The sequence below is a fragment of the Phaethon aethereus genome (genome assembly GCF_964289735.1).
Source record: "Phaethon aethereus genome assembly, chromosome: 3".
Classification (NCBI taxonomy): domain Eukaryota; kingdom Metazoa; phylum Chordata; class Aves; order Phaethontiformes; family Phaethontidae; genus Phaethon; species Phaethon aethereus.
Genome location: NC_138576.1, coordinates 103562441 through 103806233, shown reverse-complemented (window position 1 = coordinate 103806233; position 243793 = coordinate 103562441). Strand labels below are relative to the sequence as shown.

General features: G+C 42.1%; 2 protein-coding genes across 2 annotated transcripts; both read right to left on the bottom strand.

Moving 5' to 3' along the window:
• Positions 1-15976: 15976 nt before the first annotated feature.
• HHAT (hedgehog acyltransferase) lies at positions 15977-177896 on the bottom strand (the record flags this gene model as incomplete). Its single annotated transcript, XM_081997736.1, has 11 exons — positions 15977-16068; positions 80698-80842; positions 99758-99959; positions 138529-138564; positions 155910-156060; positions 167355-167526; positions 171692-171904; positions 173202-173396; positions 174002-174115; positions 176370-176437; positions 177803-177896. 11 exons carry the CDS (start codon positions 177894-177896, stop codon positions 15977-15979), a joined length of 1482 nt encoding a protein of 493 aa, XP_081853862.1.
• Positions 177897-229214: 51318 nt separating this feature from the next.
• SERTAD4 (SERTA domain containing 4) lies at positions 229215-233946 on the bottom strand (the record flags this gene model as incomplete). The annotated part of the gene is made up of 3 exons (XM_081997489.1): positions 229215-229967; positions 233142-233257; positions 233793-233946. 3 exons carry the CDS (start codon positions 233944-233946, stop codon positions 229215-229217), a joined length of 1023 nt encoding a protein of 340 aa, XP_081853615.1.
• Between the last annotated feature and the right edge of the window lie 9847 nt (positions 233947-243793).

Sequence of the window (243793 nt, the reverse complement as noted above, 5' to 3'; positions counted from 1 at the left end):
TCTCCTCAGTCAGTAAATTCACTGGATAAGGAAATTATGCCTAAGTAAATCACAGGTGTACTGACATACAAGGATTTATAATTGATGCCCAAAAGTTCCAGCAAGGTTTTAGAGACTGACTTGGAGCCAATTTCCTAATCCAGGCAAATTCCTCATCAGCATTATGTTCCCGAAACTAAGTTTTCTTCATGGAATTTTTGAAAGGCTGAAAGTCTTGCTGAACTTAGCAAGCACTTTGTGAAAGTGTCACCCATCTACCTGCAGTTGGACAAACGTGGAAATTAGTTTATCCCAAGTGGATGAGGGAGGAAACATTTCTAAACTCCAAACTATGTCCCTAGTATCTCCAGCATTGCAGTGCAGACACAGAATTAAGTGTGTGGTTGCAACCTGGCCCTTTGCTGCTACTGCTGAGTTGCTGTTTCTCAGTGATATTTTTATGTGCCCTCAGGGATCCGTTAAAGGTTATTCTGGTGTTGCCAATTGCCCGGGTCTGGAGTCATGGCAGGGTCAGCCCTACAAGCCCCATAATTTGCCACAACTGTGAATAAAGGAACCCAGGTCCCTGTTTGCTGGGGTACTCCTGGTGCAGCCCAAAGTTCAGTACGATACTGAACTCCTGCACGCCCTGTTTGACAACGGGTGGGTGCAGCACGGAGTCCAGTTTTAAGGCTTTCATGAGGCTCTTCTAAAAAGGCCTATAAAGCCATTTATAATCCATTTATAAAGCCTTCAAAGATAAGTAATATAGTCTGGAATTATGCTTAAAAGTCAGTGTCTTTGAACTTTATAGCCAAATTTTATTTTATACGGTCATGAAACTCCAGAGAACCTCTGCTACTTACGACGACACCTTTAGGGTGTCTGCTCCAGGTCAGCACTGACAGCAGTCAGTGTCATTCAGAATTGCACAGCTGTAACTGAGACTAGACCCATTTTATTATGATTTTATGAACTGGCAGGCACTGAAACTAGTTGTAGGAGACTGCATCATCCCTCAGTAACCTGTATACGTTGTGAGAGAATTTGAAAAAAATACACTGTCTAGGATGAGCCTTGGTCTTTGGATTCCCTGGGCTACCAAGTGGTTAAAATGAGCAAAACCTTGCCTGCTATGGGACATCACCCCTTTGAACCTCAGCCTCATTTGGACCTGTGCTGTGGTGCCCAGGCTCTGCAGATGCAGCACTTCTCCTTTAGAGAGTGATTGAAAGCGCCTGTGTTACAGATTGGTCTTTCTCCATGGAGCCTTACACTTCAGGGGCCTACGGCTGGACATCGTGTGTACTCGCCATACTTGTTACTTGTTCTTTCATTTTACTTGTCAGCTTCTCTTTTTGTTTCTCTCTACACGTTGGGTAAGCCTTTTCACTTAAATTATTTTTCAGCTTAGAAATGAATGATCTCTCAAGATGGGACTCTGCCTCTTAATAAGCAAATGCTTGTACATACTGTAAGAAAAAAGAAAAAAGCAAAAGGCCTCCACTTTAACTGTGTTCTGGCATAGTGCTTCTGCCATCGAACAACCTGCTAAATAACCTGCATTAATCTAAAAGACATGGTTTGTGCCACTTTTACTATATGATGGAATTAGATTTTAGTCAAAAGCAGGTAGTTCCAAGAACGAGCCTGGGTTACAGTTTTGTAAAATGGGAATTTCTAAAAGCTCCTGCTTAAACTGTTAGAAAGAATACCAATATGCAGCACAGGATTAAAAAAGCAAAACCCAACCCTCACCCCTACTGTGTTCAGATACTTTTACTTCTGTCTGGTATTGTATATGTATACTTTTAAAAACACCATTCTCGCTTTAAATCTCTTTCACAGTGCTGCCCTGAATCCCAGCGAACACCCTGTTTAACAGCTTCGAAGGTGATGTTCTGCTTCTACAGTACTTCACTTTAATGAACCGAACAAGATATTTACTGTCAATATCTGGTGATATATTTTCAATCACTCTTAACCAGTCTGTGAAAGAATTTAACACGATTTGTCTTTACTATATAAACAACAATGTGTATGATTACACTTGTGCAGATGCGTGTACATACACTCATATATATATAATATCTATGTATAGATAAGTTTATGGATTGCATTTTTGTTAAGTAAAAGCGCATCCCTCATTTAATAATTCCAGTTCAAGAAGGGAGCTTAAATCTTCCCAGTAGACATCCACCGAATGTCCTAGTTAGTATCTTGTTTGTTGACTGTTGAACTTTTAAGGCCATGACTTTTGATTTCTCTAGTTGGCCTCAACTTTATACTGCTAGTCTGGCAAATATTGTTACTGAGGGAAGATCTGGCAAGTGTTGTGATGGTCAGGAAACAGAAATACATGTGAAATTGGAAAAATGTTGTATCATAGTCGGTGGGAATAAGGCTCACAAACCACTATTTGTTGCTCACAGTATCTCTGAAGCTAAGCTGCCCTGGTAGTGCTTCTCGTGGCCGCTCCTGCAAGAGGGATGGTGGAATAAATGGATTTATTTTTCCTGGTACCAGGGTCTGTCTCAAAGGTGCTGAGCCTATCCTTCCTTCTCATGGGCAGTGTAACCTATGGTTGCTGCACCTCTGCTTTCTTGTCTTGGTGTTAGGTGGTGAAAAGCATCTTCTACTCAATTCTTCATTTCTGTGTAGTCTCCTGTGGCTATATTGGCAATAACAAAGTCTGTGTTTCAGCTGCACTTCTGATTCATTAAGACAAACCTTTTAGAGAGAGTCCCATGCAGGGGAAGCTCCAGAAATTTGAGGTGAGGCACAGTAGGTTACTGTATCCTCCAATCTGACATGGTTTTGACCACATTGTTGTGGCAAGCATTGATTCAATTAAATAAAAATAGAGCTTTTTGCAATAAGTTATATCCAACATTTAGCCTTAAGCCCCTTTCATAAGTGATACAATTCAAACTGTGATTCCATTCTCCTCCCTTCTTAATGTTCTGTAGTATTTGCAGTGTTGCCTAAAGATGAAGCACTTTGATTAGCTTTCTAAATCTAATGGAAATCACTTGCCGGTAATCACTTTTCTTTCTCCACTTACTGCCTTCTTATTAGGATAATGAATTACTCCAATACCCCTCTCCCCTCACAAAACAGACGCACATAACTATTGTCTAACCACTTTTGTATATCAGGGAGCCAACCCATCCTGTCGCAAAAGTGTTTGTTTCAAAGCGGTTTCTTTACATTTCGACAAAGCTAATGTGAATTTCCCTGCGACTGTAATTTGTTTCAAGCTGATTGTTGAGTGTTGTGTAAACATATTTGATGTGTAATCCCAGAACATCTCTGTAACTGGATCTAAATGCCTAATGTTAACAAAACAGTTTGGGGTTTTCACTAACTGTTTATGGCTTTTTTTCTTCTTTCCCCTGAATCTGTGGCCACTAACATAGAAAAAGAATCATTTTAGCTGTAGATGAAAGAAGTTCAATAATCTTGTATCAGGATGAACTGCTATATAAAGAAATACCAAGTTTTCTAACGAATGTGTTATATTATTGTACCTACATACAGTCAATATTTGTACATCTGTTGGAGACCTGTCTGCGTTTCAATATTTAGCCACCACTGCATGGACACTTTATTGATATGCAGTTAATGCAGTTGCTTTGGCGCTTTTCAATGTACTTCACTTGTTTTTATCCTTGCAAAAATCCACCAAATACTCTTGGTTCTTTTTCTTTGCATTTGTCACTTTGTTCAATGAAGCATGACTAGAGAAAGAGAACGAGTAGATACTATTTTTGTGGTCAGCAAAGCAGCTGCCAGTAGACAGTGTGTGTATGTACGTATGTATGTATGTATACGCACTGGCTGGGGAATGTTTCAGTTACAAATGCAGCCACCTACATTAATGATATTCCTATTCAACATTTTTAAACAAGCACAAATAATATTTGTAAAAACAAAGTTTAATTTTATTTATTATAGTAATAAACTATTTTATACATTACAGTTGCTTTGGTGTGCTTTTCCACGTGTTGAATATGTGCTTGTCAGATCAACAAGGGGGTTTTAAATTACTCTCTAGAACTTCTGGCTAGCCATGTTGTTGCTGTTGGTTTGTATCTCAAGTGTTATCAGTGGAGAAGTCTGATATTACTGTTACGGTCGTAGACAATTCAGGTTGTTTCCTTGGATTTCCATCTGCTGTGTATCAGTGCAGCAGTGATTCACGCTTCCAGGGTCACTGTAAGCTGAACTCAGGTGTTCTGTGAAGTGACTGTCCTGGCACCCCGGGCCACGTCCTGCACTGTGGCCTCCAGCCTGGGCCAGGTGTCTGCTGAGCGGGTCTGAAATGATTGATACCCCGAGGGCACATGTGTCTGTGGTCCATCTGTGTTTTAGACCGTGTTCACTATTGCAGTATCTGAGAACTATTACAAAACTTCTGGAAACCAGAGTACTATAGATCAAACAGGCTTCTGCTGTCCCGTCACCTGCAGCAGAAGGAGGTGACCTTACTGCGGACTTATATGAAAGACAAAAGCAACAGGAATGGAGCCCCTAGTAGTGCGTCGCCTGCCAGTGACACTACTGCAACAGGCAGTAATCAATACTATTTTGTGGGCTACCTCAGCAAAGAAATCGATAACCAAAGGTGACGGGAAAGGGAGACCCTTTCAGGTCAGGACGGACATATGTGACAGGATCACGCGCAGCAGCCGTTCCCGCGGGCCAGCAGCCGCTCTGGACCTGTATACAAAGTTTTAGCCTTCAGGATGTCAGCCTACACCCCGTCAGCTTCACACCCATTTTTGTGGTTCATTCGCCATCCTCTCGCTGGAGGGTCTGGCTCTGTATTAACACTTCACGGGACTGTGAATCTCGTCTTCAAAAGAAGAGCAATAAAGCGTGAGCTTTCAGACTGCAGAGCCGAGGCTAAACCGTGCTGAGAGCAGCCAAGGAGCACGACGAGGAGCTATTTTTAACACTGTTTCTGCATCCACTTGTAGTACGTGGCGTGACAGGCTCTCCTGCCGCCAGCATTGTTTCACTGGCCAGTATGAAAATCCAGCTTTCTTTTGCGTAGTGTTATGCAGGGTTCCTTGTACTTATTAGAAAAGGGAAAATTACCATAGTGAAGGTATGTACTTTTATTTTTTGAGGTCTCTAGAGGCCGTTGTTCTCATGTTCTGAACGCCATTATTTTCTTTGCTCGGGCTCTTCCTGCATCCTTAGCAGCCTCCCTGGTTGCGCTCCAAGCACAGAATGCCAAGAGGGATAGCGTTGCCCACAGCATGTCCCGGCTTCCCTCCCCTCGTCAGCCCCACAGCATTTCAAACCAAAGGTTATTAACTACAGCACTTTTTGCCCAGATTTGTGGGACAAATGGCAAAACCTCATGTTCCACGTGCTGCTCTGTCAGGCCGGGGCTCAGTTCAGCTGAGCAGCGGCGGCCGGCGGCCCTGGGCCCACCTGCGCCAGCCCCCGCTCCTCATGGACTGCACCTGGGAGCATGCTCAGAGCAGGGGCAAAAGGTTTCTAGACGGGGGTGTGGGGCTGCAGCTCCTGCCTTCTCTCAGCAGTAGCTGCAGGTGTTGCTGCTTCTGCTTTATGATGAGCTGGTCTGCAAAGGGCAGCACCTAGAAGAGGTAGAGCTTGGGGTTGGAGTGTCCCTCGTGAGGAACAGCCTCCCTGGGGGCCATAAAGGAGCCCCTGGCTGGTAGGGCTGTTTGACAGAGGGGCTGGGCCCTGCAGAGCCTTCCTTGCCCCTGCTGCCTGTGTGGTGGTTGCTGGGGTCCCCTCCCAGGGGTGTGGGGGCTTTACCTGGCTGGCTCTGTGGCCCTGGGGCACTCGGCCGCCGGGGCAGCAGCAAGGACCTGCGGGGCGGCCTGCGACGTCCTCGGCTGTGAGGAGGTGAGTGTCGCTTATGTGGTTTTGAATTCTGCAGTTTGGTAATGGGGGTTCTTCAGTTGCCCTGTGGTGTGTTCTAATGCTTCCACTGAAGCCAGGAGCGCTCAGGCTCCAGTGCTTTTTGGCACTGGAGTAAACATGACCGGCATAAACCAGCTCTCCTGTGCTGTGAGAGCCTGTGGGACTGAGCTGCAGCGCATCTACCCCCTCTCGCGCATGCGTGCAATGGCGACGTCTTTTATTTGCTCCCCCCGTCGCTAAAGGAACGTCACAACTGTTTCTGCTCAGCGTGCGCTGGCAGCGCGTCCGCCTGGTGTGGGCAGGCGCTCGGGGCAGCCCCCCCAAACCTGGGGGGAGCAACGAGCGTAGCGTGCTCCTGTCCCCTCGCTTAGCGGGAGATGGCCGCTCCGCTCCAACCTGCCCACCCGCGGCGGCGCTGGGGCGTGAGGGGATCATGGCAGCTGAGCCGCTTTCCATGCTTGCCTTGTGCCCCGCGGAGGTAGGATGGTTCGTAAGGCTGCGGGTCCAACCCGAAAGCGCTGAGGAGGCTGCGGTGTTGCTACAGGTGTTGCATGAGGGGTTTGGTCGCAACAGGCGTATAGTGTATAAAGAATATCGGCAAATACAAATATTTCTCACCTAGAAGATTGCGGTTTTGTTCCTTTCATTCTAATTGACCACAACCTCAGTGTTGGTACGTGGAAGCTGGGGGGAATGGCCCCTTGCTCTTGAAAGACAAAAGGAGTAAAAACCTGCGAGAGATCCAAAGGCAGCATTAGAGTAACTGAACTCCTGACATGTCTGTCAGAAGCAGATATGAAGAGGCTTGTGCACAGCCGCATCTGCAAAATACAGCTGCTCAAGCCTTGTCTTTTTTATTTTATTTTTTTTTCCTTTCCTCTTCCTTTTCTGTTCCTGTTCCCCCGTCCTAATCAAGTTCAAGCCCTTATGTAGCACAGCCAAGTTCAAGCTGCCCCATGGCACAGGTGTAGGTTTAAAACAAGCTTAACTTTGGCAAGTTCATCCATCGTGACCAGCTCTCAACCTTTCTTAAATTCCCAGCTGGTGCTGACGGAGGCAGGAGTATGTGAGCAACTTTCAAAAGCAAGGTTTGCTTTTGAGATTACTTTTGTTGTTCCACACAGTGTTTCTTTATTTTTGTTGTCTGGTGGGTTTTTTTTCTTAAGCTTTGTTGCCTTGTAGAGCTTTCCTTGAACGTGTTTCTGCTCACGCGGGTGAGGAATGAGGCGAAGGCATGGCTCTGCTGCTGACGCCTGCCTGGGGGGACGTGTAGCCCCTGTGAACGTCACTGCAGTTTGTATGTGCTTTGGTACGGGTATTTGCCTCCACATCCCCGTCCTCCTGGCTGAAATATGCAACTCGGGGAGAAAGAAACTGTGCTGCAAGTATCACGTGTGGGCTTTCTCTAAAAGGAGGACTACGGCCCCTTCTTCAGCAGGGGTTACTACTGGGGGAGCCGCTAGGTAGCACACCGAGTGCAGTACTAAACCTGGGAGCTCCTGCATGCTCCACAACAGAACTAAGGCAGCTGAACAAGACATAGTTCCCTGCAAGCAGTGGCTTACAGTGAAGGGAAATACAGATCGCTTTCAGCCCTCTCCGGCAATCTTTTTTTGAGAGTTTTACGGTTAAGCAGAAGGTATTTTAGAAGAACTAATGATAACTGGAAAATATATTGGAGAGTCTCAGCTGTGGCGTGAGGCTAGGAAAGAGAGTGAAGATAATCCGTACGTGGCCCCAAGTCAAAAAAAAGTATTTGTTTTGGTTTTCCTCTAGAATGATAACACTGCACATGCAGGCGTATTGCACCTGGCTATTGGAAGTGTGGCGACAAATATAAACAGTTCAGCTGAAAGCTAAACTGAAAAAAGCCCCCTTTAGGAAAGTGTGCCCAAACTGTGCATGGAATTACAGTTCTGGCAACAAGAATTGTAAATAGCTCTAAAACAGGGGTGGGCATGTCACACTTGTGAGCAGCAGATAAAGCAGCTGGAGTCAGGCGGGCTGAGAAGCTGCAGGCTGGTTGCTCTGACCTCAGTGGTAGATAGACCAGGCGTCAGGAGAAGAGTCTGAGGTCGTGGCAGTAAATGGAAGCGGCACATAATGTAGCCATGGGACAGCCTTGGATACCTGTCCCGGTGGGTTGAATCCTCTGCTTTTCCTTCTTCCTGGAAAATCAGCTACAGAGGAGACCCAGCTGCGTCTGAGGAAGGCAGAGTGAGAGGGTGAGCGTGGTCTGCGGACCCAGCAGGGAGCGAGCAGGTGTAACTAAGTGAAAGCCCCGTACTGGCACAGGAGCAAATGGGGCTGGGGCTGCCCAGGAGGCCCCTTAGGGTGGGGGCTCTACAGGGCCACAGCCCCCTGCGCTGCGTCTGCCCAGCAGCGGCTGCACCGTCCCTGGGGGAGCGTGGCTGCCTTCTGGAAGGAGCTGCGAGATACTTCGCCCTGCCGAAGTTGTCCCTACCAGTGTGGCAGGATACCCTTGTGTTACTGCCAGCAGCCTTAAAGTTTTAAAGATTTAGCTTGCAAACCATATTATTATGAAAATGTCGTTTTTCTTATAACAAGTTTTAAGATGTGCTTGGTCACACCCCCCTGGTGACCTCCTGGGTATCGCTGGGATGTCGGGACATTTAGAACGAGAGGAAATGGCCTCAACTTGCCCCAGGGGAGGTTTACACTGGATATTAAGAAAAATGTCTTTATGGAGAGAGTGCTCAAGCATTGGCACGGGCTGCCCAGGGAGTCACCATCCCTGGAAGTGTTCAAAAACGTGTGGACGTGGTGCTTTGGGACATGGTTTAGTGGGCATGGCGGTGTTCGGTTGACGGTCGAACTTGATGGTTTTAAAGGTCTTTTCCAACCTTAATGATTCTGTGATCACTGGAGTGCCAGGGGCTCAAAACCTGCCTGGGGCTTGAAGGGGTTAAACCCACTTCGTTTTCCCAAACCCTTACATTTGAACAGCCTGGGAGGAGGCGCAGTCAGAGGCTCCTGTGCTGAAGGGTCCCCAAGTCTCCAAGACCTGCAGAGTCAGGTCTACAGGTCGAAGGTTTTTTCCATGGTTCATTCTCCTCTGTGTTTTGGCATTATGAGGGAAAGGCTGTGGACGTTGTCTACCTGGACTTTAGTAAAGCCTTTGACAGCATCTCCCACAGCATTCTCCTGGAGAAACTGGCGGCTCGTGGCTTAGACAGGTTTACTCTTCGCTGGGTGAGGAACTGGCTGGATGGCCGAGCCCAGAGAGTTGTGGTGAACGGCATTAAATCCGGCTGGTGGCCAGTCACAAGCGGTGTTCCCCAGGGCTTGGTTCTGGGGCCGGTCTTGTTCAGTATCTTTATAGATGATCTGGATGAGGGGATTGAGTGCTCCCTCAGTAAGTTTGCAGATGACACCAAGCTGGGTGGGAGTGTTGATCTGCTGGAGGGTAGGAGGGCTCTGCAGAGGGATCTGGACAGGCTGGATCGATGGGCAGAGGTCAGTTGTATGGGGTTTAATAAGGCCAAGGGCTGGGTCCTGCACTTGGGCCATAACAACCCCATGCAATGCTACAGGCTTGGGGAGGAGTGGCTGGAGAGCAGCCCGGCAGAGAGGGACCCGGGGGTGCTGGTTGACAGCCGGCTGAACATGAGCCAGCAGTGTGCCCAGGTGGCCAAGAAGGCCAACAGCGTCCTGGCCTGTATCAGGAATAGTGTGGCCAGCAGGAGTAGGGAAGTGATGGTGCCCCTGTACTCGGCCCTGGTGAGGCCGCACCTTGAATCCTGTGTTGAGTTTTGGGCCTCTCACTACAAGAAGGATGTTGAGGTGCTGGAGCGTGTCCAGAGAAGGGCAACGAAGCTGGTGAGGGGTCTGGAGCACAAGTCTTCTGAGGAGCGGCTGAGGGAAGTGGGGTTGTTTAGTCTGGAGAAGAGGAGGCTGAGGGGAGACCTTATTGTGCTCTACAACTATCTGAAAGGGGGTTGTGGTGAGGTGGGTGTTGGTCTCTTGTCCCAAGTAACCAGCGATAGGATGAGAGGAAATGGCCTCAAGGTGCGCCAGGGGAGGTTTAGATTGGATATTAGGAAAAATTTCTTCACTGAGAGAGTGGCCAGGCATTGGAACAGGCTGCCCAGGGAGGTGGTGGAGTCGCCATCTCTGGAAGTGTTCAAAAAACGTGTGGATGTGGCGCTTCAGGACATGGTTTAGGGGACATGGTGGTGCTGGATTAATGGTTGGACTTGATGATCTCGAAGGTCCTTTCCAACCTAGTGATTCTGTGATTTCATAGCATGGTTTGCGATGGGTCTGTAGCAACTGGCTGGTAAAGTGGAGCCCAGGGTGGGCTAGGGGGTGGTGGCGCTGCTGCCGCGTGGTGTTTTAGCGTGGGGCCTGGGGTAAGGCCATCTGTACTAAAGGGGTTATTTACCTCCCCAGGCCGCAGCTCTGTGTACGCTGGAGGCCCTGGCGGGCAGCGGCGGGGCTAGGCAAGTGCTGGGCTCGCTCGCTAGGCAGCCTGGCCCTGGGCAGATCTTCGCTGAGAAAGGACCTAGGCCATGCCCTTACTGCACTTCACAAACTGAACCTGATCACGGGGTGGCCTTGAGGCCCGATGCCAACAGGTGGGGCTGAGAGATGGCTGAAGTAGCCTGGAGCAGAGATGTGACCAAATTAATGGTATTACCGTGTAATTTCAGTATAAATGAGCACCTCAGCACAAATCTACCACCACAAGAGTGAAGAAACCCATAACTATAAATTAGCAGTAACATCCTTTAAAGAAGTGTTTTGTAAATGCTTATTTTTGTCTCTGCAGTTTGGATTACCATAAGGAAATCCTCCCACATACCTGAGCCTGTAAAACAATCTTAACCTTTTCAGCAGCAGTCTGGAAAAAAAAAAGTATCAGCTGGATCTGCTTTTTTCCCCCCAAGGACTTGCCTTTTAAATTCATTTACCAACAGTGTAGATGGCTTTGGCCTTCTAGTATCATTTCCAGTTGTTCTATTTTTGCCACCTAATTTTGGAAACTCAAACGCACTAGTGCAGGGATGGAAGTTCTGTGGTCCATAAAAATTAATTAATTTTGTCAAGAAAGATCAGCTCTAGAGGGAGTGCTAATACAATTTAAACTTCACAGGTCAGAACTGCAGTTCTGTTTCTGTATTATTTCTTCAGTAAACTTTGAATTTTCAGTGGTTGGCTGATGCAGCTGTCGGCAATGATTCACCTCTGCTACCCAACCGTATATAAAGTTTTTTTTCTTAAATCGCTGTAGAGTGTGATGCACTTTATTACCTGCAGTCTGACCGTTGCTGGGGAGGGCATATGCCTCAGGTAGCCCATTTCATCTGACCCGTTTCTGAAAGGAGCTGGTATGCAGGTACCTGAGGTTATTTACACTGAGACCAAACCAGCCCTGGGTACGATGAAAGGTGCTGCAGCCTAGCTTGTGGTCAAAGTTTGCCTCTTAAATCCTGATGTTAGCCTAACTTGCTCTCACCCAGACCTTTATGACTCCCAGCATAAGCAATGAGGAGTTTTTTGAGCATCTGCAAGTGTGTGTGATTCCCCTGACTAACGCTGCTGCGTAGTTTTCATCCTGTTATCAGTGTTGGGTACCGAGCGTGCGCGCCTTTCTCCTCCTGGAGCAGTGGTTTCCAAGGCCAGTGATGCTGACGCGCAGCTGGAGGACACACATTGCGAAAGCTTGTGGGAGCTGCCCTGCATGGAGCGGCTCGAGGCTGCCTGAAAGTCGGGCCTCGACGCTCCTCAGCTCAGGCTCTTGCACAGCATCTAAAATATACGGGTCAGACCGATTACAAGTCGTCTTTTCCTTTGCCTCCCCTCCTGGGCACTGGTGGCATCCCTGGAAGCCTCTCAAGCTTGGAGCTGCCAATGCTTGCCCCCCAGGCTGGGGATGCCTGAGCTGAGTTGGTCCACCTGCAGGAAGCTCTGGTGTAGGTGACTTGTGCCACCAGCAGCTGGGACTTGTTCTCAGCTGCTCTGTGCTTGACATGATCGTGTTTACTGAAAGTGGAAACCTGAAATAAAGTAGTCGTCTCCATCTTTTCTTCCTCTTGCATGCAACTAGTGGAGGAACCCACTCCACAAGCAGCTACCAGTGAGACCGCTGGATGCGGCGCACGTGCACACAACACCTCGTGCATCCGCGTCTGCCGGGGGTCAGCAGAGATGCTGAGGGGGTCGCTCCCAGAGGTCCCTTAATGGAAGCAACGAGCTATTGTAATGCGGATTTCCCCTCATTCCTCAAAGGTCTTGCAGCCTCAGAGTTCGTCGCAGGCCTTGCGGCGAGCGGTACTTCAGCTGTCCCTGCTGGATTAAAATAGATGCCTTGACTAACGAGTGGCCGCGTGCCGGGAGAGCTGCTTTGCAAAGCAACTATGGGCAGCGCTAACTCGGGGAAGGGGGGACTGCATGGCGCGGGCAGGAGGAGCTGTGACAGGCCACGTGCAGCAGCTGCCTCGCTCTTCGCAGCTCCCCGAGGAAGGCGAGCCTCCCCTTAGCAAGCGCGAGCTGCGACCGGCTGGAGGGTTGGCAGAGATGGCGGAAAGCGAGCAGGTGCGCAAGAGGAAGGGCTGGCCCTGTGTTACTGCTATGACTAATAACAAAATTGCTGCAGGTTTCCATAGTTAACCTGTTTTTCTTCTGACCTGTGGTAAGCTGGTTATTCCAACTAAGCTGCTTTTTGCTCTCAGATGCGAAAGAGATTCGCGAGCGAAGCCTCGCTCGCCCTCTCATCAAAGCAGAATTAAAGGAAGAGCTGCTTCGCGCAATCTTGCGGTCCCCAGTAGGACCGATGGCTGGGAGGGCTTTGCGAGCCAAGGAGGGGCCGGGGGAAGGCTGTGCGTGTGCGCGGGAGGCTTGACTACCGCAGCTGTGCGGCAGCCGTTAAAGCCGTGTGTCGCGATGCGCAATGCTTGCTAGTCGCGTAGGCAGTTTTTCAGAATCGTTTGTGAACTGCGTTTGTCAGCAGCCAGCACATGTCTGTCCAGCTCTGTTTCAGAGCCACCACCTTGGGTTTTTCTGGTCACTGCACTCTTGCGACTTTCAGGGTCTGTCAGCAGTAGTGCCCCACACCCCGGATCAGAAGTGCCTCCCCTTTGGGTCAAAATGGCCAATGTCCGTCTCTAGCAATTTCTGTCTGTCAGCTCTTTCCTAGGTCCCTTAACTAGCTTGTCCTTAGTGTTCAGAAGTCTCTCCTGCCCCTTCCCCTCACCTATTTTTCCCTTTGGTAAGTAAGTGAGTGGGGTGTCTACTTTGGTCTCTTCCAGGTCCCTGCAGACTCCCACCTCTCTAGGACTGCCACAGGGGACTTGCTTGGAGCATGGTGCTTCTGGCTGCCACACAATTACATCAGGTGCCACCTGATAAAGAAGAGTCACTTCTCAGGTCATGCTGAGGAATGTGTCTCCAAGCTGAAGGTATAACTAACTACATATGTTTAAAGTGCTTCAGGCAAAGCCTGAGCTCTTAGAGCTGTGTGCCTACCAGGTGTGCCCCATGCCTTGCCTACTGGTGCTCTATAAGCAGGATGGAGCAGAAACTTTGTGAGTAGGCTTGCTCTTGAAATTTCCTGTAGTTTAGATACTATTTCTCATACGATAAACATTTATTTCTTAAATTGTGCAAGCACACTTCATACTTCTGACTCTGGACCAGGATAGCAAGAGCCTAAAGGGGAAGCATCATTTTACTTGCATACTACTCTTGGTGACCATTCCCAGAAGCTTCACATGCTGAAGTCTCACCTTAACTGATCTACAAAAGGTGTATTTGCTTTTTAAACACACACCATCAGGGAATGCATGTTCCATGCAGTGCACAGAGGGGTAAAAGTGACCAGTCTGCATTGCACCTGTCCCACAGGCTTCCAGTGCGTAGTAGTGTTTCTTCAGTGGTGCTTCACAGCAGTGAAGCACGCGCTTACTTATTTTCCTTGCACCAGACTGTAGCTTTCTAAGATACAGTTCTCAAGCCAACAGTCAGTTTCAACTTTATTTATAGAAACAGAAAAGGATACAAACTCATGGAAGATGTAGAAAGCACCGAAAAAAGTCTAAAACAATTTTGGATTAGAAAGACACATACTGTAGATGACCTTCAAGGTCATCTCCATATTGGAGTAGGAAGTCTTGCATGCATACAAATTGGGATCTAATCAGTTAGTAGCCTCTTGTTTCATGTAATAATGGTAATCGATAAGGCTGAAGAACAGACTCATGACTCTTCACTCTAGTGCTAATTCAGCTTAATTACAAAGTTTGAGTTAAGTCTGAGGAAGTGCTTGCTCTTAGCTCAGATCTACTCCAAAATGGAGGCTGATCTGAGATTTTTTTTTTTTAGTAAATTCAAAGGCTGAGAGCAATACACTTTGCAGCTGAGAGGATCCCTGCAACCATTGTAAGTCTATCAGGAGGGCCATCTCTCTGGCCAGGCAACTTTCAAGGTAAGGCTTATTTTCAGCAGTCCACAGTATCTCCTAGAAAAGACTTCTGGGGAAATCATGGCATTCTCATGGTGCGGGGTGAAGGGGGTAATCGGGAATAGATGAAGGGGGAAAAAGGCAGCTGTCATAGAGCAGCAGAGACATCAGAAATGCAAGCACTAAGCTGATTAGACTTGATTAGACTCAGCTGAAGCTGCAGGAGTGATGGACATTAGGACACTAACTGTGCCTCCCAATGGGCCAAAATGGCTGTGGGGGACATGGAACAAGTTTTGACAGGAGTCCTTCTGCTCTGGGTGCAGGAAGATGTTCTTGGAAGAAGCTGTCTCCAGGGCTGGTGGCCTTTTGCCAGGCCTAGGAGGAATGTCTAACTTTAGAAAGGCTAAAGGTCTTCTGGCTGCTCTTCAAAATCAATTTAAAAAAAGAGCAGCTTAGGAGACACCCCTTGTGCCAGACGTGAGTGGGGTTTCTCCTTCCCTCAGAAAATAGCTTGTGTTGAAGCACTCCCACAGCCCAACGCTTGCAGGCAGGACCTTCCCAGCTCTGGGCAACCCTGTCTTTTGGCAAAGATGATGCTGTAACAGCTCTGGCTGTGGGCAAAGGAACGCGGAGCTCTGGCTAATTTGGTGCCACTGTATTGAACCATTCTGTTTTCTGTTTTCTTAAAGATCTTAAAATGCTACGCCTAGGGTCTCTTTAATATTGCAGGAGCTGATTGCCTGGACACCAGAGAATGAAGCAGTCTCTTCAGATTTACTATTCAGCCAGACCTGGGTTATCTCCTTTCGTAACAGAAAAATACGAGAGGCAGACTGAGCAGGTCCCTTGAAGGTGGGATGTGCCCCATAATAAAGGTAACATTATATGCTTTAGCTCTAGCACAAGGCAGAGAGCACTTAAAGCCCAAGGAGCTATAAGGTCATATTTGATTAAAAACAAAACTGTTCCTGTAGAAAAGACCTGCATCCCTACTCCCTCTTTTTAAAGAAACAAATAAAACCATTCCTAAGACTACCCAAAAAAAGGGGGGTGTTTTAAAGGTGAAGCTTTAAATGAAGACATTAAAGAGAAAAAGCGGACTTTGCTACAGTAGGTAGAAAAGTAGCTTAAGACTGAACTACTGCAGTCAGTGAGAATAGCAAAAAAAAGTTCTAACTTCTATCAGAAAGCAATCAAGAACAACTGATGAGCATCCTGCCCTTCATGGAGTAATGTAAGTGCAGGACACAGCCCTGTGTGCCCCTGGACAGAGCCTGCGAGAGCTTGGGCTTTTCGAATGCTGCAAGGTAGGAAAAAATTTTGTCTTCAATATCTCAAAATAGGCAGCAAAACATTGGAAGAAACAAATACAGTCTTTAACATACATAAAATACCTATTCTGAGATGCATGTTTCCAAAGTACACAGAGTCAGAGAGATGCTGTTTTATAAAAATAATGTAATTCAAAATGCTTCATAATTTCGCCCCAGCCATAGCCTAGCATTGTTCTGGTTCAATTCCTGCATTCACAATCCAGAATCAATTACATGAGCTTTGGGTTTTAACACATCAAGCAAATACTTGGGTCTGGCACATCTTCTTGCAGATAGGATATCCACTGTAGAAAGGCCATCGACCTGTCTTAAAAATCATCCTTCTGTGTCATTCCTAATTCACAGTGTGTGCTTGCTCCCATTCAATTCCAACTTGAGAATAGCAGTACAGGAACCCAAGAACAGTCAGTGTCGCCCATGGCCAGCCTATAAATAGAAAAACAAACAATTCTAGTCATAATAATTAACGACTGCTTCAAGTAGAAATACCCTTGGGATGACCAATGTATGATGCTTCTAATTAATTTTATTACCAATTCAGTCTCATAAGTAAGTAGAGCCAACCCACAAAATTTGAAAGGGGATTGTTTGAGCTGCTGGGATGGCTGACCCTCTGCAGCCCAGTCTTTTCCATTTTCAGGGAACTGGATCAGGTTTATTCCTGCTCTGCACCTGTAAATGACGCTTGCTGAATTCAAGAGGGCTGCTTTGATCCTCTCCTTTGTGCTGGGTTTGTCTCTCAAGCAGATCCCCAAATGAACCCTCATGCTTTAAGCTGGCTATGGCACTTCCCAGGCACAAAAGGATGCAGAGCCACAATGCGGGTTATTAAAAATCAGAACAAATCCTGCTACCTCTTCTACCAAAAGAGTCTGGGGAAACCTCTGATTAAGGCTGTTTTGGATACTCTGCAGCTGGGTGTAAAATTGATGTGTGCCCTCCACAGCCCTGTAACAGCTAATGGGGTCAGAACACCACTGTGTCCGTGCAGAACAGCCAGCCCTATTTGCCAGATATGTTCTTGTTTGTTAGATTTTTTTTTTAAACTAGAAAGACTAACTCCTCTTTATATAAACCTTTTGCTGGGGAAATGACATGTTTTGTCATTGTTTCTTTTTAGGGAAAGTCACCATCTTTTCACTTGAACGTTTTGCAGCTAAAGCAGTAAGCAGGAGGTCACAAGCCAAAAGGTCTATCGCTTTCCAGTGGAGTTGTAGATCACTTGAAAAATCTGTATCTGTAGACTTCTGAATCAGGTAAATGATTTTGCTTTTCTCAATACCTTTCCTGGCACCTCTGTTCCTCTTCTCCATCTTCCTCCTCCCCTTAGAATATATGAAATTTACAGTTTATAGGTTGAAAGCCCCAGCATTAGGCCCTGACGTTCTTCAGTGTGTGTTGTCAGTGGGAAGGGGGCAGGGTGTTTGAGGGGGTTTTGGTGGCTTTGTTGTTGCTGCTGTTGACATAGGAATTTTGGTTTGGTTGTGTGTATGACTGGTTTTCTGCATGTCCTCCTTGGACTACCAGCAGCTGCTTGTGAAAAGGAGGGCGTCAGTGCTCCTCTCTCTTGGGGAAAACCCTGGTCTGAAGGAACCTGCTGGTAGCAATGAGATTCTGCATTGGCCTGGAGAAGGGATGGAGAGAAAATGTAACCTCTCCACAACACAATACTCCAGGAAGGAGCCTCTCTGAAGGTGTGTTTACAAGGTATTTTGCAGGCTGGCTTTGTCCAGGCTTCATGCCAGTGCCAGCCTGGAGGCTGTTTAATGGTGCTAATGTCTAGTTGAGCTGCCTTAGCTTAATAGCCAGGGCTTGCTGCCTTGGGCTCAGTCCTGCATGTGCTGGGACCCTTCCTCTAACACATCCCTCTGGTACAGGTTCAGGAAAAAGTTATTTTTACCCCTGTGAAAAGCTGTGTGTTTGCTTCATGAATCTCTAATTGTTCTGGTCTTGTTTTGTGGTGAAATACAGTCTTGTAACATGAATGACTTTCATGGAGGCATTTACAAATATTAATCACTTGTCTTCACAACCACCTAAAGCAATATTAAACTTTTTGTTTAATTATTTGTTTCACAAAACAAAATTGCTGAGGTATCTCCAAAGGGATTTTTAACAATAAAATAATCTCCTTTTTTTTTTTGTTCAGTGAAATTAAGGTTTCACCTTCAATAGCAAGCTAAAGCCCAGTTGTGCTTTGTCTCAAATAAAACTGTATGCAGAAGTATGTCAATAGATGTAATAAAAACATACCTCTTCTGGCAGCAATACTGTGGTGGCTGCTTTACACAGGCAGAGCCAGAAAGGACAGAGTCTAGAATTGCTTTTTTTAGATGGGTATTTCTGGAAATCTTGCTAGAGACATGTTTTGTGCTTTTAAATATTTTAAAGCTCTGGCACACTGACAAAGTGCCAACAGTAGTCTTTAGTCTGACTTGCTTGTTATCCCTGGCCAATGTATAAGAGATTTTGTCAGACTTTGCAGGAAATCTTTTCCAGACGCCTCAGATCTGTAACAAGACTCCTCTGTAGTGCCCATGACCTAGGTTCATGGGGTGCTCGTGCTGCTATAATCAGGCTGTCTCTCCTGTACAGTAACAGGTGCCAGGGGCTGTGTTCAGCATATTACCTCCTCCTGATCTAATTAAGATGAAAAGGAAGGGTGAAGACAAAGTGACACACTATAGGTGAGGGAAAAGGGGATTTGTTTTTAACTTAATCTTGCTACAGCTGCTCTAGGAGGAGCTGCACAGATCCCAAAGCATTTATTGCTGCATGGGTGGGAAGTAGCCAGCTCCAAGCAGGGGCAAAAGAGAGGGCACCTCTTCCTTGCTGGCCCTTTCTTGCATTCAGGAACCATGTGAGCTCCTGCTGGGCATGGGGAAATGCATGTGGGTGCTTCCGCTGTAAACCCAAACCACCGAACCGTACTGATGGTCTTGGATCTGCCATTCCAAGGAAACCCCTCTTTTTGGCCTGGGCCAGCAGTGTAAGGTACATTCTTCCCTCAGGCCTTTTGCTGACTCTCATGGTGCCCCTTGAATTGAAACACTGCTCAAGGGGCTCCTCTTTCTTGTGCTTTACCTTATGACCCTAAAATACCGTATCCTCACCCATGCTGTACCATCTCCAGACTGTAGTTAGAAGCATACATGCCTCCATTCTAGATCAGTATGTACAAAATCATATATATAAAATGTACACTTGAAGACACTACTGAGGTCAGATCAAGCACTAAGCTGTTAGGAAATGACTGAGTTAAGTTTGTCTATTCAAAAACATGTCACATACCACCTTAAATCTTACAATTTCTCAACTGGCTTCAGTAATTTGATTTTAGGCTTGAAGGCCAAGTTTCATGTGACAATGCAGACTTTCATAGGTGTTTTTTTTTTGTGGAAGGATGAATTAGTATTCATTAACATATGCTTTTTGCAAATCCAGCTGTGTTGGTGAGCTTTATCTATCTGCACAAATTTCTTCTAGGCAGCTGGACTTCCCTTTTAATAAAGGAACACTGGGTGAGAAACATTAATGGAACCGTGACCAAATCCTCTGCTTACACAGGTATGCTGCTCCACAGAAACCAAACACAAACTCCTTCATGAAGAGGACTGCAAATCCTGTGGTGAGGTAATGGCAGCTCTTTATCCATCTATTATACAACCTCCTCCCGAAGAAGTCTGCAGTCCCAACTGGGCATGAGGCAATGCTGTCACACACAGCTGATCTACTGTCCAGTAGTCTTATTATTTAAAACCACATTTTGATTCATTAAGTACTCTGCTTTCAGCATAATGAATAGGAGACTTGTTTTCCCTATGTGGTCAAGACAGAATGAATACAAACTAGCTGCAACAGGAACAGCTTGTGGAGTTACTCCTTCATTTGAACTTCCTTTCTCCTCTTCATGAATGCTGCTGGATACTTTGCAAGCATCTAGAAAAGGTTGTCATTCCAGATTTTGAAGGGAGTGGGGTAAAACTAAGCTTTCAACTCAAAAGTAACAGCCTGGATCACAGCTCTCCAAAGACCAGTTATGTCCTCATTACCTAAGTTCAAATCATCTGAACCAACACTTAATCATGTATCTGTAAGGAAGCTCTTCCACATTTCCTATAGTAATGAAAAAGAATCACACACCAGCAATGCTTTGGGCATATCTAGCTTTCACATCATCATCAAAACACTAGGAAATGGCCCTATGTTCCTTCCAACCTGTAAGATGTAAAAGAAAGGGATAGTAGTTGCATTTTCCAGAACTGCCTTAATAGCTTTGCTATTTTCAGATGACTTGGCCACACACTCCTCAGAAGTCTTCATGTACAGAATAGTTACTAAATCAATAGAAGTCAGAAAAAGTCATCTCTTTGAAAAGCTTGACTTCAGGAGCGTACATCTTATGCTGACTGATGTGTAGGTACCTAACTTGCTGAGAGACTCAGCATTCAGGAAAATTTATCCTTAAACAAAACCTCCCATGTGACAAGACACTGAAACATCTCCCCTGTAAAGTGGAATTAAGGAGATGACACAACTGTGGGGAGCAGGAGGAACAGGCACCAATGTGTCAAGCAGAATAAAAAGCAAAAGCAAACTAGCATTTACTAGCATTTGAGGCAAAGATCTCTCTTACCTAGAATTACTAACAAACAAACAACAAAACACAACATTACAAGATCAGTAACACTGCCCCATTTTCAGGAAAAATAACACATTATCAACTGCTTCAAATGTTGGGCTAGGTAATAGTTTTCTTTCAACTTATCTTTAGTTTTTAAACACTCATAGACTGGTTTGGGCTGGAAGGGACCTTTAAAGGTCTACCTTCTTTTAGTCTAAAGCTGTAACTCTGGGGTTTTTTAATTTCAGGTCTGTCTGTCACTTCCAGGTGGACAGCTGCTGCCCATTATGGCAGGGCACATCCAACAGAATGTATTAAAAAACACTGTGCAGTCTGATACCAGATTACTCTGTTCAGGCATTTGGAAAAGGAAACCCCATATATTTTCACCTGTGTTAGCATTTAGCATGTGAATGTGTGACTGGATAATTTCAAAACACATTAGAGGTGACCTAATTGGTTTATAGAAAATTGCTCCATGCATAGTGCATCAAGTTTTCCAGCTGCCCTGTACACACTGACATGATACACACAGCTGTACTTAATGCTGGGCCTGCATAATACTGCGTTGTGCTGTATTTGCACAGCTGAACAGAAACATAACATCTTTTCACAGCTACTGTTCTTCTTCCAACAGACCAGGCTCAGTGGTTTCAGTGAAGAGAAATGGAAAGGAATTCTGTGTCTCTTGGAGTTCATCCATCTTCTGAAGGTACTAAGGCAGAGTATGAAATTACTATTATAATTTTCAAATCTTGGTTTTAGAAGTTATTTCTGAAGGATTTCCTTGTCCGTATAATACAGCCTTCAAAATACAGCATTTATGACAGATAGCAAAATGACCCTTTACAGAGAGGAGTTTCCTACAAACTCCCTTAAAGTGCCTTTAGATGCTAATTCCTTTCTATCTGCCTCCCTTTACTCACTTATAACTAACCCAGACAGGAAACCACATATTTTCAATTATTATCATGTGAAAGAAAGAGCCAAGCACAGCCTTAATTTTCTAGCTTAAGTAATTTTACCATTCATTAAGCCAAACATTTAAGAAATCTCTATAAAACTGGAACCTATAATAGTAAACAACTCTATTCCCAGGTGTAAAGAAAACAAAACAGAAGCGATTATGGGAGTATTAGACCTGTTTGGAATTCAGTAAAGTTAGCTTTCATGCTTTTATAGATATCTATACCTCTCTATGTATGTATCTCTATCACCCACTTCCTCGCTTTCTAATCAAATTCTGTCATTGCCTCAGATTGCTGGACTCACCCTTAGCAAGCTCTGGAGTGGTTTATTAGTGGCTGACAGCATTGCCCTAAGCACTTCTGTGTTACAGCTCATCCCATGAACAAAATTTAGAGAGGGGAAGATGCAAGCAGAGCTGGCAGGAAGCTAGGAAAAGCTCTTGTATATGTTGAATGATACCTTCCCTGCGACAAAGTAAACTTACTGCAGCTATCATGGAGATAGAGAAGAATAATCATGTAAAATATTAAATGAAGACATGTAATTCCTCTTTTGCATGGCTGCAGCATAATCTGCATTATTTGCTATACTGTAGGTACAGCAACATAATTAGATTGACAGAAAATTTATTTATGCATCTAAATCACCCAGCTGTACCCCATCCCAATCACAGAATCATTTAGGTTGCAAAAGACCCTTAAGATCATCAGTTAACCTAGCACTGTCAAGTCCACCACTAAACCATGTCCCAAAGCACCACATTTTTTTTGAACACTTCCAGTGATGGTGACTCCACCACCTCCCTGGGCAGCCTGGTCCAATGCTTGACCACTCTCTCGGTCAAAAAATTTTTCCTAGTATCCAATCTAAACCTCCCCTGGCGCAACTTGAGGCCATTTCCTCTCGTCCTATCGCTGGTTACTTGGGACAAGAGACCAACACCCACCTCACCACAACCCCCTTTCAGGTAGCTCCCCTCAGCCTCCTCTTCTCCAGACTAAACAACCCCAGTTGCCTCAGCTGCCCCTCAGAAGACTTGCGCTCCAGACCCCTCACCAGCTTTGTTGCCCTTCTCTGGACGCACTCCAGCACCTCAATGTCCTTCTTGTAGTGAGGGGCCCAAAACTGAACACAGGATTCAAGGTGTGGCCTCACCAGTGCCGAGTACAGGGGCACAATCACTTCCCTACTCCTGCTGGCCACACCATTTCTGATACAGGCCAGGATGCTGTTGGCCACCTGGGCACACTGCCGGCTCATGTTCAGCCGGCTGTCAACCAGCACCGCCAGGTCCCTTTCTGCCAGGCAGCTCTCCAGCCACTCCTCCCCAAGCCTGTAGCATTGCATGGGGATGTTGTGGCCAAAGTGCAGGACCAGTACTCAGCCCATCTGCCCCATCTCCACTGCTGTCTGTATACTCTGGTTGAGCTGACAAGAGTAGGCAGTGATCTAAATCTGATTTAAAGATTTTTTTTTGCCAATTTATCCTGACACTGCTCTGCAAGCTCTATACCACCTAGAGAATTTGATTAGAAATGCAGTTTCTCACCAGTCTCTATTTTCTTGAGCAGTGCTATTACAAAACATCTTCTGTGTCCATCAGACAGTTTTGGCCAGGGAAGTAGTAAGTAGTCTTCTAATTATTTAAATTCTTCCTAAATTCCTGGCACTGGTGCTCAATTTTTTTTTTTTAATAATCTGTATTTGAGGATAGGCCCTTAAAAATACAAGTATGTGCATTACTTGCTGTAGCTTCTCCTCTTCAAATCCAGCAGAATTTTTAATACTTGAAATCTTAACCTAAAGGCTAATTAAGGCTCCCAGTTCCTGGGCTTAAAACATAAAATGAGGAGGGTACTAGTTTGTATTATTCAAGTGTTTAAATTCAGCTGTGGTGCTTTACTAAAATAATGGCTAACTTAACTTGGGCATTACTGTCTGCGAACAGCCTGTATACTTGTATAGGAGCTTCTCCTAACAAGCATTTTATTTTTGGAAACTTCCAGTTCAGCTACTTACTTATACACAAACTTCTGCTGCTAACAAACAGGCCTTGAAAAAAGAGCTGATGCAGAGAATTTGACTCCCATTTAACTGGCTTCCTGGCTCTTGCATGGGAGCACTCAAACCAGGGATATCAAACCACCTCCAGCCGTGCATTCAGGGATAACTGCAAGGATGGTGAGGTAAGAAGCAGTACCTAGAGGGTATTAAGTTCAGTTGCGAAAGAAAGCATACGGCAAGCAAAGCCTTAACTTAAGCCACGGCAGGGCTTTTTTTGCTGTACTTGCAGCCTCCACATTGCACATATTGTTCCTCCTTGGGCTGCAGGAAGATGGAAGCACACCAGTGCCGTGGCAAAGGACAGGCAATAAATTCTGCCAGCAAACACACACCCCTCGAGGTCCCAGCTGGGCATCTCCAGCCTCCCACCCCATGTAAAGGCACCCAGATTCACAGCATCTGTATATTCAAGATGCCACCTCATCCCATTATTAGCCCCCAGCAAACATCTACTGCATCTTTCCTCTCCATCCACTACGTAGCTCTGCGTAGCAGCAGAGAGGCTCAGCCAAGGGGAACCAGCCTGGGAGACTCCAGGCTGACCTTCTTGCTATAGACTTCCAGGTGTTGAAGATACACTTGAAGCTTAAGTGGGTAAGGTCCAAATGCTCAGGAAAAAGTATTACTGTACAACAGGAGGTATTTCAAAGGAAAACTAGGGAAATGCTGTAAGGGTGACTCAGAACCTGTCCCATGCAACATCTGGAAAAAAGACTGAAAAGGACAAAATCCTTAGCTGCCAGGTCTAGACCTGAATCTCAGCCAGGTACACTGGCAGTAACCGCAAAAGCTTCCTCTTCAGTAAACATGAAGTAGTTCCCAAATGAAGACATTAACAAATGTGTAACATAGTAGTCTACTTACGTGAATTTTAAATTGTACCATCCTAGAGATGGCATGTGTCTGTGGCTGAGGAGTGCTTTATCACTGCTGAGAAAAACTGAAAATGGATAGATAACAGTCCAAGACATTCATCTGCAGTGCAGGATGACCGCAACTCACTCAGATCAGCATTACTGAGAGCAGAAAGCCATAGTCTCTTAGTGTTTTCATAATGCAAACAGATTTTATTTAGCAGATAGAGATCAGAAAAGCTGTGGTTTTTCTGTGTTCTTACTGTGCATGGAACCACACTTTACCATAGCTAAAATGATTTTACTTTTATGGTTGATGGCACTGAAGAAAGTTGCACGCTAACAAGGACTTTCTTAAACAACAAGAAATGAAGTCAACTTATGTCAGGGTTGCTGACAGGATGCTGAAGACACTTTGTCCCATTAATTAGATAAGCTGCAAATAAGCAATTTAATAGGTAGAGCTCAAAAGACAGGCCTAGTCTCTAGCTTCTATAAAGCAGCCCTTGATACAATTCAATGATGATGCCCAAACTATTTGCATTGCATTAAGTATGTACATGAAAGGGGAAAAAAAAAACCCAAAACAAACCTGCTGTGTTATTTACAAATGCTGGTAAATGCTCCGTGCATGCAGGTATCCATGCAGGATCTGCCTGTCTGTATGGAGTCTCCATTTTGTCTTTGGAGCCAGAAACTCTTTTAACGCCACCTAACCATGACACTGGCAGCTCTCCAGATGCTGTACCATGTAGATCAGAAGCATTACTTCCCCTATATGCATCACATGATGCAAGCAGGATGATGCTGGCAACTTCCTCTACATTTCTTGGTTTTTTTGGTGGTATTATGTGGTCATAAGTATGCCTCAAGTATTTTTACTTCTAAACATTGTATGAAGCACTAAAGAATCATAGGAGTTATGCCTTCTGCTTCATGTTTTAAAATAAAAGCTTCACACTCTATTAGTTTTTCCAGCAGAGCTAGTCAGTGGAAAAAAGCCTGAGATTTTAGGCAGTAATCCTGGTCTCAGGCATTATCAAGTTGACTCTGGAATAATTCAACTAAAATAAAAAGAACCATATTCATGCTACTGCTGAATTTGAATTAACAGTAGAGACTGCTTAAAACTGCCTGGCAGAACATTTCTGCCACAACTGCTAATAGGAAAGGAAAAGAAAACCAAACAGCCAGCTTTAGTTTTCAGATTAAGAAGGGGTGAATCTGTAAATCAAAAGCAACCTTCCTTCTCCTGCTGGTCTTTAGTTGAGAGCTACACACAACTAATGTGAAATCTAAGCCCACAAAACCTCCATGTTTGTTCATTAATTTTTAGAACAGCAATGAAAGCTTTCAAAAGCATTATTCTAAATAAAGATATATCTTCACCCAGAAGCAAGGCAAAAGAGCCACCTCTTCAAAGTGTTACGCAAAGAAAACATTTTGGAGTAATATATCTACCTTGGCATGCATAAGGACAGCACTATCTGTATCATTAAATGTCTACTCAGGTATTCCCAGCACAACCTCCTTAAATATGCTGTGAACAATGATGAAAAGATAACACTTGCAAAGATTTTAGGGCATTTTCCACTTGTAATTATTTGCCGAGGGCATTACAGATGCCAATGAAAACATCAAAGCCATGAGCCTCCTTTCCTTTCGGTTGCACAATGAAAGAGAAAAATAGCGAGTCAACTCCCCAAAAGAACATGAACGTCCCAAAGGCAGAGCTGGGAACGCTGCTGCTGCCTGGCAGGATCCTGAGGTGAGCATCTGTCTCTTATTGAGCAGAAAGATACCCACATTATATATAGGAAGACATGCTAAGCAGAAGGGTGAATTAACTTCCCCTCTACTAGAGCTTTAATTTCAGGAAGATTTCTGTATCAATCTAATTGAGGTTCTTGGATTTAGGTTTGTATGTCAGCCTTTCTGCATGCAACAACACTCCTCCTGTAGCCTTTTAGTGCTAGGGAGCTCTTGAGAGATCAAGGCTATATACTCCCAAAAGCAGAGGATTTAAAACAGGGATTCAGACAGGTATCATCAATCACCAGCAAGCAAACATTTGGGTAAAAAGGTGAAATACGATAACTTATTTCCCCAACCTGATTTCTGGCTAAGTTACCCTGGAACAGCCATGAATATAAGATGCTTAAATGACCGTAAAGTGAGTAATTTTTAAATGTGAAGAACTATTTAAAGATGAATTATTCACAGGTCCCTTCCTACCTGCAACACACTTTTTAATCTACAATTTTTCCTTGTCATCCTCAAAAACACTTATGTTCCCAGACCTTTGCAGCAATTCTATGGCACTTGTCTTGTCCCTTCACAGCATTAAGAATAAGAAAAAAGCAGACAGCATGACAAATTCAACAACTATTTACAACCAGCTACGCTAGCAATGAACAAACCGCAACTTCTTATCACAGAGCTCTTGTACCTGAAATGCTCTCTGTAATGAAAATTATATTACCTGTTAGAGCTTAATGCAGTGAGGGCTGAGACCACATCGGTAATTTACAGGAACACTGCACTTGGGATAATTGCTGTAACAGTGTAAAGGTAGCACTACAAGTGAGGCCATTGAACCGAGTTCTCACTTAAGAGGAATCCAAACATCTCGAGGGACGAAGTGCACAGACAAGGTAACCAGGCAATCTTGCAGTCACTTACCGAGCTGTAGCAATCAATTTGGGACTAAGGCATTGTTAACGGTGCTGGTCTCAGGTTCTATGAAGTTACTCCCCTTCCGCTTGCGTTTTGTTTTCACAGCGTCACCAAAGGGCAAAGAGAAGGGCTGGTGCGGAGTTAAGGCAGGCAGCCCTGGAAGGACAGCGGTGCCTGAAGACAGCGATCAGCCAACACAAAATGTTGACAACGAACAATCTCCATCACACTGGTGGCATATCACGCAAAATGCAATTGCTGCATGCAAGTTACCTGCAGGAACAGGGCCTTACAGGGCTGACCTTGGTTGACCAGTTTGTGAGAATTCTCACCTGGGCAAGCTAACCTGATCCTGCTGCAGCCCATATAGTCAGAGCAACTAAATAGAAAAATTATCAGTAGAATAGTTCAATTACAGATAGCTTGTGGGTAAGATTCATTTCAATTTCTTTTGAAAAAAAGAGTCTGCGTTAGTCTACCATCAAGACCATTTGAAACAAAGAAAAAAGATAACTTACAATTACTTGAAAGATATCAATATTTAATGACTTCAAGGTCAAAATTAGACAATTTACTTGTATATTCTCAGAAAACCCACTCTGGATTTCAAGAGTACATCTAGTGAGTTCAGGGAGGAAGTATCTTATTCTCTGCTTTCTGTGTGAATCAGAAGTGCCCAGACACAGAGCCTGGTGAGTAACTGAAAACACAGGTCTACCTACGTGAGCTGCGTAAGCTTGGAGCACGTCTGAAGCAAAAGCTAGCAAACCCTTTATCACCTACATTGGAAAACAGAGACTAGAAATACCCAGGCAGCTACATCAACATGCAAAATCTGCCAGCATTGCCAAGTGCAGAGAGCCCATTTCCTGAGCGCTGCTCAGCTTTCCTGGGCTCTGGTCTCAGGCTAGTAAGCAGCCACCCAAGGGGAGGAAGTTTGATCAGCGTGAATCGGAGCGAGTTACATACCAGTGTGGTAACTGAGATCAAAACAATTCCGTCAGCCCAAGCCCCTTCATCTGTACACTGAGGATAACAACACCTCTTTGTCTTGTAGCTGGCTCAGAGGAATCCACATGGAAAGCTTTAAATGTTTTTCTAATAGCCTAACTGCTCTCCTTGCTTTCCTGTTTTAAGAAAGCTTCCTGAACAGATGCTGAATGGGCTCACTCACAATGTTCCTTGGTAAGGTGGCTGCACTGGTGGAGCAAAGCATATACAGGAATAATCCTGCAACTGCAAAAGATTTTCTGGTAAAAAAAAAAATCCCTCTCCTTTTTTTTATCTTTAGCAATACATTCCCTTTTCTAGCAGAAAAAAACCCACACAGCCACTACCTCCTTTACATCACATCAAACCATGAGCAAATAAAACAGTATTACTATGCCTTGCCAGAAAGTTTGTGGCTATATATAAATTGTCTTATTTAACAAAGTGCAGCTTAGTGCAATGAGATGTAATCTTTCCATGTGCTTCCCTGGCCTACTAAAATCAGCAAGGCACGTGATGTGATGCATGGCTGTTACACTCTCTGTCCCAGCAAGTGCTCCGCTATTCAACCTAATAAAAGCAGCGCTGCAAAACCTTTAACGAGACTGCTGATAGCGCTAATACACACATCTTGCTCAAAACCAACACACACACAACACCTCTCCAGAGGAAACGAGTGACCCGTTTCTGTACATCAGCTCTGCAGCATTCATCTAATTTCTTGTCTTCTTACCCAGGTATGCAATGAAGTGACACTTCAGTGATTCACAGCCTTGATCGTGTTTGCTATTGATGTAAAGCAGGAACAGACCAACTGAACTCAGCTCTACAAGCCCAGACTGAGCGACACAGCCTGAGCCCCAAGGGCACCGAGCGGTGGATTTGCTTGACTCCCTCGCCAGAAGATGGCTGGGGATATGTCAGGGACATGAGGGCACCAGCAGCCTCTCATCGCACTGACCAGATTTAGCAGGGCCCTCCACATTGCCCCTGTATTTAACTGTATAAAATATATTGTTTACACACATACTGTATGCACACTATGGCTGATCATGATTTGACTTCCCAGCTCCACCTCGGCCCTGCCTCATCACCACCGCCTTGCCCAGCCCTGCCTGGCCGCTCGGCCGACCCTGGTTGACGGTCTCTGCCCCTTGCTGAGGCACATCACCAAGGGCAGGGTCCTGCCAGCCTTGCTGCCTCCCTGCTCCCCCTTCCTGGTGGAGAAGCCTCGACAGCAGAGATTAGGCTTCAGTCCCAACTACCGCGGGATTTCTCCTAGGGCTAATTTCACATCTAATGGCAAAGAAATATAATGAGAACTGGCTACGAAGCAGTCATTTCCACTTGTAAATGGGACAGCACAAAGGAAGAAACGAGAACAAATTTCCATATGTACAGTCCCTGCTAAACAATCATCTCTGCGAACCTTTCCACAGCCTGCGTGGTGCATGCTGCCTTTCTTCATGGCATCAGATGCACAACCAGAATAATTAATTAATTTAGGCATCATCATATCAGTTCATAGGATCCAACATAACAGAGCCGAATCTGATTTGTTTTATTTCAAAGATCACAGTTCACACGCAATGGTGTGGCGACACAGATTAGTCACATCAAATATAATTTGGGGCTAGTTAATGAACGGCACACCTCAAGCGGGGCCAGACCATGTTCAAACATGTTTGTTTACAATCACTACATGTCAAAACCATCACTTTCTCATATCCCCGTTTTGAAAATAAAACGCCAAGGTGGAGAAGTAGCCTGCCTGAGGAAGAGAGCACATTGGTTAGAGGGCTGGCCGGACACGGGCAAAGCCGGCATCGAAGCAGGATGGAGCGCTGGGCTTGCAGAGCAGCGCAAAGCCCGGCCATGTGGGCACACAAGGCACAGGACGGAGCGTGCGTGGGGAAGAAGACATCATGGTGGAACAGCTCTACAGGTGATAAACCAAAGGTCCTATATCCCTGTTAGCATCGTTCCTCATGCCACCCGTAGGGTCAATAAATGACCCAATGGTATTCAGAGAACTCCCCTAACACAGCTAATATTTTTAGCATGGCATAAGAAATATGATAATTATCTATTTCATGCCTGAGGTGAACAAAGTATCTTATTAGATCTGATCCACTTGTAGATGGGTGTGGTAAGATGGCAGAAGGAAAAACAACCTTGGAAAACAAGCTACCAAGAAAGGTAGTTGTGATTTTGTAGGGGATGCAGCAAAAACATGCATGGGGTTAACTGGACTGGGAGTGGCTTCCTTCTAGTTAGGACTGCCGAAGCTGGACCCTTGGTACATTGGCAAAAGCATACTGCCAAATGAAGATGTCAGGGTGTCCATCATTTATACTGATTAGCTGGAGAAGATCCAAAAGATTGCCATTTTGGGGTGGGGAAACAGGGAATATGGCTTTCCTTGCTGAAATAGACTATTTTTCTTCTGAAGGCAGTATGACTCCTGATCTTGAGATGGAGACTAATGCCAATTTCTTTAGCAATAATTAGGATACCTAATAGAGAGGATAGGCTGTTCATCTTTTTCTCGTCCCCTTTATTTTCAGTTGAATCTTCAACTGGTTCTACATGAATTATTACTACAAATCAAATCCTCATGCTGAACTGCATATTCTGGATGAAATTGAAGAGCTTCTAAAAAATGTATGCATGATCACTTAATACAGCTGATTTTTGCCCAGGAAAATGGAGGATAACAGTATTTATTTTATTGGTTGTTCACTCTACTTGGAGATCTTAAAGGCACAATCTGATTGTCCAGCCATCATATATCGCCTTACTCATTTCTTTCAAAAAATCTTTCGAATGGCTACTGGCACATCCAATGTAGATTTTGGGAGTCTTGCTTTGCGGATCAAATTTTCTGACACAAGTGTCAGCATCCTTCATGTCAGCTCCCACTGTAGTCATCACATGGGACAAGGCTGCTCACATGACCCTCTGTTTCCCCTTTGAAGAATTATTTTACCTTGGGATTTGTCTCAGTGCTCACTTTACTGCAGAACTGTAGGATAACTATGGAAAAAAGACCTTCCTCCGTCCTTTAGTGTTTCAGTCCGTACTGGACTCAAGTGAAGAGCTCAGCTGCAGTCAACATTTGTCTTAACAAAGAAGCCTGATTAAATAAGAGAAATTTACCATTTGGCAGAATCCTTTAGCCATTCGAAAAAGGAAAAATCAAACAATACTTAATGCTTTGATCTGAAACTCTGCTTATGTCTTTGACTTGCATCCCTGATGACCTTTAAATTGCATTTGAATACATTTAAATTACCAAGGCAGGAAAATTGCCCTGGCAGATGGACCAAGGTCATTACCAATTTACTAATAATCTCCACCTTCCCTTTTGCTGAAGACCCTGTATCTTTTGTGGCTTTAGAATAATAAATTATTTTTTATCCTTCAGAGAGGGATATAGGTTGGTTTGTTTTAAATTGTAACCAAAACTGCAACAGAAGTTATAATTGTTGGGTGCATATTTGAGAAGCTGTGACACGTCTCCATTTTGGCTTGCTATTGGAAGCCTCAAAGCAATAAAGTATAGAGGACACAGCAGAAGGGTAACTCAAATGTGTTGGCATTACTGTAGACAAAGACTCTGAAAAAATAAAGATCAAAGAGTTAAAGTAAACAACTGAATCTCCAATAGGAAGGAAGAAATGTCAGAGGTAGACTGAGAACTGAACTAGGGAAACAGTGACAGAGATGGGAGCAAGAATCAAACTCACAAACGTGAACAAATTAACTCTTCACTAAAACAGAAGCCGTTAAGAGGCCTCCTCAACTCATCAACATTGATCTAACAGTCCAGTTAGTTAGAAAATGGGCAAAGAAGGGCGCTATGCACTACATTAGACAACAAATGGTCTTAATCAAGCATGTTACGAGAGAGTAAAACATTAAAGTTCTCTTGTTAAACAGTACTTGTTTTTTAGAAAAGAAGAAAGGAAAAAAGATTCAATAACTTTTTTTTTTAAAAATCTTAGGTGGTTATTCTTAGTCTTACAAGTAAAAGCAAACAAACACAGCTTCTATGTCAGCATAAACTTCCTCCACTGCTCAGGAGCATGCCTCAGCAGGGATACTCCTTAACTAGCTCAACTTACCTTATGGCTTCGGTGTGTACACGCATCCCATACGTGCAGAACAGATGTGAAAAGTCATTTGCACAAGACACACCCAAAAATGATGAATTTGTAAATTACAGTTACTACTAACTAGGTTGGCCTTTGCCTGGTAAAAACAGGGTTCAGGCTTTTGAGCCTTCTTTCAAAGGTAATTATGTCAATCTTGTTTCAGGAGTGATGACTTAAGTTAGTCTACAGTGAACAGCTGTAGGCTTGGTACAGGTTTACCAGCAGCTTAATTATAGCTGTAATCTTACTGATGCAGAAAAATGTTACTGTCTTCCCTCTTTGAGATATAAGTGCACTTAATCTTGTATCTCAATCAAGCTTAACAGAACATTAAATACAAGTGCTGTCAGTAGCCAACTTCTTTAATGAAGGCAGCAGTACATAAAGCTGAATTGAATTATTAATTAAATTACTCCTGCAGAACTCATATGATGGTAGAAACGCTCTGTAAGAAGTGTTAAGTAAATGTTATTTTCTAACAAAATAACCACTATATTTGATTAATGAATATCTAATCAGACTATGCATTACTTTTGAATAATCCAAAAATTGTCATGGAAGTAATTTGTATCATCTTTCAAAATCAGTACAAATTTGGCAAAGTACATGTAATACAGGGTCCTGATGTAATTAACTTCACTGGCTAAAACGCTTATAAAGCGCGTGTCCTTGGCTAAGCACAGCACTGCCATGGTCTCAGTTTCCAGAGAACTGATGGGTCAGCACTCACTGTCATAACAGAAATGCAGGAAGGTTACTGTAGGCAGACCTTTACAGTTGTTTTATAAACTACTATGCCAGCACTGAAATGAAATGATAGGTATTTTATGTAACACCGTAGATAGTGTGAAGATATAGAGAGTGAAAAGCGTAAGCAGGACAACACCCCCCACCCCCTTATTTTTCACAATCATGCTGAAGACTCAGCGTTTTAAGATGTGACATCTGGGTATGCGGTGGGTTTTCTTGTTTGTTTTTTTAAATTGTTAGTGGCCATGCTCATAGTTGTGCCTGCACACCACGTTGTAGCAACAGTACCTATTGCATTTGCTGGGGTTATAATTGTATTGGACCAGATTCCCAAAGGGAAACATGCTTGGCTCCGGGAAGCTTCTGCTGGAGGCTCGCACTGGAGCAGGCCCTGATGCTGGGCTGAGCGTTATGCCTCCTACGGAAGCTGCTCCATGGCTCAGTCAGACAGTCACTACATAAAACCTCCAGGATTTTCTGTATCCCGGTGGCTTGCACGCTCCCCTGGAGCAGAAGGGAAGAGAGAAGTCCCCTCCCTGCTCCACAGACTACATTTTGTTTCTATCCAGTAACTCTTTAAAGTAAATTAGACTTTCCAGTATGGCTCAAGAGGCAGAAACTAAACCAAACACATCGTACAGATGCTTCCAGCGTCTCGTTAGCGTTCCCTTGGAGGCAGCAAAAGCTCAGACTCTGCTGAGGACATCTCACTAGTCCACTCTACCTGGGCAGTAGGCAGTAAAGGCGAGGGCAGATTTCCAGAGGAAGAAAAAACCCACAAATAAAGACCAGACCATCATAAAGGATCCCTAACCTATGCATGACACATGTATTAAGACAGACAGCCCTGCACGGAAAAAGGGGGACGGGACAGAAAGTACTATTTCATCTCACATGATACGTTTTGCCATTTCCTCTAGACTGTCAAAGCAGGTAGATGCTGACTGTCCCTCCTAGTTTCTCCTGTCCTTATCTCACAGCATTTCATTAGCAATAATATTACTTAAAAAAGAAGCACAAGATAAAGCTTGTGCATTTGACTGGAACGCAGCAGCCAGCTTCACCAAGAGACAGATCAGCAATGCTTATTGTAACGTAAAGATGACACCTTCGTGTTAGCGAGTGATCACAACTTTTTAAACAAGGACTTGACCTTCCTAAACTTGGCATAGGTTAAACAAATTGACACATGTCTAATTCATGGCAACCACTTCTATATAGAATACAGTGGGTTTTTCATGCACTGCTATCACTGAAGACTTTACTGTCAGCTCAGGAAGCGCAGAAACCAATGCACTGAAAGGATCTTCTAACACTACAGTGCTTCTGCTTCATGATCACTTCTGGCTCTGCCTTCTGTGCTACTGAGCTGTGTTCACAAACAAAAGGTTACACCCATCTATTGCCATATTTTACTGCTCAGAAGCCTGGCAACCTACTGCAACCTTAAAGCTGGCCAAAGCAGACTGAAATGACATTAGGAGAAGAAACCATGCTCTCTCTCTTCAGGAATGGCAATTAGAGACAATGCAGGTTTATAAGGATAAGTGTTTTGGTACATTTTTGAGCAATTTTGTCCAATGTGTTGCCAGTGCAACATGGGTTTTACTGCAATAAAATAAGGTGCTATTTGTTATTTTTTTTTTAATCACGGCATCACGATGTAACATTTGCATCTTATCAAACACGTTAGCTTGTATAGTGATGCGCATAGAGGTCCATGACAGCGTCACCATAAGTCAACATCAGGCTCATTGGTAAAGATGCCTTAGAAACAACAGAATGACCTTGCTGCTACTAGGAAAGGCCTTTAGCCCTGGCTGCTGTGATAGGGTCTGGGATTTTGCTGTTCACCATAAAGCAGCAAGATGATATCAAATGCCCTAGCAAAGCTGTATGTCCCTTACAACTAAACTGCACACAACAGGTAACACTATACTAAGGTTCAATCCCTGTTCTACATAATCTTGCTGGTAGAAGTTACAAGACTATTCCTGCCATTACATGCTGTTTCAATCCAGGGAGAAGTTTTACTGAACAGGTACAAAGCACAGGTTTATGTGAGATGCCCCACTGGTACGGCCTGTCGGTATTCCTGTACTTGCAAAGGTGCCCTCTGCATAGGTATGGCCCCAAGCCTATAAATTAAGAGTACAGAACTGAGCATCAACTGGATAGAAATCCCGTTGTGTTTTTTCCCTTCTTTGAAAAGTAGTCCTCCAAAGAAATCCCAGACTAACTCCAGACATTCTTTAGGAAGTCATTAGTCCTTAAGAAATTTGGCATGTTGATTACACTGCACCCCTCAAAGCTAACCTCTCCTAAACACGGTGGACCGGAGCTTAGTTACAATGGCGCTCACTCTAACTAGCTCTAGCCCTTGCACTGAGGGGGAGCCATTAGTAATTTTCCCGCAGGAAGCGCAGCTCACTATACGCTGCTGTCAGGTATAAATTAGCTTTTGGCTCCTTTAGATCTTTTTGTTTTGTTTTGCAGCATGACACAGCATAATTGGCAATGTGCATTGAACTGTTTATGTGGTAAAAGGCACAACTGCCACTACGCAAGTCGAAGCAGCTCAATAGCTGAAAACAGCTGCTTCCTGCAGAGAATTGATGTGACAAAACTTGGACTAATTTTTGGAGTCAGGCAATAGATCTTCAGCCCAGGACAAAGCAGCAAGTATTGAACACAGGCTGTGTGAAATTCAGCATGCAGCTTACCCCAAAGTAGGTTTTTGTGACATGGCCTCACCACATGGAGAAGATTTCTTAAGAACACCATCTTGATCGTGTTTTCTAAGGCTATGAAAGTGAATGGGAAAGAAACGAGGCCAACTGCAGTAAGTGTAAGGTTTGATGTATCTGGGGTAAGCTCCTACTAAAATTTTCACATGACATAATAAGGCTCAGATTTAAATACCGTGGTCTTTGTAGAAAATGGGTGTACCTGAGAAAAGAAGAATCGGGTATTTAAATCCGGTGCTGACAAAATCAGTGGGGATTTTGCCACCAACCTTAAAGGAAATAGGACTGGGTTGCCAGGGCGTGATACTATGTTGTATGGTGATGACCACTTGCAGCAACTCAGGCAGATTTTAAAAGTATTCAATAATTTGGGGCACTTGGCTTGAAAGTAGCTGACCCTGGAAATATACCATTTGCTTGTGATTGTTATTGGGAGACTTCACATGTATGACTCTATCATAGGACCTTCTCCCATAATCCCCCCTGCCAAACTATCCCCCACACCCACCCATCTGAGAAAAGGAATACATTAAATATTTTAGTAAATAGCAACACTTGAGTATTAAATGAGGTATCTCTCTAGTAAGATTGTTGGAGTAGAGGACAGGAAAATAAACAGAACTTTTTATCTATTTCAGTGAAAAAAGGAGACACAATTTTGCATTGGCAGATCAAAATAATTCTGCAAAATGAAATTGTTTAACAAATAATTACCAGACTCCTGTAAAGTGTTAGATCGTCTACTCTTAATTTCATGAAAAGCGTTTAGAAAAGAAAAGGTGACACTTGTGTCTGCTCTGAACCTGTAAATTTCACTTGAACAAACTTTGCTGTAATTTCTCCATCTATCAACTTTTTCACTGCAACATCTGGTTATCTTACAGGTACCGGCTTATTTACCTGCATGATCATTCTGTACATGGAAACTGTCCCACTTTTTCACCAGTCCCGCTGTTCTTCTCCAAAACCTGCCAAGCTCTGCTATATGCTTTCTCATGTTGGGGGAAGGCTGCAGGTACTGCAGGGCATAACAGTAGCCTCAATATAAATACCAGAGGGTTGCCTGTATGCAAATAGAAGCAGTAGAAGTCGTCCCATCCAGGACTGATAAACACGGCAGAGGAAAGGAGAAAAAGGAACTCCGAATAAAGTAACAGGCTGTAAAAGGAACAAGCTGTGGCAGGGACAGGAACAAATGCAGGTAGAACTGTCTGTAGAGCAGATACCACAAGAGGAACAACTGTCTGAAAAGCAGGACCATATAGCAAAGCTGTCATGTTGAAATCAATGAGAAAGATTAGTGCAAAATAATACAACATCACAGCAGGGAGAGCAGAAGGGCAAACGCTACTTTCCATATTGCACAGACAGAAGTCTGCTATGCTGACTCAGAGCTATGCAACAAATCCGTATATGCTTGAGCCTTATGCTTATGACTGATAATCATAGAATCATTTGGGTTGGAAAAGACCCTTAAGATCATCAAGTCCAGCAGTAAACCTAGCACTGCCAAGTCCACCACTAAACCATGTCCCGAAGCACCACGTCTGCACATCTTTTAAATACCTCCAGGGATGGTGACTCTACCACTTCCCTGGACAGTCTGTTCCAAGGCTTGACAACCCTTTCAGTGAAGAAATTTTTCCTAATATCCAATGTAAACCTCCACTGGCGCAACTTGAGGCCGTTTCCTCTTGTCCTATCACTTGTTACTTGGGAGAAGAGACCGACACCCAAATGCTTATATGTAACGCATTCATGAACTAGATGAGTCTCCAAGCCATATGCTACTTTTGGAGCTTTTTGCACCTACTTCCACATCAAGTCATAGACAAGTTTGCATCTGTCAAGATGTGGGTGCAGCACAGCCTTGTACCAGGTTAAAATGGCATTCCCAAAAATGGACAATGCTCATGTTTGGTTTTTTCCTGCTGCTGAGCTGATGTTTTCATTGGATTGCCATTGAGATAATTCCAGGCTCTCTCCTGGATGATAACAGTCAGCTGAGATATATGAAGATTGGATTTTGTTCCCTCCCTCTCCTCTGTCAACGTACATTTAATGTGTAAGGGAACTGTAGTTAACATGTAAATGAACTAAACTTCATCTGCCATTTTATTGCTACGCTACTGAAGCCCCGCGTAAGATCCTTCTGCACCTATTCACGCTTGCCTCGTGTCTTTTTTACCATTAATACTCAGTATCATCAGCAAAGTTGACCACCTAGCGCAGCATGCGAGCAGGCAAATAATAATGTGCCTCACAAGCCCCTGGCAAAAATTTCTTCTTTCCCCAGAAGCGGGGAGAGAACAGGACACAGTCAGAGTCACACTTCTTTTATAGTCCAGTTCAGCTCTTGGGGAAGCCCAGTGGTACCTGCTCCGAGCTCCATCTCTGCCTAGACCAGAGCGCACAACCAGCAAGCACTAACAAGCAAGGCAGAAGGATGCAAAGAAGCCACAGCATATACCAAAGTTATGGCTCTGTCCCACAGTCCTGGCACAAACTGTTTCAGATCAGGCTCCAGACTGATTTACACTGGTGCTAAGTCACACAAGAACAGTTACATATCAAAAAAGCACAACGGCCCTCGTTAACTTGAGCAGGAATTTCTGAATAAGAAAAGAGTGACTAGTCAATTCCCATAAGACAAAAGACAAAATCTTGACAAGATGCGGTTGTTCCTCACCTCTGGGGCACAAACCGAAGTCCTCCCCACGCTTCCCTTCCCCTTAGGTCCAACCAAATGCCAAGTCTTGCCTCTAGTCTTTCAAAGAAAACTGCCAACCTGGTTGTATGTGCTTCAGCCCCATGTTTGGAGATGCCTGAAGTGTTTTGGCCAAGTCTTTTCTTCTAAGAATTGGCCTGAGGGAAAGTTGAAATAAAAACTCAAAAAAAAAAAAAACAACCCAAAAAGCAAATGAAGAATTAACAGTCTTGTAGTGAGAAATCTGAGGTGCTCCTAACCCTATTTGTAAAACATGAATTCAGTTTCTTTCAGTATTAGTATTATACAGCAATGCTAATATTAGTTTTCAGCCTTCTCCTAATTTCATAGTAAGAAAAAACCAAAAGTAGGCAGTCCTATTTTAACATGAATAAGTGCTCAGGGTGCAAATGTATAGAAATATTTAGGCAGAATCTTAAACATATTTGCTCAAAATTATATTGCCTGTTAGTATTTGTATTCAGTATCTGTTTTTAACTAATAGGTGGGAAAACTACTCGTAGTTATCTTGCAGCTCATCCCACTGGAGTACATTTGAAAGCTACAGAGTTTCTAAAAGGTCTGGTAAACTTTCTTCATATGTTAAAAGGAAAGGCTGTCCCAGGATGCCTAAGCAGAACTCACTGAATCCGTGAGATGCATTAGAAGTAAGCCTCACTCCTTGACTTTGCTGGCCGTTTAGGTACCAACTCACCTATACATGGCATTTTGCTTTAATGAATGCATTTCAGGCATTTCAGATACTTTCAGTTTGGAAAAAAAAAAAATATCTGGAAGAATTGTCCAAGCAGCAAAACCTGCAGCCTGTTTGGAATTGTTTTTATAGCTTGTATCAGTCACTGATTAGGAAATAGCAAAGAGAAGATTGGCCAGCCTTGAAAAACCAACCACACACACACTACTATGAACCCAGCTTTCCCTTCATTGTGTGTGCAAAACACACAACTCATCTGAAAACAACGGGCCACCACAAATTTACTTCTCCAATATGCTCTTGGGATTTCCATTAGGACATATTTTTTTTCCTGATCTTTCAATCTTCTTTCCACTTTGAAAGATCTCTGGAGGTGGCAGGAGCAATCACCATCAGACTCTCCTAAATGAGCAGCTCCAGGCTTTCTAGGTTTTGCTGAACACAGAAATACACCAGCACGAACAAACAGCCTCAGGAACCCAGACAGAACTAAAAGATGTCTCTTCACAAAGGAAAAAGGTCTTTTTAGGAAAGAACACAAAAGTGCAGGGAAAAAAAAAAGCTTCTGCCCAAGATTGTTTCCCAAGACTTCACATCGCAATAACAACTTAACAGCCAACATGGAAACTGTATTTTCTATTCCTGAGAAAAAAAGGTAAATTCTGCTAGTTTTATGAATTCAGGCATGTGTTAGTTCAGCCCCCACCTTGGCCGGACTCCACAGCCTGGCACATGGCAGGCTAGTGCAGAGCAAGGAAAAGGAGTTCTTCCAGTTCCACGTTAGGAGGATTTTTCCTCCACGTGAATTTTACATGGTAAATCCAGATTGCTCATCAGCCACCCACGGCTGATAGTCACCTTTCCAAAATCCTCCTTAACATGTAATTCTGCATTTTATAATTTTAAGCCAAGTCCGTGCAGCAGGAGACCACGTGTGAAGAAGACAAGACAGAAAGCTTAACAAAAACCAGCCTCCCCATGACCACAAGAACTCTTAACCTGAAAGATTTGAAACAATAATGCATAGCACTTAAATGCAGCTCCAACATCAAAGCGCTTTTACAGACCCCACGTATGCTGCAATAAAAGCCCCGGAGAATACAAAACACTCCTCTGTCAGGATGACCGTGTCAGTAATTTCAGTTTACCTACGCCATGTCAGAAGCCTTCCACCAGCTTCCCTGAGGGCTTACTCCTAATCTCACAGATTTCCCTGTAAAAATCTTTCAGACTCTGTAGCTAATTAAGCAATTGCTGTGTGTAAAATTTAGCATCACACAGAGATTTAGACAGAGCATCCAAATGGACAATGAACATGGATAACACACACCAGTTGGCAGAAAGCAGCCAGAGACACCGACGTTTCCTTCCACAGTAGATGCAAAGGATCTTCAGAGGGAAAGAGGAGGGGCAGGCACAAGGTGGAATGCAGCAGAAGACTTAGAGCGGTGGAAGGAGACACGAAGGAGCAGCAGTCCGGAGTTCGGACTGGAGATGCCAACGGAGCAAAACCAGTGGAAACCAGTGTGTGCTGGTGTCAATGGTGTGACACGGGGCAGGGTTAGGCTTGGGAGCTGGGGAACAGCTGGTAAGATGAAAGATACAGTCCAACACTCAAAAAGACAGTTATTTTTAATAGTTGCATCCATGATTGGATGGAAATTAAGGAATTTATTTCAAATGAATTTTTAGCACATAAATTACATTTTAATGCATTTTGCTTTTTAAACAAACTTGTTTAAAATTTAATAAGAACCAATGATGACTTTCCTGAATATCTGAATTTTTTGTAATCTATTCAAATAATTGATATAAGAAATACCGCATTACTGAATCACGCTGTGAAGTTTAATAATTTAAAAGGTTACAATTTTATATGAATGTAGAAATGGAATAAATAAGAGCTGTAGCTGTGGATGTCAATTCAAGTTTTATAAATAATGCAGCAAATAATACTGTGACAGAAGTATCTGAGTGAACTCCTGCCATGGTTTAAGTATTTTTCTACGACAAATGCAAGTACTTTTATTTTGAGCATGAAAATGAGCAAGGTTTGTTGTAACTAATTCTCAGTTTCCGTTTTCTTAGGAAATATGCAGGAAGATTTTCTTTAAAGTAGCTACAAGTTAGAAACACAATGTGAATCTAAAACTGGTATTCTTTGGGTTTTTTTCTCACCTACAAATGAAAACTGGATGAAACTGTAAGAGACTGGTGCGAAAGGACTCAGTATGGGTCAGACTTTCTGAAGGTCTTGGATGCCCAAAGGTGCTGATAGGTTCTTCAGTGCTATTGAAAATGCCTCTAAACACAAAGTCTCCCATTGTCATTACATTATTATTTGTTTGGGAAGAAAACCATGAACTTCTGTACTGACCATCAGGAATCTCTTTTTTTTTTTTTAGGAGAACAACAAATGCAAGAAAAAATTAAGATTGAAATTAATTTCCTTAAGTTTCTTCCTCATCTACTGTAAGCATGAGGTCAAGCAAGGATGTAGAAACTCTCTGATTTTAACTAAGTCACTTCAGGCTGAAGTAGACTTCCCACTCTCCTTTTGTTTCCCTATTCTTGTTAAAACACATGAAAACTTAATGACTTAGACCTAGCAGTACTCTAGAAACGTTCATGTTTCCAAGAGATCTCTCTGAAATTCACACTCTTCATCCCAAGCAGAGCCCACTTACCACTCCCTGCTAGTATCTGCCTTCGAGGCACCTATGCCTTCCCCTGTCCTCCTCCCTGCTCAGGTCTTCTCCTCCCTGCCAGGCTGCTGTGTCCCAGCACCGCCCCACCTTTGCCCAGGTGGTTGCCAGTTGAAGAAACCAAGACTACAGCAGCAGCCTCGTGCTGCCAAGGTGTAGCATCACCTATGACTTTCAAGTGCCTCTTCTGCACCCTGCCTACACGTACAGCCAACGGGCCAAATCATTGCTGTTGTGGCAATGCAGAGCAACACTAAATCCATTTAAAAGCCCGGCCTCTGGGGGTATAACCATCCCTCCTAATGGGGCCTCAGTGCTGTCCTTGCTCTACTTTGTGCTAAGAAACTTCTCTATCCAACTGGTTCTGCCAACCGTAAGTAAACAGTGTATAAACTCACAATCTCTTTGCTTGTATCACTGTTACTGTCCCCTGCTCTTCAATTAAATCCACTCATGGTAACAGGACACACTACACTTCCTGCTCAATTTAATTTTAAAAAGTAATGCAACAAAACCACTAAGTCAGTACCTATATATAAAGAAAGGCAACGTGTTTTTATTTATACTGAGGAACAGTGACTCAGCTGGTTCAAAGTATCAGGTTATGTTTAGGGAACAGGCATGAACTACAGTATCAGGCAGAAAGTTGTACAATTTAAGTAAGAGGGGAAGAGCTGTGCAGCTTGTCAGCACTGAACAGCAGATTTTGATAGTCTACTACAGCATATTTGAAAACAGTAAGTCCATTTCCCAATATAACAGTTTTTATAGTCAGAGTTTTAAAATATGAGAAGCTTTTCATAGAATTAACCTATAGTTCCAAAACTTCCTTTTACCAAGCATAAAAACCATAAATAAAAGTATGAATTGCCTCCCCCTCCTTCTTATATTCTGAAAAGCACTTAAATCAAGAATTTCCTAAATTTTTAATGCACCTTTTTCATTTCTTATTTTGAGAAAGAGTAACAAACCTCTGAGTGTTGACACTAAGTTTGTTTGCTTTGCACAATCAGTCTTGTGAGTTGCACGGGTGTAGTAATCTTTCTATATTCAGATCAGGAGCAATGTCCAAGTATTGTTTTAACCATGAAGCTATGAAAAATAAAAAAGCTCATGCCCTCTTTCCAGTGGTAAAAAGCATCTGTCCTACTCCTGTCAGGTTACAAGATAAACAATAAAAATCACATAATTTTTAACATCTAGTCTCTGCTTATCACTACATTAGAATTACAAGATGGTTTTAGCAGGAAAAAAAAAAAAAAATCTCAAAATCCTGAAGACAAGCAAACCCTCCTTTCACTGTACAGACCTCTGGCACGAGGAGAGAGTAACATTAAAATGATATAAGTAATAATGCAGCAAAGGGGATTAGAAGATGGTTAAAATATAAAAGTTGTGAAGTCTGAACAACATTTACCTAAGTGCTCATAATAATAATATTATATGATATAAAACTTCTGCCTTTTTGTGTGATTGCTCAAGTTTTCTTACAGAACAGGTGAAGTTTTTTCATAACATCATTTCAAAAAGAAGTTTTGTTTCAGTGAGAAGGTATAAATATGACAAGATACAACCTGTTTATCCATCTTCTAGGAGGTGCTAGGTGGTATTTCTTATTTCAGTTATGGAAGAGAAGTGTACTATTTAGCTTATTTAAAACTCGTCATTAGATTTTGATTCAACAGCCCAAGAATTGAAATGTAGCACTGAGACACCCATAACTTTTAAGAATGTTGCTTTAAAATCTTTTTAGTCAAAGTTAGAGAAGACTGCTTTCCTCAATAATGAGTGGATCTCCAAAAATCAATGCTTACTGCCTATGTATGTTTGACAAAATTCATATAATTTAATGTGATCTCTGCATGAAATGCATGAAACTAGCTTATGAGAAAACTTCAGCTAGAAAGCTGAATCTCAGCATTTCGTTTCCAAAAGCCTGAGTTCTGGTATCAGACAGAAGGTCTGAGGCAAATCTGGAGAATTCTGTTTATAATAAATGGAGGCAACTGATAAATATTACTGCAACCAGTCAATTGTGTGACTGGAATAACAAACTTCATAGAATACTGGTAGTTAAATTGCCTCACTGAACAGAAATTATGTAGATTTGAAAGGATTATAAAAGGATAAACTATCCCAGCTGTTCTCATTCTCTTAAGTTACTTTTATTAAAGTATTTGCTGGAGGCAGTGTTGTCCTGATGCTTAATTTTCAGAGATGCTTTACAGCCACGTATAATAGTAGAGCTCTTATTGAGTGGATATTGTTTACGTATGGCAGCAAATACAGACAATCAGTATTATTTTTTTTCTCTTTTTCAGATATCAAATCAAGGGGATACTGGTCTTAAAGTTGATTTTTAAAAAATGTATTATTGGTGAATGGGCATGCAACTCATTTCTGTCCTGTCTGAGGAGCAATGGACAGTACTGATTGCTAATTATATGTACTTGCAATGTTAAGCTTTTTATCACTTTAGTTCATGTGTTTAAACTGAGAGTTTCATTAACACCATTAGAAATGAACTACTAGAAAAAGGACAGAAGTGAGAGAGGTGCTGATACTCTGACCTTCAGCACTAGCACACACAGAAGGAAAAAAGGGCAATACCTTGGGATGCTACATACACTTGCATTTCTTCCCCTACACCATTCTCTAGATAGAACTGTGTTCTGGATTTCTACTGAGGAAAAAGAAGGAAGGAAGGAAGGAAGGAAGGAAGGAAGGAAGGAAGGAAGGAAGGAAGGAAGGAAGGAAGGAAGGAAGGAAGGAAGGAAGGAAGGAAGGAAGGAAGGAAGGAAGGAAGGAAGGAAGGAAGGAAGGAAGGAAGGAAGGAAGGAAGGAAGGAAGGAAGGAAGGAAGGAAGGAAGGAAGGAAGGAAGGAAGGAAGGAAGGAAGGAAGGAAGGAAGGAAGGAAGGAAGGAAGGAAGGAAGGAAGGAAGGAAGGAAGGAAGGAAGGAAGGAAGGAAGGAAGGAAGGAAGGAAGGAAGGAAGGAAGGAAGGAAGGAAGGAAGGAAGGAAGGAAGGAAGGAAGGAAGGAAGGAAGGAAGGAAGGAAGGAAGGAAGGAAGGAAGGAAGGAAGGAAGGAAGGAAGGAAGGAAGGAAGGAAGGAAGGAAGGAAGGAAGGAAGGAAGGAAGGAAGGAAGGAAGGAAGGAAGGAAGGAAGGAAGGAAGGAAGGAAGGAAGGAAGGAAGGAAGGAAGGAAAAGCAGCAGCTGAATCAAGAACTTTTCTTTCTTTTTTCCCTTATGAGTTTGTGCAAAAACTCATTACCAGCTATTTCTGTAGGGAACAAGCTAGGGATGCTCTCAAGTTCTTTAAGAAAAAGTCTACCTGGTATTAACCAGTATTACCTGGAATGAAATCTCATCACAAGTAACAGCTGAAAGAACAAAAATGAGCTGCTTTCTCATTAGTAGAGAAAGACTCTGCCAGCTGATTTTGAAAGAGGTGAGCATATCCCTGCACTGTTCCACCTCTTGGGTTGACAAACAGCTTTTCCATCTCCAAATCAGATGCTGCATCTAATTTGCCGTAATGCCAAATTCATTCAAGTGTGTGCACGTGTGTGCATACACCTGCATGTGGAGATTTTCTTTTAAATCTGAACAGCTAGGCACACTTGTTGTAAGAGAGCATTTAACCATCTTTACTCATTTTAAAACCCACCCAGCAATCCTGAAGAATGAAAGTCTTGCTTTTCTTTCTCTGGTAAGGTAAGACACTATATTTTAAAATAAGAACTGTAACAAAAATATCTTCTGTATTCACTACTACATTAACAAAAAATATGCTCAAACACACAACAGCAGGGTGAAGCATAAAGTGAAAGACAGGATTAAAGAGCCCCCTCCTCTCGGTTTAGATCTTTTCTTATATTAACCACATTCATTACATATTCAAAGGGATTTTAATGGATGCCAGATCAAGAGAAATAACTTCAATTTGTTTAATTAGTTTTTCTTCAAAACTACGTATTAAAATGACAAATAGGAATGATGAAACTGCACTCCATATACTTGACCCAGTCCTCAATGAGTGTTGGTTTCACTCTCTCTCCATTTTCTTTTTCCTTTCAGTTTTATTTTATTTGCTATTAACTCTGCAGCATGGAACAGATTGTCCCAAAAAGTACTATCATTCTTCTATGTCACTGTCAGGGATACTGTATTCTAGTAAAACCAACAGATTAATTAGTGAACTGGCAATTCATTCTCCAACTATGGCTCTTGTTCACCTGCTGGCAAGTTAATGAATTAGTATAACATACATTTACTAGTGAACACCTGCTTCTAACTGGGACACTTCTCATGACCATGAAAATCAAAGATCAAATTAGGAAGACAATGCTAAAGGCTTTTCTTTCCAATGCTTTCCTCTCCACAGCTGTATATTTTCAGTCTTTTCTGTGATAATTATACTAATTTATTTTCATGTATAAATACACCCAGTTTTGATTATAACTCAGAGAAGTTTGATCTAACTAAAAAAAAGAACAAACACATGGTGTATTCTTATTCAATAATGTTCTACTTCTGAATATCCTGCCTGTATGCCTGTGGGAGGAACAGGCCAAGGAAGCTGTTCAACCGTTCTCTCCTTCGCTGAGACATTGTAATGAGAAAGGCAGCAGTCAATGCAATGCTGTTGCCTTAACACGCCAAAACTGCTTCTGCTGCATGAAAGGAAAAAAAAAAAGACAGACATTTTTAGCACCAGTTTTCAGCGTGCTGCTTTCTGGTAAAGAACAACTACACTTTGATGCGAGTTAGCACCGTGTCGCTGATGAGCGCGCTGGTTCATCAGAGGGGCCTGGAGGGCAGCTGAGGGCTGCAGCAGAGCCAGCAGACTGATTTTGCCCCCTGAAATACTCACTAGTGAGTGATCACAGCTCCCCTGCTTTGAGACTCAAGCCTGGACAGCTTCGCAGCATCTCCAAGTTCTTTGTTTCTTTAAAAGCCTGATGCCTTCATGAACATTTTGCTCTCCAGCAGGCACAGCTCTGGATGCCGCGGTGTGATCCTGAGGCAGGCTGCAGCCAGCTGTGCTGCCGAATGCACTGACGGACACATGCCGCTCCTGGTCTCTCCTTGATCTGCTGCACAGGCACCTGCTGCTGGCATGCACTTACTGACCAGGTCACTCCTTGTTTTGGGGCATTTTGAAGCCATTTTTAAAATGACTCTTTGCATTTGGAGGTAGGGAGAAGGTAGTTTTCTGTCTGCCAGAAAACTAGCAAAGTGAGGATAACAAGGTGTAAGAATCAGAGAAAGTGCAGTGAGCTTCAGACCTGCTGAAATCTTTCCTCATCGAATGACCGTCTTCAGCAGGTAAGAAATCACCAGCTACTTGAGTCAGAGCTGAAGGCACACAGTGGAAACACTCACCAGCCATACACAGCATCGCAGAGTATGAGATAGTAAGAAACCAACTACAGACAGATATATTTATATTTCCCTATATGTCTGTAACTGGATCATCTAATCTTTTGTCTTCTACAGAGCTACTAGAAATTGGTACATTTTACTATAGACTGAATATGACCAGCTGCAAAACACTTAATTAGTGAGGCAAAGATTGGTGAAGGACTGCAACTAGAGGAGGACAACAGGCAACTTGCTGTTTCTGCAGTCTGCTGTCTCCATCCAGGACTTCTAATGCTTTGTAATCCTGACCAAACTTCTCTCACTTTAAAGAACCTGATGCTGAACTTGCAGGAAGAAAGTAGGAGCCCACTGAAATGTCCCCGATTCAAGACAAGGTATTTAGATACTAGTAGCTGGCTAAGAACTTTTCTGACCCAAAATATACTGTCACACTGACTTGCAACTTTAGACAGGGAGAACCAAATTTATACTAACCTTCTGTGTGCCATTTCTCATTAAAAAACACAATTAAACATAACCATTTACCATTTCCTACAGGAGGAAAAAAAAATTATCCCTGCCCCAAAAATCTTGTTTTGAAATGCAAGCTAAGATTTTGGTTTTCAATTAAAAAAATTCAAGTCTAAATGAAATTTAAACCTAAGGCAAACTTATCTCTCTGGATCCTATCTGACAGGTCAGGAAAACTAGCTGGGTTTTGGTTGTTTTTCTCTCATATTATGACAAGAAATTTTTCTGAGACTCAACACCTCCCTGAGATGGGAAAACCATTTCCTGTCCTACTCTGGTTTCCAAGAAAGACTCTTCTGGATTAGGACGAGTCTAACACAGGACATTGGCCAAAGATTGTCCCTTTGAACCGAAAGAGTGCCAACTGCCTATCAGGAGGAGGAAAATACAGGACCATCACCCTCCAGCCTTACGCTATTCTGAAAAGTCCAGGTAACTGCTAGGAACCTGGCTGTCTGCGTCCAGGCCAAACCATTTGCTGCTGCTGTGAATGTGGCTCCAAGAAGCCGAGCAGTCAGTGCTTGCCAAAGCACAGAGAATGAAGTGTTGCAACTGTCCTGTCTGATTGATCATGCAGCTCTTTCAAAGCTGTTCCTTACTCCCTTCTCTTACAATGCTGCCCTAACAGAGAAGCTTTCGCGGTGCTCACTTCCATCAAGGATATGTATAAAGCTGACAAGCTTTTAGAAGCAGCCCATTAGCACTGTCCTTGCATTCGGACTATCAGGAAGAAATCGCATCAGACTTTTAAAGATGAACTAAGAAGTGCCTCTTTAAAGGACTAAACTGTTCAAATGCAAGAATTTAATTCCTGCTTAGTGACGTTCACAACACTGTGTTAAGCATGAATTGAAAAAGGCCTTCAGTTTGCAGCTCTGCCATTTACCACTCCATCCCCCAGCAGAAGCTTGGGAGGGAGGATTCCTCACAAAGGACTGAAAATCCTTCACGTCCTTTTACATGGCTCTAGCAGCAAAAAGAAAAAAAAAATACTAATAAAAAAAGAAGTTTTACAATAGGTGTCAAGTCTTGTACCTTTAACTGGTCTTTTATAGTGAGGACGAGCCTTCGGAGGACTTGCTCCCACTAGCTGCAGTGCAGTGAGGAAAGCAGAGCAACAAGGCCATGCACTAACTCCCAGCTTTGCTTTGTTTCCGGGAAGCGAGGCTGCCTCACCGCATGGCGTGATTGACTGTATAAGCAATCACCTACGTGCACACTGAACGGGGCTCTGATGAACAGGTGGGTACCGGCACATTAGGGAAGCGCTGATGTAGTCCATTATTAAAGCCCAGGCCCAGTGCTGCAACCCACAAGAGTGCCGGTGCGTGCACGATCAATGTGCTCATCACCTGAAGCTTTTCTCATTCCTGTCTTGAAGACGCACGTCGATCGCCTTAATAGAAGAGCTGACCTTAGAAAACACGAACTGAAACTGCTATGAAAGAGAGCCACAGGCACACAAAAGCTTCCTGTGCGGCAGCGTTACTCATAGCCAGCTGCTTATGATGAGCACCAGCACTCTCGTCGGCTCGTCAGTCAGCGGCACCTGCTCCCCATCACCTCCCTGGAGGATACGTGAACTCAGCAGCACCATGCTCAGCAGCCCTCTTCAGCACCCAGCCACGTGGGGCCTGGCCCACAGGATACATACTGCTTGCCAGCCAGTATGCCCTGCTAAATAAGTCTTCTACTAGTGCCTATACTATTCCTTTTGCGTCTCCTGCAGAGACGCAGAACAGTTTTCTCACTAGTGCATCACTTCTAAACAGAATCAGATTCGAGCAGAATTAGTAAAGAAAGCTTTGAGGACACTTTATGAATTTTTAGTTTAAGAATTCAGTAGGTAACACTTTAATCTCTGTGTAGTCCCGAGCCATTGCTTCAGTTTAAGTGCCTCTCTATGAAGGCGCGTACGCAGAAACCACATACGACTCTGCTATTCAACCCCAAAGTTTCTCTTACTTCGATTGTAAGACCACGCAATACTATTGTACCTGGTGTTCAGCTGAAGCAAACAGGGATAATTTAAGAATCCCTTGTGGGATTTCCACACAATAATAATTCATGTGCATATTACAGTTCTTAAGGAGTGCTCTATTCTATACATCAACGGCTGCAATTCCTAGAGATGTGAAAAGTCTTGACAAATAACAGGTTTACTGTACTTTCTGACTGCCTCCAGGGATAAGTAATTTACCATCCATCCAGTAAAGTTATGATAAGCCTAATGTCCTGTTGCTTATTAATTATCAGCTCAACAAGCCATTTAAGCAGGAAAGAAATGCCCAGCAAGCCACTTCCCGTCGTCCTGCTTTATTTGTATTGCCGTAACAAACTGCTGCAGAGTTTACAACACATCACATCGAGCAAACCAGGCAGGATTCCTAACTGCAGCATCGTTCAAAACACACTCCTGCATCTAACTTGGGCATATTTGTGCTGGCACTATGAAGCCTTCCTTCCTTTGCCACAGGAAGCGGGACGGTCTAAGGAAGTTCTTCTAGGCAAGTGAAAGAAACCCTCCCAACCCCCGTGCAGCCCTCCCCAAAGTAATTCCCTGTCTATAGTGTACCAACAAAGCCCGAGCTGAGCGCCTAACCTCAAACGAAAGTTATTTTGCCTTTTAATGTGAACTGACTCTACCAGATATCGCTATCTTTCATAGTGGAGATACTGATTTTGATTTTTTTTTTTAATTGACCTCGCATTTGCCTGTCTATTTTGGACATAGTTTTAGGTGGAGTCCTGAGATCACTGAAAACAATGGAAATTTCTCTCATTCCCATCATTCAACCTTGTAATTTTAGGCACAGCAGCACAGGCTAGGTATCTACCTACCTGACCTGTGGTCAGAGTCAGATACTTGTGTACCCAGTTTGACCTAGACTACACCTGCACAACTTTAAAGCTAAATTGAGCTCAAGTAAGTACTGCCCTCTTAGCTTTATTTGTTTTGAAGTTGCCCTACTGAATTTGAGTACTGCAAAGAAGAAAACCAGAACAGGCAATCCATGTCCTCTTTCTGGCTCTGCAGCAGAAAACTGCAGGAGCAGAAACTTTCTGATACCTCATTGTTTCCTCTTCCATGAAATTAAAAGTAAAAATTATCCATTTCACCGGATATCGTAAGAATTTCTGCACCAGCTACAAGTTTTGTGTTCCTGGTGTAGAGAATGAATGGAAGTATAAGATATAAACATCACACTACACTCAGTCACATATGCTGTGGTCCATACACAGATCGCCGTTCCTGGAAAACTTCCCAAGTTACCATTGCTCCTATTCACTTTGGCAGCTCTAATTTGATTTTTGTTCTGGAGCTCCCTTTCTAGAGGAGAAAATGGCAACGATCACAACACACTGTTAACATCCATAATAAAAAGCAGGCATCTCTATCATTCATATTTGTATGACAGGATTTTGATTTGCTCTGTTTGCAACACCAGTTTGTAGACCAGCCCTGGAAGTCCCCATTTCTATGCAAAAGGTTGAGTATGTGGTGCCAGGCATGCCACAGCTCCCTCATTGCTCCAAAGAGGGCTTCCTAACTTCTCATTTCTAGGGATTAAAGAACTTCTGTTCTGCAGCATAGAGAACTCCTTGGATACCAGTAGGAATTAGAGAAAACTAAAACTGTGACTGTTCTTTTCTTCTACCTCATTACGCGCAGTGGGATTTAAATACTGGGAACCACACACTAAGGACAACACAACAGAGGTTTTCCTACTCTCTAAGAAGCCATTCTTTCACAGATGTTGTCTTTATTTGACAAGCTCTCTACTGAGCATGAGATCAAGCAAAACAGACCAGAGTCAACTTTCAATTAAACTCAACAGCTTTTCTTGATTCACATAGGACTTGACTCCAAGCATAAGGCATCTGGCGTAAGCTTTGGACGCTAGGATGTCATGTTTACTTATTTCTTCCCTTTGAATACACACATATACACACATATGGAAGTGGCACGAGATAATTTTGTTAAAACCCCATTTATTTATTTAGTGCATTCACTTCCCACCATTCATTATTGCTGCTTAAAGTATTTCATCTCAGGGAGAGCCTTATTAGAACCCAACGATATAACATATGGTCACGCTTGCTGGTCTGTACACAGACTACTTTGACAAAAGAGCAGAATCATCACAAGATAGAAAAAGCATACATTCAGAAGGTGAGTTTTGTTATGCATATTTGAGAATCTGGGGGAGTTTACCCCATACAGAGTATTTTGCTCAGAGTGACTCTGGCTTGTGCCATAACTGTATCATGTATTTTCTTCTAATACGGCTATGCAACCAAAGCCAAGGGATGAATGCAGGGTAGTCTCCATCTTACATGTGACAATGAGAGCCCCTAATGTTCTGCATGAGCCTGTCTTCTATCACTTTTCTATATAGTACCCTGTAGTTCAGGGATATAAGAAAGTCTCATCAGAATCAACAGCTTACGTGCTGTACCGTGTATGTACCACCTTAACTGCAAAATTCAAACTGGGGTGAAAGGATGGAGCATTAGACTAGAATTTGAGAATCTGATTTCCATTTGTGGCTCCGCTACAGTCTTGATAGGCAACACAAGACAAATCATTCACCTCTGTGTGAAGTCTACTGAAAGCAGGATTGCTCTGCAGGAGTGGAGAAAACCAGAAAGTTCATGTAAGTAACATCTGCAAAATGCAGAAGGTAATGGGCTAAAGGCTCTCAGCCTTTCAAATAAAGGTGATGGCCAGAGCCCACCTTCATTAAATATTTTTTCTCTTCTCGTGAAATGAGACTGAAAATACCAAAACATTTTTGGCAGACCAAAATTTGCAGGACATATTTTTTACAAAAAAACAAAACAAAACAAAGAAACCCTCCTGTTCCAGGAATCAACTAAAAATTACATACTTAGGAAAGAGAGAACTTAACAGTGGCACATAGAAAGGAATAAATTTTCCCTACAGCCTCTACAAATCCATTTGAGCGCTCCTATATGATTACTTGCACCTTCAAACTTCACATTTTCTTTTTTTCTTGAACTGGAAATCAGCTGCAAGATGGAGACAAACAGAAATAGTAATGCTGAACTTCTAGCTGAAGCTATCGGAATCAAAATTCCTACCTTGGGGGAATGAGTTTATGTTTTTTAAAGCCTCAGATCTTGGAGTAGCATAAAAATTTCAGCTTTTCATTGAAACTAGAGTTTGTATTCAGCCTTCATATTTCTAGAAAGCTACCTGAAACACAGCCAAAAGCCAAGAAATAAAAATTATCATAGAAAACGCAAATGAAGCAAAGGGCTAAAATTATTTTTAAGGCATTAACACATTTTTGTGATCAGACTTCTGGTATTTTGCTATTCATATTCGGCAATGCTGAGGAGAAGATCCAAGTGACACCAGTTCACAGTCCACTGTAAAATGAGACTGTCTTAATTTGTGGACAAATTCGTTCTTTTGTGACATTTTTGCTTTAACATTTAATAGTGCTTGCTCAGGTAAGGAGGAGAAGGTAGATGGGGTCTGCCTCAGCCATTTGAAATAATCTCTGCAATTTTAGTCTTTATTTTGAACCACTACCCTGAAAATTCAAGGTACCTACATTGGAAAGTAATACAACAACAAAAAAAAAAAAAAGAAAAAAAAAAAGAGGTTGCTCCTCAGGAAAACCAGGCTAGTACATTTAGCAGGCAAAACACTTAACAACAACAGAGGAGGGGGAATTGTATAATTTTGTTTTACATCATGTTTTCAGCTGAATTTATAATTACCTACAATTTATTCAAATTTGGACTTTAATGGATTTAATAAACTACAATATTGCCTACTGCCCTTTAACAAAAGTGCATGGCAACAGGAAGTAATGAAGTAAATGAGGGACATAATGAAAATAGCACTAGACAAACTGAAACTCATCCGTACATCATGATACAGCTATTTTTTTTCCAAAGCCTGATTTTGCTCAATTGGAGAAGAACTGGGAGATGTGCTGAATTTTACTGGAAAGCCATTGTCAAATACTATAAAATAAGATACGAAGTTTGGCTCACTAATACAATTGGCATCCAAAAATGAAATGCTAGGGAAGGGAGGGTTTAACCAGGGTCAACTGCTACACCTGAGTTGGCAGAGAAGTGCTAGGACAGCAGTCACTGCTTCCTAAGCTCCCGTTTTGCTAAGTGGCATGGCCACCTGCCCATCGCTGCCTGCCAAATGGATGCTGCTACTAATTATAACTAGTTCAAATACAAATGAGTAAAGAGAAGCCGCGAGCCCATTATTACAAAGAAATACTACAAAGCACAGCCTTACTTTACCTACGTGAAAGACAGATTTTTGTCACTCAATAGCAGCATCAGCAGAATCCCACTAATTTCCATGTAGAAAATCCAGTGACTCTCAGCAACAAAACTCCTGCAGCTCCTGCTCTTTCTCAGAATAGATTTCTTAGTTAAGTGCTACAGTGAAGTCTCCTATTCCTTGCTTTTTATCAGCTGTATAATTTGGGTTTAATATCCCGAACATTGTGTGGCCTTGTTCCATTTTACCCAGTAACTTGCTGAATTCTGTAATAAATGAGTAGCTCTTTGCACGCTGAGTTTTATAGTTCTAAGTCCTGCACCTAGGTCCCCAGCCACTGAAACACTCGCCAGTGTCTCCAGGTAATTTGATTGCTCCTTGTCTGTAGCTTCTGCAGTTTGAGTCTCATTTGAGGACAACAGTCCCCTGTCTAGCTAGGGACAGAGAAGGAAGACACTGAATGTGTGCTGCGTGCACATTGTCAATACAGCTTTTTGTTTACTTTTCTACAAAGAAGGAAAAATTTCTACACGGCTCATTTCTTCCATCAGACTCAGAACTACAGAACAGCCCTTACAACCTTGCAATTGTGTCTTGTGAGCAAGACACAGTTGAGACAGGGACAAAAGACTTCTCAAAGAAATGTTTCCAGGGCAATATCAGATATTACGGTCCTGCAGTACAGTGGTCATCCATTCTGCTGACTCTAAGCACACAAACACAGCATTCCTGCCAATTACTTACAACAGTAGAGACATACGCTATTGAGACACTCTGTCACTGCTTTTCTTCAGCTCCTGCGTTCATGGGGCACCAGGGCCACTTTCCTGCTCTGGACTTTCCACTATACCACCATTTCTCTCCTTGTCCTCTGCATTTGACTTGCTATGACCATCAGGATCTGGCACTGCCTGTCGTAACAGGACCTGCATTTAGCTCATCCTCCTGTCTCTCAACTTCTCACAACTTCTTACAACTACTTCAGCTTTTACATCAAGTCTGCACTTCTGGAGAAGTTTGTGGAGGACTGTCTCCCATGGGAGGGACCCCACGCTGGAGCAGGGGAAGAGTGTGAGGAGTCCTCCCCCTGAGCAGGAAGGAGCGGCAGAGAGAAGGTGTGATGAACTGACCACAACCCCCTATCCCCCATCTCCCTGCGCTGCTGGAAGGGAAGAGGTAGAGAATTTGGGAATGAAGTTGAGCCCGAGAAGAAGGAAGGAGTGGGGGGAAGGTATTTTAAGATTTGCTTTTAGTTCTCATTGTCCTACTCTGATTTGATTGGTAAAAAACCAACTGATTTTTCCCCAAGTTGAGCACGTTTTGCCCATGATGGTAGTTGGTGAATGATCTCTCACTGTCCATATCTCAACCCACGAGCCTTTTGTTATATTTTCTCTCCCCTGTCCAGCTGAGGAGGGGGAGTGATAGAGTGGCTTTGGTGGGCACCTGGCATCCAGCCAGCATCAACCCACCACAATGTACAGCTTGTTTTCTTCCCTAAAACCCTGTCCGTGCAACAAGCCCCAGGAATACACACCAACACTGGTCAATACCCATCAATGAAATGGGCCATTTCATTAGCAGCAGAGCTCTGGAGGCAGCCTCTCTCGCTGCAAGCTGGCTGGAGGCCACCACAAGCTACTCTCAATTTCATGCCATGTAACTTGATGCATCATTGGCAGCCAACATGAAAAAGGCAGATAGATTGTGTTCATTCCGTCACCAATTTTACTGTTAAAAAAGTCAACTTGGGAAATAAAACAGTTCCCCAATTTCTCCTTTTAGTATGTCAAATTCAAGTCTAAAGCTAGAAGGTTTTCTGGCATACCTAGCCATATAACTCACAATGAAGACTACAAGCACAGTTGATGATAGGACTCTGGCAACTTTCAATATCAGTGTATTGGCTTTGGACCTGATACTGACTCAGCCCATACCATGGCTGAAGCTAATAGCCAGTAAAACCAGAAGCTGAACACACTATGCTTCTCTGCTTCCATATTTTTAAGTACCAGGTTCAGGAGCCAAAGCCATAACTCATTTAAGGTCTACTGCTGACCTGTCATTTAGATGACTGCTCCAAGCAAAGAGTATCAAGTAATGAAAAATTGGGGCGAGAAGCAGTGATTTATAGAACTATGTTAACGTGCAAAAATGAAGCTGAGCAATTAAACTTTAAAGAGGCTGCCATTGATCAGAATCAATCAGTGGCAGTCACAAGAGTGAATAAACACCTTTTCATGTCAGGCTAATCGGCAGTGACAAAGAAGAGAAATCTGCTTTGGAAAGGGCTCCTGGAACAGATCACCCTTGACAGCCACAAGAGAAAGCCTACAGAGGCATCAGCACAGTGCTTTGCTGCATGGCAAGGGCATGCTCAGGAAAGCTCAGCAACACAAACCTCACAAGTAATTCCCTGCTCCAAAGACCCCTCAATCTCTGCAGACCCCCAGGACCTGCACACAGTTACGTGCTTGTTGCTCTTTCAGTAGTACCCTGAAGCGGGGAGGCCTGGGGTCTGTGTGATGATCTCTGTTAGCAAACAGCCATTTCAGTGGACTGCTGGGGATTTTACTTTTCTGCAGAAGCAAAATCACATCTTCCCATGCTTGAAAATGGAATAAGGAAGAAAATGCACAGTTGTACAACAATAACTAAGGGTACAAATGAAACTGAGCTGGTGCACGACTAATGCTGACGACGGTTAAAAAAATTGGCAGAGGAGATACCAGGCAAAGGGTAGCAAAAAAGAAATAAAGAAGGGAAAGGAGGGAAGACCTGCAGAATAAGCTGATAAGGACATAGCAAAACAGAAATTCTGAGGACAGGGTATGAGAAAATAGTATGTGCAAAGGGAAAAGGAAAATAAGAATGGAAATAGAAAAGGAGGCAAAAAATAAAAATTAAAGACCAAAAGAGCAGATATTTGGGCCAGAATAAAGAGGAACATTGAACTGCGTGTCAGCATCTTTAACAATGCGCCCATCTTTGAGGTACCTCAAATAGTAAGAGTCAGGCTGTATGCCCCTGCATCTCATTTGCACTTTTTGTTGCATTTGTTAAGACAAAGCTAATCCTCTGTATTGTTGCCATTTGAAACTAGAAGCAACTTTTAAAAATGCTGAACAACGCAGTAGAAGAGAGGTAAGCGTTTTATCTGCCACACTCAGCTGCAAGCCTCACCAAACAACCACTTCATTTCACTGTTACAGCAGCTCAAGTAAATCTAAAAGCTAAACTGAAATCTCAGAAACCAAAAATCTATCACAGTACCAGAGAGCATGAAAACATATGAGAAGTGAGTTGGAGCTTTTCCCGTCTGCTGCAGACTGCTGACTCTTCCAGACTGTTACACAGAACAGTTCTGCAACAACAGTTTTTCACCTGTGATTAATTTTAAACAACAGATCTAATCCTGAGTAAGTCTTACTTATCTCGTTCATGCTGGATGTTCCTGACACGTTGCGTTAGGGAGAGTTTAAAAAATAATAATGATTAAAAAATCACTTTAAAAAAGAAAAGATACACTTTGGAAGTGAATCCTCTGATTGCCTCTGCTTACAGCACTTTGATTTGCACCACAGCGTGACATCATCTGCCTGAACTGGATTCCTCTCCACTGAAAGTAAAACCTTATGATACTATCCAACAAACCCAGTCTGAAGTAACCTCTTCTCTTCATGAAGCACACCGTGCACGGACATGTGGATGTAGGCTAAGACTACAGACTAATTTAGGTCAGAAGGGACCTCTAGAAGCCATCTGCTCCAGATGCCAGCAGCACCAGCTTAGGTTGCTCAGGGCTTTGTTCAGCTAAGCTCATCATCATCTCTGGCCAATCTGCTCCAGTGTTTAAACATCCTAATTCTGAAACCTTTTTCCATAATATAGAATTGGATATTCCTTTGTAGTACAGTAACAGTACTAGTTGTTACCATGCAACCCAGTTCCTGCCTTCTCCATATCATTTCCTCAAATAGATGAGAGCAGAAAGATCCCCCTTCAGACTTCCCTCCTTAAGCCTGAAATTTTTAATGTGCACCTAAGTACAGTATTGACTCTGACATTGTTATACCACATTAAGATTTTAATTTTTCTTGTCAAAAGCATTTTGTAATTGGCAGCCTCTCAGCGTTGACTGCCACTTGTACGGATCTGCTCCTGCTGCACAAAGCTACTTGCTGATGCAGACACAGCCATACCCCGCCAGTTAGCGTACGGTGAGCCCAAGGACAGCATGCCCAGGAGCACTGCAGCACACTTAAACAAGTTGGGGGTTTTTTTTGGCTCAGCTGTAAGCCATAAGAAGCTTAATCACATTAGCCCAAATAAGTCATTCAGCAAAACCTTTCCAGCAGACGGCCAGCAATTGCACCCTTGAATACAAACTCATCCCTTCAGTAGTGGTTCTGGATAGGAATTAAGGAGAATTAAAAATATGTCAGCTCTTACAAACGTCAGTCTGAAATGGCAGTTGTCTAGATAGCCGGTGGGATTTTGCCACGATCACAATTTCATGGTCATCCTCAACACTAATACAAAGCTAATGTGATACAGTTCTGAGTCATCGCTAATTTTTTATCTGTTTAAAATCCCAGTTGCTTCCAGCAGCAACTAATTGTTTATTAATTCCATCACAGAAGACGCTGTAAGGGATTTACAGTAATTAATAGAAGCTAATCTGCTTCCTGGCCTTAACTGTCACTCCTGCACATGAACTAAGGAAGCAGTAACTGACCCCCAAGCTCCGGAGCTGCAAAGATGAAGCTGCGTTCTGTGCTAGCTTTTCCCTGGTACACAGGAAAGGTATCAGCTTTATGCAAGACAGTAATATAACACAATTCTTTCCCTTTTTTTAAAGCAACCAAGAGAGGACAGTTGCATCCATCAACTCTCCATCCATCACCTTCCTGCCATCTCTCAATTTATTTCTGTCACTCTTCGTGGTAGGAAAGGTGTGTAAATGCAGCTCACAATCAGGAACGCTGGTGACTATAACTGCAATCCACTCCATTGCTATACCTTTACAATGTCTGTTCCAGATTTATTAACTTTTGCAATAAAGCTGAAATTCACAGAATTGGCTGCATTTGCAGGGTGTTCTTTACTCAGTACTGATAAATTTCATGAGCAGAGAGATATATGGGGGAAAAGCCCTGTAAATCAGAAAGTCTAAATCAGATCAACTTTGTTTTTTAGGTATGCAGACAACATAGAGCCCACCGTTCATTAGATACTGCATTACTTAGATGCACTCACGATTAGTAAGACAGCAAACAGTAAAAAGCAGCCCTCCTCTCTCTGCTTGACCCAGCCTGTCATCCAACAGACACATACTTGCCAACATACCCGAATGTTTCTCCATTGACACCAGCCCAGAGTTTCTAAAGAGCTAGATGATACACTTGCTAGGGCACCACGTGAGTTGATCCCCATTCCAAATCACAAACCAATTTTTCTTAAATGATGAAGAGGTGGCTGCAGAGCAGTTAGGATCATTTTAATAGAGAGCAGCTGTAAATGCTGGCATGTATAATTAGTAAAATAACGCCACAAATATTTAGATAACAAAAACTATAAACAACCTGTGTGATGACAAAGGTAAGAGTGATAAGCAGCCATGATTTAAAACAAACTAATTATGTCTGATAAATCTATTCTTTTTCTGGATAAAGAACATAGGAAATTTACTACATCTGGTCATCAGCAAAACATAGTGGGATGGAGTGCAGCTGCAGAAATGTCAAACTATCCTCACAAGGTTATACTTGACATTCTGGGAGAAATGCAAACAACTGAAACTTGGAAGAAGAATTCCTAAGTGTCCTTTTACAGGTCAAAACTATACCAAACAGCAGCATGGTGACGAGAGCAAAAGGAAAGCAGATTATGCCTCAAACTTTGCTACTAAGAAATAACTGACAGGCACCCCAAAATTCAGGTCCTAATACAGTATTCTGGAGCAATCCTAACATGGTAATGATCATATTGGTATGCAAAGCTGTATGACTAATTTTTGCTTCTTCTTTTAATTTATGGAATGAAATCTTGTTCTTCAATGCAAATTCTATGTCAGCTTCAGTTCAATTTCATCCATGCATTTTAATTTGAATTGCCAGAAAAAAGCTACAGATTTTTTTACATAGTAACTTTTAAAAATGGTCTAGCACTAACTGTTGCCTGCTTTAAAAGTAAAAAAAAAAAACCAACCAACAAACCCAAAAAAACCCCACAGCAACAAAAACCCCAACGAACAAACCACAGAATATTATTTTTGCTATAAGCTTTCTGCCTTTTTTTTTTTTCCACCAACATGGACTGGATTGCAAATATGAAAACACAGTAAAAGCATGGCCTCAGTGAATGACTTCCACATACACAGTCTTGAGTACAGTCATTTGCTTAACATACATTTAGCATAATGACAAAAACGCATTTTCCCATGCTCTAGTAAGTTTTTTTTCTGCGCTACAAGGAAAGACAGTACCTTAAGTTCAAACCACAACTAGTGGGGAGCAGTTTCAATGCCTTAAGGTTCTGCTGTTGACTATCTACATGCGGAACAGATACGCCACAGGTAAACAAACTATTTAAAAAAAAAAAAACAGAAACAAACCCTTTTAATTATTTTCATGTTATAAACTCATATTCTGCAAAGAACTACTGTATGCTTGTCAGTCTAGGTGGTGGTGGTGGGAAAAACCTCAAACCAACCTGCTGCATTACCATGGGCATCTATTTGTGGTGTAGCTACGGCGTTTCTTCAATATCGCTCCAAATTCAGAATAGAACTTTGTTTTACAAGAAAAATGTACTTGCCCTGTCTGAAGTGACAAAGATGACAATATTTTAAAATATGTTTTTTAGCAGAAAGAACTCACTCAAGAGTTACCAGAAATTCCCACTCACCTGCCCCCCTCGCTCACATCTAACATTGTCGACCTATTTTTTCACTTGCCATAATCCAGGTTGTCTAAGACATATCAGTTCTGTGTGTCCTTCAGTGTTACGGGGTATCAAATGCTTTGCTGGGATAAAAAGCTCCATGCCATGTCTCCAGAAAACTGTTTTCTCCTCCTTTTTCAAGAGAAAAATGCCATGCTATTAGAAACTAGATTAAAAGAAACTGAAGCTCAATTGCTAGACAAGCAATTTACGTTTATGATCTGGAGGCCAAACAATGTCTGTGCTTCACTTGAAATATAATAAAGAATGGAGAGGCTGTCTGCTCAGTAGCATTGACCAGGAATACGTTATTCTGTAGTAACTCTGGCACTTTAAATTGAGGACTCCTTAGTTTGAAATTTTGTTATTACTTTTCTACGTAGACGAGCTGTAAGAACCACTGAAATTAAAAACATTGCAACAGAACGATTATTTTAAGAAACAGAAATTGGTAGCATGTCAAATTAAGAGATAAACCCAGAAAAACTAATTACTGTCATAAAGGAAAAAGATGAAATCCTGGAGTATGTCCATAACATTTCAGATGAATTATGTGGAAACAGCAAGAAGCACAGTGAATTCACCATTGGCCACTACTCCCTGTGAGAGCTGGAGAGTACCAATAAGGCAGGAGGTTAGGGCTACCAGAAAGAAAACACACAAACACACACACACAAAAAAAAAAAAAAAAATACAAAAAGCAATGCCAGCACATCAAATTCAAGCGAAGATAGCTGAGAGAAGGTTTCCTCAGGGCATCTTATAAAACACATTTAGCATTTTAACACTCCTTTTCTGTGTTTGAAAACTTGAACATTATGAAATTTGTCAGACTATTCAAGGCAAACTTCTACCTGACTTGAGCACACAGGTAATCTCAGACACTTGATCAACCCTTAAAAGCTGCTGTTTATAAATTACTGTGTGAGAGTTACCTCATGAGTTTTCCCTCAGTTTACAGTAAGTAAAAGGAAAAACGGCAGAGCCATTTTAGTACAAGGTTTTATGTACTTCTAAACACACATATCTATTTGGATTATAGCTACATCAGTGCTAATATTCAATGCCTATTTAATACTTTGCTTTTACCTAAACAAAACTGTAGCTTAATATTGGTCCGTAATACGAAAGGTCTGTTTTCAGCTCATTTTAATTAAGCAAATGCAGTGATGACCATTAAAAACTGATGCCAACAATGGCATAAGCAAACCCATTTCTAATCTGCTCAGGGTAAACAGAAATACTCAGTCAGCTTCTCTTTACAACAGCTCTGGGACAGTGATTAAGGCTTTTTCAAAACCAAGTACCTGACTGCACTCATAAAATAAACCTAGTTTATCTTCATTACCTGAAATTAGCCTATGGTAAAATTATGCCAGGCAAGCATTTTACCCTTGTCCTTTAGTCAACGGTAAGACGGTTGTTTTCAAACCAATTCTGCATGGGTAGATATATCAACGAATTTGACATGGAAACTTTGAACTTGAAATTACATCATTTTAACTGGAACCAGACTGAGATTTTAATGAAATATAAATACTGCATTTCTGCAGCATCACTAGATTACCTAACCTGAGCATGTGGGCATACTGGAAAGCATCCAGTAAGAATTATAAGACACCTGGAGGCAACATAAAAGAAATACCGATGGAAAGACACATGGAAAAAATAATGGAAGGGTGAAGTCAAATCTGTAAAAGGCCATCTAAAACCAGAAGGAAATAATCTGCCCCATCAGCTTGTAGCAGCCAGGGAAGGAGAAGTGTTCCTTGTGTCGGCAACGCTCGGGTTGCCTGACAAGGGGTGGTAGGAAGGGTGGGCTCCAGCCTTCTGGAAGAGCAGTCTGGAAGCCCAGCACTGGAGGGCTGTGGGAGCACCTTGTACAAGTCCCTGTCTCAAGTTACATCGGTATAGGATGCGTATGCTGCCGTGGGGCAGAAGGTAGCAAGAATGTCTGCTTGAAGGTCCTGCGTGGGCCTACTTAGCCAACTCCACCCGTGACACAGAGAGCACACACGGTTACAACCATCTAGTCAATGCATGTCTTCAGTTACATTTTCTGGTGTATGATCGAGTGTCTGCACTCAATTCAGGTCTCCCTCTCCTCGCCCAACACGTTCATGTGTAACACGGAGGAAAATAACACATGTTCACTCTGCAGAGTCACAGACTGCTAAATCCTATATATGTACCCAGAGAATGAATGAAATGATCCTATTGGTTCACTGTTTTCCAGAGATTTTTAATTATTAGGGCAGCATAGTTTCACACAGGAAAATTGTCATAATTATTACAACACCAAGAGAGTGAATGAAGGAAATCCAATTACCATACTTCACATATATAGGCTTCCAGGAGTCTTTTTGTAAGGTGATTCACAAAGAAGGTACTGAAGAACACCAGTAGTCCGGTAGAAAAACATAATATTTTGAAAACAGAAAGAACTGTCCAGAGACAGAATGCAAAAAGGGAAGATCTATTCCTTTCTGTGCAAACTAGCAAGTTGAGGGGCTTGAAGATTTCACACAGGTCCTGTTTGCTTCAGTAGAACAACCTGGAAATTCAGTGAGGAGTGAGATAGATAATTTCAGATGCCATGAAGTTATCAGCTTCTTCATGGAGCCAGCAAAGGACGAATGAAGGTCTGGCATTCCTTACACACTCCTCCTTACACAGTGGGGAGACCTGCTCAGTTCCCTACAGGAGCAGGGTGAACGATGAAACTAATGCAAAGCACTAACGCCATCTTCAACAGATATTGTACCAACCTGGTGCTCAGAGTTAAAAAATCTGGCTATGGTGTTCGCAGTTCACGTGAAAATCCTCCCCGTTCCTCTAATATCTATAGATATTTGGTAACACCTTTAGTGAACACAATTTGTTATACTGAAACCTCCTTTTGTTCTTAAATCCCATTACTGATTCACTTCCTCCTGAATACATTATCCAAAGAATAGTGCTAGCAGTGCCAAATACATCATTTCATTAATCATTTGTATGCTACTCAGTCTCCTCAGGCAGTTGTCTGCTCTTCGATGTCCTCAAACTATTCTTATTCTCCTATATCAAGACACATTCAGGCTGATACTGGGATTGTGGGGTGTGACCCACAAAACCCATGTATCCTAGACGGTCACTGATCTGTGGCAGTTATTGCAGAGCGATATTACTGCAGTCTGCCAGTCAGCCAAGAGTGACAGGCCACCCATCACACATCCTCTAGCCCAGAGTGAATTCAGATGTCTTTCAATGACCATCAGTAAAATCCTAAACTGTGAAAAAGAATGATCTGACAAAGAATTAACAGAAATAAAAGTAGTCACAAAAATAGTCAAACGTTTAATTCTTCCCTGGAAAAGACTAAGAAAAAGGATTTAAAAGGATTAAAATATGAACAAAAGAACAAAATAAGGGCAACATGCCTGCTTTCATGCCTTGTCAGTACATTGTCTGCTAAACACAAAGCCTCACTAATGTCTTTCGGTACTTCAGCAACATTTAAGTGTTCATGAAGTCAAACTCCTGTACCTTTTCCCAGAATCAGCTCTACTAATAATAACAATAATAAAGGTTCACCCCACTGCTTGGTCAGTTGGTTGGTTTGTTTGTTGAGAGAATTAGGGAAAGAACATACAGAAAGGGATACTGCTAGGGACAGTATATATTTGTAAAAAATTGAGATGCCTGAATATGGTTTGGATTTTATTCCTGATGACACTATTTGATAGGAAAGAACATACTTTTTGATCCTTTCTAAGGGTTTTTTAATTTCTTTTTACAGTAAATGAAAGAGAAATACAATCAAAAGATGTTATACTTAATGATGTTTTGGTTCCAAATGGTGGACATAGCAGAGAAACAAGTCACCCTACACGTGATAAATGAGTATTTTTTGGTTTAGAAATAAAGTAAAAGAACAAATGGTCAGGGGTAGCACAGCCAGAGCAGGTGGGCTTTATAACTTTGCTAGACCATAGATAGACTTTATTAAACTACGGTAGAGTCTACTGCATTCTGCAGTCTCTAGCCTGCTGACAGCTGTTGTGGGTTATCAATTTCAGCAGAAACTGGAAAAGCTTTACAGCTGCTCTAACCTCTACCAGCAATGAAAAAGCTGTCTTCATTACTGGAGAGTCCAAAGAGCTCTTTCTCTCCTGTCCACCCAATTTCTTTTGAGAGAATCAACTTTTACAAGAAAAAAACCTGTTTCCAGCTGTAGTGGGCAGGAGAGCTTTGATTGCTGAAGCAACTTTCGCACGCTGAAATGTCATTTCTCTAGATGACATTAACAGTGATCAGAAAAGATTCAGTTTACACTTCAAATAAAAATCAGCATGTATGCAGTTCATAAGCCACATTAATGCACCCTGTGCTTTGGCCTCTCAGTACATACAACATAAGCAAGAGCTATAGTCCAACATCAAACCCAGTATTAACCCAAACTAAAGCTTCTACTACAAAAAGTGGTCTTTCAAAGTGTTCTTGGATACCTATTGGATTTGTTAACTGGAATTCATAGTTATGTGTTGTTATACATACTGAAAAAGATTAAATTATGAACTGCCTTGATGCACTTCCTTAACATTGGCCCCACAATCCTGCAGCCTCAGGAGATGTCCTTTCCAGGCGACTGCCAACTATCAAGAGAGAGCTGCCATCAAAGCCAGTCAGACAGCCACAATAATGGAAAGTGTTAAAGAAGAAAAGAAAAAGAAAAAAGAATCCTTCTAAAACTTGGAGCAGAGGGGACGAACAAGAATTCAGACAAGGTCTGAACAGCACTTCCTTGGATATATTAGTATCTCAGATGGCAGATGCCAATAACTTCATTTATTGGTTTAGATCTTCACCAGAGGCTCTGAACTGCTTCTGGTGCTACAGAAGCCAATTTATACCTAACCTTCTACAGAGCATTGGGGGGGGGGGGGGGGCGGGGAAGAAAATTGCCCCTAACTCTACAGTTTGTACTAGCTGTGTTACAGTGCTAAGGCCGTTACCTTGCTTGGGTTATCCTTGGCAGTTGTGTCAGTGCAGCCATGCAAGCTAAAACAGCCACCTGTGAGATGTGCATCTGCACTTTGCTTTTATAGATTGAAAGTGTTGGTCTGTTACATTTTTAAGCAGGTATAACTTACTCATTCAGTGGAATGTGCTCTTGCAGAGAGTTGCTGATCGCACTGGTATCTTGCACTGCATGACACACCATCCATGGTTGTTGTCCTACTTCACAGTGGGACTGCCTGCTCCACAAACCAGTGCAGTAAAAGGAACTGGACAACAGCTTTTCTCCAATCAAAGAAAGAGTAAGAGCCTACGAAAAAGCCATGGAGAAAATCTGCAGAGACAGTGTAAGCTTCAATGCAGGTCTCTCTTCAAGGTCTATTTTGCATGGATTTGCAGTGTGAAGAAATACTTAGGGCAGACCTTTCTCTTGGCTGGATCTGCCTTGTTTTCATTTCTTTTTTTCCTGTCCTCCCTTGTAGTCATCATCATCTTTTAATTGCCACTGGAGCTTAAGATGGAGCTGAGAACATAGCTCTGTTCCTTCAGAGCAGCAGTCGAAAGAATACTAATTAGCTTTTGTCTTTTGTTGTTCTCATGTTTTAGTTGTAGTTAAGCCAAAATATCCGACTCCTCTGTCAACAGCAGAAGAGCGCAGAGACCAAACACATATTTGCAAGATAAAGAAATAATGACTGCTTCCTTGGTTCCATAGAGAAATTAAATCCTGCTGTTTCAGAGTGGTGTAAAATTATGTCCTGCCCTATGCAAGAGGGTATTCACCATAGTCAAAGTCAGCAACACATTCACTGACCAGATTTTCAATGAGGCCCAAGTAGCTTTCATCCCTACCAAGAGCTTCCCCAGCTTCCCCTTCTACTAAAAGAGAAGCAAAAGGACCCTCTTTACACAACCTTGCCCCTCCAAGCTTGCACTGCTCAGACTGAGGTGTGTACTGGCTCTCACTGTAACAGAAGCTTTTGCTGTCCTGCACTGTCTAGACCTGGCCTGTTCCTTACTCATGTTTTTTCCCCAAGCATCTGGTACTGGGTGCTAGCACGATACATGATACCACAGAAGACAGACCTTCGAGTATGCCAGGACTGGCCAATGTACTAAAAGTCAGTCCACATGACAGTCTGCCACAAGGCTGAAAGAATATTTGCACTTCTTAGAAGACTTTTGAGGGTCTTTAGCCACAGCTTGCTTGTAATACTTGAATTAGTCCCATCTAACAAATACTGCTTTCTCTGTTTCTCCTGCATGCTCATCCAAGAAAAATGCAGACAGAATCTCAATGTCTAGCATGAAATCCCTCCTCTCCACCGGCAAGGATAGCCGTTATCAGTGTATCACATGGCTGGCCTGCAACAACATATTAATTATAGAGCTGAAGTTATAACCATTAAGTTTTAATGGAAGGAGGATTTAGTGAATAGGATTCATGATTCCTGATTTCTCCATCTGTTTGTGGCCCCGACTTAATATGCAACATTGGCCAAACCACATTATGAGAGTTGTATTAAACTGGACACAATACTGTTTACACACCTCAGTGAACACTAGGAGGCTGTTTGGCACATGGACAATAAAGGGGTTCTAAATACAGTAGTCTGCCCTCATAGAATTATGAGTCAAATAATGTTAGAAGGCTCTTCGGGGGATACTGATGGTTTTCCATCAGGGCTGTAGTGATGGTTTTCCTGTGAGGGCCTCAATGATCCTTCTTTTGGCTCTACGTGCCGAATCACAGGTGCACTTTGCTGTATTAGTCACACAAATCTCCTGTTATTTCTGATGAAGCGGTAATCAACCTGTGTAAGAAAATGCTGGAAAACAAAATCTCATTCTGCTAGGACATCTTTAACAAGGCTAGGAATGAGATCAGCTAGAGGGAGACTGCTTTTGCAGGAAGCAATATCCAAACTGCCACAGAAATACTGCTTCTAGCACATCTGGGGTATGACAAAACCTGAATCCCTAACTTTTTTCATAGCTTTTATGCAATAGATGTGGTCTCAAATGGCCAAACTATTGACAGCTTATTCCACTGCTAGAGCAGCCTGCAGACCCATCTTGATACTGCTGAGCTCCTGCTAAACAGCAGCAATTTTATCTGAATCCTTCTTCCCAGTTTGTATACCAGAGGCACAGAAAAAACTATTAGGTGGTACAAGCTCTCAGTTGCTCCTGACCTGGAAAAAATTTGAACTTAATCTAAGGCAAAAGACTGTACATGCCATTAGCAATTCTGTAGAGTTTTCCAGTAATTTCATTTTTCTGCATTTCTAATCAGCCTACAGGTTGACAGTTCTTAAACATTTAAACACGCTATTTGGAGAGAAATGAGCAAATTGCCTCCTGTCTCGATATTGGAGTAAAAAAATAAGATATCCACATGTTGGACTTCATCTGTAATGAATGGTGCCCGTGTCTTGAAGATTATCTTGTTCCACATGTATGTTTTAATTTCTGATTTGCTACACTAAAAATGTAACTGAGGCTGTTTTATATAATCCTTCATTGCTGTAAATAAACACTTCCTCAGCTGCATGCCACAGACATACTGGAACAAAGATCACTGTTTTAAGCATTTTAAATCAAAAGTAATAGCAACTGGGACAACATTAAGATTTTCTGATATTCTGGTTTTCAATTATTTACATACAAACTATTAGTTAAATAGAAGATGCCTTCCCTGCAAATATTACTAGCAGACAGAGGAGTTGGCAAAGCTTTATAGTCACAATATTCAAGTTTAAAATATTTTCAGTTATTTGCAAACTACTCCTCACCGTATGATGCATATTAACCTGCAGGCAACAGAACAATACACTTACACTTTTCCGTCAATGTTAGGAACTACTGAAGATGATGTTTTTCCCTCTGAACAATGCAACTACTTCAATAACATTTTACTACTACTTCTAAAGAGACAAAAAACCCTCTCCCACAACAATATTCCACACAAGTACCATGATCTGAGTTTTTGTCTGATCTAGACGTAAGATAAATCTTTATTCAGACATAAAAGTCCCACGATTGGGAGAATTTTTATGGATAATTTGTATTATAATACACAAGTCACTCTTCTCCCAGCATTGCTTCAAACGCTTAAGTCAGAATTTGCACAAGGATTACTGTATTTCACAGAAAGCTTAGCATGTGGTAAAAACCACATGAGAGGGCAGAAGTAATAAAAATCAGTAGTCCACTGTTGTTATATGGTTACGAGCATGGATGTTACTGATACAAAAAAGCCTATCACATTATTTATCAGTTTTTCACATGCAAGCTGCAAAAATAAGGAAGTAGCTTTAAAAAAAAAAATCAAAATAACTAAATCAGTTATTAATAACAGAGCATATTTTTCTGCTCCAGATACTGGCATGCTACTCTGTAGCTAAAAATTGCTCACACCATTTACTGCTAACTAGTAGAATGGGCAGGAATACATAGGTCTGGCAGCTTGACAGAGATTTGTGGAAAAAAAGACTCTGGTATGTCAACAACTGTCAGAAATAAAAAGGATCTTGTTAAAGCATATATAGCTAAGACATTTGTATCAGGCTTTTGAGCTAACCTACTAACAGTGAAAATTCAACACCTAGGAAGATACCCACAACATAACAAGTCACAACTGGCTATCAGCACATGCGCTCCTTATATTAGGAATTTGAGAAATAATAAGTGAGAAAAGGGAAAGATAAAATGGAAGACAGTTTATTAAAACTACTCTAATAAGTCCATTACTTTCCTGGAAGAAACATTCCTGAGGAATTTCCCTGCTCTGAAATTTCTAATTATTTCACTACAGAATGAACAGCAGGCATCAGACATAATTTGTAACAACTACTGGGAACACTTACGATGAACTCTGACTTTAGAACTGGATTTAAGACGCTAATATTTTTTGCATTTATTTAGTCTAGTATCTCAGCTACATACTGTTACTTACACACACACACAAGCGCACTAACAGAAAAATGTAGCATTTCTAGGATTATTGAAGTTAAGCCTGGGAACTGTGCCAGTTCTAATTCTATCCGGTCTTACAGAGCTTAGGTGGACCTGAACCATGCACTTCAAAACCGTGTGTTCAAATGGTCGTCGGAAGTCACGCACATGATAGCACTGGAGAGCACCGTACCCCAGGGGTGCAGCCTCTCCAGCAGACAGAACTGAGATTTCACAAGTTAGAGACAGACATCTCTCCATTTTCTCAGGGGAAGACAGTGCCCCAAGAGATCAGAAAAGTAGTAGAGCCACATTCCTCCCTGCTTGTCCATCCTTTACAGGTGCCACACTAGATAGCAAGACTATCAATAGAGTGGTGTAACACTGAGCAAAAAATCACAGCTGTTTAGGAAGGAGACACACTTCTGCCCTCATGGTGCTTCCTTAGGGATATCAGAGCTAGATCAGTTTGCCCCAGTGTATGGTGCCATTTTTCATAGGGTTTGATCAAGTCCATGTAGAGTTTGATATATTCCAAGTTGGGCATGAACTTAAATCCCAACTCTGCACAGTTTTATATCTTTGTGGGCTGGGACCAAGTACACTAAGAAAACATGCTACAGCATGCAAATTAGTGAGAACTGTAATGACAGGAGCTAGAAGACATTTCACAGAACTGTCAGCATTTATGAGGGTGTAGGTCTATAAATATTATCAAGTATGGCTACAATGTTTGGCTCTCTCCCTCTCAAAAAACAACCCTAAAACAAAAAACCCCACCCAAAAAAACAACAGCCAAGACAATGAGACAAGGGTGAATGAAATCAGTCATTTTTTTGCAGGATTCTTGTACTTTTAGTTTTTCTATTCCTTAAAGCAGTGGCTGATTAAGGATGGTTGGAATAAATTCACTCAGAGATAAAAAGAAAGATGCTAAAACAGTCTGAGACAACTATCTTTGTGAACCTAGAACATAAGTATAGACAAAACAGCATTAGTGTAAAAATGTTGCCTACTTATGCAGCAGAAATGTGCTATAGTGTAGTAAAACTCCTGTCAAGCTTCCTCTGTGAGAAAAATAAGCTCTTAACTGCTTTTTATTCCCGTTGCACAGGCAACACAAATTTTAGAAGAGGATCTGCTTCCTCTGTGGCCCATACACCTTCACAACAGAATTGTCTTCACCACATCTCTGACTTTGCTGCTAGAGATGCAAAAGCCAGAATGAACACAGCTTGAATTGCCGATCTCAAGCTGATACGCAAGGCTGGCATTTGGAAAAAAGTGTCGTCTTTTCTTATAAGCTGAGAAAATTTGATCTTGCAGGCTCCAAGTGGCAGTAATTGTGGAACCCCACAATGCTGTTTTAACATCACTTTCAGGAAATAAACAACTTAGAAAGTTGTCATGAAAATCCCAATGATTGCAAAGCTAAATACAGCTGGTGTTCCAGTTCCTGCTGTTAGATGGTTACTTTCTGTATTTTGGAACTGTTCTCACAATGAGCATTTGATAAAAGTGAAAGAGTCAGGACTAGTTCAAATCTGAAGACAGATGAAAGGAGCTGACAGATGGAAGAAATGGGATTCAATGATAAGAAAGAAGTAGCAGCTACAAGACTCCTGGAAATTTCTGAATAAGGGAAAAGAAAAAGATTGCATCATTCTTCAGAGAACTTTTCTCAATGGTTGCAAATCTTAGCTGAAATGATGACTTTTACTAATCAGTTACATACATGCCACCACATCCATGAGTTCATTTATGTATAAATTGCCCAGTAAGCACAGTGACGCAGTAAGTATAAAACAGCAATTCAAGTATTTTATAGCAGGCTACGTTACTGTGAGTCATTGTGAGACATTTGCTGTGTATGGCAAAAAAAGAGGGGAACGAGAAGGCAAAACTGTGAGCATCCTCTGCCCTCTAAGGTTCTTGTCTGGGCTGTTTTGCGTGGCAAGAGCCAGCAAGTGCACTGGCAGGGAAGAAAAACAATCATATTCAGTGTGGGTCACTACACTTTTTCCTCTGAAAGATACGGCCGAAATTACCTCTCTCCCTGTAACACTGAGAATGAGCAGGGCCTGCAGTGGCAAAGAAAGCTAATGGTCCTCAAAAATTACTCTTGCTGGTCATGCGTGACAAAAAAGATCTGGCGTAATCACAGCCACACTCCCACCTTCCAATGCTGCTTCTGGTAGCGACACCACTGCTCGCTCTGGCAGCCCTCAGCCACAGTCCCTGCCAGTTAATCCACATCTCAGGGGAAATGAGGAGCACTATTCCCGCCTTGTTAGTAATTCCCAAAGAACAGTTTCAAGAAAACATGGTTCCAAGGGTATACCTACATGGCCTTTTGACATGTTTGTCATTGTACTTTATGTCCGTAAGTACCAAAAAGAGAAAGGTATTTTAGAGGTGTTACAAGATTATTTTTTAGAAAAAGTTCTCCCATGAATTTTAAAACCATTTCCACCCCCTTACTACTTTGCTGAGCTCTGCTACAGGAATTACAAGCTGAATTACATGTTGACAAGCAGTCAGGAGGTCATGGTGATTTTAAGCTTTTTGAGACAAAAACTAGGTTTATTTTTTATGTTCATGCTATGTTTAAGACATAAAGGGTCCACACAGTCAAAATACTTCAGTCTCTGAAAGCCTATGCTGAGACAGCATGTACTGATCTGCCACACCAGAAGAACATGCACGTTTCACGCTACCATTCATTCCAGCTTCCACATTGCTACCAGCAAGGTTACACATCTGTAAGGTGGCCTTGGCCAACCCACTACACCAACTGCTCATCATACCATCCTACATTTTACAGGTATCATTACAATGATAAGAAAAAGGTCGTATGAACCTTGCACAAGCCATTGAAAATCTGGACGCATTTTGGCTGTGATCAGCAAAGCTCATTAAGTAGCAAACTTCTTGTCTTTTCATAGAAGAGCTGTAGATTGCCAAGAAGGCAGCACGATATAGGAAAAACTCCCAATTTTCTGTGCACGGTGTAATTTACTTAGTTCTGTTAAGTCACATACAACATAATGCACAACAGTGAACTCTGTACCTACAGTCGTAGTGTAGACTCTCCTGCCTTCTTTTACTTGTACATGCCATATGTCAAATAAAGGCTTTAACGTGGTATATGAGATGTAGGTCCTTTGTGACCTATTCTGACACTGCAATCATATTGATCCTGGCAGAAATGTCTGCAGATGTTCTGGAACTTTCTAGATTGAAGGATCTTTCTGCATTCATATGATTGCAGGATCGGGTCCTGAGACTGTAAAGACAAATGGTAAACTATAGAGATTCAACAGCAATAGCTGAATTTAAGCATAGTAATGCTCCAACAGTTTTCACAGAGGACGAAGGTTCAAACCAATGTGATTCAACACAAAATGGCAGAACATGTTTTATTGTTTCAATTCTAAAGAAACCCCCCCAAAAAACATGTGAATATTTGCTTTTATACAGCGCTCATCCTTTGGGAAGTGAAAGGGAAAAAAAAAAAAAATCACTGCCTCCTTATTACTGCAGACCAAAATTCATTTTTCTTGGTATTTTGCCAGTTCACTTCCCAATGAACTGCACCTACCAAGCAAGGTCACATAAATGATTGTAAAAGAAAGTTTCCTTTGTGCATGAAGAGGAATGAATCATTTGGAAGAGTGTGACATCTTCAGTACTGTTCCTGCCACTATGCAATATTTCTCTAAATTATGCAATCCATCAATAGAGCATTCACAAATGTATTTTTTGAAGAAATGACCTTAAGTATGTTTCTGCATAACAGCAGCAAGTGGGATTTCTCAGTGAAAGTGAAAATCTGGAGGAACGGGAATGCTGGAAGACCATATGCCAGTTACTCTACAGCAGAAGCTTCCAAACCAAAACAAGGGCCATCTGAAAACACAATGACAACTCTAACAGTCCATCATTGAAGCAGCCCTCCTTTTTCTTTCAGCTGCAAAAAATTTGAATGTAGACTTTGCAAGAGATGCACAGAATGGACAGCAAAGTATCACACAGTCACAGGGACACCTCAGCGGACAGGTCTTGTGGCCTTCTTTGAGGTCCTTCGCTACATGGTTTAGTTCCTCCTGCACCTTTAAGCCCCTTCATAACTAGATATTTACAGATATCACTGCTACCAATCTGAGAAACTGCTGATGTGCAATATGGCTCCTAATACATCATTGTATTTTATCTGGCAACACCTCAGAGGTAAGAAGTCCAACAAAACCCTGTTTAATGACAAGTTCTAACTACCTTGCTCCGACTCTTTTCGTTAGCTTCCTTCAGCCCTTAGACTGTGTCAAATCTGTTAACTAAGCTAACTAGCAATATTCAGACAGCTTCTGAAGGGAGAAATGCTGTCGTGTGAACTGCTGATCGTCCCGTGCTGGTTTTCCTACACTCATTATTGCTGTAAATGAGGCATATGACCAGCAACGTATCTAATGCGTAGACATGATCTTACATGAGCCAGACTAGAGCATACAACAACTGATACAGGAATCTCTCATCTTTTTTTGTTATTGATCTCTCTCGCACAGCAGTGGAGCTACACGATAAGTAACTCGTGTTTTTTAAATGATTTAGTTGCTGAACATAGAAAAGCATCTCAACTACTAATATACAAATTCTAAATCCTTTTCTAAAGAAAAAGGACCTAATTTCACTGTCTTCAAAATCAAGGGCAAAACTTCTAAAGGTAACAGCAGTCCAGGATGATGCCTTGAAGGATCCTGATACGCTTTCAATTCTCAATTCATTCACTACATGATTTACATAAAATGAAACCAATATAAATGCTGAGAATAATCTTCAATACTGTGATATCGTGTAATTAGCAAACAGCATCATTTTAATTTAATGTCATAATAGTCTACTGCTGCTGCCAAAGCAAGGCAAAAATTCCACATTTATGCATATTACACCAAACATGTTACACCAAACTTTGATTCACACAAAGCTCTGAATCTTTTATGTCATTATCATGGAAATTCCCACTTGCAAATCAATGTCTAAGACATCCCGTGAAATACAATCTGAGATCATGCTGCACAGCTGTGAAGTAGTCCAAAGGCTTTCTGCCTCCATAAAGTACATCAGGTAATCACCTAGTAGTGACAACAAAATCTTTTCTTTTCCCTATAAATTAACCAAATAACTGAATTCTGATCAGCATAAAACCCAATTTTGCTTCAAAGCAAGCCAAAAGGGAAAACTGGGGGCAAAATAAAGGCTTCACCATCTTCAGCTAGTGAACAAATATTAGACTTTGACAGATCAGCTTTAGTTTTGCATAGTACAATTGGTTTTAAATGTTCTCAGAAATTTATCTAATGAAATATTCATACACAACTCTAAGCATTTCATACTAAATGCTAGAAGAAAAGAGCAAGTATGAAACAGCAAATAATTTCAGACTTCTCCATGAGACTATTTGTTGGTAGTTTAAAATTGCACCATGACTTCCACTAAGTTGCACCTCAGCCACAGCACTATGGGCTTTTTTGCCCTCCATCAGATCATCAAACTTCAAAAAAAAACCTGTTATAAAGTGTTACTGAAACTGCATTTTTGTACATTATCAGGGTCCTGGACTTACTGAAGAAATATATACATCCAAACAAAAAACCTGCTGTGCTGTACACAGATTGCTCTTCCATGTAAACAGCTGTTCTGCTGATGAATGACCTAGAGAAATGAAATGGCTTGGAATGGGTCTGGAGACCATCCAGAGGTTCCTCGCACATCACAATGAAATCAGTATTTCCTACATTGCTTGACAGACTTTTGTCCACCTGGAGACTGTCCTCCAAAGATGGCAATCCAACAGCTTACCTAGGTAATGTGTTTTAATACTTTCCATGCCTTACAGTTTCAAAGTTTCTCCTACCTCAACCAAAGCTTCCTTGATACATTTTACAGGGGTTTTTTTTCCTTCTCCTGATCTCACTGGCGATACAGAATAGCTTGTTAACATTTTCTTTGCAGAAACTTCTATGTACCTACTTCTCCCCACAATACTTTCCTCTCAAAAACAAAACAATGCCATTTATTTTACAGCCATGGCTACTAGACTTGCAATCATGTTGCTGTATTACCCTCTCTCTAATTGTCAGATGATGACTATTCTTTTAAACTGCAGTAACCAAACCTGGACATATTTTAACTTTAAACTTCAGAATATCATGTAGGAGAAGAGGTTATTTTATGCATTTTACACTGCTGTCAATGCATCTTGGCGTAAGGTCTATTTTTGTTGTGAGTGGTATGATGCAGTTGATGCACGAAGTTTGCAATCTGGTAGAACAGTCAGATACCCTTCATTGCAGGACTTCTGCCAGCCATTCTGTATTCCTATAGTAAATCATTTCTAACCGAGTGTTAGACATCTACTAAAGGACACCTCTTCAAAGGTTGGACATCCAATCCAATCTAAACTAGCCTGTACAAAATACCTCTGAACTCAGTGAAGAGTGACAAAGCATCTCATCCCATGTTAAAACACATGTAAGTGGGAATAACTTCTTCCAAGACCAGGCCTCCTCAGAATTTAGCAAGGTAAATTGGATAGTTGGAGTACTGGTTTATAGTCGAGTTAAATGATGGCTGTCCAATTTTCAGACAGCTGTTCAAAGTAAAATATGCCTGACACGCACTGTGCGCTTTCCTCATTGACCTGGTCTCTGTTCCTCGCAAACCAAAGAGCAGGAAACATTTTATACTTTTATCACTCAATATACTTGAGTCCCCTCACAGCTTAATGTCTTTGGCCATGCTTGCTAAGATAATTCAACCTCTTAACCAAAAGCGCTGCACAGCACCGATCCCAGCAGAAAGCCCTTCCAATGAGAACGCCGCTCATTGCAGCCTCTCATTTTGAACTGAAGTATTAATTAAATTACTCTGAATACAGGATTAAAACCAGTTTGTTATGTAGAAGACAATTCTCCTGCTTTCTTATTAAACACTGCCTCATATGAGAAAAACCTTACTAAAAAAAGTCAAAGCAAATGCTTGCTGTAGGAACTTTTTTCTTTGTAAATAACTTATGGGGCCAGGTTAAGTTTTAGAAATAAGCACCAAGGCTGGTCCAAACAGACTGAGAACAAATTTAAGAACAAATACTCATACATATAAGATACGCACAACCCCGCCGCTCTCATAATTTTGACAATAGGTATTTTAATGATGCAAAGGAATTTATTTTAAAGCCAGATAAATTGAATTTATTTTTCACAAGAGGAAGGCAAATGCTAAAAAATACTGCTACCTGGCATGCTCAAGTATAAACTCTCCCTGTCAGCGGTATAGGACCTGTGGAAAGCACTGCCAAGGCACTGCAAAACAGTTCAAGTATCAGTGACGCAAGAATTCCGGGAAAAGAGAAGGGATAACTATCGCATGGCAAGGGGCACTGCAGCATCCAAAACTTAGTACATGTGAGAAACAACCTCATCTAAATCCTGTTCCTAAAAAGCAATCCACAAAACTTTGATAAAAAAGGTAATTCACTTGCATGGTCCTCCTTGCACTGACAATGCTATCCTGGTATTTAACTGCTTTCATACCCATGTCCTCTCCTCCACAGTCTCAGACAACTGTATGGCTTTTTGATAATACTCAGTCTTTGCAAAAGAACACCGTAGATGCTCTTCAGTAACCGAAGAACAAAACTAGCAGTGCATTTTGTACATCTTCAACTTCAGTAAACCTTCCTTTTAAGAGTTAGCCATTTTAAATTTTCAACACTGTCACACATGCTAATGGAAAGCTGCTCTCCAAGCACTGTTTTATAGAATATTGTTTATACAGTAGAACTCAGCTTCTGACTACAAAGTGCTGTATGTCGGGCATTTAGGGTTTAAAAATACTGATATTCTGAGATTCATTTCCTTGCCAGACCTGCAAATGCCCTGCACAACACCTAAAGCCGCACCTAAACCTGGAGATCTGATTTCTGCTCTGAGATGCATTTTATTGCTTCAGTTTAGCATATATGTTCCTGATTAATTTTGTTAGTGATCTACAAATGCCAACTGCATTTACAAACTGTGAAATGCACATCTGTTCTATTTTCTTTCTACCTATATACATACAAATCTTTGTAGACATAATTCTGTGGGATTTGAACAAAGGAAAGGAACTGAGTATTCTTTGCAGCTGATGCACAGGTGGACAGCTTTGTTTCCACAGCTCTCTATTCCTTACCTGTTCATTATTCCTTGCCTCACAGGGATTTTATGTCACACTATTGCTCCAGAGCCCTCTGCCGCTCCAGTCAACTAATTTCAAGTCCTACTGCCAAGGTTGCTGAGAATGTAGAGATGTCCTCCAAATGCAAATGTCTACTCTCTAGATGCAGTTTTAGAGTGCCAAACCCTGCTTAGGTTTCCTAAACTAAGGTTAATTTCAAACAGATAAAAAGGTTTTAAATAGAGTGAGAATATTATTTTTAATATTTCAGCCTGAAATTCACCAAGTATCTTCTCTCTTCTTGACCCAAAGCTAACAATTATTTAGTCAAAGTAACTAGATACATAACTAGCAGATTTTAGTAATTTACTAGATATTATAGCATTGCTTTGTCTACCAAGTGCAAGAGCATAGATGTGGTTATTATGTAGAGAACATGTTTGGGGGTCCCTTGTCAGATTTCTTGACTACTCTTCACAACACACTGATGGGTCAATATCTGTTCTAATCAAAGCTCTTCAACATCATAGTGCACAAGAGAAAATCTTCACACATGGGAACTTTATATTGCTTGCATCACACCAGAAAGAAAGTGTAAAAATAAAAACACAAAACAAACACTCTCCTGCCCCACAGAGCACTCACTACCACCACCCTTATGTCTTCAAACAAGTCAAGCATATCCTCATTTAATGTTTTATGAAGGTAATGCCAAAAACTTGAGTTGAAGACAAGCAGCTAGATCATCTCATCTGTCCTTGGGCTGACAAAGGAATAACCAAAGAGTATATACTGTAGTATTTAGTTTGGTCTGAATATATTGATGATGTGCATTCACCAGAACAGTGCAGACTATACAGAAATTTATTTATCTTTTAGCATTGCACTCTCCAAATACATGTGTAGATTGTTGTTACATCTCCTACAGACCAGCACTTAAATTTACTTTAAATTGAAGACCATAGTTCTGAATAGTCCTTCTGGATTGGACTGGCCTTCAATGATCAGCATTTGTTCCATAGTAGGAAAACCACATTGGAGCAGGAGTGTTGATGCAATAAAATCTTAGTGGATGTTTCAGTGAGTTATCAGAACCATAATGCAGTAATAGAATATGCTCACAGTCATCTGTGCGACTTAAGCATAGAGGCATATAAAGCTTAACACTGAGATTTCTACTAGTAGAGCATAAGCTGCACTAAGCAAAAGCTTTTACGTTCTAAAAATGAAGTTAATTCGATTAACAGATCGCAAATGACTAAACTGATTTGCTATTTCTATCTTAGACACCTGGTACCTAATACTGAAGTAACAATATGTACTCAAGTTATATGCAAAGGAATAGACCAAAGAACTATCAAAAAACCCCATCAAACCAAACCTAGAAAAACAATCAATAATTGATCTGGTTTAATTAAATACTGTTCTGCTTGCTAAAACATTGTCTTTCATCAGATGCAAAGCCCAGCATTCTGCCAACTGTTAACTCTGCCAAAGAGGAAGGCATACTTTCTCCATTTATAATATACAAATTGCATTAAGAAAATAATTTGCAGGAAGCTATAAACCTGAAATGGACAATTTCACTAGTGGTTTTGTTTTTTTTTTTTTAATAGATGAGAAGTGATGTTTAACTTTACTTCCAAACTTATTCTCTCAGCTTTTTTTTTTTTACTGAAACTATGAGCCAACTAACTGGGAGGAAACAATTTTAGAAAAAATGAAGCCTTTAAGAGAAAATAGAAAACATATCTTTTATGTTTTAAGAGCAAAACCCAAACGTGAGCCAGTATTTTACCCCATCTTCCCTGCCCAGAATTAATGAAAAGTTTTACTATATTTTCTGCTAAAAATATACCTTTCTTAGGGCTGTTTGAATGTTTTTTTGCTTGAGCTCAGAAGAGAAATCGTTCAGTTTATGTATATAACTTAGTCTTTAATAGTTTAATTATTTTGTGATGCTTAAGTAGGACCCTGGAAATCCAGAGCTGATCTCTAAAACCTTGCAAGGAACAAGAGGAGAAAACACTGCATGAAAGAGCAATAGACAGAGGTGGTCTTTATAGGAGAGAACTCTAGGCACAGCAGACTATTAGTACTTCCCTCATGAGGGAGAAATATTCCTCTACAAGACCTTTATTTGACAACATGGGGTTCTGGCAGCAATAAGAACCTAAGAAGAAAACTGGTCCTGCTTACATTGAGCTCTAGCAAAAAAAATTAAAGCTGTGTTTGTCTCCTGAGTCAGCTCACAGCACGACACTGCATACTGCTTATTCAACACCACCACAGGCTGATACTGTCACCCAAGTTCCCCTGCCCTCAAATCTTGTCCTCAATAGTAAAAAGATCCCTACCTTGACAACATATCCACTACCAAAAAAACCTTAATTGCTCAATTATGCTGTATTATGCAGATCTCGTTCACTAACCTTCCAAAGAATCTATAGAGTTGGCTTTAGTATACCTATTCTTACTGATGTACACGAAATGCAGAGCAGAAAAAGAAAAATCCAACTTGGCTAACTTGTCACACATTTATTATACCACCTTCAGTGATTTCACTGACAGAGAAGCCTGATAACTCTTTCTAGACTTGATGGGAGAAAGGCAATGTTTCTTTGTAGTCACGCAGCCTGCACAGTTATTTAGATATTGTCAGACAGATTTTTGATGGTTTTGAACAGGAACAGAAAAAAGGTACTCCCAGTTAATGCACTTAGAGAAGAACCTGGCTCAGCCCACCCAAGGTAATATTTGGAAAGTTCTGTTACATAGAAAGCACATGAAAATAAACTTGCCTTCCATAAAGATCCTGTTCCAGTAGATTTTTCCAACATGATTTCCTCCAAGAAATATTAGATTTGATAAAATCAACATTGAAGTGCTAACAGATGCTAGGACAGCATGAAGTCGACGACGAATTCTTGGTGAGAAGAAATGCTCCTGAGGGGCAAAACAAAAGGTGCAGATGAAGTTACCAATCCCTACAATTCTTCAAGCAACATTAGAAGAAGACATTGTAGTTACAATGAATAACTTTTATACAGAAGTTCAAATCCTTATGGAACAGATCCCAAAGGTTTTAAAATATCTGGCAGAACTCCCACCAATGCCATTTAAAAGTTTGGGTAAGATTTCATGATAAAAAGCAGCGTTGAATCATAGTTGAGGTTGGAAGGGACCTCTGGAGGTCACTTAGAAAGGTCATGAAAACAGGGTCAGCTACAGCAGGCTGCTCAGGACTGTATCCAGCCAGGTTTTGAGTATCTCCAGTGATGGAGACTGCACAACCTCGCTGGGCAACCTGTGCTGGTGTTTAACTACCCTCACAATATAAAATATTTTCTTACGTTTAAATGGAATTTTTTGTATTGCAGTTTGTGCCCATTGCTTTTTGTCTTGTCACTAAATAGCCCTGAGAAGAGTCTGCCTTTGTCTTCTTCCCCTCTACAATTAGGTATTTATACACATGGATAAGATCCCTGCCAAGCCTTCTCTTCTCCGGGCTGAACAGTAGCAGCTTTCTCAGCCTCTCCTCTTGCAGCAGATGCTCCAGTCCTTTCAGCATCTTTGTGGCCCTTGCTGGACTCACTCCAGCACATCCCTGTTTGTCTTGTAGTGGGGAGCCCAGAACTGGACACAGCTCTTAATTCTTTTCTTATTAAATGTACTCCTTGATTAATTTTTGCTGATGGACGTAAACAGTAACAACGTGCTTCTGGGGTGGATAATACTATCCAATAGGTTCCAATAAGGACTAAAGCATTTCAGTACAAAACAAACAGCATCCAACAACTTCAGAAGTCATTAATGCTTTGTTGATTAATCAGACTTCACTGAAAGATTCTAGAGTCAGATCAGAACTGGTTATCACAATCAGTCTTAATAAACAGATACTTCCTTATAAAAAAAGATTTAAATACACATGCATTCCCAATTTTTTTTTCAGTGCAGATATTACTGCTCATGTTCGAGAAGTGTAAATATCTGTTGTGAAGTTTTTGGTACTGTTGTTCTAATTATATAAATAAAGTAGATCTCTCTCTACCATATACTAGTTTACATTTTTCTGAATCTGTATTTTGCATTATCACCTGAGGTATGAGTGCAACATGTACACTGCAAAAAGATGGTGAAAGAAGCATGAGAAAGTTTTAGCTTCCTCCAATATTCAGCTGTTAGAACAAATTTTACAGAGCGTTATAGCACATTACAAGGAAATATCGTCTCATTACTGCGTAAGGAAAAATATCTTGTTCATCATGGACCCAAGCTGAAAGACTCTTCATGTAGTGCCTGAATCTGCAAAAGACTGAATGCTTTATGTGAAGCAATGAGCATTTGCCAGGGCACAGGAACTAAGGAAAATATCAGGAGCTGCCCAGCCTTCACGTCATAAACATTGATGTTGCAGAAAACAAACACTTGTGACTGCAGCATCAAAAAAAAAGAGAAGTAATTAATCTCTAATAGCTGCAGCCAGACCAGAATTCATGCTCAGATACCTGAAACAACAAACACATGCTCAAAACAGACCTAAAAATACATTCCTAGACAATTAAATTGCTGGTTCTGCAAGCATCGAAACAAATGTTTCAACTGTTAGGTTATAAAGTGACAAACTTTCAAATAAATGAGTTACAAACATGAAAATACAATTTTTTCATATTACTGCAAAGTAGATCTCTGGTAAATTGAATGCTAGCCCCAGTCAGAACTATACTTAGTGTATGAGTCAGTCTGAGTCAGCACAAAAACGGGGGTAGATAAGCTTCAAGGAAAAGTATTCTGAATCAGGCTGTATGCACAATACGGCAATAGTCAATCTTCCATACAACGCTATGAAAAACATTTACATATGAAAACAGAGACTGAAATTTTTCTCTGAAAACTTTGGATGAAAACTAGGGCATCATAGGAGAAGTGTGGAGAATATAAGATCATTATATAAACATTCACAGACACCAACAGTTACTTAGTGAAATAACATTTTCCCTTCCTAGTACTTTGCATGTCCAAAGCTGCCCAAGGGCTTCCAAAACATTCTCCTTCAGTTCACGTACTGATAGAGGATAGCTTTAATTTGTCTCCTCCTGAAACGCACAGTATGAATGTGTGGTCCCATATATGGAAAATGTATGCCTTTTCAGAATGCGTAAGTGTACGCACACAGAGAAGATATTAGAAATCTTGCTATTAAATCCATGTTAACAACCAAATTTAAATAAGGAGCAGTTATAATCATGCTAACTTGAACTTTTGTGTTAGGAGTCACCAAACTTACCCTTTTCTTACACCATGCTAATTAATTCTGATGGAAATTTAGCTTATTTATAGAGCATAGTCTATCATCAGATCTACCCTTCACTCTCCCTTTGCCTATCAAACTTATTCATCAACTCTATAGAGAAACAGTTTTAATTAGGAAAGGGAAAAAAAAAAACAATCTTCTCGTAAAACTGTAGAATGAGTTAGAGGTGGACAACCCATCAGACAGCTGGTGTTGGACTGCATTTTCCACCAAGGCACTGATTAGACCTGGTAAATTTGTGAGGTCTGCCTGTTTTACAACCCAAAGCAGTACAACTAAGACAAACAACATGAATAGCTAAAAAAGCTCTGTCACTTTAAAAAAAAAAGTAATAAAGTCAATTAAAAAAATAAATAAAGCTGTTACATCCCTCTACAAAAGTGCTGTATGTTAAACAACACAAGTTAACTGTAGTACAGACCATAAAAGTCTTTGGTCATTTATAAAGTATAAGGGAGTAGTTTAAGACAGAAATAGTTTAGACAAACACTGAACCCCTTCTGGGTTTTGCTGTAGCTAATTTCCATTAACTTTGCTAGGCATTGATCCAAAAAGCAGTACACATTTTCCTGAGAGCCTTTGATGTCAATGCATCTTTTACCCAGCTGCAATGAAGGTAAAAAAAGAAAACGTTCTTTAAACATCTCATATCATCTAGAAAAAGCTAACTATGAAAGTACCTGAGCAGCTATTGTGCTCAAATTAATACATTGGAAGCATTAATTTACCCATGAAAAAGGAATGAGACTGGTCTAGATAATCCATAACAACATGTGTTATTTAAATATCTACAAGCATATGGATTTTTCTGAATATACAGCAAGTTGTTTCCATCAAAACAGACAAAATAATAAAAAAAAAACCCACAAAAAACCCAGAAAAACAACAAATCTCCGTACCCACAACTCTTCATTATGCCATTTAATGCTTTCAACAATATGTTCCATTGCAACAATACAAACAGCTGCTATGGATTTGTGGTGTTTCTCTGTCTGTCTCTCCTTCCACTTTTCTTTCTGGAAATATGGCCAGAAGACAGAGTGGTAAAAAAGCATCTAGTGTTAAAATAACAATGAAGCTGTGGCTGCCTGGCTGAAACCCTTAAATTTACATCCTTGCTCAATGCTCCATCTTACTTGTAATGTCACATCAATACTTCATCATAGTTTACTTTTAGTAATCACCACCACCACCACCTCCCTGCATACTGTGAAATAAATGGATTGTAGCATTTCAACTACACAAAAAAACAGACATATTGAAGATACTCAGTCCCAAAGGCATGCAACATGACATAGGTGGTGACTTACAAAGGTTGGCTCAGGCCACCTTTCCTGGAACTGAACGGAGTTTGGGTTATTATTCCAATCCAATTCCTGCTGTAAATGAAGATCAGCCTCAGACATTTTTGCCACATGTTGAGAAAAACCTCTCTCTGCACATCACTGCATCTAGAAAAATTGGCTACCATCAGATCTCTCTCAACTGGGCCTTCTCAGTCATCTTACAAAAACAAATTATACTATCATGTAGTGGGTACCTTGAAAAGTAAATCTGTGTGTTTGAGAGGGGTGGAAGATGACAGGCATGAAAAGGATTTGCATGGTCCAAACACTCCTGTTCCTAAATCCATTTCCAGTTACACATGCATGTCACATTTAGCCTCTAAGTGAAAATAAAGCCAGAAATAGAAAGCTTGTATAATTGTTGTTTCTTGAGAAAGATAGCTTACAAAGGACAACACGCACCAGAATAGATAATTTAGGTTAGAATTAAGAGTCAAGTTAAAGGACATGGTGGAATTTTGAAGTCAGGAGAGAAAATACTAATTTTATTTGCCTTGTAAGGCAATTACACTACTATGAGTGTGAAACTAACATATATGGCAGGAGAAGTAGCTTCAGACAACAGAGCATTATTTAAAAGAACTTCTCTCTAAGGTGTGTAAGAGCTATTCAACAATAAATTTGCACTCTCAATGATTTACAGGACTGTGTACAACAACATTACTGAATGGCAGGGAGAAATGAAATTGAGGGTCCACAAGCGTTTTTCCTAAATGCATTTACATCTCCTGGCTAGCCAACAACATAGAAAATACTTTGGAGAATACTGACCAGAATAAGTCATCCACCCTCCCATGGGGAAGTTGAGGAGACACCCAAGACCAAATTCTGTACAGCAGTCAAAACTAAGCAGTCCTATACAAAACATCACACTGAAGTCTTCTTTTACAGAAATATATTCCCCAGTATTTTATCAGGGACCCAATCCTACATCTTCCTACAGCAATCATTCCGAACTTTTTCTAGCAACACTGGTGGCACCCTGGTGATTTGGCATGTCCCAAATGCTCGTTATTCAGAGGGCTGCTGAATCCCTTCGCAGTAGCTTGTTCTGGGAGCAGGTCACATGTATCACACTGTTTTAGGGAGGGCTCTGGAACTGTAAAACTGTGTTTTCCACCAGAGTGCAAACCCAACCTGATGACAGGGTGACATGTAGCAAGAAGCATCCCCTGACAGACATTAGCTGGTAACTTCTTGGCAAGTGCTGAGAAGACGGAAGATATCTATGCGTGCTGCATTCACAACGCATCTCATTTATATAGGTGCTCTGGGACAGATTAAAGAAAACTTCTACAAAAAGTCAGTGACGTTATTGAGCTTGCTCATACTAAAAAAATACTTTGAGGAGTCCTATATAAGGGAATTAAATTTGCTGCAATTTAAACAAGTATCCATCTTCATGGTGTAAAACAGATTCACAACAGTTATTTCTTTTTTAACTACCCTTCCAGAGACTTAAGAATCCAAGCACATGGCAAAATAAGAGCGTATAGTAAAATTGGAGTGGCCGTTGAATATTTTTTATGGCAACATATGCACTGTGGAATACGACTGTCAGATACTATGGCCAGAGTGACATGAAACATGTGCTTGATACTACAAACTGCAACACTACAGATTACATTATTCTATTTTCATCTGCCTTTGGTTTTTAAAGGGTCAAAATAATCTAGTACAATTTTTCAGAGAGTTGTCTTTTTTTAAACATACATTTAATTACTAACTGTTCTACAGATTTCATCCTCTACCACTTAAACCTATCAGACAACTTACCCATAATAAACTTAAAATAAGATACACAAACTGCACCATTTATTGTGTTGAAGAAATCAAGCAAATTAACTACCATGAATACAACACCTAGTCCTGCATTATCTTTCACTGCCTCTCCTACTATATGAGAGGGGAGTAAGTGTGGTTCCTATGGTTATTAAAGCTCCATCCTTTCAATTTCCTGAAGGTTTTTACTGCAGAAACAATGCTTAAAAGCTAATGCAATATCGACTCATCTTTACGTCACAAAAACTAAGTTAAATGTTCTTTGCAATGGTCTGTTATATAGGGTTTGCAAGGATTTTTTGGGGGGAGGGTACAGTTGGGTAAAATGTTTGTGGGTAAAGCTGCTGCAGTACAGGAGGGGCACAGGGGAAGCCATTATGCGTATCAGGAAAATGCTTGGAAAAAACATCAAGTCACTTCTGGGGTTCCTTTTACCAGTGCAATATAAGGATCTGAACTTTGGTTTTCATCCCCACGTTGCATCACAACTGAAGAGTAAGGTCCAAATTTGTTTACTTCTCTACAGAAGCAACAGAGACCATCCAGTGGATCTTAAAAGTGCTTCTAAATGCTTCCTCTTAGAAAACCTTCTTAGATAAAGGACAGGCCAACTCTTCAGTGTCTGTCCCTGAATCCTGGTAATCACCCCATTACCACAAGAGTGAACACCTCAGCGCACCCCTTGAATCTGGGTCATTCGCAGTGCAGCCATTTGCCAAAAATAACAGGACAGTGTACAAACAAGAGCACGGGTGAAAAGCTGAAAGAGAGCGAGGAGCAGATGGGATGGTGGGAAGGGAAGCAACACATCATGACTAACAGTTACCGGCTATTTTATCTATCTGCAGCTAGGCACACTGAAAATGGAGGACAGGGTGTGACTGAGCAGCTGGGGGAGCAGATGGGATGGAGGAAAGGCTGAAAATTGTGACAAAAGCTCTGCCAAACAGAATGTCAATTTAGTTAATTTTTAAAGTGAGCAGTAGAAATGAAGATGGGTTGGGTCCAAGTAAATGGGCAACTTCTAAAAATGTTTGTTAATACATATTGTCAATGGGTAACAGTGACAAAAGTGTGTTTGGGAGACTGCAGAAAGAAAGGGAGGGACTACATGTGCTCATTAACATTGGTAGAAGTTAGGCTTGAAGAGTAGCAGGAGCAAGGGAAAGGCAGCTGATGAGAGGCTGACATGTCAGTACACCACCTACTCCTACACTCTGAGGGACAGATGTTGACTAGGATAAGAGTAGAGACTGTACCACAGAACAGAAGAGCAACAAAAATAAAGAATTCTGGTTGAATACACATGCAAAATATCCATTTATGAAACAATCCAAAAGAAACAGTGGAATCCCCAGAGCTATAATAGTAACAAGACAAGGAACAGGCCTGCAAGCGGAAAGTGAACAAGATGTGCTACCAGATCTTATCCATCAACAACTGCCACACCAAATGGAAGAATAAATTTAATTTCCCATCAACATATACTGTACCCTTCAATAATCATAGTAATCATTTGTGTTTGCTCTGTTCTTCAACTAGCTCTAACCTGAAGCAGTCCCCTTTTACTTTACCTTGCTTTATTTTTCAGGCATTTTACTTTGCTTGCAGTTGCCCTCTCCCTTCTCCCCAAGCTGAACTGTGGCCTGAGGTTATCTCCTGTTTCTTTTTAAGGTATATACTTTCCTTCCAAAGCAAAGGTAAAAATTAGCTCCCAGAAGGTTTGCACATGAAGGCGGAAACTGACAACATTTTTCCAAGAGACAGGATGATGCAAATGACCTGTAATTCCCTACATCACTCCTATAAAAAGAGGACCACAAAATAAAAATCAAGCAGCTGTCAGCTAAGATCTATTTTCACAAGCAGAACTTGTTTCTGAATTTAGGAATATATGCTATATATAGTATTTGAGAAGATACTCATCTTCTCTATTGATGTCTTACTAAACATTCACTCAACAAAACGCTGTCTTGCACTAGCTCCAGTGCATTTTTAGATTTTCCAAAAGATCTACATTTATAGCATCTCTCAGCAAACAGCCAACCCCCCACTTCTGTGTGAAGAAAGCCTCCTACCGGCTCGTATGTATGCACTACACTTACAGATGCATATGTGAAGTTTGACATACACAGCAGTAAACTTCTGTACTTGCTCCTACACCCTCAGAGAACCTGCCTGATCATTTTTTTAAGAGTGGCAGCTTGTGAAAAGTGTGAAATGAACAGCATTGCGATGCACCATCCTCTTTTCTGTTTTATGTTTAAAGCAGGGAATTTAACCAAGTAATGGCAGTATACATACTCCTATAAACATGTCTCAGCTCTCACCAAGGAGGACAAGTTGAGAAAGCCATGCGCTCTCCTCTGTACCCAGGCCCCTGACATCCTTATTTTTGTTCTTCTGATTCCCATTCTGCCCATTCTAGTTCTCTCAGTTCCCGCATCCACATTTTAACGTTTTTACCTTTTAAATTGTAGTCAGGTTGGTGGGGGGGGAAATAAATCTAACTTCACCAATCATTAGTGCTGCATTTTGGTCCTGCCCTTATGGCCTTCCCACACTACCACTGTGAAACTGTTAACAAATAAATAATATACAATAACAATCCCCATGGAGACATCTGATAAACACTCTCTGCAAATACAAACCTCGCTTTCCCTATGGCAAATTTCTACAGCTCAAGGCACAGAGGAAAGACAAGAGTGCAACTGCTCCTCAGTACTTTAACTTGTATTTCAGTAACTGCTCACATCTATTGCCTGGACTAATTTTTGAGGGGAACAACAGAGGGAGGCTGTATTCATGTGACAATAACAAAGCAGCACATGACCAGCATCACTCTGCCTTGTTTTCACCCTGTAGCATGATTTACTTGCTTTTCAAACTGCATTACGGCCTGAGCACCAGAAAACTGCCTGATGTCTCCAAAGCAGAAGAGGAAGTAAATAATGCTGGTAGGTGGGAGAAACATTTTTTTGTTATGACAACTGAGCAACCACAAGGGGCTTCCCAGCTGACACTGCAGTCTGAAGCAGGGCAGCAATCATCAGGTTAAAGACAGATGGAAAATCACAACAGTTTCTCCACTGCTGACATCAAAATTAATATTTCTTGCACAGATTTGACGAAAAAAAGGATGCTTGTACTCAAAAGGTAGGTGTCGTGGTTTAGCCCCAGCCGGCAACTAAGCACCACACAGCCGCTCGCTCACTCTCCCTCCCACAGTGGGACGGGGGAGAGAATTAGGAAAAACCTCGTGGGTTGAGATAAACACGGTTTAATAGGACAGAAAGAAAGAAGGGAACAATAATGATAATACCAACAAAGGAATGTACAAGAACAAGTGAGGCCCAATACAGCAATTGCTCACCACCCCGTGATCGACAGCCTGTCCCCGAGCAGCGATTTCCGCCCCCCGGCCAACTCCAGTTTATGTACTGGGCATGACGTCGGATGGTAGGGAATATCTCTTTGGCCAGTCTGGGTCAGCTGTCCCGGCTGTGTCCCCTCCCAGCTCCCCGTGCACCCCCAGCCTCCCGTGCACCCCCAGCCTGCTCGCTGGCAGGCCAGCACAAGAAGCTGGACTGTCCTTGACGGCTCAGCAACAACCCAAAACATCAGCACATTATCAACAGTTCCTCATCCCAAATCCAAAACACAGTCTCACACTGGCTTCTGTGAGGAAAACCAGCTCTATCCTGGCTGAAACCAGGACAGTATCCACCCCTTATTCCATACCATTTACGTCATGCCCAGGTCCTATACTTTTCAATACATTCCAATTATTCATTATTACTCTTCCTGTCCTTTAATATATACACACAGATATCACTCTCTTAGTCCATGGGCCATCACTTAAAATGTCTATGGAGTTCAGTCAGTCCATGACTCTGGGCTTCATCCATCATAGCAGTCTCGATCACAAGGACTTGGGTCCCCCGAGAGCGCCGCCGGGGGGGCCCGGCGCGCCGGGGGGCCGCTACCGGCCTCACACCGTCCGCGGGCTGCAGCCACCCCCATAGAGCATTTGCTACCATCCATGAGTCAGTATAAAGATAGAGTACTGGCCATTTTTCTCGTTCAGCAATATCTAAAGCCAGCTGGATGGCTTTCACCTCCGCAAACTGACTTGATTCACCTTGTCCTTCAGCCACTTCTGCAACTCGTCGTATAGGGCTCCATACAGCAGCTTTCCACCTTCGATGTTTGCCTACAATACGACAGGACCCATCAGTGAACAGGGCATATTGCCTTTCGTTCTCTGGCAGTTCATTATATGGTGGAGCCTCTTCAGCACGCGCCACCTCCTCTTCCGGTGATATTCCAAAATCTTTGCCTTCTGGCCAGTCCATGATCACTTCCAAGATTCCCGGGCGATTAAGATTTCCTATTCGAGCCCGCTGTGTAATAAGCGCGACCCACTTACTCCACGTAGCATCAGTCGCATGATGCGTAGAGGGGACCCTCCCTTTGAACATCCAGCCCAGCACCGGCAGTCGGGGTGCCAGGAGGAGCTGTGCTTCAGTACCAACCACTTCTGAGGCAGCTCGAACTCCTTCATATGCCGCCAATATCTCCTTTTCAGTTGGAGTATAGCGGGACTCAGATCCCCTATATCCTCGACTCCAAAACCCTAGAGGTCGACCTCGAGTCTCTCCTGGTGCCTTCTGCCAGAGACTCCAGGTAGGGCCATTCTCCCCGGCTGCCGTGTAGAGCACATTTTTAACATCTTGTCCTGCCCGTACTGGCCCGAGGGCTACGGCATGAACTATCTCCTGTTTGATTTGTTCGAAGGCTTGTCGTTGCTCAGGGCCCCATTTAAAATCGTTCTTCTTCCGGGTCACTTGATAAAGAGGGCTTACAATCAGACTGTAATTTGGAATATGCATTCTCCAGAAACCCACAACACCCAGAAATGCTTGTGTTTCTTTTTTGCTAGTTGGTGGAGACATAGCTGTTATTTTGTTGATCACATCCGTTGGGATCTGTCGACATCCATCTTGCCATTTTATTCCTAAAAACTGGATCTCTTGTGCAGGTCCCTTGACTTTACTTTGCTTTATAGCAAAACCAGCTTTCAGAAGGACTTGAATTATTTTCTTCCCTTTCTCGAAAACTTCTTCTGCTGTGTTGCCCCATACGATGATGTCAATGTATTGCAGATGCTCTGGAGCTTCACCCTGTTCCAGTGCAGTTTGTATCAGCCCATGGCAAATGGTAGGGCTGTGTTTCCACCCCTGGGGAAGTCGATTCCAGGTGTATTGGACACCTCTCCAAGTGAAAGCAAACTGTGGCCTGCACTCTGCCGCCAAAGGGATCGAGAAAAACGCGTTAGCAATATCAATGGTGGCGTACCACTTGGCTGCCTTTGACTCCAGTTCATATTGAAGTTGTAGCATGTCCGGCACAGCAGCGCTCAGTGGCGGCGTGACTTCATTCAGGCCACGATAGTCTACTGTCAGTCTCCACTCTCCATTAGACTTTCGCACTGGCCATATGGGGCTGTTGAAGGGTGAGTGAGTCTTGCTGATCACTCCTTGGCTCTCCAGCCGACGAATCAGCTCATGGATGGGGATCAGGGAGTCTCTGTTGGTGCGATATTGCCGCCGGTGCACTGTTGTGGTAGCGATCGGCACATGTTGTTCTTTGACCCTGAGCAACCCCACCACAGAAGGGTCCTCTGAGAGACCAGGCAAGGTGGACAGCTGTTTAATTTCTTCCGTCTCCAAGGCAGCTATACCAAAAGCCCACCGGTACCCTTTTGGGTCCTTGAAATACCCTCTGCTGAGGTAGTCTATGCCCAGGATGCACGGAGCCTCCGGGCCAGTCACAATGGGGTGCTTCTGCCACTCATTCCCAGTTAGGCTCACTTCAGCCTCCAGTACAGTCAGCTGTTGGGATCCCCCTGTCACTCCAGAAATACAGATGGGTTCTGCCCCTATATGGCTTGATGGCATCAGGGTACATTGTGCACCGGTGTCCACTAAAGCCTTATATTCCTGTGGGTCTGACGTGCCAGGCCATCTAATCCACACAGTCCAATAAACTCGGTTGTCCCTCTCCTCCGCCTGGCTGGAGGCAGGGCCCCTCTAATCCTGCTCATAGTACTCGTTACCCACTTCTTGTAAATAGGAATCAGAAGTCCCTTCAAGAGGATCAGAGGTGAGATCAGCTCTTCTATTCTTTCTGGGAAGCTGCCCACTGGAAAGTGGAGCGACGATTTTCCTCGAGGAACCTGAACCCCCTTTTGTAATTGTTTTTCCTTGCAGCTCGCGTATTCGTGCCTCTAGGGTCGAGGTAGGTTTTCCATCCCACCTCCTCATGTCCTCTCCGTAGTCACGCAATTGAAACCACAGGGTGGCTCGTGGTGTGTATCCTCTATATCTTCTCTCTTGAACAGAAGAGCGCTTACTCCTAATGGCTGAGACACTGGTCCGTATGGGTGGAGGGTAGGGCATATCCTCTTTGAATTGCCGGAACTCTCGGGACAGTTTCTCTATAGCAGAGACGCAGGCCCGTAGGGAGGAAGAGAGACTTTCTTCGTATTGCCGGAGTTGGCCAGCCAATTCATCCACCGTTGGTCTCTCTCCGTCCTTCCAGGCCATTACTGCTAATGAGTTGGCATATGATGATGGTGCACTCCGTACAAACTTCCGCCACAATTCAGCAGCCCAGATGGGCTTGCCTCTGCGTTGCCAGTTGCTCTGCTTCCATTGCTGCATTTCCTCCATAAAAAACCTTTCAGAGGCAGAAGTATAATTGCTAATCGTCTCCACAAGACTGTAGCCAAAATACAGTAACGGCTTTAGTACAGAGCTCAGATGATACCACATTAAGCTCAAGGTCAGTGCTCTAAAAACAAAATTCACAGGCGAGACATTACTAATCATTGCAGAGTACAGCAGCCCGCAGAAACCAACACCGATCCTTAACATGTACAGCAAAGACGAGAGCATGATGCAAATCAAACTGATATTGTGACCTGCAACCGTTATTATCTCAAGCCTCGGGCCCCACGTTGGGCGCCAAAAAAGGACTGTCGTGGTTTAGCCCCAGCCGGCAACTAAGCACCACACAGCCGCTCGCTCACTCTCCCTCCCACAGTGGGACGGGGGAGAGAATTAGGAAAAACCTCGTGGGTTGAGATAAACACGGTTTAATAGGACAGAAAGAAAGAAGGGAACAATAATGATAATACCAACAAAGGAATGTACAAGAACAAGTGAGGCCCAATACAGAAATTGCTCACCACCCCGTGATCGACAGCCCGTCCCCGAGCAGCGATTTCCGCCCCCCCGGCCAACTCCAGTTTATGTACTGGGCATGACATCGTATGGTAGGGAATATCTCTTTGGCCAGTCTGGGTCAGCTGTCCCGGCTGTGTCCCCTCCCAGCTCCCCGTGCACCCCCAGCCTGCTCGCTGGCAGGCCAGCACGAGAAGCTGGACTGTCCTTGACGGCTCAGCAACAACCCAAAACATCAGCACATTATCAACAGTTCCTCATCCCAAATCCAAAACACAGTCTCACACTAGCTTCTGTGAGGAAAACCAGCTCTATCCTGGCTGAAACCAGGACAGTAGGAAATGATACAATGTTATCTCCCAAATCTTACTGCAGTCACTTTTGTCATTGACTGTATAAAAGCCTGTATCATCCCCCATATGCTTGTCCCTCACACAAAACAGCACCTACTAGATTTTCAGTCTTTGTTACTAAGTCTGAGGCAAGAAGTTCCCTCAGTAAAGAAAACCAGAGTCAGTGTGCAAGTGTGTGTCTGTGTATTTTTAGCAGGGCTCTCAAAATGTTTTGGGATCTGCTTCCATGAAGACAAATGAAACCTTACAACAAGAGGGTGGAGGAGAGGGAAAAAAGATAAAATCAAGCAGAAGCAGAAATGTGGCAAGAATTACTTGACTCAGAATTACTGCTGGCAAAGCTAAAAGTCAGTGGAAAACAACTAAGATGCATCAGCCAGCCCATATTCACCTTTGGCAGTCATTCAGCACCTCAGTACAACACAGCACCTCGATAACTCAGCTTGCTGCTTCTAGGTACCATACACAAAGACCAGTTGTCACAAGTCTGCCCTGGCTGATGTTCACATCTAGGGAAAGGAATTTCCATTGATTTCGAGTCACAGTACATCTACTTTGGATAGTAGAGATTTCTGGTTAGAGTAATGATATGACTGAACTCAAGGCTGGGGCGGGAGGCAAGCCCCATCCGCTGGTCTGGGTTTTGACATTATGGGTGATACTTGTACCTCAAAAAACAATTCTGCACTCTTAGAGAGTAAGAGTCTGATTAAGGGACTTTGTTCAACTACCTCACCTTACATTCTTATAGATTCTCAGAGAACGAAGTGACAAATCCAACAGAAATTCTGCAGGAAGCACATAAAAAGGTTATGAAGAAAGTATCATTGGCGATGCTTGACAATTGAATTCACTTAACTGAATCACCATGTTGCAATAAAAATATGTATGAATTACACAAAACTATTAGTAAAAAAGAAAAAGCCAGACAGGCTTAACATTAGTAAACCAGTGATATAACTACTCTTTCCACCAAATGAAGCAAAATAAAGATCAAAGCCTAGTGTGTGCTGAGGAAAAGCTGAGAAGGGTCTTAATTTATTACAGAGATCTTATTAAAGATCTAATCTTGCAAGGTGGTCAACAAATATAATTCCCTTGAACAAGTTCCTAATGTTTGGTCAGATCTTGCCTCAGTCAGCTGCAGAAGGAAGATTTACAGTTATCTCATGGCAGTTTAAAGTGAGTTATACTTGCAAAAAGAAATTCTGTCATTAAAGAAGATAGTTATAAATTTGTTCAATGTATATATGACATGGTTGTGAAAGTCACAGGAATCTTTATCTTGGCTCAGGTGAATTTGCGCCCTAATATAGAGCTGAGTAATTACTGCAGCGGAACCCAATTAGTTTCTTTGTCCAACTGATTTCAAATGTGGAGGCTTGGCCTACTAACCCATACTGCTTATGTATGCTTGCAAGGGGGAGGTTCCAAGTAGTCGAGTTCCTCCTCTTCCACTTCTTTCCTTGCCTTTTGTCTCTTACCTTGTACTGCTCTGGGTGCTTTTCAGGTTCCTCTCCATGAGACAAGTCATCTAGCAGTAGAATAACCAGAGGAACTAAAGCTTTCTGCTGGGGTAAAGAGCTAGGTCAGCTCAGCAAAGATTCCAGCAGGAAGGCATGCAGAGGAGGGGGTGGTGAGACTGCAAGGAAAGGAGGAAAGGCAAATTAAGCCTTTCCCCCTTCAACAGAAGTAAGCTGTTAGATCAGCTTAAATCCCCATCAAACCACAGCCCAGACGTCAGGCCGACCAGTCAATACCTTCCCATGCTCCACACCAGCTGCCTGCAGGATCACTGCCTAATGCATAACTTATTATGATTAGCTGTAGAAATTTTAATGTACCTAGCAGAAGAAACAGGGCTAACAAAATTAAACGGAGGAAAAAAAAACGGACTAAAACCCCTCACCACACCCAACTTTTTGAAAGACGTCTAAAATTCTGTTCTCTGTGATGCTCAGGATGCCAATTGTCATCAGCCATATCTCTGGAACCCAAAATAATAGTGATATTTTAACTATAGAGACAAATGTATGGAGTTCATTCTTTGGGGGGGGGGGGGGGGGGGGGGGGTTGGGATCTAACACACTAACCAAATCTAATCTAACACGCTAACCAAAAATATGGACATCATACATAATATTTCCCCTTTTGCAAAGCGGCGTTGGGAAGGCAATTACAGTGTACTGAAATGGACTTAATTAGTGCACCTTGTTACAGCCATAAATGAATATGTAGAGATCAAAGAATTTTATACTTTAAAAAAACAGAACACTTTACAAGCATAGTATAAATTACTTTAAAATAAGCCATACTTAAAATTAGTTGGTTTCTCAAATTGAATTGTTTATGATATATTTAGTTTCTTACTAAAGAAAGCTAGAAATAAGATCTTGAACTAGAAATTCACGATAGCATGATTTTTAGAAGAGAGATCTTTATGTCTCAATTTAAAAAATTCTTGCTAGACTGAATGACATGTTTTCACTCTACAAAAGAACTAAGATGATAAATGTTGCTTTTTTAATTGAGATTAAAACATTGATTTTAACAAATCTGCCAACTTCACCTCATTTGCTACATCTTCTTTTGGATGACTTCCAAATATTTCTTTTTTAAAAATCCATTGATTTAAACATGTCGTCAGCTATTGTAAGGTTTAAATAACTTTAAATCTGTTTTTATACAGAGATCTAATTTCTTTTACAGATCTATATCTTGTTTTGCTTAAGGAACAAGGAGAAGGAAAAAATTTAAATCACTGGGAGAATGATAGCCATTAGCATTGTCTTTCAGAAATCTGACACATTATTTATTAAAAGTCAATACAAATTCTGTCACTGATTTTGAACAAGTTGCTACTTGAGTCTCTGTTCATCTGTAAGAAATCAATATAGAATCAGTGAAAAAAAGCACTACTTTGCTGAGTAAGGGTCTAAATAATGCCCAAAAAAGTAAAAAAAAACCTGATAAAAATACAATGAAACTTCTCCAGTTTAATATAAAATTCCCAGATATGCCCTAGATTATGATGCATAGCATTTATTGTTGTTTTATATACAATGTTTTAATGAGAAGACAGTATTACTTAATTCAGATCTAATTTACTGATATCTAACAAGTTATCTCTAGGGGGAAAAATAACTTCTCACAACACAATTCACTAAATCATGAAAGTTCAGAGCAGTATAAGCTGAAAAGTACACAAGAAGGAGCATCAGCTCTTTCAGAGCTGAAATCAGGAAGCCAGGCACTGGTTTGCAACCAGTACAAATTAGAAGTTTCAGATCCAATTTTTTGGGCCAGGAAATTTACTGTTTTCAGTAAATACTGATTTATATGCTGATTTTATTTCTCACAAATAATGCCCATGCTTCTTTCTTCATTCTAGTTCAATATGCCTGAGATGACATTTAAAACCTGTTAGACTGCTACAAAAGTGTTATTTACGCATATTGCACTAGGTTTCAAGTGCTGAGATTTAAACTACCATAAAATCTGTATAAATATAGGGTCCGATTCTTTTTATGTATATTCTTAGTCAGCACAGGATTCAGTGAAGGACGAGACTCAAATGTGCTTTATTTAGATTTCTAAATCTTTCTTTTGCCAGAGAATTGAGACAATATATAATGGAGAAAAAAGGGAAGCGGTTTTAATACAACTCTTGTTATTCTTTGTGATTGATTCAATTTTAAAAACAGAGCAGAATGAAAATTCAACTTATTCTTCAAGATTTTTTTTTAATATTTTACTAATTAAACACCTCCTTCTCAACTGAACTATGTAACTCAACTTTGACAACAATATATGAGGAGGTTTTTTTAAATAGAATTAGTTAAAAAAAGCATAAACCTGTGCTTCGTATTTTTTTCAGAAACTCATCTGCTATTCCAGGGACAAAAATAAACTTTCCTTTCCTTCAAGAGCTAACACAGCAAGTGAGTGAAGCACAAGAATGTGAAAGATTTCAGCTTGTCAACAGATGAAATTTGAGTGAAAAACCCATCCCCTAGAATGGAGTTCTCAACACCACAGTGACTAGGTTTGCAGCACACCTCTCACTGAGACAGGATTATGGGAACGCTTCCAAAAGCCAGACTACAAGGGGAAAAAGGAAATTTATACAGGGCATTAGGGAATTTGCAGTTCATTTTAAATGTAAGTGATACTTCTTGGAGAATGTCACATCACTCCATCCCTTGATAAGTGAGGGCCAAAGTCGAACTACTCATCTGCTCCCCAGTCTCAGCGTTCAAGAAGAAAATGGGAGTTTGTTAGAAGAGTGAGGAGAGAGCAATGAGCGATAGTTTGCAGAGACTGTAGCTCATGTTGTAGAGAAACCTCCAAGGCACGTAAGGCAAAGCATGACTCAGCCATAACCAAATGCAGCAAGATCTGCCTAATGCACTAATTCAGATGCCAAAACTATTCTATTAAAAATGTTGGCTTCAGAGATATTTCAGGGAAAGATGTGAAAGTGTCTTCTAAGGAAGGTCTACAGCCGTATTTCTAAACAGAAATGGAAAACAAAGGACACATGGAAGACAGTGGATAGGCCTTTAAAAACACTGGATGAAAACAAAGGGGAAGAAAAGGGTAAAATATAACCCCACCTTCATAATGCCATGTCTTTATCATTTGTATATTTAAACACTTAATTCCTTAAGAGTTATTTAGAAATTTCTAATACAGTGACATCAAATACAAAAAGCCCCTACAATTCTATTTCCTTATACAGACGGATGCCTAAAAAACTACGTTGTCTTCCAGTCCAGACACAACCGTATGCAGCCGGTCAGATGGTGAAGCTGTTTCATCCTAGAAGAAGGATTAATAGATCTGATAAACTCATTCTCTAGAAAGGAAAAAAGCTGCTTCCAGACCGTTACTGAATTCAGTGATGGACAGTTGGATGATATAAGGTAGCACTCGCTGTTATCAGCTACTAAATTACTTAGGTGTATCAGTTGCCACACCTGGGATGCCACAACAGTGAAAAGCGAGATGGGTGGGATGGAGAACAAGCATAATCACTTGAGCATCAGGACCTCATCAAGCTGCAGAGTGAGTTACCACCACCACAACATTATATAGGAGTATGAATTCTGTGCACTTATCATTACACTAAGGAAGCAAGATATAGGAATTACTCATTCTTACAAACATTTGTTACAAGATTTGGGATTTGATAGTGAGCAAACCTGCAGACTAAAATGACCATCAAAATTAAAATAGTGCTTTTTGCATATGATCATATGTCAAAGACAATTGTGTCCTTTGGAAATGACAGCACGAAGGTCAAACGTATAAGTAAAGTGAAAATATCAGAGGTCTTCAAAAACAAAATAATGTTTTCTTTACTTGGCTCTTTAGTTGCGTAAGATTTCCTAGTGTAAGCTTGTTCCCAGATGCAAGCAGCTGTTAGGATGCATTTGTCCAGGAAACACATGGTTAGAAATATACACTCCTAATTTTAGTGAAGATGAGTATTTTAAGGCCATCCTGGGTGAAATCAGAATACAAATGTTAAAACTGGCTTCTGCTCAGCCATATACAACACGACAAGCAGTCTTACTCTAGGACTGCAGAGGAAACTTTTAAGATCATGCATATTTCAGTGTTTGCTTTGCTGATACTTTGCAAAATTCTAGTTATACGGCTTACCTCAAATACTGGAGGGTGGGCAAGGGAATTTCAACTCTTTCATCTGTCAGGCACAACTTTTAATCTAGATTAAACCAAACTAGTAAACAGGAACTTCAGATGAGCATGGAGCCAAGAAACAAGAACATGAAACGAAGAGAGATTCAACTTACAATTAAATCTTGAATAAGTGAAATAGAAAGTATCCTCTTGATGCCGTTTTCCACAATTACTCCAAGCCAATTAAGTGCACCCCAGTACCACAGATAACTCTGTCCTCCATGCCAATAGCTTACAAAGGCAAAAGTGAGGGCTGTGGAAAAGAGAGTTCCCAGCAGACTGGACTGAGATCCTCCCATCGGAACATAAATATACCTGTAGGTGAAATGACAGATGAGCAACGTTATTAGAGATTTCACAGAAGTCTCAGAAAAACATCCACTACAGAACAAATTTGTTATTTTGTGGCATTAAAAAAAGGATTTGGATAACTATCTGACATTCTCTATTTACAGAGATTGCCCTAGTTTCTGCAAAGCTGTAGATCACTTAATGAAATATGTGCATACACCATTTGGCAAAAAGACAATTTTGTGGTCACAGGAACTCTGCATTAGGCAAATGTATAGCATAAACTTTACCTTCAAAATTGCAAAAGAAAATGTTCAGGTTTTTTAAACTGCAGCAGTTGTACATCAACTTATATACACAGAAATTACATGTAATCTTCATGTGAATTTAAACTACAAGAATTAACAAAAAAATGAAAACATTATATAAAGTCATATATAGTCATAACCCATAGAATGTTTTCCATTTGTCAGAAATGCAGACACATGCAAACATGTTTTATTTTTAAAAGCTTGTTATTGCTTTCTTTTTAACTCTGTCATTAAAAATGATAAGAACTGAAAATATTTCCTAACTGATTCTCATATTATACTCTCAGGATCATATCTGCCTAACGACCTTCAGAGCACATGTACCAAAAAACCCCGAAACCTACACCCTGCATGCAATTATATTCTGCATTTAAACTGAATCCAAGAGTCAGAACCTTAGTCTTTAATTGATGCTTTTAAGTGTCCAGAAAGCAGTGCTCATTCGGTAAAAATACCAGAAGCAACAGGATTCTGAAAGCTGACACTGTTTTCTGGGTCACTTCACTTCCTGCCTGCCTGCCTAGAGAGCTACATCCACTCCTGCCATTTTCAGAGAAGGCATGGCCGCCGGCCAGCCTTCATCTGAAAAAAGTCGCATATTTCTGTCAACAGTTTGAAGAAGCTCATCAGGCAACAGAGTCACCATCCAGCTCATGGGTACCGGCGAGGAGACGCGGTACATGAGAACGCCGGTGACAGTTCTCTTCAGCTGTCATTCCTTCAGCATGATGCACCGTACTCATAGTTGAGACTACTCCTACTTGCTAAGATAATTAAAGGAAATTTTTCGCAGTGAAATTTTTATCTCTGGTTATTAGTTTTTACATTCAGAGATAAATACTAGCTTAAAAATTTTAAAGGGAAATTAACATAGTGCTTTATTCCTAATCTTAAGAAGTAAGAAAATACAGTAACAGGGTAAAATAAAGTGATAAGAGTAATTAAAAGGTAAACAGAAAAGTCATTAAAAAAAACCAACTGTCAAATGCTCCAAATTCTCTCTAAGCATGACATCAATACACCTTTTCACTTCAACCTGCTCCAGGGAACATTTGATTACATTCATAGTGATTTTCAGTATGTGTGCTTTTTAGTAACCATGCAAAAATAACTAGAAATTAAGATTAATAGTTTTTATTTATGTTGTGTTTTTCTTCTCTCTCCATTTCCTACGTTTTTCTCAGGTCTAGTCTTTTCTCATCACATATGTAAAGAGACAGCGTGGCAATAACAGACACTTGCAATTGCACTCGATTAGCCTCTAAAGGCAGAGAGGTACCTCTTCGGCTGTAACCAGGGGGATCCCCTGCAGGGCTCCAGCACAGAGGGTGAAGACAGCGGAGCCACAGACCCCGCTGCTTTGGAGAAATTCCTTCTACGCAAAGGACTACAGAAATGGAGGACCAAAGCAGCTCATCCCCTCTTCGCACGCTTTCCCAACACCTTCCCTCTCCCTTTTTAAAGGCCGATTGTTGTAATTTTTTAGGCCAGGCCCATTGTCATCACCAGTTCCCCCGCGCAGGCTGGCTGGAGGAGGGCTGGCAGCCCCGCTCGGCAGCTGAGAAACCACAACCCTGGGCGCAGCACCTCCCTGGCTACTACAATTTTATTTCTTCCATATGTGCATGCTTCCCAACTTTCTTCCTTCTTACCAATACCACCGTCTACCATCCATTTATCCTACAGCCCTTCTGTACTACGGTTAGAAACTCAGGGTTTACACAAATGGAGAGGTTGCTCAGTAGAGCACACTGATCTGCTGCGCCATATGCAGAATAGCATTACATAATGATCTCATTTTAAGCTTCCACACAGTTTTAGGACTATTTCCATCTCTAACCACAGAAAATCCATGGAGAAGATCAAAACTCCCAGTTCAGGGACTATTAGCACATAAAAGCAATCATGGGTCCTCATGGCAGACTAACACAACTCAAAGGAACACCCTCATTGCAGAATTTCTTAACAGCTCATCAGCAGTTTACATTATTTACCATAGATGTGCAAGGAAGGCAGACTTAGCTGAAAAGTGTAGTGTCAATGTGCAACAACTTTGTCATACTCACAGAAAACTCTACAGTTATTTGTTGGTCAATGAGTCAAAGACGGATAAATGAAGTAAAGCAACGAAGTATCCTTTTCGCTTTGCAAAATATTAAGGCAAGTATATTTGAGGATGGTAATTGGTCATGTCCCTCCAGGTTATTTTAGAGGGATGGGTAACTCTGGTCCCCCTTAAGATCCATGAAAATTACAAAGAGGAGGATTAGATCTGTGGAAGATGCTTAGTATCAAACAACGTAGGCTAGATGAGATTTAAAGATAAAACATCAACTTCAGGATCAAAGGTCAACCCTGCCAAAACTTCAAAGGTGAAATTTGAAGGTGAGAGAACAGAGGAGATTTCTAGGCAGGTCCCTTCCTCAAAGAGGAATTCATGAATGCCACAGGCCAGGCTTCACCAACTATTCCTAGACTGGCTAGACCTCTCTTAATGACAACAAGGAAAGGCACTTCACATTGTCAGAAGAAAATTTGTGCAATTAGATGAAAAGAACAGAAGCGGGAAGAGAGCTTCATGCAGATTAAATATCCCAAAGCATCTGGGGGGCACTTGAGGCACATAAGATACAAATAAATATTGACAAAAAACATTATATAGTAAAAATTATTTGAACACACACCTGACACGACTAAACATATATTCTTAGCCTTCTGCTCCCAAGGCAAAGATGCTGTCAGTCTTTACCATATTTCCATAGACTCCATTTTGATTTCATACTAAAACTTACATGCTGTTAAACATGTTACTTTCAGAAACAAAGCGTAACTGTGTGTCTTCTGAATAACCAAGTGCCTTACTTTCAGTCCTACTTACAGTAGCTTAAATCAGCTTATCTACAGCCAGCAAGCTGTTCCATTTACACAACTTATCTTAATTTTAACTAAGTGAACATTAAACAATTGGATAAGATATGTAAATGGTGCCATTTAAATCCCTAAAGTAATGCAAACACAAACATAATAGCTGAGGTATTTAAAAGTGACATTTACTCACAGAGAATAACTTCTAAATCCAATAACCATTTTGTTAGTTCTGTTGAAGTGGTAATCTGCAGAACAATCATAAGAGATCTGACAATCATTCCCGTGGAAAAAATGTTGTTTCTTTTCTTTTAATGATACCTACATTATAAAGCTTTTATTCTGGTAACTTCAGAAAACCACTAAGAGGACTATTTGCAACCAGTTAAGAATCACTCTGAAGGGATTTTATTCCTTGAGGCCTCAATACACTGCTCTTACTTCCACATGTGTGAAATGTTAAACATACAGCTTAAAGTAAGTGTGTAAAGCACCTGTTTAAATGCTGTTCTGTCCAGGGGCTTTCTTCGACATATGCTTAAATTTCTTCCTGAAGCAAGGCCATACGGCAAGATGCATGCTATCCATGATTTTTTTTCCCCCTCTCCTTAGCTATTCGTCTTGGAATGTCTTATCCAGAACCAGGTGAAAAGTAACTTTTTAAAAAAAGTTAATTTGCTTGTAACAGCAAACTTCTTGTAAATACAATTAATTTATGAGCTTTTTGTGTTTTACTTCAGGGAACATTTGATGTTCAAAATTCCAATGCCTCTCTAAATTTCAAAGCATTCAAGAGTTAACCATACTGCTTTGAGTTGGACAGTTACATGGCCAACATGGTAAAAATTCAAAAAGCAGTAATAAAGTCTTCCGTCTTACATCCCGACAACAGAAATCGCTTGAGGTTCTGTACAGTGATGGTGTCCATTTGTGGGCATGTAGACAAAGTTTCATCTGGGCAGAATTATGCCTGCAGAACTTGACTCTTTAAGTCAATAAAAAGTTCTTTATCATTGGTTATGAAATCAATGCTCAACATGAGCCTGAACAATTTTCAGGGTAAACTTAAATAGCCAAATTACCATTCATTTTGCTTCTAAATTATCCCAAGGATTGTCACCACAAAAGAGATTTGATTGAAATGAAAAGTGTGGCAGGACATAGAGAACAAGAGGGGAATTCCCTCTAGAACTGGAGTTGGGTTTCCTTGATTAATTTATTTTTAATCCTGTGTTTTCTTTTGCTGGCCTTAGACCACTGATTTCAAACTTTTTCTCTACAGTGTAATAAAAAGATTTCAGGCCCAGTTCTGCAAATTCTTACTTCTGGGTGAGCTTTTACGATTCCTGTTTTGTCAGTTCAAGCTTTCTGACTAGGATGGAGCTACGCAGAGCACATAAGTAAAGCATACCTCTCTTTGCAAGACTGGGTCCTACATGAACAAATCTGTTTTAAGTAAACAAGACTTTGAAGGCTGAGACCCACATATTTGCACCTGAAATAAAAAAAACCCCAGAGGTATTTGGAATACCATTTGGCAAAATTTCCATTAGAGGAGGTAAGCCTTGTTCTTACTCTGAAACTCATTTTTTTTACATGGCCTAATAATTTTGCTAGGCTGTTAGCAAAGCTTTTTAAGCTCTGTAAGATTTTTCTCACCTCACCAGCTTAATGCAATGTTTCGAGAGACCTTGACAAATGCAGACCCTTTAAAATATTTAAGCTAATGTTGGCTCCAGGCAAGCCTTGTTAAATTACCACAAAATGTTTAATGAGAAATTAAGTCCATTTGGGTTACAAAGCATTAATGAGAATATTCATGTGCAAGAACACTCGGCTTTACAAATATGACCTGGATTTTGGTTCCCTTTCCAGTTGTTAGCATGTTTCCCAGCAAAGACTGAGCATGCAGTTTCCTACTAAAAAACTGAAACGTGTTTAATCTATTTTTCTTCCCTTGCATTCAACACCAAAAATGATCCCAGTCAAGTCCATATGTCAAAGGGCAGATAACTAGGGAATATTGAACAAATCATTTTGAATTCACCTTTCCAAAGAAACTCATGTTTTCAAAGAGATTCATTTATTTCAAATGAGATTTTAATCTAAATCATAATACTTCCTTTGAATAGAAAAAGTTTAATTATCGCTGTGTTTAGTCTTCTCCCAGCCGCATCTAGGAAAGACAGAAACCCTGCCTACCACCCGTTTGCAGTCAAATGCAAAACTACCAGTCAACTATCTTTGATCGCTTTGGAAATGTGAGAGATTCCAGATGACCAAAGAGCCAAAAGACTGGTTAAATCACTAAGGCCAAGCCAGGGCCCCAACTTCTGTGCTGACTGTATAAGCCTATATGTTATTGCCAAAACAGCCTAGAGTTAAGTGCCTACAGCTCAGCTGCTGGGCAGGAGAGGGCTGTGTCCCCAGCTGGCTGATGGAGCCGGGAAGCAGGCACCTCCTCCTACGTGGAGTTTGCAGGGCTCCCTCAAGCTGTGCTGAACTTAACTCCCCTCAGGGGCCCAATTCATTCCTGATACTCACCATACACCTACCATGTGCTGGTAATATCTAAGCTCAGCACGAAGCACAGCAATCAGGCTACACTCCTTTGAAAACCTGGCTGGAGGAGGTATCTATTAATAGCACTGTCACTCTTTGCTTATAAAATGGTAGAGGTCAGGCTCTTTGCCAAGGAGACCGACATATCTTGTGTCCCAGAGGAATGCTCCAGCTGTCTGTTACCAGGCTGCCACCGGGCAGAAAAGAAAGAGAGATTCAGAGAGTGAATATGCAAGAAAAAAACAGTCTGTGGCCAGAGCATTACTGAGAGATGCAGAGATCCCAGCCCTGCTTTCTGCACAAGAACACAAGAATTGCTCACTGTGCCCTAAAGAATCATTAGGCAAAACACATAAGCAACACCATAAACAAAAGAATGTCTTTTTTTTTTTTTTTTAACTTCTCCTGACTCTTACATTGGACAGCCCAGTTCAAAATCCAGAGTTTTGCAAATCTGCACCGGAAGCTAAATAGGCATAATTTTCCCACACAAATAAACCTTTTGCAGAACATCTCCCTCGCCATCTCCACTCTCATCGTAAGTGTGCATTCACAACACCACATTTCACACAAGTTTTCAACTACAGCTAAAGCAACAGAGACCAATTCTTCCTGTGCCTGCACATATCAAACTATTTGTGGTTCAGTTAGCGAAAAACCATTAAGTATGTGTCATCTTTACTTTGACCACGCCAACAATAAAGTACTACATTATCTCCCCGCTCTTAGAAAGCTGCTTTAAATTCTACAGGTGTAAGCACAAGCTAGTTAGCCATCCTGCTAATCTTACTATGCCAGGTACGTCAGACAAAATGCAGATTCACCCACATCTGTGAACTGAGATGTTTAAAATACACTCATAACCATGCACTTAACAGCTATCTTTTCTGCCAAAGGAGTACATGAAATGTAGTCACCACAACAGAACCTATATTATTTTCCTTCTTAAAATATTTTTGCTTAGAGACAAGGTGATAAACAGCCCTCTGCAATTTGCTAGATAACAGAAAAGATTGTTTAATCTTCACAGATCCCTCTGTGGAGAGCTTGATGATTCTTTTGCATTTATATAACACTTTGTACACATGCATGTCAAAGGGCCTTGTTAGTATCCACAGACCACACAGCAGTTTCACCGAACCATGCAATACCTTTGCCTCACTGGGGTGTATAGTTCTACAGGCAAGCAGAAACCAAGGCATCGGAAGACTTTCGCCTGGGTACATCAGAAATACCAATTTTTGTGAGACCAGAATAATGTTCGAGATCAGAAGTTATAAAGTCAGTGAAGACTCGGTAAGAGTTGCAACCTTCAGATTATAAATCAGTGTCAACAAAATGTACTTCATCTGCATCTCTGAAACAAAGTGAACCATGCAATTAATGAAAAGCAGAAATATATAAGAGCTGTTGCTTAAATGTTCCAGAAAACTTGATGAACATCAATGGATCTGTTTAAGTATTGAGTAGCTTTACATATTCCTCCCAAGTTGCATACACAGAAAGTTTGAAGAATTGGACTTCTGACATTATTCCAAGCTGAGTAATTCACTTACCTCTCATGAGTTCACATTTCTTAGAAAATACTATCTGCAGTTCTGGGAAAAGACTATTTATAAAATACAGCCAAGGCATTGAGATGTCTAGGCAAAGCTGGGATGACAAACTAAGATTATACAGCACCTCCACACTAAAGAACTTCTGTACGCTCTCCAGCCTGTGTCAAAACCCGTTCAAACACCAGCAGAGTTTAATCCCTTCTGATGTGGAGTACAATCACTATTTATCAGCCCAAATCAAAGTTGCCTACTTGTTATATAAGTGAGACTGGATATTGAATTTAATTAAACAGAGTGAAGCAGAATATTTACTTTTCTTGAAACAGAACCCTTAATGATGATCTCATTTTTTTTTTTTCTCATTTGTAAAGCAAGCATAGACACACTCTCCTAATGCCAGTTGGGAACGTGGTTCAACCCAGATAAAAACTTCAGTGGACTTGTCAGTTCCTGTGAAGTCGGCAGCAACAGAGGACCAGAACTAAACGAGTAAGTTTTAATTAAACATACAACAACAAATTATCCCAATGCAAACGTAATACCTGAGTAAGACATGCTGTAGCTACAGCCAAAAATTTAAATATATATGTAAGGAGGGGAAAGAAATGCGGAAAAATGTGCATGCTCAAGGAAAAAGGAATGGTAAAAGCCTGTCAGGAAAAAAACATCAGTTAGGGTATTACAGAAAGGTAAGAAGAAAATGTACCATAAACCTTCTTATCCTCCTACAACACTTAGCTGTGTATCTGTCCAGTTGTCTAAGGGTAGTCTGTTTGTTAGAAAGAGAGAACAAATAATGATTGATAAAAGTATGACTTCTCTGGATTGATTTTCACAAAAAGCCCCAAGACGATTAATCAACAAAACTGGTTTTAACTGGGAAGTACAAATATAGGCCATAAAAGACCATTAAGACTTTCAGCAGCATTCTAGTCAGTGTGCCTTTGTGAAGTTCTCTGAAAGGTATTCAAGTAAGTGTGTAATCTGGTTTACACACTGGGTCACCAGTGATTATTTTTCCTGATTTCTGCTGCTTCAGATTTCAACAGACTGTAAAAACCAAACAAACTCCTTCTTCAAAAGTGGGGGTAAATCAAGCAGGAACAAGAAAACCTCACCCAGCTTGGGAACTGCCTAACAAATTCCTGGTGGTGCTTGGGAACAGACCATGAAACAGCAGCTTGTGCTCACATCATCCTTAGTATTCGGGGCTAACCAGCTAAGAAATACCATGTAGCTTCAAAGAGTTAAATAGAAAGAGCAACACCAAACTGGCATGTTTTCCCTGAAAAACCTCAACTAAAACCAAATCTGTCAGTTAAACAGTAATCTAAAGAACATCATGGTACGGCAGCTATAGTTTAGCTTTGAAATTGCTTGAATTACACACCAAATATTGAATGAAGCATTTAAACTGCTTCAGTATTCAATAACTCATACCCCTCAGCAACAGGGTGTGAGTACCTCCCAGGGCTGTAAGCTCCACACCTGGGAGAGTATCAGACACCACAAAATACCTCTACCCTACTGCAGTTTTGCCATGATGGCAAAAAAACTTTGAAGACGACAAAAAAGGAAGCACATGTGCAAACGGACAACATCCCACCACACTGAATGCGACCATGAGGCTCTGCACCCACAAACCATGGGTGATACTGGATGGAGGTGGAACATTTGTCCTTGACTCCAGCCTCAACTGGGAGGCAGTGGGCAACCACTGCTCTCAACTGGTGATTTTTCCACCATCTTGCAGAGACTGGTCCCTGACTGGAAAATGGGACAAATCACAAATCACTGCTCACACAGGCATCACTCGACTTGGAGAGCTGCAAGCAGAACAACACTGCCCAATGCTTTCTGCCTCCAAGCTGAGACAGACCCCTACCTCCAGGAGCACTTTTCCTTTCCACAGACAGGTTACTTCAGAAGGAAGGATGCAGGGGTATGACATTTACACAGCTCGTAGGCATCCATCAGTTCCTGGCTGCGACCCAAAGCTAAGAGGCCATGAAAAGGAACCTGACTTTCAGATGCACCCTCACCAGTAATTTGACTGTTTGCCCTGAAGTAGACTAGAAACGCTCAGCCAAGTCAAGGAGTCATCTCCCATTCCCCCCCAGCTTTTACCTAAAATTCACGATTCTCAATTATGAACTCATACAGTGGCAGAGCATAGCCATGTGGACAGAATTCATGCATACCAAAAACTCAAATACAATTGTCTGGAGTCAAGTGTGTTGACAATGTCCTGGAACATCTTCCATTTACATTGCAAATGTTTTGTTTAACAGCACCACTGCACAGACTGATAATGATGATCCATCTCTACAGTACTGTTTACTGATGTTCAGTGAGAATGAATGTGAAGTTGAGTGACCACAAAATGATACTTTCCCATTTTTACTTGCTCACCCATTTGATTACTAGTGATGCTAGCCTTCATTTGTGTTTCTCACTAAAGAGCCCCCAGTCCCACAGCAGCAGCCCACTCCATCCTCTCTGTGACCAACTGGCAAGTCTACAACTGCCTCAGTCTCCATCCTATCCTGTACACTTTAACACAGTTGAAAAGAAATTGAGTACAGTAATGTGACAGTTTACAGCAGATTCACTAGCATAGACGCTGTAACAGTCTGAAACTGCTGGCTAAAAAACATGAATGATGACCAATGGCTACGAACACTTCACCAGATACCCTAACCATTAGTTCAGATTGCTAGGTTACTCCTGAGACAAACTGAAAATGCAAGTGTTCTGTTGATGCATACGCACCAAATTATTACCAAGGTGAGCACTAGATTTCTTGGACAGTGATAACTAAGATCAGTTTATTTGCTCCTAAGAGAAAAGGCCAGACCGTATTTTCTTTTATTACCAGCAAGACTTTTTGCATCAGTTTCAGATGCAAAGGGATCTGTGCTCGTTTTCATTGCCAACTACCTTTTGTACCAAGCCTCCTCTACTCTAAAATTAGCCAAATCAAATCTTTTCAAAATTTGATGACTGAAGAATCAGAAAGATTTCTTGACCTTTCCATAGTTACACAGATGATGCTACAACTCATTGCTATTTCAAGAGAAAAAAAGTATTGAATAATTGTGTGTTTATATTTCTTCATGTATTCACACAAATGTTTCGGCTGGATGCTTGCATGTTTTGGGGGTTTTTTAGATGCAGGGGTGGGGTTCATTAAGCAGAGCATGCATTTAACAGAGCAGCAAGACAAAAATAAATTCTTTCACCACTAACTTAGTCTGGAGATTGGATTTAACAGAGTGAACTTGACAGAGTTTTTTCTAATTTGAATGTTATTTCAGTTTGTTCAATTTCCAGAGTATACGCATTAAAGGATTTCCATGTTAATGTTAAAAACAATGTTTCCTACATTAAAAATTCTTTATTATAATAAATCTGATACCACATGCAAGATACAATGATTTTCTTGTCTTATATGCTGGGCAGAATAGCTGTACATAATTATGACCTGGCTGTCCAATTTTAATCATCTAAGCATTCCTGCATGAGAACTCTTACTGTGTGTCAACTATCTACTGATATTTTTACTTGCATATTGATTGAGAAGTAATTATCTCCATAAGGTGGAGAAACCATCAAGAAAATATAGTGCAAACTAAACCGCATCCTTAACATCAAGCCTGCCAGTTAAATCCTTTTCTGAGAACATGCACAGTACTAACTTTGCAGCTAAGCTGTGAGGAGTCAGTGCTAAGCTCAACTTTTATTTAAAGAATAAGCATACAAATACTGTTCTCTGTATCTCAGACTCTTTTCTGTGCCTTTATGGGATAAGCTGAGCGTATGACACAGCCTCCTGAGGTAATCCTTCTCGGACAGCCGTTGTTCCCTTGCTCCCTCGCTCCCTCATCACCTTTCCTCTGAGCCGGAAAGCACAAGCTGCTGGGGCTATTCCTGAGGTCCCAAAAGGTAAACAGCTTTTCTACTCCTGCCTAGCTTGATGAGAAAGCAGTAAGGTTGGAAGTCAAAGGATCCGATTACAGACTCGTTTAAGCAAGCTCCAATATCCCTTTAAAGCTATACGGGACAGCATAAAGCCAACTGTAACAGTCTTTTAACAAGTGTTAAAGCCTTTAAAGCATCCACTGCTGGCAGAAGGTTGAGGGTTTTAGGCAGGGCTGCCGTTGTTTGGAACAGGCGATGATTTTTTGCTCCTAATGTAACAAGAACAAAAAGTGGACACAAGTGAATGCAGGCAAATTTTAAATTGTAAATTGAGTTTTAGGCCTAATTCTAGTTCTGTAATATACATTTCTTAACAATGATAACCTCTGTGATCAACAGGATCTTTGCACAGGATAGACATTTTTCTTTGCTATCTGAGCAAGAAAACCTGGTCTTAGTTCTCATATGGCATTTTTTAACCTTGTTAATAGAGTTCAGTACTAAATATGAGTACAGTCTGTGAAGGAAGCATAGCTGTGATTCCTGTGACTTGTTTTGCTGAGTAAGTAGAGTTGAAATCAATAGCAAGGGCATTCTTCTCCATCTTCTACCTTCAGCCACCTCTGCTATGCTTTTTCACTTTCTAAAGGAGAATAGCAATACAAAAAACCACCATGCTGTTCCATTTTAACTCAGAATTTTTGAAAGGTAAGATTATCAACAAAATATCTCTTTTGATCAATCTTTGGTTTTGTGAACAAAGCATGTATCCAATACTTTTTGTATGCTTCAAAAACAAAGGACAGGCTGAGTCCACTATTCAAGAAAGAGAGAGAAGGAAAACAAAGTACCAGTCATTGGTGCTTCATAAACTCTAACTCCACTCAGACCATTGCAGGAAAGAGTCTGGTTGGCAGTATGACACAAATATATTGCTTATTTTATGTTCGTGTGCTGGAAAAGAGGCAGAGATGTCTTATACCAGGCAGGCTTGATTCCTGCCTCTTGGGGTTTTTTGCACTGTGTGCAAACAAAACAAAGAAACAGACTGCATCACCTGTTTACTGTGTAATCTATTGACAGCAACTGATCCACTCCAATCCTGTTTTAGTTAAAATTGAAGTGCAATACTTAAAAAAAAAAAAAAAAAAAAATCAACATTCCAGCATTATTTCAGTACCACTCCTAGTCTAGTCATTGAGATTCAGTGATTAAGTGTTCTCTTCCCATGTTCCTTATAGCAAGAAATAAAGCAAAGAACCTTTTTCTGAATCCAAGTATCTTATCTTTTCTGTACGTAATCCTGCAAGGATCAACGATACCACATAGCCATGTCAGACTGAGGAAGAATGGCTGCAGACAGCATCCAACGTCAGGCAGCAGCCCATACAGAGTGCTTGACACGTAAGACAAGCCTGTCCTGTCCATGTTTCAGAATTTTCTAGCCGAGAGTGCTACTTAGATTTAACATTTTGCCAGTTCAGACAAATCATTATCGTACGAACACTGTTCTGCTGCTACTGGCCCTGAAAGCCATTATGTGAATGAACAAGTGATGTAATTATACAGCAATGGCATATTTAAACTCTACTGATCCCATGTTAGGCAGAGACCCGTCTTGCTTAATTGGGACAGTAAGTACATGCTTAACATCAGGCATACTTAAATAACATGTAGAACCCAAACCTTCCAAGTGATCCAAGAAGCTTTCCATTTATCTATTCACCCTCTTTCCAAATGAGTAGTAACAAACACTCACCACTTTTTTGATTCTCACAGGCTCCTGGATTCCACAGAGAGAGTATTTTTCCAACATTTTCCATGCTGCAAATCTGTCTCTTAGTTACCATGCCTAGAGGATTCTCTCAAAAAACAAAACCCCTTAGGATTACCAGTCACCAAATCTAAAGCACACAGGCTGATCCAGCACTTAGTGCAAAGTATTCAACTATCCCATCTCAGAAAGGTCACAAAGTAGGACAATATCGTGACTTGCACAGTGCAGTTCTATCATTCTCAACATAAAATCCAGTGTCCCCAGCTCAACGCTCACCATATCTCATGCTTTGGCAGGAAACCAGTAAGCCCCGGGCAGGATTTTACAATACTATCCTGGTTTCATCTCTAAGGAAGACTTAATAGCTTACTGCTAGGTAACATGCTAGTGGGCTTGTTAGAGCACTAAGGAGCCCAGCAAGGCCTGCATCCCCACAGCTATCATTCAGCTAACTCCACGTGGATTCTTGCATGCACATACGAGAGAGAAAAAGGGCCAAGAGGAAAGAAGAGAACGTTTTACTGACAGCACTTGGCCAGTCCAAAGGTAGGCATGAATCATTTCTCTCTCATGTACATTTGCTGCTGACAAGAGATGATCAAAAATGCAAAATACTCAAGTTTTCAAACATGAACAAGTGCTCTATTATGACAAGAAAATAATTGCTTGTTGTATTCACCTTCAAATTCTAGGCTTTCTTAAGTTACCATGATTCTGACATTAACAACAGATAAAAACACGACTAATGAAACTCCCAAAGCCATTTTATATAGACCCAAAGTGATAACCCCTACTACGTGGCACTGGGGTCAGCTTCATCTAATAGCTAAGTGCTTGAATGCACATGCTTCAGTGCAAACACAGGAAAGGATCTAGCTAACTGTGCTGGCACCGTTTGCAAGCACCCTACTTCTTGTTTTCATCAGCAGGTTTGCAGAAGTGAAGAAAAGATCTTGAAAAGAATTCTACATGGAAATGAACTGCAGAAGGGAAAAAAACCCACCATGCTTTTTGTTCCTTTTCAGCATCTTCCTATGAACTAAAATAGAAGACTCAATTTATGAAAATTAAAGCAGAGATGAAGGAGGAATGAGAGACAGAAATTAAGTGTATCTTAGAAATTTGCCATTTGACCGATAATGATGGAAATGGTTTTACTGCCCAGATGGTAATTATGTTTTCAAATTATATCATAATTATTCAAATGCAAGTGACCTTGCCATGTGTAAGTCTTAAGAACTGCTTGTACACTAGAAAGAACAGATTTTAGACTGTTTGCAAGCAGAAAGTTGATTATGCTGAAACACTACATACCAAGGAATAATGTGTTCTGACTCAGTGAGAATGAGTTGACTGGAAGCAAGGTGAGACACTAATTAAAATCTGTGCAGTACCTGGAAATTAGAAGGTGATTTAAGTATAAAGTGTCATTATCAATGTACGAATATGTGTCTCTTCATGCATGAAAGAACATATAGGAAGACCACAGCTAGTACTCCTTTATTCTCTAGACCTGCAGCTTATGTATGAATTCTCTACTGATACATCTGATGCTAAAGATTATTTTTAATAAGTTCTCATTACTTTTCTAAAAAGATATTATTTCATTCTGTGTACTTAGGAAGGGAGAGTTGCTTTCAAGGCAAATAAATTATCATGTTGCAATCACTCTTAAAATGCATAGGAAAATACCTTTCAAAAATACAGTATGATCTAATAGGGTTCAGATGGTCCACATTCTCTCAGTAGGGTTCAGTAAAGCTTCCCATACATTGTCTGCATGAAATAGATACATGGAAACCTATATTAAGTCAGAAAAAGGTAAACAAAAGAAGATTTATCATAACTGGAATGGTTAAAAGTGCAGATTCCATTCTTTCTACTCACCTCACTCGGATAAGAAAGTTACACTGAATGTCATCTTAAAATACTGTTTATTCTCTGCATGTCATATGTGATCCAGGATAGTATATCTGTTCAAAACAATACTCAAAAGATTTCTGTTTGTTCCAAAGTATTTTTCATGTACTGGTAAGTGTTCTGTATTTTATTTGAAACAGTTTGTGCTTGTAAAACCACAGTCTTGTTTGTTTTCTAAAAACGCTTATCCTATCCCCATCACTACAGTATCTGCATGCGTTTTGGTACTGTATTAAAAACAAACAAAAACCTAAACCCACTATACTCTGTGGTTTATTCACTCACCAGAGAGGGAAAAATGAGTATGCAAGACAGCATAGCAATTTGGCATGTAAGGAGACTGTGCATACATTTTTCACAGTGCATTTGGAGATGAAATAAGCAAAGTTTGAGAACCTTGCTCTGCCTATGGACTAAAAGGTAATACCATGGCCGTTAGTTTGAGTAGGTGCTCACTACAAAACCATGGGCTATATTACCACACAGAACAAACTCCTGAAAAAATCATCTTTAACCTGCAGGTAGAAGGCCTCATTACCTTTGAAGATTAGGGTTACTGACCCTAGTCTGCCTTCTAGATCTTTACAATGAAATCTTTTGGGTGTCTAAGCCCCACAGAGCCCAAACCTTGAGCTTGATTAATACTTGGCACAGCAAGAGTATAGAGAATGGCAGATTAGCTTTCATGTGTTAGCAGGAGCTCATGGTAGTGAAAAAATGCTCTATTCACTGCCAACTGGACCGTCCAATGTACATCATCATACCGTGGCACTATCTAGGAAAAACAGAAGTTTCTCAGCCATGAAACTTGTACCAGACAGAGCACTCTCTGAAGGTAACAATACCGTTTCAAGGGCATGTTGCATTGTGCCACCAAAGATAGCTAAGCTACAGACTATCTGCATGGTATAAAATGCGTTCAGTAAAAAACCCCACAAATCCTATTAAAAAAAAAAAACAAAAAAAAACCACCCAAGCAACAAATGTTGCCCTAGAATCCACTTCCAAATCTGTCCTGCCCTCCCCTGACACTTAAGTTGTATGAGCTAGTACTTGACTGCACCAAAGAAGGAAATTGTTTATTATATTACCCATTATATTTCTGTAACTACGTATGAAAATAGGGATGCCATCTATAGATATGAAACATTGCCTAATGACAGCCGACAAATACATTATGTCACCAAGGGAAAAAACACAATGACAAGGAGGTTGTAAACAACCTAAATCAATCTGTTGCAGGGATAATAAGAACCATCCTCAAAGTCACCTTTCCAGGGGTAAAGCCAATTGTTCATAATTTGTAACTGGATCTAAAACAGGTACCCTGGAGCTGGAGAGAAGAGGGAGAGAAATACGGGGAAACACCACAAAATGAGCAGGTTTTGCCCCCATTACCCCACCCAAACAAGCCACTGCACTGAGTAACAGTGAACAAGCTGCATGAACCATATGGAGCCTAGTTTGCATTTACAGTGTTTCCATATGCATTGGATGTATACACGTTGCTCAACACAGATATTTTTAGAGAAGCCTTGAAATGTTCATCAGGACACGCGAACGCTTCTCACAGAATGTCATGGAAATGCAGGGACGCAACAAACACCTCCAGAATAGCTGCATACGCTGTCCGTCAGTGCTACGTCTGCTCCAGCTACCTACACAGGAGTTAAGATGATGAACTTCTGGAAAGTAAGAAAACAGACTGGGGAGAACGCAGAGTAGGGCTGACTGACAGGGAGCAGACACTGTAATTAGCTGGAATTACTTGTCAACCTTGTTACTGTTGATTTTTTTATCATCATCAAGAACTATTTTGAGACAGTGGCTAGATAAGGGCACCAAGGCACTAAGACACTAGCTGAGAGAGCAAAATCAAAAGTTAAGAGTGGCAAAATGATAAAGGCTAGAAAAAAAAAATCTGACTGAGAATGAGAAAAAAGAGAAAAGGCAGAGATAACATGAATAAATGTTTTAAAAAAGACAAAATAAATTTAACCATCATCCTCAAGAATTAAAATTGATTTAAAAGGCAGAGAGACAGCAGCTACCAGAAGAACACAAGCTACAGAAACAAAGAAAGATTGCACCGCAACAGAAAAGTCAGCTCAGGTGCAAGGATACCAAAATGTAATTTTCAGCAATTTTCATAAGTAGTTTTCATTTTTTAGTCAAAAAGCCTCAAAACCTGTGAAAAGTCTCAGGCAAAGTTTGGGATTAATAGCAAGGAGGCATAAGATGATAACATTTGGCTGTCTAGAATTCTCTACCATGTATCATATAAACATGGCGTAATGCTGTTTTTTTTCCACAATCAAAACCTACCGCATTTAATTTTCTACAATGCTATTCATTAGATGCACATGCTGCAAGTAAGATGTTAGAAAACTTCAGTGTTGTACTAGAAAAATATGATTGGGATAAAATTAGGTATCTTTCATCACAGTCTTTAATATATACCATAAAAACTTCAAGGGCCAAGCCAGAGCAATTTGAGATTGAATTCAGTGTAATTATCTAGGGAGCAGGCAAAGATCATGTTACTGATTTCTTCACCTTTTCTCACAGTGGTTGCTGCACTGTAGTGACTGAACTTCCCTTTTTCTGCAAGTTGCTGGGCAAACAAGGAGAGGGTGCACAGATGACCAAAGGAAAATTGGTCATTGGAGGACTTTCCACATAGTTTAAGGCAAACAGGTGTAAAGGAACTGAAAGACAATGGAAGTTTCACTCTCAGCTTCAGGTATGTATATAGTTCATAGCAAAAGCGACTGGTATGAACACTGGGTTAAAGTAACCTGGGCTAACGCAGTAAACTGCTTAGAAGCTACCTTCTTTATGATACAATGAGAGGTTTTAGATAACCAATGTTACAAGTAATTAACAGATTGAGATCCTAATACCAAAAATAACCAAGTAATACAAGACCTGGCTGTAGAAACATTCCTAAAATCAACTTATGAATCCCATACAAGTCTTTTGGAGCATCCACAGTAGCTGGGAATGTAGGGACAAAGAGACTCCAGAAGCTTTTCATGTTTCTTTGTCCAGAAGATAGTTACATGGGTCAGTACACTGGCCCCATCATACAGAAATTCTGGTCTCAAAACAAGGGTTTAGGGAGGAGACACACAAGATGGCCTAAAGAGCCATCATAATACATAGGATGAAGTAAACACCAGGAGGATGGATGAACAGAATTTTTTAACAGCCAGACTGCTGAAAAATGGACACCAGAGTCAAGTGTTCCTGACACAAAACTGTCCCATGGCACTTACTAGAGATGAGGATTCACAACCAAAAACCTGTTTTGGATTCAGATGCAAAGTCATGGCCTTCGGTGTGTTGTATTAGAAAAAAGAACATCTGTAAGCAACTAAGTAAAGCAGATATTGCACCTATAGGTAACATATTACAGAGTACTTTTACCTTCACACACAGACATCTATTACTACAATATTCAGTACGCCCATCAGTTGGGGTAATAAAATAATGCATCCAGGAACACAGAAAGCTAGGACTCAGCACACAGTGCTCATCCGCTCTTTTTATAAGAGAAAAGCAACACATTTCTCTATTAATATAGTGCTTTCTAGGCCAGCCTATATGATTTAGCAGGATTGCAGAATCCAGATGTTAGCAAAATACTGACAGTAAAATATATAAACACCATTCTTAGGAAGTGGGGTTTTTTTATCTTTAAGGACCAGGAGAATAGATGGTCCTGCTATAACGGCAAATGGTGCAAAGATGCTGGACATCAGCTGAGGTAGAATACTTTTACCTAAAATGATCAGTAGGAACCTATTTCCAAGCAGTTCTTGAGTAACTTGCAAAGAGACTTTCTGGAGACCTTTTCCAAGCAAAGAAGGTTTTCCTTTCCCAGATGAGAAAGGCAGGATTGGAAGATTAATTTCTGCCTTTATTTAAATAACTGAGAGTCTGTTAACTAAAATGGTTGTGGCAGTCTCCTGCCAGGCCTGAAAGACAGGGAGATAAGTCTAACGTAGCTAATTACAGCAGCAACCATCCTAAATCCTCTCAGAATCTGTTTCATAGAAATACCACTTTTCTGTGGTATAATTACCTCTTACATGCCCAATCCTATTCCTGAGATGTGTATTTTAATGCTCTGACATTTTAATGCCATCTGCCGCCAAGAAGCCCAGCCTGCCACACTGTCAGAACTCAATCCATGCACTGTCTTCCTACTCCCCATCATTTCACTCTTCCCTGAATACAGAGGATTTGCTTCTCCCAATGCCCCAATAATTTACCCTTTGGCAGTGTGGGTAGTAGACACTACCAAAAGCAAATGATAGCAGTTTTCAGCCTATTTGTACATTACGTGGCTATGTTCTATAAAGTGAAGAGAAATCAAAGCCCGTTGCTCTTGGGAGCACCAACTGCCTTTAGATCATGTCTTCTGAGGCATTTGTGTATGCGATAGAAATAATAAACAATCCCATTTTCTTCTCCTCCTTGACCCATGGCAATGGGGGGGAAAAAAACTTCCTCTAGTGTCGCTTACTTCAAATCAGTGAAGGGGTAGGTACAATGAAATTATAAAGTGCCATCAGTCAAATGGGATTAGTTGAGGCTCTTATCTTCACTTTCTAATACCATAGAATCATTAAGGTTGGAAAAGAACTCTAAGATCATCAAGTCCAACTGTCAACCCAACACCACCATGCCCCCTAAACCATGTCCCGAAGTGCCACGTCTACATGTTTTTTGAACACTTCCAGCGATGGTGATGCCACCACCTCCTTGGGCAGCCTGTTCCAAGGATTGATCACTCTCTCAGTAAAGAAATTTTTCATAATATCCAATCTAAACCTCCCCTGGCACAACTTGTGGCCATTTCCTCTTGTCCTATGACTTGTTACTGGGAGAAGAGACCAACACCCTCGTTGCCACAACCCCCTTTCAGGTAGTTGTAGAGAGCAATAAGGTCTCCCCTCAGCCTCCTCTTCTCCAGACTAAACAACCCCAGTTCCCTCAGCCGCTCCTCAGAAGACTTGTGCTCCAGACCCCTCACCAGCTTCATTGCCCTTCTCTGGACACGCTCCAGCACCTCAATGTGCTTCCGGTAGTGAAGGGCCCAAAACTGAACACAGTATTTGAGGTGCGGCCTCACCAGTGCCGAGTACAGGGGCACAATCACTTCCCTACTCCTGCTGGCCACACTATTCCTGATACAGGCCAGGACGCTGTTGGCCGCCTTGGCCCCCTGGGCACACTGCCGGCTCATGTTCAGCCGGCTGTCAACCAGCACCCCCAGGTGCTTAAACATCGGCAACCTTACCGTGCATACAAAAAAGCAAAAAGAAACAAGCACATACACCAGAGAGACAAAATTTTGTCTCAGACAACTTGCATAGTAAGAACAGATTTATTATTCCCTCCTCCCCCCCGATTTGAGAAGTCTAAACAGTGTGGCTTTACATTTCAGATTAAATCAATAAAGCACTAAGAGTATTTAGGAAAGAATTGAAGTAATTAAACAGTATTTTCTTATTTTCTCCTATGTTCGGGCATTCAGCAGAGCCAAGACTGTGTGCCGTACACTGAGCATGTACAGGTAAATGTGCAAAAAGGAGAAACAATACTTATGTCCCTGTGTGTGGTGAACAGTGATTTTAAAACAGTGGACTCAGTCCTGATTCCAGTTACATCAGTTTTGAGATAGGAGTGCCTCTACAAAGATTAAAGACTACAAATAATCATTAATCACACAATTATTGAAAATACAGGAGCATTTTTCAAAACAACTACATTTCCAGTACTACAAATAAGACAACAAATAGAACTGTGCTACTGTCCTCAGTTCATTCTCCCTTATTGTTCCCCCGTTTTCTAGGTCTAGTAATTGACAACATGTATTATCCATTCCTACCAGAACTGGAAGATCATTGACACTGCTGTGTCAGTGCTCCCCTCCTGGCAGGCTGCCACTAACAACTTTTCTGATCCAAGATTTCTCACAAAGTCGGCAGAATCGTGCACTGCACAACTGGCTGCCAGGTGCTTATATATAAATATTTCATTTATACCTTTTTGTTTAGTAGCAACAACTCAAAAAAGCACAGATGGAATGATATTAAACCCAGAATAAATTAACATAGACAGATCACAAACTGTTTTATTACATATAAAAGAATGCAAATAAATCAGCTCTTTTTAGAGTGTCCTTTCGTTTCTTTGTATTAAAAAAATGTTAATTAGACATCTTTAAAAAAAATCACACTGCTCTGAAAATTACAATCAAGGTAAACCAACAAAACAGAGGAAGCCATGTTCATCATCCAATGTACCAATGTACATCTAAACAGAGCCATTTGGGAGATTTTTTCATTAACATAATTTCCTAAGGGCTAGTACTAAATTGATTACACAGAAAAAGAACTCCATACCCCTTTAACATTGATCATAAATTAAAAACAAATGAACATGTAGAAAAAATAGACATGACTAACAAAGGATATTGGCTTAAAACACTTCTGTAATTTGTTTCAGGACTACTAAACTGTACAGTACATGTACTACAGTACATTTTGGTCAAAAGACAACAACAACTCAGCATGCTCAGGTGGCTCCCTGAAACACCTCTGCATTAACACGAGCAGCATGGGGAACAAAGTGGAGGAACTAGTCAGTGTGCAGTTACCTGACTGGAGTGCTGGGACGGATGGATACAGGCTCTTCAGGAAGACATTTTTCACCATAAGGGTGATGAAACCCTGGCACAGGTTGCCCAGAGAGGTGGTAGATGCCCCATCCCCAGAAACATTCTGGCTCAGATTGGACGGGCCTCTGAGCAACCTGGTCTAGTTGAAGATGTCCCTGCTCACCGCAGGGGGTTGGACAAGATGACCTTAAAAGGTCCCTTCCAACCCAAACCATTCTGTGATAGCGAGGGAAGGCCAGGAGGGAGACTTGCCCAATATATGAGAGCAGCTGAAGCACACAGAGCTCTGCCTGAGGATAGGTGTCACGGTAGTGGGTATCTGCTATTAGACCTCCTAATCATGAAGGAGGCGGTAAGGCCTTCTTCAAACAACCAGAATAAGCCTCATGTTCACAGACCCTGGTCCTCATGGGGAACTTTAACCACCTCAATACCTGCTAGCAGGACAACACAGCAGCCCTCAATCTAGCAGACTTCTAGAGTGCATTGATGACAACTTCCTGACACAGATGATCAAGGAACCAACAAGGAAAGGTGCTCCACTGGACCTCATACTTACAAAAAATGAAGAACTAGAGCCAGGGACAGGAAAGTCAGAGGCAGCCTTGGCTGCAGTAACCATGAGATGATGGGCTTCAGGATCCTGAGAGGAGTGAAAAGGGCAGAAAAAAGGATCCTAGCCTTGGATTTCAGGAAAGCAGACACCATTCTCTTCAGAGATCTGTCTAAAAGAATCCCATGGGATATGGCTACTGAGAGAAGAGGGGTCCAGGAAAGCTGGTTGATATTCAGGAATCACCTCCTCCAAGCTCAAGAAAAGTCTATCCTGAAAAATAAGAAATCAAGCAAAGGCAGCAAGAGGTCTGTACGGATGAGCAAGGAGCTCCTAACTGAACTCAGATGTCAAAAAGAAGCATACAAGAGGTAGAAGTACTAATTTCACTATTAGCCTTCTGATGCCTTATAAGCCTGAACTATGGGACACTTCAATTGCTGACTTATTTTTAAGTGATGCTCCTGACAAAACTAGGACCTACCGCATGCACCTCTGGGCAGACGTTTGCATCAGCAGTCCTTGGGGTCCATCAGGACCTAGAGTCACATAGTTCTTCAGAGAAACAAAACCTTTATTTCTATATAACACACAGAAACAGAACAAAAAGCCCATTGATCTCAACACAAACATGAGGATCTTTCTGAAGAAAACTGCATGTATTTTCAAGGTCTGAAGCTGTATGTTATGAATACACAAACAATAAAGCACAATATGCTGACCCGACACCATGGCATTAATAATTTTGTTGTTTAATAATGAGCAGAAAAAAAACATTTTAGTCCTGTGGAAAACGGACTACCATTTACTCACACATATGCACAGTTATTCACATATTACTACACTTTAAAAAAAGTTCTCTTCTTACTATAAGCTGGCATAAAATGTAACATCAGCAATTCTGTGGACTGATGAAATAAATATTTAATATCTACTAAATAAGCCATGACAATATGTTTCCTATGTACTGCCCTCAAGAGATTCTGTAGGAGACATGAGAGGAGTTGGCATGCTGTGACCGCTCTGCACAGGTTCTGGAGGGTCTATGCTACTTCAGTGAGATGACAGTCATCTAGTCAGATGTATGCTGCCTCCAAGACACTGATCATAATCAGCCCAGAGATATGTTGGCTTTCTGTGATTAAATTATTTGTCAGTCTGATCCTAAAAATTATTTGTGCATCTGCAGCTTTAGTGAAAACATCTAACCCCAACACATTTGCTTCCCCCAGCTGAAACATCTTAATGAATGTAGTCATTATTTTTCTAATTTACTTCTGAACTCTTCAGAGACACCATCAGCTGAAGCAAGACATTTCTGCCTGAATATTGCTTTCTGAGCCTTTTGTTATAAGCCATGCTTAAGGTGAAAGAAATTTGAGAAAAATAATTTCAGGCTTTCCTTGTTGATTTGGTCTGTGCCCTTGACAGCACTTCATAAAACCTTGTGTCACTGCTCCTTGTTTGAGGTGGATCAAGTTTTCATCTTTCCTCAGTTCAACAGAAGAAGGGGGAAAACAACATTTAAAACAGCAATGTGAGCCACGAAATAATCTGGAGCAGAACTAAGGGTATGTATGGTACTACAAGCTCGCTTTTTGAAACTCACTTTCGAGCACTATGCCTCTGACCTGCACACCCTTCTCTAAGCACTGTCCAAAAAGTAACAAAGGTTAATGTTCTGTAATACAGATACTTGCCTCCTAGCACCGAAATATCTTTTAACTTAAGCAAGTTAACATTAAGCAAATTAACATTAAGTTAACATTAAGTAACATTAAGCAAATAAGACCACGTCTACTTTGAGCAATCTATGTATCACTGTACCACATCTGCAGTTTTGCTGGCAGATACCTTAACTCTTCTTCACAGATTGTGCCCAGAAATTCAACCACAGCCAATCCAATCACAACTTTTCACTTAATTATAGCTGTGCTAACATTGCCACTATTAATTTTTGAGAATCAAAAACCAGAAGAAAGAGCTTGATATCACATCTGCAGGAGAGAACAAACAACGGAAGATTGGCCTGCAGGAACAATTTCTGGCTGGTATATTTAACACTTTGTCCCTATTAAGGCTGTTTTTTATTCAGAAATTTTATTCATTTTACTTATACTGACAGCTTCTATACAATTTCTTTACTCAAAGTCAGGGCTTAATTCCTACCTGCTAAAACAACTCCTGTAGGCAACAGGAAACCTGCATAAGACACAATGCCCTGCAGTATCACAAACCAAAACCTGAGGCAAAACACAAGAAATTGCAAAATTATTCATTATAACTTTTGCTCCTTAACCACTCCTCTTAAGTCATGTAAAGCTCTAATCAGACAGTTCAAAACATCAACAAATGTTCAGTTCTGGAATCAGGAATCAAATGACAGGGAAAATCTTGCAAAGGTAGACATTTCAGAGAACTAGAACTGTTGCCCATAAAAGCAGGGACAAAAAGTGATGGAAACCCTGACACCTGAAATTCTTAAAACCAGACTGAATGCAGCACAACCAGTACTGCAGTAAACAACAGAGTAACGCTCCAGACCACTGGAGGACCACTAAGAAGTTACTCTCCAACTCCAAATTACAGAAGTCAAGGGACAAGAAAAGCATTCAGGTCATAGAAGTCTCATTATGTTTAATTGTTGAAACTAAGTTAGTCCAGGAAATAAAGTTTAGTTTTGTATTACTGAAATCGATTGTTCATTTGACAAACAAATTAAAGACCACTAACCTTCTCTGCTGAGTTTAAGCTTAATTACTGTCATGCCAACATACAAAGAATCATCTTAAAATAATAATAAAGACTAAAATATGAATCGAAGCATTGTCATGAAATTTTAATATACTTTGATGTTTCTCAAAACTGTCTCAGACTACGTAAAATATGTATTTTGTGTTTACAATTTTTATTTTGTGAGGAATTAATGAGAAAGGTAAATTACACCTAATATTGGTTGTCTTTATGGCATTTCCAGCACTAAAACCTTATGATTTCTAAACATAATTTCCATTCACATTCCTTCATCTCAGTTCTGTACCTTCAGGGATGATCAGCTCTGTGAAACCTGCCTGTGTTTTGGCAATAAGCTATATGATCCAAAAAGCAAGCAACACTTTCCCATTTAAAAACTGCTAAGTAACTGCAAGTGCCAAGAGAGTGCGGCTCCTACTCTGAGAGTTCGGCTCCTACTCCAAGAGTTCAAAAAGAACAAAGTGCTGCAGGTAGCCCCCTCCTCAGAGGGCATTTCACCTACATGGCAGTAATTCCAATCTAAACCCATAAAGTCCAAAAGCCAGCACATGCTACAAACCATGGCATGTGGCGATGCCACTCCCGAGTCGAGAAGTTGACGAACCAGGCGTTGCAGAGGTTACCAACAAGGCTTGCCCTGGCTGTACACAGCTCCTCTCCAGCTGCTGCTCACTGCTGACTGCTAGCAAAGACAGAATGCTTGGCCAGGGTGAGCTCTGCTCTGACCCCACACAGCTGCTCTTATACTTGTAGTTAACTTTTGCTCTGACCTACTAGGTTCCCCAAAGAAAGGTCTCCCAAACTCTTAGGAACCAAACAAGACTTCTGGTGACCTTCATTTCTTCAAAATGGAGGCACTGTCTCCAGTTTAAGAATCTACCCCCCCCCCCTCAAGGTACAATAATTTTGCCTAATGATGCTTTGATCTTATGCAAGTTAGCACTCATAGACTTGAAATATCAATAAAAACCTGAAATGATTGCTTCTCTGTTTTCCTCATCCAGCATTTCACAATGAAAAAAAGCCATTGCAAATTTGAAGATCCCATTCTTCAGAAATGCTGAAATGTATTTTGTCCAGTCATGGCTTGCTGCTAGCATTACATACAGTTATTTGGTACCACTTACTTCATTCTTGCAGTGCTACCTCAAATAAAGAGTATGAATGCAAACTCTCTCTTTACACAGATCATGCAAATATTGGTTTATTGGTTGTGACTGGATAACCAACAACTTAAAATACAATTTTTATGGGTTATTTCGTTGGTTTAGTTCAAAGCACAAGTGAGGGAAAGAAATCATAAATATCATCAAAAAACATTTCCACAGAGAGAAGGGAGAGAAAGAGGATAAAGCAGGTTTCCATGGTTACTTTGTTAACCATCTCCATTTTGCTGTTGACATAGTTTAAAAACTACAAAACACTATAAACAAGAAATGAAGTATTTACTAAGATCTACATTACAGAAAGCTCCCACCATACCTCATGTCTATTTCAACAGCTGACTGTCTGATGAAGTTCTAAAAGACACACTGACATCGATTAGCTGCTGGTGCTATCAAGTACATTATATAGGGCAAACCCTTACTGAACATGCACAGAAGCAGCCCTTGACTCAAGTCCATTTACTAATATTTCACCTGTAATTTTTTTTCAGTAGAAGATGATCCCTTGCCTTGAGACCAATGATCAAATTGCAGGTGTCTCACTTAAAAGCAGAAGCTCTTGCCCAGCTGTCAGCTAAAACTAACTGACCACTACAGGCTGCTCTCAAGCTCTATCCATTTCAACAGCTGCAGTTTTAATGATTTACTTCTAATGCAAAGGAAGTTCCTCTTATCTTTGGTCATCACCCTAAATGAAAGGTTAATTTTGTATAACAGCACTTTTCAACAAAAATGTAATCTAAATCAGGTAATTTTTATTTTGATTTCCTGGAAACTTTTATTTTAGCTAGGCTTCTTATTGTTTGGGGGAGGAATGACAAGTAACTCTGTGATACCACTAGCACTGGGAATACTCCAGACTTGCACTCGAAAGCCCAGAAGTTCTATACAGAGTCCCCAGCATGGGAAAGTCTGAAGGTATTTTGGAGTCCTTGGTATTTGGCTGTCAATTTCATTCACTTAAGAGCCAGCACGTACCCTTAGGTCCTGTAAGCATCATCATCATGCAGCAACAAAGCACAAATAAACCCAAGGTAGCTAACTGCAATACTGACAGCAGTGCTGATTTCAGTACAAGGTGATAAGTAGAATCATAGAATCATTTAGTTTGGAAAAGACCCTTAAGATCAAGTCCAACGGTTAACCTAACACTAGGAAGTTCACCACTAAACCATGTCCCTAAGCACCACATCTACACTTTTAAATACCTCCAGGGATGGTGACTCAAGTAGTACGGTACATTCAATTGAAGTAGCATACAGAGACCAAGACAGACATATTTTTCTAAGCAGCAAAGTTTTTCCTCCTGTGTCCTAGACAAAAGTGTCCTGGAAACGGTTGCATGGCTTGAATGCAATCAGCTTGTCTACCATCCTACAGGCAAACTTCTGCATTTCACAGTTGCTGCGTGTTTGCAAAAATTTCTATCAATGAACACCTTTATTATTCTTTTAGACAATTTGTGAATCCTGCAGAGGCCAACTAATTTCTTCTCCATGACAGGATCAGCTCTACTTAGGTTACTCTTGAACAAGATTTACTCCTGTGTTGTTGCTACACTCTGAGGGCATTCAAATGAGAAAATTTACCCGAGTAACTCATGGCCTGTTTTGCCTCCCCTTTTTCATCCCTCTAGAAAAGTTTTTTTTTTTAATATATATATTTTTTATATATATATATATATATATATATATAAAAAACACATATATGTATTTGAGTTTGGCAGAACTCAAAGAAAAACACTACTGAAGTTTACATTCTAATGTAAGCTCCCTAACACTGGCCAAAAAATTAAGGTAAATAATTAAAACTATTTTGCCTCACTAGTAAGTTGTAAATGTCTCGTATTTAGTCTTTTCAGAGCAATAGTCTAATCCAGATTTGAAAAGCAATTCAATGTACCAAAACACTACATACATTTCGAAATAATCTCTAAATCTACCAGAACTGTCTCTGAAAAGCACTAGCACATGGAATGCCATTATCCTTATAGCTACAGGAGATAATAGTCATTATATAATATCAATATTCACAAAAAACATTAGAGCAATACTTATTACTTATAAATCCTGATTCCTTTTACATTAGTCAAGGTGGAATTCTGCTTTATTTAATGCTTTTTAAGTTTGGAGGAACATCACGTAACTCAGGCAAGCAAACTGCATTTTGCTATTCGCATAGAACAGAACAGCAGAGGCTGGCTGGAAAGTGGATTTACTTTTTGAATGTCCAGCTATGTTGCTTGCAAGGAAATGCTAAATATTCTCCAGGAGAAACCAGACAAGAACTGTGTGATGTCAGATAAAAAGTATTATCCTTTGGTTCCCATGACCTCAGCTCATTCTTCAGCACTGCATGGAGGTACTGCAGTTACATTTTTGGGATGTACTAGGAAGCCTCCAGCGTGTTGCTTTAGTCTCCTATTTCAGACAGTAAGATAAATTCAAGCCTGCAGGCTTTGACCCCTCAGTCCTTCAAAAATATGAGTTCTAACCAATTATTTATTTGTGACCTTTAAGATGGAAGTCTGCATGAGATTTTGATTCACATGGCCTAATTTCTGTAGGAGCTAGGGAAGGAGTGTTGCCGCTTAAACTGCATATCATAAACAATGTATTTGCAAAGATGTTAACTGACATAGTTTATACATGCTTTATTGATTCTACCTTAGCTGCTTAAAAGACTTTTTACTACAGTTCCCTATTTACGTTTATAAACTGCCCAAGTAAATGCAATTAAGAGCACATACAAACTGCAAAAAACACAGTATTTTCTTTTCTTCTTACCCTAAATTTCTATCTGTGATAGAATGACTCCAAATCCAACAGTTACTTCCTGACCTGTTTTATCATCTGTTCTTGGCATTACGTAAAGAGCTTACATGAAATATCAACGTTGAGCTCTTATATAGCATTCTTAATCCATAGATCTCAAAGCATTTTACAAAGGATGACCTTTATCCTACTTCATCCAGGAAAAGAAAAAACATGGACATCTTCTGAGTGAAGTTTGGATCTCACACAATTCCCAGAGCCCACAGCGAAACTAGGATTCCACTTTACATCGCAGTACCACCGGTCAGCCAGAACAGCATTTGTTTCCACAGATGGATCCTTCCATAACACCGGTGGCCTGGGATTTGCACTCAGCAATTCCACACGCCACTTCAGAATCAATCCAGAGAGAATATGGCTTGCAATACAGTATCTCATTCAGGTTGACATTCACTAAAATGCCTCCCATCCCACATAGGCAGCACTTTTTAACTCTGTACTCTACCTTCTCCCGAGTATCCTGCTTACAGCTCTAAACACGCTAACGTTGCCTTCAGTGCTGTAAATAACTGCAGTCAAGTCCTCTACTTGGGCTTTGCTACTGAAATCGATACTGCTGCAGACAGATGCACAGATATTAAGGTCTAATGATGCCACTCATGAGCCTCAAAGTATTTTCACCTCTACGTTGAAACCCTCAAAGCACCTGATCTGTGGGTAACTAGATATGAGTTATCAACCCTCCTGTCTTCATCCTTTCCTGCCCTCTTTTAGATTTGTTTCTCAGGGCCACTCTTTGCACCTTGCCTAAGACAGGTGTTTAAACTCACAGACTTCCTTAACTATAAACTCTCCTGGACTATTCAGAGAACCTAGAACCAAGTATTGGAGCTTGGAGGGACAAGGACTGAAAGCAGACTGCATACTAACAGCCCCGCAGGCTACTGGTGCATCGATCAGATTGAAACGGCTGCATGCTACCGCACAGCCATAAAATAAGCAGTAACGGTACCTGATTCAGTAACACATCTGATAATGTACTATATCCAGATGTGATGATCTGAGAAAAATTTGTAATTTATGACTGCAGATTAAAGTTAAGGGGTTATTGTCTTGACAAGCTATATCACAACAGCCTCAAAAACACTTTGGACCCAAGTAAAGTCAAGCAAGCTGGCTCTGAGCACAAAGATAAGCCAAAGAGCCGTACTCTGCAGGAGAGCAGTCAGCACACGCCACACAGGGAGGCAGCCATGGAAGAGAAATGCATGCAAGCTTTCCTGCCCACGGGGACGGAGGGAGTCATTCCGTGCCCCGCTGTGTTAACCTAGATAGGTTATTCTGAGCGGCTGTTCCTAGAATCCCATATGTTATACGAACTACCTCCTGTCTGAACTGGTACGTTCAGGAAGAGAAGGAACAAAAGCAGAGGAGGTCACGTCATAGATCGCATCTTCTGGGATGCACATTTCCTAGAACGGGACCGTCTTCCAAAAAACATAAAGGCAGCCTTATGGACTCCCATGCCATTCCCCGTGACATTCACCCTGCAGAGGAAGACGCTATAGACACAGCGCAGCCCAAACGTGCAAAGTTCCATCCATTCCCAAGCGTAGCCGGGCGCGAGAGCACAAAGCCAAACCGCAGCCCGGCAGACGCCGCCAGGCAGCTCTCTGCGCCCGCATTTAGGCGGAACGCACCCGAGCGGGCTCTAGGCCACGCCGGTTGCTGACCGGCCGGGCGCACACCGGCCCGGTGCGGCGGCAGTACAATCCCCGCCCTGCCCCGCACAGCCCGCGGGCAGCCCCGCAGGCAGGCAGGGCACAGCGCGCGCTGCCGGCAGCGCCAGGGCAAGGCCGCCCCCTGGCGGGCCCGGCCGAAACTCGCGGCGCGGACGGGTCGGGCCAGAGCCCGCTGGGAAAGGCGGCAGCCCCGGCAGCGGGGCTGTGCACGGCGCTAGCGGGCAGCCACGAACACGGGCGCTGTAATTTAAGGATTTCAGTAACCTCAGAGCAGCAGCGATTCAGATGACCCAGGTTTAGTCTCGGTCATGTGCTGGCTAAGATGTAATTTACGGCAGCTGGGCTGCATACAACTAGCTTACCAGAAGCTGGGAGCAGAAAAGAACACTCTTTTCATCCTATTTTTTCCACATTTTTTTTCCCCTTGGCACTGGTCTGCATCTTAAACAATCCCAATATACTACCACGCAAAAATAGCATGTGGCTTTCCAAACACATCTGAAACATAAAACGTGAAACAACTTTGAGATCGAAGTTTATACCAACCGCATCCTACCATTTGGAAGTTGTAATCACGCCTCTTCACATGCCAAAGTACATATGGGTCACAACGCGTGGAGGAAACAAAGACTTAATTAAAAGTGAGAAAGACAAAAGAATTTGTAAAAGAGAACACAAAGTTAAGCAGGAATCCGTGAATTTATACTCCAGGTCATATAAAATCTTTACACATATGTTCAGCTTTAGCTAAAAGTGCTTGGTGGAACTAGAAGCACTGCATAAGTTTTTTTAAAATATATATAACATTTCTTATATATTCAGTTTTGTGACTCTGAAATACAGACTGCTGCAGTTATGAAAGACAAAGTCCCTCAGTCTGAAATCACATGTAAACTCCAGCCAAATTCTAGCCCAAGTCAGAGACAAAAACGTTCCGGTGACATAATCTCCTGGACTTCACAAAGAATATATTCAGAATCCTTACAATCTCTGGTGGTTCAAAACTCCTGGGCACATACCTTTGATCCAGATCCATTAAAATACTCAGTAAAATTATTAGCCTGAACTGAATCTCTAAATACTTCATGTTCTACAAACGGTGTATTTCTTGCTCATAAATAGTAACTCAAACACCCCGCAACAAAAATAACAAACTGTTTTAACTCACAGTTGCAACACATAAACATGATGAGATCTGTACCTTGTTAATCCCAACTTCTCCACTCCAACAGTTTAAGTTAAATGTCACATTTACATAACATTTACATAAAGATTCAGTTTTGTTTATACAAAACCCAGCCTTATTTTTGCAACACGCTCAATGATAATTTATTATGTAACAACGGATTGGTTTTGCCATTAAAAAAAAGTTTAATTCTGAGACAGCATTTGAGAGGCTGCAGTTGCTCTGAAGCAATTTAGCATCATTCTTTGTTACCGTCTGATAAAGTTTTTGTTGTTGTTTGGGTTTTGGTTGGTCTTTTTAAACAAAATTTATTCTTTTGGACACTGTCCTGCTCTAAGCAAAGGGCCCCAACTGATTTTATACATCCTGGTCACTTGTACAGTTCATACTTACGCCCACTACACACACAGCAGAACATTCAGAACATTCATGGAGCCTCCCACTGCAACCCACAGGAGTTTAACCCTGGACTTTAACAGCAGTAAGGCTGGATCTTGTGGTTAGGAACGTTTTTAGAGGCTTCTCTGCACTGTCCAGTTTGATTTTAAAATTTTTTTAATATCACTTCAGTGTTATCACTGCTTTCACCAGTAACGCAATTAGACTAGTGCTGACCCCTTCAAAAACTTCCAGCACCAGTGAACACTGCAAAACTTCCAGCACTCCTGAAAGCAGAGCTCACAGGAGTCTGCAATGCAGCCAGATGTAACTGCAGTATTTTATAAAAAGAGCTCTGGCTTTCAGCTCCTGCATGCAGGGGTCTCTATGGATAGATTGACTGCTTTTCTCTTCTCTCTTTTAGAACTTTAAAACAATTTTTGCAGAAACCTTAAGGTCCCATATTGAAAGGAAATTTAAACAAGGAATAATTCCTAAGCTAATACCACCACCAGTAATAAACTAAACACTTTAACCGTAAAACCACTTATAAATTCAACACAAATTCACATTCAATCACATCTAGTGATTATGATAATTGCTTGTATTAGCAACAAGACTACGTACTTGGGTTTTCAATGTGCTAACTTTAAGGGCTGTCTCCACCACATCATATCTACATCACAAGACATACAAAAGATGGCAAGAATCAGCTTTTGTTCCTCTTAACTCCCTGGCTAAGGAGGTATTGTTACAGTGGGGCTTTTTTGTCCAAAAGGATGTTTTTGTAATGTAACTTGGAAACAGCCTGTTTCTGTGTTAGTCTGCTCTAGAAGCTTGTTTCACAACTGGACACCCTTGACTGAAAACGCTGGTTCTGCTGCTTCCACTAGCTTTATCTGCACTGCTCCAGAAGAGCACGGTGATCCAGGGGAGTCAAGGCTGGTGAATACTTGCTATAGCCTCCTGCCCTACTAGTCCTTGCTTGGTTTACAGGCGAGGGATTGGAGACAGAAAAGACCCAGAAGAGAATACAAGTACAGCAGTTGCACGTATCCTACACACAGTGGCCCACCTGCGCGTGACAAACTAAGGACCAGCATCACTGGATCCTTCCCCAGGATGCACATCAGTAGATTTAAGTGGAATGATGCAGGGTGCTGCTTGCATCTTTGGCAGTTTTTACCTTCTACATTACTTTGATGATTCCAGATAGATATAAATTGTTTTCCTTCATCCAGATACATTGCTGCTTATTCAATATGGCACCTTTGTGCCAGCACTGATCCAAGTGAGAAAAATGGGATAAAATTGCCATAGACATACTGCAGGTAACACTAAAGAAAAGAGTATTGCTCATTCAGTGGGCCTCCCTTAGACATACAGGCTACAAACACATCTGCTCCAACGAGTCATCCAAGACTCTCAGGCAAAGCAGTACAAAGATTGAGATTAATCCTAACCTCATTTGGAATAGATCAGCCAAATCCATAGAATGCAGAAATTGCCCCCTAGGACACCATGTTTTTCTCAAGGTGGCCAAAGGAAGGTGAGGGCAGCACTGTGGCCATTTTTAACAGCAAAAGAACTAAGGTTTATGTGCTAAAAGCATGGCCTGAAAAAGAGAAGTCCTAAGGGTGAAAGCTACTGGGCAATACCAGGGAACCATGCAGAAAGACAAAGTTGATGTACTTTTATCTGCATCACCTACTGGAAAGGGTCTGTGGCATGAATGATCCCCAGAACCACACTCAGATTTTTGTTCTCAAGGAAATGATTTGGTTTGCTCCAGGAGACAGTTTGTGGATACATTGCTGTGCATACAGCAAGGATGACTAACTGACCAGGACAGAGAACCAAAAAGCCAGACTTCTTGACAGAGCGGAGGAGAAAGGATGCATCTTTGTGGGACTTTACACCTAGCAATTTCAAAGGCAGAAGCCGTTATCCAAATAACTCTATTGATCCTGTTGCAAGAAAAGTGGAATTTCTTTAATACTGCACTGCCTAGACCGACTACAGGATATTAGAACATTTTACAGGCAGCCACATTCAAAGCAGCAGCAGAGAGAGTGTATGGCATTAGCACTGGTATTTGGCTCCCAAGAGGGCCATGCTTTATGCTGCATCCTACCTGGCACCACAGTAGGGAATCTGTGTCTAGCCATTGGAGCCCAGAACCACCTCTGATCTCCTCTAGCAATGGAGTTAGAGGAGGGACACAATACAAAGTGAAAGGGACAGTTGCATCAGATTGCATCTTTCCAAGACCTGGGTGAGAGAAGGGGAAAGCTCAGATGTGTTGAGTTTTCTTGCTGCTGTTTATTTTTGGTTGGTTGGTTTTGTGGGTGTGTTTGTTGGTTGTTGGCGGGGGGGGGGGGGGGGGTGGTGGGGTGGTGGTGGTGGTGGTGGTTTTGTTTGGGTTTTTTGATTGTTGTTGTTTTAAACAGAAACAGCAATGGCAAGAATTGCTTGGGTTTTTTAAGCAGGGGCATAGATCTCTTCAGCTTGGGATGGCTTGAATATTGTTGAGCACTTCAGCAAGTCTACACTTCCCATAGCGGTTACACCTAGGTAGTGACTTCTCACCATCTCAGGTAAAGAGCTGTTAATGTCTTTTGGGAGGAAATGTCTGCACTTTAGAAGAGGTTTGACCTCACAGGAACTATCTCAGTGGTACCCTTCTGAGCAGATTAGAACAACAAGTTTACTTAAACCAGTTATCAGTTCATTAACATCATTATTCTGTTATTCTTTTGGGTAGCATGGAAATATGTGGGATCCTGTGGGATCCCACAGATAACAAGAACAGAAGTTGAGCCAGCCGATGAACAGACTTTTCCTCATTTTCCTTCATCAGTGTACCTTATTTAGAACCATAATACCTCTTTCACCATGGGACCATTCTGCCCTTACATGGAGGTGCCCCATCTCTAACTAAAAATCAATAGTGGCGGCAACGCATACTAAATTTTGATCTGAGAACTAACCTATGCCTTGCTTCCCCTGGGAAAACTAGAAAAGCAGATGATTTTCAGGTTTTGTATTTGCAGAACCTTTGCACCAGCTAAACCCAAATAACCTGCAACTCTAAACAATCTAAAGTCATTGCAAACCATGGGGCGAGCTGAGTGCTGCTAACAGATGGACACCTTTGGGAGACACTGGGGGTGTGCGGTCCTGCAGCTCATTTCAAAGCCAGAGTATGATTCACACTTTTTCAGTTCTGAAAGCATGGAGATTTTTCAAGAGGATCACACCCCCCAGGAGCTGTCATTCTTCTCTACTGCCCTCATCAGTGCCACCCTAAGGGAAGTGCTGTTTGGCATCAGAATAGTAAATATTCTCATATGTTCACAATTTTATTTCATCCAATGCTCTGTTATCAGCACTGGATGAAATGCCTGGATAAAATAGCTCCAGTGAGCAAACAGCACCAGGCAGCCTCTCTCTTGCTCTTTCCCCTCTGAACTGCTACCCCAAAGGCTATTTCTATGCATTTTGAACTCTGAAAATACACCCATTGCTCCATTCTGAGAATGCCCTGATTTAGGAAACACAGGATTGTTTTTCCTGTAGTGATGAAGAAAAAAATATTACTATGTTTGGGTAGTACTTGCATGATTTAAATAATTTTGCTGATCCTAAAAGTAGTAACAAATACTTTTTTACATCATTGTGTGAAAACAGTGGGCAAATGACCTTCCAATCATGGTAGTACATTTTTAATGGGTAGTATCAAAACCCAGTTTTCATCAAGAAATTACTGATTCTTTACCCCATGAATTTCCGGGAACTCCACTTCAAACACTATGGTGTAGCTAACAAGTGTTCGAGGCTCAGACCCTGATGTACTCAATTGTACTTTCATTTCACAAATAGTAGTTTCATGACGCCACCATATTTCAGCATGCAAGTAAAGTGATAAGAAATCTAGTCTAGTTCAGCCCAAGCCAGTAAGCATTAACCTTTTCAGTATAATACACACTTTTCTAATAATACATTTAACAAGATGGGATTTTTAAACCTGAGCTATCTTAAAAACTGTATTAGAAGCATAGTTCAAGCCACAGCCAGATGGACAGTAATAAGGAAATAACATCTTATTACATTCTTTGTATGAAGCAAGTGAAAGCATATTTTATGGCAGAAGCATTACCAGGGGCTCAAACTTAATACATCAATGCTTACCATGATTCTATTCCTGGTTAAGTAGTTGTCTGCATTCCCAGGAGATAGAATAAGAAAGATTGGGATAGACTTTTTAGCAGGGCCTCTAGGAATAGGACAAAGGGTAACAGTTTTTAAACTAAAAGCGGGTAGATTTAGACTAGATATAAGGAAGACGTTTTTCACAATGAAAGTGGTGAAACACTGGCACAGGTTGCCCAGAGAGGTGGTAGATGCCCCATCCCTCGAAACATTCCAGGTCAGGTTGGACGGGGCTCAGAGCAACGTGGTCTAGTTGAAGATGACCCTGCTCACCGCAGGGGGTTGGACAAGATGACCTTAAAAGGTCCCTTTCAACGCAAAGATTCTATGATTCTATATCCTTGTGCACTGTATTCCCTTTACAACAGCAGCATATTTTAAAATAATCTCTTATATGATGATTTCGATTTCTTAAATGATTATTTAAAAAAAAAAAAAATCAATCTGCTGGTCAAAATATAGATATGACTATTTTGTAGAACTGATACCAGAACTTAAATGCATTCAAGTAGCCTAAAAACTATATCTACACACTGCAAGGCATATATCTTCAGCAAAATTGATGCTATAGCTTTAGTGAAGAGAGCTGTCTGTTAAAAGCTGTCACGTTACATGCAAAGAAATATGTAAAATAACGCTAATGTTACAAAGCCTATTGCTCAAGGGTTATGAGATGTCAGGATAGCGGTTTGCCTGTGCAACCTTAAAACAAACTTGATTTTCCCTGTGACATAGGCTTTGCGTGATCTCACCTCTTTCATATTTGTTTGTAGTTAGTTTAAAGCACCAAAAGCATAGTGGTCAATATGATAGTACCCAACAGTCTTCCCCTTAAGGTAGGCCCGCCCTTTGTATTATTGCCTGATTGGCACCAAGACTTTAGACAGAGAATGATCATTTTTTCCTGGACTTTGCCATGGTACTGATAATCTAGAGAAGCTGAATCTGAAAGCAGTATCTTAGATACATTAGAGGATGAAATGAAAAGAACACTTACAAGTGATGCTGAGCCTAAGGCAGAGAAATACTTCTAGGCATTTATTCTGTGTGGAACTGTATGCTTCTTGTACTAGCATACTGTATATACATTGCTCTACTACAGTCAAGAGCAATTAGCAGGGTTCTGAAAACATTAAAAAAAATACATGCTTCAAGTGAGTGACCCAGAGGAGTGAAAAGCAATCACGAGTGACCAACCTGTTAGAGCTCTGGAAGTCTGTGAATCAGTGCTGAAAACCTCTGCATTAAGGCCACAAGAACTTATTAATGTGAAGGCTTAACTGAGCCTTTATCCAGGAAATATAACAAAGTAGCCTAAAATAATAAGTTCAGTAGCAAGGCCAAATCAAGGGAAGCCTAAAATCACCTGATCCCTATGGTGGGACCCAAACGGCATGTTCTGGCTCACTTTTGGGGTTCATTCTTCCAAGGTAAATTTCTTCACAGGTGGTTATTGCAACACTTTAGTGGGATGAAATAACTGATGGAATGAATTTTCTAAGGGCCTGAAGACCCTGGCAAACTTCATCTTTCATGGTATGCATAGCACTTTTTTGTAAAGATCAGTAGATAGCGACAGGTATATTATTAAAAATGAATGCAAACACATTCTTAGTGATCACCTGTGACTTTGCTCACACAAAAGAATTCCAAACAGCAAAACCAGTTCTTCAGTGTAGCATTCAAATGCATTAACCTCTCTTTTCTTGTTGAAATGCCCTACTTTAATCACTGCATTCCTCTAAATGTCAGCAAACAAAACACACAATTACTCCACTTTCATCTCCAGAACATAATCCACCCTGTGCATCAAATCAATCAAGTTTTCTATTGAAAAAATAAAAATCCCCTCCACAGTCACAATTTTCAATTCAAGCCCTTACTGGAATGTACAAAGGTATTTGAGAGTTTCCAGTGGGGGAAAAAAAAAAAAGGTTTTAAAAGTTTTTCTTCAGTACAAAAAAAATTAAGATTTCTTCAGGAATGAGTGGAACATTGCCACTGAAATTTCTTGAGTCATACCTGAAGAGGTTCCTTAGAGACTGACATTGGGTAGATATCCAAGCCAATAGTTAAGGCTTCCCAAAATAATACATAAGTGGAAGACAAGAGGATCTTGCCATAGAAAATATCAAGTAGTATTGAGTTCACATAGCCATCTCTACTTATAAGAGAAATGCTTTTTAATATGGAACTGCAATTCAAAATAAGTATTAGCTTACCTGACCAGAAAGCGATGCAGCCCAACATCAAAGCTTCTGTAAGAAAAAAGATTCACCATATTATTAAAAAACACTACTCTGTTGGGTATTGTACAAACACTGTATTTCAAAACAATCAATAATACCAAAGATAAATATAAAATTACTGGGATGGATAAAACAGAAGCAAAAGTGTAATATACAATTTCCTTTCTGTAATGATGTGAAGTTTAAGATGATCATCATATAGAAAGATGCATGTTAAAAAGCTCACAAATTCCTTGTTTGAGTATTTCTTCAATAAAGCAGTGACATTCAGAGCAGCATAACCCACATAAAGCATAAATTGTGTATATTCTGTTACTTGGAGTAATTTTTTAAGCATCCTGATAACCAGTGAGTCTGCATGTTTCCTGTCATATGCAGGTAGATCCTCTATGCAAAACTACTGCGGAATCCTTTCTTTCCCCTTTTCTGCTCTGTACTGCACTAAAATGCAAGTGATTCCTGTGAATGTGAATTCATGATACAGAATAATCAAAGAACCCCCTTAGGTCTCCTTCAGATACACAGATTATACCAAGAAGTAGGCCTTCCAAGAAGAGTTTTCTGCTCAGATCTGGTAAGGACAATAACTTTGAGGACTTTTGACAGTAAGTTAGATCACACTAAATTACAAGAACCATTCCTGAAAACTTCAGCACTACCAACATACATTGGCAGTTAGTGCCGATGTTTCTGTCCCTTTTCTTTTTCCTCCATCCCTCAGCCAACTCAGGAAAATCAGGCTCATGAACAGTGTGCTAGCAAATCCTTGACGCTACAGAAAGGTATCTGATGATTTGAGACATTTACCTAATAGCTGAAGTATGTGCCAGTTTTATGGGAGTATCAGTATAACCCCAGATTAATGGTGTGCATAACAGCAGAATTAGAAAATGCAGGTGTCTTATTTGTAGTGCTGGACTTGCTCTGAAATGGGCTTACATTCTGTACACAGAAATATTTTGGCATATACTAAGCTCTTCAGGATTGTGTTCCACAAAAGCCTAATTGGTCATTTGAGTACAATATGTTTTTATTTTAACTGTATTTCTTGCAGTGTGCTGCCTTCTACCTGAAACAGCAAGAGAAGTCATCAGATAGGTAATGGCATCCTGATAACAGCACATAGATAGTGAGCTGTAGAAATTCTAGGAGTTAACAGGGAGGGAAAGTCCACTGGTTCAGCAGAGTGGAGAGGAGGAGCAAAGTTCTCACTTAAAAGCTGCCTTGCAACAGGAAAAATATTCTACCAGTAACAGGCACATGGTCATCATTAAACCTGTATTTTCACATTCCTTTCCTAAAATCATTCCCCATTTTACATTATTGTTATATTACTGTGTGATTATACTGCATGAATTGTATCCAGTTACCTTTCTGCATTCCTCCTGCCTGGACATATACCGCAATTTGGCTCCACCTCTTTACTACAATATTCTGCGTTGTACAGACAGTCTTCTGTATCAGAGCTGCCCACAGTCTGTATTTATAGCTCGGAAAAAGTTCTCTTCCTAGGACCAAGCATTTCAGTATGTTTGTGCTGGGACCGGGGAGAAGAGGAAAATTCTAAACAGTTACACAGCCATCTTGCACATTTCCAGCCAAGCTCATCTTTTAAAGTTCTCCTAGCTATTCTCTGATGGCAATGGCTGAATCTGCTATCGTCCCTGCAGGGACACAACTGAGCTTCTCGTGGACAGGGATGCGGAACATAAAAGTATCACCCCTTTTGACACCAAACCAAAAGCCAAAGGACTTGGCCTACGGTGAGCATGGAAACTGAATGGCCCTGCTAACTCAAGGTGATCAGAACTGAAGGAGGTTGGGGTGGACAAAGCTGGGGACGAGTGTGTTCAGACAGGGAGGCAGAATAAGACAGTTGGCAATGAACTTACATGCCACCTTTTCCCTCATTTTTCAGTCTTTCCACAACACAATGCACTTGCTATTAAAAAAAGATTTATAACTATTTCATATGGGCTTTAGCTATTAAAATATTTCCACAAAATATTCAAGTAGTATTAAAATGAACATGCATAGAACAAATTTATTAGAATAAATTAAAAGGAGGAAAAAAGATCAGAGCCTCACTAGGTGTAACTCAGTGTAGACAGATAAGCCCCATTATTGCTCAGTTTGATGGTGTACGGACAGATTTCAACTGACTACCTAAGATCCGGAATTCTCAACAGTATAAGCAGTCATTTAAAGATGTAACTATGTTATGACCAACATAGTTTGTTATGACAAACAGACCTGAGAATATACAGTAGCAGAGCGTGCACCTAGATCTTAAAGACACCTCAGAACAGTATCATTGATTAGTTCCAAAAGCAAGAACAACAAGGTCAAACAATTTCAAACTGTAAATGGGAGAAACAGTTGCATTAATACTTTTAAACACCTAGGATAATGAACAGAGACATTGTGCAAAGCAAAAATACTGAAAAACTAGCATTATGTATGGCTGGTTTTGACAAAACACTACAACAGACACTTTCAACCGTTCTGCTTGTTCATATTTAAATACATACTGCATTTAAGTCTACAAGTGAAGTGAAAATACAGTTAAGTAGCAATGGAAACATCTGGTAGATGTAATTAATCCCTCCATTCTCAGATGGAAAAAGTTAACAAGGGGTAACTGCTTTTTGAAATCCTCTAACAAGCACAATTTTCTGAAATAGAGGTTTTAAATAAAATCTAAAACAAGGAAAAGGATATCCATAGCTATACCAGTAAAAAAATTATTTGCCAGTTAAGTTCTCTATACTGCTCAAGTGCCAGCAGCAAATCTAGTTTAGCAAAATAGCAATGGTAGTCTTTGAACAGGGCAAAATCTTGACTAGTCAGTCGAATAAAGGGGGAGATATACTTAACACCCATTTCATAATCGTGTTACCCATTGCAGACAATGTGATAACTCTTTTCTTTATAAAAATGTCTAATTCTATTCCTCTGAAGAGGGGTTTTTAATCACAGTTCTGTACACAACTTTAATGCTTTTGTTAAGCATGGAAGTTTAGTTTCTGATACATTTCAACAAAAGATTATACATATAATCCTTCCTAATCAAACACATCTTTTCCCAGTATGTCAACTAGAAATCGGTGACCAGCAATATACATATACTAAACCAAGAAGGACATTTTCCAAAACATAATCTTTGAAATCTCTGCCTGCAAGCATACATCTCTCTCTTCAAGGTACATTTTCAAAATTATTTCAGACACGCAATTTCTGCTTAGAAAGCTAAATTCATAATGCAACAAGCTGCCTCCAAATCTGCATTCAGCGTAAAACTATGGAGGGGAAAGTTCTCTCATATAGAAAAGATATGAAAAGGCAGAAACATGCTGGTATGAACCACAGTCAGTAGCAATAGCACATGCACTGAAATTGCAATCCTGATGATTCCCAGGAAAAAAAAAGTACAAAAACCCTCTTTTTGTCCCTGGGATGCAAAAAGGCATATATACTTATCTGAAAGCCAAATGAACAAAACTGTGACAAGTTTCTGTTCACACTGCAATTAGGGTATCAGAGAAGCCAGTCATCTGTTTCCCCTTTGTATTATGGGTACTTTGGACTCGCTCTGAGATTTCCATCTGTCCAATTTCCTTATAGTTGGACCTTATTTTGAAATCCTGTGCCCACCACTTGCCACTTAAGAGTGCTATAAGTGCAGGGCTCTCAACTGTATCTGCTTATTGCAGGCTGGCACATACTGATATAAATCAAGATCAAAAACTGGTCAGGACCTTCTTCTAGGAGCTGGTTCATGCTTTCCTGGCCAGACACCCTGAGCTCAGCACAGGTCAGCAGACAGGGTGGCTCCCGGTGGAGCTACAGATTGACATGCAGTTGACAGACTTTTTTCCTGACACTCACAATCCAAATTCCCACCGTGGTCTGCACTCTTTATAAGCACATGTTATCCAATGGATTGTATATGGTCCCACTTTCCACAAAGCTGTGCCTTCCTTTAGCTGATGTCTAAACTCCAGTTCCTCACCAGAGTTTTGTGAGCCTTTAGTATACACCTTTTAATCTCAATGAAGTTATGCCAGCCTATGTTATTTAAGGACCTGACCCCACACCTACCTAGATGAAAACTGCTGTGACAGGGACTGCAATTCACCAGTGCAGTATGATGGCTGGAGGACTCCCATCTCACAACAAGGTTTGGTTGTGAGGACTCATTCCCAAAGATTTACAGCATTAAGAAAACCTGTAAGTGCCGAGCACATATCAGGATCATATGAATCAATCTAAAGTTATCTTCATTACTAGAACCATTTTTTATGAAACTGATTGCAGTAATTTGAGTTGCCAAACCCTGTCTTTGTATATCACAGAATCATTAAGGTTGGAAAAGACCTTTAAAATCATCAAGTCCAACCATAACCATATTTTTAAACCATGTGCTGAAGAGAAACCAGCACAGCTTTGTTTTTTGTCAGTTCCTCCCCAGGACTGCTGGGCTGCATGCTATTCCTGGAAACAAAGCACAACAAATCATGCAACGTGCAGCATAATCTGGGAAGCATTTGGCTAATCATGCACTTCAGCAAAGATGCCCACTGCAAGCAGACGGTACATCCCCATTCTGAAAAGCAGATAGTGGCATGATTCTAACTTTGGGCCCTACCTTCAGGGGAGTAGATCTGGGTAGATAATTTGCCATTTGTAAAGAGTTCAAAATCAGTAATGTAGATGGAGACAGGTAAATGTGATACTGTGTGCCCAGAGACTGTAGACAGAAATATCCCAGACACCTTAAAAACAGTCACATTGCTGCTGGAACATGAACACTTTTGAATGCAGAAAGGAACTTCTATAAGCAGCAAAGGAGTTCAAGCAGCAGCACTACCCCACATTTCACTGGTGCAAATAATATAACAGCACTTAAATCTCTTCAAATCTAGTTGCCATTTATGGTGGTGATGAAATCCAACAAGTGGGTTATTTATTATAGCTTCAGTAGTCTCTACCCTGCAGGCCTTCACCATCTCTTAAAAGCAGCACGGTAGTTGCTACACAATGTTTCAGCAATGGTTCTCAGCCCTTCTTTTTACAAGTGTGGCTAAACTTGGCATTAGAAAGTCTAACTTGTTCACTTATCCTCAGAGTAGCCTGTCCTATTTAACCATAGAACAGTGTTTGCAAGACCAGCACTTCTGTTAGCAGTCTTTGCAAATAAATCTGGCATTTTGCTGGCGAGCTGCTAAGAGTCTCTCCCACACCAGAATGTTTTGATGTTTTGCACTGGAGACTGAGAGGTCATGAACAACAGCTGCTTTCACTGACACCATGATCCTAAGTTGCTTCATTATCCCTCTTTCTCAAGCAATGCCTTTCAACAGGGATGCCCAAAAGACTGTGTAAACAATTCCCCTGACAGATGCCCCACCATTTACCAGTTCTAAACTACTTTTCTGGACCCTCCTATTTCTGCTCATCTTTCTTCCAATGCTGCCTGTGGCCACCTCCCCAGCTGGCAATCCTTCAAAGATGAAAGCTTCCAAATTACACATAATTACAAGTATGCAACATAAGTCTGAAACATGTTTTAGAGTCTTGGCTTAAGAATAAGATTACTACAGGGAAAGCAGATAGCAAAGTCTATACGCATGTTTTGTAAGTGCTAATATTTAATGTCTCAATGAACTATAAACTTCGCTAAAGCAAATCCCCTGAAGGGGATATGCCTGCCAAGTAGAATAAGCATTTTTCAAGTACTGACTGCTACCAATTGATTCATTGTCATCTTCCTTATTAAATAAAGATCTGGGAAAGCCATCCATATTTTTAAAAGACACTTTTGCCTGCCCACAGCTTGCATGGATTCAGACATACTGTTTTCTGAAAGTTTACTTGAAACCTACTACTTCATAGCAAAGCTTGTCACTTCAGTGACAATCAGCACACTTCTTCCTAAATAATATAACTGCCACCACCATGTTAGGATACACTGCTTAGAAAGCAGATGCACAACTTAAAATAGAAAAATAACAATTAAATTGTCATGGAACATATTTTAACAGAAATAAATATAGCCAGCAAACTGAAAATATTCATCTAAAAAGCCCAGACTGTTTAGTGTTGTTAGTTTTTAAAAATGAAGATGGAAAGATGCATAATGAAAAATGAGATACAATACAACACAACAACCTGTTTGGATTTATCTATTACCCAAACTATGGAATATACTTTTAGACACTTAGGGTTGAAAGTCACATTGTAACATTTTCTGAAGGACTCATTTGCCACACACAAGTATGCTCTCGGAGCTGTCATTTTTTATTTCAGCCTTCCAATTACTGCAAGATACTTAGTGAATTCCACCCACATACAGATTTTACAGTCTTCCCACTGATATGGTATTGGAATCAGGAATAAATACATATATGGAGTTCTCTTGGCATTCCTTCAAGACAAACAATAACAAATCCTATCATTTCCTATGCAAAACCACAACATCTCTGGTCTTACCACGCAACATACAATGAAGCAAACCCTGGCTCAACCCAATAAGAAAATTCTTGTTTAAAAGAATTCAATATTCTTTTAAACATCAAGATCTCAAGAACCTGCTTCAGCCTAGACCTCAAGCTTCAATGGTCTTTTCTTTGCAAGGTTTGATTTTAAGTTTTAACCATCTGTAAAGCAGCAAACTAGTAGTAGCAGCTTTCTTTTGTCTCATAATGCAGCTAAGAGTAAAAAAGAAAAATCTATGTTATTTGAAAGAAAAACTATGAAGACTGTCAAATGGTTTTATATCATGTCTTTGACAAGCAATTTCTTATTACAGTAATAATAAGCAGGACTTGTATATACTTGAAGATAGGGAAGAAACAGGAAGAGCCAGCAGATCAATACCTGGCTCCAAGCCTGGTGTCACTTGCAAAATTTGGGGTTTTTGATCATGGGTTGGTCTACACAACACCAGGCCTGCTGGCAACAGATGGGGTACACACATCTCAAAGCGGGGAAAAGGATCTTTGCACAGGAGTTAGCAGGGCTCATTGAAAGAGCTTTCAACTAGATTCGAAAGGGGAAAGGGAGAAAACCAGCATCGCTAGAGATAAGCCTGGGGGCAACATGCCAATGTTTGAGGGATGGTGCTAGTGAGGTCCTGTGGTCTGCCATCTCAGTGGAGGCAGGGGATGGAGATCCATGTGGCAGCAAAGATGCAAGGATTATTGATGTGTTAGATACCACAGAAGCGCCTGAGAATGATCACATAGGAGTTAGAGCTTGTCCCCTCATGCAATGCTACAGGCTTGGGGAAGAGTGGCTGGAAAGCTGCCTGGTGGAAAAGGACCTGGGAGTGTTGGTCAACACTCAGCTGAATATGAGCCAGCAGTGTGCCCAGGTGGCCATGAAGGCCAACAGCATCCTGGTCTGCATCAGAAATGGTGTGGCCAGCAGGAGTAGGGAAGTGATCGTCCCCCTGTACTCAGCACTGGTGAGGTCGCACTTCAAATGCTGTGTTCAGTTTTTGGCCCCTCACTACAAGAAGGACACTGAGGTGCTGCAGTGTGTCCAGAGAAGGGCAATGAAGCTGGTGAAGGGTCTAGAGCACAAGTCTTGTGAGGAACAGCTGAGGGAACTGGGCTTGTTCAGCCTGGAGAAAAGGCGGCTTATTGGACCTTATTGCTCTCTACAGCTACCTGAAAGGGGGCTGTAGCAAGGTGGGTGTTGGTCTCTTCTTGCAAGTAACAAGTGATAGGACAAGAGGAAATGGCCCCAAGTCGCACCAAGGGAGGTTTAGATTGGTTATTAAGGAAAATGTCTTCACCAAGAGAGTTGTCAAGCATTGGAACAGTGTGCCTAGGGAAGTGGTGGAGTCACCATCCCTGGAGGTATTTAAAAGATGTGTAGACGTGGTGCCTCGAGACATGGTTTAGTGGTGGACTTGGCAGTGCTAGGTTAATGGTTGGACTTGATGATCTTAAGGGTCTTTTCCAACCTAAATGATTCTAATATACCTTTATCATATTCTCTGACACTTGCTTAAGGACATACTGGAATTTTAATACTTGATGCTTAGATAAAACACTTTGAATTTCTGTTCTGTTTCTTCTTGGAATGATTCAACAGTACCAAGCTGCTTTTTGGCTTCCTCCATTATAAGGATAACCAAAGTTGCCAGTATGTTCAGCCTGTGCCAGATGCCTCCGTTCAGAGTTCCTGCTCAATGCTCTAGAGCAAGAGCTCTAATACAGCACTAATACAGCACTAATACAGTTGATACATAAACATTCACCTTACTTGACAAAAAGAGTACTTTGTAAATATGTGATTACTTTTAGGTTGAACAGCACAACAATTTTCTGCATTGTGTCACAGGGAGAAGCTTGGGCTTCCCACACCTAGGAGAATGATGGAAAACGACAATGAAATCCTGACCCAGTCAAAATTAGCACCAAAACCCTGACTGATTTCAACAGAAGCAGAAATACCTGGACTGACTCTGGACAGCCTGTATAATGCAGGATACAGTCCAACTTTGGTATACATTTTGTTAGAGACACCTTCATCTCCGAGTAGAAAATATCAGTAAGTCCCAAAGCTTCATCTGTAGAGTTTCAGTTATTAGCTGGGAGCTCAGGCTGGAGACCTGCATAGCAAAAATAATCTACAATAAGACAGCTGCAAGGAGAAAGTTCTTTTGTGGACCATGTAAAAAGACTTCACAAACTGCCAGTGGCCTCCAGCCTACAAGTTGGATCCATGATCTAATATGTTTTGTTGTTTCATTTCAATTTAAACACACAACTTACATCAGAAAGCCTGAGGAAACTTTTAATGACTCTAGGCAGCAACTTCCACCCATCCCTGCAATCTCCTGGCCAGAGAGACAAGCAGAACTTTAAGCAGGCATAAGTCATTGTCAGTGTTAATGTAAGATTACACACAGGTCTGCCTACTTAGGCAGCTTGAAAACAAGAAATTAGTTCTGTTTCTCACATATCCATCACACTGGATCTTGGTGATACAGTTCAGCAGACACTTTCTTAAAACAGAGCAAATCTCATTTGTATTCTATTAATAGCTCCTAGAATCCTTCAGAAGAAATATTACTTTTATTTTATACCTTCCCCGATTCTTCAAAAGCCTGTGGTAGCTCATGGAGAGTGGATGAAACCTAATGCCCATTAGTGGAAAACTCCCATAGGGTAAGTTCTCCTTCAGTTTTCCTCAAGTGAGACTCTTTCAATGCAGCATGATTGTCCAATTACTACGAGATCCCTATCCTTACTGCAAACAGAACAATGAAGTTTATTAATAGCCATTACTCATTTTCTACAGTGGTTGTAAGCAGGCAGAGTGCTATTTGCCAAATGTGAGCAGCAGTAATGGTTTGGATCTATGCAGAGCTCATGTCAAATACTGTGAAGAATGGGCTTCACGGGTGATCAGCAGTAGGTGGGCTTAGCATGTTTGTTAAAAAAGCCCAGCAATTTCAAATTACAGTAACAAAGCAGTCACTATGCAAACAAATTTCCAGTAATTATGCAATTTAGACCCAAGAAGGATTAGGGTGCTTTGTTGTTGCAGCTTTTTACACTCCAGAGACACAAATAATTTTTTTTTTTTCCTCTGCTGAAGAGATTTAAGGAGCCTTTTAAAGCTTTAATATAACCAGCAAATTGAGCTGTACAGTAGATAAGAACTGTAGCATGCACTAATTTGGCTGATGTCAAAAGCAGTTAAATCTTTTGTCTCTATCAGTGAAAGAATGACTAACCAGTCCAGAACTAAAGCATCTTTCATATATTCAGGTGACATGTTAACTAAAAATAATGTCACAGATCAATGCTCAGCTTTAAGCATCACAACAGTTAATGAAAAATACAACAAGTAAACCAGGAAAAGCGTTATTTTTCGACTTATAAGCAAATTATTCCACTACTAAAAAATGTGCACTAATTCAGCATAATTGCCCAACTTCTGGGCAAGCAGCTTAAGTATTCTGATATTGGCAAGCAGGTGTAACGTTTAAAGGTTATGTCTAACTCCATAGCCTAAGGAGGGCTCTCTTCTTCGAAAGACCACCCTGACTCCAGCTGTTGCTCCGACACGGTAGCTGTGTATTTCACACAGGAACTTACTGCTTAGAAGTACCACAGGGGTTGTAGGTGGCAAGGACATACAGTGAGACCTGCCTTACATTCAACCCTAGTTCTTATATACCAACAGAAGGAAAAAAAACCCCAGCCCTTTGCTTTCTGAGACTCTCACCCAGCATATTCAAAGACCACATACAAACCTTCTTAAAAAGGGAAAAGCTTCTCAAGAAGGAAAACTAATATTCTTTAAGCTTTTAAAGCACATCATCCACAAATATGTATAAACACAAGCTTTCCACAACAAAACTGTTCTTATGCATGTTATTTTTACCACTGATTTGGGATCCAATTCAGTGTACTTGTCCAGACAAAACACACAAGCCAGACCTTATGACTTCAGGGTGTTAAATTTTGCAAAAGAAGGCTTAACATGACTCATGGGCATTGATGTATTTGGACTTTTGCAGACTTAACAATGGAAGAAATCAATATTGCCTAAGATTTCAATAGAATTTCCCCTTACTCGTGAGCACTAGGCCATTTCAACACTGTGGGGGTAAATCTATTTAATCCAACTATCCTTCTAAATAATCTTTTTTCATATTTAAGAGATCATCTCTAAAAATATAAGGTGGGGAAAAGGTGCCTTTTGATTTTTAAATAGAAATGCTGCAGCATTAACATTGTTTAAGATTAAAACTAGTAAGAAACTATATCATTAAGACATTTTTCTTTTACCTGATACACTGCCTAAAACACACTGGACAACTTTTTCCTTTGAAAATATCAAAGGCTGGAAGTATACCAGAGGAAAGGGAGTTATGCATAAGCCTGTCCTTCCTTTTCTTGTCTCTCAGTTCCAGCTGCTGGCTAAGTCCCACCAGAAACATTGAATAGAGAGCTTTCAAACACATAGCTGTCTAAAACCATAGGATAGATACAAAACCGATCACCTCAGAATATGTGATCCTCTTGAAGTTGACTGTTAGGCCATTTATAGCACTTAAAATGAGAGTCTCTGTTCATAGGGCCCCTCACTACAAGAAGGACGCTGAGGTGCTGCAGTATGTCCAGAGAAGGGCAGCGAAGCTGGTGAGGGGTCTGGATATGAGGAGCGGCTGAGGGAACTGGGGTTGTTCAGTTTGGAGAAGAGGAGGCTGAGGGGAGACCTTATTGCTCTCTACAGCTACCTGAAAGGGGGTTGTGGCCATGAGTGTTGGTCTCTTCTCCCAAGTAACTAGCGATAGCACAAGAGGAAATGGCCACAAGTTGCACCAGGGGAGGTTTAGATTAGATATTAGGAAAAATTTCCTCACTGAGAGAGTGGTCAGGCATTGGAACAGGCTGCCCAGGGAGGTGGTGGAGTCACCATCTCTGGAAGCGTTCAAAAAACGTGTGGATGTGGCGCTTCAGGACATGGTTTAGGGGACATGGTGGTGTTGGGTTAATGGTTGGACTTGATGATCTTGAAGGTCTTTTCCAACCCTAGTGATTCTGTGATAGCACAAGTAGGCTTGGCCCAGCATCCTTGCTCTGATCCCCAGACAGCATCCTCTCCTCAGGCACAGAACCCCAGTGAAGGTCCTTCTGCAGCACTGTGAAGCAGCCGTTGCTGCTGCTGCAACCCCTTCCATAGCAAGGTGGGCAGCAGGTCTGAGCCACAGATCTGGATGTGCCACTCAGATTTCTACCAGATTCTGGGTGATTTGTGCCAAATCCCTTGACGCTGCCATAGAGAGGCAGAGTTCCTTTTTGCTGCCTGCCTCTCCTTCCCTCATGCAAACTTTTGTAGGCTTTGTAACAACTGACTCCTGAGGATACCTGCCAAGGGGAGAAGTTTAGGACCCATCATTTAGCATCCTTCCTTTTTTCCCCTGCAACTACCTCCAAATGACAGGTTGCACAACAGCAATTTGCTGTTATTACTAGCATATAAACAGAACTCATAGGAAGGAGAAATTTAGGGAGCAAATCCGCTATCTCAGATTTCAGATCATCCATCAACTTATCCAAAAACATCATAGCAAAAGAGCACTACAATACTCAAACGGAAAGCAAGAGCCTTCCACAGGAGTTAAGAGTACAAGCCCCTAAACTTGTAAAGGCACCTTTTTCTGAGCCCAGAGGCAGGGATGTCACCCTGACTAAACATGGCTGTAGCACAGTTACAGTTGGACAGTTATGTTTGTGCTAACTTGTGCCAGGCATTGGCTATTTGGGAATTTAAGATGACAAGCTTCCCAAATCAAGCACTGACAGAAACACCATTTCTGATCTTATTTAAATTTCCATAATGATATCTTAGAACATGAAGCCTTTCAGCAGCTTACTCATCTTGTTACATTTAGTAAGTTTACTCCCAAAATTACTTCTTCCAATACAAAAATCAGAAGCCCAAAGAAGGGAAGTACGTGATAAACTGGGCTGAGAGCATGAGAAGCACAGGTGAAAATGGACTGAAATAATTATTTCCCCCCCAGGTCAGAAGAATCCATTTTCCTTATATAAAAATCTATTCCAGTCCTCAACACAAACTAAGAATAGGCAATTGGATGTAAACACTTGATAGAGTGTTTAAGCCAGAAATAAGAGATAAGATTTTGCTTGCTATTCATCATTCCAAAATTACTGCATGTGGTCACAGTGATCTCTTGTGCTCACACTAACACATAACATCAGTATCAGATTTGTCTTTTCCCAGAAAAGAAACTGAAAGGAAGGGAAAATACCCTGTACAGTTCTTTCTAACACTCATACACTAGAACTGTTTCCAGAGGGGGGAAGGTTTCAAGTGAAGATAGACAAAAAGTATCAGGATGAGGAAGAAACAGATGCAGATGAGATTATATTTTCATTTGTAGATCCATTTTCTATGGCATGGCTATAGTCGAGAATGATTAGCCTACAGCAAAACTCTAATCCATAATTTGGAGCAAATCACTGAGACCTTGCATAGAGACCATTTTTCTCATATGAGGCAAGCAATGCTTTTGCAATAACAAAGCAGGTAAACCAGACTGAACAGCAGACAATTTCTTTCAAATCACAAGCCAGGTGCCATTTCTGGACGTCACCAAAACATCTGTGGGATAAAGCTTAACATATGTTCATATAAGAGTGTGTGTGTGTACATGCAAGATACAGCCCTTCTAGTCCACCCATTAGCATGCAAGAAAATGCAAGGGTTGACTTATGTAAGACTCTTGTCTGGTCAAGAATCGGGGCGTTGAATACAAGGTGGATTTTAGAATTTACAGCATGGTAGTTGAAATTGGCCAGATCTTTCTCCATCGTTGCATTATTTTGTCTGGCAGCATTTCTTCAACCCCATTTTCTTTATTCTGGATGAAATTACGTTTCCTGTGAAATCTACCTTTCAAATACTACTTCTAACTGCCTTCCTGAAGAACTTCTACGCTTGCTGAGGCTAACATATATTAAACAGGCATAAGGTTTCAACACAATTTGTACCCAACACACTTGTCTCCAAATTATTTTGAGAAAAAATACTTGGGAATGTGCAAATTTTAAGGTGGAAAGAGAGAGAAGAGGAGGAGCTGTGCTTTTGCACATTTCATATCAGTCTATGACCAGAGATAACTGGTTTCTTACACCATGCTGTTCCCATGGCCTGTCAAAACACATCTGATCAAACACATCTTTGCAGAAAAGCACTTGCCACACTCAGTAACATAGCACAGAAGTGGAAAAATGGAAGCATGATTTTTTTTTTTCCATGAACAGCATCTGCGCTAAATATTGTCCTAATTTACAAATTGACAAGTTTCTTTGTGGAACACATTGCCAAAGTAATTTACCAATATGTTAAAATTGATACCAGATTCAGTGACATGCTATCTATTGTTTCTGTACTTTCCACACCCCTACTCCTCCACTAGGCTATTTTTCCATATTGAACCAATTTGCAAGTTTCAGCAGGAGCACAACTTTTTCCAGTTGCATTATGCAATTCGCCACCCTGCCTGAGAAGTTGTATGGCAGACATCAGCCTTGGCCAACTCTTTAGAAGCACTTACAAGTTTCCAACAACATTGGTTGCTCTTGCACAATTCATTACCTTAATTCCTCATGATTTAAGATACAGCACGCATTAAAAACTCCAAGTTGATGTGTCACTGAACTGCTGCCCTATCTGGAAATCAGGAGCTCAGAAACTCCTTTTCACAGCTATAATCAAGCTTTTGAATAGTAATAAGTTTATCATGCATTTATTAGCTATGCAGCTGCATATTTAGCAATATAATGATATCCTGGTAAAATGAAGCCACAGTAACACATTCAACACCTGTATTTGTCTTGATACAGTAAACAAGACTGTTAATTTTTTGACTCAAGATATTATCTTCATTAAATAAAATGCAAATTAGGCAGAATCTACTATGAAGTTGATAACTCCTTTTTAATTAAAGCCTTTTATTTTTACATTTGAATGGACACAATTTGGTTTATTTTTTAGTACCATAAAAAAGGGAGGCAGAGTACCTGACTCGTTTTTCTAATACCGGCTTTGCTTTTCAGCTCTAGAGAAATTTCAGACACACTGTGGTATCTTTCTTACCTTCGCAATTGAACGCTCTTCCACCTGCTGTATCACACAGGGAATTATGTCAGCATGTACTGATAAGTGACACTGGTATGGCTGTATCAGACCAAAAGCTTTGTTGTTATGCTCAAAGGACACCAGGTGGTGGTGGAAGACTGCTTAGTAGCATATTTGCATTCCTATATTGTGACATTCATGTTGTCTTTCTCTTCAGGCTACCTCTTCTCCTTCAAAATATGCACTGCTAATAGCTTTGAGACGTAAAAATAGTAATACTGGGTCTTCCAAAAAGCCTAGCCAGCATAACACCCTGTTTGCAAGCGTACCCTAAAGCAGATGCCAGAAAGAAAGGTAACAGCGAGCCAAGCACAAATAAGCACTTTTTTCCAAGCAGTGTCCACAATGCCAGCCAGCAGGTAACAGTGGTACACTCCATGTCATCTGGCTCATTCTACCCTACTCCATTTCCCAGCCTGGCCTTAAGAGCCTTTAATAAGCTTTACCGGGCTATCATTTTATGAAAATAGAGTCTGGTATGAATCTCCTCACTCTACCTGCTTAAAACTTGGCACTGTTATTAACATTTAAATTTGACCGACTCTGATGAAGTGTTCTGTTAGGAACATTCAGTTTAAAGTCCACGTTTTCAAACTACAAAAAAGTATTTAGCACTTTAAGGAAACACAGTGTCACTGTGCATAAGGCTTCACAACACAAGCTATTTACTTTCACCATTTTTTACTAGCTTTTATGCTAAACCCATCATTTCCACAGTTCCTGTCCTGTTCAAGTCATACAGTTTAGAAACAAAGGCTATTCCCACTTCTAACACTGACATTCCTATATAGCATACCAAAACACATAGAAAACCCTGAAAAGCCTCTGGGTAGTAGTGATTGAAGAGTTTAACTGTAAAGGCATAAGAGCATCATAATTCAGGGATTCAGAGGGCAAGCTATGTGAGATTTCTTAGATAATTAAGAATGACCCATAATTCACTAGCAGACATAGGAAATTCTACTATCCCCATGGCTTTGAGAGCAAGAAATCAAGTCAGCTGTACATGAACTGATGTTTTCAACCTTCAAGGCAAACAAACATATCCCATCTATGAAATAATTTTATTATTTCTGGCAGTGAATGTTTGATACATGTATGAATTAAATACTTGGGCAAATGGTAAATATCAGCAGTTGACATTTTTTCCTTCCATAAAAAAATAATTAAACTTTCTGCTTAGATACTCATTTCAATTTTCTGGTAAGCATTACGAATATTTTTTAAAGAATACCCCATGTTTTTACTGTGATATACCACACATTTTTGCAGGCGCAGAGTACCTTTTTATAGTCTTACAACTACTTGACACAGCAGTGTCATTAGTATTTGCGCTGAATTTCAGTTTCATTTGGCACTTCCAGAGCAATACACAGATTCCCTGGAATAATAACTGGGAGAGGAGGAAAAAAAATGCTGCCGTTTCCAACTGCTTGCCAGCAAACCAAGAGATGCTGTTCTCAGGAGAGTGCCTGGTAAAAAAATACAGTTTTCTATATTAACTCTGTAGGTCGTAAGTTCAGTTCAAACTCTGAAAGATAATTTAAACCAAGGCATTTGCTAGTAGCTCAAATGATTTTTAACGGTTCATCTGTTTTCTGCACTCTTTCTGCTGCATTTCTTTGAATACTGCATATCTACAGTTGCCAACTATTATAAACTACAAAGCCTTCTTGTTACAACTAGCTTCAAGCTGAAAACAAAATTAAAATCTCATCCAACAAAGCTCTGATAATAGCAGGCCTACTTTTTTTAATGACTAAAATGAAAAAGCTTTATTCATGCTGCAAAGCAGTCAGAGACCAAACAGGCTATGCACCACTGTACTAGGCTCTGCACTAACAGAACACAAGAGAAGTCTCTGCACTAAAAAGCTGACAAGTCTAAATCATTTTAGACAATTTATCTAGAAGTCTGGGGCACAGCACCCGCACAGACTGGAGGAACTAGAGATAGGGCAGAGGAAAACGAGGGAGGGGAGAAGTCAAGTGAATCCACTGTTACACACAGGCTAAACAGGAAGCACAATCCACCTGGGAGAAAGTTTTCAGGAAAAATACTTCAGTGAACACTGATTTAAAGCAACCATAAGATTCAAAGCTTATACTTTCTTTGCAAAATATTGTGCAGAAACTCTTTAAAAGCAAAAGGGGATCCAGAAATTCAGCCTACATTATAAACATTACCATTTTTCATAGTATTTTTAATGTGTTGAAGACTTTCTTTACTGCATGACTCTACATATTAAAATGTTATAACTACAGCTTTCCTCATAGGGTGATTAATCAAGCATTTCTTTTCCTTCTCTGGAAGAATATCTATCTGGAATGTGGGTTTTAGACAAAAATGAAAAATTAACCATTTAATAGATATCTGGAAAAAATAATTGCTATGTCAGTGAAGCTCAGGAGGCTGAGTCTAATTCTAGTAATTAAGAGGATGAAAATGCTGAAAGGGATGCTTGCCCCTACCCTCTGCAGTGTGAAAAAAGTAACCATCAAGTTGAAGTTCATTTTGAAATAAATCATGGGCCTGAAAGAAAAAGCATGAAGACATGAAAACAAACATGTATGTGACCATGAACACACACATGCATGTTCTTATACACTGATGCCATATATCAGTAATAAACTGTCTGAAAAGCAATAATGACTAACCTCCACATTTTAGTGAAACTGTGCATCAGGCTCACACAGCAGGGCAGAGCAGGAGGTTTCAGTCCATCCATTTGAAGGAGGAGGGCAGGAACACCATACAGAACCAGGTATTTCACATAAAAAAACAGGACTTGAGCTAAAGCCAGGCCACCTAAAAAAAAAAAAAAAATCAATCATACTTTAAACAAATTCTGAAATACTTTTAAAACATGTTAATACCGATTACTTCCAAACAGCCATTATTCAAAGAACTAAAGCAAGCATCGTCGGTTGATGGGATATACAATACTTACTTTTGCAACAACTTAAGGACACAAGCACATGCAATTATGACTTTAGGCACACACACACATGAAATAGTACCATTGTTCCAGTATGAAGGCATAAGTAAGCATCTTTTTTTCAAAAAACTTTGGACCATGGGTATTGACTGCTATGGAAAACAATTACTGACTCATGTTGAGCTAAAAAAACAGAACATAGTGATATATAAGCAATGAACATCTACCACAATAAATTTTACCTTTGCAAAAAAACCCCAGCCAACCACCCTTCACTTGTTCCTCCAGGACACGTATAAACAATGGTTACCTTTGCAGTTTATCCTGAGAGCTCCACAAACATCCCATGTATTGTCAGATTGTTTGTGTCCCCCAAAACACCCCCACAAGATCTCCCCTGATGCAGCAGAGGCATAGAAGACCAGAAGTTAGTGGCATAATGCTTAAGGCATATTTCAGTTTTTAAACCCACAGGAAAAAGGCCTCCTTAAGGTGCTTTAGCTGCCCGATTCCAACAGAGAAATTTTGGCTGTGTGTTTGCTCACAGCTTAACCCCACGGTACGGCAAACAATGCAGCATCTTGCACAACATGAGACAAAAATTATACTGGCTATTCTCAGGGTTATTACTCACACAAGTAACAATTTTAGAATGCATTATAAAGCAAGATTATTCATATTAATAATTCTAAATGTATTCTGCTGAATAAAATGGTATTTGGCCAATAATCATAAGAAAAAAAAAATATCAGTAAAAAGCAGAGGCCAACACCTTCACAGAAACTGGTGAGAGTTCACTCCTAAAAGTACCATTGACTTGGGCAAACTTTGCCATCTGACTGACAGTTGACAAAAGTAAAATCTAATCCCAAAGGAGGGAAAGTACAATTATAATTTGGAAGAGTAAAAAAAGTTATAAAATGCAATTGTTACATCTCCTTCCTTTCTAGTGTTTTGCTTTCCCTCACTAATATTGTGATTTGACTGGAGTACTTTAGATATTTAATATAATTTTAAAACCTTCCAGCACTTTGCTTGGAGACAAAGTTCTCACTCTGACTCCAGCAGCACAAGTCCATGAATATCTAAATCATTTGGATTTTTTTGGCAAAGCACTCCATTTGCATTCTGCTGACTAATGGGTATACTATGGACGACAACCAGAAGTTAAACATTAAAAATTCATCTAATATATAAAAACCTAGGGTGAAATTCTGGCACTAATAACGTAAATTGTAAAACTCCTGCTGGCCTACACGTGGACAGCATTTTGCTGCTACAAGCCAACATTTTTAGTTTTAGTATCATGATATAAGAAACAGTTGTGTCATACAAGATAAAAATTGATATTACAACAAAATACCTAAACATAAAGCTTATGGTATGTTCCTTCAGGGACAAGTCATCTAATATTCAATAACATTCTTCACCAGTGGAAAACAAACAAATCAGAAGCACAATTTGGATACTAGCCAATTAGCTACACATTAGATTACTGCTAAGTCATCTATACAGCCAACTTTCTCCTTTAATTCCCATCTCATTCAGTTTTTCGTTTCTTTTCTGACAAATTTCATTGGAGAACTGAATGCTGACACCCACACAAACCAATTATGAAGATCACAGCTGCCTGTCCATTGGTAAAATTCAAATTCCTTTTGTTATGCATGACAGAAACACAGATTCAGAGACACAGACTACCACTCTCTTGAGACCCAAAAACCAATATATCTTATTTTAAATACAATGATGAAAGATTCTGAGTTCTCAGATACTAAGTTACAATACACAAATTTCAGGGGGGAAAGAACAAACATTTTCACCACCTCTAATAATATTATTGACAACTCAGGTGTGTGTTAACTAGCAGGCAGCTCAAGAGCACTGATATCTTAAATAAACGTAGACATCACATCACCAGTCACCACCTGGCACACACTAGCTAACCGCATGTGGCAATTCTAAGGCTCACGATACCAGCAATGTGAAGGTCCCTATCAAAATAATGTACATTAAGTTCTCATTGGTCTTCAACTCATCCCAGCTGTGTGAGGGTTCTGGCCCCACAAGAGCTGGGCTGCACTGGCAGCAGGTAAAGGCTTTAAACCATCTTGCATACCTGAGACATTCCAGCTGCTTTGCATTTGCTCCATTATAGCACCAAGCAGCCAGAAGTACACTGCTTCACCCGATTTAAAAACATTAAAAAAAGAAATTTAAGATCAATGCTGAATTTCTCAAATTCATTAACAATATCACATAATTTGTTCTCTAGTATTTGATTTAAAGCTTAAAAAGACTGGCACACCAGCATTAACTTTAATTAGAAACAAGCTATATCAAGTCTATATTAAAAACACACCTAAGGGAAAAAGTACTGAAAAAATGCTATCTTTTCCCCAGAGTAAGTTAATTCAAAGGATTTGGAGTCAAGGTTAATTTTTTTAAAAAAAAATGAAACATGTTAAAGTTTTTTTTTAAATCAAAAAAGTACCCATACAATCTTAAACACATGCACTTCAACAGTCAAGTTGTTTGAAGTCCCACATTAAATTAATTGACTTTTATAGAGATTGATTTTTTTTCCAATTTATCTTGCAATCCTTAAAACATTCTAAGTTTTCCTATGCTTTAAAAATGCATTTAGACACCTTCAAATATTTACCATCCTTAAATTTACTGCAAAACTGCATTTCCTAAGTTTCACAGAACTTTTTTTCAAGCATAATTCTGTCCTGGTTTTGGCTGGGATAGAGTTAATTTTCTTCCTGGTGGCTGGTATAGTGCCCTGTTTTGGATTTGGGATGAAAATAATGTTGATAACATACTGATGTTTTCAGGTGTTGCTATGCAGTTAAGGACTTCACTTCCCATGCTCTGGCCTTCCAGCAATAAGTCAGGAGGTGCACGGGAAGCTGGGAGGGGGCACAGCCAGGACAGCTGACCCAAACTGGCCAAAGGGATATTCCATACCATACAACATCATGCTCAGTATATAAACTGGGGGAGTTGGCTGGGGAGATGCCACGAAGAACTAACTGGGCATTGGTCAGCAGGTGGTGAGCAACTGTGCTGTACAGCACTTGTTTTTTATAGTCTTTTACCATTATTATAATTTTTTTTTCCTGCCCTATTAAACTGTCTCTATCTCAACCCACGAGTTTTATTTTTTTTTTAAATTCTCTCCCCATCTCGCTGGGGGTGGGGAGAATGAGTGAACAGCTGTGTGGCTGTTTTAGCTACATGCTGGGTTAAACTACAACAAATTAGAATTCAGTATATTCACAGAATTTTACTTTTTCTTTTTAGTTTTCTTATTCTCAAAACTCTGCCTGATATTTTTTGACAAAGTTATCAAACAGAACATTTACATAAGTAAGCGACAAAATACTTCAATCCAGGTATTAGAAACCACATTTGGCATGTTTCTGTCCATAAACCATCACCGACACTCATGGTCAAGAATTGTAACTTAGCAGGCAATTTTATTAGGAGCAACAACAGCACAAATTTACCCTTTTCGCAGCTACATCGACCCTATGGCATTAGTGATTGTAGATGCTTGTTTCTGTCAAGTACCAGGACAGATTCAACTAGAAAAACGTATCAAAGATAAATATGCAGTCATATTTCAAAAGCATTACTGACACACAGCACAAGTCTAATAGGAAACAGACATTTAAAACAGCTCAGAATTTCGGGCCATATCAAGTTCAAAATACCAGGCTTTTGGGGTTAATTTACCCTTTCTCTTATTTTTTACATGTCCTCTCCTACAGAAAAAAAAATATGCAGGGATTCCTTCAAATTAAAATCTCCATGAAAGAACATGGCTCTGCACTGGAGCAGATAGGCTACAGATGTATCTCAGCAGCAACACCAACAATCATAAGATGCATCAGGAGTTTCCAGCTTCATTAATCAATCAGTAAGAGCATGATTATTGACAAACATTACACACTGGACCACAGCCTTTCCTTCACAGCAGGACACTCCTCCCTGACATGAGCCCCAAGACTGGGTCTACCATGACCTTCCTAGTTTGGTATTGACCACAGCAGGATGCTACACCTCATGCTGCAGGAAAGCTTTCATACGAACATCTGAACACCACAGCACCAAGTCAACACGGCTCAAGCTGCCAGGTAAGGAGAGCTCTGCAGCCCTTGCCAGCAATCCCACGTATATCGTGCTGTGCTGTTCTGTCCCCCAGTCAGGGCTCACTGCCCACTCCTACCTGCTACACTCACCCAAATTAACACGAAAGTGATGGCTCAATTCTCTTACTCCTGTCTCTAGCCATTGAAAAAGAGCATTGTGCAAGAAACGTGACGCACCCTAATGTCATTACTTGAACAGAAAACAATGCAATTAATTAGGCTCATATTGCTCAGCAGTGTTTTTCATTGCTGCTTGGCAGTGCTTTGGTGAGCTGCTGGCTCACAAAAACCAAAAGGAACAAAGAAAGAAAAAAGCACTACAGGGACTCATGCAGCCCACCTTCATATCCCAGCCCTCCAGTAGCACACAAACAAGAATCCTAAAACATATGGAACAGTGGTAGGAAAGTACATATCACAATGTTTGCCCTAGAGGCAAAGTGCTTTTTAGACAAAGTTGTATGGACATAAAGATCCCAAAGTGAAGTTACTTAAACAAGACTAAACAGAGATGCCAAGGGACTCTTGGTCAAGGCATAGATAGATCTTCCAGGTTACTTTTTTTCAAAGTTTTTTCAAAGACATATATGCCTTAAAGCCACCTACCTTGAATACTCCAAAAACATCTACAGTAGGCATTAAGTTCATTATATTGTTCAAATACTTGCAGGAAAGAACTCTCTAATGAAACCGTTATAACAACTAAAAAAGTAGTCATAAAAGTAGGTTAATTGATAATACTATCTGGCAGCTTAGTCTGCAGGAAAGCTCATAAAAAATTTAGCTTACCACCACCACTTCTTTCTATAAAGCAGCTAACTAGTGTGTTAGAGAATAAAATCTTACTAAGCCTTCTGATCCATGTTTGTATTTCCAGTTTTCAAAACAGACATCAAGATGCCAAATATTTTATCGGATTATCTTTATCTTGCAGGATGGAAAAAAAAATTCTCAGACTACTGTTAGTATTTCATTACCATTTAGGTAGATGCACAGACACCTTAATTTCAATAGCAAAACACTGTGTGCCGCTTAAAATTAATTTGTAAATCAATGTCCTATCTATGGGTTTATTAGAAAAAGAACTGCAACACATCAAAACCAGCACATCCAACTTACATGGACTACTCTGCAGGTCTTGCTTTCAAAGAGGAACTTATGTAATATCTCTTATTTTAACAAATCAAAACATGAAATCACCAATTACAGATTAAACCAGATGGCTCTACCTTTGAACAGATCATATCATTCTAGATTGACTTATATGCTGCTCATGAAAATAAATACCCTTCTGGAGTACCAGAGCCTAGTTAATAATTAAAACAATGATAGCTAATTGACACCAACTTGTGCATGCTTCACTAGAGCAAACAAATGGCATACAGTTAAGACCAATACATTAAAGCCACAGAACACTCACTACATTGCATCATACGTGCATACATCTTGGATGTGTGTCTACATCAGACACCTATATAGATTCCTCATCAAATATATTTTCACAGTTACAGTATCTATTAATACCCTGGATTAATCAAGTGCAACAATTGTATTAGACAATACATTTTCATGCAGAATTCTGGCTTTCATAATTCCTTATACTTTGTGAGGCTGACATTAAGCTCTGTTCAGGTTAGCAAAGATGAGTAAATGGTGCTGAATCACCAGGCTAAATGTGGAGCCTCACAAGGAAGATATACGCAGTGTTTTTTGACCTCTGCATTTTCAGAATCAGCGAAGCCCAGCCCATGAGCAACTCTTAATGCCGCACCGTCAGGTGCTCATCATGCCTGGTGAGTCCTGGACAACAGTAACATCTCCTGCTGGGAGAGTGGGGTGCCACTGGAGCCCATTGCATTGAAGGAATACATAGGCCAGTAGAAGAGTCACTGAAGGAACAAGTGCAAGATTTCACATGGATTTTGTGTTCTCGGTCTCACATTATCCAGAGGGTACAGCCGAATGCCTTTCCCAACATCCAAGCAAGGGACAAGATGCTCACTGGCCTACAGAGAAGGTCAAAGCCCCTGTGGGGGCTGGAGCTATGGGTCATCACTGGAAATCATTTATACCTAAAGTTACCCAAAAGAGTTAATATTTGGACATCTAAAAGCACCTCTACACACAGCTAGCTCTCACCACCTCATCTTCCTACATACCAGAGACTGACGTGAAGGTTATTCTTCCTACCAAACACAGGTCACCGAAGAAACCAAATACAACTGTGTACTCAGCATGAAATGACACATTTTTCAGACCCATATGATGCAGATTGTTGTTAATGCACATGGCATTTGTTCTCCAGTGCCACAGCTTGCTGTGATATAAGCACGCAAGTTTAGAGAAGCATCTGCAGAATGCTAAAGGAAACAATTTAAATGTGAGGAGGAATATGTGGTAGAAGAAATTCTGACATCTATGTGGCATGTGGGGATTGTAGTACTGAACAAGGTGTTATGTATCTGAAAACAAATACATAATATTTTTCTATCATATTTAGTCCATGGAAGATGTGGATGCAACCAGTTTTCTCATATCATGGAGAGAAAACCAGCTAGGAGTCTTCAACAGGGAAAAAACTGAATTAAACAGTAGATTTTGTACTGTCTAGCTGAAGAGCTTAAGGAACGAATGTCCGTTTTCTCTTCTAGTAGAGAAGTTATTTTAAATAATGTGAAGAATAGCTTTAAGAAAGCTGCTCTTCTCCAGAGGACTCTCCAGCTAGGACTCCAACCATTTTGCATTTAACCCTCCCCAAAATCCAGGGCCCATAGTGCAACAAGACGCTTAATTTCCTACTCATTAAAGGACTGATGCACAGAGGATGCAACCTGCTGTCTCTCAGAGCACGTAGCCAAGTACTTCCATAGCTCATTGATCCACAAGGCAGGAACATAAGCTGCCTTTCCTGGCAGATGCCAGGCACAAGTTTGGAAATGTAGGGAGAGGAGTAATCCAGGAAAATAGGGAACCGAGAGAGAATTGAAGGTTCTACCTTTCCTGAACACCACGTACACAGTCTTTAGACTTCTGCTCACAATTCCCAACACTTATCACCCAGTTAATGACCCTGAAACCTTCCAGTTACAATTATTACCTGCACATAACTGCAATTAAAGAGATTGCACAGATACTTCAATTACAGCACAACAATAATTCAGGAAAGTACATGCCACATCATTGTTTATTCAAGAGACAGGCTTCATCTACCCAGGTGACATAGCCAATAAAGAGACTGGGGGATATTCAAAAAGCAAAGAGTGAAGCAAGGCTACAATGCCCTCTGAGCCTTTAAGACACTATGGTAATATGTGTCACAAGAAACACACAGGTCAGCTGGGTTATGTGGGACAGAAGGTGGCTTCCTCTAGAAGGGGAGAAAGTTGTGCTGACTTTGACACACTCGCATTGAGAAGAGTAGGGGAATACACAGAACTAGGCATTTGCAAATGAGTTGGAAGGAATGAAGTAACATAACCTATAAGCAGGAGTGTTGCTACAGTAATGCAGGTACTGGCTTGTAAAGGGCATGGAGAAAAGAACCACCTCAACATTTGACCTAGGAGGATCTTTGGTTTAGTGGCAAAAGGACAAAAGTTTAAAAATTTTAAAAGTTTAAAACACAACCATACAATTCACAAAATGTACTAACAGCAGCACACAAACAGTAATATCAAAGACAGCTTGCACCTTTGTTACAGTTAAACACACAGGCATCAGACCCATACATGCACCATTTTGTATATTGCTGCTTCTAGAAAGTCATTTGCCAAATTCCTTCCACACAAGAGAAAACAATTCTCTTGCTGCTGGGTAACACATTCTTTCAGGTACTATTTTTTCATAAGTTTATATCTGAATGCACACAGGTATAATGTTACTTCAGGTAACTTTACCATTTCTGCCTTGTAGTTTATGGCCATGTACATTAATAGATGTTGTACACTAACATTTTTAAACCAGTATTGCAAGTCAGGGTTTGTTTTGGTTTGGGTGTTTGGTTTTTTTGTTTGTTTGTTTTAATTTCTTTGCAGTCTCACAGACACACCACACAAAGTGATGCAGAAAACTATGCTAGGTTCACACTTTTGAGGTGTATACTGACCATCATCACTGCCCTTAAGACACCAAGAGCAAAATCTCATAGCACTGTTGTCTTTAACAGCACTGCTGGCATTTATTGCCTGTTGTTCAAAGATATCCCAGAAGCAAAATGGGGGAACAGTTATAATCTCCCTAATTAGAGCTGACTGCAAACATCCTCACAGTCTTCCCCCTAGGTTTACTAGGCTATTGTGGCAGCAAGGCATAATCATAGAATCATTTAGGTTGGAAAAGACCTTAAAGATCATCAAATCCAACCATTAACCTAGCACTGCTAAGTCCACCACTAAACCATGTCCTGAAGCACCACATCTACACGTCTTTTAAATACGTCCAGGGATGGTGACTCCACCATTTCCCTGGGCAGTCTGTTCCAAGGCTTGACAACCCTTTCCGTGAAGACATTTTTCCTAATATCCAATCAAAACCTCCCTTGGTGCAACTTGAGGCTGTTTCCCTCTTGTACTATCACTTGTTACTTGGAAGAAGAGACTGACACCACCCCACCACAACCCCCTTTCAGGTCATTGTAGAGAGCGATAAGGTCTCCCCTCAGCCTCCTCTTCCCCAGAGTGAACAACCCCAGTTCCCTTGGCCGCTCTTCGTGACACTTGTGCTCCAGACCCCTCACCAGCTTTGTTGCCCTTCTCTGGACACACTCCAGCACCTCAATGTCTTTCTTGTAGTGAGGGGCCCAAAACTGAACACAGTATTCGAGGTGTGCCCTCACCAGTGCTGAATACAGGGGGACAATCACTCCCCTAGTCCTGCTGGCCACACTATTTCTGATACAAGCCAAGACCATGATGTAATTAGATGCTCCATGCTGCTTTGAAGCTGCTGTAGTTAAATGGGAAACAGAAAAGGAACAAAAAAACATACCCAGCAGTGAAGAACAGCTAATACACCATGTGGTTAATCCCCCTTAGTCAACAAAAAGCTGGTCTCAAGACTGTTATCTGATGTCGTTGGTTTTAATAATGAAGTATGCAAAATAACAGAGAGGAGTGTTTAGCTCTGTACAAGAACTGCTGTAGAAGCATGGTTAAGATCCATAAGGATCAATAGAAAAATATTACCAGTACCCTTACTCATATATCAGTGGCTCTCTAAAGCAAGTCACAACAGTGGCCTGTCACTGGTTTGAGTTTAAGGAGACCTGGATAATCATGGTGATAAAACTTGCACTGAAAACATTTTAAGTGACAAATTCTGCCTCAATCTCATTTGTAGTATATTTAAACACCTGCTTTCATTACTACAAAGAAAGAGCTCAATGAGGGTAGGGTTAACACTTTGAATATACCTCTCCTAAAAGCAGGGTCTCCACAAGGCCTTGTTTCAATTCAAATGATCATAGTTTAATCAGGCAGCTTTACAATCCCAACTCCTTTAACACTGACTTTCACCACCTGTTGCTTTGAGGCATGTTAGTCTTTCCTAATAATCTGTTCAAAATGCATTTTAATTCTTACGATATAACACTTGATTTCATCAAATACATATACAACCTACTTAGCTATTGTCTGGAAAGTAACTTTTCCCCTCCTCTTTTTTAAAATCAACATTGGTAGTCTTGAAGGGAAGAGGAATCTGCCAGTAACACCAAAGCTGGAATATTTCGTCCCTAATTCCATAGCCTTGCCTGTCTTATCCAGTGGCCAGCACTTACCAGGTTCCGCATGCTCAGTAACACAGCAAAGCTTTTTGTCAGACATACAGACAAAACCAGGAGCTAACAGATTTAATTCATCAGTGAAGTGACATTTAGAACAGAAGACAAAAGCTCAAAGTCACTGTTTAAAAAGTGGATTGAGTAGAATGAAGCATGGAGGCAAACTTCCCACTTTCTGCTCTCCATCTGCTCTTGCTCTTTTTTGTATACAAAAGTTATATATTGAAACATATATTAAGTGTATATACATACACACATACATATATACATAAAGAGACAGAGCACACGCATTGCCCTCTACTGACGAGAGTCCAATAGACAAGTGTCCTCCACCACTCGCACCGCTCATCATACATGATCTTCAATGAATGCTTGACAGGACCATACCAGTGCATTGATTCCTGTTAGTTATCGGTACAATAAGAAGCATCTTCTTCAATTCAGCAATCACTAAGGCTTTTTCAGAACCCAATTTTAAGGCCTGAAGTTTCTCTGCTTTTGTTCCTCCTAGCTGGCAACATACGTCAGACAGTGGAAAAATCAAACCAACCACATATGCCAGTGGCTTACAGGTTAGCTTACATCTACCCACATACCAGCAGCCAAAGTTCTTGCCAGTTTATACTAGATTCATCAGCACTCATCTTCTCCTCACAGCTAGGCCTTTTAACGAAATACCAGGGAGCTGGGAGAGGGCAGAAGAAGGGGAGGTCGAGCAGGAAAACAGAACTGAGAGGCACTGACTGCTCCTTCCAGGCCATCTTGTTTGCAATTTCTTCCCTCTGCTCTTTTTATGACTGCTGTCATTTTCCCTTTCAACATGAATACAAACTAGAAACATCAAAACACAGAAGGGTACCAATAAACATTTTAATTCTTAGCATCCCCCCTCCTCCATCCCTATACTAAAGAAACTTTTTTTTAAGTGTCCACTTCTATGACTTTGCAGGGGGAAGCCAATTTAGACCAAAGTTTAGACACACACTTTGGATGGGAAAAAAACTCAGAATATGTTTTTAATTTAGGAAGCAACTCAGTTAAGTTCTATTGTACACTTCTTAGAGGATCTACATGTTCTATTAAGAGACTGTAAACCACCTTACTGACAGTGACTGGCCATAACGTACTATTCATAAGTACCTATAGATGGACATGAAAGAGAAGTAGACTGGGGTTCTTGAAGTGGGGGGAGCAGGAAGATTTCTGCTATTGTTTCTATACTCACCCAAAGCCCAATATGATGCAGATTCCAAAGGTGGAGCACTGCTATAGAGAGCATGGATATACATGAGGTGAATCATCAGCTCAGCCAGGCACCACCAAAAGAAAATACGAATTATGCCCATGATTAAGATGCTGAGGTTGGTCTTGAAACAGAAGGCTTCTTGTCTCCTCATCTAAAGAAGAAATCCAAAGAGGTTATATGGCACATAACTGACTGTTTTACTCAAATACTCTTCCTGAGAATTTTTTTATATTTAATTTGCTATTCATTACTATTTCTAAGGGGACCATTGGACTACACCGTTTGGAAATTCCTGACATACTCTTGAGGGAAATAGCTCTGTCCATTCCCAATCTTAGTAAGCAGTAGAAATCAACACGAGGCCAAATGTGAACATACACTGCGCCAAACTGGGGTAGAGAAGGCCAAGTGCTGTTAATCTGAACAGAATCCAGACATGAGACTTTAATTCCTGTAACTTGATCAACCTCTAGAGATAATAAAAAAAATTAAGAAAAAAAAAGCAGCTATGAAGGAGAAGGTTTTCCAAGCAGCAGCCCTTCCAAATACAGAAACAATCACTGCTTGCTCTTAAAATACGTCCAGCTGCATGGGATTGATTATTTGAGGTCAGTTCTTCATTTTTCTCCTGTAGCATTGCCAAGGTCAGCAAGACCTAAATGACATGCTGAGCAAATGGCAGTTAAGTGCAAGTTAAATACCAGGTAAGACAAGGTTGGCAGTTGACAGGCTTCTCAGGATGCCCCAAACTCCTATAGTGCTAACTATAGTAAACACATTGGTATACTATTATTTTACCTTCTTTCCACAGTAAGAGAGAATATGATCAAATAACAGAAACATAGGATTGCCTAAAAATTTAGTCATGTTTTCTACATCTATCACTCCTTCTCCAGTCTCTAACTGGCCACCAAAAATGCACAAGATAAGCAACCAACCCATCTGTACAGACAAAACCCCCTCGTAATTGCAAGCACACAGTACAGCTAACATACAGTTAGATCTGCTCGCTTTCAAATGAAGCGGAACACTCATTTTGAAGGTTCATTTGTACCAGCTACATGAAAGCTTGGAGACTACCATTTAATCACAGGGATTTACACAACAGGCCTTCAAACCCATGACTAGAACTGCTATGCCCTGCTTCAACCCAGAAATTCAACAAGGCCAGTGATGAAGTGCTACAGTCTCTTATTTTTGCCTGGCAATGGATGCCAATTGCCAGCATTGGTATTGCATTCTTCGGGCCATACAGCAGTTCCTCTGTCTCCACCTCCAGGACTTCTGCTTTCCAGTGTGCTCAGCAGAAGCCCTCATGTCAGTCTCAGCTTCAGTTAAGGGGTTCTGCAGCTGGGCTTTTCTACTAGCAGCAATAAACACACTCTTTGTATTGTGTGCTTTGAATCAACTGCTGGGTACTGCAAACTTGAAAACCTTTCTCCAACCTCACCCACCAGGGCAATATCCTCTGCTCAGGTAAGAGCTCTGACAACGCACTTCAGCAAACACCAACAAGAAACACATTAAGGTTGTTCGGTTTGTTCCATGTTCTTTACAGCTTAAACCAAACAGGTCTGTGCACATTTAAATGAGAACATACTGCAAATACAGGCATCCCTTTCTCATCTTCCTTCTCCTCACACCAACACAGGTGGTCTTTGCTGAGCCATATCAGATGAGTCCAGTTTCAATGCAAGACACACACACACTCTCAATTTTTCCTACCACTGTCCTGGTCTCAGCTGGGATAGATTTAGTTTCTTCCTGATGGCTGATTTAGTGCTGTGTTTTGGATTTGGTATGACAGCAGTGTTGATAACACACTGATGTTTTTAGTTGTTGCTCAGTAGTTGTAGTGCTTACACTCATTCAAGGACTTTTCAGCCTCCCACGCTCTGCCAGCAGGGAGGTGCATGGGATACTGGGAGGGAGCACAGCCAGGACAGCTGACTCAGACTGGCCAAGGGATATTCCCCACCGTGTAGCATCATGCTCAGTACATAAACTGGAGTTGGCCAGCAGTCGGGAATCACTGCTTGGGGTCGGGCTATTGATCACTGGGTGGTGAGCAATTATTGCATTGTGCATCACTTGGTTTTGTATATTCCTTTATCAGTAATATTGTCATCATCATTGTTGTTTCCTCTTCCTTTGCTGTCCTATTAAACTGTTTTTATTTCAACCCACAAGTTTTTTTTTCTGATTCTCTCCCCTATCCCACCGGGGGTGGAGGGGGAGGGCAAGCAAGCAACTGCATGGTTCTTAGTTGCTGGCTGGGGCTATCCGCAACAACCACCTACCCCCAAGCTGCTCTCAACTTGGAGTCTCATAGGTCTTCTGAAACATTCCGTGGGGGAAAAAAAAAAAAAACAAACCACAAGCCACCAAAAGAGAAAACCCTCTCCCTCTGCTAGGGGTACAAGAACATAGGTGGAATTTAACACACTTCAGGAGCTACAAAACAATAAACAGTAAAAAATTAAATTACCTCTGTTTCTATGCAAGTCTATGTGGATTTTTCCTACAACATCCATCCCAGGATAACAACATTCAGCCTTGCATCTTCCAAAGCTACTGAAGACAAATGAGCATAGGACTTGTCACTGAGGGGTCCACCAGAATCTCAGCTTTATAAAGAGCTTTCATAAAGACCAGTCTATTTCCTGTGGCTTCAACCAAAAATTTTCAAATATAAACAGAAGCAAGCAACGCCTAGGCTTCTATACATAAAATGAAACAGCAGTTTTACGGTTTGAAATGTCCACTCATCCACTTTACCCCAATGATGTTAGCTATAGACATCACAGGTGATGATTTCACTTCTTACTCAAGTGTGCAAGAAAATAAGGAAAGCAATAAAGCATGGAAATCTGGGGGTTTCTAACATGACAGGGGAAGCAGGCTTGAAAAGCAGCCTGCAAGGCACTAGAAAAAGAAGTGCAGTAAGATAGTAGGTCTTTCATACTAAAGAAGCTGCTCAGCTTGCTGAAGTCTGAAGAAAAGTGTTCCAAATAAACCACCAGCTGCTTTCACACCAACATGAGGGAAACTGGGGTCTTCAGGAATTCCCACTACGAACCATCAGCTTTCTATGACTGAAATCTGTTTCAGAGTTAACAGCCAGCTCTTGCTGAAAATGTGACATTATTCAGCCTGATAGAGGAAAGGAAAACAAAAATTATGTGCTAAAATTGTAAACACCCTCCAAATGTAGCAATGTGTGTCATCAGCTCCCTGGCTGAAGGAATGAATGGGATGTCAAACAAAACATCCTGTAAAGTAGAACCACCTGGTGGGGAAGGTTTGTCTTAAATTTGATATCAAGGACATTGTCAAATTTCCAACGCTATGCTCAAAATTGTCCAGTCTTCATATTCCTAGAACATTATTTAATATTTTCAAAGTTATGTGGAAGACAGATTTAAACACCCAAACAATTCTTCATCTCTGAGTACTAAGTAAAAACTGAAATCCTTCAAATCACTAGTAAGGAGGAAAAATATTATGGAATCAGTTATAGATGCTTTTACTGAAGTAAAAATATGCATGAATGAAAACCCCTTTTCTGTAGGTGTGGTGGTTTGTTTTGTTGGATTTTTTTCTTCAAAGTGCCTCATTTAGGGAAAAATATTTCTTTCAGAAGGAAAGAGAGATCAGAGTCCGACAGAGAAAGATTAATCATCCAGCCTTCAAAAACTATTTTGCTTTCTTTCCACCTTCTCCAACATTGGAGTCTAATCAAACTCTCTCCACCCAAGCACTAGATATAAAGACTTATTTTGACTAAACATATTCTCAATGTTTGTTACCAGCCTTATGCGAGTTCAGTATTATACCACAGCTGGCATACAAGCATGAATACCCAAGACTGGTTTCTAACTACATGCAGCATACTTCAACACTTACAGAGAAAAGGATGATAGATACAGACTAACATTAGGAACACCTTCTGTTTGAAAGTCTCATCAGTATCAATTTTTGTCAAGTAGGTAACTAGAAAATAAGTAGAAACTCAGGCTTACTTGTAAACTACATTATGAAACACACCATGAAAAGAGTATCTCAAGGAAAACTGGATGAAATTGTCTACCTAACATTTTCTCGCGATTGGTATTAAAATCTCTCAGGATGAGTGAAACAAAAAAAAAAAATATCAACCTATCATGCTTTAATCTATTCCTCAAAGTCCAGGGTCTGTGTCTAGATTTGGCAGCTGAAAAGGGATCATCATCCACTTCAATAGTTCTCCACCCAATTCACCTGAGGTGCAGATGCACTGAAAATCTATAACTGCGACACCTTAAAAACACTGTTACCTGTTTACTGAATTCATCAAAATTCATCAGGGGTCCATTGTGGAATGTGGGATAATAAAACACATATGCCAGCATCCACAAGAATGAGTGGGATGACTTCTGGGCAGGCCCATGCCAGCAGTACTCCAGGCTGAAGCTAGTGCAGAAGAGACAGCGGACAGACACAGTGAAGAGCAGCAGATAATACTCGTTTTCTGTGTCGTACCACTTTCTCTGAAAGACAAAACAAAGACAGATCACAATGGTGCAATGCTGTGTTTTCTATATGACAGGACAGCAATGTCCACTCAGATCCTAACTTTCAGGGTCACCAGCAGCAGGGGAAGCAACTAAAGCAAACAGCAGCTAGAAGGAGCATCTAAAGTGAAGAGCACTCCTTAATGCATGAACAAGCAGCACTGGCTGTTGATGGAGAAAGGGCCTCTGGAGCTATTGCAACCAGCGCAGAGAGACAATAGCTTGATTTCAGAAACATATTAGGTTGTGAAGAACTATGACAGCAGGAAAGTTTTTTGTACAGGAATACAATTATCTCCTTCAGGTTTGGTCCACTAATACAATATCCAAACCAGCTGGCAACCCTAATGATAGACAAGGGATTGCTAGAGCTGAAACCAAGGCTGCAGTTCAGATCTGAAGAGAATCAGTCATTCTTAAGAAAGCCCAGGACTCGAAAGATGTTATTGAGCCTTTATCGAGTTTTTGACATTCCCTGTCACACCTGTTTCCAACAACAAAAACATGTAATCAGAAAAAACTTGGAAACATCAGCAGACAGTTTGGCTGGTAACATTTGTATTGCAGTGGGCCCTTTCCTCCTCTTAGCAAGACACAAATCTGTCTACACCACATGAAAAGACCCTACCTACTCATTTCCCCTCTGCCCTGCCCCAAACATCAGAACAACAAGCCTTATAACATGTGTCCAGTTTTTCCACTTAGTCCAAGTAAATGCAACAAGGACATTTCTTCACAACTGAGCAGCAGTTTCTCTAAAAGCTGTACTGTCCACTAAAAGCCATTACAGAAAGAGCAAAACTGAGCTTGCACCAACCAGTTGTGCAACTTGTCTGGTACAAATCAAAGTATTGGAGAAACAGTCTCCCTTCCCATGCAGAAGCCTGCAGTCACCAATAAAGTACAGTCAAGCTTGACTAAGCAACTCCTGGATACGAATCCAAAACCCAGCACCTTAAATTGGCATGACTTCAGCTCCAAAGAACAAGAAATGTGTTTACTAGAACACTAGGTAAAGTATTATCATACTCCATCTCTACATAATACCACTTACACATTAAGGCACATACTTCCATCTCAATGCACCAGCCAGCATGATTGAGATATACCACTTTTCTAACTGGAGAAGCTCCAGCACGAGTCACTGCAGCACTACTGCCTAAGATTTTTCAAGCCAACCTCTGCTTACATCAAGCAAAGGGGTAGCACTCCACCATAAAGGACAAACATCACTATAATTAATTTGATGCTTAATTAGTCCTTCTCACATTACCTTGGCTTCTTCCACAGCTGGTATGCGTAAAGTGGATAGTAGGGTAAGGGAGCACAACCATGTCAGGAGTGACAGCTGAAACTGAGCCACAGCAAACGAAACAGTTGCATGTAACAAAATGACAGCAAAGCCCTTGATTCCCAGTAACAACCAGCAGGCAGCCATTCCATAAACCATCAAGCACCATGGTTTATACTGTTAGAAAAAGAAAAATGAACAATTTTTAGCTTGATTATGTCTAAAGAAAAACCGTCCTACACAGGGTCTATTGTAGAAACAAACACAGTCAACAAGGTTAGAACACATATGAAACAATACAGAGAAACACAACTGTAACCATAAAAATGGAAGGGAAGGGGTTTCTCTAGCAGCATGTGTGAAAGCCAGAGCCTCTCCGATCTGGGGGAAACATAACTTCCTCTTTTTCCTTCCCCAAACTAGTAGGTGTGACACCACATGCCAATCATTTCCAACAATCATGCCAAAACCCAAGCAGACATCACTTCACAGTCTTGGAACAGAATAACTACCCCCTTCTTTTGTGCACAGGTCAAATGACACTGCTTAATGGTTCACAACAAAGCACATGCTTTCAAGGGTGGGAGGCTGAAGTCTCCAAACACAGACATAAGGCAACCTACCTACTCACTCTCACCTGTGCATTGTTACACACCCACTCACACAACTCACCCCACAGAATGGGATTTCCCGCATTCAGTAGCCTCAGTACCAAGTTTCCCATGCCCAGAATAAACTGAAACCCACAGAAACGCCCTGCTGTGAGGAAAATCCATACATACCTTCTCCACCAAGAGCCTAGACACTTGTGATACCAGCAGGTGACCAGCCAGAAGCCACAGTATACGTTCCCTTCCCCATTCAATCCAGTAGCTCCACTCAAAGTCCATGGGGTCCTGGGGCATTGAGGGAACTAGTCAGTATGTGTATTTGGCCATAAAACCATGCTCTTACAGGACAAGCAAACGTGTCTAACACACCAGGTCTGTTACCCAACACCACAGAACTCAACATCTGGGGAACATCTTGTTTCAGCAATGCAGTCTGATCACTAACAGCAGTGAGCTCTGACAGCTCCATTTTGACTTCCAATGATGTGACATTCAGAAAAAGTGTTTTAGTGTCGTGACTCCTAAATCCCATGCTAGCACTGAGCCTGACCAAGCAGCGATCACTGCCATTCCCTACAAACGTCATGGAAGTTTTCTAACCACAAAGTAGGCAGGGAGGCGCCCACCCACACCTCCTCCCCAGGACATGGGGAACAAGGCTGGTGACTACCACTCCTCAGGGCTTCCCAGTCCAACACATCCTTGCTTTGGTTCCCTGTCGGGAAGGTTCTCAGAAAACACCAAATTAGTCTGTTCCTGATCATCTCTTCAAACCCAATAAATTCACACCTCTGCTTGCCCTGATCCTTTTAATTTTAGTTCAGGTGGGTTCCCCCCCCCCCCCACCCCGAAAGGAAAAAACAAAACCATTTTGGACTATACTTAACTCATGCAAAGTTTAGTCAGGAATTTTTATTTTTTTCAACTTCTTTCAACCTTGTAAGAAAGAGCTTTTAAGACAGGCAACAGAGAAGCAAAGCACTGCCTTCCCTGCACCTGCCCCTCACCTCTCCTGAGGGATTCGGAGAGCAACCCTGTCTTGGAAAACCAAGAGCTTAGGTGAAAAGGCACCTTGCTGGAAAAGAAGTTTCAACAAAGCCTAGGTAGGATCAGATTAAGTCCATGGGCCAAAGGCAACCGTACAAGTTTCAACACGGCTGAGTGCCGAGTGCTGAGGTCCTGCACTTGGGTCACAACCACCCCATGCAATGCTACAGGCTTGGGGAAGAGTGGCTGGAAAGCTGCCTGGTGGAAAAGGACCCGGGAGTGTTGGTCAACAGTCAGCTGAATATGAGCCAGCAGTGTGCCCAGGTGGCCAAGAAGGCCAACAGCATCCTGGCCTGTATCAGAAATAGTGTGGCCAGCAGGAGTAAGGAAGTGATCGTCCCCCTGTACTCAGCAGTGGTGAGGCCGCACCTCAAACACTGTGTTCAGTTTTGGGCCCCTCACTACAAGAAGGACGTTGAGGTGCTTGAGCGTGTCCAAAGAAGGGCAATGAAGCTGGTGAAAGGTCTAGAGCACAAGTCTTATGAGGAGCAGCTGAGGGAACTGAGGTTGTTCAGCCTGGACAAAAGGAGGCTGAGGGGAGACCTTATTGCTCTCTACAGCTACCTGAAAGGAGGTTGTAGCAAGGTGGTGTCGGTATCTTCTCCCAAGTAACGAGTGATAGGACAAGAGGAAATGGCCCCAAGTTGCAGCAAGGGAGGTTTGGATTGGATACTAGGAAAAATTTCTTCACCGAAAGGGTTGTCAAGCATTGGAACACGCTGCCCGGGGAAGTGGTGGAGTCACCATCCCCGGAGGTATTTAAAAGACGTGTAGATGTGGTCTTCGGGACAGGGTTTAGTGGTGGACTTTGCAGTGCTAGGTTTGCGGTTGTACTTGATGATCTTAAAGGTCTTTTCCAACCTGAACAATTCTATGATTCTACAATTCTATCCTCAATATCAGTTGCACTTTTTCAAAAGGCTGTGAGGTCAAAAGCAGGCAAGGTGAGGGGAGGGCCTGGTTGTTTTTTGGTTTTGGATAGAGCAGTGCTAGTTTTCTTATCAGTTTTTTTAAGACCAACCATGTTTCTTTAAGCCCTTATGCCTCAAAAATCTGTCTTCCTCTATGGTAGACTACAGGCCAACAGAGAGGGAAAAGCAGGTTCACTGACGTTAAGCATTATCCAAACTACCCAGTGACAGGAAAAAGGGGAAAAAGGCTGCAGGAAATGTCAAGGGTGATCATAGATTTTAAAGCCAAGCAGTATAACAGAAGGCTATTAAGTGATGTAACGAAGGAAAAGTGCTTAGACCAGGGGTCAAATAGAGAAACAAAACTTTGGTTATGATTCTTGGATCTAGACACACCTGGCAAGTCTTTCCTCCTCATTAAAAAAAAAGAGATTAAAATTAACTATGAATATCCAAATCTGCAAAGTTACTACAAACCTCTGAAGCTAAATCAGAAGCTTGGGTGAACAAGGAGCATTGAGACATGATGTTAACATTATTGCCACAAAATAAAAGATGCTGATACCAGTCAGCCATCCTACCTTTTTGAGGCCCCAAAAGAGAGTCCCTGGTTCCAGCCCAAACCTTCTGTCCATTGCAGCTTCATACCCTGCAAAGAAGAGCAAACTTTTGCTAATGACACAGCAGCTAGAGTAGAGAGAGTCAGGGATGTGGCCTCTGCTGCTCAAGAGCAACACAATCCCATATTGCCTCTGCTGATGGGGACACTGAGCCAGGGAAAGGCATGTCACTGCTCTCCTGGTGAGTTGCCTGACCAGGGCAGGGCTCTGCCCCACAGCAAAGACAAAGCCACTGAATTGCCCAGAACCTACGCTTCAATTCCCCCTTGCCACAGAGGCAGTAGCAGATGGCAACCAACCTTTTATCACACACGACCTCCACTAATCCTTCTTTCCACTCTTTCAGGGCTGCCTGGTGTCTCCCACCAGAGAAGAAAGGACACACAGACCTAACAGTGACCAGTACAAAGCCGCTCAGAAAAGCCACCTCCAGAGCTTGTTCCCATGCAGCATTTTGCTGCCTCCGCAGAAGGCATGCTGCACATGTGGGTGCACAGCCCTGTACCCATTTACTGAGCACTTCCCTCACCACCCTGCAAGTGCCTTTCTGGCACTCCTGTCCTTCCCTTAAGCACTTTTGAGAGCCAGCCAGGGTCATTAATGTAGAGCAGCTTGTGATTAAAGCTTAACAAGATGCAATACACATTTCCCTAATGAGCCTCTCCAACTAGCTATACTTTTATTAGATAATACTACTTTAATTTCCCTTAAAATGCCAGTGTGCCAGAGCACAGGTTCTTTTCAACTCCAAATTGTATTTAAATTATTTAAAACCCACCCCTACTCTCCACCACACAGCCCCACTGAACCACAACCAAGCTACTCTATCAGCTACAAAGCGCAGGCAGGTGTTTGGAAACAAACTGACCCCACAGCTGCACAGACAACCCAGCCATTGCTCCAGGCCCACAACCCAGCACAGGAGCCAGATCTCCAGGCAGGGGAGCACCCACCTGCCCTAGGGCAGCCTCAGGTTCAATCCCCAACGAGTACCATCAGGAGGCACAGCTGCTTCTGAACCACCCACCTCCAAGGGCCTGCAGGTAAGAGGGTTCAAGGCTAGCTAGGAAAAACCCCAATTCTGACCCAACTTCCTTGAGCATTCTCTATTTGAGCAACTAAGCTTCAGTGGCCTCCCTTATTAGTTCCCTGATGGCCAAAGGCCTTCCCAGCACCTGAAACAGAAAAGCCTTGGGACAAACCTCTGTGCCCAGCTGACACATGGCTACTGCTTCCTCACACAGGGCTGGTTTGCAGTCAGGAAAAGCACAGGTACCCCTTGCAGAAGAACAAAGTAAAAACCAACGCGGAGAGGTCAACTCAAGCCAAGCAGCCTCACCAGCCACAGGTGGGAAAGCACTGCAAGAGCGAGCACATCCGCATCGCAGACTTACTTTGGGACACTTGGTGCGCTTCGTAGAAAGCGTAGAGGTGAGAGCCCACGGCAAGGAGCCCGTAGAGACGCATTTCCCAGGCCGGCAGCAGCATCGGCCTGGGCGCTGCTCCCCCGTAGGCTCCGCCGGCCACGTCCCTGCGGGGAAAGACAGGACGGGAGAGGCTTCCCCGCGGAAGACAGGCGGACGCCAAGCACCGGGACACCCACAGCGCGCGGGACCGAGGCGGGCCAGACAGCGGCCACTGAGCGCACTTCAGGCCCCCGCACTGCCGGGGCCCTGCGGCGGGGCGGGCTCCGCCAGCAGCTGCCGGGAGGGGAGGCAAGCGCTGCCCGGCCGCGACGTCTACGGAGGCCCCGGGCCCGAGGGCTCGGCACGGCCCGGGGCCGTCGGAGCAGGGCCAGAGCCAGACCCCGGCTGCTCTCGCCGAGCCGGGACTGAGGGAAATGGAGGGAAGGGAGGTCCGCACCACCCTTACCTGAGGGGAGCTCCGCCGCCGGGAACGGCAGCGGAGGCCCCAAGCCGGTCAAGCCGAGGCTCCAGCCCCGCAGCGGGCAGTCGGGACCCCAGCGAGGGGCAGCTCCGGGCCAAGACACCCCCACCGCTCCCCAGACAAGCCGGCCGCTGCCGCGCCCGCCCCCGTATGAGCGGCGGCCACCCGCCGCGGAGGGAGGGCGGGAGCGAGGCGGAGCTGCCCGCCCCTGCACGCCCTCTCTCGGCCGCCAGGTGGCGCCGCAGCCCTCCCGCCGCGGCGGAGCGACCCCGCGGTTTGCGCCGGCCCCGCCCGGTCCCACCGGCTGCCCGACGAAGAGGGGGCTTGGGCAGGCTTTCCGTGGGTGTGGTCTTGCTGGAACGTTAAGTTCCTCGCAGAAAATATGGTTTCAGCCCCCCCGACCACCTTAAGGCCTTCTTCGCATATTAGAATTCCTGTTTCCTGGTCTTTGAAAGCCAGGCTTGTGTCTGACACTGTACGTGAAGTCTCACCAGCACACAAGGGGTTAGCCTTCCCCCTCTGAACTGTACATGCACCTCCTGGGGTCTCCAAGAATCACAGCAGAGCCACGTGGTGGTCTTTAACCATGTTGCCTTTTGCCTCCAGTTTTTCATCCATTCTCTCTTTGACCAGCGCTGACTCACCTTCAGTTTACAGCGTGAATTTTGATAGCCCCTAGATGCAAGGTACCGCGTTTGCTCTGTGGAACTGCCATAAAATCTCAAGGTACATCCTCCTCTATGACACCCAGATCCTCTTCTCTGCTGTCAGTGCTTCTCCGATTTTTGCCCTCAGCAGGTTAGTCAGCACCTTCTCTCCCGCAAAAATATGACACCACCTGCATAACAGCACTCCTGAATTTCTAAAAACATTCTCACACCACTGCAGGCGGGTTATGGCCACTGAGGGTCAGCAGAGCTTGCATCTTCCTGCAGTTTTGTGGTTTCTGGTCAACAGAAGTCGGTTCAGGCAGCGGACCCTCTAGATGGCTGTATAACACAAGCAGTATGCATTCAGGAACAGTACCGCAGCTTCAACAAGGGAAAAGATATGCAAAGTTACAGCTTTTACATCAGATTATACTGAAAAGGACATCTTTGTTATTAGTTATGTGGTGACATCCAGGAGCCCAAGCATCCTCTGTGACCAGGTGAGCAGCTACCCTTCCACAAAGGTCACTGCCAAGCCCATGGAGCAGGAACACTGACAAACTCTGACCAAACGGTCCCAGCTGGAAGATCTCACTGCCTGAACTTCTACATTAGTTGACTTGTTTTTCCCCACCCTTATTCAAAGAATTTTATATACTAAAACATGACAAGAATCTCAATGAATGACTTTGCAAAACTAGCTGTAAATTAAGCTGCTGAACATCACTGACACAAACACCTACACATCGACGCAGCCCCCACCATTTTGGATGGCACAAATAAAAAGTGAGTCTCGCTTCTATAGTCACTGGCAGGCAGCAGAGGAACCTGAGAGCAAAAAACCTAGAAAAGCAGCCACCACAAGTCCCACTTCCCATTTATCAGCAAGAAGGTAAGTTTTTTTAAACATCTCTTGCACTGTGTCCCAGCAGCTGCACAGGCCTGGCAGCCTCTTCAAGGCATCTACCCTTTGGGAAGAAAGTGGTGTGATGCTGAATACACATGTGACAGGTTTCTCCGAGGCCAAAAAAAGCAATCCACCTTGGGCAGAGTGATGATTTGTGGTGGTAGAGGTGTTTCTCTGGGACAAATTCAGAGCATCACTTCTGCTTAAAGGTTTGCACCACTCCTACACTCCACCAGAATGGCTACAGCATGCAGAGGCAACAACCTGCCAAAGAAGTCCATGTCCATCTTCACTGCTGGGAGCCTGCAGGAAGGCATCCAGTCCCCACCACGGCCTTGATGAACAGTGGAGGGTGCAGTGCCAGCCTCTTGCAGACCAGTTCAAGCATCACTAGAAGAGAGTCTGGCTCTAGCAGATGCTCATGTACCCTTTTTTATTTCTAACTCTTCTGAAGCTGGTATAGCATGTGAGTTGGAAGTGTTGGGTTTTGACTCTAAAGTTCAAATGTCGTTTGGTGTGAGTCTCCCTTCCTTATGTGATCAGGTATAGATGTGATCATCAGAAACTTAAGCAAACAATTCTAGAATCAAAGAGGACAGACGTAGCAAGGAGGCCTTTTAAAAGGGCCCTTACTATTGCCTTTCTGTGCAAGTCCTTCTGAGGTGAGCTTGTTACAGAACTCTTCATTTCTGGGGCCTCATCATGGCCACGAAGACAGGGCAGGGTAGGGCCATAAAAGTCAATGATGTGGGCAACTGAGACATTCTGCAGCTGGGAAAGTAAACCAAAGCTCATGTTTTTGAGGAAACCCTTTTTTTCAACTTGTCATTTGTTTCATATGTGGTTAAGTCGTCAAAATAAGTGTTTATGAATGCAGCAGTAGAGTCCTCAGGCAGGCTAAAGCATAGGGCTTCTCACTGCTTTTCTGAATATAAAGTCCCCCTGGGAATTACAAGCGGTGCCCCAGAATTTTCCCTCACAGGTTGATATCTCATAGCATTGAACCAAGCCTCTTGCTTTCATTCACCCTCTGGAAATCACACAGTAATTCCCCCTGCATGCAACATCTGAATGATGGGACACGATCAGCACCCACTGAGAATATGGAGATTAAGTAGTTCAGCAGCAGACAGAAGGATGAACTATGTATATTTAGAACAAATCACAAGTATGACGAGAAATATCCATGTAGCAAAACAGCAGTATTAAAATGGGGAGAGTCTGAAATATAAAAGGTGTGGTATTTATGAAGAATGCCAAGTGAGTCTTCCAATAGCCAAGTTAAATATGACACAACTGAGGTTAACATGAACCCTCCCTCCGGAGATCTCAGCCACGGAGTTACGGACTTTAGGGAGACCATGTGCAAGTTTGCCCTTTTCGTCTTGTTTGGCTTGGCTTAATGAAAAGCGAACAATACACTAAGTTAGGAGGCATTGCAGATAGCCTCATCTTTACAGGTTCCTCTCTCCTGTGACCCCCAACCCTGAAACTGGCTCTGTGTGAAGTGCCAGGCATTTTTTTTCCCCATCACCTTTAGCTGTATCTATGTAGACATCACTTATACAGAGATTCTTGCAATTGCAAAGTCAGTATTGCTGTGCATGCAGATATAACAATTTTCCTGGCTTCCTTTTAATGAATCCCTCGCATCTTTGAGAACTTGTTTCATGCTCTGAGGCTGGAAAATTACCATCATGCTTCTGACTGGGGATTCATAAAATTACTTTTGGAAAAAATACAGTAAATGAATACAGTATTGTAACTAAGCAGCTCACTGTTGGATTCATGCTGAACAACGTAGAGGCTTCCTCATCAATACACTACCTGCTTTGCTTAACTAAAGCCCTGAAAACCATGGCTCTGTCAGAGACTTTTAATGGATTTCTTTACTGATTACCTATTTTTCCCTCCAATGAAAGCAGTATTGTAAGTGAAGTCATACAGCTTTGTTCTCACCATGGATGTAGAGTCCACTTGTGTATGGTTACCGTAGCTGGGGTGAGGTTCAACTGTGCTACCTTGATCGCATCTGAATCCTACTTAATCATGCTTGACTCTTAGTTTCTAAGTAGCCAGCTCTTAAACACAAAGGTGTGGGTTTTTTTTCTTTTTCCCACGATACTCCTTAGAAGTTGTCTAGCCTTTAGTGTGAAATTCTGGGAGTTAAGGGGATGGTGAATCAACTCCTACATACCTTAGACATCATGTTGAAATCTCCCGTGATTCCTAGCAAGTAAGTAGATAATCCACTACTGGAGTATTTAAACACCTCCGTATATAAGTATCTCAGTATTTCAGTACCTCAGTCACCCTTGGACAGAACAGATGGTCCAGTCCAAACATGGGAGAAGTGATTCTTCAAAAAAATCCCTACTTCAGGTATTACTTTTCTTACCATTTTTAAGTAACAGTGGAATGAAATTCAGAAAAAAGGCCAGATCACAGCCAGTTTACTCAATTATAATTTACATTATTACAAATGATGGCAAGACTCCCACCTGACCTCCAACAGGGCAAGTAGCTGACAAAATGTAAATGATCAAAAAGGTGTTTTAAATTCAGTTATACTGAGGTTGTAAATCAGACGCAAATCTCATTCTATTATACTACCTTATACACACCTTTTTCAGTGGCATAAGAAATTCCTCCTATCTGCGCACATCTATATTTAATCCATAGCTATATTCCTGAAAACATTGCTTTTTTAATATGTTCAGTGAATGGAATAAATGTAGCAAAAAAAAATACATCTCAGATTACAATAATTGACAAAAAATATTCAGACAGAACACTCTCGCTCCCTGCCTACTGAGCAAATTTTCTAAACTCTCCATCTCCTCACATCACTTCGCTATATGAACAGCCAGTAAAGGATCATTTCAGCTACCCCAACCACCTGTATTTTACTGATTTATCCCTTACTTCCTATTGTTTGCCATTATCTTTGTGACAGAGTGGGAACACATTCCAAGTTGATTGTTTAGAACAATATTTTTCTTTTGTCTTCTTAAGGTCTGTGAAACTAAAATGACTCAGTGGAGCTGGCTGTTCACAACATCATGAATGGAGCCAATACAGCCCTGTCCAGACAGAACAAGCAGAGGACTCAGAAGCTTCTCTGTCATAGCAATCAGGCAAAGATACAGACCTCAGTCTTTTTTGTCAACTTTCTGGTAGAAATATTATTTCTTACAAACATTTCTAAGTAAAAGTGGATTGGAGACATTCTGATATCTTTTATGAATGGGTTTTGCTACATCTTAGCTTCATAAGCAATGCCAATATTTCCCTCATTCAGACTGCCATCTCTTCGGGGACTGTCTTTTTGTTCCATGACTGCGTGGAGTCTAGTCAACGATGCCTTAATTGTCAATTGTTCCTTCTAAGCTCTACCACAACACAGATATCAAAAAGTCACTGAATACTAAAGTCAATGCAAGTACATTCATGGCCACAGTCACGCATGCTCCTTGGCCTCCTGGTGCATTCATGGCCTTATGGCTGCAGGGTCCCTTTTCCTTTGCACATACGCACCCTTAGATCAGCATGCACCTGCCTCCACATTGTATTGTAAATAGAAAGCACCTGAATACATGGATGACATCTTAAGAACTAAGCTAACATACACTGGTCAGGAGGAGCCTTCCTCTAAGGCTATTTCAGAAAACAAACATCCTTGTATGTTTTATCTGAGAAGCTTTCTTGCTTTGTGCATTGACCTCCCCCTAATTTGTCTCCATTTTATGTTTCGCCTTTCCTTGAAGAGAGGGTAGTACTCCAGGATAGGCTTCCAAGTCATAAAAAACCTGACTTTAGGGTGCAGCCATCTTCTATTTTGCTTCTGTGTTTATGTAACAGGCCATAAATGAATATAAATAATAAGAAGTGCTCTGTTATACTTGAAGCATTTTTTAGATTGTTCTTTAAATTATGCCTTTCAATAGCAAAAAGAATTCAAAAGCTCTCTTGGTGCCTGTGCAAAATGCCAGCAACATCTCACCCTTTGCGAATAATGTCTTCATGTAATGGTGCTAAAATATTAGCAAAAATTGCATTTAACTCATAAATATTTACAGCTATTTGAAATGCCAAAATTTTGCTCTGCGACTAGCGCAAATCAACTGAGTAACATTGTGTACAATAAAAAAGTGGGTCACTGCCAACTGTGGCTTATAACTGCAACATGATTTGCAAATACATCAAACTGCTGCCTCAGGACAAGGTGCTGCTTTCAGTGCACAATGTCTTCATTGACTACTGTACATTTGGAATAGCTTTCAAACCTCACATCTACCATGAACTGCCATAATCTTCCTGCCTTAATAAGAAGAGGATTCACCTCTTTAAAACACCACCTTGCCATGGAAAATGAACTGAGGAAGGACCAGCCCATCCAAATGATGCAAGCCCTACAAGACGTATCATCCTCTAGGCTGCCTGGAGGAGACAACTGAGAGACACCATCTCTGGACAGTAGTTTACACAGTTGAGTTGATGGAGATTTAGTGCAAAATACAGAGACAATTGTATGGAAGACCAAAAAGCAGAAAAATCCTTTCCCTTGTGAGTGTCCCAGATACTACGTACAGCACGACACTTGCACTTTTTTCTCTTTTTGGCCCCAGGTATCCTGCATTCTTTTTTTGTCAGGTGATAGCCCTTCCATGGAAAAGTGGAGAGCTCTCTTTCCCCACCACACTGTTTTTCATGAGCTCACTTCTGTTATGGAGGTAGGTGGAAAACTCTGAGGCTGAAGAGAATACAAGATCTGTTACTCTCGCATCCTGAGGTTTGCTCTGAGTTTTAGGTTGTGCCAAAGGAGCCTAACCATTTGTATTTTAAATAGAAAGTAGTGATGGCTGCCTTGAGGGTGTGGAGAGTGGGACCTGCCCTGGCTGCTGGGGCAAGCATACTCCTAGCAGCCCTTGGGGAGTGCAGAGGGACCGTCACTGAACTCAGAGATGCCCTACAAGTTTTCACAGCACTCCCTGGGACACAGGGAGTTTGCACAAGAAATAAAGCAGAGCTCAAGCTGCCTGAAGACATTCTGGGTCAAACAGGGAAATGTTAGAGCATTTCAGCACCACTGGCATTAAGTGGTTTTAAGTGGCGGTGTTCAGTTAGATACCTCAAGTTTACCCAATTTCTGTTTTAGATGCCGACCCTTCTTTGGAATTCGTCCATCATTCAACTGTCTGTTCACAGCTTTTTCTTCAGAAGGGAGTTTCTAGAGGAAGGGTCAGACAATAGACCTGGCTCAACTAGCCTCATCATTCAGAGTTGCAGCCCATACGTGGAGAACAAGGCTAAAAAATAAAGGTCTTCCATTCCACTGGTGGTTGAAATAGCCTTTTGTTTTAAAGTGTGGTCTTTGAGAAAACTCTGCCTTCCAATGCCATTTTTGGCTACTCATACGGTCTGCTTTGTTGTGCCCCAGACTTGCTGCCACCTAATCTGTGTCTACTTTGCAACACAAAAGACAGACGCTTGAGCGGCAGGACTGCTGCTGACCTACGCTCAGAGGCAACTGCATGCCCAGTACGACTCTCCACCGAGCTGTCAGTTTGTTTTCAGCTGAAACACTCTGTGGACATTTTGAGTAAAGTATTCTGAACAATATCTCTCTTCACCATTTCTGTTGCAACATTCTTACCACAAGAAAACAGTGGGGAGCATTTTTGGTTTCTGCTTTCTATAATTTGTTCTAAGGAAATGCTATTGTGGATTGCTCTAAAAACACAGTTGTAGGTCCTGCGGTATGACTTAAGCATTTAATCTGTCCCGATTACTTTATAACAGAGTGCAGAACACAATTCTTATGAGCTGTTCGTATTAAATTTCACACTTAAAATGCACTTTTTATCATCAAAGTGTTTTCCAAGCATTAATTTTCCAACATCTTGTACAACTACTTGGCAAAACAAAGCGATAGTATCACCATTTTGCAGATAAAGAAACTGAGGTGAAGAGATCAAGTGATTTACCTGAAGCCTTGGAGAGAATCATAGTCAGAGCCAGGACTGGGAGTTTCAGGTTTTGTCTTGTGCTCAGAACAATACTTCATGCTTCCCCTCTAAGGACTTAACTATTGCCAAGAATAGCCTGACTTTATCATCCTTCAGGGCATGCTGCAAGGCACATTTGCTTTCCGGAACTGAGAGAGGCTGGGAGAATGGCTCTGGTAAGAAAGCCAACAAGCCTTCAGCTACTGGGTTATTAATGCCTGGGCAATGCTTGCTCCTGGAGTAGTCTATTTGGATAATTGTGTTTTAAGAATGTGCTGGGAAGTGCTTTCAGAAAAGTGTTCCTTTTTAACTAATGAATGTTTACAGGGAATAAGTATGTAAAAATAATGCCTCAGTATTCTTCACATCAATAGCTACTCTCATTTACGTCCATTTTCTGAAACGGGGGGAATCAACAGAAAAGAGGCAGATGAAACAACTGTAAGTATGATATATACCTTCTTGAAGGGCATAAATGAAGAAATTGCTAAGTTGTTATAGCTTGAAAGCAAGTAGGTTTTTTTTTTTTATTTTCTGAAGAGGGAAGAAAATAGGTAGAGAAGTATGATATTATGGTAAAAACTGCTTTGGGAGGGTACTTATGTTACCCTTCTGAGATGCCTGCTATCTGTGATTCCTCAAAACATTATGTAAAGATGAAAAACATTCACTACAGCTTCAGAAGAATTTAAAAATTTGCAGGATATTTCAAGAGAATAAATGTGACCTATTAGCAAAGAATACTTTTCAACAGTAATTTTCTAAAAATTGGTTTGTTTTCCACTACTGTATAACACCAGCATCTTTTTTTTTTTATTAGAACTAGTCAATTTTTGAGGCTCTGAGTGGAAAAAAAAGAAAGACGAACATAATTGCTAGAAGCAGCTTAAGTGCACATAGCACAGATTTTTATAATTTTCTACTCTGTTACAATTTTTATTCTTGGTATTGCTCTTTCTGTAGAAGAAACCAGCAAAATCCTGTTTACTACTAATTCCTTTTTCTACTGTCCTCTGTGAATCCCAGATGTTTATAGTCACAAACTGTGCAGGAGCAAATGTTGTCCGTTTCCAAATGACCTTTTCTGATTCCCATTCAAAAATCTGCAGTCACTTAAACCTCGCCTGCTCGACAGTGTGCACACCCACACAAACAGGACATTGTTCTCTATTCATCATGCTTGAAAACCATGTCTGAACTTGAGTGTTAAAAAAAATCGTGTGGACTTAGCTGTGGGATACGTATTTCATTGGTATGGCCCACAGCATATTTTTTAACAGCACACAGAATAGGTGCAGTGTAGTTTTAAAAATCAGGACAGGATAATGCCACTTTCCCAGGGCAATGCAGTTCTTTTCTAACACTGTTTTAGGAGTTGGCTGACAGCATGTATTGGCCATGTAGTGATTCAAGTGTCTGAATCAGAGAATCTCAAAGTACCAGAGTCTCTAATACCTGACTTAACACTAGACAGTAGCTATATTTGAAAATTAGATTGAGAGTAAGTCAGCCTGCAAAAGGATGTAGATCAAAAGGAAAAGCAACGATTCCAGCTTTGATGGATAAGATAACACTGGCTGTAGCACAGAACAACTCACAGAGGACATAGCAGCAGTCCATGGATCCAGACCTGGTACCCACAGAGACAAAATCTGAGGTCGGGAGTAGAACGAGCTACGGAGAAGTCCTGCAGCTGAGAGAGAGCAGATAGCAGGAACCAGTGGCAGTGGGGCAGGGAAACATGTTTAAAACATTGATATGTTATTTAGGCGACTTTAGTCAAACTGGTACAAGTACCATTTAGTCTTACAGCTGCCCTCATATAACTGGTATAAGCCTACAAGCACCACCACAATTGGATATGATCTTCTCTGGGACATTTTCTGCTCCTCAGTAACACTTTGGCAGGCAAACAGGCCTGGAGGAGTACATAACCATTCCCTACTTCAGACTACACTTCACCAGACAAATTACCTCCCAGCTAAGACAAGTTTTTCCTAGGTATAAGAGGGAAATTTTTTCACATGTTCTGGTAGGAACATCATACAGGTCCAAATTACACTGTTTCATATATATAAATAGATCTGCTATGTGTGGAGCTGCTTTTCTTCATTTAGACAGACACTCCTTAACTAAGGAAAAGTTATTTCTTCACCTGGCAGCCAAGAGGTGTGTTTCATCAGGCACACTTATATGATGGGCTTCCAGGAATGATGAAATTACTCTCTGAGAGAAGTCCAGGTTCATAGCAGTCCACAGGAGCCTCATTTGACCATGTCTACTTTCTTAAGGGAGTTTGCTTTTGAATTGGCATTTGATTGTGAAGGTGTTAAATTGCTCTCTGTCCTGTATAAGAGGTAACTCCCGTTCACCCAGCAGCCCGTTCTCCCATGGATATCAACGCACGCTGCTCTCACAGGGAAATGGGAACTGTGTGCACACAGCTACTGAGGAGAGCGTTCCCGTTCAGTTTCCCCCCCGATACACAAACTGTACCCAAAACATCTGGTCCTGCTGCAAAGAATGAGTGCGAAGCCTTGTGTGGCTGCTAGGGACCCTTTAGTCTCCAGGTCAGAAAATCATTTGAATTAATGGAACTCGAGGGCATGCTCAAGTGGTTTGCTGAATAGGACTGATTTGCTCAATTAAGACTTCCGTCTTTGAGGAAAGAGTCAATGCTACCGGCCCAGCTCTCCCAGGCAGCCTTACAACAACAAAACACAGAGTGTGTTCATTAGGTAAGAACATGAAAATACCACCAGGTGAGTAAGCAGATTGCAATTTCAATAGTGTTTTCATCACAAACATTGTGAATTTTTTTAAATTATTATGAAAAGCTCTTTGACAGTGTAATTTTAACTAAATCATTCTGCACAAAGCTTTTTTATTTATTCTTTACAATTTCCGTCATCAGATATTAGCCTTTCCAAAGGAAGAGCAACTTGTCAGAAAAAAATGCCTGTTTCAGAATTTAATGAGAACATTTATTTTTTCTTTTCTTTGAAGAGGATTATAAGTGCTGGGTGAAATATAGAGAATAATTAGTCCCATTGGAGAGTAAACTCCAGAGAATATCTTCTGTTTTCACAATCTGAATTGGGTGAGAAGGATTTGGGTTTGGTTCACCAACAAAGAAAATTATTAATTAACTCTAATTACAAGATTTTTATGATGGTAGATGTGCGAACCTTAAAACATCCAGCTTGGCTTTCAGATTCCCAGATCTGCTTCTAAGAAAGAGGTTATAAAAATTCTCCTTTCACTACTGGGTTCTGGATATCATCGTTACTTTACAGCCAAAATATTCAGGGCTCAAACCAGCTGTAGAGCTCGATAGGCAAGTTACTCCCTCCGTGTGTGAAATGTCACTTGAATAGTCTGTGAAAGGATTTTTAGCACACATGAATTCAGATGCTCAGCCAGTATAAACCTGCACAGCACTACAGACATGAACTAGCTAACATTTTTGTCCTTTAATGTCAGAATACCTAATTTAGACATAACACGGCCAAGGGATCACAACAGATCAAGGATGAACAAAGACGTGGTTACAATAATGAAGAAAGCAGAAGAGGGGCTCCTCACACTCTTTGTTTTAGTATGTTTCCATTTTTCATTAAGACCAAAACCTTTAAAGTGCTGAGGGGATTTTTTTTCCAGGGCACAATCTATGGGAATGTTTGGAGCTGCTCAGGAAAAGGGACAGAATGAAGACGGAGACTAAGGTGGTCAAGCATCATTGGCACCACAGGTATGAGCAGAAGACACAGTTGGTGTCAACCTAAAACAAATTGTTGAGGGATGGAAAACCAGATGATCAGCTCTGCAAGGCAACTGATCTCCACATCTCAAGTTATCTCAGCTTACAGCTACATTTGTGCAAAGTTTATGCTGGTCTTAGAGGCCTCTGGTAAGTCCTCTAGTGTAACCAGGTGGGATTTCAGAAACCCTTTCCCACCGTTCATCATACTGATGAGGCTGACGTGACACAAGCAGCACAGAGATACAGACAGCCGTGACACTATCCAGAGCCCTTCCACACAGGCCTTTGGGAAAGGGCTGGGGAAACTACACAGGAATTTCTGAGTCTCATTGTCCTGATTCACAGTCCAGGACTCAGTGCCAGATTTCCAGGCTTGTCTGGCTCCCAAAAAAGCCTCTATCATCCTTGGTATATGTTGAAGTAATGTATAATAAAATGTGGTAATAGATTTTTTTTTTTTTTTCAGAGCAGGTACTAATGTAGAAAAATATCTGGGTAGGGCATTAGTCCCCTCCGAAATTATATACCAGACATTATATTCCTGAGATGATCCCATTTCATTATCAGACTTTGTGTCCTTTGCCTTAAGCCTGACGAGTCTGCTGCAAAGTGAGAAAAGATGACTTTTGTATCACACACACCCCAAAAATCAGAAAACAAACAACTTTCTACTCCCAGTTCTAAAGGACAGGGGACTGGGAAAGTGAATGAGTTTCAAGATAGCTGCTCATTTCCCTCTGTGACTGGATACTAATTGCTGCAACCACAGAATATGAAATGAAAGGGAAGCAAGACATAAAAATGCAGGCAGTAACAGTCCTGGCTGCTAAATTAACAGAATTATATTATCTGTCTGCGAGACCATGCTGAAAACTTGCTGTATTCCAAATCATACTATTTTTTTATGATGGTTGAGGCAGCATCTTGCTTTAGTTTTTCACCACAAACGTCAAAAAATAAATGATTTAAACCAGACATATGATATTTGTGCACATTTTAGGGCAGCTCCAATATAGCAGATGCCTTGTATTAATAATATACAGTTGTGACAGGAAATGTGGTTTAGGTTCCTGGAAAAACATAAAAGCTAATTCCATTACTCCATTTCATGGTGCTTTTCCTCAAATGCTAAACTGGTTTTGATTATACTGAAACCTTAGAGTGAGAAAACTTTGTCAAGAGCATTAACTTATCGGTGCTTATCCTCCTTCTTACACATCTCCTCCTGCTGACCTACATTCCAGGCTACCTGTGAACAAGCCTAAAACACACAGACAAAATTGTCCTACAAGACCTGGTAATGTTGCAGAGTCCTTTTACTAAGACTATTTCAATTATTATTTTTCCTTAGAGATACTGTGTTCTGCTTCCTGTTCTCTTTTTATTCTGCCTGAATAAAAGCATTCAAGCCTTTTTCAGTTTAACAAAACATTTCAATGACAACAACAACCCCCCCCAAAACCTCTTATCCGTAGTAACTAGACAAATCATGGTAATTGATCTCTAGAGGGAGTTTATTAAAAGCCTAAGCACAAACACTTTCCAGAACATTGCTGTAATAAGCATGAACTCAAACAAATGCTCAGTTTGCTATCTGCAGTTCATCACTTGATACATTTTAGGCAACTGACTTGAACAGGGTTTTTTCCAGGAAAAGGGAAGCACATTCTGGTGGCTTAAGAAATAATTCGGAACTGAATTCACTTCATCTAAGTTTATCTTCAATGCCAGAAAACTTATATAGCTTACAGATCATTGTGTGTAAGCAAAAGTTATAATAAGAACATGTAACTTCCAAAGAATCTAAATATATCTATTTTTCACCAGCAAATCTCAGCGTCCTGAATTCAAGAGCATTAGTCTGATGATTAGCAAGCTATTTCATAGCCAAAGAAGGATCAACTATTTAATTGATACCTGACAGTAGAAAAGGATAAGCCACACAACAGGCAATGAAACAACCCATACCACAAACACAGACAAACACCTACAGCTAATATTGTGTTTGGAGAAAAAGCAAATGTCTGAAGGTGAATTACAAAATTAGAAAAAGCTGAGTTTAATAAGAGCTTAACTGAGCTGCCCACAATGGAAAGAAAGTGCTTTGAGGTTTCACAGGGCTCAATCCCTCCCCTCCAAATCTCTCTCCACCAGAGTATCAAATGACAGCACACTTAACCAATGAAAAAACTAATCAGAAGCATTACATCAAGCTTTCATTATTTCATCATGGTACAGCGACACAACACTGGGATCTTCTGAAAACTGATGTGTAATTCCCACCCCCCACCGAGGTATCACAACCATGTGCGGATTTGTCCTTACCCCCTCAGCATGACAGTGTTTGTCATGGCACAGCTGATTCCTGTCAGTCTAAGTGTTTGTTGTGGCTTGTGGGATCTTAAAAGGTTCCAGTATTGTAGCTTTGGTTTTGACCTGCAACTTAGCCTAGGTGTTAGGTGAACAACCGTATGAGATACCCTCAACAAACCCAAGGCTAGCTTTAGAAATCTGGGGATGAATCTACCACGCAGCTGACTGGTTTTCAGACGTGGCCATGGTAGTCCTCACAACAGTAATGTTTGGGAATATCATCTGAATCACATCGGGAATTATGTTTACATATATTTTTGGTTCAGGCAGATTAAGAAATGCCACGAAAAAGATCCCACCTGTGAACTGGTTGAGCAAGCAGGGAATGAAAAAATCTGTTTATCATTCTGAAATGTTTTCTCTACTGTTACTTTTATTGCATACGTTTACTAATCTATAATCATCAATAATAGTTTTCTGAATCATTCTGTAGATTTTCCTCTGCAAAGCATATTTCTTATTATCTATCTTGTAGCACCTGAAAGTGCAGCAAGTAATTTCAGAAGTAAACAAAAGTTATGCTGCTATGAAGAGTTTTCAGTCTAAAAGGGAATGTCAATAGCTGAGGAGTACAATTTAACCTTGCTCAATCGGAGTAGTAGAAAAATGACTAAACTGATTATTTTATCTGAATAATGTACCCTGAAGTCCGTGCTGAGGCCACAGCTGTTTAAAATACACACACACACAAATATATATTGTTTTTCAAGAATTCTGCTCTGCTTGCTTCATACCAGAGCAGTAGACAGAAACAATGTCCCTTAACTATCCTCCTGCAGGCCTGCATCAATACTGATCATAACAGGGCCCTGGATCCTGTGTCCACCTTAAAATCATATGGTAAAAAAAAAAAAAAAAGGAGATTCTTATTTTAAGAAATTAATGGAATTAAATGTACTAAACAATGACTTAATTCTGACTGTAAACATTGCAGAGGAAAATTATATCAGATACTAGAGAAAAAAACACAGAAATTTGAAACTGGAAAAATTCGGGTAATGAACTGCAAATTAGTGGCTGTAAGGATAGGTATCTCTTGGGTCAACCCTCCACATTCCAGGGGCATGCATTACCACCCAAAATCCTTAAAGCAAGACTGAACTGCTTCCTTACAGTGTACCCTGTCAGTCGACTACAAGACAGCTTTCACCAGGAAAACCTGGTAGTTCTGTAGTCTGTGTAATGCGGATGATTAGACTAAATTATTGCACTGGTCAAGTCTGGTCTTAAAGTACATGAAATGCCAAAAATCATGGTATATAAACATTGAGTATTTTGCATACGAAAACAGAAAACAGCAGTGGAAAGGAAGGCAGTATTTCAGCAGAACCATGTCTTTGTCTAGTCAAGTCTTGAAAAGTTTCAAAGTGGATTTCAGCACCTCTCTGGGTAACCTATTCCAGAGATATAATACCCTCCTAATGGAGTTTTTTCTAACGTCCTGTCTGAAAAATGATATTCCAAATACCAACAGATTTCATTAATTCACTAATCAAAGCCTCCAAGAAAGAAGCTAGGAAAATATACATGAGTGTTTCATAGTGTGCGAAGAGCACTTAGGGAGGCTGAATGGCTCAGAGGGATCTGTGCTGTACATATACATTCATATGGCTGACTTGTGACAAATTGCTGTGAAGAATTTCTGAGGATTTTTTAACTTCTATACCAGCACTTTTCAGAGTATGGTCTTCTGGGGAAAAAGATGTCAAATGGACTTCTACATTACCATTCTGAGCACTATATACATTAATCAGTACCTTTATATACATATATACACCCTCTCCAACATGCACACATAAAGATTTTCAGTAGCAAGAAAATGTCTGTTGAATCACTGTAGTTCTATGTTGATACTAGAAATAATTTAACAGAAACACTTTATTTTGAGTACTTTATAAATTTTGGTAGCCCTTACTACACTATATGTTTGCATAACTAGAATTAAATAAACCATTGTAGAAATACTAATTTGTGTGTGAGTGCATGGGCATATGGCTATGGCCAATATTTTTAAATATGGAAAGGTATTCTTACAACTTCAGACAGTGTTACTAAGGGAAAATATATCCTGAAAAGGCAGCATAAGCAATTTGATAGGCAAGTGTTCATAATAAACGTATTGATACCACTGGTTTGAATACCTGTGTTTGGTGTGACATCAGGTATTTTCCTCTGATTCCCACTCCATACTCCCTTTTATTTGGAAAGATACATGTCCACCACAAGACTGAAACCGGATAGGCAAAGACTTCCTAAATGCTGTAGTCATGTTTCCATAGCTGCGCTGCTCTAATAACATAGCTAGAGAAAACCAGACACCCTCCTGGGCCTGACTACAGCTGCTTTTTGGTGTGATGCTAAAAGCATGGAAGAAAGTAGAAAAGTATATAATGAAGACCCCACTCATATTTCCTTTGGTGCAAGATGCTCCCTCAGGAGGCTTACTGACTGAGCATATGAGCAAAGGATCACGCACCACTAAACCTCTGGGGTGCACGTCTGCACTACAACTGTAGCATAGTGCAGAGGTGGCTAAGCTGGCTTTAAATGAGCTTGCTCAACTGCTGGACATAGTCAAACTGCAGACTACCCTGCCAAGAAGTGGGGTAAGCCCTCTGCTCATCTCCAGGCCACTGCAATTAAACTCATCCCAGTATCTGAGTCAGCTCAAGTATTTCCACAACACACCGCAGGCTGCAGTGCGAACATGTCCTTTAAAGTGAAGAACTAGTCAAGACTAAAAGAAGCTGAGAACCTCATCAGTGCAAACACGGAAAAGAGCTGACTTGACTAATTTATGTGCAGTTGTACTAATGAAAGTCCAATTAAATCTAACACATTGGAAAGGTCAATAAACACTGTTGCAGTTGGTGGATTTCCATCCATGACTACTGAGATTTATTAAGTAGCTTAGCTTTTCCGAGAAAGGATTACCAAAGAGAGGATACTGCCAATTTTTTATGTTTTACAAAAATAGTGGGTCTAAATCATTAGATCATAGCATTATATGTCTTCTGAAAATTTTGCTTTTCTATAAAGCACAAAATTGTATTTCAAACTTGAACAGAGTTTATGCTAATACAGAGGCTGAGGATTTTCAATGGAATCTGATCACACAATCTGATTTGAAAAGAAATCTCTGGGAATTTGGCAAGGGTACAAGCCAGTGTACTGTAATAACAACAGTGTACAAGCAGTCCCCTAAGCGTCACCTGAAGAGTTTATGAACTGGAAAAGACCCGTATCGGGGGGGCGGAGAGAGCTTTGGGGCATATGTAGGATTATCTGATTTTTTTTTTTCTGTGCACATGCATAATTGTGTAACATGCAGCCAAAAGGAAAGTTTGCATAATTAAGGAATATAGAATGTTGCGTCTCCTCATATTTGGCTTGATGGAATTATTTGACTATTCCATCAAAATTGGTTACAGTCCCTCCCTTTAGAAAGGGTAAATGAGCTAAGCAGATACACTTCTGGTAAGAAGTCTTATACATGCATACCCAGTACCTTTGATACTCCTACAAAGCGTGGTTTCCTTTGCAGATTATTGCTTCCATTGAATCCTTGGTCAGCAGAAGTACCAGAAGCTGCCATTTAGGAAGTGATGCAAAGTGCACTTCATCCTCATTTCATACCAATTACAGACTTCGTATGCAGTCTTCAGGAGCTTTTTGTTTTAATTTAGCTTCTGGAAAAAACTTATGGTTAACAGGTGGAGGTTATTAGCTCCTGATGAAAAAACAGCATATGCTAAATCTAAAGGTTTTGCTGTGTGCACAGGCGTTGCCTGCTAAATAATATACCAAAAAGGCCAAGTGCTCTTCTTGCATCTGTAGGAGTCATGAATAACACTGAAGAAGTGAGAGTCATGAGTAACACCAAAGAAGTAAAACTGTTTTCCACAACACAGAGTTGGCAGGCACCAGTTCTTGGTGGACTGGTCATATGTATTTCTATAGCCTTATTGTGTCCTGTCCTCAAGAGCAAAGACAGCTCTGTGAATGAAGTGACTTTGAGCCCTGCAAAAAAACCCCAACACTGTTCAGCATGGAGCTGTGGATACAATCTCTGGCTGAAGAAAACCCTAGCTGCAGGTTGCCAGAAACTGGAAAGGTACACTGAGTGAAATAAGACTGTATGTTTGTCTAGTATTTAAACTTTTTATCCAGGGCTCTGCTATTAGCTCATATTATGCACGAGACACGGGAACAGGAAAATCTCTGGTCTGACTCACTACAGGTGTTCTTAGGTTCAAAGAGGAGAGAACATGGCCCATCTTTTACTCAATCACATTTGCAGCAAACAGGAGAAAATGTGCAATTGCTTTTCATCCTGGTTTCATTCACCATTTCAATCCTTCACTTTTCTGCCTGTGTGAAGCTTGCTTAATTCTCTTATAGAGACAAAGTGAACGTGACATGAACACCACTGACCTCTAGCTCCTTGCTCCCCTGGACACATACTCACTATTCAGCCTCCTAAATCTAAGGTTTGGACAAAAGAGCAGTCACAGTCTGCCACAGCATGCAGCTCTGAAATTAAAGGCACAATTCAGCAATAATGTCATTTTGTATTTTAGTTTTGTATTGTTCATTTAGTTTAACTTTCCAGAGTTAAGCAACCGCATAGAAAGGACTATTCTGTCCTGGGAAACAGCGAACAAAAAGGCACAGGGAGCTCCTTGTAAAGAGCTGATGGTGAAGATCTCACCATAAAACCTAGGCAGATTGGATGGAAGACTGGGTGCTATCTAGCCTCATCTCCCTTCTGGATGATGGTGGATGAGTACCTCAGAGCACTATGCCACACAAATATAAACAGTCTATTATTTAATATGAGGCCTCATGGTACAGGTACATCGCCAAACACAGTAGTATGAAGCTAGGAGCAGGAACCTGCATACACATGCTGTGCCCCCAAGGTCTCTGCTCTCCCCACAGAGCCCCTCTCTACTCCACAGTACAAAACGAGTGTGCATATAGTCCCCTTCATTTAGCCTCGTGCCTTGCAGTCACTGTCACTTTACAAGCTTTGGCAGGCAATGTCCTACACCAAATTCCAACCTCTCATCTGAAATGGAGCAGGCAAACATCACTCAACCAGCTGACAATGGGGAGAAAAAGCTTTGTTACACTGACTTAGTAAAACCCAATGTCCTGGTTGCAAATCCACTGTAATCCCATGTTATCAGAAGGAATTCCCACTTGTTTGAGAATCAGGAAGCTTTCTGCTATGCTATTATCCTCCCTAACATGCACGCTTCCCCTACTGCTTTGCTTTTCTTGTACAGTACTGCAGCACGTGGAAAATTGTAAAACTGAACTGCCGATAACATCACAGCTTTAACAAACTTGCCGACTGATGGATTCCTACCAGAGACTGTGTTCACTGAGCAAGCTTCAAATTTAGAAAGGCAAGCATGTAGCTTGACTGAAGGGAATGTCATCCAAGAACTGATGATATTGTTAGATAAATGCCTGAAAGGACTGGCTGTAGTAAAGAATAAGCTCTCAACATCTTTGCTAATGGAGTGCGGTTCTTTCTAAGAAAAAAAAAAAAAAAAGTGTTTTTATTATTCCAGTCTATTACCAGAATGTGCTATCATAGCATTTCATCAGGATATGCATGAAGAAAGAGGAAAAGCATATGCATGGCAGGATACATAGGATACACATATGCATCGCAATGTCAATTAAGATATAGGGGGAAAAAATACTCCAAGGATTTCGAACATGTCCATTAAGCTAAAGTATCATCTGATATTTGAATAAAACTCTGCTGGAGTGAAACTGTACAACTGCCATAGATCACAAACACTAAATGCAGCACACAACAATGGAAACTGTAACCCCGTTGGGAAAAACAAATGAGCAAACACATGCAACCATAAATGTTTTTAGAGGTCTCTCTCCCTGCAAATATTGTACAGTGCCCTGTCTCCACAAAAATGGAAATGGCTGCTTTACACAAGGCTCTTCAGCCCTCGCGTCTGCAGAGAAAAAAGACCGGATCTGAGGAGGATCAAAGTTTGCCAGCCAGACCTCTGGTTTGGATTTACTCTCTTTCATCACAACCTTGTCCCAGCTGCTTGTTCAGTAAAAGTGACTCCCTCCTCTCTCACTAACACTACCCGTTTTCACAGGAGACACTCTCAGCCTAGATTCTCTCCATTTTGTACCAAACATCTCTTTTTTCCTTGCTTTCTTGTTTCTCCATTCCAGTCTTCAAAGTGGACTCTCCTCGCCTGGCATGGAATGGCATGGCCCCCTCAGGCAGCCTCACTCGGCAGCGCTGCCGTGGGGACCCCTCGCTACACAGTCCCCTCTGGGTGCTGCCAAATCCAGCCCTGCTGTTTCGTTCCTGCCACATCACGGGCAGCAATGCAAGAGGAAACAGTACCCAAAAGGATGCCAGATTCCCTCTCTCTCTCCCCTGTTAGCAACCATCCTGGCCAGGGGCTGGGAGTAATGTCAGGTAGCCCGATGTGCCCCCACAACCTCTGCCACAGTCTGCAAGCGCCAGCAGCGGGCAGGCCTGCCTGCTGTGGGAGATGCCGCTCGCAGTGACCTCCAGGCTCTACGTACACGTATCTGTGGGCCACCCCTCGCACCGCATTGAGCTGCAGCTGTTGTGACTGAAATGTCATCTCAAAGCCCCATCTTTGTGGCCCTGGGCACCTTCACCCTGGGCCACCCCTCCAAAGTGGCTGCGTGGGGCAAGGGAGGCCATGTGTTGCCCAGTTTGTCACCACCAGCTACGCTACTCTCCCTCCCGTGGCTTTCAATCTCCCTGGGAGATACCTGGAAACATATTTGCACTTGGGGAAATTCCTGCTTTGCTAAGTGGCCCACAGTTTTATCATGCTTATTCTAAGAGGAACTAACACCAAATTCCCAAGCCCATTGTATTTCGCATTGCCTGTGGAGAGAACCCCCAAACAAGCTTATTTGAAGCACTTGTTTTGTCCATTACTTATTTAGCTGCCAGTGACAGAGAGAAGTCTCCAGGGAAAATGGTATTTTGCAGGAAATGGAATTTTACTTTAGCCAGTTGTGACAAAGTATCTGAGTGAATTTTAGCCTATTGAGAGTTTTGGGTCTCCCTTCCATATAAAAAGAACTGAGCTTATGAAAAGAGAATAGTTTTAAAGTACGGTCACATAACAATCTGTGTATAAAGACATTTCATCCAATTCCAGACATCCTTTAGTTGTGGTGGTTTAATTTCTGGAAAAGCTCTTTTTTTTTTTTTTTTTTTTTTTTAGTTTCCAGTTACAAGCCAAAAATCCACATTTCCACACTCAGGATATAACAAAGGCCCCTGAAATTGAAACAAAGGGACAAAGTGACTTTCTTTTTAAGGATCTAGTAGTTGACAGGGAACTACTATGGGAAACAGATGAGAAACAGATACTCCAACTGAGCTGTGTGAAACAGCCAGTCCCTGTTTGTTACTAAACAACATGGCAGGCATTTATTTCTGCTGCTTTTTCTGTTATGCTTTATTTTATGTTCCTGTTACGAATTGCAAGGCATTCTTTTGTCTGGGAGGACTATCCTGTCCATACCTACCCAAGGTCCGCACACCCCTAGGAGAAGCACGGCCAGCCAACTCTCCAGCCGGGCAGAGTTAATGGGCACTCTGGCCCATGCTCAGGCCAAGTGCACGGGAGGGACAAAGCACGCAGCTTGGCTGCAACCTGTGTGCAAGAGAGCACAAGCGCACAAGGGAGAACAGTTGCAATGGTATAAAAAATAAGCTGGCCCATGGAGAACTTAGAGTCATTGACAACCAGTTGGTCACTGTGAGCTGGGTGGGACCAGTTCCCACAGAGTTCCTGAACAGTTTTTTTAATGGGAAAACAAAGTTAATATGTATTTTTGCCAAACAATTTAATTGAAAAAGGAAGAAACACCAGTTTTACAGATTGTTCATCCAAATACGTTCTTCCCTGAAAAGCACGTATTATCTGGATGCTTTAAGATGAGTCACCAGTGTCCTGCTATGTCTGGAGAGTGAACAAATTGGAGAGCCAAACCTGTTTTAGAGCAGTGGGGAGCAGGCCGTTGCTAAAGAGATAGCTTAGTACTGGCACAGGTTACCAAAGGAGTCTGTGCAATTCCCATCCTTGTAGATTTTTAGAAACAGATGAGACAAACAGCTGCCAGAAATGATAGTCAGGTGTAAATCAGGAGGAGGGAAGGACAGTTTCTTGCAATCTCTTATGGCTACAAAGACACCCTCAGGAAGGCACGTTGCGTTTCATTATCAGCCACAAGTGACAGGAAAAAAAAACTTTCTATTAATTTACTCTCAGTCAGAAAACACAGCAATAACTCTGACTTTGAGTAATTATTTCTGCTATTACCCAGAAATTATGTTCATGGGATAAGTTTGAGGACTTGCCTACACTAGGGCAAGCTGCTACCTGCCCGTGTAGTAACCCACTCTGATGGAGGAACATAACGTATGTTAGCAGACCTGGCCTCCATCTAGTCTAGAGTTGAGCATTTGAGGGCTCTGGAAAATTATAGCAATTCAAATAGGAAAAAAAATATTTGAACCTTTGAGAGTATAATTGATAAGGGAGCCTTATTAGCTGGTATGAGTAGGTATGAAGATTCACCTTCTGTACAGAAAAAGGTTTTGTTAATTGGGTAATGATGCAGCTAAGTCTTTGGACATTGGCCTATATATATAGTAGCTGGACAGTTACAACATCAAGGATTTTGATGAAATATTTGTAGGATCATTTGACCCTAAAGATGTTGTTAATATTCAAGTGCTGTAATTATAAACTAATTGACATCTAAGCAATAGAATAAATTGCCCCCAGTGTATGTGGGATGCATGACCATATATAATTTACAATAATTATCAAGTATCTTGAGTTATAAATGGCTTGTTTAAGGAACTGTTCTTTGGAACTTACCCCAAATTATTATTTCTTTGCATTTCTTGGTCACCTATTTCTGTCAGGATAAGGAAATTATGCAGAAAAAATTAATGTGATGAGCTGCTAGAAAGGTGCTGCTTTGCGTAAAGATTTTAGCAATAAAAGGTCATTGATGTTGCACCCTGGCTTGCAGAAATAAACCAGGGGGATGTTTCATCATAACTCTGTAATAACTTACATGTGAATAGCAAGAGATGAAACTAGCAAAAAGTCACAGATATTACTTGGGATATATCTAGTCTCAGTCTAATTTGAGAGTCCACATGCTGGGTCCATGGCTTCTAACAGAGACCAACACTGTGGTTTTCATGAAGGAGTTGTGAAAACAAGTGATACTCTGTTGTAGTTCAGAACTGGGTGGTGGATATGCCTGGAAGACATAGTTGGAGAAGCCTTGGATTTGGATTGCTCTATTGACCTACATACCAGCTTACTGTGGACATACCATGACCTGCTTCAGCATTTGTACCATGCTTACTTAATAAATTCGCACTTTGCAATACAGGAAAAGCCCACGCAGCATGATACAGTGTATAATAGGTAATTGATGAAATCTAACAGGAAGTCTACAGGAAGACCTGCAAGCCAGATGGGAAGTAACAGAGACATCCAAGAATACAGCCAGATTGCTGAGATCTCTTAGTAGCACAAAAGAATAACCTTAGTTCATTTCTTTCCTCATCTCCATGAGTCTTCATGTCTGAGAAATCCTCATTCCCAGTCTTTGAACCTCTTCACAGTATGTGGCATATGGTTTTTATGCAGGGGTATATGATCTCTGTTATGGAATGCCGTTAAGTTCTGTGTCACAGGAAGACTGACAAGTTGGAGGTGCAAGAGACTATACTTCTCTCAAGGTAAAGAAAAAAGCCAAAAGATCTCATCCATCCTACAGCTCCTGCCCCAGAAAATATCCTTTCATCTCAAGGGAGAAGCTAGGAGACTGAAATGGTCCAACTAAACAAATAATTGTATCATGAGTAAAAACTAAAAGAGTAGGTGTGTTTGCCAGCCATTGCTGAACTAAAGATAGAAGGCTTTGCTTATGCATTGACCCAGAAGATCTGAATACATGAAAAGAAGCAATTTTCCACTGTCTACAAATGGTGAAATTCTGGAAGAAGGGCTTGATGCCAAATATTTTTCTAAGCTTGGTGTGTCAGAAGGACTCTGGCAAGTGCCTTTAGAAAAACAGCTCATGTTTGCACATATCCACCAACCTTTTTGGGAGACAGTTTCTTCAGACTGCCAGTTGGGTTGTGCATGGCACCTGAGATGTTTTACTGGAAAATACAACATGTTTTTGTTGCTGTAGAAGGTAGTAAGGGTTACAAAGATTATGTTTTGGTCTGAGGAAAAACAGTAGAAGTGCATGCCTGGGGACTTCAAGTAGAAAGAGCTGACGTTTCTGGCTAAAGCTAAACAAGCAAAAGTATAAACTCTCTCTAATGAAAATAACATACCTGGGAGAAAAATTAACAGAGTGAGGAATACAAGCAGACCTCAGTAGAGCTGAGGGCATCACAAACTTGCCTGGTCCAACTGACAAGGAAATGGAATAAAGATTTAATGGAATTATGAACTATGTAAGGATATTTGTGCATAATTTAGCTTAAAAAAAAAGTGTTTCTGATTGTCTTAAGAGTACATCTCTTGCAGCTTTGGTATCAGGATTTCAGGTACCTATACAAGACTGGCCCACAGCCTATCACACATACAACGATTTTTGAAAAGGTAGGGATGTTTGCCTGTGACTATGTAAATATTTGTCTACCAGGCTGCAACTTTGCATTAGGGAAGGTGTTTTTTTTAGAAATTAGAAGCTGTAAAGCAGTACAAATGCCAATCATCTGCTTTGACTGTAAGCAGTGATGTCAAGTATGTCTTTCACTAGCATGATGGCCCTAAGGTCATCACACGATGTCCTTCCTAGTCCTTGCAGTGTGCCCAGTTACCTCTCATATCCCCAGGGTGATACACAAAGTGTCAGCTGTACCAGTAGACAAGTTTCAAGAGTTTACTTGTTGCTGTAATTTTTATGGTGGGCTACTTCAATTTAAGGATTCCACTAGCTGATAAAGTCTTGTTATGAACTTGGAGGCCTTTTATGAGACCTGCTTGGATTTGTACAGTAAGAAAGCACAGGCATATTGCAGTACAAAGAACAGGGGAAGTAGGAAAAGGCAACGGAAGGGAGCGTTCTCTTCTATTAAGATAACTGTAAGGACCTATTGTCATGTGAAACTCAGTTTAACCAAGTTGCAGGTTTTTATACATAATGCGGCATCTGTCTTCACTGATGTCCTCATTTCCAGTTTCACTTAAAAACACATGTCTAATCAGTTTGAATTCTCAGTTGCACAATCCCTGTGATCTGTCTGGCAGACTGCTCCTAAGAAAACCAAAAGCCCGAGTATCGCCTCTACGGCGCCTGCATATTCTTCACGCGGTGCCCAAGGACAGTGCCGTGGACAACGCCAAAGCAAATAGCTCTAGAAGGGCTTTGACATTCTTTGTATAGATCAGCAACAGATCTTTTGGCATAATTTGCTGTGGTCACAATTGCAACATTCTTTTTTTATGCAATTGAAACATAATCGATCTTTTGAATTTCAGGCTGGTGAGGAGGGATCCCCTCACAAGCAATGAGGAAGAGAACTGTGCAAACATTGAATTGCAGAGGAATGAGTCAGTGGTGGGTTTTCATGTATACTAAGCAATAGTGAAAACTTGAACTGAATGTCTGATATCTGTGTTTTCTAAAATGGGTTCCTTTCCCTAAGGGAGGAAAAACCCTAAATGGGAGGGCCAATTCTTTCACAGTCATATGTTTAACAGCAGAAACCTAATTTACATACATGAGTACAGACATTGTACATCAGTGATGCTTATTGCGTAATTTGCCAAGTTGAGCACACAAAAAAATACAGTCATCAGATATCTCAAGATCTAGGCTCCCACTCCCAAGACGAGGTTAGAAATGTGCACTGTTAAATAAAAGATGTTTACATGTCCCATAGACAAAAAATGCTTACCACTAAAAGAAGACCATATATAGGAGCAAGGCTATGGAATGGGATGGAAACAGGCATCGACTGGGGATCAAAGTCCAGCAGCAGAAGGCTGCAGCTGTCTGCTGTAAGACTCAGTCTCCAGCAGTACTTACTTACCCATCTGTAATGACCAGGAAGCTCCAGAGCTTTTCAGAGTTTCTCCAGTACGTGATTCTCCTGCATCATCATAAGCTGATCATCACAGACACTGCATTAACATCAAGTTCTTAAAGAAGGAATCAGGTGGTTTAAACCAACCAAACCCTAGGGACTTTGCTCACCCCCGCAACTCTCCACCTTGGCTGTGAAAAGTCTTGCTTTTGCTTTCCAGCTTGCCTGACCATTGCCATCCCAGGTACACACGAGCAATTTGTACAACAGGTCCACAAACAGGTCCACACCACACAACTGACTTCAAAGACCTGGTCACAATATTGGCCTGATATTAAAACCTCGCCACCAAAGGTAGAATTTCTGGCCTTCAGCTCACAGCTGAGAATAAGACTGTACTAATAGGATTCTCCTCGGGTTTTCCTTGCCAAAGCTGAGGTCAGCCCGCAAGACTTGCCTTGACACCTGCACCAACAAGTGTACCCGGGAGACTAGCTAGCATCACTAAAATAGGCTCTTCAGTGGAAGGCATGCTTGTTTGCCTGACACACAGCAAATACTCACAGAGCTTTCCTCCTAACCTTTAAAACGTAACACACTGCTCATACTCAAGTGCCGTATTTTCTATTTCTTTACATTTGGAAATCCTCCTGTGTTTTTTTCAGACATGGCCTTTGTTTGCTGTACCTTAATATTAAAAATCTTGGAAGTGTTGCTACAACACAACAACATCGCCCAAATTAATATGTGTTGTCTTGTTCTCAGACTCTTCCTGAGCCCTGTAATCCTGCTCTTAATCACATATTTTTCTTTTTTCTTGTTTGCCTATATAAGGATCCTTAGACATTAATAGATATTGCATGCTTTGCCCATGAGTAATTTTGTAAGGCGGTTTGAAAATCTTGGGACAAACTATTCTCCATTAGTAGATGGTACTATGACATATTCTTTATGACAGGTACATTTCCAGTGTCGTGTCTTTCATCTTAGCAGGTCATCAGATTCTGTTTGAGGAATTAATCTGATGAAAGGTGCATGTAGTTCAACCATGCAACTTTCCACTCAAAGTGGTAGGTAAAATATATCAACAGAGATAGCAAATGGATAGTTTACTTTTTCATAATATTTTCCCTTATAACATAAGAGCAAAAACTTCACACCATTTAGGTCAGCACTTCCCATAGGGCCAAAACACAATCCTGAAAATTCTGTGAATTGCTGAGGATATTAAACACTGAGGATAAGATTACAGAGAAACAATGCAGCCATTTTGAGCTGAGCTTTCCCACAGTGAAAGGTTCAGTGAGGCCCAGCTGGCTGTTTTGACTTCAGACACTGACTCAGGGATTGGAAAGTTGGACACCAAGGGTGGAGTAGAGAAATGATTTGGCAAGCAAAAGGAAAAAAATTAACCTTTTTCTGTCCACATGCTGTGCACTGCACCTACCAGCCACTGCAGGGTCTAAAACCAGATTAGCTTCTGTATATATCTGGGTTTAACAGCATACAAGTGATCATAATTCTTCATTTTTCTCCTCCTTCATTTGTGTTCTGTCTTAAGCTGGAGGCTTGGAAGCAGCTTATGCACACTGTATATCTTAGAGGGGCCCAATCCTGTCTAAAAGTCTTGTAGTGCCATGACACAAACAACTGCAAGTTATGACTACAGAATAAAATTGCAGAGAAACACCTGGTGTTCTAAAAATTCACCTTGTTTTCAGAAGCCTTTATTTCCTTGCATTTGAAGTTTATTCTGAATAAATTTCTTTCTTTTTTTTTAAAAGAAAAGTGAACATGCTTTCTGCTGGTACCTTAACAGAAGAACAGCTATTTTCATCATTTTCTTCCTTACACAGTGTAACTTCTGCTCACTTCTGCTGCTTTCCTGAATAAAGCATGTTTGATAACACATAAAGAGAGATGCACTCAGAAATGCAGGCACTCTCTTTAAATATAATTTGAACATTGCTTACGATTTGCTCCGGAGAGGGAGATGGGGGTGCAAGGGGAAGTGCCCTTGCTGGGGAGGGCTGCGACGGCAGGGCTGGCGTGCAGCAGGGATCCCTGGCAGCTGGCAGGAGAGTGGGGTGGCTGCTCGAGCTCGGCTGGGTCTGCTGGGGGGCTTGAACGTGGGCTGCTGCGAAGGCAAGCCAGCAAACTCCACCGTGCCCCCTCGCTGGCTAGAGAGCAGCTGGGTTTTACAGCTGTGTGCAGGCGCTGCTGTTACATCCGCAGCACATACCGGTAAGCAGGAGGCCAGCAGACACCTTGTCGCTGATTTATAGGCATTGCTTTGTTGTGCATTCCTGGTGCCTGCAGGATTCTGCTGACTACGCTTGCTTAACTCCCAGTAAGATCAGCAGCAACTTTGCCTCCATTGAGATCATAATCCCGGAGCCTCAAGGGGGAATAACGACAGACAGTGCCAAACCACTTGGTATTCTCTGTTTAGAAGGCTATGCAAGCTGGTGGATACAGCAGAGTAATTCGGGGTGTATTTATTGCTGTAGCATGACTCTGACAGGACCATCTAAGCTCCTGGTGCATTGGCTTGCCCAGCTGGGGAACACAGGCTACGATGGGTGTGAATTCCCATTTGGATAGTGTGTTGAGATGCTTCAGAGAGGCGAACAATTGTTTCTACACAGTTATTGTTCTCTGAAAAGAATTATTACTTTTACAACTGAGAACTATCAGCTCTAACAGAGATTTCTGTCTTAGCTTCTCTCTTTTTTCAAGTGAAGTATTTTTAATACTAAGGAAGCCTCAAAGGCATTATTACTAACATGTTTTCTTTCCTCTTTCTAAAATCCCAGTTTTCTTTCACTATCCATTCTCAGGTTAGTGAGTACTGACAAATACTATCAACACATCTCAGCAAAGAATAAAGTTCTGTCTGGAGCCATTTCACTCCCTCAAACATGTTGCGCTAAGAAAGCTAAAGAAGAAGCGGGGGTGGGGGGAGAAAGAGAGAAATGAGAAACATTTCCAAACATAACATAAAAGGTCTTGCCTTAAGACCATGGATTTCCTTTTTGGTACTTTCAAAGAATGCGTCTTTAGTTCTCTTTGGCTGTGTGACCAACAGTTGTGGGGTGTGTCTGTGGTTTTCTTCTCTTCACAGTAACTCTATTGTTCAGAAACTGCAGCCAATTTATGGAAAGAGGTGGAATGTTTATGTAACTTACTTTGCTTTAGACAAGAAATGAAAAAAAAAGTAAAAAAAGACTGGTGGAGGAAGGCCAGTCAAAACAGGATTTTTCTTCCTTTCTGGACACAGATGTTGGGGGGAAAAAAAGCCAGCTCTGTCTTCACGTTAAGCTAAACAGCATTTCCATTTTTAGACACTTTTTTAATTAAGTAGGTCAGAAAAACAAAATCAGCCATTAGATTAGTGCTACAATTTCCTTGTTTCAAAATGTGCCATGTTTGAGAGCTGCTCTGTTGACATGCTTACAACACCATAAACAGAGAAATAGATATATTAGGGTCAGATGATACCACTTTTGCCTAGACTGCTGTGTCCCAAACATGTAGTTGGCAAGTCCTGCTAGACTGCAGATGGTGAGTGTCTCTTCATAACTAGACTGGAGTTTCCTGCCATTTCCAAATTAGCTGAGCTACAAATATGATTTGCAAATTGCAAACCAAAACAAGGTAGCCAAAAGAACAAGCCTTCTTATTTATGTGACCCCACTGTCTGTACTGTAAAAGCAGACAAGCTAGGATCACTGAATTTCTGCCTTATCTATCCAGTGCCCTAATGCCGTGCTTGAACTCTTCTTTAACTGCAGCAGTACCTATCTAAAAACTTTAGGTCAAATTCAGCTTTTCTAATTGGACAAAACTTTGATTTCCTGCAAAGTTTTTGATTAAATAAGATGAGGGATCTTTAAAGCTTAGAGTATCCTCAGGTGGGCTCTCATGAGCTTGCATTTGTTAGGTGTTGGACCTGACCTGAACCAGGCAGGTGCAACTCACCTGAAGCCAGCATATTTGCATGAAAAATATCTCAAAATGAGTTTTGAATGTAAGAAAATTTCCAGCCACCACTCAACACCATCACAAAACATATCTTCCTCATATTGCAGTGCCACCAGCATGAAACCGAGTGGGCATGGAGCCAGGCTGTGCAGACACCAGTACTGGCAAGACCGGGCTGCAGAGTCTAAACTCAAATTTTGGTCTTTGTTTCAGACAAACACACAGAAGTCTCACAAAAAATAACATGGAAAATATTATAAATAGAAAACAGAATGGAGTTTGGTGGCTCAAAATCCCGAGTGAATGCAGTGTTCTCTTAAGCCACAAAAAATACAGAGCTTGAGAGACACTGAGGAAGCTGCCCCTGCCAAAATATTTCAGCCTTGACAGGGAAAACAGTTGCTGGAGGAAGATTCTGTTTCTATAATTATCTGGTCCTTTGCCTCACTAAGATCACCAGTTTATTGCATTGGGCCAAGGAAGGCTTCTCAGGTGCCAGGAACATCCAAGTTTCCACCCCAGCCCAGCACTCAGGTGGCAGAGAACTCTTAACCTACTACCAAACCCGTAAGCCTTTCAAGGGCTCTGAAAGGCAGGGCTGCACCAGCATGAGTGAGGGCTGGAAACTGTTCCAGCAACATTATTCAGCTTGAAACCCCTACTCGAGTGTGCAGAGAATTTATTTGACCCCATGGGCCAGATCGAGCTGTGATTTGCCTTACCTCCTCGCCAACTGCAACAGAATTGCACAAGCATGAGCAGAGTCTGGTCCAATAACAAGTAATTTGCCATATGGAAGCTACTGAGCAGACATCTGCAGGACACTGAAAGTGCCTTTCTATATACAGTGCTGAGTGCTACAGTTGTGCATTCCACAGAGACTCAGTTTGCAAAGGGATAGAAATTAAACATTATTTAGGGTTTTGGTTTCTTGGCCTTGAAATCTGAAATCTGAAAACAATTAAAGCCCAGTGCCATACCAAATCAGTTATGCAGTCATTCCTGGATTTTCCCATGGAATTTTTACATAAGAATTAGGCTGTATTTGATGCAAACTAGTACACACAAAGAATTGCGCTGGTCAGAGGCAGGCCAGCTTATAGATGAGTTTCAGGAGTTCTTGCAAATGCATGTAAAAATCAGAGGCGTATTGAAACACACTGCTAAAGATTAGTAGACATGTGATGACAGCTCACCCATTAAAAGTTCTATCATGCCTTATATCTTGTCCCCGAGAGATGGTTTTCCATACCCTCCCATTCAGGCATTGCTTATCTTCTCTGTCACTGCAGATTTCTCTCTCCAGCACACCTGGTACACTCTGTCCCACAAACTAGGACACTGGTAACACCCTTCCCATCTCTCTTTGGACACCTTTCGATTGTGGCATTGCTGGAGGATGGAGCAAGCCCTGTGCTTTTTCAAGGAATGAGCAACCTTTAATGGTAGGTTGGCTGCTGTCCAGGAACACACAACGAAGAGGCTCCCTGCAGCTTTCTCAGCTCTTTGTGTACCCGTGTAGCAGCTGGGCAAAATCTGGCCTCACAATGGTGTGTCTGTAATGACACAACCAAATCCAGTCCTGGCACGGAAGGGAAACGCTGTCCAACTGGAGGTCAAGCTTTGAATTATAATGGTGCCCTCCAGACTCCAGATATCTGGATCAGCTGCTTCCCCCTGCACTCAGAGCACTGTAGCTAATGTTTCTTTATCCCATTAAAAGTCCAATTGCCTTCAGAGGAGGGAATTTCTGCAATTCTTTCAGAAAAGTGAAACTTTGGCCCATGCAAAAGAATGAGAAAGACAGCATATTCACCAGGCAGGAGTCAGGCAATCAAGTCTCTTTAGTTTGCCTTCATTGCAGGAGACGTGGTGCAAACTTCTAGTGAGCACGGCTGTGCAAGAGTAGGTCTCTGATTATTTTGTAGTACCCTGTTAGTGCATTTGATTTACTTTTCTAGCCCATTCATGAGTACCAAACCCACTATAAAATTCACTTAATGGGTGAGCTGTCATCAAATTTCTAGTAATCTTTAGCACCCATTTAATGACAGGTATTATGACTGACTTGTAGAAGAGTCCTGGAGGCAGCCTTACCCAGGTCTGAGATGTGGACACAATGGTGTAGAGCACAGGGTCACCATGGTGGTTGGGGGGGGGGGGGGGAAGATTTTCCATTTTGAGCCTTTTATGCTTAACTCAAAGCTTTTCTTTCATTGAGCCAAATGTTGTAATAATTTTCACTGCGTTAATCTCTAGAATTCAAAGCCCTTTTTTAACATGACACTTTGGATGTGCAATGACAAGTGTTAATATTCATTATTCTACAAAGCTATAAATATCCTGAGGTATAGCAACTCACTGGAAAGGACACAACCAAAATGATTTCCTCAGCCCTGTGCTTATGTTCAGATCTTCATCAAGATACTATTTTTCACATACTGAAATGCTTTCGTTGCACTTATTTTGTCACTAAAGTTCACTCGTACTTTTATTTTAGTGGATACTTGTAAATTAATAAAATATTCAAACTTTCCAGTTCACAGTAGTCAACTTGCACACACATATTCACATTCAGCCTATACACCATTACCCTATTGCAGTGCACGAAGAAAAGCAGTCATTTCAGAAGCTACTGGAGTTTCCCTACTAAATTTTTCCTATAGGTTCTTTTTCTAGCAAGACCTTACTTGCAAAGTGCTTTCCCACCAGAGGCTTGCCAAATTTTTGGGGCAATGCTGAACAAAGGTCTTACCACCTTTGTAACACTAAACAGCATTTTGTCTCTTTCATAAACTTGATAGCCTGTAACTCTGAGATGGTCCACACCCTCTGCATTCCTATGTCGCATACTAACAGCCTCTTCTTTAATTACAAGGTGTGGCATTTCTGGACAAGAGACAGCTAATCCTCCAGACGTGCATGTTATTTACTTGTACTCTAGAATTTCTCCTTTATGCAAAGCTTTGGCTCTGAAACTGCAAAGTTTAAACCTCACCGACAAAATCTCTAGCTCATGGCCACACTTTGATGCCATTTAATATTCTAGTTCACTAATGATTAAATAGAAGTGTTCAGAACATACAGGATTCAGAACCTAAAAACTGGGAGGTGTTTGGATCTAGGAGTTTGGTTCATGCTGGTATCTGTTACAAACTGCAACCATCTGCAAAACTAAAACTTCAACAGGAGCCCATATTAGCATGCTACTTTAAAGCATGCTCAACTGCAGTTGTCTGCAGCTAAAGCTCTGGGTTTCTTACATAAAACAGAGTTAGAAGACACACTGGCCAACAGTGATTTTGGCTCCTGCAGCTGGGAAAGCAACATTGCCCAGGTGTGCACACTAACCCCGGGCTGCGCAGCCCCCCAGGACTCCCTGGCAGGAGACTGGCAGCCCCCAGCTCTGTGGGCCAGGCTGCACTGGGCTGCAAATGGAGGACGGGAGACTGCCTGGGCCCTGCTGTGCAGGAATCGAGGGACCGGCCCTGCAAAGCGTTGGAGCTCGGTGCTAGCTTTGCCGGAGCTGGTAGCTGAAGCACACCTCGCCCATGACTGCCCAGCACAGGGCAGGACCGCTTCATGCAGAAGGGTGGCCGACACTCCTCTTGGGCCGGTGCCCACCGCACGCCAGGCCGTTTCCTCACCTCCGTCCAAGTCTGTCACCCACGGTGCTTCCCACATCCCACAGCTTCAGGAAATCCAAAAAGCCTCAGCCCCAGCCTTCCAGCCACACATGCCTCCTCCCCGCCTTTCCCTGAAATACTGCTTCTGTCCAAGAGCTTCTCTCTTGCTACCATCTTTTCAGTCCAGGGGAAAAAACTCACCCTCACCTCCTTCCTCTCAGCTCTGAGAAATCCCCACTGAGCATCACCCTTCCAGGGGGTGCAACAGCATGGGCAACACTTGACCAGCAGCGAGTGCCAGAGAGGAAGTTACTTGGTGGCAAGCTGTCACTTCTAAGGGAAGATGTCCGACTCTGGCCATGCACGCAAGTGACAAAGGTCCTCAGTCAGTAATGAAGCCCTTGAAAGGCAAAAAAAATTCAGGACTGAAGCACTTGGATGCCAAGGCAATGATTTTGCCGTGGCACAGCACACGCTGCGCGCTTGTGCGTCCACATCTCTGCGCGCTCCGCGCAGCAGCGCCCGCGCCGCAGGGGAGCTGCAGCCCCAGGATCTGTGTCACCAATGGCCTGCCCTCCTCAAACACCCCTCGCCCTCCTCCGGAGACACCCTGTTACCGTACCTCTGGCTGCCTCTGCCGCAAGCCCCGCTTGGCAGCGTCAGCCCTGGCACGCGCCCGCATGCCATGCTTGGTGTCTCCATCCACTGCTCCCTGGCTCAGCAGCACCTGCTGGAGGCAGTGGCCAACGTCCCCCCGCCCCCAGGCACCCACAGCACATCCCCTCTGGGTTACAGAGAGCAAAAACTTGACCTCAGCCCCTCAGAAGGGACTTTCTGACCGTGAGCGAAAGTCATTGCACCGGGTGCGTCCGTGCCCAGGCGCTGGCAGCGGGGGCTGCAGGGCGGCCCCTGTGAGGAGCAGCCGGGGCTGCCTCACGCCGGACTCGGCCGGTTCCGGCCGGCTCCAGCGGCCCCACCGCAGGGCCCGGCTCAGCCCCGCAGCCAAGATGGTGGCACCTCGGGGAAAGCCTGTGTAAGAAAGGGCGACACAGTCAGTGAGGAAAAACGTGCGAAAGAGCCCTGCAGACACCCAGGTCCGTGAAAGAAGGAGCGGGAGGAGGTGCTGCCAGAGCAGAGATTCCCCTGCAGCTTCTGGAGAGGACTGTGGTGGAGCAGGTTGTCCCTCTGCAGCCTGTGGAGAGACCACGGTGGAGAATGTCATGAAGGGCTGCAGCCCATGGACAGCACCCATGCTGGAGCGTGAGGAAGAAGGAGTGGCAGAGAGGACCCATGATGGACTGACCACAACCCCCATTCCCCATCCCCTGCACTGCTCGGGGAAGGAGGTAAAGGAGTTGGGAATGAAGTTGAGCCTGAGAAAAAGGAGGGAGGAAGGGTGCTGTTTTGTCTTTTTTTTTCCTCACTATCCAATCGATTTTATTGGCAATAAATTAATTTTGCCCCAGTCGAGCCTCTTTTGCCTGTAACAGTAATAGACAAGTGATTTCCCTGTGTTTATATTGACCCATGAGCTTTTCTTGATATTATTTTCTCTCCCAAGCTGTTGAGGAGAGGGAATGAGAAAGCGGCTGGGTGGGCACCTGGCACCTGGCCACAGTCAACACACCACAATCATGAACTGGACCAACCACAAGAGAGAAAGAAGAGAGAGGAAGACAAGAAGAGAGTGAAGTTACTCTGACACTGTGGTCCAGACCTGGTGCTCATGACGCTTCCTGATGAATTGGGCCATTATCTGAGGATTGCCTTGGACACAGAGCAGCACTTTAACACGCACTCATCATGAGGCTGAATTTGTGGGTTGGGAAATTAGTTATGTGCAAGGGCAAGACTATCCCTGCCTCCTGCCCAGAGACAGTGTTCTTAAATAGAACAAGATCTTTCCTGAAGCAGTCCAGGAACAGCTAGTGAAGGGAAGGATCATGAAAGAAATCAGGAAAGACACACATCAGTAATCCAGAGCATAACTGGAAAGATGGTGAAAAGACATCCCTCTTTGGGGCTGCTAAGAAAGCTAGTACAAAATACTGATGCGGGTTTCAGCTCATAACTTCTGCTAACCAGCATATCTGTTGGCAGATGCAGCACTACTATGCTATCGCACTCCTCTGCCCTTTCTACCTAGGACATCTTTAGCCTGACTTCCAACTCTACTGTTTAAGAATGCCAGGCAAGCACAAGGAATGCAGCAGAAAGTTTATTAGTGGAAAAAGAAGAAACACAAAAGGAAGATCATCTCTGGACACAGCCCAGGCAAAATGTAACTTGCCATAACACAGCCCCTGAAAGGCACTACTAACAAAATACCCTGGCATGTTACAGCATCCTCCCAACTTGTACAAAAGCCGCTTTATTGCTGATCTCAGTTTACTCTATTCCCAGGCATAACTGAATTGTTTTTTTTTTTTATGGATCATCTGGCCTCCCAGGAAGTGTTCTGGGCCATCATTAAGGCTGAGTAAAGGCAAAGCTCTTAATTTTTTTTTTCTTTCTTTTTCTTTTTTGCAGAGCTCTTTCTAGCCTTTTATCAGCTGATCTACTGAAGCTGCAGAATGATATGCAGTCCCTCTCCTGAAGCAGGTCCCGAATAACCAACTGCCGCTTCTTCCTCCTGGAGCCACCAGGAATGAGTCAGGGGCTGGGAGGGTCGGACAGTATCACCAGCATTGCTTTGTCTCCCAAGACCCAACTGCCTCAGCTCCTCCAAGCCTCCCCTTTGCACCCCAGGAGCAATATTGGGAAGAAAATGAACTCACATACAAAAAACACTTGCAAACTTCAGATCATGAAGAAGTTTCTGGGTGAAAAAAACCCAACATCCAAACTCAGACAGTCTTTGTAAGCAAAACTGCTTCCTTCCAGTTCCTCCAGCTTCACCTGCTTCCCATGCTTGACACAGCAAAAAAATCCCACAAGAAGCTTGTCTATTCATACCCAGGAACTGCTCATGTTACTAATGTGCATAATCTGGATGCAAAAATCATCAAGACATTAGTGCATTCTTGAACCATATCCTGTCATATTCATTGCGAGAGGCACAGAAAAAAAATTATCAACTTTTATGCAAAAACCTGACTTCTTTTATCTGTGCCGCATGTAGTGAGCACGGAATACTAAGTTTGCAAGGGAAGTCAGAGTTACCCAATTTGTTTGTCAGGATCCTCTGGTAATGTGGCAAGAAAAAAGAGAATTATTAATAAAAATGTTCAGAAAGTTGTGGTTAAGGTAAGAACAGGGCAGTCCTCTGCTTCTCCGGCTGCATAAGGACTGGCCCACACATATGGAAAAGCACCATCAGGGAGAAGACCAGCTTAAAGAAAACCAAAGGAAGACTGATTTGAACTGGTGGTGAAATAAAAGGGGGAAATGGAAACTCTGATGAGAAGCTACTTGTCCATGACTGGAGTCAGAGGAGAGGGGCAGCAAATTTCAGATAAATATGTTTCAATTCACGATCCAGTTACAGCACATTTCTCTCCCCTCTCTGTCCTTCCAGCCCTCTGTTAGTGGCCATTTTGCCATCACCATGTTCTCCAATTTACAGACAACATCCAGCAACGAGCTTTTGATCAGGAAAGAGGGCACCGGTGCTATTTGCTTTCCCTTGCACCTGCTCCACAACTGAGGAAGAGCAACAGGCCACAGCTCATCTGACAGTTCATTGTCTGGGAACCTGTCAGCCCAAAACTCAACAATTTTTCTGGGATATTCTTAAAGTTTACAACCAGCAGGGTGATGTACAAGTAATTGCAGAAGTAATTGCTGTGCAAGGCTATGTAGTGCTAGGGGGTTGCTAACAGATCTATAATCGTCTTTTAGAGTGACAAAAACAAAATTCTGGATTGCAGCTGCCCCTGCCACCTTGATGTTTGCAGCTCACAAACTGGAGGAAGCACTTCCTGTAGCTCCTGGAAGGGGGCTTTATCATGCAAATGGTCTGGACTCTCTTCTGGCCACCTCTGTCTTCATCGCACCCAAGTCCCAACATCTGCACTTGTAAAGAAATGGTGGGGGAGGATGCAAGGGAAAAATATCGCAAGGAAAAAACAGTCTCCGTTCACATTCAAGAGCTCCAATGCTATTTGTAATTGCTAGTCACTGTCACTGGTCTGGAAAAGAATCTGTCTCTGATTCACTATCTAAATCTCTTGGCAGCAGCTTCTACAGCGGCACAAGGCAGAAACAAAGAACCTGCATTTCAGATCTGCCCATTGTTGAGATACAAAGTTTGAACCTGGATCCAAATTTCTGCTGCAAAATCATGGCTTCAAGCCCACCGTTGGCTTAATTTTGGATTAAAACTCACAGGTTTGTCCTTTCTAGAGAATATAAAATTTCGCTAGTTAGATAGAGGCTTAACAAATGGTTTGAGCATAGATTTCACAATGAATCCATGATGATTAACTGCAGGATCACATAGATTAAAGGTGGGAAAGAATTATTAGATCATTGCAGCCCTATGGCAGTTGCAGTTGTTCTGTGTAGTGTATCTCTCCCAGCACCTTGTTCAGGCTAGTTTTGAGTGGCTCAAGCAAAGGCTCTCCCAGCTTCTTTCTGGAGGCTGTTCCGCACTCAAGCAGATCTTGCTGATATTTACTTGATATTTAATTTCACTTTGCTCCATTCTATAGCCAAGAGCCATCTTAAATAGTCCTTTCGCCCACTGGTGTCTTTGTGTTGCTGTTTTCTGCCCTTACGTCACTTCGTAAATTCACATCTATTTCTCTGTTTGCCATCATTTCCCATGATGAAGATCATCAGAGAGTAAACAGCATACTTCCATGTATGCTATGCCCTTTCCAACCTCCATTAAAGCAATCTAGTCTTTCTTTGGACATATGACATTGAATTTCTGTAGTTTGGCTCATCATGTCATTTCCTGCTCCTGCTTTTGACTCTTCACAAGGCGTCAGCATGACAGAGAGCAGGACCCACCAGTTAATGAGCAGTAAAGACACAAGAAAGGCTTTCTCGAGATAATTGTTTTTGACAGCTTAGTACGACAGGAGATAGATGCAGACTTGACCTGAGGCCACGTGGATAGCTTCAGGTCAGTTCCTGCTCCAACTTGGATCTGTGTGTTTTTTTACTCTGCGTCGTGAGTTTAGGCATAAAGTGCTGCAGCTGGTGCCGATGAAAGGAAGTTTGACTCGGTTGCAATGTACAAAGCAGCACGCTGCAACTAACTTCACAGAGTGAGGCCGGGAAAAATACGTTCCTCTCTTCAAGTCACGTTAATGGAATATTTTCTGCTGGATCAGGATCAGACATTGTAAGGTAGACATTGTCTAATACAGAGAAGGATGTGGGATGAACAAATGCCAGAGCGAACAGTCCTAATGACCCTTGTTTTAAAGAGCCCAGAGACAAGACAGAACAAGGCCAGGGCTCCAGGAAACAGCCCAGCGAATGTGTGCACACATGTGTGTGTCCGCCGACAAGCTGCGCCCAGCCTCCCTCCGGCACTCCAAACAGAGCCTACTGCTGCCGGCAGGCAGCCGACCTCAGAGAGGTTTCAGGTTCCCATTCAGAGAAAATGACAGCGTAGCAGCTACGCGGCTACACTCACAGTTTTAACTCCGAGAGCGATCACAAATGTGAGTGCCTGGTGTTGATCCCGGCACTTCTAAATTTTCCAAATTCCCTGCTTAGTGAAGGGTGAAATTAGACTCACGCTCACAGCTTCCAGCTTGTGGAAAAGCAGCTCAGAGCAGGTAGGGGAGGGTATGGTGCACAGAGGATAAAAAAAGATGGTTGTGGGTGCAGAGAAATATATTCCAGCAACACAGCCGTTGTTGTAGCAAAGTTCAGACTGGGAATTTGCATACAGAAATTCTTTATGAAGGTACTCATATTAACAACCTGAATTGCACTCTTCAGAGATTACAGCAGTTATGGAGAGGTAAATGAGCTCTGTCAAAACAGGAACAGCTCTAAGTGATTCCCCAAAGCAGGATCAGGGCATGCACTGTGGCAGACTTCCTCCATATTCTGGCACTGGCTAGGGAAATTATGGAGGTGTTTCTTTTCTGCTTCAAAGCAGAGGGTCTGGCAGCAATTCTTGTCCAACGATGTGGAGCTTGAAAGAATTTGAGTCAAAGCAGTGTTCATGAAAAGAAAAAAAAAAAAAACAGAGAGTTGGGGCTGTAGTTCAGACACCACCAAGTTGCCTCCAGTTTCCCAGGTTCAAAGGCACAGGAGATGTGGTCATATCCCTTCAACAGCCTCTGAGCATCAGAGACTTTAGGAGGAGCAGAGCAAGGCAGGAAGGGTCACCTACAGTGGAGAGCTGCACCCGTGGTGCATCTTTCTGGTCAGAGCAGCTACCTTTGGCTGCTGTGTAGCCATGCTTCTGGGAGCCTCAGCAAGACTGCAGCTTTTCTCCAGACAACCATATAAGAGCCATAAAACAGCTGTTTCTTCCCAGTAAGTCTCACTCAAACAGGAGCAGATCTTTCAAGCAGAATCTGTATGTCCCAGGGAAGTCAGAACCCAGGACAAATGCAAGGACAAATAGAGAGTTGGAGAAGACCACTTAGTCACATGCAGGGCTGGGGCATGGAGGTTCTTCATACTGTGCAGATTTGGCTGTTGCCAAACAATTCCAAATATATGCCATTCCTCATAGATGTCAGAAGCTGCATACAGATATACCTACAGAAAGTCCACACACAGAGCTTTCTGATCCTTCTAGTCTTCTGTTTCTCAGGGAAGTTTATGTCTTACAGATCTCTGCAGTATACTTTCGGCCCAAAGGAAGTACTGTGGGTCTGGCAAGCATCAAGGGTTTAAAGCACTGCAGCCAGCTGCTCTCACTGACCCCAAAAGGTTCTCAATCCTGCTTGATTTCAGTTTCCTCAGTACAGCTCTGTGAAGAGGACGAAGTAATGACTCCATGGGTGTCCTGTGATGGTACATAGCCCCACAGACCTCCTCTGACAAGCCTTGCCCATGGGTCTGCTCCTGTGCCGGGTTACCGATCTCACTGGAAGTGTACCAGAGCAGCTTATACTCCCGTCCTCTGCTACGGCTGGCATCCTTTGCTTAAATTGACCGTACTTCTTATGAAAGAGTGAAATCTGGATGAAGGAGGTAGTAGAGCCTGTTTTCCCATGTCAGTACTAAGAGCCGTAGAAAACGGACACTGGCAATGGATATGGTTGATGAAGGTATATGGTTGTTCTAGAAAGGAACAACGCATTTTCTGAAGCCGTGGTAAAAACAGGCTCAGAGAGAACAGACCTGATGGTGCCTCTGCCAGACCCAGAGTAAGCACCATTGCAGAACCTAAGACAGACATTTTTCACACATGGAGCAAACCACATTTGCTGTGGACAGAGGAGACTGGCTCAGGGTCTGTGCCTGTGCACTGTAAGGATAGGATTAAAGCACTGTGGGCTGGCACTGCCCCTTGCTCCCAGGCCTGCAGGGAGCTTACCTGAGATTCTTGCTTTTTAAGCTCTTGCCTTTTAAAATTTAATCAGTTCTCTTGTGTGGTGTTTTATGCTCTCGGGCTGCAAAGAAGCATTCTCTGCTGTAAAAAGAAAGAGTCTGCTTAAGTCTTCCCCCACCCCCAAAATGAATGAATGTAAAGCATCACCCAGTGACACTCCCTACCGCTGAATCCATCAGCACCCTTTGTGTTTTCACGGATGTATTTTCCTTATAAAAAAACAATTCCATCTTCTCTGCTGCTATGTGAAAGGCTCAAACAAATGTCAGAAAACTGACTGACAGACTGTACAGGCAAAGCGGAGAACCTGACTGTGTTCAGGGGCTGTCAAGTGCACAAAGTAAACAAAAGAATAGATCTATGTAATTTTTCCACACGAATCTCTTTCAGCTAAACTCTTATTTTAGATGTTACTTGTGAAGGAAAGCGCAACACAATGCCAGTGTATTTTAAATGTAAAAAGTCTCATTAGTTTTGACAAATATGTTTCTCTGATAAATTTTATTATAGCTATCAAAGGCATAAAGCCTAAACAATGTTGTGTTTTTAGTAACCATTTGAAAGTTATGGCTTCCCAAAACTACCATAACAATTTAAGAACCGTAACTGTATTGTAATGCCCTGGTTTTGTCCCTCCTCAAAGCCTACCTCTGGCTTTTCCCCGAAGTTCTCTCTGTTAGAGGCTCAGCAGCCTTTCCTATCCCAAGCACAACCAGGACGGAGCAGGAAGATCTTCCGTGCTCTTTGCTCAACTTGCACCTACCTGCATGATGAGGTTGTGCTGAATACAAATATCTGGGTGAAGTTTATTCAGGTTTTGCAGAAACCACCACCACCACCACTGATGACAAAGCTTACACAGCTCCCCGCTGCAATACAGTCTGCCTGCAGGGCTGACAGAGCCACCCTCCTAAGCTGGGATTTATTCTCCTGCCCTGACAGAGATTCTCAATCCAAGGGAGCAAGAGAAAGAGTCGCATATCTGGGTTAAATTTTAAATTCCTCTTTCTGACAGCACGATACAGCTGCATGCTGCAAGCGCGTCTGACAGACGTTGGACCCAGGGGAGGATCAGCTTTGAAAAACCTTCCCTTGGATATTTTTGCTCCTTTTACTTCATTCTCTGCATTTCTTCTAACTCCTGGGGTGGGTAATTCTCCTCAGCCAAAAACTAGACAAAAGGGGGGGAAAAAGGGAGGAGGGAGGTACACTGCAGTGAGTGGGCAGCCAGACCGTGGGTGGGCACAGAGCATGTAAGTGGCACAAAACAGCTTATTTCACATGAGCTGGCAAAGGGAGCATGTCTTTTGCAAATGCCATAGGCCGTAGCAGGTTCCGTCCGGCCTCTGCTGTGGGGCAGGAGCAAACGTGTGGGGCAGCTTCGCCGCAGGTGAGGTGGGAGAAGAGTGCACACGCCTGGGAGCGCCCAGGGGAAGGCACCTCGGCAGGGAAAGCAGCTTTCCATGGGGTTCATAAGATCTTGTGCAACTAAACCAATACAAATCACCAACGCGCCTGCAGTGCAGATTTGTCATTTGCTAATGATGAAAATGGAGCAAAATATGAAGCGTTTGCACCCACAGCCTTCTCCTTGGCAACCCACCACCTGTGCAAGGCCCTTCCACCTCCGTGCCGAGAGGGGCAGAAAGTGGCTGCCGGGGAGGCTGGGGGCATCCGGCTCCTCTCTGCTGGCCCAAGCTCAGGTTCCCCACACACCCCAGTCCATAAACTCCTGTACACCAGGAAGAATTCGCCCTGCGTCCCCCTCGGACCCTCCTGGCAGCCAGTGACAACCGTGCTCCTTCACCATGCGTGCCAGGCAGCCACGCCGACAGCCACTGGCACTGGGTTTTAGATGAATGCACTTGCAGCATGGCTACTCTCAAAACATTGAGGATTTCTATATTTGCAAGTAGTGTATTCAAATTGTGTTAACTTTAAATGGGGGGGGGGGGGAGATCTATTTTCATTTTATTTTGTGCTTTTCCAGTTTTACCTGGAATTGAGATTTATGTAACATGCAACCAAATGTGTCAAGGTATCCAAAAGGCTCAAAATGCACAGAGCAATGCTATAATATAGCTCTTTGTTATGCTAATTATTTCTTCCCAGCTGCTCCTGCAAGGAGCGCCAGCCCGACCTATCAAAGGGGAACAAAACCTCTAGGCGAGATTTCTGCGGCAAGGTCCCTTTACCTCCGCGCTCGAGGGGCTGGGGCTGCGTCTCTTCTGGCACCTGTAAACCAAGCCTAGAGGTAAAACAAAACAATTTAATATTGCAGCTCCACCGCTGCTGGGAACATGAGCTAGGAATTAAAAAGTGATACCCTCTTGACAGTCAGGTTGCCATGATTTACATGTTTCTGTCGGGTTCCCTCCCCCTCCACACGCATCTTCTCAGCACTTCTGAGCAAAGGGGAAAGATGAGGCAGTGTGGGAAAACATCCAGGCAAACCTCAGAGGCTCTGCCGCAGTTCTGATTTTGGCACCCATCAGGGTAGCGCTATGTGATCATGAAGGATTTTTAGAGCACGAGTGTCAGATTCATGAAAGCCAGAGAAGGCTGTGGTTCGTTATTTAAACTAAAATTAAGTCTCCAAATAATAATAATAATAATTAAAAAAAGGATTCATATATTCAAAATTAAAACAATAAAATTATTGGCCTGGTTGCCTTTCCATTATTTATATCGATATTCAGTTAAAAGAGAGTTTATCTTGTCCCTATGTTTCTAGAGCCTAGAAAGATATTTTATTGATAGCACATGGAAATATTCAAAGGGAAAAAGGAGCTTTGGCAGCTGGAAGGGGACTGCTGTGGGCCACCGGCAGCTTGAGAGGCTCAGAATACCACTAGGAATGTGGGGCAAGCTTGTTAGCTGAATGTCTTATTTATAATGGTCACTAGTGAAATACCTCAAAAGCTGACATTACACTGTCATCTTTAAGCCTCAGAATTAGCAAACAGACGCTTTCAACAGGAGGATAAATTCATACAATAAAAATCCTTGTCTCAGCCTGCATGCAGAATAAGGAAAATGGTCTGACAGTAGCTTATGCCCATATTTTAAGATTTTCTTCATGACTACGACGACTATACAGGTTATTTTAAAGTTTCAGTATTGGAGCAATTCTGCAGTGAAGGTACATTTCAAGATTGCCTTAACACTTTGCACCTTACTTCTCATAGCAAACACACAATGAAATTTGCCACTATAACACTAATTAGCTGGTAAACCAGAATCCAATCTGTCACACACAGGAAGGGGTCAAAGAAGGAATAATATGTATTCAGCTTCCGCAGGTAAAATGTAGGCTGCTCAAGATTTAAAAATTAGTCAAACTGTATTTTCAGGATAATAATAATAATAATAATAGAAATTGAGAAATGTAGATCACTTCGGTCATACTTGTTGAGACTCACAGAAGATTTATTTGGGGAAAACGTAACATTGAAAGTACATTACGTTTACAGGGTAGCAACACTTAAGGCACATGCACTGTCTAATGATTTGTAATATAAAGCGAAATTGCATTTTGAGCCAAAACCACACTACTTTATTGAAAGGAATAAATGGCCCCATGGCAGTCATATGGCTAAGAGGATGTGGCTGGTAAGTGGGGCCTACTCTCAGAAATAAATTCAGAGGATTTAATCCTGAAAAGGCAATGGATGGAGGCAAAAAAACCCCAAAACACAAGGATTTTTAGGGCTGGTGAAGAAATAGAGTACAGATTTTATGCATATATTGAGAGACAGAAGTGATTTTGAAGTCGGGAAATAAAACTGGATTTGAAAACAATCCGCTGTCTGACTTCAATTCCCAGCAGCAGAAGTTTTCCCAAACTAAAGAGGTAAAAACAGAGTAGCCGGTCCCACGCTGCATGGGGAGGAGGAGGTGGGGAGTGCCATTTGAAACTTGTTCTGACTAAGAGAATGAGGCGGCAGGGGAGGAAAGCAAACCCAACAATAACCAAAGGTGTGGGTGGTCAGCAAATAGGACCAGGCACAAATTCTCAAAAAAATCAATGGCACAGCATCATCTCATGCCAGCTGAGGGTCTGATCGCCCGTCACCTGGCTGCAAAAAGCCTCTGAATGGTCTCTGACATCAGTCATAGTTCACAAGTGGACCACAAATACAAGACGGTGAGGGGACGGCGGACGTGCCTTTGGCAGGTCCCTCTTGAGCTTGCTGGAGACACACAGCCGTGACAGCTACGGGCCAGTTTCTCATGGAGGAGGTAGAGCCGCCAGCCGCTGCCACCTTACCCCCATCCCTCGCAGGGGCCAGAGCCTTTAGCTGTCTCAGGAGGTGCGCACAGCCGTACGGAAGGGTGAGCCCGGCAGCGTATTCCACAGGGAACGTACCACTGCGGGAGGCAGCACTAAATGGACTGACCTTGAGCAGACAGACCATTCATCTCCTTTCGGCAGCCCAAGTATGACTTATTAGATGCTCTCTGCAGTAAATTGGAGAATGATGCTGTATTAATTGAGAAGAATTACTACCCATGGAAGGGAAGGGTTTTTTTTCCAATTCAGTATCTCCCTGTTTTGGGGGTCTTGTTGGGTTTGTGGTTTTTTTTCTCACCATGCCTGCTTCTAAGTGTACACAGACCAGCCATCTGTGGCTTCTCCTCACACTCCCTGCATTCCTCAGAGAGGAACTTGAACACAGAGTTTAAAAGAAGTTAACATACTTGCTTACCTGGCTTTTCAGATGGATCTGGTGAGAAAGCTTTGCCTGCTTTGCAGCCTACTCCACTTTTGCAAAGCTGAAGAACCAAAACCCCAACTTCCCCAGGAGCACGCTCACCTCCTTGCTATGACTTAAAGACGAGGGAGATCAAGGACAGGCTAACTCCAGCCCCACATGCAACCATTTTCACATGATTACTCCCCTGGAGTTTAATCTAACCTTCCACACCTGACCCCAGGCTCCCGGACATGGAAAGCCACTGACCCCGCATGGTAAATTCAGCCTGCTCTTACAAGCACAGCTGCTTGGAACCATGCTCTCTGTGGAGAGCCAAGGGGAGTGAAGGTCTCATCCTAACACCCCTCAGCCCCAAGGCTGGCTTGTGCTCGGCACAGACCCGGGCGGCTGGGTAGACCTCGCATGAGCAGCCTCAAATTGAGGAGGATTAACCGCTGCAAAGGCACTCGGCACCCTGCCACGGCTGTGTTTACATTAGAGAAAATGGACCTCACAGAGACAGTTTGCAAACACCACAAGACGAACTTTTGTAAACTCCCTCGGTTTAGTCATCTTTCCCCATCTGTCAGAGAAGTTAAAGTGAGATTGAAAAAACACAGGAAATCACTGTGTATTCCAAATAGTTGTGACTGAGCGGCTTGGCTGTTACATGGGATGCCTTGTGGAAGATTCACATCTCCTAACATTTCCAACAAGATCCTTTGCAGCGCTTCCCCGGCTGTGATCCTTTAGCAGGCTCTGCCAGAAAAAGCCTCTGTGGTGCTTCACGCAGCTGCAGAAAAGCTCACACCAGTGCTGAGGAGCCCAAAAGGTTACCTCCAGAAAGTGAGGGCAGCCTCTTTCTTCGAAGTTGCAAAGCAAGGGACAAGCGATGAAAAAGGTTAAGCCCCTGTGGGAGGCTTCCACGTGAGAGTTACACTCGCTGAATAAAACGCCAGATGAAATCCTTTAACCTACAGCAGTTTAAACCTTTCTCCACTGTGAATGGCTGGCCCTTTTTGTGATAAAACTTAAGAAACTTCTTTTATCAAGGTTCCTGGCATGAGTAAGCAGCAATTGCATTTGCTACACCTCTGGCTATAGCCTTTATCTCAAGAAGGCAATGAAAGGGCCCAAGTCAAACACAGGCAAGAAATCCCCTTCACGTCTCTGCTTCAGCCATATCCCTTAAATCACCAGGTCACCACCACAATGGCAATCTGAGCTACTGGCAGCTGGAACGGCCATTTAGCTGGCACGAGCCTCCAGAGGGGCCACAAAGCAGCGAGACACACCGTGCCCTGGTTTGTTTAAACTCCCCTTTTAGATCATGCTGCACCTCTGAACCAGCTCCCTGCTTCCCCCTGTGCAAACCCGAAGGGCAGCACCCAGCATACCGCCGCGGCGGCACGTCGGGTTCTTCAGCAAAAGGACAGTCGGTAGACGAGAGATGTAGAAGGAGGATGGAGCGCACACAAGAAGGTGAAATGTGAAAAACACCTCTTTACCACAGCTTTGCTTTGGGCTGTAACACCTTCAAGACTGAAAGAAGCACTTCATTTCTGCGGCTCAGCCTGCGTTTGTTTTCTCTGTGGAGCCAGCTGCTGCGCTGGCATTGCACATTGGTGCCAGCTGAGGCTGTTTGAGTGCTGGGGATGCTTAAGTAACTGTGTTAAGCTGTTTCAACAGTTTAGCTAATCCAGTAAGAATAGTAAAATTTTACCAGAAGTATTAAGCATATATGAAGCACAATGATATTATGCTGCCTGTTTTGAAAAAGGAACATAATTTTTTCAAGTCAAATCAACTATGCGTTTCCAAGGGCAATGTATTACCTGGTGGAAAGCGATCTGGAAAGTAAAATGACACTTCTGTTCTTAGGGACAGTAAAATAGACCTGACAAGAGAAACATCTTTTTCTGTTGCTGTTTTCCATTATTGAAGTACCATTATAAGCAGGGATTAATTAGCCTGCTGAAAGGCATGGTACTTTATAGTGTTAAACTCCAGGAGTAACGTATCTTATGATAGTAAAACAATCTCTCAAGAGAGAAGCTCTTGTGTCCAGTTCTTCCAGGCAGGGAGGCCAGGATCAAGTTCAGGAGCACTCATTTAGCAGTTATGCATGGGACAAAATGGATGAAAGGCATTAGTGTAATCTTGGAAAAGGAACTATTTCTTGAAAATTTGTGACACTAGCAAAATGTCCTTAGTACTGGAGTGTGCAATGGGGAAAAGGCCTATCAGGTCTACCCTCTCCACAAGCCATAAATCAAACCACATTTAAACCATGAAATCCATTCAGCCTTGCCCAGGTTGGAAAGTCTATCAAGGTCTGTCTACTGCATTTCTGGCCATTGGACAAGGGTGTTTCCAACTCCCTTTTCTAACATGAAATACCTCTGTCTTCTGAAGCAAACAGGGTAACTCAGTGAACTCTTGAGTCCAATATACCCATGTTCAATATTTGCTCTTTTTTTGTGAGGCAGGGTCTGGAGAAAGGCATAAAAGACCACTTATCCTTAGGCCAACCTTCATTAGATGACATTTCATCCCTTACAGACCTTAATGACACTCATTAAGACTGTCCAGAGCTGTAACAGGTTAATTTCTCGGTGTCCCTGCAACTCAAGAAGCTGTTAGACCAGAGTGAAGAATTCTGCTGATCCATCACTTCAGCTGGTGCAAATTCAACTCAGCTGACTCTGCAATGGGTTGTATGTGAAGGCTTGCTCTTGAAGAGTAAGAAGCTCCTTGGGGTCAAAAGGATTTCGGTGGCCCCCCAAAGTGTTAGCTGATTTGTGGCTTGGGCAGCATTTGGCCAGGCTTGTACGTGGCCTTACATGTGGCCTTATGTGCAGGTCCACAGAGAAGTCTGTTGCTTCTCAGTGCACCTTCAGACTGTCCTAAAGGCTACCGAAATCCTGAGAAGGCTGAGCTCCGTCCTGGGCTCAACTTGAGATGCACAGTCAACTGCAGCCCTAACCTCTTTAGCAGAGAGCAGTTTGATTAAATGACATTTCCTTGGGTGAAGGAGGGGAACATGGGGGAAAGGACCCAGTAGCCATTGGAGATGTAAAATTAAAATGAATTTTGGTCATTTTAATAAATATATATCAAGGAAATTTCACTTTACTACAACAACACATTAGTATACAAGCATCTAATATTTAAGCTTAAAACATCAAGTGTTTATCAAATATTGGAAAAGAGCAGACGTTACTAGATTATCTGGGTGTAACACAAGAAAAATCAGTTTTTTTAAAAAATTGGTCCTTGTGGACAAACGTCTAAATGATGATCCTACTCATACACTGTATGAATGAGATCTATATTTAATATTATTATTATTAATAAAAAAAGCTTCTGTCTTGGAGAAATCAGGTGGGATTTATACTTTCTTTATTTGTCATCCTTCACAATGATGACCCTTACAAACTTGACCACATAAAGGTTATCGCTGATTTATGTCCTAGATACTCTTTGTGGTCGCTTTGGCTGGGGGCAGGGGGAGCTTTTTCCTGTGACCGCTGGGCTTCGTCACAAAAACTGTCTGGTTTGCAAGCGTGACTGTGGGGTGCGCAGGCTACCCAAAACCACACGGCCCAGGAGGACTTGGGCTGAACCTGTGACACCCAGAGCAGGAGGTCTCTGACCCAGAGACCTGGCTGACTCCCATGCCAAACCAGGGGCAGCCTGGGGCGGGTGTCCCACTGGGGACCCTCGTGCCCTGCGCCGAGCCAGCCGCTCCCCCAGCACAGAGATGAATTTCACCCTTTGGGCAAGAACCAAGCAGAGAAGATGTCTCTTGAGCGCATGGTGCTGTGGGAACAGACTGCTATTATGAGTCAGCCGTGGCTTCAATGTGGCTATTTTGCCGAGCACATCTTGTCAGTTGTTACAGGGACTGTAGGAACTAATTAATTTGGTGGATCTAAGAGCCTAACCCCGACTAATGTCTTCTGGGCATTTTAAACAGCATACTTTTGCAACCAGTCTACCTAGGGATGACTAAATGTTGTCCTTAGCCACTGAAATCTCAGCTCATTTCTCCAAAATGTTCTTTTTTAAAATTAAACCCCTTACATTCATTCAGATAAAATTATGTTTATCGCCATATTATCGATTAACATTGTGCTTTTTGCTTTCTTTTCTTGTCTTTTTTAAAACAACGGCAAAAGTCATAGAAAACTCCCACATGCTTTTGCAATCTAAGAGAGAGAAATTATGCAAAACAGAATAAAGTATAAAACATGCCACTGGTTCATGAACTTCATTATACGAAGAAGGAAAAAAAAAAAGCCCCAGCAACAGACAGTTGCCATAGAAACACTCAAGCATTGAATGCTTGTTTACAAGAGACATCTCTCTATTGTTTCTTAAAACCCTTCCTAAGGATGGAAAATCAAAAAGCAACTGAGCATCAAAAAGGAAGAACAGAGACGTCTGAATAGGAAGGTGAACTCAGTACTTCAAAGGTTAAAGGTTTCTAGTAATATTGATCCACCCTGTGGGTTTTGTTTTTGTGGGTTTTTTTTTTCCTCTGTTTAGGTTAAATCCCTGCTGTATCACTGATTTATACTTAATTTTCACACTGGCAAAAATTAAGACAAAAAGTAAGGCACCAAAAAAAAACCTGCCCTGTATAACAACAAGCCTCATTAGTTATTACAGCCGAGGTGAAAACGTGCAAGTACTTGAGCTGCATGTTGTGTTTCTGATTAAAAGCCCATAAACAGGTTATTTCTTTATGCTATGTCCTATTTTGTCAGTTGAACAAGATGCTGAATCCAGGAATTCATGAGTATCATCAGTACAAAATGTAAGGATGGTTTATTCCCAGTCCATGAAGTCAGTCCTTTGTCAGAACAAATACTGAGTTACAAGGAGCACATCACCCTTGCTGGTAGCATCAATTTGTTTACCAGACTTCTAATTCCTTGGTAAACATAATGGAGGTTCTTCTTAATTAATGGCAGACTTCTTGGGGGCGGGGATATATAAAACGATATGTTTTCCCCATCTGGCTTGATTGGTATTTTCAGTAACGAAAGCTACACCATAGCTGTGCAGACTATAGCGCTAAGCAGTAATGCAACTGTGCTCTTTATGAAGTCTCCGTATTTATAAATAGCCCGCTGATGCAGATCGTAGAGATGCTTTATGCAATCTGCTCTCCAGTCATTTAAAACAACACGTATTGTTTGTGGCATGATTATATCATTTGTAGAAAACTATAAAAAATCCATTCAAAATAAAAATTTGATAAGACAAACGAACATGCTGCGCATGCTTCAACAGAGCAAGAAAGATGCCTCAAATTTTACTTCCTTTGCTGCAGCACATTTTATTACTTGGTAAAGATTCCTTTTTCCTTAAGGATTTTTTCCAAGATTCGCTTATGTTGCTCTTGTCATTACATCCAGTCTCAAAATAGTCATAAAATTTGCCTTTACATTCGAGAGCATGGGTGCCTCTTGCAGGTTCACAGTTGATGGCGATGCTCTCTCGCTCAGGTTCATTACCTCCTTTCTCGTCATGAAATTTTGCCTTTTCCTGACTGCTGTGAGAGCTGGCATTAGTGATGAATATTTCATTGGCAGGTATCTGGTCATCACTCCTGTAAGAAGGGGCACTGCCAATGTCATAATCCACCTGCTGGGAACAGCTTGGCAAAGAAATGGGGCAGGACGAGGAGGAGGAAGAGGAGGAAGAGGAGGAAGTATTTTCTGTACTAGCATTAACAGAGTAGGGTAGATTTAAATAGTGACTGCTACACTCTTGATAGAAGCAGCACGTGTGGAGCTTCTCGTACTCCTCCTTCGCCATCCGAAGGCGCTTTCTGTACGGACAGTCCTGAGGCACAAACCACTCTTGTGGCGAGGTGCCACTGAAGGAGCAGGCAGAGAAGCACCAGTTGTTCTGCATGATGATTTCTCCGTGGATTCTCTTCATTAGATTGTTGATGAGGACAGATCTCCGCAGGTAGACTTCAGGATCATCAATGAATTTCAGCTTTTCCAAAGACATGTAAAGAATATGGGCCCGCTCCTCAAACACGGAGATTGTCTGAAAATGCAAAAGACAGACGAGATGGAATTGAAGGCAACCGGTTTTGTTCCAAGCAAGGAGAAAGAAAATGAAGCAAAGTATCCCCCCTGTGCCACTACTTCTCTCATCCTCTTTCTGAGGCGCCTAAAACTGGCTTTTTGTTTTTCACACCCACGTAGCTGGGAGCCTGCTTTTTCTTGGCCACAGCATTCGCCCAGGTTTAGGAGGTAAGTTAGCTGAGCGTTACACTACGGAGGCAATCGCAGGGCAAGAATCCAGGATTGGGAAAGTGAAATCCAGGTGCACGCATCTGGCTCCTTATTTGCATTTGGGTTTAAAACATAAAATTGTTGCGCAGCTTTGCTCCAGTGATGGCTGGGGACTTTTTGATGTAAATGGACCCAATGCCATCATCCCCTGTGGAGCTTCTACAAAGCTCTGAAGCCAAGCGAAGGCCCCCACTGCAGCCTCAAGGTTTACAAGATGCAGCCAGCAGCCATCGCCTCACGCAGCAAGTGTCGGAGCATTTCATCCACAGCCAGTGGAAGAGGCCCTCCAGCAAGGAGGTCTCCATTTGCCAAGCTCCCTTGTACTGCTCTTGTGTACAAAAGTGCATGCAGGGCGGGAGGCAGGGAGAAACCCATCTCAAAGCATCACAGCATCTGGAGAGCAGCTGTTGGCCTGCGTACTACACTCCGCGCTCTACAGGACCGGTGGGAACGCAGATAGGCAGGGACAAGGTCAGGAAACGAAGAGAGGATAGGGATTTGCAGAAAGCCTGGCTCGATGCCCACAGATTTGTTCTCCCTTCCATAGTCCTCCCAGGACTCCCTTTCTCAGCACTGGCAGCATGAGCAGGTTACTGCCCCCGGGAGGCCCCGGATTCTGCACTGTAATCACTACCCTGGGAATCAAAATAAGAGAGGGGGCAACGCATGCTACTGTAAGCACTATTAACTAATTTTCATTTTTAGTAAGAATTTGGTTTGCGTAGGAGGAGAGCAGCACAGCACAAAGAGAGACTGCTCTAAATCCCCCCCATCTGTGGCTTGATCATTCTTCCCTTTCCCACATGGTTACAGCATTTTTGCAGAGTGGAAGTCGTAGCTATGAGGACTGAAAGAGCTTAAAGCACAGCTGCTTTTCACATCCATTCAGCTCTCCTCAGCCCTCTAACTCTTTCCATAGCCTGGTCCTGTCTGCAGGGCTTAGAAGCACAGTGCCTCATAAAAACAAAAACTGGCCATATCTTCATGTGAGTTCACGGCTGAAGCTCTTGTTAGAGAGAGTAATTTTCTGTAATAAATGACTCATTTTAAGTTATATTAAGCCTACAGGTTAATTTGCGTCCTTTATACCTGCTGCAGCAGTAGCCAGGGAAGCCATAAAAGCCTGGAGCAAACCAGTAAGCCTTGAACTGTGATCCTCCTGGAGATACGTCCTGGAGGGCCACCAGTAGCAACAAGTTTGTCAAAGGCTTTCTTACCACAAATGTTTGCCAACAGCCCTCTGGAGAGAGGCTCTGGGCCCTACCGTCATACCCTCTATGGGACAAGTAATCTTAGAATACAGCTTGCTCTTTACTGGGCAGCAGAGGTATAATAATGTGTAAGAAATTGAAAGAAATCTGGTGGGCATCCTCCCTCCCCCAGAGCTCAGCGCTGCAAAGCAGAAAATGCATTTGTGCCGAACAGAAGAAAGCGGTGACCCAGGGTTTCTGACATGATACACCTCTACAACAGCACAAAACAATGTCTGGGACATATTTATCTTACCAATACGTCTGCAACTGTTTTTTATGCTGTTAGAAAGGGATAAGTAACTATTCCTCCTCTTTGCAAGGAAAATAATCACTGAAACAAAAATCCAACAATCTAGCCAAGAAGAAAAACTGGCTGAAATCAGAGAGTGATGTGACATGTGGGAGACACGCTCACTAACCAGAGCACATTTTTCAGCACCCTCGGTGCTATTTATTCATTGCTCTGGCAGCAGATCGGACACTTTCTGGAATTAACGGTGGGGCAGTTTTTCACCTTCCTGGTCAGGTACAACATTCCAACCAACATTATTTGTAGCTGAGAATTCCTTTGGCTACTCTAAGGTCCTTGGGAAGCGAGCCCATCATCAATGCTTGCTTCTCCTCTGCGGAAATCCCTGCAGGGGAATGGGATCCCACTGGGCAGACCTCCCTGCCCAGACTCCCTGGCAGGGATTAGGCACTCGGTTCTCCTCGCATCTCAGAAGGCTGCCTCTGCGATGCAGGTAAAGAGAACGTACAAACTGGCTCCGCACCTTGATCTGTTTTGGCTTTCTGTCTCTGGGGCTCTTGTGGTACTATTGCCTCCTGCAAGCTGTGCTTTAATCAGGTTATACTGCATCCTCTCCATGGCCAACAGCACACGGGTAGCCCTGGACTTGCCACCGGCCAGGTACGATCCAGCAAGGTAAGGACGGCATCTCAAGACACGAGCTATCCTTAAGCACATCGCTCCAGGCGTTCAGTTCCTTACAGGACTGCGCCCTTAACGAACAAGAACATAAAATCTCTCATAAAAAAAAAAAAAAGTTAGATTTCAATTTATGTATTCACTGGCCTGGGAAATGCTTGCTCTAATCCCTCCCCTGACAGCTTTCAATAAAAAAAAAAAATTATTCTTTCATTTACTAATCTGTTCTTTTGGAGTTGTTAGCTTTTTAATAAACAGGATTAAATATTGAAGGAGCTCATACTCGCTTTCCAAGTCATTCTGTTTTTCTAGAGGATCTGTAACCCATTTGGGGTACATGGAATCTATTGCTATTTTCCCCCCTGGACAAAGTTCTGAATGAGCAGGGAATCACAGGCCCTTTTTATTTACGTTCTTCCTTTCTGCTGTTCAAGTGCTGTTACAGAGCTGTTTCTGTAAGCATGATATAAACTAGCCAAGAACAAAATAATCTGAAAAACAAGTTACTCTCAGCATTTCCGTTTACAGTTGTTATAAATGAAGAAACGCCTTTGCTTCTTAAGCAATTCGATGACAACAAAACAATAAATGTGAACAAGTGACAACTGTTTGTTTCTGAGCAAACAGCTGGATCATTTCTCCTAATTTCAGCGGAGTATTTCAGCCTCCTGGAAATGGGTCAGCTGAGAGCTACTAAGCATCTGAAACTGGGAGTAAAAATAATGACTATTAGAAAACATACTTTATGTGTACAGCTGCTGAGCGGTGGACGAAAATCCTCTTCTTCCACATATTTCCTTTTAAAGTATGTGATCTTGGATGTTGTTACAGGGTTTGAAATTCCCCTGTAATGTGATCCTGCGGGTAATAAATCAGATATGACAAATGACATGCGGTTTGCCGGAGGTTCTCCAAACAAAATACTTTTCATTTCCCTTCGCGCCACAGGAGAACTCCACCGCCTATTTTCACAGGTCTGTGCGGCGACCAGAAATAAACCCTCACCTGACTGACAGGTAACCCCTGACTGACAGGTAACCGCCCGACCGAGGGCCGATTCCGCAGGCGGCACCGGGAAGCCGCTGCCGCCCTCGGGACGCTCCGCGGCGGGAGAACTTTCGCCCCAGCCCGGCCGCCTTCAACCGGCGCGTCCGTCGCTCCGGCGAGGCCGGGAGCGAAGGCCCGGGATGCGGAGACCCGCGCACCTGCGGCCCCTCCGGCCGCGCCACGCTCGCCCGCGGGGGAGCCCCCGCCTGCAGCCCCCCCCCGCCGCCGCTGCCGCCCCACGGGAGCCGGCGGAGCCTCCGCGCCTCCCTCCGCCGACGAAGCGCCGCCGCCGCGGGGCCGGGGGGGCCGCCCGGGCGCCCCCGCGGCGGCGGGGCGCGGTGCCTACCTGCGGCGGGGGGCCCGGGGGCCGCCGGGGCCGGGGCCGGGCCGGGGCGGCCGCAGCAGGGCGGCTCCCAGAGGGCGCGGTAAGCGGCGAGGTCGGCGGCTCCCTCGGCGGCGATGGGGCGGCCCAGCCGCTGCGTGGGCAGCACCAGGGTCATGGCGGGCGCCGGCACCTGGAAGCGAAGCAGCGCGGTGAGCGCCCGGCACCCCCCTCACCTCACACCCCCCGCCCCGCCGTGTTCCGCCCCCCGTCCCCCCGGCAGTCACACCTCTGCGTACACACACCGAGAAGAACGCACGCGTGTATACCTTACGCAGACACACTTTCCACACACCCCCTTTCTCCTTCTCACGGCAGGGAAAAGACCGGAGCCCTCTGCTCCCACGCCGCCCCCCGGCCCCGCTCCCGCCGCCCGCCCCCCCGCGGCCCCGCTCACACACCGGCACGGATCCGCTCACTCGCGTCCCATTCTCTCCCGGCGGCGTTGGCGCAGCGCGCGCGGCGCCCAGGGGCGTGCTGTGGGGTGCGGGCGCGCTGTGGGGCGCGCTGTGGGGCGCGGGTGCGTGTGAGGGAGCGCGCGCCCGGCCGTTGGGGACGGCGCGTCTGTCTTCTTTCTTCCCTCCCCAGCGAGAGCGGCGGCGGCGCCCGCTGGCCCCGGTCGGACGGACCTGGCTCTGCCCCCAGCCCGAACACCGCCAGGCTAAGGCAGAAAATTGGCTCCGGTTTCAAGCCGCCGCCGGAGCCAAGCACAACATCGGCGGAGCAGGCGGAATATTAAGCAGGAGCGGGGACTCCGGGGCCAGCGCCAGGCTGCGAGCTGCCTCCTGTCGCGACAGCCGGCGGGAGGGGAGGGGAGGGCAGGGGAGGGAGCAAACTTTCTGCGAGGGGCAAGGGATGAGTTCATAGTCACCTACTTCTTGGCAGAGGAGCGCGGAACAATGCGCCTAGGCACGGCCCGCCCCTCCCTCCCTCTCCTTCCTCCTCCTCCTCCTCCTCCTCGCGCTCCGAAATTCCCCCTCGGCGCAGCCTTCCCGGAGGAAGACGCGGGCCCGAGCGAGCGGCGGGAAGGCGGGGCCGCAGGTGGAATTTCGGCAGCTGTCTGTGTTAGCAGCTCGAGCGAGGGGGGGGAAATAAACCACCCGCCTCTGCCCAGTTGTTTTCTTACATCCTGGAAGAACGCGCGAGGCGTTTGAAGAACGTTATGGAGAACCCGGCTTCCAGCGCGCGCTAACTTTCTGTCCCCCGCGGTGCGCGCAAACGCGGCGGGGGGGGGGGGTGTGGTGTCTGCCCCACGCTCCGCGGCCGGGCGGAACGCGGGCGGCGAAGTGGGAGTCGGCTGAAGTCGCCCAGCAGCTTGCCCCAGTAAAGGCCACCAGACCTCACTGCAGTCGCCCTGACGGGCGCCTAAGCCCCTTCCTCGGAGTCGGCATGCCGATCCCGCGCCGCACTCGGCCCTCAGTCATTTTCTTGCGGTAGCCCATTAACGCCATCTTGCCTTTCCCGGGCAAAGAAACGATGACACGGAGGGCGGCAAGCCGCTAGACCGGCCTGTTGGACGTTATCCCTGACGCAGACGATATATATCATTTTTTCCCCACGCCTTTTGTTACCAGCCGAGTACCGACACATGGAAAGACTGGTCAAAACAAGAAGCGGGTCAGTCTGCTGACCTAAGAGCAGGGCCAAAAAGTGGCCCGAGAACCAGCTAAAAAGTCATACATTTCACGGCTGAAAAGATTACGCCGTCAATTAGAAAGCGCCCGTGGACTCATTAATCTGCACCACGGAATCACTCACAGGGAGACATCAATCTTCTCATGTTGGCATGATGTCAACACTCAGTGTTTGTCCTTAGAGAACACGGGTTGGAAGAAACTCGCTGCTGCTTTGGGAAAGTCAGGATTTCTTTGCCCGTCATGAATTCAGCATCTCTTTGTGGAGGTTTGTTTTATGCGAATCGGAGATTTCGACTGTGCGTTTTTTTTTAAAACCACATTTCATCGCAAATAGGTGTCTCTGTGCAGAAACACACAGGAAGGAAGTGTCGGGATGCCTTCTGCACCGTGCTGCTGATCTGTCTTGAAAAACTGAGTTCTCTGGACAGCCGGTAAAGTAAATGAACTGCTTCTGCTATTTACAACATGCAAAATTAATAGAGGCAGGCCAGTTAACTTCTATAAACAGCTACCATCCATGCACATTCTCCGTGTTTCCAAACTGTGTAAAAACAAGGCATAAATAATAGAACTTCCCTAGGAAAAAAAAAACCAAAACCCCAAAACAACCAACCAACCAGAAACCCAAAACCCCAAACCAAGCTTGTAGGTCTCCGCATGCATTACAAAGCTGCATAGGTGGCACTCAGCTACAAAATAAACCCTGTTTTGTGGCGAAGGAGTGGCTTCAGCACACAGGTGCTGCGAACCAGGCTTTTTAAAAGGACTTGTGACTCTGGGCACGCTATTTGTTCCTGTTTGATTTTCAGATCGCCGGTTTCCAGCTGCTGCAAATGAGTGGGAAGGGAGCTGCGAGTACTCGGTGCATGGGAGAAGTCAGCCTCCTCGAAGGTAGAGTTGGACATGGCAAAGCCGAAAGCCTGAATTACGAGGTGGTATTTACTGAAAAAGCACTACCAGACCTAGGTCCTCAAAGAGGACCTGTGGCATTGCTCCCGAGGAGCCAACCTACCGTTTTTCCCCATTAAGGATGGCAAAATCCACTCCTGAGTATCTTGCCAGAAGTCACACAGCAAATCAGTGTCAGAGCCAGAAATAGAACCAGATCTCATCGTCCCTCAGCCGTAAGCCCGACCCATTTATATTACATTATCGTACGCAATGGAGGGATTTCGTCCAAAATCCCGTTCGTTTCCATGAGACTTTGCAGAACAGCACACGCATTGTTACATTTCCATTAACGCCACTGGAAATAAAGGATGAAAGATGTACATTTGAGCATACAATACATTTACTATATGAAATTACAGCAAAAGGTTGACACTTAGGGCTGGATTCAATTTTGAAAAATCCATTTGGGAGCCTTGTGTGGGCTTCAGTGGCATGGAAGCCAGGCACAGCTTTTTATTGAACCCAGGCCTCCATCCTTAGGCTACCACAGTTTTTCCATTTTGTCAGCCAAATGCATGCAGTGCGAGGACACCCCGAGGCATCTACAGCAGCCTGAAGGTTAAAATGTCAAACTTTTTCCGTATGCAGTTTTACACAGTGAGACTACTATACATTGCTACGCTACTCCATTTGCTGGGGTTTTCACTCGCTATTCCTCCAGAGCCATTATGATGTTAATGAGAGAACTGTAATGATGCCATTCACATTATAACAAGCCTGATGCTTCGACGTCAGTGAAAAGGGCTCTTTATACAGTTCCAGAATGCCTCTAAAAACCCAAACTTAAATATAAAATGCCCGTGACAATAATGCTGCAGGTCTCACCAGGATCAATAAAGACAAGGGAATTGACTTAAGATGGCTACGCCTGTCTTAACTCCTGGGTTTTTACCTAAGTATTCCAGCGGTTTCAGTCTTTATCTCATATTCTGGAGCATTTCCATCGCATAACAGCATGACTTGAGGAGACAATAGTGTTTCTTAACTGTACTATACCATTGTTAACATCTGGACTGCAGTGCTTAGAAAACAAAATTGCCATCATTTTGGTAGCTGTTACCTTTCTGGTGTTATAGAAAATTTATACTGCAGAAGCAATCAGAAATCCTGCTGCACGCAGGCCGTGCAGACCCACGGTCTAAGAAAGCAAGAGACAGCCGGAGAGAGGAAGGGGAAAGGCACAACAACATACCCAGACCAGTGGACGTACATTAAAAACAACAAAACCCAAATATATCACATGTAAACAGTTCCAGGCTAACCTCATTGCAAACTACCTACTCTTTATGGTTGCTGCGACAACGTTTGGTATCACCAACTTAGCGGAGGGAGGCAGGGCATCCTGTGGGCAAGAGCGCCATGGAAGAGGGCGTAAAGGCTCCCCTGGGGGCAGCAGACGAATGCACGAGGATGCCGGCATCACTGGCGAAGGGAGGAGAGCCGTACAGTAGAGCCAATGGTGGAGCGATGACAGCTGCGGCGGAGCTGCGACAACCTAGCACGTGAAGATAAAAGACTAGATGCAAGCAAATAAGGACAAAAGGCAGGAGGTGGATTGGCTCCGACCACAGCAGCGGACAGGGAAGAGGATGTTGGGGACTTGTGTTTAAATAGATCGAGCTGCCTGATGTGTCACAAGTTCAAGGAGGAGGAAGTTACAAGCAGAGATAGGAGATAACGAGGGCCTTGATTAAAACGGTTGTTTGTTGCCTAGATAGATATGCATGGAGTTGTAGTAACATTATGAATGAAGCAGCAGAAACACAGGGGACACTGAATCGCAGCACACTGGGGCAGCCCAACCACAGTAAATGAAAGCAAGGAGTCAACGATGATCCCTGTGCGCAGGGCTCTGGAGGCAAGGCGAGCAGCAAGGCTGCAAGAAGTGGAAAAGCCTTGAGAATTGGCCATGCTGGATTTAAACTGCAAATTGGTCTTCCAAGAGACAGGGCATGGGTTGGGAGCAGACAGAGCGAGAGAGATATCTCCTCCTTCTCTTGTTGATGTGAAATAGCTGAGAAGAACGGCAGTATCTCATCGTGCCAGTGCAGTGGTCCCTGGTCTGCCGTGAGGGAAATGCCGAGCCACAAGCCAGAGACCGCAGGGAGGAGGACGAGGGAAGAGGGGAGTGAGGGCACGTGGCAGCGAGTCGGTGCGGGCTCCGGGCAATGATCATTGCCTGGGCGTTCAGCGGCACCCCATATCAGAAACTTGTATAACGCCGTCTAACATAGGCATGATACCAGGGCAAAATGGAAGGGTTGCGGCTGGCTGGAACAGCCAGACTGATAGAACAGCACTTCTGTGTGCCAGCAGGGTCAGTTCAGCTCTTCATCCTTCGGAGGTATGGATAAACTATAGACCTGCAAAGTCTAGTGTTTTTCCCTGTATTTCTTGGCCCTCACTTCAGGGAATTTCAAGGAATCCACTGTTGTTTTTTTTCTTTCTGCTTGCTTTTTTTTTCCCCCCCTTCTTTTTCTAGCGCTGGACTTACTGTTTGGTGGAAGAGGAATTAACTTGAAATCAGAAATTGATTTCTGTGTCAAGATACAGCCCTTCCATGAAAGTGTTTCAAAGGTATTTTCACTTAACTTCTGTCCTAATTTAGATTATACAACTCCAGATACTCCAGTGTCTCTTTCTCAAGACAGGATTCCAGGCAAATATTTCTTTAACTTTCCTAATTCCCACATGCTTATTTTTTTTCTTTTCATACTTTGCAGTTGAATTCTTCTCAGAAAGACTTTGCGGAGTTGCTCTTGTCCCAGTTTGTCAGAATCTCCTGATTTTCTTAGCAAGCATTTTTTCAGAGAAAATAAAATGAAAAAAAGAAAATGTTCTTTTGCATTCTTAACAGTTGTCCTTTCTCCTGCTTCTGGTCTCTATGAAGCAGAACTAGAGGAGGTTTCTATACCGACAGAAAAGAGGTTTCCTCTTTTCTTTCTTTGTAGGTATATGTCACCTACCGGTACTCTTGGTAGCCTGCGTGCAATGAACTCTTAAATGGTGGTTCTAACACTTATAGTTTGCACTTGAATGAATGCAAATGTATGAAAATACAAGCAAATTTGCAATCTATTTTTTTGCCACAGGGCTCTGGCAGATACGAGAAAAGGTGACATCAAGTTTACTGCAGCCATCTCCTGACGGCTGCTTCGCCTGCCTGCTCTAGGAGAACAATAAAGCCCCATGGTATTTATTTCAGTAAGCATAAATATTTTTTCCAGTATTCTTAGCCAAAATGTCTCATACGCTCTCTGCCTCCACCCCGCTGGTGGCTGCCTGCCCCTGCTAGACATACAAAGCTCCGTCCAGGATCCACTCAGCTCAGTAGGAGTGTAGTTTGCAAAACACCTCGGTATCCTGAGGGTAAAAGGTGCTCCGGTTGCTGCAAACGCTGACGGTATTTACAATTAGTTAACCTTTGCAGTGGGTTTTGATGCTGAATGGTGCTAGATGTTATTACTGGGACTGAAGTCAGAGAGAAAAGGGGGTCCCAGTAGTCAGGGCGGGCTGAGGAAGCAAAGCCCTCCTGTTGCATAAGACTTCCCAAATCACAAGGCAGTTCTCACCACTTCTTTAAAAGAGGTACCAATTAAAACCGCTTCCCCACTTAACTTTCACTCTGGTGCAGCGGCGCGTGCATGTCACTAGCACCGTAAATGAGATGGTTTATGGGGTTAATATATTGCCGCCTTCACTTTTTGTCTGCTGAAGAAAGTAAACAAAACAAACAAAAAAGTGTTTTGGAACAAAGAGTGAGTTGTCTCCCACTTTGCCATGGTGTGCTACTTTCCACGAAGAATGAGAGCTATTATTATTCTTTTACAAGTTTCCTTCTAAGGGAAATAAACACCAAAGGTAGGATTCCAAGGAAATGACTCACAAATATTGGCAACAGGCTCCGAAAATTGGATCCAGTCTTTGCAAAAGCCTTTAGCGGAATACTAACCCCTCTTATTGCAAAATAAACTTTTCCCAGACGAGCTGCACATCAGCTCCGCGCGCATGTGTGTGTGTGTTAGGAAGCGGAGACAGGAACAGAACCCATTTCTCACATCTCCCCCTCTTCCCTCCGGGGCACCGCTTCTGATGCCATTTTTAGCTGGAAGCTGGAAATTTTTAATAACTGACTGAGTCATTCTTGGGAGAGGGAGGGAGAGGGATGCGCCTCACCTTGCTGTGCAGCGTGCTGCCTGCCGGCCGTCCCCACCCACGGAGACCCCCGGGATCGCCGGGCCGGGCAGCCAATTTACTACAAGCAGATCTACAAGAGCTGGCAGGAACCTTTATCCTACAGCTGTAAAAATGAGGGGCAGTGCAGGGAAGAGATTTTTATTTTTTTTCAATCCCCTGACATTGCGTTGAATTCAGCAGAGCGGGATCAGCCTCTAATAATCTGGTTTCAGTCACTGAGTTACCCTTTCAGATGTGCAGAAGGTAACCGTGCACTGTGACTCATATTTTATTTCTTAATCAGGAAGCCCCGGAACCAGGAATGCAGGCATTGAAAAATCAGACAGCTGAGCAAAATCACTGTGGCAGGATTACCATCTGCGAACAGAACAATCTACTTTGCATATTTATTTTTCAGCTGTTTAAAATTTTGAATCATAAATGCATATTCTGTATCACTTGTAATGCACCCGTTCTAAAACGCTGGTGCTCTCGCATGTTGGATTGAGGGGGTTTGTTTGTTTGTTTTGTTTGTGACGATGTAAATCTGGTTAGACAAGAGCAACAAAAATTGCAAACCTTACACTGAATTCCTTTGTCGCTTGGTTCTACTTAGGCAAGCCTTTTAAATGGAAGAAGTTGGTCTCCTTATTCATTTCATTTTCCTTTGCAAATTCCTATTTAACCACTCCAAATCGAGATGAAACAAACGGGGATGCTGGTCCAGAGTCAGATTTTTTTTAGAAAGTCCCTTTACAGTGTGCCTAAAACTGATTGGCAGCCAAGTACCTACTTAAGACACTAAAGGCTGCATTAGTGGAAGTTTTTCGTCTGGTTCAAGGTCTCCAGCATTGCCAGGTAGTTTCTTAAGCCTGTAATTCACTAAATGCCCAACAGCCACTTCTTCCCACAGGACCTCCAAGTAGGATCGGTGTTTATGTAGACTGTCTGAGACATCTGAATTGTGCTGAACTCCAGCCATCGCTCAACCAGTTATAACCAGCTGTCAGGGTTGGGAAGAAAACCAGGATAAACCAGTGTGGTGTCGCCTTCCCGAATCTGCTGGCAGGGTGGCACAGCAAGCTGGGAGGTAAGAGCTCCTCGGACCCCACCTCACTGCTGTGTTAGTGGGTGAATTTTAATATTCATAACTGCATGGCTGGTCATTGTAGTGACAAGAAGAATGGATCAGCTGCAAAGGAAGTGGCGGCTGCTGCGGGGAAGGAGGGGCGAACACCAAGCCAGGGAGGGGGAGAAACAGAAACAAGAGTGGAAAGGGGGAAGAAAGGGAGAAAGTAGCAGAGTGTTGTTACTCTCCAGGTTTTCACAAAGGACTTCATAAAGGAGGAGGAATGACCTATCACTAGGAAGAAATTCGTTGTGCTAGCACGTGATAGAAAACATGTAGTTATCCACAAGTCAAAAATCACTGTTCATCAACTGGCCTACAGCCGCTCCCAGCCTCTTGCGGTGCTCAGCTTTTCCTGTTTTCAGGAAGTCCCCCTGAAGCGGCCAGAGCAGCCGGGATCTGATCCCACCGGGGCACTGTCACTTCTCTACCTCGCTGCTCTGCAAAGATGGAGCGAGGGGAAGGAACACGGACCTGCCATCTGGCTGGAGGCACCGGCAGGAAGCACCCTCCCGGTGAGAGATACTGGGGATACTCTCACGTATTTTGGAAAGATTAGGAGTAATGAGTTTAGTTACAGGCTAAAGGTCTCCCAGCCGCAACAGCATGGCACCTGTGAGGAGCTTGGGAAGGGAAGAGATGGGAGAGAGCCCACTGTTGTATGGGATATAAAGGGTTGACTTAAAAACATAATTTAAAATGCTTTCTTTCCGTAATAAATGTTTGCAATGCACATAAAATAAATTAGAAAAGGAAAAATGTCTGAATAATGAAAAGATTGTAAAATTACGATACCAGTACTATTGCGTATCCATTTTTTATGCATGACATAGCTCATGAGGCAACTGGGCAGCACAAATGACCTGGCAGACACAGATTAGTCATTCACCTCTATGCCCTGGGGACATCTTCCCAAAATCAGGCTTTCTGGAGTAGCATCACAAATTACAGTGTTGAGACAAAATATTCTATTTGGATGCAGAATTTCATATTTAACTGAAATCCTTTTTTTTTTTTGAGACTTACAGCATTCAGATTGATTCTTACTAACATGACTTTGTCCATTCATTTCTCAGTCTCCTTGTCTGTGTCCCTGTTTTCAGACTTCAACATTTATCATCTATAAAAGCAAGCAAACAAAAAAAGATTAATTTTATCAAAATTTAAAAGGCTTTATTTATGTCTCAATTTACAATGCAGACCCAAAAAGACTAAGTTTTCTAAAAATAAAACATTTTAAGTTCAGTTTTTGTTTTAAGTCCAACCTATTGATTTAACAGCTAAGGAAAAAGTCATCTCTTAGAACCAGGGAAAAATAACATAAAATACTTACATCATATGAAATAATTGTGCAACCAAGGAGAGTGAGGAAAAAAAAGAAATCTTGTACAGACAAAATTGAGGTGACAAAAGCAGCTGAGGTAATGAGAGAGTTAATATAAGCAGATCACAGACATTTATAAGAAAAGCATTCCTCTACACAATTTGTCACTGCAAAAGCAGAGATGTAGATTTCAGCTGTCCTTGGACTGATAATATTCTGCTAAGATCTGCATTCAATTATTTTAGCTGGTGCTACAGAAAGTGATTATTCCTTTTACTTGACCAGTAGCATAAAAATCTTGAAGTTATTCTGAGAATTAGTTTTCATTTAGAGAACCGTTTTGAAGTGTACATCCTCATCAAGGCTGGGACTCGTAGCTCTTTGATCCATACAAGTGGTTCTTCCTCTGGCACTGCAAGTTAGTCTTTATTAGCACTTCATTTTTCAGGAGCGCTTTTATTCCTGAGAGTAGGGACTATTTACAAGGACCACACCGTCCAACGTGGATGACGTTCCCAGGGGCTGGGAAGGACCACGCGTCCTGGCGGAGGCTCCTGTGCACGCTCCTGGCAGAAGGAGCAGACAAGGGTCTGGAGAAGGGGAAAACACGGCTGTGTTCAAGCTGGAGCAACCCAGCTCTGCAGGAGATTGCCCTCTCCTCTACAGAGAGGCAGCTCCAGGCGAAAGGAGCCCAGGTAACCGAATTCTGGGCCCAGCACTGAGGAAGAGGCTGTACTTTCCTCTGTCA